Source organism: Cyanistes caeruleus, chromosome Z (assembly GCF_971803275.1).
Source record: "Cyanistes caeruleus chromosome Z, bCyaCae1.hap1.1, whole genome shotgun sequence".
Lineage (NCBI taxonomy): Eukaryota > Metazoa > Chordata > Aves > Passeriformes > Paridae > Cyanistes > Cyanistes caeruleus.
In genome coordinates, this window is record NC_141732.1 from 46420741 (window position 1) to 46635848 (window position 215108).

A 215108-nucleotide genomic window follows, 5' to 3' on the forward strand; every position below is an offset into this window, starting at 1 on the left:
ACAATAATTGGACTTTCACTTATCTCACAAAAAAAAAAAAATCACAAAACCAATACAAACCAAAACTAGTTCTTTTCCAGTGAGATGTAAAAAGAAAAAGAAAATGTTCTCTATCTTATTTAAAATGCTGTGTTGCTGGGCATGACATTCAAGGTTTACTCTGTCCAAGGCACTTCTTTCTCCATTCACACTCATCACACTCCTTAATTACTTCCTGCCATCTAAAGAAAATACCGTATTGCTTTATGTATGTGCACTCTGGAATACTTTCTGATCCTTGTGAATTAAATGTAAATTGGTCTGGTAAAATTCAACAACAGATGATGTGTAGTACAGCTGAAGAGGAACGCACTCTCTGCTTAATATTGTTCCTCCTACCATTTTGTTTTGATTATTTTTTGGTATCTTTCCTTTATCCTGTTTGCCACAAAGAGAAGATTCCTTGACAAACCAGATTCAGTTCTGGTAGTCATAATGGAATTGATCATACTGGCTGCATTAAAGACAAATTGTGACTAAGAACAGCTTCAGAAGGTTCCTGTAATCAGGGGCAGATACAATTAGCCTTTTGGACAGGCATTTCAGAAAACAAAACTGTAACACTCTAGTTGGAATACAATCACTTGAAGGATGTAGTAGGCAAACACGGGCCAAATGTTGCCATTTTAGTATGTCATTTTGCGTTGTTAGTAGAGAGCTGTTTGCTAAGATGTTGCTGAAAATTTGCCTTTCTCCTGCAGTTCTGTATGAGGTGGTTAATGCAATGATCAGGCTGGCACTCAACTGAAGAGATGCATTAATTTGACAATAAATTAAACTGTATTCTTGCAGAGACTATTGCATAAGATTACTTTATATGATGCTAACAACAACAAAAAAGATACTTGCATGCAGTAAATATTTAAGATATTGCACTTTTATACATTTATTATAAAGAGGAATCACTCTCCCTAAAAATAAAATTCCATGTATCTCACGATGAAGTATCTGGAGTCTCTTAACAACTGTCAGTTACTTGTGCACACAGGTGTGATTATTGTATAGTAGAGGCTAATTAATCTGTCACATGCTGCAGAATACTTGGTTTATTTCAAATGCTGATTTTGGAAAGAATGAGTGATGTTTTTATTAGTGTCTTGGTGACTACTTTTCTCAGCATACTTTTAGGAGACCCTCACAGTTACTGATAAGTTACTGATTTATTTTAGCTCAAGAAATCAACTGATTCACTATTCATTATCAAGGTTTTTCTTTGGGTGCTTTAGAACTTCACTGTTTCATCTCACTTTGCTGAAGTTAAGCTACCTGAGTGTAATTGAGAGGCAAAAGGCTAGATATAAACATAGTCAAATTTGATATTTCCCTTGCATACTAATCTTTCAATGTACAAATCAATTACATGAATATAATTTAGCTGATGGAGCTATTGCTCTTGAATTGCAACAGGCTGTGGTGGTACTAAGAAGCAATCAGTTTTCTTTATATACATAATCATATTACTCAGATTCTTTACAAGGTGTCAGAGGTGTTCAAATAATGTTATGACTAATACATGTAAAAACATTTAATTGATTTTCGGTATTATTTAATATGGTCTAGAAATTGTTGGAATCTCTTGTAAGAAATTATAGAAATGGTGCTACAAGTGGAAGATTTCTGTGGTTATGGATTAAATAATTCTCTTTTGATATATATTCCCACTCATATATGCTGATTTTATTTCTGCTAATATGAAACAAAAGCAACTCCACTGTAGATAGAAAAACATAATCTTCAGTTAAAAAAACAGAAGAATAAAACATTATATAGCTAGAAGGTAGATGCGGGGCTTAACCTAGATGATGATGTACAATGTAAATGAGCATAACAAATTTCCTAAGCAGAGAAAAGTTAATGTAAACCAAGAAATCATTTGTGGGTTGCTTAGGTGACTGTTCAGTTCTTTAAAGTTAATAGGAAAAAAAACAAAAACAAACTGGATTTGAGATACTTTATTAGCATCTCCCTGGGAAACTTCCTTAAAAATTCTGCAGTACAAAGCAATGTAGATTAAAAGTTCTTTCTCCCTTACTCTGATGTTCAAGAGTTGAGAAATACACACACCTACAATATATACATTGCAGGACACAAATGGATGCCTCCAAATTGCAGTAGAGGCGAATAGTGTAATGCTTCATGGAAGGCAAACGTTATGTCCCCAGTCATGCATATGAAAATGATTTTGTCAGTTTACCTGCAAAATATGCATAATTTATTTCATTTGTCTTCATAGTAGAAAATACTATGGCTTCAGTATCGTAATACATAGTCTTTTTAATTCTAATTTAAGAGTTGTTAATTAACAACTCTTCAGTTGTTCTAATGGAAATAGGAAGAATGATTGTCTTGCCCTAGGCTACAAAAACAGCTTAACACCTTTCCTGAACTCTCGATCATTTTATGTGCTGATTTGCTGTCTTAGAGAGCCATGAGTATGACCTTTATTTAGCCTTCTGTTGCACAGCAGGGAAAAAGACTGGTTCTAACCACGAGAAACTAATGAAAGGGCAGGCAAGTTTAGCTGCTGCAGATCCATTTTCTGCAATCTATTCATACTGGCTTAGTCTTTTCTTTCAGTAATGCTGTGACCAAAACAGTTTAGAAGGAAAATTGCTTCCCTTGCCTGCCTGGAGGTCTTTTCAGTAAAACTTTGATTCCACTAACATCTATGAAAAAGAAATCTGCTTCTCAAAAAAGGCTTCTTTTACAGCTGATTTTCTGAAATTTCCAAACACTAACTTGGTAGATGAGGGTCTGTAAGTGACAGAGGTTGAAGCATTAAAAGTGTGTATTTTCATCACTTAGGCTGACAAGGTGTTATTTTAAATGCTTATGGGTACGTGGAAATTGCTGTTCAATGCACAGCGATCACCTTGACCTGCTGTGTCACCTGTGAACCCAGGGTCCTAAAGAGTGGAAGTTTCAGCAGAAAGTCATAGTGTCTGATGTTTCTGCGTTCAAAGCAAGAGCAGATATGCTGCTGCTTTAGTACAACAAAATTTCTCTACAACAGATACCTGTTCTTTCTTCTCACTATCATTTTTATATATACATATAAAAAACAACAAAAACAAAACCCCCCACAAGACAAAAACAAACAAACAAAACCAACCCCAACAAACAAAACCTGAAGGAGCTGAGAAGGCTTAGGACAACCTGTACACACATTCCAGACACCAGTTTTCAGCCTGGTTGTTTGAGCCTCCAAGTGCCCAGTAGGTTTCCAAATACGACTGCTGGTTGTTGAAGTTAGTCTGTAGTTAAGTTACATCAAGCCTGTGATGTCTGGTGGGATTCAATCTGTGGTATGAAATATGTATGTACTATTCTGTCTTTCTCAAGAGGCAAGAGAAGAAGTAGGTAATGGTAGATGGCCATTAACCATGTACTGAGACCTGTGGTGAGAACACACAAAACACTGGAATGTGAAGCATCCACAGACCAAAGTTACTGGTGCAGGAGGGGACTTTCTTATTGCAAAAAACTATTATGCTTAGGCCAAAAATACACTGGGAAAACAGCAGTGTGGCATACATCATACCACTTAATAAAAATTCCTTTTAAAATAAAAATGGTAATGTCTGAGGCATTTTGCCAAGCCTTCAAGGCTATTATTAAATAAAACACAAGTTGAGAATGTATATGTGCATATAACTACCTAGCAGTAAATTCAGGAGATGTGACATTTGGAAAATGGCATATATAAATAATTACATAAAAAATTCAACACTAAGCCAATGGCAGGCCACACAATTTTACTTCTTTCGTCAGAGACAGGTACAAACGCTTTCAAGTATATTTTTCTATTTGTACATGCATATTTCTATTGGCATAGCAAGCATATCCAGGCATTTTGTAATGTCTGAGAGTGCCATAGTCTTACAGATAATGCTTAATTATGTAAAGAATTTTCAGAAAGTTATTGTAAAACCATTGTAAATTCATAGTTGTTAATGAAAACTACAAGTTGTATTTTTTTGTTGTTGTTGTTTTGCTTTGGCCTTTCTTTGTGTTAAATTAAACAAGTTTATTTTAAGGGTGTTTTCTACAAGAGCCTGACTTTCTTGAAATTTTACATCAAAGTACAGCTATGGCTTTGCTGCTGGCTGAAGGTGATTAGGTTTCACAGACTGTCATGATAATGAGGAAACAATGAATGCTGTGGTCAAGAGACCAGAAGTACCTTGTGAGAGAGCCAGGCGTCTCTCCTGCCTTTCCTGCCTCTGCCTCCTTGCCCTTTCCCCAGGGGGGGAAGGGAGGCAAGAGAAAGTGTGCCAGAAGCTTCCTGGCCAGGACGAGTGCTGGGCTGAGGAGGAAAGCCGGAGCTGCCCGCGCGGTGCTGCCCGCGGGGAGCGCGGCTGGCCGGGGGCCCGGGCGGGCGGGGGTGTCCGGGTGCGCTGGGCGTGGGAGCCAGGCTGCCGGCCCCCACCGCCCTCCAAGCCCGCCCTGCTCCGCTGCCACTCGCACGGCAGCCCGCCTCTCGCTGCACACCAGCCGCTCGGCCCTCGCACAGCACCACCAGCCCCCCATCTCCATCGGAGCCATGCGGGACCCCCAGGGCCCCTCGCTGACCGCCGCGCTTCCCTGCTGCGGGTCGTGCAGCATCACCAGCAATTCACTCCCAGCCCGTGCTCCCCCGCCCACGCACGCACACACATCCCACATCCCGCTGCCCTGCACAGCGCCTCTGGCGTGCGGTCACCCTCCGTCCGCTGCTGCTGTCTCGAGTGAAACATCCGCCGTGCCCGCCTGGCTGCAGGCACCGCCCTGTGACACAAGGTGATAGCACGGCTTGGCAGAGGTGTTGGAGGTGCTGGGGTCATCCTCTCGTCAGTCCAGCGGTGTCCTTTATTTCTCCAGAAGGCAGCCTGTCCCACTCCTTGCTATAAGCTGCGGTCCTTCAGTCGTGCTTGCTTAGCATGACTGCACAGTAGGCAATGCCAACTACCAATCTATGTTCCTATGTATGCATGCTTGTGTGTGTATCTATGTACGTACCTCTTCAGAAAGTTCATACAATTTAGAATTAGGATCATTTAGACTGGAAAAACCCTTAAGAATACAAAGTCCAGCCGATGAGTTCACCACTAACCCATGTCCCTAGCTATCACTTCTACTCAGCTTTTAAATTTCTCCAGGGATGGTGACTCAGACACTTCATGGGGCAGTCTGTTCCAGTGCTTGACAGCCCTTACAGTGAAGAAGTTTTCCTAATATTCAGTCTTAATCTCCTGTGGCACAACTTGAGATCATTTCCTCTTGTCCTGTTGCTTATTACGTGGGAAAAGAGACTTGACCCCACCTCACTAGCAGCCTTCTGTCAGGCAGTTGCAGAGAGTAAAAAGGTCCCCCCTGAGCCTCCTCTTCTCCAGGCTGAACAATCCCAATACCTGGTATTTATTACTGACGAGAAAGGAGAGTTCCTGGAAGTAATTTATGTACCTCATACTTTGAAAATACCAGTTTGCAATACCTTGGGAAAATTTTAAATGTGGTATGGAATAAAAGCAGAACTCGCGAAGAAGGATCACAACTTTAAAGACATTTGCTAGATTAATAATGAGGATTCAGTAATTAGACAGATACTGCTGTACGTTGATTTTTACTCAGTAGCAAAGGGAAGTGAAAGGCAATACAACACACTGAAAAAAAATCTAGTCATAAATCATCAGAATTCAAGGGTAGGGAGTAAAAAACTGTTAAAGGGAAGTTTTAATAACAAAGGATGAGGTAGCACTGAAAAGACAGATACTTTTAAGTACATTAGAATAATATTAGCAATTTCATAGGTCCTAGTAGGTTTCACCCAAATGGTAAAACTTAAGCATGAAGAAATTAGAAAGCAGGCTTTCCAGATGCCTATGTCTGGTATATATCTAAAGGGAACATAGCAAGGTGCTGTCTAGTGAGTATGATTAAACACTTTCTAATCCATTAGTCACTAGGGATAATGGTGAAAAATATTGAGTGGAAATTAAAACAGACCCAGATAACTAGCAGCCAAAAATTCCAAAAAACTTCTTGTTTCATTTAATGTAAAATTTGAATAAATCGGGAGCTCCAAGAGAAAATACCACAAGAGTGGAACAAAGGTGCTGTTGTGCTACAGTGAGATGTAGTTTAACTAATTAAACACTGCCAACAGTGACCGCAAGTAAACACCCTGAAAAATTTTCAGAAATATTTGCCTGAATGTTACTGACTGCTTTATGACAAACTGAACAACAGAACAAGCTTCCTGTTCCACCTCTGCCATACTTGTGATGTGCTCTCCTGCCTTCTATGTACAGTCAGTGGAGCACAGGGAGTAAAACCAGTCAATCCAAACAGACTTTTGTGGGAGCTAATGCAGTCATTTTTGGTGAAGTTTAGACTACAAGAAAAAAGAAAAAGTGCAAAGCTTCATTGTATTTGCCAAGACTAGAAAAATGTATTATTCCCTAGACAATATTTAATCCAGTATGTTTCTAAGTCCCTCTGAACTTGCCATTACTTAATGTATTTTTACCAGCATTATGAAATACTTAAACCTCAGAGAAGACTTCTGCTGGGGCATCACTCTAACAGGAGACAGTAGGTTTAAGCTCTCTGCAGATACAGAACCATTATGCAACATTCATCTTAATTAATTAATTAATAATAAATATATGAGAATTCTTTCCTCATACCTCAGGATTGCAAACTTGTAATTAATGTGCAATAAGTTCCTTTATTCCACCACACCGTAAGTCTTTACAAAGCAAAACATTAGTAAATCTTAACATCAGCATGCACATGTGCATTTACTTTGGAATATTTTCCTATGTGGTCAAATCTTAAGGATCTATGAGAGGTCCTGGACTTATCCTCTCACTTACGTGAATGATAATATGAAAAACACTTCCTCATTTGGTCATCCATAATGTCTTTTTGACTTCTCTCAGGAGATGAAGTACACCAGCAGTTTTATTTTGCTCTCATACTATCTTGTTTGTTTGCAGTGTTAGGATAGTGGATAACTGCACATTGCCAGATGAGATTAGCCTACTATGTAATTAAATTAGCAAAATCTGGCCATGAAAAGTCTCAGACATCTGGTAGAAAGAAACCTGGGCTGATGCTGGTTGTTTTCAAAGTATTCCTACTGCAAGAACAAGTTTCACCTTTTGAGAATTAGACTGGTTTGTGATTTTTATACAATTCATTATTCACATTCTGAGTGCTACTTAATTCATATGCTTTAGCCCAGGCATTTCTGTTGAAGCATAAGAGTATTTTAAATAGTGTGCACTTGGAAGGTGGTTGAATCTGGGATATTTTTCACTGCACCAGTATTTGGGGTCATTGAACCTGTCAAACTAGTTTGGGCCAGTAAGAAAGTTTCTCTGACTCTATTCCTTTTAAGGAGTGCAGCTACTGTGAGTTACTGAGCAATGACATGCACAAAGTACACAAAGTGAGAAAGAAAATAAAAAAGGCAGCCGAAGAAAAGCTTCATTGAAGTGTAAAATAGCAAAACAATAGAATAGCAAAACAAACAGAAACTAAACCCACCACCCTAAAGAGAAAGACACACATGGTGTTAGAGCAAAATTAAGTCTATTTTAATCTCCCAATTTTGGAATACGCACAACACTTGAGGTCTGTTTCTGTTTGAATGTCTGTGTCCTACATAACTGCTCCTAAGAAAAGTGGATAGAAAGCACTGCCAAATAAGAATCTGTATCTGTTTTTCACAGGTTAAAATGATCATGCTTGATGAAGCCTCAATAAAAATAAGAGATTTCTCATTTTTCAGTACTTCTTGAGTGAATAACAGTAGGATTTCTTATGGTCTTCTATCATTACTCTTGCTCATAGTAATATACATAGCTAGAAATAGGAAAACTATAGGAAAGTGTGTATGTCATTTAGGAGTAAAAATAAAATATTATTGGTATCAATTTTTCTGCCTTCAAGTCCCCTCTCCATATCAACAGTACCCAGAAAGCTGATGTGAGCCAACAAAAGCCTCAAGCAAACAAATTTTAAAATCAATAAAACTCATTATTTCCCCTTTGAACCAACATTAATACATTTTTGCCCATGTTTTTTCTAAAACATCATCTTCTCCACTCCCATACTCATTACCTTTTTTACTCAACGAACTACTCCATGTAAAGCACATCATAAAATACAAGCCTGTGAAACATATAAACATTCTCTTCTGCTTCCTACCTCTGCTCAAAATTTCACTTCTCCTGGTTGCCACAGAGCATTACTTCATGGTCTTTTTGATTGGTAGCCTCCTGATTTAAAGATTATGTTCACTTCAAGGGATCATAACAACAATGAAAACCTGATCAGCTGAAGAGACCTGTAAATTATTGTGTATGTCTCTGGTCTTGAAGAATTACAATTATCAAGCAAAAGAAGGAGGGAACTACCTGTAGCTTTGTTACAAGATATTCACTGAAAATTACTTGTGACCATCCTCCATAAGGCCAAACATAACTACCAACCAGCTTAAAAAAAGGGGATGATTTACAGCTTTTCCCAACTGCATGCCAAGCACGGCTTTGAGCTGGTTTTCAGCAATATGGGCATGTGAGACAATGTGAGATGTTTGAGTTATAAGGATTTTTATGTCATACCAGATTTTCAAAAATTTCAAACCTACTCCTAGAAAAAACATAATTTTTCCTTTTTAGCTGAGGGCAGAAGTTTCACTCCTGGTAGTACAATAAAATTTTGTATTGTAATCAGCTCTCAAGAAAAACTGTACTGACACAAATAATTTACATACTTCCTTGTTTTTGGCAGCCTTAACAAGACTGTTGTGAGTTCATACGCCTGGATCTCTGAGAGTGGGCATGACTCATTAAAGGTGGATCAGCTAGAGGAGTTTAAAGGAAATTAACTTGATGCTCATATCTGGTCTAGGCTGACAGGTATTTTGAGTGGCTGTATTTCTCTTCAACTGCACTGTGCTGGTTTTGGAGTTAATTGGCTGGGGTGGAGTTAATTCTCTTCACAATGGCAGGTATAGGGCTGTGTTTTGACTGTGGGCTGAACATAAGAGTTGATAGTACAGAGATGTTTTCGTTACTGCTGAGCAAGGCTTACACACAGCCAAGGCCTTTTCTGCTTTTCATGCTGCCACACTGGGGAGGAGACTGGAAGTGCATGGGAGTGTGGGAGGAGACACATCAGGGACCGGTGTCCCAAAATGACCAAAGGCAAATGACCACATGACATCATACTCAGGGTATAAAGTGGGGGGAAGATGGAGGAAGAGAAGGAGTTTGGAGTGATGGCTTTTGTTTTCCCAAGCCACCATTAAGTGTGATGGAGCTCTGGTCTCCTGGAGATGGCTGAACACCTGCCTGCCCATGGGAAGCAGTGAATTAATTCTTTGTTTTGCTTTGCTTGTGTGCACAGCTTTCACTTTCCCTGTTAAACTGCCTTTATCTCAACCTGTGAATTTTCTAACTTTTACCCTCCCAATTCTCTCCCAGTTCTGCTGGTGGGGGAGTGAGTGAGTGGCTGTGTGGGGCTTGGCTTCTGGCTGGGGTTAAAACATATCATGTATCAAGAGAGATGTAGCAGAATTTTGAATTTATAAACCCCATAAGAGCTCAGCAGAAAATACTGACAGCCTTGTAGTCTGCACAATTCTATTACTCTGCTACAGAATAACCAAACTGTAAATAGTGCAACCTTATTGAAGAAAGTAGTTAGTAAGCTGGAAAGAAAAGATCATTAGCGATTGGAAGAAAGAAGATTATGTTTATCACATAAATGTTTGTTCCATGAATAAACTGCCCAGAGGATTGCCTACATTATACTCATTTGTTCTTAGATGAAGAAATACATGAACCAGAATGTGATATGTTGGGAAATACTGCCTAAAAGTGTTTAAAAAGTGTGTGGATATGACATCTGGGGATCTGTTCCCAGTGGTGAGCCTGGAAGTGCTGTGTTAAATGGCTGAATGAGGTTCCGCTAGCAGTCTTTTCCACCAGTTTCCATTATAGTTCTACAATTCTTTGGAAGTTCTTCAGCATGTTAAAAGGTGCTATGAATAAAGCTCATAAAGATAAGACATATACAGAAAAAATAAATTTAGACCTTGATTTCTTTCCTTGGAGAGCCAACCCTAATGTGGGTACAGAGATATGATGTAAATTTTCGAAGTCGTTAGCACAGTGGGAATTGTACTGCTGTGTAATCTTTCTGTTGTTCCAACAAAACACCCAGTTCTGACACTTACCTCAAACTGTGTGTTTGGGTCATCAAATGCTATTAAACAAGGCAAATATTTACTTGCAGTAGCAACATGTTCAGTAACATCATTCAGAGAATAGCCACATTTGTATGAAACTCCATGATCAGAAAACTCAGAGATCCTGGCTCCTTTAAAACCTGACATATCCTTATGTCAGGAAAGTGTTCTAAAAAGTTACTATGAATAGAAACTACAAAAATCTTTCACTTTTAAATTCTGCCTTCAGCTCTGATGCCCATAGGTCAAGACCTAGCATCAGGAAGGATGTACCTAACAAAATAACCAACCAAAAAGTTGTTCAAACAAATTTGTCAGGAAGACTGAACAAAACTGTTGATCAACTAAGTTTAAACAGGCCTCTCTCAATGTTGGATTACAAAACTTTTTTAAGGCAAAACTGATCTGAAAAAAAAGAAAACCACAAATACTGATCCACTTCCAATGTCATATATCTGTTTTGCAATTGCTTTTGCCTGTTCACCATGCAGAAATCTGTCTGACTGCTTTAACCATCTACACTGATGTGTACATGATTGTGCCATGAATATTTATAAGAAATAAGAATTGTCTGTTAAAACATTTCACTGTAGAAGTTTTTAATCTGTTCTGCTGATGCCTTGAAATATCGTGAAGTAACTTACTCCAACTAGCTTTTCTTCAGTACAATGTTCTACCTTTACACAATTTAAATATTGTAGTGTTTACTGTTTTCTGTTTCTCTCCTGTTTTCATTTAGGATATCACATGCTGTACAGTGTTGCTCTGCTTTAACTGAAAACACTGCAGATGGTTTTCTATATTCATTTACTGTTTTTACCAGGAAAACAGGTGAGCATGAGAACAGATCAGTTTGTTTTGAAAAACATAGGGCTAACAAAAACAAAGTGGCTAAGCTAAAACAGTTATAGATAGATAGATAGATAGATAGATAGATAGATAGATAGATAGATAGATAGATAGATATCCTGTTTGTAATTTTTCTTACTGAAATAACTGTAAAGCACACTCTCTCCAGTTACATGCAGCAGTGTATGCTGTGCACAATTGGACAAATTGTTTTGTTTACCAGGGTGGCTTTTTGAACACAAACCAGAATATACAAATAATACTTGCAGTTTCAGGCCAAGCTTAGTTTTGTAGCTTTTTGAATGAGAAATAACAGAATCTTAGTGTGATTTTAGTAAAATACATAGGAAAGTAAACGGAAAGACAGAATCTAGTAGGCAAATCATAAGGAGCTGCTTCATCTAGAAACCGCATTTCTTCATAAGAGATGAGATAAAAATTTTAACTGGGGCTAGTGTCCTTAGGCAACGGCTACCTTCCTGTGTACAGCTTGGTTAACATCGCTGAGTCATGGGTGGGGTTAGCCCCAGGATGAGCAGTCTGGAGAGCCTTGGCTTTGGAGTCTGTACTTCTCCAACCCTTGAGTTATTTAAATGAAAATATTTTTCACAGTGTGTTGGTTCTGGCTGGGCTGGAGTAAATTCTCCCACAGCAGCCCTCACAGTGCTTTGTATTTGTGTCTGGAAAGGTGTTGGTAACGCAGCAGTGTTTTGGCTATTGCTGAGCAACACTGGCACAGAATCTGCCACGTCTCTCAACATTTTGCCCCATCAGCAGGCTGGGGATGGGCAAGGTCCTGGGAGGGGACACAACTGGGCCAAGTTGACCAAAGGAAGCTCCATACCATGTGATGTCACTCAGATAGAAAACTAAGAGAAGGAGGAGGAAGTGGGACACTTTTTATTTACAGTGGTTGCCCTCTGGAGAAACCTCTATATGTGCTGTAGTCCTGCTTCCCAGGAGGTGGCGAGGCATCACTCACTGATGGAAAGCAGGGAAATTATTTCTTCTCCCTTTGCTTGTAATCACAGAAAATTTCACTTTTCTTTTAGCAAACTGCTTTATCTTGACCTACAATTCTTTTTCCATCTGATTTTCCCTCCCCTGCCCAGCTGAGAAGGGGAAGTGACAGGTCAGCTTGGTAAGCACCTGGTGCTCAGACAAGGTCATCTCACCAGACATAACTATTGGAGGAAAGATTCTGGCTAGCTTAAGACTTAGATTTGATGGAAAAATTAGGGTGACATCCTACTAACGGTGATGTAAAATGAGAATTGGTTTGCTTTGAGAGTGAACCTCTCCATTACAATGTTTGACACCATTTTAATATTTTTAATTTTAATTTAATTTTAATATAATATAAAATCCTACAACTTTAAAGGGCCAGACTAAGCCTGACTACTCTCTGGGTTCATCCACTGGTTCTTCTTGCATTCTATTCAGCTTCTCCTTCTTTAAAAAGTTTTGTTTGTTGAAGAGCAAACACATCAGAGAAAGTCTTAAACAGAGCAAGAATACTAGTATTTACTATTAATATTCATTAGTATTTAGAAAGCTGAGAGGCTGCTGATTCAGGGAGAACAAGAAGAAAGGAGGATGAGGTCAATCTTAATAATTGGCAGTTAAGATTAATATATGGGGGCTAGGGGGGTTTTACATTTGTTTTCTGAGTAGCCCCATTTTCTTTTTCTTTTGCAATCCATAATCTTACTGGGAGGCTCCAAACAGTTTACCTGCTATATTTTCTGATATAAAGTCTGTATTTTAGCCTTTTTTGAGCAGAACTAAATAATACTGGTAGTAAAAAAAAAAAAAAAAATCTTTGGAGAATAATATAAGATCTGTGTTCTGCAGTCCAAGAGTCTACATGAAATTTGGATGGCACGCAGAACTGGAGGCATAGTGGCCATGCTTTGATCCCACTCAGTGTCTTAGGAGACTGCTCTCATGTAGTCACCACTCTTTCTCTAGGTAAGATCCTGCCTGGCTCATCTCCCAGGCTGTGCAGGACTGGTGGTGTTTGGGTTCCTCTCTTGTACTCTTTTGACCTGAATAAACTTTTCAAGCTCAGTAATATTTTGGCTCAAGAGAAGTTTTATATGAGATGTCTCTGCCTCTGAGGACAGGGTTTCAGTCAACTTCCAGATTCTCACTGCTGCACTGCTGTGTTGTTTTGGACAGTGTTTTTATCCACCCAGCCATAAAATAACAATCATCAAGGTAAGAAGGAACCTTGGAGATTGCATCAGCTATGCCCTTGCTCTAAGAAGGGTCATCTGGAGCAGCCTACTCAGGACTGAGTCCAGTTGTGTTTTGAGCATCCTTCAAAGATAAACATAACCTCTCTGGGCAGAATGGTTGTATATTAAGTCACCTTTAGATTAAATAAAAAGGTTTTTTTCCTTACATTTAATCTTTTATATTCCAGTCTATGTCCATTGCTTCCTGTCCTTTCATTTGTCAACACTAGAGCAGTTTAACCCTGTCTTCTTTGCACTCACTATCAGATATTTATGCACACTGATATTATTTTATTCCTTTGTAAGCAAAAGTAAACAAAACTATGGGAATGGTAAATTATCTTCCTTGTGTTCAGCAGCACAAAATGCTAATATAAGATGCAACTAAAGAAGGATAGTCTCAGCAAATATTTTTTAAAAACATTTTGCAATTTCTGTATTTGAGCAGTGTTTATCAGTGGTTCATACAGACTGGAAGACTACTTGTGGTTCAGAGGTAAATCATGATAAATGCATGGCAGATTTTGGTTTTGTTTTAAAGTAAATCCAGTAATGATTTCATGAAGCTGAGAGAACTTGGGGTGCTAAATTGTTCAGGTCCTCCATAAGCAGATAGGCTTCAGCCTCCATGAGAGAAACTTTAAAAGAAGAAGAAAAAAAAAAATGTCCTGGAAAATTTCCATTTTAATTGAGTGCTTGCTCTATTAAAGTTTCTTTGTCTGTAATATGACACATGAAAATTTTTTTGTAGTTTAGAGCAAGTGTTGATAGATTAGCGTTTAGACTAGTTCTTAAAATGATCTTTTGATAGAGCTCTGTGGTGGTTTCACACTGATTTACATTTGGGAAAGGAATAAGAAACCACCCAAGGAAGTAATTTCTTTAAGAGAAGCTGCTGGGAGCTCCTTCTGGGCTTAGAGAAGGCCAATAGCTGGCCACTTCTGAGAACTGACAACATTTTGCACCATTTAGAAATTAGATCCGCCTCTGTGAGATCCACATTTTAAAAACACCAAGCCCAGGAATCTCTTTTCTCTTTGTTTCCAGCCTCAGAAGGTATCAGAGCTGTGGTGAGGCCGCCCCGCTCCCCCGCAGCCTGTGCGGCCTGGAGGAGGCCGGGCCGGGCCCCAGCGGCTCCCGGGCAGGGGATGGAGGCTGTGGGGTCCCGGCCCCAGGCCACAGCTGCTGACATCTTACCAACACTGAACACCCCCCTGGCCTGCACCGAGCCTCCAGGCTGAGCCCCAGCTCCCAGCAGCTGCCGGGTGGAGGGAGGCACCCAGTGCGGCCTGAAATCCAGCACCGGGACTGCCATGGCCACTGGGCCAGATTTAACCCCTTAACTACACAAATGAGACCTGCAGACCTCTATCCTCTCTCCAGGAGAGAAAAGGACAGAGTGATGGCATGTAGAAAGACAACATGAAAATACTAAGGTCAGTAGAGTCAAGCCTCAGATGGAAGGAGAATGAGGAGATGCCAAATGAGGCTGAAAATTCTTTTGGCAGGGCCATGGAGATGGACAATGATACACTGAAATATCTCCATTAATTCATGAGAAAGTGTGGGAGGATGAAGTATTCAAACTAGATGTTTGGAGCAGAGGCATCCATTAATGAAGCCAAGCAGATGCTGGAGTAACTGTGATCCCATGAGAAGCTTGAAAAGAAAGAGAGAAGTATGAGAGTGAGGAAGACTCTTTGCCCCCAGGGAGAGAAGAAGAAATCCTCTTTTCCCAGAGATAATCACAGAGACAGATGAAGAGAACCTTTGCCTTTGAACAAATCATCCTTAAAATAATATCCCTTGAGTTCATGGCCCATGAACAAACCTCTAGGAGGGCTGTGAAAATGGGAGGGATTTCACAATTGCAGAACTTTTTGCCTGGGCAGTTGCTATTTGTAGAAATGAAAAGCCATGAGAAAACTATTTCTTGTGGAGAAGTCTCCATGGCATGGCAAGAGAAAACTCCTCTCCCTACAAGAACAGATGAAAGACTATGGTATAGTTGGTACTGCTTTAACATCCCAGGTTTTGTCTCTATGTGGTCAGTTGGGAAAGGAAAAAGTTGGGCAGAGGGAAGAAAGGTGTTCTGGAAGTTTTATTCTGATACTTCTTATTCTTGTAGTCCTGTTAGTAGTTTCTTTATACTTTTTAAGTTTTAAGCCTGTTTTGCTCTTCTCCTAATCCATATCTCACAGCAAGAAATGAGTAAGTGTACTGGTGATTTTAGCCAGTGCTAAAACCCACCACATTTTTTGGTGCATTGGCCAAGAAACTCAAATTGGTGAACCTAAACCACTACAAGCTCAAAGTGTGTCAATACTGAGTGCTGCTGATCTGCATTTTTTTTTTCATTGCATTGACAGTAACTAAGGCTTTTGTCTTTGTCCCATCACAGGGACATTTGTATCACAGGGCTTGTCCAGATAATCTATAACTTCTCTTAGGATTGTGCCAAATCCACATGCAAAAGGCTGATGCTTGGACTCTGTGGCTGGTTTCTCATATCACAGAAATAGGTGGTATTTCCCTGGTGATGTGTATAAATCAAGAGGTAAAATCCCTTAAGGAATTACTTCTTATAGTCAGAGCTGGTCTTCAATCTAAGAAAGAAGATGCCTTTTGTGCAAGTAGTTATTACTTTACCTACATAGTGAGGATGGCTTTTGATTTCAAATTTGGTTTCCAGATTCTTTCCTGTCTTCATTGCTGATTTAATTAATGCAGAGAATGTGAGCAGTGAAAAATGCATGAGTGTCTTCATGACAATCCATCTTAAGTTTGGAAAGCTCTGCTCCTCCTGGGAAGATATGACATAGAGGAGCTATTTTGACAAATCCAAAGCTACTTATGGATACAAAGTGTTTAGTCTCTTCCTATTTAAAAGTTTCTTTCAAATTCTAGCTAGATTTTCTGGGGCGGAGAGGTGGGGTCTTGGATTTTTTTTGGTGGTGCTGGTGGTTCTGGGGGGTCTTTGGGTTGTTTTGTTTGTTTGGTTGGTTTTTGTTTGTTTTTTATTTTTACTTTTAAGTAACTCTTTTTTACACTTAGTTTTCATCAAAAATTGATGACATTTAATAGCAATTGTGAAATAGAATCATGAAACAACAGAATATTCTGAGGTGGAAAGGAGCCATCAGAATAATTGTGTCCAGCCTCTGGCCTTGTGCAAGACAACCCCAAGAGTCACACCATGTGCTTGAGAGTGCTGTCCAAATGTTTCTTGAACTCTGTCAGGCTGGTGCTGTGACCAGTCCCTGGAGAGTCTGTTCCAGTGCCCACCTACCCTCTGGGGGAAGAATCTTTTCCTAATTCCAACCTAAACCTCCTCTGACACAGCTTCAGGCCATTCTCTTGTGTCCCATCACTGATCATAAGAGTAGAGTAGAAGAATAAAATAGTAAAAGACTAAAAGAGCAAAGAGGAAGCTGCAGACTGTAATGAGGTCTGTCCTCAGTCTTCTCCAGGCAGAAGAGACCAAGTGACCTCAGCTGCTCCTCATACAGCTTCCCCTTAAGGCCGTTCACCATCTTCATTGGTCTCCTTTAGATGGTAACAGTTTAATATATTTCTTGTATTGTGGCACCCAAACCAGCCCGCAGCACTGGAGGTGAGGCTGCCCCAGCTCAGAGCAGAGCAGGACAATCCCCTCCCTTGCCCCACTGGTGATGCTGGGCCTGATGCCCCCCAGGACAGGGTTGTCCCTCCTGGCTGCCAGGGCACTGCTGACTTGTGTTCAACTTGTCATGGACCAGGACCCCAGGTCCTTTTCTATGCAGTTTAACTCTAGCCAGCCATTCCCCAATCTGTCCCCACTGCTGCAACTCCAATCTTGCTTTTATGAGAAGCAATTAATAGCTTCTCTAGCTATATGAAGAACAAATTTCTCTTTTTCTGTTGTATTAAACAATTACTGATGTGATCTTGCCAAAATAAATAAAAACAAGGTATAAATTTTAAATTTTAATCCTGAAGGATAATTTTGAAATAAGCAATATGGTCACAAAGTGGAGGAGCATTGCTGTGCTATAGCATGCAGGTTGCTCTGATCTACCTGCTCTCTGCATGCCTATTCCAGTCTTCCTGTATAACACTTTCAATTATATATTATGGCTGCTCTATCATCATCTACCATTTCACTAAGTTATCCATTAATGCGGCATTTAGATCCTCTAATTCCTATAGAAGTTTTATTTTTTTAAAGAATGTGAGGAATATTTAAAAATGTACTGATCAGTGTTGATGACCTCATTAGGTTGTTACTGGTTTGATTGGTCTTTTCACCTTTTTGACAATTTTTTTGCATTGTATAGGAAATTTTTCTGTATTGCAACTGCCAGCTTTAGAGGATGACTGGTTTAAGGGTTTTTGTTTAGTTTAGTTTTCTGTCACTAAATCAAGTTGTAGTCCACTTAGAAAGGAGTGAGAAAGTTTTTCCACTTCTGTTCTGGATCTCAAGAAAAACTGTTTTGTTACTGCTGAAGATGAATAGATCACGCAGACACAGGTCGAGGTGTGGGGAAAGAAAGAGCAGAGTTTATTTTCCCTCCCAGGATTTATAGGCTTCTTACCACAGCCAGGGATTGGATGGTCAGGATAACACTTTCTCACTGCACTGGCCATGAGAGATGCCCATCACGAGACGTGTATCAGAAAGAATGTACACATATCTATGTCTACAGTTACTCTCCTGGGAAAGTACTTAGAAAACTATGTTAGCAAGCTCAGAAGCTGAGTTTTCAGGGTGACACTGTTTCTACACCCCCACCATATTTTCTGCCTGTCACAAAAGTGGTGAGACTTGGTGGGTTTTGCTGGGTAGTCTTCTTCTCTCCACTTTCTTGTTTGGTCTCAAAAGCTGGGTTATGGTGTGGACTAGTGGACATGACTTGTGTGCCCAGAGCAGTGATCTTAAGCAGCCAGCTTGAGAAGTGTGTGACTTCTGTTCTGTGGGGAAAGTACATTATTTGGGGAATATTCACCATCAGTTAATAATGAGTAACGTAACACTGACTGGTATAAGATCCTTCCACAGAAGCTGACAAGTGATGAACTGGAAAAGCAGCCAGTCAGGTGCCTTGAGAAGACTGGCCAGCTGCAGAGACATTGATCAACAGCACAAAGCATAGTTGGAGGCCAAGTAACTAGGGATGTGTCACAGAGGGCAATACTTGTTTCAGTCCTGTTTAACATTTTCTCTATGCATAGAACCATGGAATGATGGAGCTGAGTGCTGATGACACAAGACTGGGTAGAGTGGCTGACAAACCCAAGGGTTGTGCTGCTATCACAAGACCTCAACAGGCTGACAGAAACCTCATGCAATGAATGCAAACCTCATGAAAAACCAAGAGAAGTGCGAACTCTTGGGGAGGAACAGCCAGTGTACCAGTTACTATGGTATGGTATGGTATGACTTGCTGGAAAACAGCTTTGGAAAGGTCCTGGTGAACAGCAAGTTGAGCCAGCAAGGTGCCATTGAGGCAGCAAAGGCTAGCTGTATTCTGGTGCATTAGGAGGAGTGCAGCCAGTAGGTGGAAGGAAGTGGCCTTCCCCTCTTCCATGCTGGTGTGGCCACTTCTGGAGTTACAGGTCCACAGTGACAGTGAGGATTAATCAGAGAATTGTGAGTGAAGTTGTTCCTGGAAATTTTTTGGTTTTTTTTCTATTTAAAGTCTGTCCAGGTGCTACTATCCTTTTTATAGGACACATACACACACATGCACCCATACACATGTGTGTCTGCATTTTCTGTCTTCAGCCTTTTCTATTTTTAAAGAAAATTATTTTAAAAATACTTCTAGCATTGATATTTTCAACAGTAGCAGACTCTTTGGGGGTGAGGACAGTATCTTTTGCTACTTAAGCATGTGAAAAGTTGTTCCACATCACATACCAGCTGAGCAAAACTTTAGAGGATTTGACCAGAGGCTGTAACCTTTGGTTCCCATGCTGATTTTGCTCCCATGCATTCCTTCAAGATGTTTAGAATTACTTAGAATGATAGAATTAAGACTAACTTGGTCCTGCACTTCTATAGCATGAAAGACTGGAATGGAACTCTAACTCACATAACTCAATTATGAAGTTGTTCCTCACTAAGAAATTATGTATTTAGTATTTTTTTGATTTCTAAGACTTTTACATTTAAAGTCTTATTTGAAGATATATTATCATTTCCACCTTTACACTTAGTATCAAAAATAACATTGAAGTAGCAAGTTGTGTAGGTGTCAAATAAGTCATGCCAGAAGCAGACATTCAGATATATGCATAGCAGTAGTCCATATGGACTTATGAATAATTTCTTTAAAAGTTTTTTTTCTTCTCTACAGTATTTTTGATACTTATTATTAAATATGTTTGGAGCCTATCCCTCTGTTAATTTAACTTTGGAAATGGAAAAACTCCTATTCTGAATCACATTCCCTGTCATCAGCACGGAAAAATTGTCCAGAATGTGCTCTTAACATGTGGGATTTTAGAATGCATGAGAGCTGTTTCCCTGGTAACCAGTGTAGAAGATGGTTCTGAATCCTACAGAATATGAATGGTGTATCTGAAATAGCTACTGGGTTTTAGGGCGGGTGCTTTTTTCAGTTTTTGTTCCCCACTTCATGTCCCTGGTCAAATTTGTTTCTTTAAACATCCATAGAAAGATAACTTATTTGTTGTTAGTTAGTAAAAAGTGACAGATAACACTTCAAAACATTGCCTGGCACAGATATCAGGAATGCTTATTGGTAAATGAACAAGAGAAGTGAAAACACATTTTATTTTTGGATTACATCCCTACTGGAAAACAATGATTTCTTATGAGTAGTAGAGATTAAATCTGCTTTGGCTTTTCCCCAGCTCTTGTCACTGCCTTGTAGTAGTGGAAATGGTCACAGACTTATTTTTGTGGAACTGTGTGCACTACATTGTACAGCTAATTCAAACATTTATTATAGTATGTCCATGAAAATGGTTAACAGAGTGGGCATGTTAATCCTCCAAAAGTGCTGCATTACTGTAAAGATTTTCCTTCCTGACAACCCTTAAAAATTTCCTTTCTGCTGCTTCAGGTCTCCTCTTTGAAGTAAACATTATGAAAATTTTTCTGCCTCTTGAAATTAAAACCCTATGGCTTTGTTATAAATTTACATATTTTCAGTAATTCAGGTTTATTTATTTGAAAGCCATTTTTGTTATATCCACACTAGGTCCATTTAGTTCTGCATATCAGACTGGAATTCCTACAGTTATGGAAAGCTGTTCCCTTCTTTCAGTGGAACAAGCCTAACAGCTGCAGTACAAACTATTGCAGATCCTGCATTATGGTGGTTTCAGTTTTCATGCAATAGTGAATATCCTGATTTAATCACTAAATGTTGCTGTCTTTATTCTCCTAAATATTTCTGCCCCTTTTTTCTGTAGAGAGTCAGAAATGTGGCCTGTCAGAGGTTTAAGAGCAGAGGCTTGAGGGTACTGAGTTTTGCAGAGCTGGTAGGTCACCTAAAGCTCTAAACATGATCCTCTTCAGGACTCTTTCCCAGTGACCATGCCTAACTGGAAAACAGGTTATACTTACCTATGTGGCAGGCAGTACTTGGAAGCAGAAGAAAAAAAATATGAGTGCTTGAAGTGACTGGAGGAGGATAATTGTATGACATTCACTGTAGTATTTGTGTGTGTCACCTTTTGTCTCTGACCTGGTCGGTAGAATAAATATGCCCCATTGTGGCAGTAATGATTCAACAGATAATTTCCTGAAATTAAATCCACTAAATGTATTCTGAGGAAATGCTTATCAGAAATGTCGCTGAGGAGTAAAGTACAATTTGCTTACTTTTTGGGGTGTATGTTTTGAAATTTTTTAAGCACAAATGTGCTTAAAAACTTGTGAGTAATAACAGAATCCAAAGAACTTGCTGGTATATAGCCATGTTTCAAAGACTCCTGTTCTCCAATGCTGCTAGAATGGACAGCTTTAAGATGTGATTATATATTTCTAGGTATAAAATGCATCTGTTCTATTATCTATACTTTCTGTGCTAGCAAGATTTTATTACCATTTTAGCATTTTTGTTATTCGCAACTATACTTTGTTTTCTAAAGATGCACCAGCTGAGGTCTTAAAAGGTATGTTCCAATTTGTGTATCTACTTATTTTCCAGCTATTTTAATTAGAAAGATACTCAGTCCAAGTCTGACTGCATATGCTGTTCCATCCTGAATTTCAATTATCTTTAGTTTAATAGCTCGGAAGTATGCATGTTGGGAATACTCCATATTCAAGCTCTTTTGAAAGCCCAGCCTCTTCTTAAGCTGGTTTATAATGATGCTCTGTCAAGATGTGCTTTAAGAGCCTTGTTTCATTATAGATAATGAGCCCTGAAGAGTTTATGGGAATGGAGTAACAAACCCTTTGTATTGTGGGATTTGCGCAGAGACCCAGTATTCAGGGTTAATGTCAGGAGGCACAGAAATGCGCATAAGGAGTTGCTGTAAGGAAAAATACAAGAGGAAGACTGTGTACTCTACTTAAAGTCAGGTGGGGAGCACAAAACTTGTAGATCATCTTGTATTCAGGGTTATGAAAGGCCATGGGGTAAAGCAGGATGGCTCTGTTTTTTACCTATGTATTTCATACCATTTTGTGAACCACTTCAACAGCCCATTTTCCTTTGCTGTAAGTTGATAAACTTGGATATTAATAAAATATTAAAACTTGGATATTAATAAAATATTAAGCTAACAATTCCTTAAAAATTAGTTTGGTTGCAGGCAATGAAGAACTGTATGAATGAAAGGAACAGAAGTCACATTATCAGCAAGTGGCTTAAAGGCTGGTGTCATCAGCAGAATTTTGGGTTCTTTGATCGTGGAGCGACTTTCACGGCACCTCGCCTGCTGGAACTGGATGGACTACGTCTCTCTGTTAAGGGCAGAAGGATTCCAGCTCATGAACTGTAAGACCTCATTGAGAAGGCTTTAAACTAGGTTTGAGGGGGAAAGGGATGCAGCTGGGCTCTCGAGAAACAAGCCCAAGGGTGGTAAGCCTGAGTTAGGAGTGAAATCAGTAGCCCAGCTGAGGTGCATGTGTACCAATGCACCAGCATGCGTAGCAAACAAGAGCTGGAGGCCATGGTGCAACAGCAAAGCTGTTGATGTAGTCACCATCACACAAAAGTGCTGGGATGACTCAAATAGCTGGAGTGCTGCCCTGGGTGGCTACAAGCTATTCAGCAGAGACAGGAAAGGAAAAAGAGGTGGAAGGGTGGCCATGTATATTAGGGAGGGTTTTGATGCCATGGAAATTGAAACAAATGACAATGAAGTTGAGTGCTTATGGGTAAGAATCAGGGGGGAAGACCAACAACACCCTGGTGGGAGTCTGTTATCATCTACCCAACCAAGAAGAAGAGGTGGACAACTTATTCTACAAGCAGCTGGAGGATGTTTCAAGATCACCAGCCCTTGTTCTTATAGGTGACTTTAACCTACCAGACATCTGCTGGGAAGTCAACATAGCAGAGAAGGGGCAGTCTAGGAGATTCTTAGAGTGTGTGGAGGAACAGCTTCTTGACACAGCTGGTGAGAGGGAGGGGACTACACTAGACCATATGTTGCAAACAGAGAAGAACTAGTGGGAGATGTCGTGGCTGGAGGCTGTCTGGGGCATAGTGATGATGAAATTATAGAGTTTTCAATATTTTGCAAGACAAGGAGGGGCAGCAATAAAACTTACACTCTGGACTTCTAGAGGGCAGATTCTGGCCTGTTCCAAAGACTTATTTGGAGAGTTCCTTGGGAAGTAGCGCTTGAGAACAAAGGCGTGCAGGAAGGATGAGCATGCTTCAAAACAGAGATCTTGAAGGTACGGGAACAGACTGTCCCAGTGTGCTGAAAGATGAGCCAATGAGGCAAATGACCAGCCTAAATGGGCAAGGAGCTTTTGAAGGAACTAAGAAAAAAAGTGGTTTTGCATTTGGAAGGAGGGTCAGATATCTCAGGAAATGTTTGAGGGGGTTGCTAGGTCATGTAGAAAAAAATTAAGAGTCAGAAGCCCAGTTAGAACTCCAACTGGCAACCTCTGAGAAGGAAAAAAAAAAATTTTATAAATACATTAATGGCAAAAGGAAGGGTAAGGACAACCTCCATTCTCTATTGGATGCAGGAGGGAATTTAGTACCTAAAGATGAGGAAAAGACAGAGGTACCAAACACTTTCTTTGCCTCAGTTTTCAGCAGAAAGACAGGTTGTCCTCAGGATAACTGTCCTCCTGGGTTGGTAGATGGTGTCAGGGAGCAGAATGGTCCTTGATATCCAGGAGGAGGAAGTCAGAGGACTGCTGAGCCGCTTGGATGTTTATAAATCTATGGGCTCAGATGGGGTCCACCCCAGGGTGATGAGAGGGCTGGCAGGTGAGCTGGAAAAGCCATTCTCCATCATTTACCAGAGTCCTGGCTCACTGGGGAGGTTCCAGATGACTGGAAGCTGGCCAATGTGACACCCATTCACAGAAAGGGTGGGAAGGAGGATCCTGGTAATTATAGGCCAGTTAGCCTGACCTCAGTACCTGGTAAGGTGATGGAGCAGTTTATGTTGAGTGTCATCATGCAGCACTTACAGGATGGCCAGGATATCAGACCCTGCCAGCATGGATTTAGGAGGGGTAGACTGTGCTTGACCAACCTGGTCTCCTTTTATGACCAGGTGACCCACCTGGTGGATGCCAGAAGGGCTGTGGATGTTGTCTGTTTGGACTTCAGGAGGACCTTTGACAGCGTGTCCCACAGCACACTCCTGGAAAAGCTGGCTGCCCATGGCTTGGACAGGAGAACTCTTTGCTAGATTAAGAACTGGCCAGATGGCTGGGCCCAGAGAGTGGTGATGAACAGTGCTGCACCCAGCTGGTGGTCAGTCACCAGTGGTGTCCCTCAGGGGTCTGTGCTGGGGCCAGTTCTGTTCAATCATTGTTCTTCATTGATGATCTGGATGAGGTGATGAGTCCACCATTAGTAAATTTGCAGATGACTTCAAGCTGGGAGCATGTGTCGATCTGTTGGACAGTAGAAGGACTCTGCAAAGGGACCCAGACAGATGGGCAGAGTACAGTAAGATGAAGTCCAAGTGCTGAGTCCTGCACTTTGGCTACAATAACCCCCTGAAGTGCTCTAAACTGGGGAGGGTGCAGCTGGACAGTGCCCAGGCAGAAAGGGACCTGGGGGTACTGGTGGCAGCAGACTGAACTTGAGCCAGCAGTGTGCCCTGGTGGCCAAGAAGGCCAGCAGCATCCTGAACTGGGTCAGGAATATTGTGGCCAGCAGGAGCAGGGAGGTCATTCTTCCCTTGTTCTTGGTACTGGTGAGGCCACACCTGGAGTGCTGTGTCCAGTTCTGGCCCCTCAGTTTGGGAAGGACATTGAGACACTTGAGCACATCCAGAGGAGGCAACGAGGCTGGTGAGGGGCTGGGAACACAAACCCTGTGAGGAATGGCTGATGGAGCTGGGGTTGTTTAGCCTGGAGAAAAAGAGGCTCAGAGGTGACCTTATCCCTCTCTACAACTCCCTGAAAGGTGGCTGTAGTCAGGTGGGGTCGGTCTCTTTCTCCAAGCAGCAACTGACAGAACAAGAGGACACAGTCTCAAGCTGAGCTGAGGGCAATATAGGCTGGATATTAAGAAAAAATTTTTCATTGAAATAAAGTACTGGAATGGTCAGCCTGGGGGGATGTTGAAACCACCATCCCTGGATGTGTTTAAAAAAAGACTGGATGTGGCAGACAGTGCCATGGATTAGTTGATGAGGGTCTGTTAGGTCATAGGTTGGACTAGATGATCTTAAATTTCTTTTCAAACCTAGTTCATTCTGTGATTCTGTGAATTCTAGATTTATAGATGATGATTTCTTCAAACTTGGCTCCACCTGCCTTTGGTGTTTGTGTGGCTTGGGAAAAAATATTTTCCTTTAAAAACTGAAATTGGGAGGAATGGGGGTGTGTTTTTTTCACAGCATTGTTACATAATTCTAACAGTCACATAATGTTTTTACTTTAATTTGAGCCAGAGGGCACTGCTGTAATGAGACAGGGCTGTTTATTTTCAGTTTTATAAAATTTAGGCCAGAAATTAAACATACATTAAGCAGTGTTCCTCTGAAATATAAGGGTTCCATTAGCAGTGAAGAATGTTAGTAGTGGGATTTTTTTAAATGGGTTTTTAAAACTGAATTGTATTTGCATTGTACTTTTGTTGACTTCTGAAAGCTGACATGTCAGGACTGCCTTCCTGAGGGTCATGATACACAACATAACATTAGCACTTTGCTAAAACAAATTCTTCCCAAACTTTGGCATGTGTTCCATCATATTTCTATCATCTTTCATATGTCTTTCAAGTAAACCAATACAACACCAAAATTAAAGAAATAAAAGAGATATGTTGAAAGAACAGCTATATTGTCTCTTTTACATACAAAAATAGGAAATATTTCATATTCCTTGTTTAAAAAACTTCTTCAGTCTTTTTCTGGTGGTGACATTACCTGGAGAGCAGAGTTGTGCCAGCTTTTTAATTGCTTACAGTGCAGGTAAGACAGTGATGCAAATTCATAAAATCTAAGTTTTGTCAGCACCCTCAGATTTGACATTTTGGTACTTCAAGTGTATCTCAGAGATATACAGATAAACAGAACTGATAAAACTTCAATATGAGCCTAAGGGATGATCAAGTTTTCCACCTAAGAACTGAAATGAGCTGACTAGAACTCATCTGTAGAGAAAAATACAGCAGAAGGTAAATACATGTTGTCCTTTGTTGACTTTCTTGTGTACACCACACTTCTCTGTCATTTCCTCTTCTGTCATGGTTTCAGACCAGGCAGCAACCAAGCCTCACCCAGCTGCTCCTTCACTCCCCTGCAGCAGGATGAGGAAGAAAACCAGAAGGGTAACAGCTGGAAAACTCATGAGTTGAGATAAAGCTAATTTAATAAGTAAAGCAAAAACTGTGCACACAAGCAAACAAAACAAGAAATTAATTTACCACTTCTCATGGATGGGCAGGTGTTCAGACCTGCCCAGGAATGCAGGGCACAATCAAGCATAACAGTGATTTGGAAAGGCAAGTATTGTCACTTCTACTTCCCCTATCTCTAGAGGCTGACCAGGATGCTGGGCTATCTCTTTTGTTGGTTGGGGTAACCCGTTCTGGCTGTGTCTCCTCCCAAATCCTTGTGCATTCCCAGCCTTCTTGCTGGTGGGGTGGAGCGAGGAGCAGAAAAGGCCTTGCCTTGAGTAAGTCCAGCTCAGCTATAACTAGCTGAACACCCTTGAGTTATCAATACCGTTCGCAGCAAAAATCCAAACCTCAGACCCACAGTAGCTACTGTGAAGAAAATTAACTCCTTCCCTGCCAAAATCAGCACATCTTCTTAATAGGAAGAGAAGAAAAAAGTGTGAAAAATTTCATGGGTCAAGATAAAGACACTTATGCATTACCATTTTGGCCAAAAAGGCTTTGGAAAATTAATTGCCATTCAAGGGGACACTCTGTGGGAAGCATCAAAACAGAAAAAATCTGTAGAATCTATGGATTTTTTAACAGAAGCACTACATGAACAAAATACAGTTGATAGCTTATTTTTTTTTAATTAAAAAAATATGATTGCATATGACTGATATGAATACAAAATATAATTATTAGACTTCTCATTATTTAAATTGATTTCTGTTCTTTTTTCTCATTAGGATTATAGAGAAGAAGGATAAAAAACTGGGAAATTAAAATTATTTAATTTTTGTCACAGAAGAACATATGGTGTCAACAAAAATGAATTTTGGATGTCAGAGACTGGAGGAACTAGGGTTATTCTTACACACATAAGAAAATATTTTGAGGACTAATAAGTCATTTGTGAAACATCTTTGGGTCCTCAAGAAGGCAAGAGTTAAAGAAGCAGCAATATGATTGAGAATACACTTCATCTTAATTCAGATGTGTATATTTGGATGAAAACAAATGAGAATTTATTTGAGGGAGTCTATTTTGCACTCATTTTTACTGAATTTCATGCTTGGGTTTGTGGTTTTTTTGTCTTCCCATTAAGAAAAAATATGAAGACTTAATAAACAGCAAAGCTTTTCTTATTCCGAGCACTGAGAACTGAGTTGGATACATTCCCATAAGACACTATTCTGCCAAAATTGTGCTCTTGATGATAGTTGTGCTGACAGTGTCTTCACATTCTAAAGATTATAAAGTTATTTTACGCTAGGAGAGAAGCAGAATTTAGTGTTGTGGTTCTTTGTCAGAGGTAAGGAAGCAGTAAGTGACAAGAAGAGTTTGGCAAGGCCAGCTTTAGTGGCATATAGAAAGCAAAATCACTTTCGCTTACTCAGAGAAACCCCTGAGAGACAACATGAAAATAACCAGGCATCACTCCAGCCACTTTGCAGAAGACTACTGCATTTTGATCTTTCATTAGGTAGTGAATATAATGCAAAGTACTGTAAGTCTTGTAATTGTCATTCATTAATGGACCTTAGGCCTGTAATGAAAAGTAGCTGTCAACAGAAATGAAAAAAGCAGTTGTCATTCTGCTGTAATAATGCACTGCAAAGCGTCCAGTGTCAATGATGAAATCACCATGCATGACGGTCCCCCACTTCACACTGTGCCTGCCTTTTCCATGGCATGACTTGTTTTCTTGGAAATATTTGTTTCCCTATGGTGTTTTTATCAGTTATGCTTTTTTATTTTTCTGGTATTCAGGTTTGTGCTTTGACCTGGTCAGAGCCCGTGAATTCTCTGGCTGCTGAATATCTGTCTTTAGTGCTATTGTAGCAGAGAACAAATTGTTCTATGCTGAGTGTCTCTTCTTTGTGAGTGTGATGTGTTTGAAAATCTATAGCTCCTGTACGGGTAGAATGTCAAAAGGGCTTGTTAACCTTCAGAAATAAAAGCAATTTATACAAGGTATTGAAAGAGTTTTCTTATTGCTGTTTTCAGCTGTAGTTATTTACTTTCCTCAATGGATTGTGAAATGAGAGGGTAAGAGTGTTTTGTTCTGTGTTGGTCTGATATTTCTCAGATGAAGTAGTTATGCACTATGGTAATGCTTGACCTTTGACTAAGAAAGCAATTTTTATCTGATTTCACATTGTGTGTTCTTTGGGATATTCTGGGTAAACCTCAAATTAAAATTGGAAGGTATCATAGCATATTTTGGGAACATTTTAGGCAAAAATCCTATGGATATTCAGAAATCTTACATTTCATAAATAATATAAGGCATCATTATAGTACCCTCTAAACTCTACAGTTCTGGAAGGGACTGTTTGGTTGGGGGTTTTTTGTCCTTATATTTTTTGTGTTTGATTGTTTGTTTTCTTGTTATAACCACTCTGTAAAATTTTCTTCTAGAAGTGAACTCCAAGTATCATGGAGTGGGAATTGGTAAGCTGAGTGCTGACTGAACAGCCAGTTACAGTACAACAGAATACTACAGAATATTTTAGATTCTGAGGATGGCACTTTTGTGCAAGAGCTTGTATTAACTACTTTTACAAACACTTCTTGTGATAATACAGACTTCTAAGCTGAAAATTAATGGCAACCTGGCTCTTGGCTTCTTTGAGGAACAGTGCATGAGTAACTGTGGCTACTAATATAAGGAAATGGAAGATGAACTCTACAAGTGTGGTACAGAGAAATGAAAAATCATTTGATAGCATTTGATAGCAAGTCATTGATAAGTGAAGTAGTGGAAGCCCTTTTTCACTTACTGGAGTTTTTTAATTGACCTTAAGTCAAATCATAGGAAATTAAATTTCATAATAAAATACATACATTTTGTTATATCTTGCATTTCAACCCAAGACACATGAGTAGACAAAAAATCAGTTGATGATGGAGGAAGGGAAAATGTACCATTCCACTTGTATACATCAGTCTTAAAAGGATAATTTTACCAGCCAGTCACATCTTGCTGAATTATGTTAGTTTTTGCTGTTGCTACTCATATAAAGGAGAAAAAAAGCCCGTAACTGGAGATGCAACAGAGATTTTAGAATACTAGTTCCACAAAACTTTTCCCTCATCTTCCAAACTAAAAAACACCCTATATTGCAGGAAAATCACTCTTTTCCTTCTCCACTTTAGGTGACATTAGAAATTTTTATTTACTTACACTGAAGAAAACAAAACTAAAATTCAGAATTTGTACATCTAGACAGTTAGAAAGACCTTTTTATATAACTGTTTGGGATGGGGATCATAGAAAAGGAGTTCAGTTCTGTTGTTGTAGGTTGATTTGATTTTATAAATGCCCAGCTGAGATGATAGGGTATATGTCTGCAATCAACAAAACTTTTTAGCAACAATTGTTTGAACAATTGTTTTTTCCCTAGGGAGAAAAACAGAATACTGTGAAAAATACATTTCAGATTCAATGTGTCTCCAAAATAAATTGCATCTCCAAAACATTTCTTACTTTCAGTAAATGGTAATCTACTGTCCTTTAGTCTTGCAAAGTTGCCTCAGAATGAGTGCGTTGGCAGAACTAATTTTTTTTAAGAAAGTACTATAATGCCAAATTAATTTTATGGGATAGGTAAATAGTTTATGTCAGAAAAGGGGAATGCAAAAAGACAGGTATAGCACTATCAAATTTGGGAAGTACACAGGGAACCCAGATAGTGTGGACAAATGGAAAACATAACAAAGATGCATTTGCGGATTTCCTTGCATGTATGTATCTAAAGTTTTGGGAAATTATGCAACACAGTTATTTCTTCTCTTCAGTATTTTAATCTTAGCAGAGAAACATCTTCTTATAGCAGATGCTTTATTTTATAAGTAATAGTAATAATTTTATTTTATGTTTTTTAAAACATTTTTACTTGCAATTAAATTTAGCAAAAAGACATGATACATTTTAAACTGATTTTCATTGGGTTGGCATTAATTCAGGTGATAAAGGGATGGAATTTATGGACAGTCTAGATGTATTTTAGAAGTTTGTTTTATAGAGACTCTAATTCAGAGCATTCCAAAATAGATTATATCCTGCTTCATAATAAGCATGTTCAGTTATGAGCCAATGCACAAAATCTGGGTCGAGGTACTCCTAAACCAAGGTTTCAATTTTCCAAGGAAATGAGACTTACATGAACAGATCAATTGTATCTGTCTTTAGACTTTTTCTGTGATTTCAGCTGAATTCCACAAAGAGGTTGAAGGTAAAAACCTGAAATTTTTCAGAGAATTTAACTCTCCTAGATGGTTATAAATAAAGGAGAAAACTTCTCCAAATAACCCAACTGCAATAAAAGCGAAGAGTTGGCAGAAGAGAGGCTCTTTTCAAAGCACCAGAAGAAGGAACTGTGTTTATTCAGTCACAAAATGAGCATGTAGCACCAAATTCTTAGAGTCTTGGGCATACAACATCAGATGTTCTGCTTCCTTCCAGGAAGGACATAGTTTTTCTTGTTCTTGTTTTATAACCTATCATTTTGAGAGAGAACACTGACTTCCTTCTGGAGCAAAGTGATTCAGTATGCACTTTGGGGGCTTAAATTTGTGTTCTGCTTTACATGACCAAATATAAAAAGCACCACAGCTGGGTTAACTGGTCTCTACATGGAAGTCAGGAAGGAAGTTTTCCACTTCTTAAATGGCAACCTTTCCTGCCACACACAAGTGATACGCACGTGCTCAGCTGGGATATGTTTGTTAGTATTAGAATATGTGGCACTCTTTGAGGGTGTGTTGAGAGTCTCTTTTTGCTAATTTTACATTGCTTTTGTTTTGGGTTTTCTACTGTCCTATTCATCAGAATGCCTTATTGTATTTAAAAATTACCATACTCTTACTGACACTTCCATTATGACATAATGACATTTCCAGTAAAGCCACTGCTTCAAATGGTGAAGTTTTCTTCTGGCATGTCATAGTAAAACTGTGAGCTTATAACAAACAATGCTAGTTACTAATTATTATTAAGAGACTTGTAGGAGTCTGTACAGGTTTGTAAATACAAGGATAATTTCCTTTTACAGACTTTTAAAGACGTCAAGTTTCTCTACAACGCCCTTTTGCAATAGAATGCAATAGAAGACTGAGTACTGGGATTATTTCTTCTTAATTCTGCCAATGCTAGAGAGGTTGTTTGCATCATTGTTTGCATTACTCCACTGAATTTAAATAAATCTGACTGTCTGGGCTCAGAGTTGCTTTTTATTTGTAAATTCAGAATAGTGGGCTGGTGGCAGTCCGCCTTCCTGAATAGTTTCTAGACAGACCCAGATGCAAAAGTAATATTAACATGCTTTGTCTTGTTTTCTTTGCGTGTAAGTTCCAGCTATCCACTTCCTTGTTTTCTAGTGGAATTGCTGAATTAATTTGTTCTTCAAAACAAGTGACTGTTATTTAGAAATCTGCAGGTATTTCTTTACCTTATAAAATTTCAGAGATACCAAAAATGTAACAGAGTTTTACACCTAACTTATAAATTCATTCCAAGTTTTGTGTCATCTGCATGTTATTTTGTTCTAGGGGTAGGGCTGTTTTGCTTTGTTTTCTGGGGTTTTTTAGTTCTTTTGGGCTTTCTACTGTTCATTCAATAAAATTTTATGTTACATACATTTTTACTTTGCTTTGGGTCTTTTACATTATTGTTTAGCTTACTAGAAAGAGAGCTAACCTTTTGAGTTATTTCAATTAATTATAACTGACTTTTGGATGCTTCTGGGAAAAAAGAACATAAAAAACTGTAACTGGATCAATATCCCAAGCAGAAAAGCAGAAAGGAGGAAAAAGTAGGTCTTAAAAAGTGTATACTTTTATGGTTTCTAGGAGAAAAGTAAAAGATGGGAGAAAGACTGTGTATTTTATATATATAATATGTTTTGGATTTTAAAGGAAGTTTGGTCTGAACTGGCTTACTTGAGTCTATAAACTGAGTTGCATTTGTGGTTGTGATTAATGATTTATGATTAATTTCCTAAAATTAATAAATTAATGATAATGTGATTTGTGATTTGTGATTAATTTCTTACATTTCCTTATCTCTGAGTTAGGTTCATAATTCTTTTTTTAAAAGAAGTATATTTTCTCTTAAAATACTAAGAAGGGCACCCATACTTTAGACTGGGCTGTTTCTAAGAAAAGTAAATACTGGTGAATACTGAAACAATGGTGAAAAATTGTTGCTTTTTGGGGGTGGTTTGTTTTTTTGGGGTTTTTTTGGTCAATATGTCCTATCTATTCAAAAAGACAAACATTTCAGCAGCTACCAAAATCAGCTCTGAGGTAGTCCTCAGAGCTGATACTTCGTTAGACTTTTTCCAGAAAATGTTGTATCTGTATCTCCTGGATATAGATATATATTTTTTCTCTTTATATGACCTTTAATCTAAAATGTTCTGACTCTACAGTTGCTATTTCTATGTAGCATTTAACAAAACACACAAGGTTACACAAGCACACAGCACATGGTTAAGAAGGCTTGGGTTTAGTGTATTAAGAATGGTTGGGAGGAAACCCTTCAGCCAGCAGTGGAATTATTGCAAATTGTTCTCCTCTTACTTTGCAATGTTATAAATATTAGTGGCATAAATAGTACATATAGATAAGATGCCATCTGATAATGAAAAGGAAGGACAATAGTGATGGAAAAATTAATGATGCAGAACTTGCAAGTGAAGATTCCAGACTTAGTGCTGTACTTGGAAGTGAAGGATTGCATAAAAGGGTTTATACTAGGAGGATATGTGCAAGTGGTGAATATTTTCTGGCTTTTTAGAACAGAATTCCATGTACTGCAGACCAAAAATCCTTTCTCTTCCCCATGCTCCTTCCTTTGTAGTAAGTGAATAATTGCGTTGCGTTTGTGGCTGCAAAAGCATTATTTATTGACAAAAGGAAGCTTGAAAAACAAGTCTCCTAAGGGTGCAGAATATGGAACAGAGTCCAGTTATTCTCTCTGTTGTGGCTTGAGGACATTTTAAGTGTCAGAATTTTTCTGTAGAGACTAGAATAAAGTCAGAGTACAGAGACAGCTGTGGCTGAATACATTTTTTTACCCAATTTCTCTATCAGAGCTTGAGACTTCTTCATCAGAATCTGGATGGAAGAATATACCCCTGGCTCTGCTGCCTGAGTTCAATCTGGGAAGTTCACATCTATGGTCATCATAACAAAATCAACCAAAATATATCTCTCAGAGACCTTGGTCAGCAGAATAAGGAAAAAAAATCTCAATCAGAAGGCAAGAAAAAAAAAAAAAATTGATTCATCAAAGGCTCTAAGAAAATAAAGTTAAAAACAACACAAAAGTCTGTGTTTTTAGATTTAGCATGAGGAGCCAGAGGTTGAATTAGTCCTGAGAAGAAGATACTTGAAAATGTGTGTCACAGCTGGAGAGTTTTGATATCTGCACACAATTGGCTGTATGAAACACATGCTGTCTGCATGAAAGCCACGTGACTGCTATTGCTGACAACTTTTTCCAGTTCATTAAGTTTTCTTGTACAGTCATGCTTGCATACTTTGGTTTTAAGATAGAAATGAGTGAATGCATACAGTTGAAAAATTTTTATTCTTAGAAGACAAACATACTATTTTATAGACATTTTGTATAATATGTGAATAACTCCTTGCAATAGAAGATCTGAGGATTTTATTTTAATGGAAAGTTTAATGGGCATTTCTCTAAAGGAAAATTGGCAAATTTCTATGTTGCTGCAATTAAATCCCTTAGTGAACAAGAAACAAAGGAATTAATTGCATATGAAAAAACCAATTAGTAGCAACTCAGCCAAAGTCATTTAAATCAGCATCTGCTGTCATGTTAAAAATGAAAAGGCCACTTCAGAAAGAGAACCAGCTGGAAAACTCCTCTAGGCCTGCTCTTTCCTTAGTGCTAGAGCCTGTGACACATTATGGATTTATGATCTGCCAACAAAATTATTATTTGAAGTGAATTTTCCACAATGAAGAAGTGCTTTTAATGTTATTTCCTATCAAACACCACAGTTACATTTTTACACTCTTGTTTTTCACCCCTGTTTGTGTGTTGAAACATGATGCATACTGTTCTTTTCACGGATTTGATTTAGATATTCTTGCAATATATGAAGTGACTCTAAAGACCATTAGATTGATGCTGGTCAGCAAATCTGAGCATCTTTCTTGGAACGATGCAGAGCATTTTTCAGGGCAGAAAGTGCAGCTGTCATACCAGATTTGGCTTTGAATTTTTTGGGGGCTTTTCGTTTTGTTTGTGGGTTGTCTGGGGTTTACGGGTTTTTGTTTTGGTTTCATTTTTTTGCAAGCCGTTTCTACATCTTGTTTGACTGGGAGATTAATTCAGAGGCATGGAGACATGCCTGCTTGCTGCCTGGAGGCTACACTGCAGACACAGCAAGGAAGTCCCTCTACTCCAGCAGTGATCATGGTGTTATCTATTTGCAAGGGCTGGTCTACTCTGAGTAGGTGTTGTGCTCAGTAGCTGTCAGTTGGAGCCCACAAAGGCCCTGTTTACTTGTGACAAACATGGATTTCAATGGCTTTGACCTTTACAGCAGTATTTATCTAGTCATCTATATATCAGCAAGAATAGAGTAAATTAAGGAAAGATGGAAATTTGGTGTGCAAACCTTATTCACTGTGCTTCATCAAATTTTGATAGTAGCACTCACTGGTAAATACTCTTCACTTTGAGGAGAATGTGTGGTAGACCTGTGGGGAAGAAGCCTGCAGAGCTCAGAGCAGCAGCAGGAAAAAGAAGCTTCAACAAAACTTTTGTGTCCTTTAAACCAAAGAGCTTTCTTTCTGTCTCTCGATTCTTAACACCTTTACTGATCATTTGCACTGGTATAGAATAGTCTATCTGGATAAAAGATACAGTGGAGAAATCCTGAACTGATTTTTCAGATTCTTGCTGTACAGTGAAAAATTGTATTTCTTAGAAGAAAAAAGAAACAGGATGTCATATACACATATTGACTCACTAAATCAGTGTAACATTAAATAGTATATCTCGTGTTTTTCAAGTATTTATATAATGCTACTTAAAAACTGCGGGCAAAAGTGGACTAATTTGCCCCTAGGCTAGAGTGTACAACAAATTTCATTGAAGCAACAGAATAAATGAAAGAAAGGCAATTCACATCAAAGAGGAAAAAGATCACATCATAAAGCCATAGAATCACATAATAGCTTGGGTTAGAAGCTGCCTTACAGTTTAGCATTTGGTTCCAACCCCTTGTCATGGAGTAGCCTCCCTGCCACCCACTGTAGCAGATTTTCCAGGACTCCATCCAATCTGGCCTTAAATGAGGATGTGAAAAGCTGCAATAACATGAGCTTTCATGAACCAGCTTCAGATCAGATTTTGTCTTGTGATATATTACTTTGAACAGGTTCAGTAAAACAAAGTCCTATACTAGAAATTTGGAAGAAAATTCATTCTTAGTGGGAATTAAGATAGTTTGGTGGGTTTCTGACCTCAACCATTCTGTGATTCTGTGACCTCTGCAAGGATGGTGATAGACAGTCCACGGAGAGGACACAGTCCTTGGGGCAGTGTGTGAAGATGTAGTCTGGGAGGTAGATAGTGGGAGGAGATCTATAGCTTTAGTGAGTTTTTGAGCAGATATCTAAGCAGACATCTTAGAAGTCTTTCTGGTATTTGGAGGGCTGACCTTCTCCATAGCTGTGAGCCACAAGATCATGGGTCCTGTGTTAATTAAGAGCACAGCAAAGCTAGGAATATCTAGCATTGAGTTTATTAGTCTGAAAGAGACTTGACAAGAGATTTACCAAAACAGTAGGCTTTTCCCTTGCTTTCTTGTGTTTCATTTCCTTCTACTTAAAGGGACAATTTTTCTCTAATGAGCAGAAGCAAGGTAATTCAGGGCTACAGATGCTGTGGTATTACAAAAAAAGTTGTGAAAGTTAATAGCCTCTTTCTGCTTTACCAGTAGAAATAGAAAACATTATTAGTAGAAAGACTAGAGTGACAAGATTCTATATTTTCTCCCCCCTCTCCCAATTCACAGTAGAAGAACTAAGAGATTTTTCAAGGATAACCCCTTGGACCAGGGCATGTTACAGCATTCTTGTGCAAAGCACCCCATTTGGGACAAGGGATCAGAAAGCAGTTGGGCAGCTAAAATGTAAAGCCATAGGAAGCTCAGATAGAACAGGGACAAATAGTGAGCTAGAAAGTGGAGTAGGAACTCTAAAAATAAGTAAAACTTAGTATTGTATGGGTTAGTATTTTATTCCTAGTTACCCTCTGTTAAATTTGTATTTGTTTCCTTTTCCTTTTCACAGGATCTCGAAATATTATGGGTTGGAAAAGCCTCACCAGGATCATTGAGTCCAATTCTTCAGTGAATGGCCTGTACAGGCATCGAACCAGCAATACTGGTGTTGTTACCACCATGCCTTGATGCCGGATATATGCTCTTAATATCCCTGTTCAGCTGGCTTCTGCTCGATGTTCCTGTTAGCAACAAATCAAATTAAATAAATGGAACATAACACACATTACTCTGAATTCCAAGAGATAACATTTCTTAGAAGTATCTCAAAAGCTGACAGCTATTCTTTCATTATACCATGTCAATAAGCCCCAAGAGTGCCTGGCATGAAAGTGCATTATAAAATAGCATAATGGACTAGAGAGATGTTGCTGCAAATTTCTTGTCTAATTTCCTGTACAACACAGACCATAGGATTTCCCTTCATTCCAGCTTGTCTGTTTTTGTAAAAGTTATGCTCCAATTAAAAATAAAATGAGAGTCACTATAATAGTAAATTAATTTCAGCTCCTGGTAAAGCATTCCAGTGGGTAGGTTATTCTCATAGGAATGTGTGGGAAGTTTGCCTTGTTCTGTTCCACACCAGGGTTCCAGTTTTGATGCGTGGAAATTGTTATATATTTGCTGGTTATCTTGCAAAGTCATCTGTTACTTTCTGTTCTCCACTTTGTGTGGTTAAGTTACTCATGCTTATTCTCTTTCATCCCTTAAAGGTTTCAGATCTCATGAAGACATACATTAGGCATGGCTTTAGTCCTTTAAACAGGATCAGTTCCAAGTTTTGCCAGATGTGCCTCACCAGGGCTGAGTAGAGGGGCAGGATCACCTCCCCCAGCCTGCTGACAATGCTCTTCCCAATGCATCCCAGGACACCATGGACCTTCTTGGCCACCAGGACACGCTGCTGGCTCATGGACAGGTTGCTGTCACCAGGACCCCCAGGTCCTTCTCCTCAGAGCTGCTTTCCAGCAGATCAGCCCCCAGCCTGTGCTGGTACCTGGGGTTGTTCCTCCCCAAGTGCAGGACCCTGCGTTTGCCTTTGTTGAATTTCAGACAGTTCTTCTCTGCCCATCTCCCCACCCTGCCCAGGCCCTTCTGAAGGGCTGCACGGCCCTGGGGTATCTGCCACTGTTTCCACCTTTCTATCAAACAAAAAGTCTTATCAGAGGAAGGCTGTGTAAGCCCGATTTATTAGAAGGCTGTGGATTTTTCTATTTTACCACTACCACAGCTCTCAGTTGAAAAGTACTGTGATGGTGTCTTCTCATTCTTAAAGTAAAATTTAATTACTGGTAAGTAATAAATGAGCCATGAAACGCAGACATTTGTCCAGCAGAATTCTTTAGAAGATATTTGTAAGACATTTTAATTTTCAACAGGTTTTAATATCTAAAGGTGGTAGAGGCAAAGAGGATAAAAAGAGGGTCTGGACTGTAGATGTCAAATCTTATAGGTGCAGAGTATTCATAGATTGAAAATAAAATTATATACTCTGAAAATATTGATCAACATGGTATTCTGCTATTCAAATATGGTACTGTTCTCATAAATGGAAAAAGCTTTTTGGCTTAAAGTTGCATGTAACTCATTTTGATAGCATATGTAGCAAGTTATTTTAAAAGAAAAAGAGTATTATACAGTACTTTGTTTGTGAATATGGCTTTTTGAGCAACAAATTGCACATAATGACCTATATGACAAGCAATATTTTATTCACATTAATATGCAAAACCAAAGAGTTTACTATGTGAACTCAGGGAGCAGCATAGAAAACATAAAATGTTCAACATAGAAAATATGAAACATTCAGCACAGAAAACATAAAATGTTGTAAAATATATGTTCCTTGTGAAATGTTTCTTAAACATTTTTCTGGAAAGGTTTGTAGCACCCGAACACAGGCCCATTTCTTTCACAGAGCTGAGTCATAACAAAATTAGAACCCAAACCAAGTATTTCCAAGGCCTTTGACAAGGCTGATTTGCATGACAAATAAATATTCATTTATTCTCCATCTCCTGTCCCAGTGTATACAGAGTGTTTGGAATAAATTTCCAACAGGAATACATCAGAACTTCTGAGCTAACATTTTGGGGATTTGATTCTTCCATTTGTTTTTTATCACTTTCAAAGTAACTGTTATCTACAATGTAGAGGCAAATGGGTTTTCTTACGTTCTTTGTTGACATAATTCAGTACTAAACTGGGTAGGCATTTAAGATGCATCTTCAGTCTTGGCATATTGGTCATATCAGGCCAATCCCAAGCACAAACACAAGCTGGAAGGTGAACTAATGGAGACCAATCCTCTCAAGAACTTGGGGGGTGCTAGTGGATGGGAGGCTGGACACGACCCAGCCATGGGCACTCCCAGCCCAGAGAGCCAAACGTGTCCTGGGCTGCATCCAGAGCAGCGTGGGCAGCAGGGCCAGGGAGGGGATTCTGCCCCTCTGCTCTGCTCTGCTGACACCCCACCTGGAACCCTGCATCCAACTCTGGAGTCCCAGCACAGGGAGGACATGGAACTGTTAACCAGAGGGCCAGGAAGATGATTTAAGGGCTGGAGGAGCTCTTCTATGAAGACAGGATGAGATGGTTGCAGTTGTTCAGCCTGGAGAAGAGAAAGCTCAAGGGAGACCTTAGAGCACTACCTATAGAGTCCCTGCAGGAAAACTGGAGAAAGTCTTCTGGCAATGTCACTTAGTGATAGGACAAGGGGGAGCGGCTTCAAACCAGAAATGGGTAGGTTTATATTTTATATTTAGCTTTTAGGAATAAATTCTTTACTGTGAGGGTGGTGAGGCACTGGCACAGGTTGCCTAGGGGAGTTGTGAATGCCCCATTCCAGGCAGTCTTCGAGGCCAGGCTGGATGGGGCTCTGAGCAGCCTGGTGTGGTGGAAGGTGTCCTTGCCCATGACAGGGAAGCTGGAACCACGTCATCTTTAAGGTCCTTTTCAATGCAGGCTATTCCATGGTTCTGTGTTCCTATGGTTCTGTGATTCTATAATTTGCTTAGAGGTTGTCACTACTTAACAAGGCAATGACAGTCTATATAATTTGTTCCCTTCTGTCTTTCAGTAGTTTAAACCAAAAATGCAGAGTGGTCTGCTTCATATTCCGTATTTCAACACATGAGAGACAAGGCTTTTGTGTTTGTGGATTTTAGAAAGCTCAGAGCAATGAAGAGGAAAGAAGGAAATGGCTTTCATGCAAATGTGAAATTAACTTCTTGTGTAAAATTATTTGGGTCTATTCAGTACTTAAATTGATAAATTAGTGAGTTAAAGAGAAGCTGAAAATGCAAAATCTTCAGTGCTTGTGATGTTTTAACAGAAGTCTAGCAAAGGATTCTCCATATCCCTGTTTGAGAATACAGACATATTTTTGAATACAGAAAAATAATAATGACATTCATGTTTTGCATTCATCTTCACTTTCTTTTCTTCTGGGTACTGAGGCAAATAGCATAGCTGGTGCCCTACATAGGTTGAAGGGGAAAGGAGAAATATTTCTTCAAAGACTTGTATGTCTGAAGCCATAGTTACTTGGGCTGTGCTGTGAGGAGTCTGAAGTGTCCTTAGAATGTAGTCTCTCAGGGCAGGGTCATGTTATATTTGGCTGCTCTCACTTGCTGTACAACATGATATACCCTTACAATCCTACATAAGATAATATCCAAGGAATTCACTTAGAAGGGAAATTAGACAGCTGAGTAGCCTGGCACAGTCAGAAAGCATCCACTTCCAAGGACATTGTCCTTAAAACCAGTCCTTGTTCATGGGTGAACATCAAAATCTTGGAGTTTATTTTAGTTTAGGTAGCAATGACAACTAAACTAATTATATCTACAGATACAAATTGGAAATATGGCAAAGCAGATTGTTAGAAATTGTTATATCTGGTACTTTCTGTGCTCAAACCATTTTAGAAATTCAAGTCATTAATTACTTCACAATGATGGAAGATTTATTATTTCAGAAAAGAAATGGGGAAAGTCTGGAAAAACCAGTCTAATATGTAGTACAGTGTAACTGTTAACACTCAAGTGTGAAATGTTAATCTCCTAAACGAAAATATATTTTGAGGAATCATCTAGCACCTATTGAGATTATTTTTGGTTGAGACTTAAATATTCTTGAAGATGTATTTTCACATATTGTTGTACACTGAATTAATGAGAGTATTTAATACCTGGTGTCTGGGCATTCTATTGAATGGAACACAGACACTTGCAATAGAATTTGCTGAGAAGGTTGAGATACTGAATGCCCTTCTTTGCATCTGTCTTCATTGGTCAGCCCACAGCGAAGGGATCACAGTTCCTCCCTGACTGAGGAAAGCAGGGGAAAATTCTGGATGAAGGAAGGTTTTCCCTTGGTGGAAGAGGACTGGGTTATAGACCATTTAGTCAAACTTAACATCCACATTCTCATGGGCCTGATGAGATGCATCTACAGTTGTTGAGGGAATTCGAGGATCATTCTCAAAAGGTCATGTCAGGAGAGGTTGCCTGAGTTTTGGAAGAAAGCAAATGTCGTCACAGTCTTCAAAAAAGCCAAAAAACAGATACCCAGGGACCAGCAGCCTCACCTCAGTCCCTGGAAAAGGGATGGAAAAGCTCATTCTAGCCTGCTTCAAAGGCCATCTTCTCAGCATGTGGACAAGATAAGAAGGTGACAAGGAGTAATCAGCATGGGTTCACTGAAGGGAAATCAAGCTTAACCAACTGATCACCCTTGCTGATGCAGCCAGGCTCCGCTCATCGATGGCAAGCAATAGGACAAGAAGCAACAGCAGAAACTGATGCACAGGAAGTTCTGCCTGAATATGAGGAAGAACTTCTTTACTGTGCAAGTGACCACGTGCTGGAACATATTGCAGGTAATTATACTCATCTCTACTTGATGGAGCTGTGACACATCTTAATGCACACACTCAAAAACAATGTCCATAATCCGAAACCTTCTTTGCAATTAGCTTGTATACTATAAGCACACTAGTAAGACTGCAAGAGAGTGAATTCTTGAGGGGTGGTGTGACCTGTGAAATACTTTTGAAATGTCCATCTCTAGTCTAAAAAGAACACCAAAAACATGGCAGAAAGTGTTAGGTAAATGTTACGTTGTTTTAAAGTACTGGGTGATAATGAAAACACAGCATTTTGTCCTGAAAGGAGTCAGTGGAACTGTATTATATTTGCCTCTTTTTCTTCTCTGGTATGTTGGAAAAACTTAAGGTGGCCAGAAATCTAATTTTCTCCAGATGGTCTTAACATGGAGTCTCCGAGGACATGGTGTATTTCTTGTTATTTTCAATTTTGACATTCATGTGTGTCTTAAAAATGAAACAGTATGTGATTTCATGTCTTGTGGCTGCTGGTGGCAAGTGATACCATGTATTTTCTTTATGCAATTCAGGATTTCTTGTGTCAGAAGTAATGAAGACAGAAGTCAAGATCACCAGGGATGTGAAACTCTGTGTAGAAACCAACTGAGACAATCTCATTCCAGGAAAGAAATTAGTTTTCAGGAAGGGCTTATTTTATTGGCACTCTTTGTCCTTCAGAGGGCAGAGACAAAACTGCTGCTTTGTCTAGAGATGTTTGAGAAGAGATAACCAATAGCTCTTGGTTTTCCATGTACATTATCTATGATACAATCCCAGGAAAGAGAGACATTTATCTTTCATTTACTCCATGTTCCCTGATAAAGTCTAAATAATTTGAATGTTGTCTCCAGCTGCTTGTAATGCAAAACCTCTATACAGTAATTTAAGAAATAGATAGAATGGAGATAGAATGCAGGAAACAGTTCCTAAAATTTTGGTGTAAGTATATGAAGTAGTTTATTTGCTGGTAGAACTACAGAAATAATTGAGAGGAAATTAATCTTGCAGTATCAGTGTTTACTCCTACAGAAATTTGATGTATTAATAGGTGGAATGGTCTGTGGTTTTGACAGAAAAGAGGAAATCTAGTGAACTTGCACCAAACTGTAGAAGTTAGACATCCACATTCTTGTCCTTTTCTAATTTTTCCCTTGTTTTGTGTGTGTGGGTTTGTGTGTATATGGGTGTGCATGTGTGGGTGTGGGTGTGTATGCCTTCAGCTGGTTAGAGAACCTCTTTGTGACTTCAAGTAGCTCTTAATTATATAATAATCACATATTTAAAAGTCTTTTAATGTCACTTTTTTCCTACACCAGCTAGCTTCTACTGTGAAAATTACATCACATGTAAGATGTAAAACAAAATTGCATCACATGTAAGAAATTTTATGCAAGTTCTGTCCAAAAATTTGTTTTTTCTGATTAATAGTTGAATTTGTTGCCTTGACAGAAGATCATTCTTTTTCATCTTAATGTTTGCATTTTGATTTATTTTCCTTTCCTGACTCTGAATTTACTAATTCACTAATTGAATCTCTTCCTTAGCCTATGAAATCTCCAAGTAGTGTGTATCAGCTGGAGTGCCCCTGTTCTATCACCTGAAAACTTTGCTTCACACACAGGGCTGGACATGCAGGCTTTTGGATCTCTGAACCTTGTTACTTTCAAGGAAGGAAATCAAGGCATGGACGAATTTCCTATTCTTAGCCAACTGCATTTTTGTGTTTTGTTTCAGTTTGGTATGAATGTTATCTAATCACAACTTTTTTTTCTCCCTGAATTTGTTTCCTTCCTTTCAGGAATCTGCACATATTGGTACCTTAAGAGACCTATTCATGTTTTTCCTGATTCACTATGAATCTGAAAGAATTCCATTACAATCAGTGGTGGGATACATTACAAAACAACTGAGTCAGAAAACACACTAGTAAATTTCTCCCTGGTTTGAATACATATTTAGAGAATATTGTTACTTGGAAACATGTTTTCCTTTTTTCACAGAATTTTTCTTTAATTTACTATGGCTAATTAAAATAAGGTTTTTCTATTGTTATGTAAGGCTGGAATAAATTTAATAGGTACTAGTCTGGTTTCTTAAGCAAGAAATATCCTGTGATCATACTGCATGACCATCTTTCTTCACTCCCTGTAGGTTTTAAACCCATTGACATGTGTCAGCCAAAGTTACAGAGGAAAGAGTTGTCAAAGGTAATTAAGTTCTGGCAGGTTTTATGATAAAATTATTGCAAGTGTTTGGTGAAGGAAAAGGAAGTGACAAGAAAGTATTGATAAAAGGAGGCATACTTTGTTAGTTTTTGTGTGCCTAGACCTATTCCTGATTTAACCTTTGAAAAAATTATAGACATTAATTCATGTCTTCACTAAACCTGGTTGCTTTTTCTCTTAGTATACTGCAAGAAAACTAGAAGGATTAACTGGATCAAATTCTGTAACTTAAAATTAGTCTATATTCCAGGGTTAGGTAACCAGAATAATTTATTCAGGAAAAGAGAAAATTACTGTTATGGATATATATTCATATGTTTTAAGGGGATGAAAATTCAGTTTCATTCATTTTTTTTTAAGCACTGCTAGAAAACTAAGATAGAAAAATAATCCCTTTAATTTTTCATGTCAGTTGACTTAACAATGGTATGTTACCGCATTGCTTACTATATATGGTTATTTCTATGCTGTTATTTTTCGCTAGGTTTTGAAACAGCATGGATTGAAATCTGTGTTACTGCTGAAATTTGCTAGGGCCAGTCTACCTAGAACAAAAGTAGGAATAAGGAATATCAGAATGTGTTCACTTTTTAATGTCTTTCTTCTGATTTTCTGGAAGCCATCCTTAAACAGCAAATGGTAAGGGAATATAAGATAAAGTTATCTCTCTAGAAAGCTTTAATACAAACAGGATATAGACGTATGAAATTGATTCTTTTTATCATTGTGATCATAAGTGATCAAATTCAATTATAGATTTTGGCATCACAGACACATATATTCCTGAATTGAACCTTCTCAAATAGTTGACATCTTGGCATATCGCTGCTTAAAATTGCTGGAATGGGCTCATTTGGAATCAGACAACAGATTACCAGGGAATGTCACAGAGGTTTGTGAGGGTAAAGACTATGGAGCAAACTCCTCAAATATTTATGCACAATATGAATAGATAATATTAAAGTGAAATGGCATGTGTAGTACACTTTGACCTTCCAATAAAACATACACTTTTTCTCTCCTTGTGACAGCTGCATTATCTTGATAAGAAATGTGACATTACTGGACAAATCTATCAGATTTTGCATCTGGGATGGGCCACCCCAGATGTATGGACAGACTGCGAAATGAGATGCTGGGAAGCAGTGTCAGGGAAAACAGGACCTGGGGATCCTGTTTAACAGAAAGCTGAACATGAGCCAGCAGTGCCCTGGCAGCCAGGAGGGACAACCCTGTCCTGGGGGGCATCAGACACAGCATCACCAGTGGGGCAAGGGAGGGGATTGTCCTGCTCTGCTCTGAGCTGGGGCAGCCTCAGCTCCAGTGAGCTGATTTGGGTTTGGGTGTAACAGTATGAGAAAAACACAAAACTATTAGTGTCCAAAGGAAGGCAATGAGGATGGTGAAGGGCCTTGAGGGGAAGTTGTATAAGGAGCAGCTGAGGTCACTCAGTGTGTTCAGCTGGAGGAGACTGAGGACAGACCTCATTACAATCTACAACTTCCTCGTGAGGGGAAGAGGAGGGGCAGGCACTGATCTGTGCTCTGTGGTGACCAGTGGATGGCCTGAAATTGTGATAGAGGAGGTTTAGGCTGGCTATTAGGAATTCTCCAAGAGAGTGGTTGAGCACTGGAATGGGTCCCCAGGGAAATGGTCACAGCACCAGCCTGACAGAGTTCAAGTAGTGTTTGGACAATGTTGTCAGGCTCTTGGGGTAACTTCAGGCTGTCCTTCACAAGACCAGGAGCTGGACTTCAATGATCCTTGTGGGTCCCTTCTGACTCTGTGATTCTATCTTTTGTCAGTTTCTCTGGCAATCTTCTAAATTCCTTACTTCTGAACAGATCTCTATTAAAGAAGGAATAATTTTATTTTTCAAAAAAATATGAGTTATTTAGCAGTGTTGAAATAGAATTTACTGATGTGTAGTCAGAGTTACACTTGATATCTCCACATTTCCACTATTGCAAAAACACAGTGGCAGCAGAGTAAAAACTAACCTAATTCAAGCAGAATGTCCTGTAAGAATGCCAGTGTTTGGCATTGGTGAATGATAGGAAACATCCTTTTTGTGCTCTTTCAGCACTATTGCATGTAGTGCTGACTAGACCAGTGTAGTGGGCTGACCTTGGCTGGACACCAGGTGACCACCAAGCCTCTCTACCATTTCACAGCTGAACAAGGGAGGGAAAATCAGATGGAAAACAACTCATAATTTGAGATAAGGAAGCTTATGAAAGAAAAAGCAAAATTTGTATGCACATAAGCAAAGCGGAAAAAAAATCATTTTCCATTTGCCATCAGGAAGAGATGTTCAGTGTTCAGCCGCTTCCCAGGATGCAGGGCTCCAGCATGAGTAGAGGTTACTCCAGAAGGTAAGTATTGTAAATAACAAATGCCCCCCTTCCTCCTCCTTCCCTTAGTTTTATATCTGAGTGACATCCCATGGTATGGAGCTCCCTTTGGTCAGTTTGGGTCAGCTGGCCTAGTTGTGCCCCCTCCCCTGCCTACTGATGGGGCAAAATGGTGAGAGACGTGGCTGATGCTGTGCTGCCTTTTTACACTCTCCATTAAAGCAGCTGTAAAGAGTAATAAGGTCTCTCCTGAGCCACTCCAGGCTAAACAACCCCAGCTCCTCCATCCATTCCTCACAGGACTTGTTTGTCAGACTCTTCCCCAGCTCTGTTGCTGTTCTCTACACTCTGTATCCCTCAATGTCTGTCCTGTAATGAGGGGCTCAGAACTGGACACAGGATTTGAGGTGTGGCTTTGCCAGTGCCAAGTACAGGGGGACAACCCCTGCCCTGGCCCTGCTGGCCACACCATTGCTAGTACAGGCCAGGATGCCATTGGCCTTCTTGGCCACCTGGGCACACACTGACTCATATTTGGCTACTGTCAATCAGCATGCCCAGGTCCTTATCCTCTGGACAGCTTTCCAGCCACTGTGCCTCCAGCCTTCAGCACTGCTTGGGGTTCTATTTAATATTTAGTTTCCTAGGAAATAGGATAGAGGTGCAAACTATCAAACCAAATACAATTTGTTTCCAAGCACAGAGATTCAAACCCTCCAAAAGTGAAACTTTACTAAAATAATAGCATTACATGTAACAGCTGGAGATAAAATTTATCCATATATCTTCAAAAAATTACTTTTCACTTGCAGTGTTATTTGTTGCCTGACAAAGATTTGTTTTACTGTGAGTTCTATTTAATATTATATTCATTCACCTGGCATTTATGCCTCTTTCTTGTCACCTTCACAAAACAGGGGAAAGATGTTTTCACCCAGTGTTATTACTGATTGAAGTGAAAAAGAAATACTCAAGACCCCTCCTGATTATTTTTTTCTTTTTTATTTCACTTTTTGATGAAAACAGATTAACAACTGGACCTTGCAGTGGTGGCTCTTATTCATCCTCCATTGCCCTTTCATTGCAGAATTAAATTTGATTCCCATTGGAGAGTGATGTAACATGTTTTAAAGATTTTTAGTATTCAATTGATGTTAGATAGCAGTTTTGAGTTTATTTGCCAAATGATTTTGCCACTGTTTTTATTTTACATAATCAGTTTTCTTTCCAGGATTATAGATTTTGGGGGTTTTGGTTTGTTGTTTGTTTTTACATTATTTTTAATGGGACATGTATATTCTCCTACTTCTGTATATTCAAAACTATTTACTCTTGTTTTGTCATATGTATTCTTTTCTCTACCTGCACCATGTCGTGGAAAACATGGTGGTCTACAAAAAAACCAAAATTCAGTCTGAAGTAAGGCAACTTTAGCATGGACATTTTGAATACAAAAATTTTATAGATTATTAAATGTAACTCTTCCTGTTCCTGCTTATACCGTGTTTACAGAGAACATGTTATGTTATATGTATTTCAATTAAGAGAGAAGCCTGGAATTAATCTGTGGCTTGTATTTCATTAACAAAAATTTCTGCCACCAAATGATGTTAACATGTGCTTGTGCTGTTTCGTATTTTCCTTCTTTGTTCTTTGGTTTGCTCTCTAATGATTATAGATTTGCTTTGAGCCCTTTCTGTTCTTTTTGTAGAGCAGCTACTGCTCCTTTGTTTACAATGTTGCATATTTCCATCACGTCTCTTGAGCTAACTTCTTAGTGGTGAGACTTCTATAAAATTCCAATCTTGATGTAAATTTTCAAGATATTTTAACTCCTTTCATGATTCACAGTTGGAAATGCCAAAATATATTTGTTGAAATGTAAATTTATGTTATTACTAAGTGTTGACAAGAGTTAATAACCCTTTTCTAGACTTCCTAGTTTTGAGCTTCTACAGCAAAATAGCAAAAATCCTGCAAGCCTTGTGGGATGTTTTATCTCATTCAGTTATCCTTTAGATTATTTGACAAGAGGGGGAAAAAATGGACATTTAAGCATTTTATTAGACTAGCTTAAAGAGCTACAGCTACAGTAATAGCTAGAGCTATAGATTCAAAGTCCACCTACTGGCAATAATCCTCAGAAAACCTTCAATCAGAGAGATACAACAATGTAAAAAAAGAAAGTAGTGGTTAGCAGAACTGATTCTTGTATACTGGAGGAGCTGTGAATTCAGCTTGGGCATTTACTTAATTTTCCAATAGTTTAGAGGTTTTCAGTTCAGTTGCAATTATTTGTCTTGACCATGAACGCAATACAGAAAATATATAACTTAGCTGTAGCTTACATCAAAGCCAAAGTCAGTAGTCAGGCTGAAACAGCTGTCATTGCACTGGTCTTACTACAATGAATGTTTCCTGTTGTAAATTGTCACACACACCCACAAACACAAGCAGAAAAACAAAACACTGTGGCACCTGCCTCTTGGTTAAAATGCTGATATTCCCCAGAAAAAAAAACTACAGGACTCTCCTGCTGCCCAGTTTGAGGGACTTTCTGCTGCTTCTAAGGACATTTTTGAGTGTGTTTGACATTAATCCCCTCTTCCATCAGATCCTGGCTGCTTTATTGTAAACTGTCTCCTAGTGTTAATCATACTCATTTATCCTGAGGTCTGCATTTTAAGGAACGTGAACATTCCTGTATCTTGCTTTCATACCATATTATCCACTATAATCCACACCAGAAGCATTTTATTAACATGCCTGTTTACAGAGAACGAGGAAGATATACCCACAGGTTTATACTATAATGACTTGGTGCTTTAAGTATTTTTTCACTTCATTGCAGGACTTTTCTTTGAATTACACCATGAGACTAGCTGTCTGCGTCAAACTCCTTTTGTTATAATCTGTCAAACTGATTATTAATCCTGATGTTACGTTGCACTTGGCAACATAAGGTGACTGAGGTTTGCAGATGTAGATGCTTGTGAAATAATTCTTTTCACAAGACCCTGATTAGAAAGCTGGCTTTGCAGCTACAGTTACATGAATCCCCCTTAGATGTGCAAAGTTTTAGCATGGAATGAAGCCAGAGTCAACCCCAGTCAAAATGCTGTGGTGTGCCTTTTCATGACACTGCCCTTTAGTTTCTCTACAAAAAGCTGTCTGTTCTGTGTCTTCAGTAAATTGAAGGAACAGTAATTGATAATCAAAATTATTCTGTGCATCTTTCCCCTGGTAAGATTGAAAATATGGAGAAAGTGTGTTGTCAGGAAACAGGGCTTCTAACCTTTCTAATCAGAGCTGACACAAGAGATGTTTTTGTTATTCCTGAGCAGGTTTTACACAGAGCCAGGGCCTTTTCTGCTTTCCACAGTGCCACACTGGCGAGGCAGCTGGGAGACTGAGAGGAGACACAGCCAGGACAGGTGACCAAAGGGGTGCTCCAAACTATATGGTATCATGCTCAGTACATAAATTTGGGGGGAAAAGGAGGAAGGGGCAGTTGTTTGGAGTGATGGCACTTATCTTCCCACATCACTGTAACATGGGACCCTGCTCTCCTTGGGATGGCTGAATCCCTGTCTGCCCACGGGAAGTAGAGAATTAATTCCTTGTTTTGCTTTGTTTGTGTGCATGGCTTTTGCTTTTCCTATTAATCTGCCTTTATCTCAACCTGTAAGTTTTCTACCATTTACCTTTCCAATTCTCTGCCCAATCCTGCTGGTGGTGGAGTGAGTGAGTGGCTGTGTGGTACACACCTCTTTGTAAGTTAGATATTTCTCACCATTTTGTTCACACAATCACAGCCAGGCCTTTGGGACCCTCATCTAGGAGGTAAGTTGTTGGCAGGGGGGATGAACTGAGCAGGAGTCTCAAGGCAGAAAAATAAGTTGGTCAGTACAGCCCTGCCCCAGCTCTGCAGGACACTCTCTTCTAATCCCAGCTGTCCTATAACAACAGTCAGAAGGCTTGAGAGATGACATGGTTGTGCCTGGTCCTCCACAGACCCAGAAGTTCACTGCTCCAGATCCAAACCAGATCTGTATGCAGCACTCCCATTTGCATCCTCAATAAGAGGTAGGGAAGAAAGCTTATTTCATTTTTACATCAGATCTAACTAACAAGTTTTGATGCTATCTATCAGTGAACTGGGAAAAGTGTAGGGCAGCCGAATTTACGGTAGCTGATTTATATTCCACCCACAAAATAATTTATTATAATATTAACGAATTTTAGAACAATTCTTTTGCTGACCACTAAAGGTATTAGCAAACATTAATATATACCAGTTCAACAGTTACAGAAGACAATGCTTCCAATCATAGAATGGTTTGGTTTGGAAAAGACCTTTAAGGATCCTCTAGTCCAACGTCATACTATGGGGGCACTGTCCACTAGACCAAGTTACTGAGCCTCATCCAGCATGACCTCCAACACCTCCAGCAACAGGGCATCCACAGATTCTCCAGATAACCTACTCCAGTGTCTCACCACACTCAACATAAAACATTACTCCCTTATGTCCAGACTACATCTACTCACTTTCAGTGTAAAACCTTTGCCCCTTGTCCTTCCTCTACTGACCCCAGTAAAAAGTCTGTTTCTGTTTGCTGGACTTACTCCAGCAGTTCTTTCTTGTGTTATGGATTCCAGAGCTGTATGGAGTATATGCGGGTGGGATCCCAAGAGATCTCTCTCAGCTTGTGGGCCACACTGGTCAGTTTCAAGTAGTTGGCTTTCTGGGCTGCGAGCACAGGTTTCTGGCTCATATTTAGCTTGTCATCCACTAGTATCCCCAGTAGCCTTCTCCTTAGGGCTGCTCTCACTGTCTTTTTTGTCCCCCTGTCTATAGTGATGTTGGGAATTGCCCCAACTCAGGTGCAGGACCTCGTACTTGGCATTGTTGAAATGCAAGAGGTTCAAACATTCAACAGCAGTCATTTCTTAAATGCATTCAAGGATTGAAATCGCGTGATTTCTCCTAGGTTCCTTTGTGATTCCTAGTCTTGTTGATGGGAAGACTACAATAAGAAAGGGGGAAAGGTGCTGCATTGTGTGCCAATAGCAATCTTTTCTTACAGTACTGTAATAATTTAATTGATTCAATGATGAAACAAGTAGTAGTGAATAAAGTGGCATTGCTGAAAGGACAAGCTGAGGCTATTGAGGAATTCTGGGAAGATTCAGGAAGTCACTCTAGGATGGGGGAAATGGCTTTAAACTGAAAGAAAATAGGTTTAGACTAGCTATAAGGAAGAAATCACTGAGTAGTTTGTGCAATTCCTATCCCTGAGTCTTCAAGGTCAGGCTGGAGGATAGCTGAACAATCTGGTCTAGTGGATGGTGTTCATGCCCATGGCAGGAGTGTTGAAACTAACACATCTTTAAAATCCCAAACATTCTTTATGATTCTATGAATTCAAGAATACTACAACAGACAGAGGGAATAGCATCTCTTAGACTCCTCTAAGCAGTAATTACCATGCCTAATTACAGAAACAAGTAAGACTTAGAGAAGTTAATCATAGAATTGCTTCATTTTGAAAAAACCCTTATGATCATCACAGCCACCACTAAATCATGTCTCAAGGTGCCTCTTCTGCACGGCATTCAAACACCTGCAGGGATGGTGGCTCAACCACTTCTCTGGGCACCTTGTGTTCTGAAAACTCTTTCAGTTAAGAATTTTTTCCTTATATCCAATGTTAATCTCCCCTGGTGTAAATTAAGGCAATTTTGTCTCATCCTGTCACCTGCTACTTGGAAGAAGAGGCTGAGCCCCACCTCATTACAGCCTCCATTCAAAGGGATGTAGAGTGCAATAAGGAAGATGTTCCCTGAGCCTCCTTTCCTCCAGGCTAGGTGGCCCCAGCTTCCTCAGCTGCTCCTCACAGGATTTGTGCTCCAGACCCTTTACCTGCTCTGTTCCCCTTCTCTGGACACACTCAGTGTCTTTCCTGTAGTGAGTGAGGGGCCCAAAACCGAACATAGGGTTCAAGGTGTGGCCTCCACAGTGCCAAGTACATCTGGCACTGTCACCCACACTATTTCTGATAGGCCTTGTCCACCTGGGCACATGCTGGCTCAAAAAGAAGAGATAGTTTTTCTCTGATTTTATCAATTATACCTGTCTCTATGCAGCAAACTCTTAGCTGGACAGATGAAACTAATTTTAGGCTTTCTAAACATACTGGAAACATCATTCCTTCTAGTTCTGAGGTCAACAGAGCTTGTACATAATTGAATTTCCCTTGGGGGAAATCATGAAAAACAGCTGTACAAAATATATCGACAATAAGCAGGCAGGTCAGACAGTTTAGTTACATGTAATGTATTGCATATCAATAAGAATGGAGTTAAGTTTCTCCCCCAGTTTTCAAATAATGTAATTGGTGGGAGGCGGGGCAAGGGGGCTGTGGAAGCTTTATTCTGATAACAGAAAAATTACATTTTTATTTCTGCCAAGGCTGAGAAGTAATAGGGTTAAATTTCAGCAAGGAATATTTATATGATGCATTTATGGTAAAATTTAACTCAGAACAGTTACATAGGCAATCTGCTCCTCTGTGTCAAGCAGTATCATTCTTGTCATATGTTTGTCTGCATTTTCCTTAAATAATCCTACATTGAAGAAGAAAGGTGTCATTTAGCAGTCTACTGTAGCCTCATTTTCTAAGAAATCAGTCATAATCAGTAATTAGTTTTATTTTGAATTTTATTAAATTTTCATGTTACTGCTACTTACAGGTGAAATCTCAACAATAGTTTGCTACATTATTGAAGAGGAAGAATTTCTTAAGAGAAAACTTTTCTGAGCACATGGTTACAATTTAAGTAATTTTTATTCTGAAGCCCAAATACGAGCGATGCCGGGGCAGCAAGGGAAGAATACATTGAAGTCCTCGCTTTTGCATAAAAGGAAAAGAGAGAGAGGAATTGGTGCTTTAAAAAAGGAAGTTTTGTGCTTTAACTGTGGTGTAGGATTTGGAATACTCCTTCTATCTTTTGTGCTAATCCTCCTAGGACTTCCACCCTTGTTAGGGTTTTGGATGATCTAACGTTGACGTCTAGTGGCTGGAAGGTAGATTGCAGAGAGGAATATTGCCCTGCTCACACACACACACACACTTCATCGAGGCACAGGAATGTCATCCTAGAATTTAAACCCAGCCATTAAAACCGTAAGCCTTGTGAAACTAAGGAGAGTAACGTTAAAAACTGCACAGTCAGAGGAGAAACTAAATGCCTCATGTTTTATATTAAAAATATTTAAGTCTGAAGCATCTTCATTGCAGCATTTCTCTTTACTGTGCGATATAAACAGCACAGATGAAGAGTCTGGGAATAGAGTACTGTTAGTAAAAATTATAACTAGATTGATATTTATATTTGTCTTCTTGATCTTAATCCCTATGTATGTTTTGGGGTAATAGCAAAGATTATTGAAAAAAAAATTTAAAGGGTTTTATTGTTTTATGTCAGCAACAACTGAAGGCCATACACAACTGAATTTCTACTTAGCTGCTTCTGTGGGAACACTTTAGTGATTGCTGGTTACTGCTTTGTGTTTGAGTGTGTGTGATTCATTTATGATAATGCCTTCATCTAGTTTCTGTTGGGTGTACTACCTTTGCAGTTATTTCACTGACCTCGGTCATATTGTTATGTCCTCATTTGTGCCAACTTGTCAAGATACTCTTGGAGTACTAGTGCGAACTACAGGAATTATTTGGTGTCCTTTTCATTTAGAAAATATTCTATTTAGGTAAGATGACCTGCCAAATGATTCAGGATACAATTGTGAAAGTAATTGCTGCAGCTTTCCTTCTGTGGTCCTTTAAGCTTTCACATTCAATGAGTGTTGGATATACGTGTTTCCATTACTTTTACTCTCCAAAGTTAGCCACAGTAACCTGAACGGTGCTTCAAAACATTGCTTTGGAAGATTTACATTACATGAAAAAAGCTTTCCAATTCAAGCAGCCCAATTACTGTGCATGCTGAACTACTATTTACTTAAGTTTTGGATGGGGGAAAGGTGTCGTGCCTAGGCAAGGTATTTGTAGCAACCCAGGTGCTCCTATTGGAATGTAGTTTAATTCCATCCAGAGACAACAGCTTCTGTCTCCTGACTGTAGCTGTTTGGAAGAGAGGGCCCTCATAGATATGCTAAAGCCCTGAAATGCGTTTACAACTTCCAGTCAGATAAAGTTATGGAAAGGTTGAGACACCGAGAGAAGGAGGAGGGGGAACAATAAAAAAGCAAAGGGTCACAACAGTAGATGCTTCTATTCTTCCTGCCATATAATAGAAATAATTAAAAGAAAAATTATGTTTAGTGGACTTGAGAGAAAAAGTCAGTTATAAAGGCAGCCTGAATAACTTTCCTTAACAAATGTTACTGAAGCTTTACGTCACCAAAATGATTAGGTATCCTATTACACAATACAGGATTATATTGTGCAAGACATGTACCAAGCTTCATCCTACACCAGGGGAGCTTCAGGAATAGGCTGCCCAGGGATGTGGTGGGTGAAGTCACCATCCCTGGAGGCATTCCAAGAAACAGTTGTTTTCTTGTTCCAAGAAAATGGCTGTTACATGCTCTAGTTGACAAGGTGATGATCAATCAAAGGTTGGATTTGATCATCTTGGAGGTCTTTTTAACTTAAATGATTCTATGATTCTATGCTGAATACTACTATCAGAAATTAAAAATGTTACATTAATTTATTTGCTACAGAGAAAACACATGTTCCCTTCTTGGCCAAAGAGAATCTTATTTACTCTTTTTTAATTTATTTTGTGTGTGTTAAAAACTTAATTTCTCTCATGGTCATTGACAAACTACAACAATGTAGCAAACTATTAATATACGCTGGATAATTTCAGTAGACTTTTGGAAAAAAATGATTTTGACCTTTAAGGTTTACCTTTGGAGAAAGCATTTCACACATTTTAGAAATCAGTGTTACAAATAGCTTTTGTTCCACTAACATATGAATGAAAAAAAAACCCTAACAGGGACATATGTCCTTATGGTAATTAGATATTTAAACACAAAATTAGCCTATTTTGATACTGTCTACATTTTTCTTCCTCAGCCCATAGCTTTTAACTGTTCAAAACCACAAATTGTGTTTTGGACTATGATTTAAACAAGAAGTCAAAGCTGTCAGAGACTTAATTTTGGAGCTGTATCTGGAACAGAATCCAAATAAGAACACAACTTTCCCACTTGTGCCTCAGACAGAAAATACTCGATTTGTCTTTGCTGTTACCAAGGCCATTAAACCTGAGGGAGTTTGTCCTATTTTACAGAAAAACATGGTTGCAGCTACAAAGTGTGGATTGCTCATAACACAGCCTGTGTTGATTTAAAAAAAAAAATGCATCTTAAAATTCCAATATATGGAAATGGAAGGGGGATTTATATTTACTGAAGAAATAGGGATTAAAAGAATTTTAAAGAATTCATTTTAAAGCTTACTTTTTAAATTGTACATTTAAAGTATTGTGCTCATATTTCCCATCTCATTTCTGCCTATGAGTTATTTTTTGACAGTTTTAAGAATCAGGTGTATTTAGAAGAATATACATTGCTGTCCAGTTGGTATTTCCTTAAGATTTTTTTTATTTAGCATTTACAAACATAGCTTATAAAATCTGGAACAGTATTGCCTTAAAAATATCAAGTTAGGTTTTTTTTAGGGTGCTAGACATTTTTATATTCTTGTTCTGAGCAATGTAGTTGAAATACTAGGGTAAGCCCACTACACTTTATAGAAGCAGCTCTCTGTAGTCTCGTCAGACCGAATTCCTTGGATAGGAATTAGATAGTTCTAATAGTAATTACAAAATATTAATTATTGCTGGCTCTTGCTTATCACTATCTTTTTGTTCAAATGCTTTACAATAACACTGTTCTCAAAGAGCAAGGCACAGTGCTCCCAGCATTCACTGCCATGGGAGTGAAAGATTATCCACAGGTACCTGTGATTAGGCCATAAATTCCTCCAAGTCCCTAGCATAACTTGCTTTTCACACTTTCCATTTCCCCTGCCATTAAGCTTCATGGATAGTTTTCCACAGCTTAGAGAGCAGAGTTCTTTAGATTTCCAGACATTCTCCTACCCCTACATTTTCTGCCCAACTACAAACTCCTCCACTAAAGATGGCAACACCACCAACAGCACAGCACCAATGGCACTGGGTCAACAATCCTCAGACAAAACAATGAAGACATGAGGGCAATTTTGAAAGCTGTTCTTACCAGGCAAAACTCATAGAGGTTACTGGCACTTGATCAGCTTACCAGCAACACCAGCAACACTGGCGAGTACAGCATGGTAGTAGAGCAGCCTCATAATAGTGGTAATTAACCTCAAAAGATGTGCTGATTTTCTCCTATACTTAAATACATGAAAATGCCATTTTTCTAAGGGAAAATAACATAGCAATAGTTTTTACTATCAGCATAAAATAGCAATTTCTGTGCAGCAGGGGAAAAAAATTAAGTTGCACTAACTTTTCAGTTTGAGTATTGCTTTTGTGTATGCCACCAGGTGATAGATCTTACAGCTCAGTCCTGGGAAAAACACACCTTGACCTTTCCCTGCTCATAAAAGATGTTTGCACTTCCACATATTAAACAATACATATCCTTTTTGCCAGCAGTACAGGAAAAAGTAGTGTTTCCAGAAGAAAACAGTCTGTAACATTTGACTCATCTCCTTTTTCTTTAGTGTTGGAAAAGCAGGAGAAGCCCCTTCTTAACAACATTTTTATGTTTTTAAGGAAGTGAAGGACACTGACATATAACACTGCATCCATACTAGTGAATGGCAGTTTTCTATGCTAAGGGAACAGTGAAGAACACCCTGGGATGAGCTACAGGACACTGAGCCACTTGCTAAATGAGAGCCTGCCAAGGTGGGGGCGTGGCAGAGAGCACAGAATACAACAGCCCATCTGTGTGACTATCCATGTTCTCAACATGTCATCTGAACCCTCCTTTAGAAGAACTGATGTCACGCTAAGTCCTCCAACCTATTGTCCCAAATTGTTGCTCAGAGAATAATTCAAAAGCATTTTTTGTTGCAAGATCCGAAGATAATGGAGTCTTACTTTAAGAATTTCAGTCACATGAAAAGATGCAAACAAAATGCTTTTCTAGGGCAGCAGATTTATTAGAAGAAAGCATCTGAAATGCTCAAAAGCCTGGACTGCTTGATCCAGTTTTGAGCCTCCTTGAACTTCCAGAAAAATATGATTAAATTCTTAGAGGTTTCTTCTGAGAGTCAGAGCTATTTATGTGAGTAGGACACTTGCACCATGAATGTGGGAACCTGGCTCTGCTTGAGTTTTGCAGATGGTAAGACTGTTACCATCGCAGGACCCATCAGCACAAGATTGCTTCATTGTCACACTTTGTAGACAACAATTAAAAACATACACGAAGGCGCTTACCAAGACAAACCTCTGCACATAGTTCTCAATCAGCTTGTTGCAACAAGGAGTGAACATGCACAAAGACAAAAGAACACTTGGAGACATTGAGCTAAAGGAGAATTACATTTTTACCCCTTTTTGCCTATTAGTGTCCTACCTCATTATGCCTGTTCTGGCATAGTGGAAGCCTTTGATGTACCACGACAAGTTAAAATAAAAAAAATTACGTAAGACATTGTTTTACTTCTTGTTGGAGCAGACTTAAAACAAATTCACTCTTCCCTTGAGGTATTACAAGACTATTTAGAATTCTTGTTCCAGATTTGCCATGAAGACAATCAAATCCAAATTATAAAATCCTGTGGGTGTGGTCAGTTAACTTTAGATTGTTGCAGTCACAAAAGCAAAAATTGTGACCAAGATCATAGTTGCACAGATTAGTTAAACCTCTGTCTCCCAGATGATGCATAGATGTACTTGCATATACTAGGCAGAAAATTTCCAAGTCCAAGTCCCAAGAATAGTTTTGTAAAATGCTAAAGATAAGAAATAGCTAACGGCATACATACAGAATCTATACAATGAGAAAAAAATTCAAAAGAAGGTTCCATCTTCTTGGGTCATTCTAAGCCCAAGTACAGGCTCAGTAGAGAATGCATTGAGAGCACCCCTGAATAGGACTTGGAATGTGAATGAGAAGCTGGAGATGACCCAGCCAAATGCATCCTAGGCTGCATCCCAAGCAGTGCAGCTAGCAGGGGAGGAGGGGACTCTGCCCCTCTATTCTGGCTTCATGGGACTGTACCTGGAGTGCTGCACCAGCTCTGTGGCTCTCAATAGAAGACATGGACCTGTTGCAGATGGTCCAGAGGAAGGCTAGAAAGATGGTCTGAGGGCTGGAGTAGCTCTTTTATGAAGACCTAAGTCTGATCGAGAGGGAAGGAGAGGGCAGGGCAGGGCAGGGCAGGGCAGGGCAGGGCAGGGCAGGGCAGGGCAGGGCAGGGCAGGGCAGGGATGACATAGCAGCCTTGTGTACCTACAGGGGACTACAAGAAAGCTGGGGTGGAACTTTTGACAATACAGGACAGGAAGGGAACAGCTTCAGACTGAGTAGGTTTAAATTAAGGTGTCAGGAAGGAGTTCTTTCCTGTGAGGATGGTGAACCACTGCAATCAGATTGCCCTGGTAAATTGTCCATGCCTCAGCCATGAACTGTTCAAGGCCAGGTTAGATGGGCCACTGAGCAACCTGGTCTAGTGGAAAGTGTCCCTGCTCACAGCAGGGGAATTGGAACTGGGTCATCTATAAGGTCCCTTTCAACCCAAACCATTCTATGATTCTATCATCTGGCAACATCATTATGTCTTTTTCAATACAGCTACAGAAGAAAAAAAAAAAAAGCCAAAAAAACCTCCGCACCCCCAAAAAAGCAATTTTAAAAGGAACTTACATGTGTTAATCCAGTTACTAAAAACTTGTCTTAGAACAGTAAACCAAATGTTAAGTTCTAAAATCTGTAATTCTGTTTTCCTGAGATGGCTACAACGGAAGTTTGACCATGTGTACTCAGAGACAGGATTTGACTTTATCTATGAAATTCTGAGTAATGGTATTATTTGTTAATTAAAGCAGTACATAAAGAAAGTAATAATCACATTTCAGTCAAATAAAATTCAGTTTATCTTTATTCAAGATTAAGAAGGGTGGGGTAAGTTGGGGTGGAAACCAATAGAGCCATGCCATGAAAGCCATGCAGCTGAACGAAAAGGAAGTGCAACAATCAGACTTACAAATGTTTCAGCAATTTCTTAGAGGTAATTGTAACCCTTATCAAACTGAGAACACACATGACATTTCTCAAATGTATTAATTTTACATAACAGTCATATTGAAGAGGAGTGGTTCTTTCTTTACTGAAAGTGGCATTTCAGTAAAGGCCAAGATACACTTTTAAACACCACAGTGGGCAGAACTAAATGCCTACATTTTAATTTTTATCGACATCCCCTTTTCTAGTTGCATATACCCTTTCAATAAAAGCTAACGTACCTATTCAGCCTTCTTGTTGAAAAAAATATGCATATTGCAATAAGAAATGAGGCACAGCAGAGAAGACATCTCATACAACCGGCAGTAATCCAGAAAATTTCATGATGGCACAAGTCTCTAAATACATTACTTTTCACCCTGGGGTGATATATAGTTAAAGAAGACAACTGGTGTTTGTCAAGAAATGACAAAATTCTTTCATGACAGTATGGAAAAGCTTTATAAAAAAAACCAACTAATTCAAAAGACACAAATTATGGACTAGAAAAGGGATCTATTGAAAATCATATTTTCATTACAAGTGGAAATCAAGGGACGTAGAAAAGAAGTCCCACATTGACTTCTGGACATTTCAGACTCTGTCTTAAGGCTTTTAGATAGAAAATCAAAATAATTTTATAGTCTGTAAGAAAAATGCCAGTCTGGGGGAATTTATATCTTTTCCAAAACATGAACTGCTTAACCACAAATATGCACATTTAAAGTAAATTTTTCCACATTAGGAGTTAAATTGCTTAAATACTACCAAAGAGCCAGCTAAGATTTGAGAATTCGAGTTTGTTGGCAAAATAAATGTAAGAAATAACTAAAATAGAGGCTCTGTGGAGAGAAAATATTTAGAATCTGGTAAATGGAAAAGCTACACACAAATGGGAATGTACAAGAACAAACAAGATGTATTGTAAGTGAAATTTGCAGTAAGTGCTGGGGATGCAGAGGAGACCACCTACTTATCAATAACATTATAAGGCTTTTAAATGAACTATCATGCCCAAGACAGAAATGACAGATGAAAAACAAATAGATAAAGAATGGTACACCTAAAACCACAACTTATCTAAGGCAAAGTATGGAAGTTTGGCATGATATAACCTGAGTTAATACTCTTGGTATGTACTTGGTGTACAAAATGATTGGAGTAACACCATCATTGTAATAGTCTTTAATCCCCTTATAATATTTTTATTCCATTTGCAATTTATGGGGAAAATTGCAAGATTACCGGTATTTAGTAATCTGCTAAATGGTTAAACACCAATGGCAAGACTTACAGTAAATTAAATATCTGCAGCTATAGGTTACACGCTAGTTGTTTAAGATTTACAATAACGGAACAGTCTGGATACTTCAAGCATCACCAGCAAAGTCAGAATTCTATCCTGTAGCTATAAATATTCCAAACTATTTTTTGGAAATAATATTTTGGCAGGAGGTGCTTTCTATATGTACAAGATACTTTGAAGACTTTGATATGGGAATTTATAGAAATCTTCATGTAACACTATTGTTTCATGTACTTTTTGTATCAACTGCAGTAAATGGCCATTCAACAATACTATGACTACTACATCTAAGAAATAAACAGAATTGCAGACATTCAAGCTAATAAAATACTGCTGTCTGGATATGAAACGAAGTTTCATTGGGTAAGAAAAGTTAATAAAAGCAACTGTGACATATAATATTTATTATTTAATATAAATTTGACTTCACTAGTCACTTGCTTAGCACACAATATTGTGTAATTCAAGGCATTTATATTTGGTATGCAACAGTGCACTTATAACCCCATAAACTCCTTCTTGAGTTGCAAGACTGTTTCTAACTTCTATTTAAAATAATAGGCTTTTATTCATGTGTTTAGTGCAGAGTTAATTGTCCCCAATACGCATTTTTGTAAACTGTTAAATTTTCTGCAATAATTGACAGAGGTGCTGCAATATTTCCTTGAGTAGGTTGTAAAAAAGTTCACACTAAAAGCAATAGTGTACTGTTAATGTGACCTGGTCCATTCATTTACAAAAAGCCCTAGTATAGTCAACTAAGCAGCCCCTCGTGACCTAAATTCAAATTCTCTAATCAGTAGCCTCCTTCTTATATTCTGAGTTACATCACTAGTGATTAAGTTAACATTTCCTTTGACAAAGAAATTTGTATTTCAACACAGCCTCAAGTCATATTAAAACCAAAACATGAAGTACTGATTTTCACAATTAAATCAAAATTGCAAGGTTTGCTCCAAATAGTATCATAAGAATTATTCCAGAGTTCAATTTCAGTATCAAAGGTTAAGACAAACTCACTTTATACTGCTTATATAAAAAATGAAACCTGAAATACTTACATTAAAAAATCAAGCAAACCAAGACAAAACTTGGCAGACAATTTTTATCATTACGTATTTTTTTAAGTTAACATCATCTGTTTTTCTGATATAGACTGCTGTGACCATAATAAATAATTGGATAAATCTTCCCTCCCTCCTGTTTTTGCTTTTGTTGATGATATTCAAACAGTTCTGCTTGTGAAAGAAGAATTAAAAGGAAGCTGTTCAGTGTTCTTCATATCTTGGTGCTTCTCCATTCATTACAATTTTGGCTGATTCTCTCGTACTTCTTCTAGTTTAGAAAGGATCCACTGTGTGAAGAAAAAAGTGAAAATAAAAAGCTTTCTGTGGTACAAAACAGACAAAGCAGCTGAAAACTAGAATGGTTTTTGTCACTGCCTTTACTACCTGCTCTCTTCCTAACTGAGTTTTAAGACAGTGTTAAAAATTATTTTGTGAGTATAAACCCCTGGCTTTCTAACAAAAGTGGAGCCATTTAAGCACCAGTATTTGACATTTGATACCATGTCTAATTAAACTTGTTTCCCGCTCTGTACTTCAAGGAATAAGATTTGAAAAAAAAAAGAAGATAACATTTAATCCCCATCCTGGCTCTGCTTTCATCTACAACTCTAGACAAATCAGAGACAACAACAGAGAAGCAAGGATCACAACAGAAGTCAGAAGACAGTAACAGCAGCAGTGTGATAGGTTATTTAGAAAAAAAGCGTTATTTAACTATATCTTGTTTCTTTTAAGGAATTTCATATTGGACTGTTTACATTACATAAAGGGGAAATTAGTTTCCCAAGAGTATTAAAGAAAAAAAAAGGAGGGCTGGGGGAAAGTGCAATGAGATGGAAATCTAGACTAGGTCATGAAGTTATATCAAGGGTCTGCCATAAAAGATATGCACACTGCTTTGAAGAAAGATGAGTGGATTGTTATAAATCAGAATGCGTTACTGTATCAGGTTCTATCCCCTCATATAGAACATTTGTGTTGGCTTTGTGAGGTTCCTGTGCTCCTCTAGGAAAATACACACCCCAGTATTTTTGTGGAAGATGTACTCAAATTTTTCACCTTTCTTTTCCTTACTTAAAACTTGTGGCATATGTAACATGATGTACTAATTTCACTTTTGGAATTGTTCCTGATTTAGCTGGGGTATAGATGGGATTCCTTTCCCCGAGAGACTAATGGATCTCAGCAGTGCCCACCCTTGCTCCACCACAGTCAAAATGAAAAAAAATAAAAGCTCAGTACCTTCAAAGATTACAGGCAAGTCAAATTTAGCATAGGACTCTTATCTTTCAGAGGTAAGAGTTAACTGCTATCACTTACATGTAGCTAGAAACTAGTCTCACAAAGACAAATGCAACCTAAACTGGTAAGAAGATGCAGAAGCAACTTAAACTAATGAGAGAATGCAACTTTTGCAAGCTGTCTGAAACCACGACCCCAGGGAACTACACCCCACTAAAATATATACAAGACTCATTCATTTTCTGTGAAAATTACCAGCTATACTAGTTAAAAACAAGGACAAACTTTGACCTTATAGTTCTGGTAGCAGATCTGAACTGTTCCTACCATCTGTTACAGTCAAAACTAGTGATGTCAAAACGAAGATGTTACAGAGAAAATGTATAAAAAAATAGCAGCAATATCATTTATCAATTAAACTACTGGAATTTTTATTAAGGATAGTCTTCATTCTTCAAAAAAACCTGTATTTTGAAGAGCAGAGCAGTAACATCCCACCCCTGCCCACCACCTGGAACAAGAAGTAGTGTGCAAATACTTTTGTTCTATTAAAATGTGCTATTTTAATTCACATTCTAGATTGTTTAGTTTTGGTTAGTATTCCTGTTTAATCAATCTTTTGTCAGACTACTGTAATTCAAAAGATTTATGTGGAGAAAAGTCTGATGTTGGAATTGAGTTTTTTAGAATTCAATACTGAGTAAATTATTGCTTCTTTCATGTGTGTAACAGATATATGGAAATACTGAATTTTAAATGTACGTAGTTTCAGGTTAAGATTATTTCTGTTAAAATTGTGACTTTTTAATTCAAATTTTCCACTATAATTTTAATTGTATTTTGACTTTACCTTAGCATCCTCTGGACTTCTAAAATTTATAATTTTTCCAAATTCTTTGGCATGGAAGACAGATTTAACTCGTTCCTAAAAAAAAAAAAAAACAAAACCAAAACAGTAACTCAAAATTGAACTTAGTTACTTCAGGCTTTAAGACTACGATGCTATTTACTATCAAGGCAGCTATAATGGTTCAAACAGCCACGTGTACCAAGAACAGTCATCTGAGTATGTTTGCATCACATGCACATACCCTGAGAGAGACCATTTTCTGCAGGAAAGCACAGTAGAGTGAACACTCCAGCAGTAACAGACTCCCCTTTTTACCATGGAGTCCCTGGATAAGGGTCTATAAATGTGTGTAGAATGGAAGGCAGATAATGGACATGTGGTAACAAAATCCATTACTCCCCAAGGTTTTAATTTGCAATTCTCCTTCAAGTCATTACTTGAGTGGACATTCCACCAATACTGACTTGCAAGTAGTGGACTACTTCCAGGTAGTGAAAACAGCAACTTAGGCTTCAGAAAGAAAAATGTAAGGAGTTATTTGCAAAATATAGTTTCCAACCATAGTTTTCAATAAAGAGCATACTGCAGACATGTAAATGGATTCTGAAATGACTGCTGTGTAGAGGTAAAGATGGATATGTTATTCAGCATTGTCTGAAATGGCAGAAACGCTAAGAATTATTTCATCCTGTAAAAGTTCACTTGCTGTCAGAAATCCAGTTTGGAGGATTCCAAACCAATATGGCTCTGCCTTTCATGCTCTCTGCAATAGAAACAAATAATCTGAGTGAAAAACTGAATGATGTTGTGCACCATCAAGACCGTCCTGACAACCAATATGTGTAATTACACACATGAAGCTTACTAAAAACAGAAACAACACACTGGCAGACAAATTTACTGAATCAAAGTTCAATAAAGTACAGCTAATATACCAGTAAGAATTAATTTTCTAATTCAAAAAACTGGTCTGTAAATAGTCATTGGTGGTCATCTTTCTCCTTATGTCCTCTGCCAGCTTACCAGGGTTTTTAAGGCATTTTAAGGATTTTTTTAAGGAAAAATTGCAACTAAGAGCAAAATTCTTCAATTTGTATTGAGAGGGGAAAAATATATGTCATTACAGTTATTTTTAAAGACAATAAAACCTTATTATGTGCCCCAGAGAGCATAATAAAAATATTCTGCAATCTTCTGATCCTCTTATCATATTGGCATCTTCCAGACTATGAACAAACACTGAACTGGTGCATACAAACAAAAAATTCCTACAGTGCAAGGAATAATCTCATCTGCAAAGACTAAGTCTCCATGCTGCTTGTAACTAGTCCGAGACTAGTTATTTGAGTTCACTCATGCCAAGCTTCAACTCCTTTCTCTGAGTGTATCTCAAATACAAAGGAGATCAAGAATTCAGAGAAGAGTGAGCAGAAATTCAAAGTTCAATTTCATAAACAGTAACACAAAAACAGTAACAACAATACACAGTAAAAGCAATGTACCTTGGCTTCTATGCGCAATCTTCGACCATCGATGATGAATGGTTCTTTGGTGAACTCATCGTAAGTGTACTGCCATTCACATGTCAGCTGTCCAAATGCCCCTTTTGTCACAAATAACACACCGCTAGGCACCAGAAAATAAAAGTAGTTTTAAAAATTAATGTAAAAATACTTAAAGGTTACCATGTTACCCTTGCTCTAGTGAATTAATTTGCCATTGCAAAATAGGTTTAATCTTATGATCTGTAATTATACAGCACACTTTCCAAAAGAGTGAAATTTGAAACTCCCCCTAACATGTAAAATACTGTGTTTCATAGCACTACTTCAAGCTGTATTTGAGATCCTACTCCACAGCTAGACATCGACTGTTTTTGTATTATCCCTTCTTTCATACACCATCTCAAGTGAATCCCACAGTTCAGGTGATTTTAGTCTAACCCAGCTTGTAACAAATCCTTCTCAGCTAAAGAAATCTTAAAATCAATATTTTTTTCCCTTCTAAAATAGGAGAGAAATAATACTGAACACTATCCTGCTGAAAATGACACTGTTGAAGATAATTATCAGCATATTAGGACACCTACCCCATTATTTTGTCTACATATATGATGACACTGCAGGTACTGATCAGCAATCATCACGGCATGCACATTTTAACAACTGTTCTAAGTACATATTATTTGGAGTTGAAACTATTTACCTTTTTGTTACCATTAACAGATCTGTACTGTTGACCATAGCATGTGCAATATATCTGAGTTTTGCAAATCTTCCATTTTCAATTTTCTAAAAGAGATAAAATTTTTATAGCTTTGAATATGCTAGTAATGTACTAATTTTGTCTTTAAAAAGTACTTTTGCTCCAAAAATACAAATTGTAACAAAGCACAAAGCACATACTCTTAAAGAAAAGGCTACTTTTCATAAAGTCAGAATATAACTAACATCTGTAATATGTAATATTTCTAACTACTTGGTTGCTGTTAATACACCTATGTAAATAAAACTCAATCCTAACCAAAACTGACAAGGAACAATATAATTTTTTAAAAAAATTCAGGACTCAGTTTTCTACATATTTTTGGTACACACTGAACTTCTGCCAACACATTTCTGAGACAACAAACAAAATAAAGATTCCTTTCCTACTTTATCTCATTACCTCCAAAATACTGACTGATTAACTCTGAGAATAAATTTATACCTAACTGTATATAAGAACCCTTATGTCAACAGTGGGACTTAAGATAATGCACTTGAGTAATATTTTGGATTCCTGTATGTTATTTTGTTTCCCCATGAACTTAACCATTTCCTACAATTAATGTGTAGCAGAATACTTTTAATGTGCAATATATTCTAAATATTGATGACAGCAGATTAGTAACTTTTTGAAAACAGAAGCCCTGTACCTCTCACCTGGCAACCATTGGATTTCTAATTTTCTGAGCAGTGAGTGATTAAATTAGTGGTCAAATTAATATTGCTGCATCTTGGTTGGGAATAGTATCACAACTGCTTGTATGCTTCCCAGCTGCTACAACTTGGAAGCAATACCAGATTAGAACAAACTAGTATGATTCAATAAAGTTTTAACTACAAACATATAGCTTCAGATATGTATGCCAGAAGTTTAAAAATATCTAGATCCGTTCTTAAAGCAGTTAAGAAAGCAAAGCCAATCAATGTGTGTTCCCCAATGCAGTAAAATTATGAAGACGTTTTATTATTGCAAAAAACTTCAAATTTGACTGCATGGATAATTCCACTTGCCCAAAGAGATGTTTTAAAAATTATATTTTCCCCAAAGATACTGATTCTTTTGTGACTAAAATGCATGAATATTTGAGTAGGTTACCCTAAAGTGAGCTTTCCAAAAAGCTCTTAGAAAGTTCAAATTATTTCTCTTTCTCCAACTCTGTTAGGCTACAAACCACAGCTATCAGTTATGTGCCTACTTAAGTCACTGCTTGCATTCATTTCTGCAAGAGCTAGTGTCAGGAGCAGGAAGAATTCAGCAAGAAGAACGATATAAGAAATGAGGAACTAAGGCATGGATTTTTTTATTTTTTTTTTTTAATTCTGGAAGCTTCTTATTCAAGCTCTATTGAGGTGTTGCTCTGCCTCTGAAATGTGTCTCTCCCTGCCTCTTGTATTAGAAGCTTGGACCTAAATAAATAAATAACTTTAAAAACCTCTCTAAAAGGTAGCTCCTACACCATTGCAGTACATAACACGCTGAATGGTTAGAAGACAGAGGAGGCTGTATGGACAGAATACGAACAGCATGGATAGGATACCTGATCTACACGTCAAGCTACTGGTCTAGGTCTGTGCTATGACGGACTTTCATTAGTGGCCTGGAAAGAAAGACAGGGAAATGGAAGAGAAGGCTGACAGGAAATTAAAGAAAAAACGTGTTGGAAAGAGCAAGGATGGTTCAGAATAGGTACAAAATACACTTAACTGCAAGACACTGCGACAATGACACAAATTTCTCTTACTGACCAAACATAAATATCACACAGAATGACCAGTATCTCTGTTCTATTCACAGTAAGAATAGGGTAAAAGCATTTAGCAATTTAGCCTTATTAGGACAGAGAGGATTTTCTAGTGAAAGAAATTACTTTCTTTCAGTTTTCTTCACATAGCACTGAAGTAAGGCTCTCAATCTAAATATTAATACCCCACAGGTGGGATTTAGGAAAGGGGTGTGACCTCTTTCTGTCTTCTCATTAGCTTGCTAGCTAATTTTCAACAAGTCTTGTCTCCTTGCTGTAACTTACTCAGCTTGCAGATAACAAATTCGGAATTGTGAAAATTATTATGGAGATACAGGACTTAACTACTGCACAAGTGACAACCTTAAACAAAAGCTATTTAAACACATACCAAATTCCACAGAGTGTTTCATTCCACCAAGATTCCCAAACACACGATTTGTGGAGCACAAAAACATTGTTGGCATGTGGAAAACACCGAGATAACTAATTCTCATTGTTAGCTGTGAGTCAGAAGTCATAAACTCAAGTTATCTGTGTTTTGTAGACAACAGGAGTTAATTGGGAAATAAAATACACAGAAATACTGCACAAGCTATTTACGAAGGGAACACATGCCAATGCTAAGCAGTAACTACTTTTAAATTTTCTGCCTTTGGATTTTTCTACATTTTATTTACAATCTTGATCACTTTTAGTGATCAAGATCAATTACTTATTTTCATTATGAAATACATCATAGAGCTGACAATTCTTATAACAAGCTGACTACTATACTCTGCTACTGAAGTGCCTTATAGAACTCAAATGCAAAATTATATATAATTGATCACTCAAAACAGATGCATAAATAGTTCTTAGAACTTTTATGATACGTAGCTATTGTTTAGAGAAACACAGCAACTTGGACCACTGTTTGGTGATGCAAAACTATGAAAGTTAACATTGATCAATCATTCTTTGTTCAATGTTAGTTTCAACATTGTAAAAAAAACACATAAAAAATTTTAAAAACAAATCTGCATTTCAAATTAAAATAATTTTAATAACCTGATTAAGTACATGCAAATCTATTTTAAAAAGACACTCCAGAAGCTGTAAAGCAGGAAATAACACAAGAGATACCCTCCTTTGCAAATTCTTACCTGTAGTACAATTACTTAGATGTCACTGCAATAACCTAGCAGTAAATATGATCAGTTTTGCATGTATATGCAAACACGCTCAATGTCTTAAAGGTGGCATCTCTGCACTTGGGGAGATTCCTAACCACACCATACCCTCTTAATGTAATGAGAAGCAAGCAGAGAGGCCTATGACAAAGTTAGAAATTATACAGATCAAAATTAAATACTGGAGGCAAAAATTAAAATATGATTCTTCTAGATTCTTAGAACTAGGTAAAAGTTCTAAAAAATACTAGTAGTATGTGTGATACTTAAGTCAGAATGTTTGATATCCTTCTTGAACTCATCTCAGATGAAACAGTATGTAAAAAAATACTGAAAAGGCTGTTACTACTTAAAAAGTGGTTATAAATCTGCTGGTCTCTCTTGATGTTCAAATTACCTTTTATCTGGAATAAAATACTACCAGTGTATTTCCCCATGAACCATTTACTGTACAAATGTGTGAATTCTGAAGGTAATCCACTGTTGTTGCTAGAAATTCCAATCCTGAATGCATTTTTCAGCTCAAATTACATGGTTAATTTTTCAAAAGCTGCAGAATTGCTAATTTCAGCAGGCTAACCTGTACGATTACCTATTCAGTCTTCCCCACAGAAATATTACATAGTTCTAAGCAGTTCCCAGCTGACTTGTCAGATGTAGCTTGAATGAGTGTGAAAAAGGGGGAGAAAGTGTTAAAGAAAAAATAGCATGTAAAACATTCATTTTTGCCATGCAAAATTCTCTCATCATTTATGAATAATAACTACTGATAATATTTTATTACCTACTTCCTGATTTCAGTTATCCCAATGTTCAATGCCATTATACAAAACCTAAAGCAATGTGCAATGTCCATGATGTTTTAGAGTCTGTATTCAAGACTCCATTTAGCCATGCTGCACAGTAACTCTGATATCAACATGGTTTTATTAAAATCAGTGGGAATTTGTGGTCATGATTAACCTTTCAATCTAAGGCCACAGTATGCAAGACAATAAAAATTAGGACATCAGCTTTCAGAATGCGAAACTCCTACTCTACAACAGAAAAACAGATTGCTTCTGCTGACTGGCAGAATTATTTTAATAAATTTTTGATCTGAATACACAGGAGAATTTGTTTCAGCAGCTGAAATGAAGAAACCATACTGACCTACACTTTCATTATGACAACCACATCTAGACGTTCTGTTTCCTGCCAACACAACCAAAATACTTGATTCATACCATTTGAAGCATTAGTACAGCATCAGCAGGGAAATTAAAGAATATTGTCCTTAAGCTTCAGTCACAGTCAAGTTAAAACAAAACTGAGTAATGCAAGCTTCCATGTTCCTCTGGAACAACTGGTGTTAGCTAGTTTCAGACAGCTTCCTAGAAACATCTTCTATTTGGGTTTGGGCAACCGCTATGTAATAGTGCCCAAATGTTACATATTTCAGTGGTAAGGCTCCTGCTTCTTCCTTTAACCTACACAGATAAGGTTTCCCAAAGCACAACAGATCATGACATCTGTGACTAAGTAAAGGGGCCAGAAAACTAGATGGCATGCATGAGTACCTGGTAAGTGTCTGGACAATGTCAAATAAAAATGATTTTGAACTTCACAAAGAATATAATTTTATGAAGTGAAACCTATCCTGAAGTTTTAGGGTACTTCAGGATATGGATGTTTATGTTTTAATTTGAATCCAAGCTCAAGAACAGTGAGGGAAAGACAGAAAGAATTAGCATGACATACTTTTCTGACTCCTCGGATGTTCTTCCTGGCAGACCAGAGTGTGAATACTAAGGAACAAGGGCCTGCTAGAATCACTTCAATATCCTACCTGATATGAAGCTCATAACCAAAAAGAATCACTAAACCAAAAGCTGAACACCTCCAATACAACAGGATATGGTACTGAAGCACAGCTTTGAAGGACTGTCTTCTCTGAAGCAAAATAATTATGCAGCAACCTTTAACAACACAGTATAAGTGTCCTCACAAACAGATTATAAAAGCAAATTAAAAATAATAATAATAAAAAAATTGCGTATGTTTTGAGGTTAGGCAGATAGACACAGCAAACCACTGACTGCACAGCACAACTGGTAATGACTTGGCTTCAAAAGCACAAAACCAGCCTCTCAGCTTCATTCCCTGACAAGGCCAAGATCTCACATGTCTCTTGCTTCTGGAAATGACTAATAACAATTTATGTATAAACAGTCTTTTAAATGATCTCTGAAACTGTCTAGTATCCCCTGGCACTGACCTATGTCTACAGAGCATCTTGAGAAAACCAGACCACCAGAGAAGCCTGAACAAAACAGATGTACTGGATAACATCAAAGGTAAAGAGCACAGGCAGTTATTCACCTCTGCAAGGAGGAAGTTGTACAAGTCATTAGGAAGAGTAAAACTGAACTCTTGGGAAAAGCTGCATTGTCAATTTTTCAAAAATTTTAGCAAAAGATTTAGCATATCTGAGATATAAGGAGGGTACTTAGATCTCAAATTTTCAGGGAGAGTACTGGACTCCAAATTCAATTCAGCATTTAAAAAGGGATGGGATGGGGGGATTATGAAGAGTGAAGTTAAACTGTTAAAATATTTAAAATTGAAGAAAAAAAAAAATTGAAAATATGGTCTCTTTTTTTTGCTGTTACTTTAAATCCCTAAAGAAAATAATCTCTAAATGTTTTGGAGTTTTTGTTTTGGTTTGGGTTTTTTTTTCCCATCCTGAAAGAACATCAGTTTCTGCTATTAGTTTTCACAGCTTTTTGTCCCATGACCTAAAGAAAAATTAAGTACTAATATCCCAAATAGTGAAATTTTTTGTTATCCCATATCCCCAGGTCCAATTTATTCCTTTTTCCAGATATATTCAGAGAAGCCTTGACTCAAGAGAGAAACAAGTAAAATACTTGTACAAAACTACTATCTTTTCCATTAACACAAAAACTCCAAAAATAGAAAAACATAATTATATGCCACCAAAGAGACAAAATATTCTACAGCATAAAATCATATCTGCCAGCTCCAGCTAGCAAAATTTGTTAGTTTTGTTAGGCTTTTTTTTTTTTCTTAGTTTGCATTCTATAACTTTTTAATCTAGCAAGTAAAGAATGAATTCTTTCACAAATTACACTGTGGTGTAACTTGAATTAGTAATATCTGACCCAGTAATATTATCATTCATGCTTAATTTCACCTCCATGTTCTGCATAAATTTGTAGGATTTCAAGTAAAAAAAAAAAATTAAAAACCAGGTCAATTTTTTATAAAGATTGAGGAAGAATTAGAATCTTCTACGGACGAACTGTTTTTCTCATAAAGTTCCCATAAAAATGCATTTTTTCTAGAAAAGACTAGAAAAAGAAAAACTATTTTATAGGATAAAAAAAGAAATTGCAATAAAAAAGCACAAAGGAAAAAGATAATGTTAAGTAACATTATTCTGAATTTTCAAAACCCAGTGAAGTTAACTAAATGTCACAGTCACCTTTCCATTATATGTAACGATTTCTCCAACTTTTTGGTATCATGTGTCTTTTTCCAAAACTGAAGAGCAAGATGATTTCCTACGCTCTTCAAAGAAATATGAGAGATCAATTTGTACCTGAAACATTCAACGTTCCCCCAGTGTTTCAGGCAGTAACACACTGCAATACAGCCTTTCATCTGATTCTGAAAGGCATCTCTTTGAGGTGACACCATTACAAAACTAATAGCAACACATGACCTGTAGCAATCAAAAGCATCAGCAATTTCAGCTACAACCATCTCCCAAATTTTGTTTGTCCCCCTTTGTCTCCATGACACTAAAGACAAAGCCCAAGAGATCACCCTATGCAGCAGTTTTTGAATGCACAGGGCCAGAGTAAGCAGCCTTGACAATTTTAATGGTTTTTCCCCCAGAATTTTGACAAATGGAATCCAACAGACAATGAAAGACGTAATATTACTTCATTAAACATGCTAACATTTCAGAAGTTCTTATTGTTTTAGAGCAATGCTGACTGTTCAAATGGTGGCAGAAGAATTAATTCTCATTATAATACTTACTGGTAACAAATTATCTATTACAAGAAAAACTTTGAAGTGCAACACAAAAATCTGAATTTAGTAACAAACCACAAAAAAAGAACGATAAAATTTTGCAAGCATTTCAGTGAATATGGAATGAATATTTCTTTTAAGAAACCAGTAACTTGTAAAGGTATTTGGTAGAATTTATAGCATCAAATTGTAGTTGATCAGTGTTGACACTTTCCCCTCACCCCCCACATCTAGGTAAATAAGAAACTAAATACGTCTGCATATTACATATGTTTTATTACACAGTGGCTTGAATAACTACTAGTATTTTTTTACATCTGCCTGTGGTTTTTACACGGAGGTTAGTTCTGGGGCGGATTTTTTACTTTTTTTGTTGCTATGAAAGTAAAAATGTTGACTTACAGAATTAATAATTTATAGTCAAAATAAAAAACAAAATAAACTCTCATTTCACATGCTTAAGGATACCAAAAGATACACAAATGAGTATTAAAAAAATCATGGTAAAGCAAGTGATAAATGAAAAATTAAAGGTTTATGATAACAATTCTTGAAAAACATATGTATTTTACCTATTCAATACCTTTATAAGCCATTTAGTGTTCTTACACTATCTAGTTTCAGGAAACATGAGAAACAATGTTGGAACAGAACAGATGAATCCATTTTAGATATACTTTAGACATGTTTATTGTAAAGAAGAAAAGCAGACAAAATACTTTTGAAATAGTAATTGAAAAAACAGTCAAACAGCATTTTAACACCAATAAGGACTGTACAAATCAATAAAGTTTTACTCAGCACATTAAAAGCAATAGTAAATTACCCTGTTAAACACTTATATAAATGCAAAAAACATTAAACACAGCTAATAAAAATACATCTGGAAATAAACTCTAAGTCATGGTATTACTTATTTCTTCATATTCAATACTACTTTACCTAATGTCTGGTTTTATCTGTAAGACTATATTTATTATATTATTTGCTTGTTTGCCTAGCACTCATCATCATACAGTTTATTATCCCCACTTTTTTTTTTCACAGTTTAAAAAGTAAGAATTTAGTATCACAAAACCCCGTTTTCTCAGCAGGAATTATAGCAGCAACATTTAAAACTTAAAGGTCAAAAGAATGTGACAAAGGCCATGTATATCTGTTACAGTCCACATTATCCTAACTGTCATCATCATCACTACTACTGTGAGCCACAGTCCACTCTTTGTAGGCCTGCCTTTTCTGAAAGCATGGTAAGGGAAAAAGAAAGCAGAAGCATTAGTTTAAAAGTACTAGTTTGCCTGGCAAGTTTGTTAATTAATATAAAATCACAGAAAACAAAGAAATTCTGAAGTGACATCCTAAGTTTAGGGCACAGTATGAGCATACAAAATAACCTATATCTTATTTCCTTTGATCATCATATAAAATCTCTAAATCGTCAAAAGAAGTTTTATTCCAACCTAATCCTGTAATCTGTTGAAAAGCTACAATACAGCGACCACAATGGGACAGACACCTCATCTGTATGCAAAGAAGGATTGCAAAAGGGGAAAGGAATCTTTTTATCCATAAGAAAATATTATTCTATTCAAACTCTTTCAATAGTGGACATGCAATACACTGAGTCTCATGCAAAAACAAATTAACAGCCCTAGAACCACAAACATTAAGAACCAAAACCAGTAGTATATTTAACTGTTAAATTAAGACACCAAGTATCCTAAAGCAGAATTTAATGCCTGAGGGAGAAAAAATATGCAAATCTCTGTTTTCTGATTTGACTGTCTACTCTGTTTGGAGCTTTGAAAGTATTTCTTCAGGAGTATTATGCTTTAGAATCATTAATAGCAAAAACTAATATGAAGCTAACAATTCTTCAGTTTTAGCTACTTTAAAATGGTGGCTCCCATCACAAAACATCAAAGGCATTACACAAGGCCACACCTTAGTGGTTCTTAAGTTGGATAGTGGAAGGTACTGTACTCAGCCATACAATACAGAAAAATTAGAATAACATGTTACATGGCAGATTTTTGTAAAGGTTCCTCAGAAAAAAACCACAAAATACAAAAATGTACAAATTTAAGAAGCAAAAGCAATGTAAAGTCAGCTCATTAGAGCTGACTTTTCGCTGGCATTTGTTTTAGTAATACACTTAAAAACAGACACGGGGATGTTTAAAATTTATTTTCTTAACAAAAAGAGGATAAAGATTAGCAATAAATTTATGCTGTCCGTCAGTAGTAGCTTCTAACTACCAGAGAGTAGAGGGTAGTTAAGACAATAACGCTTTATAACTCCAGTTATAAACTGGAGAGCCAGGTTAAAGCCATCTCATTACAAGAAAGGCACAGGTACACTGTTTATTATCAAAGCATTTTCACAGTCTGCTGAACTACATCACCAGTGAATGAAACAATGAATATAGCTAAGGGGCCCCCAACAGATCAATCCTGTTCTACCAGAAAATGAATGACAAATGAATGAAATGCAGGAGAAACAGAAACAAGAATGGAACTCAACATGGAACAAACAGCTGTGGCAATAATCAAAATGAGTCATAAAATGCTCTCCCCAAAGGCAACTTTATTCTTATCTACTTCTCCAGAAAGGTTATTCTAGTATGACATTTTCATGGCACACTGTGAAACCTCCCATGTGTATTTTTCAAATTCTGTTCAAATTTATGCAAACACTAATTACTACTTTATTTGTTATGGTTGAACATTTCTAGAAAGAAATTTTATTTCTAACAAAAGGAAAAAAACCCAGAAACTCAGAAAGCTGTGTGCGTCACAACTGAAATTATTTCCTTTCTGAGGGGAATTTTTTGAGTCAAATTTGTTTAAATGGCAGATGAATCATTAAAAAGTAAGTGCTGCTCAGCATATACTTCCTGCAAACACTATTCCACTTCAGAACTGCTTATGCTCTTTCAATGGCTTCAGTATGACATAAATACAACTATTTCTATCTGTTTTATGCTGTTTTACATAAAATTGAGACTTAAAAGTCACTGTTTAAGCTATGTATTATAAAATTACTGAAAAAACTGTGTATTTATCAACACTTTTCACAAAAAAAACATTTAAAGGCAGAAAACTTTTCATTTGCACCTATAAACCTTTCTCTTTTTTCAGAATTCTCTGTGCATAAACTTTTATAGATATACTGATTTGCTTTATGTTGTCTTCCTCAAAGTTGTATCACAGCAGCCAAATCCCCAATGTGGTTACATGCCTAAGAAACTGAGTGACACGGTAAGAAGTGAATGGGAATTTAAGAAGTGGGAAATTCTAAAGTATTTATTTCTATGTAAGATGAGTTTAAATGTATGTCTAAAATTTATCTTTCATTTTCTTCACCTGTAACATTTGACTTCCAGTTCCATCTCTTAACCTGTAAGGTCTAATAACTCCATCTTCACCAAAGAAGCGAGGTGGGCGCAGGCTTATCACATCTTCTGATGAATCTGCAACCCTGACAAAGCAGAAAATTTAAGATACATGTCAAGATCTCTACTCAACTATACTATTTAGCTAAGGAACTAAATTATTTTGTATATAAATTAAATTGAAGTACTCGTGCAAAAACTATCATTGTCTATATATGCACTTTTGCATAGTAACAGACATTACATCAGAAATCTATTTCCGAGAATCACTATTATCAAATTAGATGGCACAGAGCAGCACATGCCTGCTAATGCTTAATTAGTGTCTAACTGCTGCACTTCAGTACTTCAAAAGTAAAGACAACTGTTGCCATATAGAAACTTCACTCTGATATTTTTCTTGCATTTCTCTGCTAAAGAACTTTAACAGGAAAACAAGAGACGGGCATTCTTATGGTAACAGAAGTGATCCAAATCACTAAGAACAGGGCCATTGAACAATTGTATCTAAAGTCACTAAGCACGTCTTCAAAACACTGTCTCCTCCTCCACTGCCTATAACAGTGTGAGATTATCTTCAACAACTGTTGGGGAAGATGAAACAGGGAAACCTTACGAATATGATTGTTTGGCAAAAGATTATGAAAACATGAAACCTAGGATTGAAATAGATTTGAAAACTAGCTTTGAGCTATAGGGTACTGAGTACTAGTTACTATATAACCAAAGAACAATAGCCTAGCCAGCTGAAGGATAGGCCCTGTTGATTAAACAATATCCTTCTGCTGATAGTGAATCCAAAAGTCAAGCAGCAAGAGAAGAATTTCAAGAGTAGCTTTTAGAGTTTAAAATGTAACACTGCATGGTAATGTAATATTTCTTATAGGCTATATGTAAATTCTATAGAATGTGTGTCATATACTGGTTGGTCACTAAGAATTAGAATATTCACCACAGAAAAAGATATAATGTATTAACAATAACTTCATTCTCTTACTTACTTCTCTTAACTTCGTCTGCACTCTCTCAACTTCTGCTCCTCTCAATTCCCTTCTACTCTCTTCTCTCAACCTCTTATTCCCTCCTCTTACCTCTTCCTACTCTCTTACTTGCTTGTCTCTTACTCTCTTAACTCCTCCGCTCTGCTCTTACCCGCTCCTCTCAACCTCTTAACTTGCTCTCTTCCCCTCTCTTAACTTCCTCTCTTACTCCCCGCTCTTACCTATCTCTCTACCCCTTTAATTACCTTCTTCCCTCATGCTCCTCGACTCATCTCTCCACTCTCTCTCCCCCTCTCTGAGCATGCTTACACTACGGTTGGAAGTGTAAATGGATCTCTTCCACCCTCTACCTAAATAATAAACTGCTTATCCCTGAACAGCCTGACCCTGGAGAAGTCTCTCACCGTGAGCATGTTTTTTACACCAATAAACAATGAATTTATTAAAGTGACACTAACATAGTATTTAAACGCACTCTTAACATAGAGACTGGCATAATCTAGTGGTCTTGGAACTCATCTCATAAAGTAGTAGTAATATATAAAGTAACTTCCATCACATCTGAGAAGTTCTTTTTTCCCTGCTTATTTGGGGTAAAAGTTAAAAATCATCCGCTGAAGAAATTCTGATTGCTGAGATATTTAAACTAGTTTTTTCAGTAATGCCAGAAATATCTAAGATTTGTGTCTGTGTTTTTAAAATTATATCAAGTGTGTATTTTTTTAAAGAGCCACCTATTTGTTATGTAAATAACACAGAAGTGATACAAAGACACAAGGTACTACTAGTATTGTCGCTTTCATGCCATATGATACTCTGTACATTTATTTTACTTACTTTTTAATACCCTGAAATGTGCTGCTTGCCATATCTATGATTCCACCAGTGGGCCTAGCTACTGCTCCCACTAAGCCTTTTCCAACACCTTTGAAAAAACCAGCTGCTCCTTCTTCCTGAGCTCCTAAAAGCATTAAAAGCAGTAAATCATTATACACCACAGTGTTTTTCTTAAAATATTAATAAATTTTATAACCATTTAATTACAAATTTTATTTGATATACAACTACGTAGTCTCCACACAAAGTTCATGTAGACAACATTTAAACTGTAAGTCAGTAGGAATATAAAATCTTGACAAAGAGTTTTATAACTCTGATAGAAAACATGTCATCAAATATCAAAAATTTACCATCATGCGAACACTTAATGAATCAAGTTAATGCACCAAACTTACCTCTTATTGGTTTTGTAACTATTCCTGTTATGCCACTTACAAAACCCTACCAAGATAAACAAAACAGACATTACAAACATGCTTCCATGTAGTATTTTTCATTTTTAACATTTTTCTTCCTACTTCATTGGTGAATAGCCTCAAAGAACATGTGTTGGAAGTATTCTAGAATTCACTATAAGCTAAGAGAATCAGAGGCACTTGCTTCACAATTTCTATCTTCTTTTCTATCCTCCTGCATTTTTCTGTAAAACTATCACTCAATTGTAGCTCTATACCTGCAAAAAACCAAAATTAAAATTAAGAAACAAAAAACTAACTAAAAAAATTGAAAACCAACAACCTTCTGGTGAGCACAGCAAGCGCCTGGTACTCTTGCCTGCATAAAATTAATTAATTTTTTGTTTTCCTCCTTACAGAAACTAGTCCTTTTCCACCACGAGTGATACCCTCTCTCAGACCAGTGGGTTGTTTATTCATGGCTTCTCTCCTTTTTTGCTGGTAATCCTCATCCATAGTTATTGCAGCGACTCCTTTTGCCATAGCACCTGTGATTCTTGAGGCAGCTCCCGCTAATCCACCTATAGGAATACAAACCAAATTAAAATTCCAATGCAATTTACAAATACTTACCTCTATTGTTAGGAAAACTACCATCACAGTGCTGAAACTTACCAACAGCTCCCCCTACCAGTGCTTTAAGTCCTAGGGCCATGCCTTCTATAAATTCCTCAGGACCCTGGATGGCTCCCTATGAGAAAAAAATATTACATTCATGATGACCTTTGAATATATGCATTATGTATTTTTTAGTCTTCCATTTTTATTGGGATTTATATGTAACAAAGAGGAAAACAGGTTGACATTGAGTGATAAAGTGTGAAAGCACCCGCAAAAGCTCCTGTGACAGGAAGATAGACAATTTTAGAATGCTAATTAATTCCCTGAAGTCTGCTTATTTTAAGAAGTAGAGAAAGATTTATTTTAAGGTATGAACTGTAACGGCCTTTTGGAAGTTAAGTTGAATAGACTTCTCTGTCCTTTTTAATGTCACTTGTGTTTTCCAGGCATTTCACTTGAAATTTTCAATTCTAAATCTAAATTTAAAACCAAAAAAGGTGTCAATGTAGATTTCCAATACAGTGCATATCTATCTACTCTTAAAAGGGCAGAAGAGAATTTTACCTGGTATGGTTCATAGAAGAAAGCTTCTACTCCTTCAGACAAGCCTCTTATGAATCCAAATGGATTACCCAACACATCAAGGCCAAGAATAAGAATATACATCTGTTTAATAGCCTAAAATGAAAATAGTTATTAGTGAAAATATTTCCTACATTACACTTAAAGGCAAACAGTGTAGGATCTTAGATTAAAACAGGGAAAAAAACTTGAGTTCAATATAAAAACCCCAAAATTGTGCAGAAAAGTAAAAACAGTTGTACTAAAAAGATGAGAAAATCAGTGAGTAAACCATTTTATGTCAGGCAAGAAACAACAGTAATTAAAACCATTTCAGTAGTCCCTTATTATTCATGATGGATGGATAGAAGAGGACTAATTATCTTATGCAGAAGTATTTTTGTTGGATTCTCTTCACTGGATGACAGGACTTTCAACAATACACAAAAGCCAAGAAAGAACTATTATGACTCATATAGTATTAATGTCCAAGAAAATGCATTAGTATTTTAATGCCAATCATGTTCTATCAGAGCTCCATCATGTTTGCTTCCCCTATCTATTCCAGCAAGCTGTTTTGTTATCATGCCATTTGGCAAGGCAATAAAATTCTTTCAATGAGTAATTGGTTTGTATGAATTTATTTAACCTTTGTACATTGATTCAAGAATGAAAGTAATTTTATTAGCTTAATAGAATCGAAGTGCACAGTAGCACTTTCAAAATAGGAATTTATTGGGATATTGATATTTTCTTATTCTCACCTGTTTTGAATAATGCCTTACAACTGCTGACTGGAGCTGCTGTGTAGTACAGAAGTGATACCTGAGCTCAAAGAATGCCAACCTAAAAAAAAGATAAGAGAGAAGAAGTAAATCCTTACTATGCAGAATGAAGTAAAGCCTAACAGATGTAATAATGATATAAACTTTGAGAGTGCTTTTTACATTCATATTTTTAACCTACTTAAAGACAATATCTTGTACATCTGTAAGGGTGGCCCCTATACTCTTCAGCAGGAGATTCAAGGACTGAAATGGTATCAATTCATTCTTTCTCTCTTCTTTGTTACTATCTTCTCCACCCGTACTGAGTGAAAAGCTCAAGTGTAACTGAGGGATAAAAATGAGATTGGGAAATAACATGGTTAGTTGTTAGATACATGGTATTTCTATCTTTATAATTTTTTCGATGATTTAAAAATTGAGTTAAGACATTTTCAGTCTGACTGAAACCAGTCTGACTTTGTAACAGAATATACAAATACACAATGTAGGCCAAAAAAAAGCCCACTGACATTTAAAGCCAAAGTGAAGAATCTGAACTACCCTTAAGAAAACAAGAACTTGAAACTGCTTACTTATGTTTTCATAAAAGGTTTCTGGATTCTTTTAGCTATAATTTAGATTATTAACTCATTTTTATAACATTTAGTTTCTCTAATTTATACCCAAAATCAAAGCAGACAGAAATGACAACAAAGTACATTGTCCAAGCAAGAATGTAACAAAAGCTTGATAACAAATAATTACTAATACCAGTTTTGCAGGTGCCAAATACACACATAAATCCTACCTGTACACCTACCTGAAATAACCAAGGCATTTGTTTCAAAGAAATCAGAACAGAACAACATTGAGGAAAATTGCTCAAATGGCTTTCATAGCACAAAACAGTACAAATCTATCCAGCAGTTTTCAGATTAAAGGAAGTTATGCCTATTTCTGATTCTCTGAAGACAGTATCACACGACATTCATTATGCTATAGAAGAGCGTAACTACACGACATTTCAGTGATACACAGCTCACCTTGCAGAATCATTATCATTCAACACATAATGATTAAAGACAACTAATCTTTCACTAAAACCTCAAGCCCATTTATTCCCTCCTATTTCCTCCCCGCAATTTTCCTTGTCAAATATAATTTCTAACATCTCACAAGATACTGCCAAAAGGTGAAACTCAAATCATTCTTTGATCTACTTCCCATGGATAGATGAGAGACTCTCTTAAGAACTGTTACAGAGACCTTGAATTCCTATTACAGTTGTAATAATGTCAGCTACACACTAATCTCCTACCCTGGTTACGTATGGTTTTTTTAGAAATTATGTCATTCTCCAATCCATAATACACTGTGTGCACATAAACCAGAGCATTTTGCAAGGAACTCTTAAATAATAAAATGAAAAAAAAAAAAAAATTAGTCATAAGGAAAGCCATAGGAATGCAATAGTAAGTTAGTGGTAACAATGGAAATACTTTCTTGGCACCTTTTTTTTCAATCAGCTGTTTCAATCTTTATTTCCAGAGCCTACTATCCCGCACTCCAAAAATTTTCAGAGAGCAAACTCAGTCTGTAATCTGAAAAAGGAATACCTTAATTGGAGAGATATGAAAGTATTCATACAAGCTGATTTGTGATGTATCCATTGATGACACACTCATTAGTTCTTCTTGAAGAGATTCAACATCCTTTTTGAAAAGTTGTAGCTGTAAATGTATTTGAAAAAGATATCACTTCAAAATTTAGAGTACTTAAAACTACTAGTCATTTTTCACTGATACAATAAACTAATTATAATAAATAATTATAATACAAATTTCACTGATACAATAAATAATTATCTCCTCCTATGTTCAAACTCCTCTCATTGTCCCTATACCGTAAGGTTTAAAGACTTCTTTGCATAGCATACAAGAAGAGCATAAAGGAAGGAGTCACTGTTTCAGCCAACAGTAATTAAAAACCTCATAGCTTCATATTATTCCCAGATACACAGAAATTAATCATTGATGTGGACCTAGAAAATAATTTTTAATTTTTTTTCAAATACAAGTTGAATAGTTCAAAATTTAGAATCTTCTTACAACTACAAACTTACAACATCTTCAAACAACTAAAGGTTTCTACCTCTTGGTCACTTGGCACATCAGTCTGGGTAAAGAATTCACCAATTGCATACAGGAAGCCAAGATCTAATCTGAGATCCATCTCTTGAATCAGAACCTTAAAATACCTACACATGAAACAAAAAGTAATTATTAAGGTGTTCTACAAAAATGTTTAACAGTTAAAGCTTAGTATAGAGTATTTAGACCACTTACACAACTTCAGGTACTGGTTTTGGTGGGGTTTTTTTGCTGTGGGTTTTTGTTTTGGGGTTTTGGGTGGTTGTTTTGTGTGTGTGTTTGTATTTTGTTGTTGGTTTTCTTCTTTCATTTTTTTTGTGGTTTTTTTTTGAGGGATTCATCACTGCTGATGAAAAGAAGGCTTCCCACTTAAGATAAACACATTTCCAAGTAATCAGAAGAATTTTAAATACATAGCAGCATTTAACACTGTATATAACAACAGTATATACATTTTTTCTAAATAAAGATGACTAAAAATATGAATTAAAAAGACATCTAAAAATCCTTGCTTTACTCTTCAATTATGTGGATAATAAAGGACACAGCTTTCATCTCTGTTAAAATGCTCTGAGTTTCCAAGACTGAGTTTGTGTTAATATTACCTTTCATTATGTTTGTCTCTATAATAATATTAATTTTAAAGCTTGATTAAATATATCCAATAGTAACTGAGATGGAACATGTCAAAATACTTACTTAATATGAGATATCTGTGAGTGTCCAGCAGTTCTCATGACAATACTGACATCAGTAAATGGTTTTGGTGCTATGAAGTTGTCAAATAGAAAGAGATCAGCACAGATTGTTACATGATATATGTAAGACTTTGTAAGTTTTTTTATGAAAATGTCATATACATTCAGGGTTTTCTTAATCCTGCACAACAGGATTACATAATGGATATGACTGGCGAACAGCTAAGACAGGGAAAAGAGCAGGAACAGAAAGTAATAGGAAGACATGGATGAAATGGAACATCAAAATGATATTTAATTGGAAATGTGCCATTTTCATTTAAAAGCAAATTAATATTGATATAATATTAGATTTATATCATTTACTTAATCATGGAATTAAATTTTCCAGTGGCTGATACAAAACTGTAAATTAAACAAAAAAGAATTCTGCAGATTCATGCACTGTAGCTTAAAATCAGTCATATTTAGAATGAACACATGACATCCTACTAGCTTCTGAATAAAATTGCAAACAGTATTCTTTGTCTCAACATGAATTCTTTTGATATTACTTAGATTTTCCAAGTGACTTTCGCACGAAAAAATTAATAAAAGACTCCAGTTCATCACACAGTATAATGATATTGAGCTCTATGCTCCAAGCAATGGAGAAAGCATACATAAACCATACAAAATATAATTTACCATCTGGAGAGCTTATAAATGGTGCCTCATTTAACAACTTTTAGCTTAGGCACATTTCTTTTCTTACTAGTTAAGATTACTTCAGACAGGTTACTAGGTCATTAATTCCATGACACTGGAGCAGTAGGAAAATAGTGGGAGACTAAGGATGGCAAGTAAGTCCCCTCACTGCCCCAAAACTCCAAATGCAAGTAGCACAGAAAAAGTGCAACAGATTCACTACCATCAAAATTAACAAGACTCATCTTATGAACAGCCAAGTCTTCTCATATATTAGCCAGCATTAAATTTTAGTGGTGGCCTGAACTGAAAACCTCCTTTTAAGCTTATATAAGTTTGATGTTATATGTTGCCAAAATCAACTTAGTAATGTGCCAAAAAGATGCTCTTAAAAGGTATGATAATGACAAATAAAAGATGTTTTCCTCTTTTCTATAAACTGTTAAATGTTGAAATGGTTTTCTGTGTATCTTCTTTGTACAGGTACCTATATGGTACTTCTACCATTATTATGTGTACTATCTGTAGTCAGAAAAGTCATGCAGACTTCACCTGATGAAAGTGATGGTTAACTTCGGTACAAGCAAGTTATCTTACTGTTTTAAAAGGAAGGATTATGTTAAACTAGAACAAACCTGAATCCAAGGTGATGGACTTTGGAGGTTTAATAGGGTAGAACACAAAGGGAAATATGGCTCCAGGAATCTGGTTTTGTATCTAGTAGGGGTAAGGACAGGACAAGGTGCAGCACATTAGCTTTTCAATAGTGAAATATTTTAAAATCAGGACAAAGTCCGATATGATCATTACCTGTGGCCTTCCACCAATACAAAAGCAGAAAAAAGCCACTACTGTATTTAAAATGTATTGATTTTCAAAATCTAATAATCCAATTCTAATAATTTAGAAATGTTTCTTCAAATTGGTACTAATAAATGGTCCACAAAACTTTTGCAAAGGATTTGTTTTGAAAATCTTGAGCATAGCAAAACAAGAAATTTAACCTCTCTTTTTGCTTGATAAACAGAAATGCTCCAAGAAAAAGCAAGTAAGATGAATGCCAAGTATTTCTTTCAGAACAGTCATAGTTGTCTTCCTTTTTTTCCAAGAAGTACTTAAGTAGTATTTTCAAAGACTGAGAAGCACTGATGTAAAAGCCAATGATTACAATTGAGAACATGAGAAATCCAATTCCAATTCTAGAAATGAACCCAAGTTTCCATAAATGTTCTTTCTGAATAAATAACAACTACTTTTCGATATGACTCACCTGTATCCTGTAAATTTGAATTCTGAAAGACTTCTGATGTGCAGAGGAACTGTACTCCACTTTCAAAGCTGGCAGATAATTTCTTCTGATAGGAATCTCATTTGGCTGTTGAATCTTCATGTTCACTCCATTAGGAGTTAAACATACCTATTATTAAAGAAAATTTGGTATGTTGAGTTCTATGTCAAGTATGTTCTAAAATACTGCTTTATATAATATACTTTAAAATTTACAATATTCACAAATATTGTAAACCTCAGCAGTAAAAGTTCTGCAGCTTTTACGTTAGATGCCATAATTTTCCTTTATTTAAAGCAAACAAATTTTGCCCATAAATTTCAATAGAAATGAAACTACAAAATAGTGCTTTATTTGGGGGTTACTGTCATTTAATACATAGCTATCTAGAGGAAAAGCTGCACAGTGTAATGGACTACGACTGAAATAAAAATTTGATCATTTAGCTATCCAATGTTTATTTACCTACAGCACATTTCTAAGGAGTGTCTAGAATTTATCCATTAACAAGGACCGAGCATTTGGAGCATAATGTGCCTCTACATTCCATCTGCAATTTCTTTTTCAGTTTTACGGGACTGAATGACAGCTAAATCATTCCACAATAAGCCGTTTTAAAAATATTGGATTTCAGGCTAAAACAAACAAACCAACCCCAAACTGCTAACACATTTACTGATACAATATATGAACCAAATGCAAAGCTTCCTTACTGGAGTTTAACACATATTTAGCACTACCACCTACAAAAATGTTACACCTCCAGGCACTAACAAAAAGTCTGTACCAAGATATCAAAAGTTTATGGATTTTTTCCTGCATTTTTTTTAATACAGAGGTAAAGAAATGTTTTCAAATGGAGTAGGTAAATCAATAATCTCAAATTTCACCGTAAGTTTTATCAAAGACAGCAAAATTGATATATTATCTCTTTCTTGTGCATACACATAAGCAATAGAATTAGAGAGCTATCAGTATTACCAAAACATTAGATTCCAACTCAATGATCTTATTTTCTGAAGGACTTAGCTCATTGTAATCTCTGAATTCTTGTTCTAATTTTTCAATTTGCTTAACACTCATTGGTCTCCATCTTGACTTCTTCTTGGGTTTTGTCTCCCACACCACATCAGAACTTTGAAAGCAAAACAAAGAACCAAAAGAGAAGGATTAGCTTTTTGAAAACAAGTTTTCAAAACCACACCTACTTTAGTGTGACTTTTAACAGGTTGTAACTAGGGAATGAGAAACCACAACATCAAGCACTACTGTAGCAAATAAGCCACCCGAATCATGCACTGCCCTCTTGCCACTAAGCAGAAGCCAGTCTCTCCAATATGATGGGGAAAAAAAAAATTAACAAGCCTGTGTATAAATCCCCACTTTGATGAAAATGGTTATGTAGCGATACTCAAGGAAGCTCAATTTCAACAGTACTGCCATCCATTGTTCTACAATCTCAATGATGTTTTCTGCTTATAGTCTTGCATTTATTTTGGCATTTTAAATTTACTAGAAATTAAAATGTTCAAGTCAAGACAAAATGCCTCCTGCATTTATTTTTGCATCTTATTTTTGACAGCTTATTTATTTAGTCTTTCCATCTAAACCCAGTAAGTGTTGATTTTCTTTTACATGCTTCCTCTACTGATTTCATGGTGAGAATTTTAGGTTTGTTTCTGTTTGGTTTTTTTGAAATGTATCCTTTCTTCTGTCCCTCAGTTTTATTAATGCAAATAATTCATCAACCTTAAAGGGCATTTGACTTTTTCCCACTGCTTCTGTGAGAAACTCTGTGTCTGATTTCACCTTATAGTCAAACATAAAGCACAAAATAGGGCACAAACCAACACCATCAGGCAGGCAGAAGGTACTTGTTTCCATAAATTATAGCCCATAAATTATGTATATAAACTTACATGTATATAAACTTTTATAAAAAGCATATAAAAAGCATATAAAAAGCATATAAACTATTGCCTACAAATATGTAGCTTTCCAGACACAACCACCTAACCTCTTTTAGCTATATCTGTGTCTGTGTTGAGACATATTAATGGTAGGAAAAAAAAGGTTAGCTGAAGCTCAAAACAATAAAAAAACAACTACAAAAATGATTACTATCTTGATTGCTGAGAGTTTCCCCCTTTTTTTTTTTCTTTCCACTTTTTCTGGTTTTGTTTTTGGGTTGTGGGGTTTTTTGCTGCTCCTAAAAAAAAGAAGCCAATTTCATCAGTATGGCCATCCATTTTCAAGAAGTTTAACACCTCAACAGGGCTTGACAAGAAAACAAAACTTACTATAAGCACTTCTAGACTAATGACTATGGATGACTGCTTTCAAAGAAAAACCAATTCAGTGAAATCTCAATACTACTGTGAATCTTGGCAATTACCTGCCACATTTAATGGAGTGTTTCCATTGTCTAAATACCAGAGCACAGTTTCTCAGGTGAGGGCAAGGACTGGAATTTTCTTAGTAAATGATGGATGTGATTAAGTGAAGCCTATGTGTATGAAAAGTTCACACTTGTTTGTTTTTTAGTAGAGTGCAAAGGACTAATCAAGATAAAAACAATTCTCACTCTGTCAACCTCATAAATGTGAATAAAAACAAGTGTGTGGATTATGGCAATTATATTCAAGAGTCCCTTGATGATTGCAAAGAGCTCCTGTCCAAATATATGATGGCACACATTTCTGAAGTATTACACAATTTCTTTTCTACTTCCCTTTGAAATGTTATAGTAGGACATCCAAGCAGTAAGGCCCTGGATCACCATAATTAATCAACCAAAATTAATCAACCAAAATAAAGGGACCTACAAGCTTTTGCATCAAAATTTCCAATGCAGAATTCAGCTGTTTCTGTAGTGAAGACAACAAAACCCACTGCCACAAACTATTTACAGACTGTACTTCTTAAAAAACTCTATTATCACTTCTCAAACTACATGGACAGGAAGTATTTTCTGTTCAAGGAAGTCTGCCACACAGAATTACAAATATATGTTCCAAAATCACATGCATCTAAACACAGTTAGCATATGCATTACAAAACACAGTGAAAACATATCTCTTGACAGCCAGAAAATATAGTGACTGGGTTTGATATTATTAACCCAGACCTCTTTTTGCTCTTTCAGCACAAGCCAAAATGAAATTCACGGAGTGAAAGTACCTGAAGCTAAACATTTTAGATTGTTCCACACAAAGTAAGTTACCTTGTAATTCCAATGTAGGACACCTCCTGTTTTGTGTAATTATTAACCAATGAAATTCCAACATCTTGCAAAGACAGAACAATTTCTTGTTCTGCTAGTTCTGCTTTTACGCTTTCATATGTCAATTTAAATACATTCTCGTCTTCAGTGATGAGGACAATACGCTGCAAACCTTCATAAAACGACATTAAATAGACCGCTTTTCTAGAATCCACACTGAGTATTTCCATCTTGTCCTATAAACAAGACAGGAAAAGTTTTTACAACTCTATTAATCATTCTATTTCACAAAAAAATGCTGGAGTCTTAGCGACACAGCAATGGAAGACATATTTTAAGGTACAGGGGAAAAAAGTAATGACAAAGCCTTCTGACAGCCTCTCACCACACACACAGACACTATTCAGCTGAAGACTGCTTACTGGCACAAGCTCTGGCAAACAAAGCATTGTTACCATTCTGTGACTGGAACTCATATATGAGACTGCTGATCATACTCATTAAATACAAAATTTAATGCATACACTGATGAATGGAATATAAATATAAAAGTAGACTTCATTAAAATGAGGTGTTGATAAAAAAACATACCTCTTTTGGGGAAATTTCCTCAGTTCTATTTCCACATCGCCATTTCAATTTCCTAGATCCTGTTGGGTCTGCCCAAGTATACAACACTGCCTTATTTGGCTGAAGGCAGTCTTCCAATTCACTGAGGGAGCTAGAACAAAGTAATTTCAAATTTAAAAATATCAGTGAATATTTTGTGTTGGTGACCTTTGCATTCTAGCATTTCAACAAGAACACTGATTATATTTTCAAGTAATGAAAATAGAACAAAAACCAACATTATGCATGAAAAAACATGCACAAAAACATTCTCAGAACATTCTCAGTAATAAGAATGAAGATTTAAAATACATACTTTTATATGCATTTTATATAAATACATACTTAAATACAAAAAAGTGTACTTTAAAATAGGCATATATATGAAGTATATACACTAGTACTTATTTTCTTTACCCCCTTGTGATGAACATTTTCAGACAAATGTGTTTTAAATACCATTCCCCCTCACACACAGTTAAAAACTTGCAGAATTGTCTTCAACAGCTCTCTGAAAGGAGGCTACCCCAGGAGAGGAAGTGCACAGATGCTGATCTCTGCTTGCTGGGATCCAGTGATTTGAACCATTCCCTTGCATCCACGCTGTGCCAGGGGAGGTTCAGACTGGACACTAGGAAGACTTCATTTCAAAACACTGGAATAGGCTTTCTTGAGAGACAGGAGATGCCCCTGCCCTTGACTTGGACAATACTCTTAATAACATGCTTAAACTTTTGATAAGACCTGGTGGTCAGGCAGTTGGATTAAATGATCGGCCCTTCCTCTCAAAATACTGTACTCTGTTCTAATTAAATTAGCACGATGAATGCCCACAATTCATCTGAAAAGATAAAAGTTACTAATCTTCACAGAGAAAAAACAAATCAAACAATCATTCTTCAAGCAAATAGGAAGCAAACAGGATTTGACTAGCAACTCTTACACCCTCCAAGTAAAAATCTTTACACTACATTGCTCTGACTGACTGAAGGGAAAAAAGAGTAGAAAAAAGTAGAATGCTGCAGGTATACACTTCTCAGCATTGCACAGTATCTGCATACAATGGCAAAGTATTACAAAGTGATTACAGGTAGAGAACAGAGTAACTGTGTGCAAGTGCAGAAGTAAATATTCACTCTGTGCAGAAAACTAATATTTGTTAAAATTATCTTAGTTTCATCCTAGCTTGACAAAATTTACATAACTACCTCTCACCCCCTCACATCTCACATAACTTTAATCCATGATTTCATCTATAGCTCCTTCCTTAATTATTCTGCACAGTCAGCACTGCACAATTTGAGAAAACTACATCCACTGCCCCTCATCAGGAATGTAGATGTCACAAGGCCACAAAATTCATATAAAAAGACACCACAAAACAGCTCATTTGTAGAACTACCTAGCACTATATAACATTGCTAACAACTCATTGTCTTCAATTTACCAAGCAAGAGATTTTTGGGTGCTCTGACAAAATTTGAGAGCCATTTCTTTAAAGCAGGCTTCTTTAGAGAATGCATGCTTACAGTATACAAACTACAAAATTACAGTTCACATGTCTTCATGCCAACATCCAAACTAAACCTCTTCATACATACCTTTGTCCGTACTCAATAATTTCCTCTTTGGTATGATTAATCAACAGAAATGGAGCTGCACCATCATGGTAATTAGAAAAGGTAATCACCGTAGAATGTTCAGTCAGATTAACATCCACTGCAATTCCTCCAAGCTATCAGTTGTAAAAATTATAAAGTAAGTAACAGCAGAATGAATTTTCAGCAAAGCAAATATAATTTAAATATTTTGAAAGCTTTTCCTCTCATCATAAGACGAAACTATCATGTAATAAAAATAGCTGTTTTTCTATATCTTCAAAATATTTCCTTGATCTAAATACTAGATAGCAGGTATTACACTTGGTAATTAAAACTTTTCACAGCAGGAGTTCCATGCTGTGAAAAGTCAGACTGGTAGCAGAATAACCTTCCTTATTACAAGCATACACATTCATGCCCTCAAGAACATTATAGCTCAAAAACCATTCACCTACTTAAAAACTACTGCTAGATGAGACTATCTGCAACATAAATGCAAGTAAATTTAGTGCAAAGTTACTTTTCAGAGCAACTCAGTGGTAGTTTAAAATTAATATTAGTACTTCTCACAAAGAATACTTGCAAAACAAGCTGTATTTTAGCTCCTGTAGAACCGCTCCCCAGAGGAGTGCTTAAAACAGAATACCTACTTACATCTGTTTATACACACACGAAAAAGAGAGTATGAGAATGTATTTGTATAAACAATCTTTTCCTCTGCTAGGGTTTTGCAATACTTGATTTCATGGGAAAACAAAGTTTTGAGAATAAAAATAAAAAAAGTGATTTATGCTGTTTTACCTAACATCTAAATATGGAAGGCAATTTGTTACCTTATTGTCCAAATGCAGTAAAAGACAGCTTTCTTGCTGATCAAAATTTATCTTCTTTGGAGGGAGATCAGAATTTTCAACTCTAACAAGCAGTTTGTTGGCATCATTTTCAGGCCAAAAGGGAATACACTAGAAAAGAAAAATAGAAATTTCAGAGTAATAATACAAATGAGGTGTTAAATGACATTCACATAGTCCAAAACTCATCTACTAAATTCCATCCAAAATTTTATCAATTAGCATCAGAAACCCTATTAAAAAAACCTGTAAGTTATTACTTACCTGAATATAATAAACTGGAAGGAAGTCAAGAAATAATTCAGACTACAGTGAAGAAAGTGAGGAGTTAAGAAGCTAAAGTGGAAAAAGTAAGACTTCATATTCACAATAAAAAGTACATTTAAAATGAATGAAGTACCTAAATCCAGAGTATAAAATAGCTATAACATAGAAAATTCCAATCTTGGTAAAATAAAAAAGATGAAACTGTTCTTCCATTAGTTGACTTTTTCCAAAGAAGTATAATTTCAAATCAATCTTACAGTGACAAGGAATGACAAAACATAATATTAGCATAAACACCACACCAGAGTAATTTGAGTACACAAGACATCTTGCAGTCCTTTTAAAAGTGTTTCACATATATTTAGAAGTACCTATACCCACATATGTACATGGCTATAAAAAACACAACATGAAAACATCAGGCAGCTTAATCAGAGAGCACATTCTGCTACTCACATTCACAACTGAAATCATAACCATTATGGATTTTAAAATCTCAAAGACAATCTCTCTTCAAGAGTTTACTTGCTAAATGGAGACAACCAGGAGACAGAGAAGACAGAAGTTTTAATTGTAACTAATGAAAAGTCTCTTACTAATTGAGTCCTGTCACAAGAACGAGCTATGACTAACAGTAACTCTCAGCTATGAACAGCCAGTCTTTTTAGACACACCATCTTTCCTGTATTTCAAACTGTTGACATGCAGCATCCAAAATTTTAGAACCATTTTTCTCTCTCTCTAACATAGTTTAAGAAATGAGATATCCATATTTAATTGCATCTGGATTCTGGAATCAATTCTTCAGTGGTGAAAGACTGGTTCACTAACTTACCATGCCACTAAGTTCCCTTTCCCATTGTTTCTCACACCACAGGAAGCAGGAAGACAAAGGAAAAAAATATAGTTAAACTGTAAGATTGAAGGTGTTATTTACATCAACATGTATCCCACAGACAAAGGAAATTTAAATTGTGTTGTAAACCATAATAAAACACAGCATGTAATTCTCAATGTGGAGTTAATTGAGCCCAGAGGAAATTAAAGGAGAATCAGTCAATAGTAAATGGAAGTTTAAAACCCAAACCAAATAAGTAAACAGGATTGGCTAAACAAGACATTACAGAATCAACTATGGAGAATTTTAAATTTTTTGCAGTAGACTTTAGCCACAGATTGTGTCACATAATGATGTTGTTTTCAAGCCTTTTACCACACATTTGGTTAAGTGCTTCACTGGATGTTACATTTATACAATTTTGCTTCCACAGTGGGATCTTCAATTTATATTTAGCAGCAGTCTTATGAGCAGCCATCAGCAATGTCTTCTTTCTCTAAGGATATCTGTTGATCAACAGCCTTGCACTACACATAATTAAAAGGATGTCCTTAGCAAGCCACTGCACACTAATCACTGTCCATCAAATTCTGTTGTAATTTTGGAAGATCAATGGATTTTTCTAGAAATAGTGATGCATATTTCTGATGTATTTACTACTTTCTGGAGAGGGATGATGTCTCAGAGAAGATTAGTTTACACAAGAATTGCTTTTTTTTCCTGAAAAGACAAGTTATTTGTCACTAAGAAAGAAGAGTCAATTTAAAAAATAAACTCAGCAGGAAAGTCTCTGACTTACTTAAAATGACAAAAAATAGAATATTGGAAGAAAGAAGCAAGCCAAAATATTCATTAACATTTCAGCAAGCTACTTCATTTTTTGAAAATCAACCTAATGTAAGAGTTATGTGAGAAATACTCAAAAAAAAAATCACAATCATTAGTTAAAAAAAAAATCTAGACTAGAAGAATAGCCGAACTCCCCATCCCAGCAGCAGGATCAGATGGAAACTTGCTCCTGGAAATTGCTCTGGATTAAGAACAGAGATAGACCAGTAGAGGCTTGACACTACCTACAGTTAGAAGAGATGAAAAGCACATTGGATAAGGCAACTGAACCACAAAAGAACAACCCTGGTAGACCAAGTTGTCACAACATGGATTTTTAGAGACTGCCTGTCAAAGGGGAAAATATTGACACAATGTGAAAGCAGGCTTTAGAAGGGGATTCAGATTCTTCTGATGATTCAGATTCTTCTGCTCTATTTGGTAAATTGTGATATCTAGCCTTTTAAAAGTTTTTAGGAGTGATCCTAAGATCCACAAGTCTTCCATGGATACTTTATTACCAAAAGAAGACTAAGATTAATCAATACAATTATGAAACATCTAAGAAACATTGACATTTGTGGGACAAACTAGAAAATCCTGTAGGCACACAAATAAAACAGCCAACATGGGAAACCTAGAGATGATATATACAGAATATACTTTAACTTTCAAAATTATTACCTCTGAGTAGTTTTTGCAGAAATTGCAGAACTTTCTGTAAATATTTTGGCTTATTCTAATAGCAAAGATATATCAAATATAAGCCGCAAAACAAGAAATATTACCATCTGATCACATTTCCTAAGAGCAAGAAATTAGATATGAAATTGTCCATATCACTACACATACACTATTATAGTGATATAGTAATTTCAGACCTTTATCAATAAACTCGATGAGAAATGCAAAAATCTCAAGAACTATGTAAGGCCAAGCAAAAGTTTGGTTCAGAGGAACAAAAGAATATTAGCAAACAGAACAAACATGCAAGGTTATGTCACTGTCTTAAGTCCAGTGTTGAGTAAAAGCAAAGAAACTTTTTTTGAAAATTATAAAAAAATGGGAAGCTGAACTAACTGAACATCTAAAGATCTAAACATCTTTATGCATCCTTAACAAAAATCACAATGGAACAAAATACCAATTTCAGTAATTGAAATAATGCTATTTAAATGGCACATCTTTAATGACTGTATCATTAAAGATAATATACTCAACTAAGGAGCGTGTACTGAAGGTAACAAAAAAGTAATAGAAAGATCTGATTAGGAATCTCATTGAATATATTATTTGAACTTTTACAATTTGGTTTGCAAACATTTTTAGTAATCAATTGGAATATTTACGATGCTGATACTGAGGTGGAGTGTGTCCAAAGAAAGGCAATGGACCTGCTTAAGGGTCTGGAGCACAAGTCCTAGGAGTAGAGTAGAGGCTGCGGGAGCTTGGACTGTTTTGTCTGGAGAAAAGGAGGCTCAGAGGTCACCTTACCACTCTCTACTACTTGCCTGAAAGGAGGATGTAGCAAAGTGGGGGGTGGTCTCCAAGCATCAGGACCAAAGGAAGCAGCCTCAGATTGCACCAGAGGACATTTAAAGTGGCTGAGGAAAAATTTCTTCACCAAAGGGAAGTCTGTCATTAGAACAGACTGCCCAGGGAAGTGGTGGAATCACCATTACTGGAACTGTTCAAAAGATCTGTGGATGTGGCATTTGGGGATCTCTTTTTGTGGTGACTTATTTAAGTAGAGCCAGATTTGTGGTTGGACTTGATACATTATCTTAGAAATCTTTTCCAAGCCTAACAGTCCTGCACTTTTAGGATTCTACAGGAAATTAACTGGGCCTTCAACCACACTATTTGTTAGGCTAAACTCTGTTTTGGATAATGCTCTTGTCAAGGGGTAAGGGGAAGGATTTCACTCTTCCCAGAAGGCACTACAGATCACTTCCAGCTTTAAGAAACCTCCAACACTACCCCAAACAAGTGCTGCTTTTCCTACATGTTCTGCAGGAAGGCATGATGGCCCCAAGACTCAACACACATACAAGACATAATTGTGTGGTACTGCAGTGCAAACAGACAAGGTGCATACCCAGTCTGCAACAGTCTCTGCAGCATAGACAAAAGCCCTAAACCCATTTACACACCACGCGGCCTGAGGGATCCCTTTCTAGGAAGTATGCATTGAGCACTTAGAAGTAGAAGTGAAACTAGATCCAGAAGAACCACTTGGATCTCTCTGAACTGATCCACACTAGGGAATTTCTTCACATACCACAGTGGCTTCATGCATAGCAGGTCAGCCAAAATATTCTACCACATACCACTGCTAAAATGAGCAGAAGCTCCTATGCCACTGCAGAGAGATAATACAACAATAATATAATATAGTAGAGGTCTTTTTCTCATACTATTTATGACACAAGGTGATAGAATAAAAAATTCCAAGTACAATGTAAGTCATCTTAACAGTATGTCCGAATGCAATACTGAGAAATGGCAAAGGACACAGATCATTGGTTGAAAAAGCATGGTGTAGTCAGGCATTGTCACAGAATACCGGATATGGTTCATGTTTTCCATTAGTGAGTGTTCAAACCAGTTTTTTTCCCTTAAGAGGCACAACTTGGAAGAGGTTCCATTATAAGTTTACCTGTTGCAAAACAATGGGAATCCACTTTTCCTTGCCTTCTTCAGCTACCTCCAAAGTGTATTTGCTTCTATTTGAAATCATAAAAAATGGAGTGAAGGTTACAATTCTAGTAATATTGAAACTGCTATTGTGTATGGTGACACCAACCTGTGAACAGAAAGAGATTATTTTAAGTACACTTTTTTAACCCCATTTATATCTCCTGAAAATAATGAATCTGAAAGATAAATTTAACTCACTTGATATTCCTTTTTATGACTCTTGCATTTTACAGAACCATGACTTCCAACAGTGTCCAGAGAAAACTGATCAGACAGTTCACTGTCAGTTACCCTAAGCTGCACCTGTGAAGAAGTCCCCTGAATTAATTTTCTATTTACAATTCACTGAAAACATTTAAAGTTATAGATATATAAAGTAACATATACATATACATAAACATATAACATATACATAAACATAAATGTAAATACTGGTGTTTCTGTTAAAAAGTCAAGACATAACAACTGCCAGTATCATCTCACAAATATATTTTCTACCATGTTTAGTTATAAACCATGTGGAATAAGCATTTTAAGTATAAGATATTCCAAAGGAAGCAATCACATAAAGATTGTTTAAAAAATATTGTAATTAAAATTTCAATTAAATCAATGCATTCTTGTAATCTCTCTCATATACATCCATCAGTATCATTCAGTATTAAAAAAAATCAGGAAATCCATATGGTGAACCTTAGCCATAACCTAGAATCCTTAGCATTCTATTAACCCAGAATCAATCTATCAACCACCATTTCAAGTACTAGTTTTTCAAGTAGCATTCATTGCTCAAATGCCACAGCTTTACATATTCTACACAATTTCTATGTCTTATTTGGAATAAGAACCTTTATTAATGCAGTTAAAAAGTAAAAGGATTTTTTTTATTTAGAAAACACTTCTCAGTGAACTTCTTTCAAGCGAGGATATCTTCCTTAACAACACCTCTGGTAATGTAAATTTCCTATCTCAAGCATATTTGACAACACGCTTATTTAGAACACTGTTTTTAGACAGAGATATTAGTTTCATGCCCTTTACAGAGCATAGAATTTAAATACAGTAAATACATTTTAAAATATAAAAATGCTTTCATACAACAACATGAGGGAGTACAGAGATGTCAGGTTTGCAAAATACAATACCTTGTTATTTTGACGGAAGTTTTTAGGCTGGAAAGAAAAAAGGAGGGGTTTTTTGTAATCTGGAGGATGCTTGCGGTGAATACCATCCGCTTTGTACTGTAACATTCGACCAGTTTTATTCACCATCCAGTAAGGACTGTGAATTGCTATTATCATCTGCCCAGTTGTGTAGGTCACATGAACAGCAATATCCAGTTCAGTCTTATCCAGCTCTGTGACACAGTGAAATGTGGTGAAGCTGATATCAGGGACATTGCTTTTTATCTGGTACTCGGTTCTCCAGTTTTGATCAAGATAGTTAAGCAACTGCAAATCTAGTTTTGTTTGGTCCAAGACTGCATTATGAATCTGGGCTGAACATCCTTCTTGTAGAGTGTCATATTTGTTCCCATTTCCCTTAGAAAGACAAGCAGATACCAAACAGGATACATTTACATGGTCACACACAAAATTCATATCAACTTTTATTTTTTAGCTAGCTTTAAAAATTAAGATGCAAGCTATTTAGGCATAATTTTGAAATACCTTTTGTACTATTTAACTATGTTACTTTCATAAATGTCTACCTTAAAACGACAATTTGCAAAGAGAACCTAAGTGCATGGTCATCAATATTCAACATCAAAAAGCCCATCTATCACCAAGTTCAAACACACAAATATTCTTAAATGACAAATTTCCTCAACACAGCATTTTCTTCATTAAATTTAAACTTGTAAAAGTTTATACAGAGCTTATTACTTCCAAACATTTGGTACAAGCTACAGCCCCAGTAATTGTTTCTTTGTGATGAAGTTTTACTATTTAGATTCTATTATTTGAGTTCAAATACTAATATTAAGACCATCTGAAAAAAATCTGTCTCCCAACTGTATTTCTATTATCCTAAGCAACATCAATAAGGAGTGGGATACAATTATACCAGAGCCATGGAATGAAACATACAGTGCTGAGGAATCAATGTCTACACTGCATGTTATAGATCTTTTACGCAAGACTGTCTCTCATCTGACACTGGAAAGAATACCTATTAACAGTCAAAGTGCACCTAATTGTTTAATTTCATCAGGAAGGAATCTGAAGTCTGGCAATAGACTGAAATTCAAGCCAAAACCTGGAAAAAAGGCAGGTCTGTGAGAACTTGTTCAAAGCATGTTAAAAGCTACTGCTGAAAGTCAGTGACTGTACATAAAATGCTAACAATAGGGTCATCCACTTGAGGCAGTCTTCGCAGAAAATGCTGCACTATTTAATAAGGCTCAAGTTGCTCTTGAACAACTGAGTGACCCTCACAGGACCCACCTTGTACAGTGTTAAGCTTCACTTCGCATATATATCTAAAGTATGGCTTCATTAACAGCACATCTCACATTCTATGATAATATTTCAATTCTGGAAATACAGACTTTGACTATTTAAGACTCGCCCTGATCTGTGAACTTGCTTCACAAATACTCCACCAGAACCCCTTCACTCCAGTCTCATTTCAACTAGCTTTCACAATGTAAGTGGGAAACATCACTAGAATTCAAGCATTATGTAATTACCTCCACGGAATAAGTTATTTGGTAAGGAAGAAGATTGCGGAGAAGAACAGAAGGCCATAAATGAACAACATATGGAAAATCCCATTCATCTTCTGCACTTAATGAAGTTGTCAATGAATCTTTTACAGGAACAATATTGATGATAAGTGAGTGGTTAGTTGACCTCACAGACTGGCATTTCCTTTGTAATAAACCATCAACATTTTTCATAATTTCATCAAATGTAATTCCTTCACACATATCATACTCTCCACCCACTCCGTTTTCACTGGCTAGTGGTTGCAAACTCAGTACGGATCTGTAAATGAAAACATTTTTAGACACTTAACATTTGACTGAATGCTGCAATTATAAAAAAGTACTGTGCAACAGGGACATTTTAATATTTGTATTTATGAAGATTTCTAGCAGTAGTTCACTGCCTGCCTTTATCTTGATTAAAAGAGGAATCAAATTATGGACTGGATCCCAAAATTTCATACTCTTGTAACAGTTGGGGTTTTTTGTTCCATACCTCCACATGCTTCCCTTACAAAGAAAGGGTAATTGGAGATTCTTAGGAAGAAACTACCAAATTTCCTTACATGTGCTACTCTGCTCCTGTTCTAAGCTAAAGGTCTGGATCAACAACTTACTCCTAAAACATGCAGAAAGTGCCCCTCTTTTCAGTCACATAAATCATCAAGTTAGTTCATGGATTATTTAAACACATGGCTTTTATAAGGCAATGGCTTGAATTTAATACACTTGCTTCTGAATGAAGATTTTTTTTAAACACATTTCCTGACTGTGTAGTGGAACTCATCTACACAATTGGAACATCACTAAATCTTATACAGGTGGTTAGAAGTAACAATGAATTAATGAATCTACAGTAAAACATAAGTAATGAAGAAGATGCAAAGTTTTCGCTGTAAAAAATGAGATGAGTGTTTGGGAGAAAACAGAAGAAGGAAGTCTCTGCAACCATAAAAAAATCGATCAAAGCAAACCTACCTACCTAAAACTTGGTGACAGTTCAGCTAAAATGTACATTCAAACTCATTGCAGTTTTGTTATTAGCTTGAATGTGATAATAGCATAGCTATGCTATATGCCAACTTTTTCTAAGGTTGATGAATCTTTTTTTACATCTTTGAAAGAGTTTAAGTGTATAGCTTTTAATCTGTTACTTCACAATCAAAAAATCAAAAGAAGGCTTTTCAGGGAAAAAAAAAATGCTGCACTAATTCACCAAACACCACCCACTAAGAAGTGTATCACGTAAATTACAAGTTCCAGAAGTACCTGAGCTCAGATTTTTAAAGTAGCTTAGATAATTTAACTTGTTCATAAAAATGGATTTCAAAATACTTCAAATTCAACAATGAAATAGTACTCTGTTTAACACAGACTACATGCCCTGAGAAGATCCTACCCAACAAACACAGCACAGTATTATTTAAGTATTAAGTAGCAAAGGTAAACAATTTTTTTGCATAATTGTATGGATACAATAATTAAAAATGTATAAATGTATTCGACTATAGAAGAAAAATATAATAAAGTACCTGTAAGAGGAAAAGGGTATGTTGAATTCATTTGCTGGTGAAGCAGTCCCTAAACATCTTCCTTCCTCAAAAACATTTAATGGGATTGAAAAGTGATTCCTTATCTACGTAAAATAAAAATGCAACAACACATATTAGGAAAAACTGTAAAGACAAAGTATTTTCAGCTTAATAAAGCAAGAATGAGAAGTCTTGTTTTTCATCTTGCCCATATACTATTCAGTATTTCAGAAGAACTGTCTCTAAAAGAGCAAATATTTTTAAATTATCTGGTTGTGCAGTTTAATGCTATATTTTGTTTATTAAATGCTTTTTAAGGAGAAACACAAGATTTTGAAAAACCAAAGACAAGCAAATCTCAACTATATGGTGACATTCCAAACATTGGTCTCCTAAAAATATAATAAATACAAGGTTCAAAAATCCATAGTGAAAGTATAGAGGAAGTCAGAAGTTTAAGGTTAAGTCATAAATGTCCATCCTGGGGCACATAGTTTTCTTGCAAACATTCTTTTTTATTTATTATGTGGTTAATTGAATGGCATTAATTAGCTCTTAGGAAAAAAATGCAGAAAATAATCCAACAGTAAATTTTCTTATTAATCAAATCATAAAGCACTTTGAGCAAAAAAAAACTAACTGAAATGTAACATGAACACTACCTCTGTAAGAGATAGAGATATAGTGAACTGTAATATCTGATTCCTCACTGTAGTTATAAACCATACAATATCTATCAAAAATACTATTCAAACAAAAGACATATACACTTGAAGGTCTCACTTTTCAAATGACACCGTACTGAATTTGAAAATAACATATCAATGGTACAGGATGAATAAAATTAAATAACCTGACTGAAGGATAACTTGTGGAACCAAGGTAAGATTAAAAGAAATTTGATGACTACATACTAAGCAAATCGTTCAAGACCAAAATTAGAGGCAGTATTAGTTAACATTACTAATGAATGATCCTGATCCAAAATCTGATTGATGTCCACCTGCATCCAACCCATCTGTCACTTTGAAAATGCTTTTTATTCTTGAAAAATTAAACACAAAGCAAAGTTATATGGACCATTCAGGTAACTTTTTAAAATCTGTTTTTTCATGTTTATTTAAAGATGACAGGATTATTTTCAGTCATTAAAAAATTAAATGTATGGGTATATAATGACCTGAACAGGGGAACGTATAGTTATCATCTTGCTTCCTTCAACCGTGTCAATTTGACTGACAATTGACCTCTCAACGCCTGATTCCTCGTGTCTCACTTTGTAAGTACATCGACCCACTTTAGTCAATGGAATCTTCTCCACAGCAGAATGATTATGAGGACCTAGAATGTGCAAGATGAGACATGAAACACTCAAAAGGAGCACAAAGAAAGAGTTGAAAGACAAAAATGTGCATTCAGTAGAATTTTCCGTGTCATTCAATCTAATAATAAAAAAACTGCCCACTGGATGAAAAAGTACAAGCAGCACTCTTTATATTCTGCTCTTACAGTGTTACTAAGGAAACAGCAAAGATTCTTTTCTTGCCACAAGGAAAAGAGTAAATTTGTCCATCACTCAAATATTTAAGCGGGTTTTGCTACTGCAAATAGAATTAGTGCCTCACAGGAAAAGCTTACAGGACATAAAGGCTTATTAACAGAGTACAGATCTTATATTGTAAAAGCAACTCAATTAATATATCATATGGTCAAGTTTGAAAAACTGCCAATTGCTACAATAAATCAATTCAAACTGTAAACATACACCACTAAAAATAGTTAAATGTTAATTTTGGCTTTAACTATGGTTTGTTTAAAATTATTTAAAACCATCTTTTCTTAAAAACATTTCTCTCAAGAATAAATTCTGTAAACACACATATATACAGTACTCAATTCTAAAACAAATTATTTTGAGCAGCTGAGTTCTGTAATAACATATAAATGCAAACAAATATCTGACTACAATAAAGATTATTACATAAATAGTTTATTGCAGTAGAAAACCTATACTGCAAAAATTAAGAAGTATGAAATATATCATTTTCAGCTGTAAAGGCTAAAGCAGGATTCCAAATACTGCCATGCATCTAGAATTCAAAGAGACATTCCTTTCATGTTACGTTGTCCTCCAAAATTAATTGACTTGTACAAGACACTGTATTAAGCATGATAAATATTTACAAAAACAGAAGATACATGAACTTTGGAACTTACAGATCTGAATGTAAAATCTCTTGCTACACAGGGTTGTCATTGCTGTGAACTGGTCACTCTCATTTCTAGTTCTGACAAATTCCATATTTAAACTCTCTTTGTCTTCTAAATGAAATATTTTTGCTCCAAATTCAACATTAAGGACACTAAAGGAATCACTAGGCGAGACTGTGATAGGAACTCCTAAAGAATTTATTACTACAAATGGTGCTCGGTCTTTTTTGAAGATGTCTGAAGTTTGACTAGCTGCTTCAGCAAATGCCTAGAAAGCAAAGAAGCAATAAAAAACATAAACATACTGGTAAGACTTCACCAAGATGATCTCTGCAAGTATTCATCAGGCAATTCTTACACTGCATAGTTAAGGAATCTTTCTTACCGTGCCCAAGTTACTCAACATTTGCAGTCCTAGCTTGGACAGTGTAATGTTCAGCTGGTCTTTTGAGGAAACATTTATTACTGTTTTATATTCTGGAACTTTGTAGTTCTCTTCTTCTTCATCATCTGATTCAAACAGTGCTTTTTTAGCCTTCTTCATCTGAAAGGAGATGTTTAAAGAGTTCTTATCTGACCACTCTTTCTGTAGAAGAAAGCTTCACCTTAAGACTCACTATTGTCTCCTTTTCCTATTTCTATGTCCTGACAGAGTTTTCTTTTTTGTCGTTTTTGTTTAAGTTTTTATTCTCAAATAAAAATGAAAGAGGGAGAGAATAAGACAAGAGACTAATTATATATTCAGGAAGTCAATGAAATTCCAGTAACAGTAGCTGAATTTATGATTTTATTCAAAAGTAAAGAAAATATATACTAACATATTCAATAAATATTGTGTGAAAACATTCATCTTAACCTCTTGAGTTAAATGTAAATTAACTCAAGTTAATGTGTAAAATGTTACACATAATTGACTTCCTAGTGTTAAAACAGTCGCCAAATTTAGTCGTTGTGTGTTTCCAAATCAAATATCTATTTTTTTTTCATTTGGCTGAAAGAAAAAAATAAAAAAAAACCCCTGATGGAATATATTCTGTAGCCTTCAAAACTTTTGGAAATGATGTATTTCTAAATTTTTTATTTCATATCGAGATGAGAAGACATGAGGTTTGACTCACTATCTTCTACCTCTCTTTGTTATTATGTCTTGTACCTTTCTGGAAAATTGTTGGGGGTATTTTAAATTTGCAGTTTCTTAACTTCAGTAACTTAGTCTTTATCCTTCTGAGGCTATTATTGCCGAAAGTTTCTGATGGCAGTCCTAGGAAAAGGGTGGGTCTTCAATTCTGAGCAACTTCTCAGGCTAAAAATACTTGAACAGTTTCGAAAAAAAGTCAGGTAACAATGAAATGAAACAGTTAAGACAGAAAGAAGACAAACAAAAGGTACCTCCCATCCTTTGATAACATCTTACCTAGTTTGAGAACAGAACCTAGTCTATTTCCATGAAAGATGAAAATGAAGTGCTAAGAGCACTACTCCCACAATACTCTTCGGGCTACTCAACAGCTATCAGTTTTTCCAACACAATTCTGCAACACATACTACTGTGGAACCAGTGCAGTGGCTTGTCTTTCCAAAGTCACTGAACACATCACCAGCATATGGCCTAATAGGACAAGCTGATATAAAGCTGTTTTGATAACCCTGTGCAACTAGAATAAAAATTTGCCACCTGAAAAACAGTATTTAAGAGATCTGTGAGTCTAGATCTTTCCTTGTAGAACAACTGGTTTCATTTACTATTTTGGAAAAAAACTCTCAGTAACCAACAAGAAAGAACAAAATCGTTAGATCAGTCTCAGAAATTAAAGGTGAAGAGCATTTGTTTTTTTCTAAGGTATTGTAATGTGATATTTGATTTCAGCTTTGGAAACCATACCTTGATTTCAAGAGTCCATGGCTTGAATAAGTCAGTCTTCTCAACTTCTAGAGGTTCAAGCAAAGGCTCCCACACACCAAACATCTCATTAAAATAATGTACCTATCAAAATCCAGGAATCAGTTAGGAATTTAGAAAAACTTAAATAACAAATTCTGATTTACAAGTATATTAATTATTTTGGTAATCTAAAAGATTCATAATCAGATTGCACTTTCAGCTACTACCATAAGATTAAACAAATGCATTAGAGAAAAAAATGAAGCAATCTCTACTGCAAAGTCCCAGTTCCAAGAAAATGGTAAAAATTGTGCCACTAAAATATGATTTTGGCTTAAATGGTAGGTGCACTGTAATTCACAAGATCTATAAATAAGGAAGAATCTAACTATAACAATCACTGACTTTTGTCATTAATTTCCAAATGTGAATCAGTTTGGATGTTTTATGAACAAAATTTGTACCACACTGTATTCTTTAGAAACAACACATATTCTACTGTAATATTAACTGAAGATTATTAGATATTTTAGCCAATTGCCATTCCAACACTTAACACTAATGCAACAGGTCTTTAGGAGTCAAAGAGTGCAAATTTGAGGCTGCATAACACCAATTACTGTGCCATTAATTAACATTACATCTGATGCATCAGATTTTCATTTTAATTTAGCTATCTTAACCCATCATTCCCATCATGTTCCCACAACACATATCTGTAGTTTAGTCATCAAATATATGGGTTTTCTTTTATTGTCTAAATAACATGTATGTAAAATTTAGACAATAAGGCTTAGCATCCTAGGGAAACAACTGTTCCTTTTTGTAAGATTCCTCACCTCTAGCTCAAGACGAGAATGCAGGTTGATTAGAGTACTCCAGTTCTTGACTTCTCCAGTAAATGAGGACTTGGCTAAAAGCATTGGCACTGTTCTGTGCCCAACCCCAGCTTCAAGTGTTAGAAAAACAGATTCTATATTAATTTTCAATGACTCTCCTGTGGGAACCAGTTCTGTGTTTGGATTTTTATCTTCATTTTCATTAGTCTCTTCTAGAAACCACATTTTCAGGTTTTTTATATCTTTCTTATTCCACAAATCAGGCGGAATTTGACTAATCTCTTCTTTTGTTGCTTCTGTAGTTTGATAAAGAGCTGATGTAATAGTAATTACTGTGTTTATGATGATTGGTGAAACCTACAGAAAAGAAATTGGAATAACTGCAAATGAGATTCTAGCACAGAAACAGCTAGTTTCAGACACAAAAGTATAACAAGTATGTTACAAAAAGAAAACACTTCCATTTTCTACAGGACTCTCATTCAAATATACTTCCCCTTCCAAAAGCAATAGTTCAGTCTTTTCAGATTTGCCACCCCTGCCTTATTTCCTGTCATGGGGTAGCTTTACCTTTAAGACAGCTTAGAAAGAGGGGAAGTTGAAGCTGCTGGTGGCTGATGGGAGTTTTTCCTTCTGACCAATTATCGGTCATTTCCAAGAATTGACAGCAGATCTGACCATTAAAAAGTGAATTCAACTTGTAAACACCCCCTTAAGAAGTACAGACAGAATTCTCTTGCCCTCTTTGGTTTCCGGCTTCTGACAAGGTAGCAGGCTCTGTCTCGGCCTCCTTCCCCCCCCTCTCCAGGCCGACAAGGCCGCGGGGTGGAGGGGGGGGAGGGGGAAGAGAAGCAGCGCTGGTCAGCTGAGCTTGGTTTTCAGTTTTTGCTGCTAGACTGAAACTTAACACCATGAACTCTTGCAGTTTTCCAAAAGCTTTTAATTCTTTTACTACCTGGATAAACATACAGATTACTCCTTTTCTCAGAAAGACAGAGAGAGAGACAATCAACATAGAGAAGACATCATAGAACCAAAAACAGTGAAGAAAAGAGTTAAGTTTGAATAAGAAAGAGAGAATGAGGAGATGCTTTACAGCTGAAATATCTTTCTGTTAAAGCTATGGAGATGGACAATAATAGTATAAAAAGACTCCTTTAATTCATGATGAGTGTTGGGAGGAACAAAGTATTCAAAGTGTAAGTTTTGAGCAAAAGAGAGAGAGTACTTGTGATACTGTGAGTTGCTGGAGTTGAGTAGAGTGAAGATTTTGAAGCTTTGGGGGGCAAAGAGAAAACTGTTTTCCAAGAAAGCTCACAGAGACAGATGAAGAAGACTTCTGCCTTTGAATGACTTATCCTTAAAAATAAAATCCCTAAGCTCAGTGACCCATACACACCTCGGAGAGATGTGAGATGGGAGGAGAAGATCTAATGACAGATTTCCGGGCAGCTGGCATTAGAAAAATAGAAAACTATGACAAAAAATAGTTTTCTCATGAGAAACTCCGTAAGTTAACAGAAAGAGACTTCTGTTTCTCTACAAAGACTGATGAAAAGACTGTAACAAGAATTGAGACTGTTCTTAACCACCAAAGTTCTAAAGTTATTTGTCTCTATGTTGTCATGTGTACAGAGAAATAGTTAAGATGTGGAAGATAAGGGGGTTTTCTGAAAGTTTATTCTGGTGTTCTTATTCTTGTAGTTTGTTAATAAACTGTCTTTATTCCTTTTAAGTTTTGGGCCTGTTTTGCTCTTGTTCTAATCCATATCTCACAGCAAGAAAATAAGTAATTTTTTTAGTTACTGGTTTAAAACCACGACATTTCCTGATGAAAGCTTTCTAAACTACATCGTTCAATGATTTATCCTAGCATTTCAAGATGTATCTCTGCATACCAGCCATTTTATAAAACACAGATTTCAAAACTGTAGCAGAGTGGCGCAGTTGTTAACTTTCAATCTTTTTGACATGCTCAACAGGTAGATGTTCTTCTAATGAAGAACAGGAACAATTCCCCACTTCAGTCATTCCTGAAGCAACTTCATAGCCTGCTGAGTGATAATACAATACTGTCCTGGGGTGACTTTATGACGTTTGTATCCCAAACTGTGTGTTCTGTTTATGCTGGATGTTAAGTTCTGTACCTTTAAAACAGGTTCTAAGAGGGAAGGAGGGAAAGAAGAAGCTGCAGTTTGCTTTCAGAAACTGCACTCACTCCCCTGCATCTCTTTCCAGACTGAGTTGTCAGCAGCATGGACAGGAAGAGAGCTCTCCTTTGCTTTTTAGTTAGTTTTTAGCTAGCTGAGGCAGAGAAGCTCCCTGGACTGTGGGGGTTTTTTTTATTTTTTTTCTTGGATCTGTTCAAACCTGCTCTGGACCAAAACCCCAGACAAACACTGGGAGCTCACACCTGTGGCCCACTGGGGCCTGGGCCTCAGCACTTTCCAGCATCAGAGGGACTGATACAAGACTGAGCGAGCCAAGCTACACCCCACAACAAGGACTTTCTGAATTTGCCATCTCTTCAAACAGCGAGAGGTTTTAATGTTTAATATTTTTAATTTTTTTTTTATGCTTCTAGATACTTTGCTTGTTAATTAAACAGGCTTTCCCACTTATTCTCCAAGGAAATCTTTTCCTGAACCAGCTGGAAGAGGGGCTGCTTGAATTTGCTTTCTGGAGGGACACAATTCAGAGGTTTCTTCCCAAATTTGCCCAAAATCAAGACAAACACAAGTTTACTTACTTCTATTGTTAGAGATTTAATGGTTAGATCAGCTGTCTGTGGATTAGTTCCTGACTGTTTCATTTCAAAGAAGAAGTCACAAGGCTGCAATACCTGTACAACAAACACGTCACATAGAGAAAATAGTATAATTAAAAACTTATTTTGAAATCATAGACATAAAAAGTACTGAAAAAAAACTTACTTCATTCTTCAAAACTGAAAGATAATTGAATTGAAAAATATTTCATTATTCAAAATTAAGAGAAATCTGAACACTAATGACAAGTTCAAATAAAAAACAAATATCTAGAAGCACCACCTCAGCCATTCTCAATCACTAAAGACTGAGAAGTCATCCACAGTAAAAAGCATTACACTTCAGTAACTCCATTCTTATGGTAAAGTCTGCAGATGCCTTCAATGCACTGCACCACCATGCCTCTGCCTGTTGAGAAGAACCAGTTCTTCAGTTGCCAAGACAGCAATGACACAGTTATAGTTTTCCTGAGTAACAACGTAACTGAATATGTCTGAATCACAACCACTCAGTTCCAGCTTTGTTTTGCAATCAGTACCTGAACGTTTTCACTCGCCAAAGTTTACCAAATCAGAGGTATGCTATAAACAAAACTGGTGCTGTGTTATTAATAGAGCACTCAGATGAAATTACTACTGACACTGTACAGACAGGAGAATTTGCTCTCTGATCCCCATCTGAGATGATTAATCTTTCAAAAACTGTAATTGCAAACCATACTGACTCTGCCATCTTTTCTGACATCTCTGTCCATGTCTGAATTAGATGCTGGAGGCACAGATATACCTTGAATTAGTTTGACCACACTTTCCCCAAATGAGTTTGATCTAACAGAAGTTTTGTCCATAATAATGTTTTTTATTCTGTTGCTCAAATTATCTTTTTTTCTTACTTTGTATTGCATTCAGGAATGAAAAATAAGAGATTCCTCTTTAGACCTTCTCTTTATATGAGAAACACAAAAAACCCCTCATCATTCATGCTATTTTAAATCTAGAGGTTAGTTTCCCTACTTGGCATCTGGACATGACACTTGGGCATATGGTTAAGGGGTGACTGTGGTAGTAATGGGTTAATGGGAAGGATGAAAATTTAATAGAAAAGTTTCACAGATATGAATGCTTAGCAACTTCGTTTTGATATAAAAAAGATGTTTTTATGGCCAGTTATTGCTGAAACAGCTGAGAGAACAAAGGTTTAGTTGAGTTGGAAGGTTTAGAACAAAGGTTTAGTCAGTTAGAAGGAGGTTGTATGGCTCAAGTCCAACAGGTTAAGTGGTCTTCAAACAAAGCATGCTTTCTACCAAGTAACAAAGCATAGGCAGCCAGAAAGAGGTTTATTACCAAAGCAAGAAGGATTTTCCACTGCAAAACAAAAAAATTACTAACTCGAATGACTGGTTAGTCACTAACATAATATGATAATTTTAGCAGTTTTGATAGGTTATATATAAATGTAAAGGTATTGTGTATGATGCTGATTGGTTGTTATGTATTAAGATGCTCAGTAAAGAAAAATATGCAATGCATTGTAACCGGAACTAAAGGGGCTTCAGGACACACGGCTTGCCTATAGCTAGCAGCTGTAGGCTGACCCACAACCCCCACTGCTGTAATCTAGTCTATGGAATAAATAGCTTTCTAAAGAAGAGTTGTCTGAAGTCCCCATCTCTCTGTTGGCTCCTACACTGGGTTGACAGTTGGACTGAGTGATCTTAGAGGTCTCTCAGTTTTGATGGTTTTGTCATCAAAAGGCTGAATTCATCCAACCCTGTTGGGTTTGAAGCAAGATAAGCACCCTGACCCACTCCAGCACGGGCGGCTATCCCAACCGCGCAGACCATCTCCCACTGCATCAATGTGATGGATGGCGAAAATGGCAACTTATTAAAGGGAAACTTGACATTTTATAGCCTGAGTTCACTGTGTTACTCCCATCTGCATACGTCACACCTAAGTGCTATTGGCTAATTGCAAGGGAACTTACTATCTTAGCAGAGAGGGGGTCTGCTAATTTTCCGTTACATCCCGAGTTCTTCCGCAGCACCAGGCCCTAACTACAACACAACCCAATTACTTTCTGTCTTAGCTTACAATGTAAGATGTACCCAAAAGTATATATTCTATTACCATCTTCATAAACTGTTAAAACCAAGTGGGGTAGTGCTCTTTATCTCTCCATGATTTACCTGTGATAATCCACGAGATAACTTCTGCTAATGGGCAGAAAAGCCTCACTGCATGACTCAAAAATTACATCATCCCATTGTGAGATGCTCTGCCCAGAGGGGGGAACCAAGCATTCCTACCTGGATATGATCTGAGAACATCACAGGCAGCCTTATCCACCAAATTCCCAGGGGACAAGAGCTCCACATCTACCTCTGGACCTTCAGAGGAAGATCAAAGCCTTATACAGAATCACTGCTTCAACAGAACCACATCTACCACTTCAACAGCAGCCACCATTTAATTGGACTGCTACCAACGTCCTGACCAGCAAGGTGTCAGGTTGTAGTCTGACTCTGTCAGTGTTTCTGTACTATTGCATTTATTTTAATTTTCCTATTAAATTGTATTTCTGACTTTGCATCTCTCACTGGCTTGCTTTCAAACTATTACCCTTTCCCAGACTAAATTTAGATTGTTTACAGAAAACCTGGGTTCAGAGGTTTGCTTACACATATGTTTCAAAAGGAGCAGTTATGTTCCTACAGGTAATTTTTTTTATTTTTGACTCTCCTCAAGAACTTTCTTCATCTTTCAAGGAAGGTACTGTTTTAAGCACTTAAACTACTGTCCCCTGAAGTTTTTTCCTCCATCTATAGCACAAGCATCCTGCCAGATTCAGGTCTTTTTCCCTGTTTCTACAGTATGAGATAAGGGATTCCATCAGAAGATATTCCTGTAAGAGGAAAAATTTGTGTGTGAAGCCTGCCAATAGCTTTCTACAAAGAAAGTAATGTTTTATGCCACACTTGCCAGCTACAAAAATAAAAGTCAAACAACTTTGCACGGTATTGTGGCCATCAATGCTAGTTCATTGCTTTCTAAATGACTAGACTTAACATTTTAGTGCAATTAAAGACTGTGTAAACACAAGAAGTAAACTGAGGAGCTATGATTCTACTTGAAACTGAGATGAAAGGGAAGCCCCAGTCCTTTCTGCTTATAGTTTTGGTCTTTCCTCTGTCACTCCATAAGTAAACAGGCATTAACAGAGAGCTGAAAAGATCTGCTCTTCAAAATTCATGTCTGGTCTGAGGACATGGGTAGACTGATAGCACTCCAAATTTATTATACTGCTTTTGACGTAGCATACACTTACGAAACTCTATTTATTTGGCTTGCATGGGATATGAAAGATAATTAACCTTTTACTCCTTTGGGCTCTGCACTGTAGCTTGTCATACAAAGCAAACCCCAATGCCACAGGTCAAGATGCTGCTTTAGGCATATTAGACAAAAGAGAATAAAATCAAAAAAATGTTAGCTACAAAATTTTACTCATACTGTAAATGTATACTACTATACTGTATTATACATTTTAATGATGAACATTTGAGATATTACTTGTATTTTAGTAGTATAGGTTAAACAGCACCTTTTAAATATACACTGAATGGCTGCAAACTCACCGTAGTAATGTTCCCTTTCCTTTCTTCTGGAAGAAATGGGCATGCTTTCATCTGTATCTCTCTAACAGCAGCTGTCATGCTGTACCTTTCAGGGCTACTTTTAATGAAGACCTCACACTGTGTTGTAACCACCAGTGCAGGAGCGTCACTTCTTGTTAAATCAGCCACAAACACAATCTCTGGATTTTTAACAACAATGTTCACTTCCATCGTAGATACCGGCTGCACAGATGCTTCAGAAATATAAATTGCATTAGTTTAATTGTTCAAAGATTCAATTTCTATTATTTTCTTGCTGTGATTTAATTATTAATATAATTTATTATTATAATTAATGATATTATTTACAAAAATTAATTCATTCTTGTAACTTACAGGGAGGACTTGCCTATTCAGGGGTAAGGTCTATCACAACTAGTGTTAGCAAATCTGTCAATCCCTGCAACTGACATTTCTAGGCTCTTCATTGAAGGCACAAAACCATTTAATATCTAATTACTCTTGTGTACAACAAAAAACTCCACAAAGCTTCTCAGTCAAAATAAAAAGGGTAACAGTATCCCCACTATTACTAACTGTGACATTAACAAATATATAAGCTTCACTCCATACCTACATGGGCCAGCTCTGATAAGAGTCTTACGAAAATGCCAGGCACATTACTCCACGTTACTCTGGAGTAGCAAACCCTCATTTTTCCACAGGACAATCATGCAGCATTAACACTTGAAATAAAAATACACTTTCATATAAGACTTCCTTATCTGTTCAGACTTTGATCACCAGCAAATAATCACAGTAGGTCTGGCTGAAAGGGACACCACCATGATATTCAGGGCACAGGAAAACAACACCAAAAATACAGGGACTTGCTTTGGCATACCTGATGAGAACTACTTGAGTCATGGAAGCATAAAAATAGTATTTCCTGCTCTGATGCTCTAATGGACCAATTTTTTATGTCAAGTGCTCAATCTAAAAGTCTGTTTTCTGATATAGGAAGTAATGCACATCAGTGGACAAATGAAATTACATTTCTAGGCAACAATATTAGGCAGGCCTATTCCATGAGCAAGCACAATATAATATGCTTCATTATTATTCCTATTTTATTTTAAACATACATTTTTAGCTATCTTCTTTCTCTAGTGAAACAAGACTTCATTTGGAAACGAAGACTAAAGGTTATGAATCTATTTCCATGATGCAAAGAAAGCAACATCAGTGGTTACAAGCTGTTCTATACATATCAACACAGGAAATAGCATAAAAAGAGTATTGTATTTTTTACACAGTATTACATAGCATTAAATATTAATAATAACTAAATACATATGTATTATTTACATAGTATTAAAATTAAGCTGATATTCAAATACATATTTTAAACTATCTCCAATGTATACTGGTATATACCTTGGTCCTTTGATGGTAATGACTGCTTGAGATTTCTCTGTGCAGCAGCACTTTCTGCATTAGCCTTTAGGAATATATCTGCTACAGTAAGTAGAAACTCCATGCTTGCACAAAGGTATATCTCTTGAACAATAACATCAAGAACAGTGCCATCTCTCCCCTGTTTGTAGTTTACATCCACCATAACTTTTTTTTCAAATCCATGTTTCATTTCCACCATTCTGAAAAACAATTAAGGCGGCATTTAATGAAACAATAAGAAGCCAGCCACAAATACTGAAGAACATTCAAGATTCTCATTCTGAGAATGATGCAATACATTAACAAGATCAAATTTAAAAAGCAATAAAAATAATTTTAGGGCATGACCAATAAAAACATTAGCATGAATTTTATATAACTTTAAAACTAACTGGAATCCCATACACTGGTAACAAAAGGTGTTAATAATTTTAACAAGTCAAACAATCATATTTACTTGCTCACATATCTAAAGTACTACATTTTACTGAAGTTTGTTACTACTCATGAAACATCATCTCAGTCTCACTTAGCATCTCATTAAAGTGGGAAGTGAAATTGTTTTCTATGCACATTTATTAAATTTATATTTAAAGTTCAGTTTATTTCATTTTTTGTATCTAGCACTGGTCTCTCAAAGATATGTGGAACAAAAGGCACATGAAACACATAAATCCACAGTAACAGGTACTTTAAGAACCCCTACACTAAAACAATTGCGGTTTTAACAGAATATTAATTAAACTAAAACATTATGAACTCTTTTTCTAACTCTAATAAATTATGTAAAATTACAGACCTTGGTGTAGCCTTCTGGATTGACTGTCTTTTATCATCTAATGTACAGTTTGCCAGTTTGACTGACGCATTCATTGAACCATCTGATAACATTTTCAGAGCAGCTGACATGAGAACTAATTTAAATTCTGCAAGCTTCAAAAGGTCATCTCTCTGATCCAAACTGTTAACCTGTTTAAATGAAACATTTGTAGATTTCATTACAGGTAACAAAAATAATATATAGTTGTGATACACAGTTTTATTCTAACTGATGATATTTTCAATAATAATAATAAATTAAATAAACCCACTACTAATTCAATAGACAACCACAATTAACAACATACAAGGGAGAACTTTCAAAGAGTGAAGTTTTGCCCTTCTACCATCTTTCTAAAGCAAGCTTACATAAATGAGAGACCTAAGTTTATAATAAATTACAAAATTTAGTCAGAAATCTTGTGACAAGTTTTGTAAGTTTAAACCAAGGTGAACATAAATGCATTCCTACTGACAAATTTAAGACTCTTTCTCCATCATTTTGTGTGTGTCCATGTACCCATCTCTACGTGTAACTAATGGATATCTTTCATTCTTCTGCAAATTTTTCTTCCCAAACTATATTTTAAATTAATGTAAATTTTCATCAATTTTTACTCAGATGACAGAAGACGCCACATATTATGTACTAGCACTGGCTATTCTACTTCCTTAGTATCTACCAAGCGACTTAACTAAAATAGCTGTTCTCTCATTTCCATTACACTTGTTATTATTGCTAGAAAACACTTTCTCTGTCATAAATTAAGCTATTCTTGTTCAGAATTTCCAGGACTCTAGGCAAAAAGCTGCTAATTACTCTTTGTAACCAAACTTATACTCACCTGTTTTGAATTTGGACTATACAACACTAAAGTAAGAGAGTCAAATCTGAAGTCCAGTTTTAGTGTTGTTTTGATTTTCATAGGTGAATGCAATTCCACCACAGCTGATGTCACAACAGTTACACCTTTCAGGAATCAGAAAAATGGTTAGTATTAAGAAAATTACGTGACTGCAAATAAGGAAAAAAACAAAACTAAACACCCTCGCTTATGACCATAAAGACAGCAACTTCCCTTTTTCTCCATATGTAAATTCATCCACACATAGCATGTGTTTATCATGTCTTATATAACAACTTTTGGCAAAATCACACAATGTTTGAGAATATAAAACACTCCCCCTTACATATTCTACATGAGATTTTTACTGTCTTTAAAACACAAATGTACAATTTCCCCCTAATACTGGATGGTGTGTGAAAGTCTTACAAAGAACACAAATTTACTTTCATCCTCATTTGTTCATCTAGCACATTGTTGCTGGTTTTCATATTTAATAAAAGAATTCCACAAAAGATGGTTTCCTTAACTTTATTTGCTTTCCTTTTCAGTGTGTGCTGAACAGTTGATAGGCAGTGACATGTACTGAATAGGAACAACTTTCAGGGGTGTCATCATTACAACAAACAGAACTAAATTAGAACAGCAACGAAACCACCATATACAGGAAAGAGAGTAAAATGGCAGCCTTTCAAAGTTGAGATGGTCACAAATGCAGCTGACAAGACTTTTAAGTGCTAACTTGCATTATGGCCGGGAAAAGAAGACCCTTACATTTCATGTCTTGCTGCAAAACTCACTACAGTGGCTCAGCTGCTCCTATTCATTAGTGCTGTTAGCTATAGCTCAAACCACAATGTCAAGGTAATAGGCCAACTGGCACTCAACCGACCTCATCAGCCAAGGAGGCACTTAGTGACAGCAGCAACAACAGGAGCCACAGTGCCTGCAGTTACAGGGCAAAAGAGCCTGGTAGGGGGTTCCCAGAGTCAGGGAAACCCAAGAGATGGGAGAGACGTGACAGGGTCCAGGAGCTATCCCAGGTGCAGCCTACATGGTGAGGGCCTTGCCAGAGCAACCAAAGGAGATTTAAAGGACTCTAACAAGCATGAGCAGCTTGGAGCACAGTGAAAAGGTGAGTAAGGTAAACAGGACATGGCACATCAGAAGGATGTGGTACAGCACTTGCTGCAGAAATTCACATGAGCAGGGCATGTATGAGGGCAGAGTGACCCTCTCAGCTCATTAGGAGAGCTCACCAGGTGGTTTTCATTTACCCCATGAGAACAGATCCAACAGTGATCTCCATAAAGCCAAAAGCCATTGCTAGTAGGAGCACAGCAACCCAGACCAAGCTTCCTCAGAAGCATGCACCTGCTCAGGTCTGCAGCTGCAGGGAGTGCTGGAGCTTGGCATTAGCCCCAGAGGGCAGAAGTACACTATACTACACGTGTGTGCAGTGGGACCAGGTGGATGACCTGCTGAGCCTGGTGGCTGAGTTTAGAGAGGGAGTAGAGAGGCTGAAGAGTATCAGGGTCTGACAGAGAAATAGACTGGTGAAAATTCCTGAGAGAAATGTAGGAGGTAGAAGCTCAGCACAAGCTGAGGAACTCCAACACTCTTGTCATCAGACAGAAGGAGGGGAACTAGAAGACAAGGGGAAAATTTCAAACAGGTCCCAGCTGGGGGCAACAGGAGAATCACCTCCCTTGCTTTCACAGGTAACCTCAGGAAATAGGTATGAGGCTCTAGAACCCAAGGGTGAAACAAATGATAGTGAAGAACAAATTATAATGAAGATGAAGGTCTACCTGGGAGTGTTACCCAGCACAAGTCAATAAACCAAATGCATCACAATTTCAGGCAAAAGAGAAAGAAGAGTAGTTGTTGCAACTCTCTTCTGAGAGGAACTGAGGAACTGCCCTACATGCCAGCTGGACCCATCCCACAGGGAAGTCTGCTGCCTTCCTGGGGCTCAAGTAATAGGCACTACTAGGAGACAGGATCTGGAACACAAGTTCTGTTCTCTTCTGTCCTGTCAAGAAAATCATGCAGATGAACCCCTTGGTAACACAGTTCTGTGTTACCATCAGAATTTTGGTTTTGTTCATCATGGGTCAGTTAATAGAACACTGGCATTAAACAGGATCCTCTTGTCTCAAAGGGGAAAAAGGATTTTAGCTCAGGAGTTAGCAGGGCTAACTCCAGGGCTAACTTGAGAGAGTTTTAAACTAGATTTGAAGAGGAAAAAGAATATGGCCAGGCTTGATAGAGGTGAGGTGTGGGAAGGGCAGAACTATAGTGATCACCCAAGCAGGTAAAAAATGGGCTTAAGAGGGAATACACTCAGTGAGTACAAGCATCTGAAGATGTAACCACATGACAGACTAGGGGGCATCCTTTTGCACAATCAAATACTTCTATAACGTGCCTGTACACCAATGCATCCAGTATGGAAACAAGCAGGAGAGATGAGAAACGTGTGTGCAGTCAAAGGACTTTGACTTAATTGCAATCACAGAGAACTTTAGCCACTTCAGGGAATTTTCTTGAAAGAATCCACAGAAATAGGCTCTGCAGGGAAGAGAAATTGACATTCAAGGATCACTTCCTCCAGGCTCAAGAACTGGCATCCCAGTGCAGGCCAGTGAGCAAGAAATCAAGCAAAGGGGTAAGAGACCTCCATGGTAAGATAAGCCCATGAATAAAGGGCTTCTGATACTACACACACATAAGCAGGAAATACATAGGAGATGTAAGTGGGGTGAAGGTACTTGGAAGGCATATAGACAGGTTGTCAGGGTAAGCTGAGACAATGAAGCCCAAGGCCCATCAGGAATTAGATCTGGCCAAGGATGTCAAGGACAACAAGAATGGTTTCTCCAATAAGAAAAGTAAAAGTAAGGATAACATGGGACATTGCTAAATGCGGGAGGGACACTGGTAACAGAGGAAGCAGAGGAATTACTGAATGTCTTCTTTCCATCAGTCTTCACTAACAAGACCAGCCCTCAGGAATCACTGACCCAGGAGGCCAGAGTAAAGGAACATTGGAAGAAAGCCTTTTAAGGGAGGATTGGGTTAGAGAACACCTGTGCAATCTTGACATCCACAAGACCATGGACCCTGATAGGATATATTTATGGATGTTGAGAGAGCTGACTTGCACACAATCATCTTTGAAAGGCTGTGGTGGTTAGGAGTGATGCCTGAGGACTGAAAGGAACCAAATGTCGTCCCAGTCTTCAAACAGGGCAATGAAGAATGACCCAAGGAACTCCCAGCCAGTCAGCCTCACTTCAATCCCAGCAAAGGTGATGGAGCGCCTCATTCTGGAGGCACTTATCCCCATCCCCATGGAAGACAAAAAGGTGGTAAGGAATAGTCAGCATGGATTCACCTAAGTGGAATCATGCTTGACCAACCTGAATGTCTTCTATGAGATGATGGATGGATGGATGAGGTAAGAGCAGTGGTTAATGTCTACCTTGACTCCAACAAGGCTTTCAGTAATGCCTCTCACAACATCCTCACAGGCAAACTCAGCAAGCGTTGCCTGGATCAGTGGACAGTGAGGTGGACAGGGAAGAAAGTTATGGACAGGAAGTTCCAAACAGAACTTCCTTACTGTGCAGATGACCACACACAGGCACAGATTGCCCAGAGAGGTTGTGGAGTTTCCCTCACTGGAGATACTTAAGAACTGCCTGGACACTATCCTATGCCATGTGCTCTGGGATGATCCTATTTAAGAAGGGAGATTGGTCCAGATGACCCACCATGGTCTCTTCCAACCTTACCCATTATGTGATTCTGTGAGATCCTCTAGTGTTTTCCTTGATCCCTTGATCAGTAGCAGGGAAGAACACTGAAATGAACAGGAGAACCCACCTCATGAATGGTGGGTTTCATGAATTTTTTTTTAACCATGAGTTAATTGATGTAATACCAGGACTTCTGGAGACAGATGAGGTTCATCTGTCTCAAAGGGGTAAAGTGATTCTTGTCCATGAGTTGGCAGAGCTGATTAAGAGGCCTTTAAACTAGATTTGAGGGGGGTCGGAATAAGACCAGGCTCACTTAAGATGAGCCTAGAGCCAGAATGCCAGGGTTAGGGGTAAAATCAGTAGCCCAGCTGAAGTGCAACTACACCAATGCACACAATATGGGTAACAAATAGGAGGAGCCAGAGTGCAGCAGGAAAGCAATGACAGAAATGTGGTGGGATGATCAGTGTTGCATTGGATGGCTACAAGCCCTTCAGAAGGGACAGGCAAGGAACCAGAGGTAGTGGGGTTGCTCTGTACACTAGGAAGCGTTTTGACTTTACAAAGCTCCAGGACAGTGACGAGAAGGTTGAGTATCTATGGGTGACAATCAGGGGGAAGGCCAAGAAGGCAGATATCCTGGTGGGAATCTGTTACAGAACACCCATAGAGGATGAGGAAGTGGATGAACTATTCTAAGATAAGCTGACTGATGTTTCATGATTGTCATGAAATCATGTGAAATTTTAACCTGCCAGATGTCTTCTGGAAATTTAACACAGCAAAGAGGAGGCAGGTTAGGAGATTACTGGAGTGTGTGAAGATAACTTCCCAACACAGCTGGGAAGTAAACCTACCAGAGGAGCTACCCTGCTGGATCTGCTGCTTACAAACTGAGAAGGGCTGGGGGAGACGCTGTGTTTGGAGCCATCTTCAGCAGCCATGACACAAGAGTTTTCAATATTCAGGGGTGTCAACAAAATATTGGACTTCAGGAGGGTGGACATTGTCCTGTTCAGAACACTGGTTCAGTCAGTCCCTTGGCAATAAGCCCTTAAAACCAAAAGGGTCTAAGAAGTCTAGATGTACTTTAAGAAGGAAATATTATAGGCACAGGACCAGACTGTCTCTATGTGCTGGCTTGGCTAAATAGGGAGGAACTCAGCAGGGAAGATCAGAGTTCATGATCTTTGGAAGAAGGAGCAGGCAACTGGAAGAAGAGTACAAGGATATTGTTAAGTCACATAGAAAGAAAATTAGTGTGTTGGTTTTGTATTAATTGACTTTTGGTTGAGAGGGAAGGAACTAACCACAGAAGTAGTTTTCTGTGAGGAGCTGCAAAAAGCTTCTTCAGTGCCTGACATCAGTGACTAGCTTTGAAGATTGACACATAGTTAAACACGCTTCTGTGAAAACACATTTTAAGGACGGGCAAGCCCGAGAAAAACTTTTTTTCCGGCCTGGAAACAGGTAACAGGCTGGCCCGGCCTAGTTTCGCGCGGTCGTGCTGGGCCGGGTGCACTCTGCTGCAGGGCCAGGCCCCTTCCCGGGAGCTTGCGGGGCCCCATCCCATCAGGGCCGGGCCCCAGCGGCAGCCAAGCAGGAGGAGGGGAGGCCAGCTGCGCCCTAGCCCGGCTGCTAAGATCCTGGCTGCCCCCCTCCAGTGCGGCTGCTGAAGAATTCCAGCCATAAGATGCCAAGTCATCTTGCTGGAAGGTGCTATCCCAGCGCCGAGGGAAATCATGTGGCTAAGACCAGGGGCGGCTCTGCAGCCCATGCAGCTGGAATTGAACGTAGCAGGGACCAGGCTTGCAGCCAGAACAGCCTTAAGATCCTCGCACAGCCCCCAGCGTGGCCTGAAATACATCACCGCGAATGCTCCGGCTGTCGCCCGGAGGGATCAATCATGACCACCATCCGCAGGCATGAAAGTTGAAAATGCAAATGCAAATCGTCTCTTGAGAAAAAAGGAAGAGGAGAAGAAACATAAAGAAACAACAGGAAGACACCAAAGTCAATAAACAAAGGAGTCAAGTTCCAAATAGGAGAAGAATGAGGACATGCCTTCATCTTAAAATTCTTTTTGTAAGGCCATGTTGATAGATTATGATACACTAGAATATCCGTGTAATTCATGAAAAAAAACATAGGGAGATAGAGTGTTCAAACTATAGACATGAGCAAAGGTATCCATGCTAAAGCAAATCAGATGTTCATGTTGCTATGAACCAAATTAGAAGTTTTAACAGAAATAAAAGTGATAAAGACACTTTGCCCCCAGGGAAGAAGAAGACCTCTGTTCCCAGAGATAAAGATGATTTCAAAAATAAATGAAAAGAACCTTTGCTTTTGTACAGCTCATCCTCAGACGAGTAACCCACTAGCAAAAAATAGAGCCCTCAAAAACAGTTGTAGTGAAAGCTCAAAATCAAGGGGAGGGATTTTAACACTGCAAACAGATTTTCCTTTCCCAGGTGGCTGATTTGCTGTGACACTGAAGCCACGAGAAAACTTTTTCTTGCTATGCTGTGGAGACTTCGCTGTAAGTAAAACTCTTCTCCCTAAGAAAATTGATGAAAAACTATTCTAGAAGTTGTAAACTAACTGGAAGTCCCAAGTTTTGTCCATTTACATTATCAGTAAGAAAAAAAGAGAAGGTTGTGAGTTAAGTGTTCTTAAGGTTTTATTCTGATTCTTATTATTCTTTTAGTTCTGTTGATAAACTTTCAAGTTTTGAGCTTTCTTTACTGACCTCCTAAATCTTATCTCACAGCAAAAAAATGAGTAAATTATTCTAGTAAGTGCATTTAGCCAGCACTAAACCAACTACAATTAGCAAGGTTAAAACTCAGATAGAACTCAACCTGGCCACTCGATCAGCTGTGAAGTAAAATAAAAATGTTTATATAAATACATTAACAACAAAGAGCAGGCAAAGGAATAATCTCCACTCTTTATTGGATGTGGAGGGATACCCTCCCACCGAGGATGAAGAAAAGGCTGAGGTACTTCATGCCTTCTTTACCTCAGTCATTAAGAGTGAAAATGGGCAACTGGCCACCTGAGCCGGTAGACAGGGTCAGAGAGTAGAAGAGAGGTGCTGCAATCCCTGAGGAAGTAATTAGTGACTGCTGTGTCACTTTGATGCTTTTAAGTCTATGGAGCCAGACAGGATTCAACCTAGGATGATGACAGAGAAGGCAGAGGAGCTCACCAAGTCACTCTCCATTATTTATCATCAGTCCTGGTTAACTGTAGAGGTCCCAGATGAGTGGAGGTTGGCCAATGGGATACCCATCTACGAAAGAAAGATCCAGGGAACTACACACCTGTCAGCCTGGCCCCAGTGCTGGGGAAGTTTATGGAGCAGATCATCTTGAGTGTAACCATATGGCACAAACTGGACAACTAAGGGATCGGGTCCAGCCAGAATGGTTTCAGAATGGGTTTAGGAAAGACAGGTCATGCCTAACCAATCTGATCTCCTTTTTTTGACCAGATGACTCATCTTGTGAAAGACAGATTGAAAGGAAGTTGCAGCAAGATGGGGGCGGGTCTCTTTTCACAGACAGCTAGTGAGTGACAGGGTAAGGTGATAAAGTCTCAAGCTGAAACAGGAGGGGAGGTTCAGGCTGGACATCAGGAAGAGTTTCTGCTCAAGAAGGTGGTAGAGTCACCATCCCTGGAAGCATTCAAGAAGACCTGGACATGACACTTAGTGCTATGGTTTAGTTGACATGGTGTTTGGTCAAACATTGCATTTGATGATCTTGGAAGTCTTTTGCAACCTTAATTATTCTGTGATTCTACAGTATTGGTATACACAAATGAATCTGGCATCCATTCGTAAATGCAACTCCAACAGAAGCCATATAGTGACAATAATACCTAAAAATGCCAGATGATGTAATTTTAGAAAACATTACCTGCAGACTGCTGAGAAGTACCATGCGTTTCACTAGAATGACTAGTTGGTGCTTTTGATTCTGGCAAAGCTGTTGATGCACCAGAGCTTTCACCTGCATTTTCATTTAGTGTCCTCAGTATTGTGGTAATATCTTCCTGACTGAGAATTAGCTTTAAAAAACATTGGAATGGAAATCAGAACAACTCTGTTTGCATAACTTCTGTTAACCAAAATCTAAGCTTACAAATAAACAGATAAATCAAATTAATCTCATCTGAGACTCTATTTACGATGCTGAACATTTTTCTCAAATTCACACAACTCCTTACAGTAATTTCTAGAAATCAGAAGTCACACATCATTTTGTTTTCATCACAAACTTTCCCTACCAAGTTACTGTTTAGAAACTGGAATGTCAGAATATGAACACACAGTTTGACCAATCAAAATCTTTATCTGCATTTAGTCACAAGCCACTTTACAGTAACAGTTACTTTACAGTAATACTTAAGAGTTCTATTTCAAAATCTCACAAATTGGTTTTCCTCACACTCTTCACAACCTTTCTATTTTTAATGTTAAATTTAAATTATTTTATGTTTAAATTTTAATCTACATTATTTATTTAATTTTTTTCAAATTTAAATCACCCTAGCATGAATCCCATCTGGCCCCATAGGTCTGTGAATATCTATGTGGCACAGCAGGTCATTAGTAACTATTCAGACTTGTCATAGGTAGAAATTCAGCAGTGCTGTTGAACAAACCAATAAATCCCAACTTTTTCAATCCTTCACTGACAGGTAAAAGGCCAGATAGAATAAGCATTTTTAACGAGCAACAGTAACTCATAGTACAAAGTCTCCTGGAGTATCACAAATTAAATACTGAGCTTAAATTAGAACAAAAATCTATTCATTTCCTTTTACCCTATGAAACAACAAAATCTGTTCTACCTCTGTCTTGAAATCAAACAATACCTTAACTACTAAGCTTGGAATTTTATAGAGAAAAATTAATCTGTTTTCCAAAACTATTTGAACAGTTGCTTTCAGAAACAAGTGCTTACATTCATAGGCTTGAGTCGGCCAGATATTTCAATATCAGGAACTTCATTATACCATGCAGCAGCTAAATTTCGTTCAACAGCTACTTCCAGATTGACTGGCTGCAGCAACTGTACTTCAGTTTGCAAAGAATCTTGCTCATAGTAAGATCTGTGAAGAGAAGCAAAATACTTCGTTTTCACATATTTCACATTCTAAAAAAACCACATTTCTGTATTTTCCTCATCTTTTTAACTAATGCTATAGAAGTGTCTTTATACTATTCCAAATAGCTCTAGTTGAAGCCTTACTCCACCCAAGCTTCCACTCCACTCCACCTTCTCCCTTCCTTTGTAGGGAGAAGGTATTAGGCATGTATCAGAAACACAACACACAAACTCCTGCATGTCAGATCTCTTACCTACTCTCCAGTGGAGAGAAAGAGCAACTGCTTCTTTCTTAAGTATACTTCAACTATGTTTGAAAAGCCCCTTCCATTCCCTCTCCTTCCATGAACCCCCTCCACCAAGGACCATTTTCAAACAGTTCTTTATAGCTATTTAACTCAGTACCTTTGCTGCTATGCCTAGCATGAAAATCACATCAAAACAGTCCAATACAAATGGGTATAGCCTGTCCCAAAGTAATGAATAATGCATAAATCTATAGTACTACACAATTTGCCCAGAACAAACATTTGCTTCTATTTAAAGATGTGCAGATTGCTCTTTTTCCTGAACCATACATTTTCATTGCTTTAAAAAAATGTTAGTTTACTGTTATATTCCAAGATAACAGTCTGTCAATCACCAGCAATTAGCTAATCATTTAATTATTCCTTGAAGCTCACTGAAGAATTCCAAAAGGATTAAATTAATTTTTAAAATATTGACAGTACATTACCTGTATAACTTCAGTTCACTCAATTTCACTGTCATAGAGTCAATAACAGGTGGGAGAGTACACCGTGCTTTTGTTTTAGCAATAAAGAATCGGTTCTTCACTGTGATTAAACCAAGATCAGCCACCAGGACATTTGCAGACATTGCTGACTGTGGAATTATCACAACAGGTGCTTTGATATTGATATCTAGTGCCAAACGGGAACTACGCTCTGCTAACTCTTTTACACCTGTAGCTGCTTTCTCTGCTGTTCGAACAGTTGCTTCAGTAAGAGCTTCCTTGGCAGCTTGAAAGTTATTTATAAAAGCCTAAGAAAGAAATACAGATCTCAGGAATTAATAATTAAAAATTACAGTACTTCAAAAACACTATGAATCATAGTTATTTAAACAGCAAACCATCCTAAAATGTTATTTTTGCTATACATTTTGTCCAAATTATTTGTTAAGATAATCTTCCCTCAACTATAATAAATTACTCATATATATAAATAAATTTCTATACTAAATATTTTGAAAATTAGATGGTAAGAGCAATGACCTTGAAACATGACTTGTAGGAATTCCATTTTATTTAATCATATGAGCAGAAAAAGTTTGATTTACGTAGCAGAATCTATGGAAAGGGCATTAATTTTCATGGTTCCTTACTTATATTTCAGTGTAATGAATAGTTAATGCTATGAATGTTTAACAGCTGTCACAAATCATCTAAGAAAAACATTACTATTAACAATAGTAAACCTTTTTGCTTACTCATTTGCTCCACAGTAACAAACATATGTAGAAGAAAAATAAACAGCCCAACCATCAACCCCAGTAAAGTTTTTACAACAGTATATAAGAGCTCTTACACAAACAGATGCCAGCCCATATGGAACACTCTTATCCTGTTCTTACTCAGACAACTTCACCTGGATGCTAAGAAACAGTATTTGGAAAATTTAACTTACCAAAATAGATGAAACAAACTTGTTGACAAAAACTACTTGAATACACCCAACAGTTAGGTAAATACGATTGTCAACAACATCCATATTTGTATATGCAATGCCATCTGTAGCATTCAGATATGATACCATTCTGAAGTTGAAGACTTCTTTTCCTGTGATGTAAAGAGCCTTAAGAAGAAAAAAAATAGTATCTCTACTGTAAAAACTTACATACTGGAGAAACTTCACTTCAAAACAAAATATACCTCACACCACTAACACATTTTTACTTCAAGTATCTCAATAATATATGAAGAAAAATACTGTATTTTAAAAATCCATTGAAATTGCTGAAAATACTCAGTTGACATCTCAGCTTCAATAATTCTCTTCACTAAAGTCAACACAGTAAGAGGCACAATGAGCAGCTGAATATCACAGTTGCACAAATTAATGTCAGTCTAATAATTATTGGTTGTGGGAGCAAAAGCAATCTGTTATATAGAGAATCCAACTCCCAACAAATACATAAAACATGACTGAAAAAAGTCACAGTAGAGAGTAGAGTCTAAAAAATAAGTTTAATTTAGCATCCATTAAAAAAATACATGCATGTGCTTACCTTTTTATACAATGCTGTCTCATCAGAATCCACAATAATGATGTTCTTCAATTTTGCAGTCACATCAGTTGCTGCTTTCTTCATGATCACTTGGCTATCGAGACCTCAAAAAAAAAAGATATACAAAATCTATACACGAATATGGTTACAAAGTTTTGTGTCTTTGTGATTAAAGGTTTGTTCCTACCTTCAATGTGAATTTCAGCTATTCTATGGCTTTTCTCTCTGATAAAAATACGCAAACACGATAAATCTGCACAGATAATGAGGTCAATAACATCTTCACACTTTGATTTTTTTGATGCTATGGGAAATAAAAAATAACAGATGTTAGCATTCTTCAATGAGGACATGTAATATTTTGGTATCCCTTTGAACTGCACAGCAAGCAAGAGGTTAATGCTCCTCAAGTATAAAGTAATGACTATAAGGCCATCAATGCTTAATTCATACCAGGAAAAAAACTATAAAAACCTGACAACAAGATATGGCTTTTCTTTTTACATTGACTTAGTGCCTCCAATACATAGCAAAGGTATGCCCTGACCTAAATGTCAGAAAACTACATATGGCTAAGGATACAACCGTATAGATATGTATTATTCTAAGCAAAATTTCTATCAAACATCACTGACAGGTTTGCAAAAATAGAAAATACATTTGTTTTATTCCTTACTTAAGTCAAGACAGAGTAATGAAAAGAGGAAAAAATAATTAAGAAACTTACTTAATTTTTTAAGAACATCCTTCTTCTCCTCTGTTTTTTCATGGACTGGTTCTTCCACAACTTTAGTTCCTTGTTTAGGTAGAAGATTATTCAGATAGTTAATAGCATTCAGCAGAGCCTCAGTATGCAAATGAACATCTAGAGAAGAAAAGTTCACCTAAAAGGAAAAATTTTGTTTATCCAGTATTCATCTTCTCCCAAACTCACAAAAATTATATTAAAAAAAAAAGATATCATACCTTTATTTTCTGTAGAATATTCTGACAGGCAGTTTTCAGTTCTGGTCCCTTAATATCAGTCTATTTCACCAAAAGTGCACATAAAACAAACAAATCAGAAGTTTGTAAATTCCATTAAAGAAAACTTATTTTCAAAACCACTACAACTTAAGATGTAAAAGTTATTCTGTTGAAGGAGCAGACAGACTTTGTACATGACACTCAAGATATTAAAAACATCAATAAGTAAGGAAAAAACCTTAAACATCTACTGCATTTTCCTAACCTTTATATACTCCAGGGTGAGAAGATCATCTTCTACATTATCCAATGTAGTAATTATGTAAACTGGCTTGTCATTATCATCTAAAAGAAAAAAGAAAAAAGAATACAGAATTTTTTTTTTTAAATAAAAAAAGATTTAGAACTTTCTTAATCTATAAACTGCCAACGAGGCTCCTAGCTGTCATTACTGTTTCGCAGACGCAAAACAGTTAAACCTCTCTCTACAATCATCAGCACCAGAATATATTTATCAAAGCACTAATAAGAAGATGGGCTCCTGATTTACTTGCCTTCACCCTGAACTTACCTTAGGAAGCAAATTTTCCCCATTTGACAAAAGCCCTACAGTTTTTGAAGACAAATTCACAGTATTATTAGTGAATAATTAATTCCTTGACCAGATTATAAATACTTACCAATATACTCTGGGCACAGAAGACCAACTTCATGAAGGAAGGCATTCCCAGTCATGTCAAATGTTCTTATCTTAATTTCAGTGCCTAAGCCCAAAATATCAAGCTGGAGCACAGGCATCTCAGTATCACCAGTAAGACGGCATAATTTAATTAAGACCTAAAAAAAAAAAAAAAGAACCAAAACACATCCCCAAAACCAGTAAGGGATTATAATAAGTATAAAAACCTTTTCATTTTTATACAGAATATAATATATTTACTTATTTTATTGGTTAATGTCTATTTGTGTATTGATAATTTAACTTTGTACAGCAAATGCATTGGAAAAAATAACAAAAACTTCAAACATGCATGCTTGAAATTTCAAACATGTATGTATTACTAAAGTAACCAAAATAACAGTTACACAAACTAAATTATTTTTTAAAAAAAATCCATACAGCACTCAGCAATGTTCCATACAGTCAAAACTAGATTTTCAGTCAACACAAAGTGTTTACTATTTTCACTGGAATTTCTCTGAATTCTCTTCCTAAGAGTCAAATTCCCAAGCTGAATGTCTTGCAAGAGGATTTACTACATTTTCACAATGCATGACAATACTGTTGTTAAATAAATACATAGGTGAGCTGTTGTATCTGATTTTGACAACCAAACAAATACATGTATTCTCCCTTTCCCTGTAATGCTGTCCACAAATAAGGAAAATCAAAACAAATCCCAATAAGTAATATTAAACTATGAGAAGAGAGGTGATTTCTAATAGATTCCAAATTTATTGTTTTCTTAGAAATTTTAAGTTAGTTGTCATTAGAAAATAATGTAAAACACAGCATTCTTGTTTTAGACTAGTAGTTCTAAATGAGGTCTTGTCATCACACAAACAGTACACTTCAGTTTTATTTGCAGTAAAGGTGTAGTATACAGTATGCTACAAGCTAGCTTTGGAGTGTTGAAGACATTCTGTAAGCCCTACCACAAAACACAATTAGTAAAGTTATCTGAATTTGTATCATTTATTTTTAAAATAAATGTAAAGTAAAATACACTGAGTTGCAGGAATAACATTACCATAGCCATGACGGTCTAATGACAAAGCTAACAATAGTGTTAAGAGGTCACCTCTTTTACTAGAACTGATACAATTAACAAGTGTTCTTGCATTTGGATAAAATACTCTTTTACCCCCCACAAGCATGAAACAGCAAGAACAGCAAGATATTACGGCATTACACATGTGGGTAACAGCATCTAGGAAAAACTAGAATAGAAAAATATGGTGCTTGTAACAACATAAAACATTAATGAAGTTTTCCAATTGACCAAAGCAGTATCTGGAAAAAAGATGCCACAAGCACATATTTAGCTGAAACAAATATGTAATGACATAGGTAAAGAAAATTAAGTGACAAAGTGAGTTGAGAAATCAAGGGGATAACTCAAAGCATTTCAGTGATGACAAGGATACAGAAGCAACACTATGACTTGGAGAAAACTCTGCATAATAGTTTCAGGCAAAAAGGGGGAATGAGTATCTCTGGAGATATAGAGTTGTAAACACAACAAACACTGAAAAAATTACAGTCTTGCTGTGCTTCGGGGAAATTCAAAAAAGTAATTTTACCTCGGCTACTTCAAACTTTAGCTGGAAATCTGTCATATTTTTCAAAGATTCTTGTTTGCGTAGGGTTTTTCGCCTTGTACTGATGGCCTGCTTGAGGGAACCAGATGGGACTTCAAAAAACGGCACATCATCCACAGGACTGCTTAGTGCATCATAAAATTCTTCTTCTGATTCTAAGGATTAATTCACAACTACATTACATATGCAGTTTACACAGTCAATATTTTACAGTATTATGACCTAGAGTTCTTACATCTACATCTATAAAAGCTTAAACATACAAGTATCTAGCTGACAACTAACAAGTGATAAAATCTGTTCCCACAGTCGTCTCAACTCTTGCCTCCACTTTACATCACGCCTACATCTGCCTCCATAATGTCACCATAAACCTCAGATCTCATCAGATAATTCTTTCCTTTAGCATTCTCTTACTTTTGGCTTTGCAAATGACAGCACAAATGACGCTTTGTCTTGCCTTTGGTGTGACCTAACAGCTTAACTCATCTACTGGTCAGACTGCTGTTGACAAGTACAGGAGCCTTGGCCTCTTTATTAGGCACACTATTAGGGATTTCTCCCTGCTGTAGATCTCCCATTTCAGAGAGACTCCTAAGAACTATCAAGCTTTCACTCTGCTTTACATCAGCGCAGAAATATAGCCAAGATAAATAGATTGTACTGTCTTATGAAGGTCTTCTCCTTCACCTAAAAAACCAAAGACACTGAAGTATACGGTAACTGCAGAAGAATAAAATAGCCCTCTTAAAAAACTCAAAGAATTACATGAAGTATTTTGTAACACTTAAAAGCAGCCCTGAGTTCTTGGAGGGTGAAAATCGAGAATTAACATATGTCACTTAAAAGGACTGTATAGCTGTATTTATAGTATAGATTAGAAGTCAGACTTGATTAAAATCTAAATCTAACTATTACTTTCTCAAATTACTTGCTGCTAGCCTGCATTCTCACTTCAGCCCAATTTTTAAGAACTGAAAGATATTTCCACTCTACCTTCAGACTTAAAGGAACTCATATAAAAACCTCATACAAAAAATATGAAGATGCACAAACACATATTTTTACATATATATTACATGCTGAATTTAAAGCTATAAAGTAGACATAATAACTTTGCTGATAATTTTGCTAGTGTTTGCTAACCACACAAACCATTAGTTTGAGAAAGGAGTAGTAGTCTGGTTCTCTGTTTCTCCAGTTGAGTGTTTTGACTGACACTGAAATAACATATTATATATATTATTATTTTTCTAATGTAACTACTAGATAAATGTTAGGATCTAGATAAGCTGTTTTGAACAACAAGGTAGTACTGAACACAAGTGATTCTCCCAAAGCCAATCTTCTGCTTTATCCAGTAGAAGTCAAAATGTTTATGAAAACACAGCAGTTTCTAATGGACATCATTTCACTACCTCATAATTTAAATAAACACACCTAAATAGGAGCGAAATCCTTCACTATAAGAAAATAATTAAAACCGTCATCAGAGGAATAAGCACATGCTAAAGCTAAAAATGTCATACTACTTCAGATGCCCTGAATAGAGATTTGCAGTCACATATGCCCTGACAAAAATAAACCCACCATACCAAACAAAATTTTCCTACTATACCCTCAGGAAGAGAACAACAAAAACAAGCATACAGAATTTTACTGCTATGAAAAAATACTCAAGTAGTTTGTACAGTATCAGTTATAAACTAAACAGAATACAACACTACTTGGCCCTCAAGAACTTGAAATAAAGCCCCATATCCTTGCTTATAACAAGAATAATAAATTTATTCAAAGAACTCAAAAACTTCTTGACTTGACCCGCTTCTTAAGCAAGACTTTAAAATAGATTTTATTACCTGACTCAGCAAATGAATGAAGATCCAAAACAGGACACACGTTTTGAGATAAATGTGGTGCTGAAAGCACAGGGGACAGTACAGCCTGAAACAGGAGATACAATTTTTTTTCTTGTATTTATTGGTCATGCTATTGCATGCATATATGCTTCATCCAAGTTTTACGACTTAGGGAAATTCAGTTTAAGTGCAAATTAATAAAGGTTACCACATTACTAAAATAATAAGCATGGGGAGAAAGGAGACCTAAAATAGGTAGAAGCAGCAGCTACTGCACTTGCATCTAACTAGAGAAAACACACCAGGAAACACACTGAAGAGGTTCAATCATTCAACTTCACAGACCAAAAGATGGTCAGAAATTGTACATTATATGAAAAACCATAAAAGACAAAACCTAGTCCCTCAAAGGGCAGGGAGGACTCAAAGAACTACAACAGAGCAACTTCAGAGAACAATAAACGTGAATGGTTCTTTACAAAAATAACCTAAGTGCTGGGTGGGGAAAAAAATTTAAAAAGAGCTACATAGAACATTAGAGCAGACAAGGCATATTTGTTTTTCATAGAATCATAGAAACATCTAGGTTAGAAAAGACCCTTCAGATCACCAACTCCAACCATAAACCTAGCACTGCCAGAGACATGGTTTAGTGGTGAACTTAAATGCCACATCTGCAAGTCTTAAACAGCTCCAGGGATGGTAACTCATCCACTGGGCAGCCTGCTCCAATATTTGACAATCATTTTGGTGAAAAAAAATTCCTAATATCCCACCTAAGCCTCCTCAGGAGCAATCTGAGGCCATTTACTCCTGGCACTTTTTACTTGGATAAAAGACCAATACCTCAGTCTTTCTTGCAGTGAGCAGCCCAAAACGGAGCACAGGATTCAAGGTGCGGCCCCACCAGTGCCAAGGACAGGGGAACAGTCACTGCCTTGGTCCTACTGGTCACACAATTGCTGATACAGGCCAGGATGCCCTTGGTCTTCTTGACCACCTGGGCACATACTGGCTTATATTCAGCAGCTTGTTACCCAGCACCTCCACGTCCTTATCTGCTGGACAGCTTTCCAGCCACTCTATCCCCAGCCTGTAGCACTGCTTGGCTTGTTGTGACCCAAGTGTGGGATCTGGCACACTGTCTTATTGAATTGCACTGCTTCAGACATTAAGGAAAAAAAACAACTAGTAAAGGTACTGAGAGGAGTCCTCACAGTAGTCTTCATATTTCTTGCAAGAGGAAGCAAAGGGGCAGAGTCTGATCTCTTCTCTCTGCTAATCAGTGACAGGACTCAAGTGAACAGCATGAAGGGTTATGAGGGAGGCTGACACTGGGAAAAGGTCCTTTCCCAAGAAAGTGGTTGAACACTGGAACAGGGTCCCCAGGGAAGTGGTCCCAGCACCAGCCTGAGAGAGTTCAAGAAGTGTTTACCCGATGCTCTCAGGTACATGGTGTGACTCCTACAGATGGAGCAGGGCCAAGAGTTGGACTTCGATGATCCTTGTGGGTCCTTTCCAGGTAAGGATAATCTATGATTCTTCAATTGTGAAATGCAGTTACGCACAACCCAGAGCAGTAACTGAAAATATGTGAAATACCACTAGAGTGCACTCTAGAACAGAAATCCTCCACTCCACATGGTTTCATATATGATAGAATTAAATTCTCTTAATAAAGGTATTCAAATGATTTATTTGTCATCAAGCCTCAGAATGCAATCTCAGCAATCTGAGTTTGTAAAGAATTCTCACCTTCAAGTTCCACATGCACATGTATAGTATATGTGCCCTGCACAGAGCATCAAAGTAAGAGGAACACTGTGCACCTTTCTTCTTGAGTGCCTTTGGCTCTGGACTGCATGGCTGACAACAGTTCTTTCCCTGCACCACCACACTTCCTCCTCTCCCTTGTTACTGCACCTTTCAAAGCTCAGGCTCAGACAATTATTCACAAAATCATGGTATCAAATCTATACATTATGGTAACATGAAGCACTCATCTTGAACATTGTTTCCAGGGCTACATTTTTAATCTCACTCTCAACATTCCCACATCTCTCTTGGTCTACAGCCTAAGTAATCTGACTTTACTGAATATATTCATGTCTGAAAGTAAATATAAATATCTAAAAGTAATAAATAGACTAAGTATTTTAAGAGTCTTGTAACTGTGAAAGTGTCTCATCTGTAACACTTCCCCATTCTACGAAAACAAGGAGAAAAAACTGTGAAATTTGACTTCATAGTACCAAATCATGAAAAATAGCCTTACACACTGAGAAGTCTTCTTGGACTAAAATGCTGAGTGAAAAAATGTAGAAGGATCTGTTCCAAAATGTCTTCTGTTTCACAGCTCAAGAACATTTCCACCACTAACTCAGAATGTAAAGAAGAAAACAGCACTCTGAAAAAGGATTTCACATCCTTTTCAATTCAGAAATGATGTGATGCTAAAAAAGTTCAGAAGAATTACAGCTGTAAGGATGAAAGCATGAGAGTATATCTGCCACCATCAAAGCACAAAATCCACTCAAATTAACTGAATTTAATACCAGCAGTTAAAGTCTGTCAAGTTCTGAAGTAAATGGAAGCTTGAGCAGAGAGGTTTAAGGGTAAATTTTGATATGGATTCACATATAATGCAAATACATTTATACTTGGTCTACAGTCTTTCCTCAGCTCATCCAGCATATATCACAACTAATTTACAGGTAATATCAACTACTTCAAGGTCACCTAAAATACTTCAGAAGTAATAGTTGAATTCTATAATTAAATTCAAGTGTAGTCAGCGTTGTAAATTAGCACAGGACCATCATCTTATACATGCAGATTCTATTTATGTAAAAGTAAAGTCCCAATACCTATGCTCAAAAAAATTAGTCTGCAATTACTTGCACCAAAAACCAGAGACTAAGGCAGCTTTTGGCTAGATATATTATTAATATATGAAGAATGAAAGAAGTCGGAATTAGCTAACGTTTTAATGGCATCACTAACGAGATGGAAAGAACCATGGCAAGAAAAACTGTCTTCATTCTATATATATTTTCAATAGGTATGTATGTCTAATTATTGCATTAACTGCTAGTAAATAATATAACCCACAGAAAATACCAAACTGCAGCAACAGCTTTCCAGAACAGTGCAGAATAATTTGTACAAAGATGGAAAGATAATTATCAAATAATCTAAAAAAACCCGAATACAAAGATGACCACTAGCCCTGTAGAACCAAGTGCTATGAGTTACTAAATAACTGTTCAAAGTATTTACAAGTGGCAGAAAAATGGAGAGCCAAATTTTTTTTTTTGACTTTTAAGATTTCACATATATTCTAATGATAGGAATGTTCTGCATATACATAAAGGCATAGCCAGGTCACACAGACTAGACACATCAAAACTTAGCAACTGTGAGTTAATTTCCTAATTTTGTTAAGAACAGCTCAAAAGGGGAAACACATTTTTCAGGAATAATAGGAAGGGGACAAACTTCTGTTCTGAAGAAGATATAAAACAATGACCCAAATCATTTTCACCAAGGAAAGGCGGTGGTGAAAGAGCAAGAACCACTCTTCAAACTCCTAATCAGTACAAAGAAGAACTTCCACCGCTGAGAAACATTGTGTAATGGACTTGAAATGGGAAAAGCACTGAGGTCAGCTGAAAAAAACCTGCTACTTTTGCTAGGCAGGCATTATTTATAAAACAGATAGTGAGTAGTTTTTGTTTGGCTCTTGAAATTCTCATCTAACATCACATAATACTTGCATTTCAAAAATTACACCATTTTAAAGTTTTCTCAACTACACGAAACAGCTGAACCCAAATTCTGGAGCACTCTGATACATGCATAAATCTGAAGGTATTAAACTAATCCTCAACAAAACTGAGTATGTTTGTTAGTCAAGATTATTATAAACTACAAATTAATTCCCATAGTAGTAAAACTCTGAGGGGTTCTATTTTAAATCCAAACACCGGACAACTATTTCATAATTAGTGGCTAAAGTTCACAATAAATTAACTAAATAGCAAGAATACGTTCTGTATCTTTAGAGAAAGAGCTAACTTTTCCAAGACGCACTGAATCAATGCTTGTTCGTCACTGTCTTGTACACCTTCCAAAACTGGAATGCTAATATCAAGAAGGTGTTTTTCTGATCATTTTTAATGAGATCTCTTTTAAAAACCTTACCTCAGTCATTTTTGGAGGAGAACTGGTAGCAGGAGCACTTTCTGGCTTAGGAATGCTATCAATTAGCTCCAAGATACTTGTCACCTTCTGGTCTGATATTTGGATAGAAAGTAAGGGCAACTGTCCTGACAGTTTGAACCTGTTTTTTAAAGAGACAAAGTCAAAAGTTTCACAGTTGAAACAATCAATCTTAAAATTATTTCAATCAAAGTTCACATTATTTTTCTTCTGAAAAACATGAAAGTTTCCTGGTCAGAAAATTGTTCATCTAACCACTGCATGTATAGTGTATGTATCCGTGTGTGTGTGTCTCTGTGTGTGTGTGTGTGTGTGTGTGTGTGTGTGTGTGTGTGTGTGTATGCGCAACCCTTCTGTTGAATACAGGAAAGTTCCTTGATCAGCAAATACCCACTTAGTAGCATCATTTATATTTCCATATTTCCATTTGCTACAAAGTCTTGTGGATCAGGATTACAAATAGCACTAAAAACCACTTCTGGTTAGGCTACATAAGGCAAATTTTCCTTTCAATCAGAAATTGTTCCCTCTTGTTCATGCATTTAATTTAATTACTTAGAATAAATCACATAACTGAGCTTTTACATGGTCTTTTAGAGAAAAGAAGGTGGAGGGGTTTTTTGCATATTAATATTTAGGGTTCAAACATCAAAAAAAAAGAATACAAAATACTTCCTAGAACTCATGTATAGTTCAGTGGACTATAGTAGTAGTCTAAATATTTAACAAAGGAATAAACATATAGCAATAAGGGGCATAAAATAATAAAATAACCATCTTTTAAAAAGAAAACAGTATAACATATTTTAAGTGTATTTGACTAGGGTTTGGCCAAAATATAAGTAGAATCATGTCAAACACACACTGAGTTTTTAAAGACTTAAAACACAACTTAGTTTCTCATACTAGTAAGTGTAACAGAAGCAGAAAATTTGTTCAAAGAACATATTCTGCTTTTATTACAACTTCTAGTTAGAACAGATAAAGAGGTCTGTTCAACAGCTAACAGGTAGCACCAGATGCTTATTGCATAGTGTATGAGGAAAAAGACAAGCTACTTCCTTCCACTTTTGATGTGCTTAACTCACATCTGAGTCTTCAAAGCAACATAAAACATAAGACTGAAGAAGATGTGAAAACAAAAGGCTCTGAATTTTCAATCCATTTCAGCCAACTTTGATAGTATGAGAGTATCTGAAAAAAGAGCTTCTGACACTTAAAGAAGCACAAAATTGTACATGTTAAACTGTGACAGTAGCTAGTTTTCTTCAGTTTATGAATTTCTTCACATCCTTACATTTACGAGATTAATTCTCAACTACTATTCTTATTCTTAATTCCAGTTCTATCAGAGAGAAATTTAGACCCTTTCCCCACCCTCCTTTTTGGTCTTTTGTTTTTATGGAGAAGGTTAAGGTAGGTGTGTAACTACCCAGGTTTGAAGGACCTGTCTCTCTACTGTGCTCCTCAGTTGTTGAAGAAGCAATAGCAATTAAATATACAATAGCAATTCTCATTTTCATTGCACTTAAACCACTCTACAAAAATTTGTGAAAATTGTTAAAACATTTTTGATGAGTGTACAACAGACAGCCCATACACTTAGAAGGAAGGCACACAGCAGATGTAAAGCAGACAACTGCAAATAATCTGGGCTCTCTGAACTGCTTTTTAAACAAATGCTTCTACGGTTTGGAAAACCTCTGTATGAAGAATCAGTTACACCCCATTTGTAGAGACTGAGGCATGAAGAAGCTAAGTACTTCAACTGATGAGGAAATTTGTGCAGAACTTCGTTCAAGTTCAGACTGGTTGTGAACAGAGAAAAAGAAATGTTAAAAGAATGCCATCCTCAAAGCTGCAAATAAGTATATTCCTTCACCCTGGAATTTTTATTGTGTTTATACTGAATGCTATTATACAGGACGCTCTTAATATTGTTATCTTAATACTTTCTTCATACACCTTCAAAAATCATGACAGACTCTCAGCCACCTTCCTCCAGAAAATGGAGGAACCATACAACAGGATAAAACAAACATTAAAAAAAATATTACACAGGCTACAAAATTACAGGATCGTATTAGTGCTTCCAAATGTGAAGCAACAGTAACTGTAAGGAGCATCCTATTACCAGAAATGAAAGAAATGCAGATATTCATATCCAACCAGCACGTATGAGTAGATGAAAATACAGATGAACAGTGAAAATACTTTGATACAGTAGTCATTAACAAATTTTCCTAAATTAGTATTTTCCTCAAGGCAGCAATATAGAATTGTGCCTTTATAAACAAAGTCAGGACAAAGCCTAGTAAATCCATCAGTGTTTTGAACAATAAAATCGCAAGGAATTCAAATTAGTCCAATGGTCACTGAAAGACATACAATCAAGGAATCAAAAAATAGAGACACCCAATCATCTGCTTTTCAGATGCCTAAATGTATAACAGGGGCCTTCCAAACTAAGAAACTAGTTTCTAAAAATCTACTACATTAAACAACAATTTTGGTACTAGGTTTTGCTGTAAAACCAACATCTTTCCATTCATTTTTCTCAACAGAACTATGCTGTTCTATGCATACAGTTCCAAATATTTATAAAAAAACACTGGAAATACATAATACTGGGTCTACAGTATACTTGCAAAAACTGACATAAAAAGGAATAGATACATGTACACTAAATATACGTTTATATATATATGTAGCTGATGTGAGCATATATCCTATTCAACTGTTCAAATTTACAGTTCAGAGGATTCTTGCTAAAAGACAAAAGCTACAGTTAATCTTTATCATTTGTGCCCAATGTGATACAGAGAAAAATTAGGCAGAGATTTTCCAGAATCAGTTTGGACACATTAACTGCCAAAGCACACCTGGTAGCCAAGACAGTTAGACAAGAAGTAGTACAATACTGTTATAAGTGTACTCATTAAGAGAAGATGCTCCTTAATCCAGGTTACAACTGTGTAATTTTTGAGAGATGTGAATTACAAATCTACATTAAAATTATTTCATTCTGTTATATGACCATAGAAATGAAATCTCACTTTCTAACATAAAAAGATTCCCATTAATTACATTCCCCTTATTTGATCTTCTTCACCAAACAGAGAAAAGCAAGGAGGGAAAACATTAAGATGTCAGTTTTAAGTATCAAAATGCAGAATCTGGCCTCTAAGGTTTCCAGAAGGTGGCAGCACTACACCATGCAATCGTTACTAACAGTTAATTATTTTCTTTTGATTGCTACAATTTCCTTAACTAATAAAATTTTGCTAGAAAACCCTAAGTCAGAACTCAGTGCATTAAGAGCTGTTTCTTGGAGAAGTGATCCATAGCAGGTAAAATAACCAGAGCAATAAGCCAAATGAAAAGAGAGGGAGTTTGACAGCACATTACTTTTCAAAATATTTCTTGGTTTTTATAGAAGTGATTTTAAGTTCAGATTTTTAGCTCCTTGGTATTTGGAATGAGAACTGAAATGTAGCTATTACGAAGACTGAATTAGAAGGGGCAGTAATATCTTTAATATGAATCTCTAAATATGTTAAACATAGTATTATAATATTCTATCACCTTTTCAGTGTCTGAAAACTTATTTTAATTCATTTTCTGTTTTTCTAGAAAAATGTATTTTACTTCCAAGATTTAAATATAGCCAATGCAAAAGCACACAGGCATGACCAGATGCTTATTTTTTCCCTCTTTTTCCCCTCAAAAAAGTAATTTACCATAAAATTTCAAAATTAGGAAAAATATATACCTGGGCATTCTTGCATCTGTAACAACCATAGCCCTGCTAAATTCCAGTTTTACATCCAAAGGCTGCAAGATACACTGAGATGAATTTTTTAGCTTCCGAGCTTCTCGCCAGTTCTCATCTAGAAGAGCAGAGAAAACCTACTTTAAACATTGAAAGAAATTCCTTCTCAGTACACATCACAGAATTCAAGTATCTGATATCAGTATATATTGCTAAAAATTCAGATGCCATATTTTAAAGTTCTATCAACAGATATATTTATACACACAAAATATAAGACTAATTACGAATTTATCCTAGTCTCATCTACCCAGTTACCCCATCCAGGGGTAGACTTCTAAGGACACAGTTCTTAACATGCATGGTACTGGGAGTTTAGGCTCTGGATTCTCCCCTAGAATCACAGGATTAAGAATTAAATGCTTAAGACATCTCTGATTATAACTGACTCTATGTTGCTAGTTCCCAAAATACTAAAGTTTCCTTTGATACCTTATTGAAGTAAATTGACTCCAGTTCTTGAAGTAGTTTGATTCTCATTCTTTCTTTACTCTCAAAAAAATGATCAAACCTACAACTACTTGTGGATTCTGCTTTAAATCTGGAGAAAAGCAAAGGCACTGAAGGAAAATTGCATAAACAAAGTAGATACAGTCTTACCTTTATTATGCAACAAATCAAATGAAATGTCTTTAACAAAAGGAATTTTATTACAAATTTGCTTAGATTGGAATTAAGTCCTAAAGGTTTGTTTTGGAAATTCGTAACATGTTCACAGTACTGAATTAAGAACACTTATGCTTGAAGAAGTACATTCCAAAAGATTCTCCACTGTTTCAGCAAAAAATATGTGGCATAACAACCACCACCTTATATTTAGTCCTATAGAGAAAGATTACTTTCAGGAATACTTGCCATGTTTGCTGTACAGTAACTGCATACTGCTGAGCTGGACATCAAAACTGTCATAAGCTCTTGACATTATATCTTCAATAGAGGTTTGTCCTACTTTGATTTCCGATAAATCAGAACGACTTTTGCTCCTCATCTTAAATCAGGCAAAAAAAAAAAAAAAAAAAAAAGCAGAAATCAATTTCAGAAATATTCAAAGCACTAATTCTACAAATACTTGTTCCTACCACAAATAATTATTCAGTCCTCACTATAGGTCAGAGTCTTAAAACTATCACAGCACAGCAGCTAATATCTAAAATTCCTAGCCTGCACTGCAACAAAAACCAGAGTATTAACAGCATCTCTTCCTCAAAGAAAGAAATAAAAAACTAATTCAAATACACTATGTACTCTGTACAGAGTAATTTTCTTTAATAAGTGGCTTATACTCCAAAGTATAAAGTCACAAACTCTTTGAAACCAGTAGCATAATTATTCAGAATTTTTATATATAAAATATTATTGCATTAAATAACTCAGACACATGAAATTTATTTCTGAACCCTGTTGAATTCAGTTCTGACACAGAGAGGAAAAGATTATTTGGACTGTTCATCATCAATGTCTTTCCTTTAATATCAGTCAATATTCCTTTGATTCAGGTTTGAAACACCCATACATCTCTGGTATTTCACATTTGTATGTGCCCTCTCTGATGTTCATCTCTGATGAAATGTGTCTGTCCTCATCCTTATATGTCTAATAATTTTTGATTCATATTTGATTTTGTCAAACCCAGGTAATATTCAGAAAAACTAAAAGAGGTTTAAAAAATAGCATCCAAGACACAGCATTTATTTTTCAGTACTGCTGGACTCTAAGTCCATTGTAACTTTTATGTAAAAAATAACTTAGAGATGCAAACTCAGAACGACTAAATTAATAACCCTATTTATCTAGTGAGACACAGTTTTAATTTTACATGCCATTTTTCCTCCTGGGGCTTGATCTTTCCCAGTATGCAACTGAGGGAAAAAGACTATTTATTTTGTGTTAAGCATAGTCATCCAACAAATGACCCATCTCTCACTTAAGCATATGTCACTCCAAGTGAATACAGAATTACTAATCATGTCTTGAGAGGCAACTGAAATTTCTCTTACGATATTTCTAATTTCTACTAAATCAGAGGAACCAATCTAGGAGTCACATTCACTACAAAAATTACTCATCCAGTTCAGGAAAAAGATCTCACAGACACACTGAAGTGATTTTGAAATGTATCCTTCTATGCAGTTCTACCAAGAATCCATCTTGTATGGATGGAAATGGAGGTGGGCTATTAGATTTAGGATTAGATCCAGGAGGTTGTCTCATGCACACAAACAGCTACAAAGTGCCAACTCTACAAACTGCCTACAAATAACCAATATTCAGAAGAGCTCGTGAAATTACTTGTCACTGAAATAACTTGGATTTAGAACCAGATCACAATTTTTTGTATCTACAGAGCAGTATTCTTCACTAATTCCACTTTCTGAAGCAATCCAACACATTCTTTTTAAATGTGACCTATTGCATGGATCTACACTTGGACTGGGGCATCCTCTATTACCAAAGCATGATACCACCACAACAGATGCATTTGATCAGAACACTGGTGGGAACATGCTGTCATGCAGGTGCAGGCTGCAGGATGTGCCTGACTCTTATGCCAACATCAGACAGCAGCAGTGGGCACACCTGTGGGAGGTGTGCCCAGGCAGTGAATCCCTCTGCTTAATGATACAGCTCAGGGAGGAAGGGAGCAGGTCAAGCTGATTCACAGCAGTCAGAATGTGAGCCAGTCAGTGCCCAGATGGCCAACAGCAATAGTGTGGCCAGCAGAACAAGGGAAAGGATTGTCTCCTTGTACTTGGCACTGATGAGGTTGCGCCTTGCATACCATACTTTATTTGGGGCTCCTCACAGTAACAAAGACATTGGGGTACTGGAATATGTCCAGAGAAGAGCAACAAAAGTGGGAAAATATCACAAGTCCTGTGAGGAGTAGCCATGAGAACTAGAATTCTTTAGTCTGAAGAAAAGGAGGTAGGGCAGGCCCTTGCCTTAAAACTACCTGAAAGGAGTCAGTAGCTCTTGGGGATAATAGGTGGGAATTTATCTCTTACCCCAAGAAACAAGCAACTGAACATGCAGAAACAGACTCAAGTTGTACCAGGGATAGTTTAGAATGGGTATTAGGAAAAAATTCTTCATTGAAAGCATTACCAAGCACTGGAACAGGCTGCCCAGGGACCTGGTCGAGTCATCATCCCTGGAGGAATTTAGAAGACACGTAGATAAAGCACTTAGGGACATAACTCAGTGGTGGACCTGCCACTACTGGGTTAATGGCTGGACTCAAGAATCCTATATATCTCTTCCAATCAAAGGGATTCAATAGTTCAGTGATCAATACAGGCTGCTGGCAATGGGATTGAGAGCTCCTCTATGGAGTAGGGCCTGGGGGTGCTGGTGGATGAAAAGCTGGATGATACCTGACAACGTGCACTTGCAGCCCAGAAAGCCATACATACCCTGGGCTGCATTCAAAGCAGTGTGGCCATCAGGGTAAGGGAGAGGACTCTGCTCCTCTACTCTGCTCCTCTACTCTGCTCCTCACCTGGAGTGCTGTAACCTGTGGAAGCAGGTCCAGAGAAGGGCCAGAAAAATGATCAGAGGGACAGAATGCACCTCCTCTAAGAAAAAGGCAGAGGGAGTTGGTGTTGTTCAGCCTGAAGAAGAGAAGGCTCTGGAGAGATGTTTCAGCAGCCTTTCAGTATTTAAAGTGAGCCAAAAAGAAAGATGGTAACAGACTTTACCAGGACCTGTTCTGACAAGTCATGAGGTAACACTTTAAAACTAAGAGTAGATATAGATTAGATGCAAGGAATTTTCTTACAATGGCAAGACACTGGCATGAGTTGCCCAGAGAGGGGGTGGATGCCCATGCCTGGGAACATTCAAGGTAAGGATGGACAAGTGGCTGAGGAGCCAGATCTAGTTAAAATGTCTCCGCTCATTACAGGGAGGTTAAACTCAACTTTAAAGGTCTCTTCCAAGCCAAACCATTCCATAATTCTAACTGAAATCACATGCTCAGAGGGTAATTATGTAGAAATTACATAGAGAACTAACTCTCTTTAGAAAGATTTTAAGATTTGAAATTAATTTTTATTAAAAAAAAGACAGCAATCTAAACAGATAATAAGCGTCAGAATCAACCTTACCCAGAGTACAAGTAAAAAAAAGTAAATTGCCTGTACACATGTAAGATCATTTATCCTGAAAAGCACAAGTTCATCAGTGAGTAAGAAGATTACTAATAATATGGAAAAAGTCTCTTTTCTTTTAAAGTCTATTTCTATTTTATAAAGATAAATTATAATTTTACATACTTTATGCAAGGGAAAAGTCAAAAAGATAAATCATTATCTCAAACATTCCTCTAATTTAATCCAAATTATCTTTAAAATTGCCAATATGTTTACTTTACTCATTTTAAAGTAAATTCAGTGACTAAAGGGCAAGTAATAATAATAGGAAAAATAACAATACCATTTAATCATGTAAGAAAGAAGTTCACTATTTTATATTGTAAGGCAATGTAAAAAGTTACTAGGTATTTTCCATGTAACAGTCCAAAGTATCCACAGCAGTTTCATACTAGGGAAGGAGTATTTTCTAGCAATTCTTTTGCTAGAAAAGAATTTGCATTGAACAAATCTATTGAGAAGAATTCAGTAACTTCTGCCTTGACTAGAAAGCACTCTAAAATAAATACCTAATACATAAACTGCAAGAGATACTTTTACTTAATCACTACCATAAAATTCAAATTAAGATACTGAAAATCAGGTAAAAGCTGAATTTTTGGTAAATCAGGTAAAAAGAATTATTTTTTGTAAAATACTGCATTGAGTAAATACATACTTTAAAACTACCAAGATCCAGAAGTAGTAAATTTGATGTATGATCATAGAATCCTTTTTGTGGAATAATAATGTATGAAGCCATGAGGTTTATTTTGAGGTCAAGAACTTTCTGGGTTTCAATAATATACAACAAACCTGAAAAAAGAGTACAATTATTAAATATAAAGAAACAGAAGTAATTAATACAGAACCTATAGGATCTTTAAAAAGCGATAAATATAAAATCAGGTCTAACTTTAAATAAGCACTGTAAGCTAGATAAATAAGGTACACATTCTCTTCATATATTTTCTGAACAATTCATTACAGACACTCCTTAAAGAAGCATAGAGTAGATGAAATCATGATAGCAAACAGTACCAACTGACAAGTATGGACAACAACATGACATATGCAAACTCAAAAAAGTTTCCCACTGGGCAGAGATGAAATGAGAAGAAATGGAATGTGAACTGCTACTTTGAAATTACTGAGTTAACCCACTATATCCCATACATTCAGAAATTTAATTGCTTTAGAATTTTTTATTGGGGGAATACACCACACTGGTGAAACTGCTAGTATTTATTGACACTGAAATACACAAGTTTACACAAACTGCTGACAAACATCTCCATCTTGAGATACCAATGATATGCAAATATAGAATCTTACAAAAACTATGTTTAAAAATCATGCAATTAGTTATGAAAATTAGACAGTTATAAATTTTGAGGTCAAATTCTGGTTTTTTGCTCAGCTGAAGATGAATGAATGGCATTGCTTCAAGTTAGCTCTGGAAACTGCCTTATGATGCAGCCACAACTCATTAAGTATTTCCCATTTACAACAAGCTGATGATCACAGAAGTAGAGATAAGGAATTATGAAGATGACAACATGATAGTCAACACATCCATTGGCAAGAGAATAATTAAAACTGTTACAGTATCAAAGGTTGTCCAGTCACAGAAGAGCTAGGCCAGTCAGTGAAGAACTGGATGGCAACTACATTTCAGCATTTCCAAGACAAAACAACTTATAATAATAAAAAAATATTTCAGTTTGCCCTGCCTAATTGAATTTGAGTAATGTAGAAAGGTCAAGCAAATATTTTCTTGTTTCTTTTATTTGGGAAGAAAACACAGAAGAATACATAAATTGAGCTCTGGTAAACCAAGCTTTTGTAATGTGTTTTAGTGCTGAAAATCGTAACTATTCCAGTGTAGCAGGTTCCTTCAATTTTGCAGTTCACAGTTCCCCTATATTTTCCAGCTACCTTCTATTGCTTCAAAGAAAAGCATTAAGGACTCATTCTTGAGGTCTGAACATATTAATTAGATTTATATGTTCCCATTTTTCTTATTCTACCTCTGAGATTAGCATAGTCCCTGCAACAAAATATTCTGCAGATCTAATCTTTTTTTCCCTGGCAATTCTCTAAGACTCAGACAAGATTTTACAAGCAATGCACCACATATTTTTAGAAATTCCCATCAAATTTTTCATTTGTAATTGGAACAAGGTTTTAAGTTGCTCTGGGCTACTCAGCAGTCTTGTGAGGGTACAAACAGTATTGGATATACCTCTACAGTAATATGCTTAAAATGGAATAAACACAGAGCATGATTTCATATTTCCACAAAAAAATTGATTATTATCAACACCACTATATTTGGTGCTAATGAGCAGAGAACCAAGCATATTCTATCTAAGCAAATTTAAAATTTCATCTGAGAAATGAACAATAACCTGTTGTATCAATATACTCAATATCAATCAAGAAATTTCTGAAAAAAACAGAAAAGCAAGCACATAATTCTGGTTAATCTTAGTCCTTAATTAAATAGCTCATTCAAAGAAGAACAGAAGAACTAATGAATAAAAATACCATTGACACTTGATTTCCCTCCCAATACCAGCCTGATAAAAGCCAGCAATTAAATAAACATTTTTCTTGAGTTTTCTTTAAATCTCTATCACTTGAGTACTGAGATTTTTTTATACTTACAATTTAATTATTAATAGGTTATAAAATTAAAAGAGGTTTTAGAAAACATCAATTGGGGTTTTTTTTCCTTTTAAAAATAATTTATAAAAGAAATATCCCCCCAGCATCCACTCCCATCCACAGAGACAGGACACTATGCTGGACACATCTCTGATTTAAATCTCAGACATCCTTACTGGAACTAATTAATTCCACAGATCTCAGTGTTAGTCTTCACAGTATTCAGCATTTGCATTCATGTCTTAAAATACAAGATCTCTAGAGATAAACAGGATGAAATGAAAACTAGTGAAACGGCTGTAAAACTGAGCAGTTGGAAGGCAGATAAATGTAGTTTATATAACTTGAACTGAGTCAATCCAAATCAATATTCATCAAGGAAGTCAGAAAATTGAAAACACCTATACAAAGGCATGATGTCCTGAAAAACAAGGAATCTGAAAAGGATGTAGAGGTTAACATAGGGGACTAATATCCCAGAATCAGTATTTGAAGAATATTAAATAACTAAGGGATTTTACATATGAGATGAAAAAAATAGATGTATCAAACTCTTTTAACTCTGTATGGAGCAAAAAAACTGAAATATTATCTATAGCTTTGGAGCATATTTTACAAGTAAGCGGAAATTGTTGAAGTTAAAAAAGATACAAACATAAATTATTCAATACCTAGAATAAACACATTGCAATGAGATTGAATAATTCAGCTTATTTTGATGGTGTGTTAGAAAGCTATGACTTGGATGCACACATCTCCATAAGGAAAGATACAGTTTTAACACTCCTACGATCTAAAATTTTTTTGAGTGTGCCATCGGAAGAGCATTGCAGCACTTGCCTGTTGACGTTTTTTCACGGAATTCTTCAAGTTTCATCAGAGTTGCTGATGTCAATTGCTCTAAATGTACATCTTTAGGAGGCCTGAAGAAATCCACTAAGCTATTTACTGTCACCTGTTAAAAAAAAAACCAACCTGGTAAATTTACTATTAAGTGGGATTTTAGATGATTTATAGCTTATTCAAATATTTACTTACTGCATCATACACTATTTCCAGTGGTTGCGATTCTATCCTAATCCTCTGATCTGCTTTCTCATCCAAAGGATTAGTCTCAAACATTATGCTTAAAAGTGAAGTACTCTCATCCGAATAGACAGTTCGAGAAGAGAGGAGACGGGGTGTACACTTTTCTTGAGATACACCTGTAACTTCAAGTGAGTTAATTTTTGTTTCAAACCTGTAAAGAAATGTAAGCAGACTGTTCAGATGCAATATCCATCTGGCTAAGTACAATTAGATGGTAAGGGTATAAAAAATTAGATTGAAAGAAACCAAAACACAAACCAGTAAAATAAATTTCTACCCTACCTTAACTATAAATAGCTTATTCTAAAGACTTAATATAAACATCCATGTGTAAACTGTTTTCCATTTCATTATCTTTTGTGTCTATTAGCTGCCCCTGTCGAAATACAAAAGGGCATCCAAGTTATTTCCTTCATACACTTTTCATGAGGACAGGTGTCAGGGCAGGTAAGAGATACAAATGGGAATTCTTTAGTATGACCTCAGGAATTAGAAGGTATATCTATAGTGGAAAACAGACATACAGCAGAGAGAAAAGGGTTCTAGTGCAGAGAAATGAAAGAAACAAAGACATACATTTTCATTACTCCAAAAGGTACTTTTCACGTCTAGGATTTTTTTTTTTTTTCAATATGCTATCCACCTCTGCAACAGCTCTCAGCTTAAGATTTTTTATCTCACAACACTCTAAGAAAAATATTTCACTGCAAAAAATGTTATTTTTTCCCTTTTTCTTAGTACAATAGCACTGTCAGGGCCATTTAGATGCACAAGAGTGCCAACAGAAAAGGCAGAAGCAAAACTTGAAAAAAATTATGCGTAAAACTAATCAAGATCAATAGTATCTTAATATCATACCTAGATTATACTTGTATGTCTCAAAGTAGAAGGAACAAGGTTTAAAACAGAAGGGTTACGTTCTCCCAGAATTTTTAAGACACTATATTTGAAATCAAATTGAAATATTTCAGTAGATGCTTTTCAACACCTACTATGAGAGCACAAAACAAAGGAAAAATCATCAGTTACATCCTTCTTCCACAAATCTAAAAGTGAACTGGGAATACAAGAACTTTTCAGTCATGTTAAATGCCCACAGACAAGTGGTTGTAAGATCACCTTACTCAGGTTAAGTTTCAAAAGGAAACTTAACAGTCACTTTTCAAAGTAATTTACAAGTTAGTAGCTGGATTGTTTGCACATAACGATGACAAACTTGAAAAAAACAAAGGACTATAACCATATTAGCACAAAGACCTCTGAAGATGCAAAGTATTCTATCATGGAAAGAATATCCATGATTCATCCCTTAGCCACAGAATGGTTCCACTCCAAACTGCACAAGAAATGACACTTAAATACCATAACACAGTCTTAAAATGCCTACTAGTCATCCTCATCATCATTTAATGAAAGGCAAAACCAGTTTGATAGAGAAAGCTCACCTTATTGCTTGTGCACCTGGCCGTTGAGTAAATACTGTACTCAAGTCAGCTAATGCAATTTCTATTAGCGTAGGAGTTTGCTTGTTTTCTCTTATTGATATCGACATGCTTAGTAAGTTCACAGAGAACTTCATGGCTTCATACTAGATATGCCAGAAAGACAACAACACAGGAGTATAAAATACATTAATGAACATCTTGATACAGTTTATGAAGAGATGAAAGCTGCAACTAAGCTTGCTTTCATGTATAGTTTGTACCACAGCTGGTGTAAAAGTCTACGAAGAGGCAAGGCTAAACTAAAGAGTAGAGTATCCTTACAAACATGAGTCTTTGATATCTTTACCATATTTTGTGATAAAGACCCTCTGATGCAGTTCATCATACCATCCTTGGTATCTCACAAAAGGTTGATTTATCATACTATTTCTGAACGATTCAAAATGTTGTTCTTCCCCATTACAATCCTTGAATCATCTCTTTCTTTATATACTCACTTATTCTACCTCATCTACTGTCGCGCATATTTTAGATTCCAGTGCACTTCCTGATACTTCATTAAGAAGTGCATTTTCTTAAAAAACTTTTGAATATTGTAAGATAATATATGAATATACTTCAGTGTTTAAACCACAATACACTACATTTAGGATCTTATTCTTCTTAGAACAAGCACAAATATATTCTTTACTATTTCAGAATTCCAAAAGTAAGCTTTATAATCACTATACTGAAACAGCGTCTAAGGAAGCTGTTACACATAAAACCAGCATGCAGTAACCTCATAAAGCGTATCAGAACAGCAGCATTCAAATACAGAGACAGAGCTTCAAGTAATTTAAAATTGATTTCCTATCACCTTTATAGATTTTTATTAGTAGATAAAGATACCAACTGCGTGTTGTCATACAGCCAGCAATGACTTACTGATTTTGGAAGAGTTGGATCCACAGCTGTTTCACTATATCCAATTGCTGCATAAAGTTTAGCCTTCTCTTCCTGTGTCATCAGTTGTTCAAGACCTGACACATTTCAAGAGGTTAGTTAAATTATGCATATGTATTATACATGCAGAATAGGTATCTGAAAAACGCAAATACTGTTAAACACTTTCCTGTGCTTGCTAACTCCATGATATACAGTAGATACTGTCAAAATTACTGTCCTGAATTACTGGAAGGAAATACCCTGGAGTTTAAAGCCAAGTCTTCCCAATCTAAAGCATGCTTTAAAATGCTCTTAAAATTTTTTCCTTACCTATTCTACTTTCTAGCTTACTAACAACAGAAACAGCCTTTCTGATTTACTTTCTATGTTCCATAATTTTTAGTAGGTGCCTCATAAATCAAACATGATTATACATGGCATGAAATAGACAAATTTTAAAATGTATGCAAGTTAAATTGTTTACATTCCATTAATTTCAGCTGTATTGAACACAGTTCAGAAGGAACAACAGAAGGAGTTGTACAATTGTACAACTTCTGCTACATGCAATTAACAATTACACCAGCAAAAGAAAAGGCTAAAAGAAAATGTAAACACCAATAATTTGATAATGAGTTCCACTGCTAGATACTTAGGACTCTATTAGAGTCCTAGTAACAAAAAGAATACCAGTAAATTATCATACTTGAACCCTTTATTTCTTGGCTCTGTTCATCCTTTTTTTCACCCGACCAGCTCCATATCCAGCTAAACCAGCCACCAGAATTTTCATCATCTTGTTTTACTCCTGGTCTGTAGATTTTCAATCCAGCTTTAGTTGCCTTAAATTTAAAAAACATTCAGGTAAGTAACTTTCTTCACACTTTTCCTTTATTTTCCTAATAAAGAGGAAGTTCTGCCCAAGGCAGCTCCAACAAATCAGAACAGCACTAGACAACCATTAAAAAGGCAAAATATTGTTTTTTCCTTCTAGTCACTTTTTCAAGTACACAGTGTGTTATTGGACCAATTTTATTTAGCATAACAACAACTACCTTTACAAAAGAGCAGAGCATGTAAAAGGTCAATAAACATTTCTTACATAGCAGATTTTCTCTCCAGCTCTCGCCATAAAAAACTCTGAACATTATATTCAACAGCTTTCTAAAGAATAATTTAAAATACATATGTAAGCAATTAAATAGCCATTACAGGTCAAATTTTACATCAGCCCTATATTTTTCACTTCAAGATGGATACCCTAAGAAATTTAAAAGGTATTTACCCTCATAGTACAATATTTACTCTAACTATTCCTATATGTTATATATACAGTTAGAATAGTAAGTAAGCCTTCCTTTTGCCCACATTCATTATTTCCACAAGGGGATGCCCTATCTGATGCCAGTGCAGTGGTCCTCACAAATGCTAGGTACTCACAGAAAGTATAGACTACATCCAAAACTGACCACTAAAATTTCATCATGGGGATGGCAAACAAATATCAAGTGATCCAAGTGACAAATTTGTTCTTAGAACTGTAGTGATCAACACAAACTAACTTTCTTCATGATTAATACAATCCAAAAATATACAAACAGTTGCATATAAGCCCTAAATTTAAAGACACTTCAGTGAAAGTAAGACAGGGATCCCTCCTCAGCATTCAAAACCCAAACATCTCTGCAACACAATTAGGAAAAACAGACAACTATAAATCAGTACTCTGTAGGGACTTGTCACATCTACATACCTACTGGCCAAAGAAAGACAGGACTCACTAAAAAACTGTAAAGGCTTCTGGATTTATACTATTGATTCACCTCAGAGATGATGTAAAATGTCAGCTTAACAACACAAGACTTCAAAAAATTTTAACAAAGAACTCAAAAGTCCTCTTTATAAAGGTTGCCATGTCATCAAGCAGATGTTACAGAGTGAATGACCCAAAGAAAAAGCAGATCAGCCTTAGACAAAAAGAGTTAACTCTGCAAAATTACAGGTATCTGGGGTACTGGGGAGTTGGTGCTGAAGGACAACTGCCAGGGAGAATAAGTGATGTTCAAAGCTATAACTCTTAACATGCCTGAGGCAGAAGCAGGCATCACAGCCCAGGGTAAGAAAGACTGTAGACAGAAGCCACTTCTGCAAAGATGAAGAAAAAAAAAATCTGTGCAGTATGGCAACTACAAAACTTTGCTGAAGAATCCTCTTGTACTTTCCCTGTCCTCCATTTACAATGGTTTAGTAATCAATGCAGTCATAGACAAAGCTTAACCAGCAAGGTCAACTACTTAGACTAAAAGAGAGAACTACCTGAAAGGTGGGTGTAGCCAGGTAGGTCAGCCTCGTCTCTTCAAGTAACAAGCAACTGAACATGCAGAAACAGCCTCAAGTTGTGCCAGGGAAGGTTTATATTGGCTATTAGGAAAAGTTTCTTCACTGAAAGGGTTGCCAAGCAAAGGAACAAGCTGCCCAGGGATGTGGTTGAGTGACCATCCCTGGAGGTATTTAAAAGGCATGTAGATGTGGTGCTCTGGAACACGGTTTACTAGTAGACTTAGCACTTCCCTGTTAATAGTTGAACTTGGTGATCTTCCAGATCTTTTCCAACTTAAATGATTCCATGAGTCTATCCTGTGTTCTTACTTAGGTAAATACTAAAAGTCTGCCCTGGGTTGAAAGGATAACATTTCTCAAGCTGATATAGAAACTTGATGCTTAGCTCACTGAAGCTACTATTTGGTACTTCAAACACTCAAGATAAAGAAGCAGACGTGGTCTGAGGTTTGGAATATAAAGTTCTGGCTAAAAAGTTGCCTGAAAATCAGCACTGTGATCACAAATGTGATTTCTGAGGAGCTTGATATCAAGGTCTATAGAAAAGTAAACCCTTGAAATTCAACTCTTAGGTATGTTTATAAGAAACAGAAAAGCTTTGCAAACAGCAAGATCGTTTGCCTGGCTTTACTCAGCCCACATCTAATGGGTGCTCCTTTAAACACCTGGTAGACTTAAGGCTAACTCTCAGGATACCAAACTAGTAGTAGATTTGTCTCTTCTAGGTCCTTTGAATCTTTTTACAAAGGTATAACTTGATGACAGTAACACAGATGGGTCCTGACAAATAGATAAGAGAGAGAATACAGCTTCATATCACTGTGACCTGATTTTCAATACTTTGAAATATATTCATAATAATCAGCTAGCACATCTTTAAAGATGCACTTCTAACATATTTCAAATGCAAGAGTTACAGTCCAAACAACTGAAAATTCGTTTTCTTGCAACCTGTTTTTAAGTGTTACAGGAAAGTATGTTAAAACTCAGGATCTGAAGGTACTAGGAATGCAATATGACAATGTTTTGTAAGCAGCATGATCTAACTGGGGAAAGGAAGAATAAAACTAGATAGGAAGTATCTATCAGGATTTCCATTAACTTGCAAAAAGTTGGAGGAAAAAGATAAAACCAAGAAGTATACACTACGAGATAAGACTAAGAGAACTAAAGACTTAAGAGAACTAAACCAAAACCAAACCTTCCTCCACCCCTTGAAAAGCACTTCAGTTTGGACAAACTGAAGGGGAACAGCCATGAATGCTGCTTCTTGTTTTGTTACAGTCTGGATAATGGTAACATGCATCCAAATGGAGGCACACATACAGACAAAGAGAAGGGAAAATCACATTTTTAGATTCCTCTTCAGAGTTTTGGGTTAGAAGCACAATATCTGTGATTGGAGCAATTGCATTTATACTATATTTAATATACTTCACATACCAAAAACCCTAAAAAATCAAAATTTTTAAATTGCTTTCAAGCACTGTCATAAGCAGTAACTGATATTTAAAAAGGTTTAATTATTAATTACTGCCTCCTTTCAGATGGCAAACTTCTTATTCTGCTTACTTCTAGGTGCCTTGATTATTAATGGAAAAAGATCACAGATTTCAGAAAAACTGTAAGTATTTCACTTCAGTGTCTTATAAAAATGCTAAGACATTATATGTAAAATTAAGTAGTACATTAACCTAGGAAAAACAAAGCTAACGAATTAAGTGTAACTACTCAAGTCACATTTGCACAAATTTACTTAAATGTATTATGCATTTGCTCTACTCTGAGTCACATTTGCAAATAGAAACACTGCATCTCTTTGCAAAGCCACAACATACTGCAGGTGATCACTCAATGTAAAACACTATCATGAAAAAAAAAAGAATAAACCAACAGTCTAGGCTACTGTGGTACTGTGGGGAGGAGGGAGGGACACCCCTCCCCCCCCCGCCAACCTGACAGCTTTGGGTATAATTGTTTCTAAATTGAGTTTGGCCACATTTTCCACAGTAGATCTTTCCCACCAGAAGTAGAAACTGATTTATCCCAGATAAGTCATTTTGAAGAAAGAGTACATGAAGTTATTTAATTTTTGCTTAATTACAAGCTGAAAAACTAACAAAGACTGTATGATACACAATTCAATCACCATAGCTAAAAGGCTATGTTTCAGTTATTCATAGACTCATTTAAATGATGCAATTTTACCTCAACTTCTGCTTGTTGCCTTGCTAGAGTGATGTTAAAAATATCCAAGGTCTTTTCGAATTCCTAGAAGAGAGATGAGAAATTATTTTAGACAATTTGAAAATTGTTACATTCCATAGCTCAGTTTTACAGGAAACAACAGAAAGCAATTCAATTTTTGCAAACCAAGTTAATTCACTCAATCTGAAAACTTAAAACAAACGTGGAATAGCACATCAGTTTAAGCTGCTATGTCTTGCAGTTTCTAATTTAAAGATTTACCTCACGTGTGAAAGGTAGTGACAAAGTTGCAAGTATTGCCACTGAAAATTTTATTTTAACTTAGAACTGATTTAGGAACATATTACTATTTAAGTCTGAACAAGTATCAAGACGAACAATATTTAAGCCTTCAATAGAAAATTACTAACCTCCAATGATTTTAAGATTTCTTCATTAGGTTTTTTTGACGTTATCTTTGTTTTATACATCTCTTTATAGTTCTTCACTTGCTTCCTATGATGTGAAATATGTTCCCATGACCACATTTGGAGCTTAGGTTGAACATTTACTTCAAGGATGCCATAAATAACGTATTTCCACCTAAAAGCAAATACAAACATATAGCTCAAATTTTTTTGGGGATAGTGAAAAGGTTCCTAAGACTTTGCAGACTGTCACAAAATGGAACTTCAGGCTGCCAAGAGTGAAATCCCCTGACAAATACTGCACTTCTGATCAGCTGAGAGAACTAAGAATTTTACTCCTTTTCCCCACACAAAGTTGACAGACTGCCGGTTCCTAAAACTCAAAGTTAGCTGTGTATGAAAAGTACCCACAGATGTTGTAGAATGTTTAGAATGCATGCATGCTGAGAATAATAAAAATCTATCTGTAAGGAATCTTCTGAAAAGAAACCAAATCCTGGCCATCTGTGTTGCAAATGTTTGCCTATTTTTAGGTAATAGATTTGCTCTTGTAATACTACCTAATATATAACAGGGGGGCCTTCATTTAAACAAATTTATGATATAAAAGTACTATAAGACTTAAGCTCCTGATAATGGTCTTTAAGACCGCAATCACAGGTTTTCAAATATTGTGTCCTCAGCTTTGGTTTGAGGTCCTCATCAACTTCTTACAATACTGGCTTAAGAAAAAATTATAAAAACAAAGATGACTCCCTTTCAGAAGGAGATGAGTTCTAACCTCCCTAAGTAAGAAGCAATTCCTTGATAATTATTTCAGGTTAATAACTAACAAATTATTTTCAAAATCTAAGGTTGCCTACCATGTCTTGGCGTTGTTATGCACTGGAACATCAGGTCTGTACTTCCTATATGGCAGATTTCGAGTCATCATATCAATAGACTCAAGAAGCTCCACAACACTGAAGTACTAGGCAAAAAAATTCAAACTGAGCATTATTATCTTTCTGCAAACAACAGGTATCAAGCTTCTCTTTGAAGCTTACAAAGAAAAATGAGACTAAGTTAATAGATTCTATATGTACAGTATAAAATTTCAGACTGCCTTCCTTATTCTTGCAAACTAACTGTTTTACTACATTACATATAACTTCAGAAAAATAGTCGGTACCTGTGGCTTATTGAATTCAACAGTTATATCCTGTAAGTTTACATCTAAATCTATTTTCGGTGATGAAAAGTCAACATCAGATCGAGGATTCATAAGGAGTTTGGCTTTAGCTGAAATTGGGCGGAATACTAAAAAACACAAGTTGATAAAAAAAGTGCAATTCAATTATTTAAGATTGTAATAAATTGTACACATATTTATCATAAATTATGCCAGATTATTAGCTTTAAAACGCTAGACTTGAAAAACATGTACTGCACCAATACAGCTTAAAATAGAAAACAATCTAGACTCAATCTTCAGTTTCATTCTGGCAACATTTATCCAACAAATTTTTGCAGAACACCATCACAAACTTTCTTGTATGCTGAATTACATACAAATGCTTCAATAAATAGTTTACTTTGTAACAAATGTAATTTTTTTTGGCTATGATACATTTATAGTACAAGACAGTTTCAAATATAGCATTTATTTCACTGTAGGAACTCTTATTCCATAAGATTTTTTTGCTGTTGTTCTTGTTACAAATGCTTTGCTCTTTGATAAATTATACTCACAATGGTTTTAACCATTGTTAAACAATGTTACCAAACATCCCATATTTTTAATTTCAAGCCCAAATAAGCATGGAACAAAATCATGCATTCTACACAAAAGTGAGGCACATCACAAGAAAAAACAATCTGAGTAGATAGAAATATTTTATCTGTTACACAGTTTGGCAATATCTGGCATTTGAAGCCATGGTAATTCAGTATTTTCATCTGCCTCAGCAATTAGTCCAATAGTAAGAATTTTTTTTATTACTTGTGTTCCTGTAAATCTTATTTTTATCAAATACGAATTCCTTCATGTCAGCAAAAATACTGATAAATTACCTACATATCAAATATTCCAGATTCTCTGAAAGGTTCATACAAGTGGAAACATGCATTTTTTTCAAGAAGAAACCGTTAAACTTCCAGCTGTACCTCTATATGGTAGCATTTGAATTAATTTTCTCTCTGTATTTAGCTTCCTAAACTTCATTTTTTATGATTTTTATCTTTTTATGGTTCTTTTATGTAAGTATAATATTTGTATTTACATGAAGTGATAAAATTAGACTTCATGCTTATTACCTTCCTATCAAAGTTTTAATCTAAAGACTTGTCCCAAATGGGACCAAATTTTCATTTGCTGCAGATCACCAGCATAGTCAGCACCTCTGATGGAACTGCTGAATGTAAATAGTGTTAATCTTGAATCCTAAACTTTACATACACCTATTTTAGACTTACTACATAAAGCCTTAAACAACTTAGAACATTTAACATTTGTTTTTTTGCAAATACAAAGCCAGCAACTAAAAAAGATTGGTAAGAAATTAGAAGAAATTACTAGATAGTTCTCTGTCAGTCAACACAGACAGAGACTCCTTTTAGTGAAGGCAGCAGCATAAAACTGACAGTGTCTTTTTTAACCCTGTCCATAGTGAACTGAGGACCTTCCTGCTGGAGAACAAGCCACTTCCAAGGGCATTCAGACTTGTGAACAGTTTCTAAACAATCACACAGATGCACATGATAAACACAAACCAAGTATTTTCCATACAGTGGAAAGCTAACTACCACCATGTTTGAGTAATGCCAATGTGACTTCAACAAGCAATATTCAAAGCAATACAACTTTAGTTAGTCCCACCACAAAAAAACAAACAAAAAAACCCAACAAAAACAAAGTTAGTTTCAAAGTTGTTTGATTAGTGTTTCCACCTCTCATGAAAAGAAGATATTTTGCATAAAGCAGGTGCACTGAAAAACATACTCAAAAATATCTGAATTCACTAAACTTACCCAGTGCGTATGCTATTCTAAACTTTTTAAATACAAGAATTAATCAATGGCTACTAAGAACGATGATCTATGTACAGTATTCCATTAGAACCCATTAGAATGGTACATGACTCACTTTTATCAAGGCTTTTTTAAGGCTACCTATACAATACAGTATTTACTGTCAGAAAGACAGTTACTCTTCCAGGCTTACACTACACTCCTTTTTAAGATTTTTGAGTAACAGCCAAAGTGACAACCTCAGAGATGCACTAAAAATTAGAATTATGAATGCGTATTACAATTAAGTAAGACTTACCAAAATCATAACCATCTGGAATCACGTTGTGGCTGGCAACTCCCTGTTTTAAATTAACCTACACACACAACAGAGATAAAAGAAAGTTGCATTTCTATTTCCAGATAAAGTTTTAAAATTACAAAATGTTAGCATTTTTAAACAATTCTCAGATAATCCCTCTGGCCCAAAGTAAAGTTCAAAATACTCATCTATGTTTTAAACAGAATAGTATGTCTACCTTTAGCTAATAAAAATCACTGAATAGTAGTAAGATGACCATCAGTTGTCTATATTCTGTTACTGGCAGAAGACTGGTTATTTTAACTTTCTCAGATGGGCATTATACATCCATCACATAAAAGCCTTAACATATACTTTTTTTTTTCCTAAAAATGCTTTTAGTTACAAACAATTCCCCTGGGACACTGACATAAAAAGAAGCAGGCCTGAACATGAAGCATGTTCCCTGCTTCCGAGTTTCAGCTAGAAGGCTATATACACTGTGCTTTACTCACCAATGACTCATCACAACCACCGTGGTAGAACATCTCTGATTTCACATTCCAATAAGCAAAAAGGTTATCCAGTCGCACAAGCTGAAAACAAAACATATGTGTTAGCATCTACAAGTTTTAGACTGATAAGTTGGATTTCAAAATGTCTGGATGAATAAAATGAATAAAAATATTCAGAATGCTACTTTTGCTATAGAGACTATACAGTTACATGTTTTCTTGATCTTACTTTCTGTGGAAGAAACTCTAATGTAGCTTATTTTATCAGTAATTCTTTCTTTAGCATACAGTTTATACTGTACCTTGTGGAACAACTTGGCAGTTTCATCATGTAAACATGGATTCCAATTCTTATCTGAGGTCTGAAATGAGAATTAAGAAAAATACTCCAATATCTATAATTCACAACACAATTCACAAGTGTTACAACTGAAACAAACTACAAAAAAAGAAAGTAATGTCATCATAATTAAATGCCACAGAAAATAATGGGATACAATCTTCTGATTTAAGGTGATTGATCCATTACTTTAAGTGAAAACTTGAAAATGCTACTTCCCCCAAAAAATATATATGTATGTACACTGATAGGCTGCACACAAGAACTAAAGATAGCAAAAGATTCTGTTTTCAGTATTGCAAACTGTTTTCCTTTACACCAATAATATTTTTAGGCAGCCTCTTTGGACAGAGATAAACTATGGATTAAATTCTTTCATAATGCTGGAAGCAATTCATCTTAGAAATCTCATCTTTTAAGCCTAAAGAACACCCTTGAATATACTAGAAACAGGCATTAGCAAAACCACCATTTCATTCAAGGAAGTAGCATTTACTTGAGACACATTTTCTTTAAAACTAGCAGTTACACAGCAAAAGCTACTGAATAAGAGCAACTCAGCACAATCAGCATAGTGCTCCTACTACACAGTCTTCCAGAAAAAAAAATTCATACTGTCTGTGCTTACTATCTTTGCACCTTAAAGTGCAGCTTGCAGCTAAAAAATTAGCTTGTTCAAAATAAAGATGTCATCTTTTTTTTTTTTTCCATTTTTCCCTTTCCCACCCCTTCCTGTAATCAGGTAGTAACTTCCTTTCTTGGAGCTCAAGTCAGTTTCAGTAAAATATTCAGAACAAACAGCCTAAATCCAGCCCAGTGTAGTAGCCACAAAGTGCAGCAGGCGAAAGAGTAAGAATTTACTCCTAAAGATCTACTTTAATGGTAGCATTTTATCTTTAATGGCACACCCATCGCAGCACTTACGCTGAATTTGATAAGCCAAGTACTTACCACTGTGCATTGCTGATGACTGTATGTGTACTTTCCATTAGACAGTGTGTTACCAGAAAGCACAACACACAAAAGCACCTATTGGTATATATTAACATGTTTTTCAGACAAAAAGTGAGAAATAAAATTACCTGCAAACTTAAGTTTTGAAGTGAAATCCCAAATGACAAGGGGTTATCATGATTTGTGATCTAACAGAACACAAGAAAAGACAAAAAAAAAATTATTTCATACTCTATCAGCATATATTTGACTAAGAATTTAAGTATCTTTATGCTTTGGTCCAAGCTTTTTGTTTCGTTTTTTTAATAAGACTAAGGTAAGAAATTCCACAACTTTACTAGTATTCTCTCAGCATGGAAAGCAACTAAAAGAAATCAGATAGGTTCCCAATTTCATGTTACAGCGCACAACCCCTTATGTTAAGATATACAAAAGTACTTACATCATCTTCATAGCGAATATGGATGTTGGAAATTTTCAGCTGAAGATTTTTAATGACCTGAGTAACTAGCTTTTCTACAAAAGTGTCTTGTTTCTCTTCTTTCACTTTATCTATGTTAAAGGAAAACAATTTAATATTTTGTTTACATTTCAGTATTTTTCAAAATTAGACAAGCAATAACATAATAAATTTAGCATGGTAACTGTTTTAATTTTCTATTACATTGCACTCCAGTTGTATAAAAACAGGTTTGCTCTGTATAATCTACAGCATTTACATTCTCAAACTAGGCTTTGTAGCTTTACTACCTACTGTGACTCTGCATGAAGCATCTGGTTATTCAAAAGTATGACCAGCACCCACAATACTCAAGGTGGGCAAAACATATTTATTAGAAATAGCAGAAGTTGAATTTAAAGATAAGAATTCGCATGTATCAAAGAACAGATTGAAACTCCTTTAAAAAGTTATATTGGTAAAAATGCTTTGATACTGGAAACAAACTGTTTCTTATGAAAGAGGGAAGAAAATGTCAGGTGACATATGATACAAAATAAATATTTCAAAAGCCCAATTTATATTATATCACATCAATGCTCAAACCTTTTTATTTTCAGAATGCTGGTTCTGCAATACTGAACACAATTATACCTAAAAAACCATAACTAATAGGTTTTTAAGTAACAAGTTAAAAACAAGAGTCTAGAACACTTTGACAAAGTCTGTATCTTTCTGAATAAAAATAAAGAACAAGCATCACTTTCATTAGCTTTTCCCACTCTCACCTTTGTCAGCTATCTTCTGCTTTGCTTCCTCTATTCTCTGCAATTCCCTTTGTCTTGCTTCCAAGAACTGCCTGGCTTCTTTCTCAGCATCATACTTTATGCCTAAATACATAATGTAAAAAAGTATAATACCAAAAAACTTATATACTTTTTTAAAGATACTGTGTCAAAAGCTGTAAATTTTACATTTTTGCAACAGTTACATAACAGCAAAAAAATTAGGTGACGAACTGTAAATTACTGAAAGACTTCCATACCATTACTTAACTGTAATTAAAAGTATCTTCTAGGAATAAAGCTCATGAAAACAGTATCAACCCATTTCAGCTAATTCTGAAATCCCACCAATCTACAGTCACTTCTTCCTGTACAGTAACTTACTGGCGGTAGGCACAATGAGCAAATAAACTCCATCAAGGACTGCCTCAACAGGTTGAGTATAAAGGTTTTGCCATGGTATCTGTAGGTTAAGTTGACCTACAAACACAAAAGAAAAAAGTTGAAGTATACAGTTAAATAGTTGACTGGAAAAGAAATGCAAAGATAATTGATAATAAACACAAAATCTCTTAACAATCATTACTTTGGACAGAAAATACCCTAGAAAATGCCTCAGTTGAGTTGTATTCTCTTGTACAATACACAAGCAACATGAGAAGTTTGGTCTACATTGTTTCTGTATTCCCTTGAATTACATTCCTCCTCTTAACAGCAATGTGTTCTTCCTTGAAAATCGACATCATCACTATCAGAAACAAGCACATGGGCAACTCATGCATCATCGTGAGGTTTTGTGAACACGGGGATCATGAGGTTACAGTGTCTCTCCTTCACCAAGCGCAAATTTTAATAAAATATTAAATCATATAATTTAGAAATATAGAAAATACATTATTCCAGGGTCAATTTAAAGGAAGCATAATGGCCTTAGACCTAGTTTACTTTAAGAAACCACTAACTTTTAGAAGACAATCAACTTGCAACAAGAAAACCTTTTATTTTAGCAAAAGGAAGGAAGGAAGGAGATGAAAAGGCAAGCAAAAGGTAAAAAATCAGTTGTGGAGTCTTGTTAAGACAACGAATGAGATCCAGTCCTGCCCAACTGCTCGTCTTTGCTGTGTTGGGCTACTTTCTCATTAATATTGAGGGGTTTAAACAAGACTCTAGTACACTTTATTGAAAGAAGCTTCTTCAAAAAGTTTTCAGAAGAGACAAACTTCAGAGTATACAAATCAAAATATACAAATCAATGAACATAAGGAAATTATTTGCTTAGGAAGTCTAAAGTCACTTTCAAGGAAAGATAGTATGTTTAGAAATTCCTGCATGTATACAAGATAAAATGCAACTTACTAATATGTCCTGCTTTAACTTTAAATGGCACATCCAAACGACTCTGAAAGAAAAGGGTTTAGAAAATTTAAGCTCAATTCAGCAGCTTGTGAAATGTTCCAGTGCAGGAAAAGATACCATGACAATCTTAAAAAACTTACCCGTCAACCACAGGAAAAAAAATTAGTATAACAGATAAGCAAGCATTTGGTTACCATTTTGACTGTTACACCATTTTAGGCTAAATACATTCCAAAAAAGAAAGTCCTAGCTTCATGAGCTAGGGGGGAAAAAAAAAAAAAAAGGTCTTTCAGTATTGCTTTTTTGCTTTTGACCTAAGCAAATTCTTTTAGCAATTGTTGAGAGTTCTCTTAGAGGAAAAAAAAAAATGCATACACTTTCCCCTTTGAATATAATCTCAAATGAATCAGATAATCTATATAGGTACAGAGTAAACAAATCAGTAAGGTTCTACTTAGAAGAAAATGTATCATTAAATAAGAATCAAAAAATGCACATTAAACCCAAAACAAAGCTCAAGGAATCATGTTTGCAAGTATTATTGTTATTTTCACTAGCTTACCAGTGCATTTTCTTTTATTTCCAGATTCTTCAGTGCTACAGCTCCTAAAAAAACAGAAGCCAACAAGCAAAACTGGAATAAGCAATGTAGTAGTCATACACACTGCAAGTCCCAGAGTCTGAATCAGTGGGTTACAGAAGCCTAGAAGATAAGGGGGCCAATGTAGATGTCTCAAACATCAATGGAGGATGGCAGTGGAATCAACCAAGATTTGCTGGTAAGAACATGCCATGAGAAAGAATGGGACCTGGCAGGAAAAGGTGGCCATACAGACGTAAGCCAGAAGTCTTCCTGGACAAAGGTCTATGCTCTGGCTCCTGAAGTAGAGCATAAGCAATGGAATGAGGTCAAGAAGCAGGCATGGACTGTCAACTAAAGGTCAATCCAGTATGGAGGGACCAAGACCTCCAGAGACCCCCAAAGCCCTCTTACCATTTCGAGAAAGGTCTAGAAGAATGAACTGCAGATGATAACTCATTTGCATAGTAAACAAACAAAGCAGCTCCATGGCATGGAAACGTTAACTGTATAAAGGTACTCACATCAAATCTGGGCACACATGTGCCCCAGGACCCTGGACACTCCATCAGCTGCACTGAGGCTGGAGTCAGGACTACCAATCTTTCTTCCTTTCTTTCTCTGTACCCCACTCTAATCTCTTTGTACCTCTCTCTCTTCTCTTTCACCTATCCCTTATTCAAGATCTACCACCATGTGTTTATACTATAAGGGACTAATTAACACCCATTTCCACACCGTGTGTCTAATTTAATAATAAAACTTTGTAAGTTTTTACAGACACGCTGACTTCTGTTGTTCCTTTTTGACCACAGGCACCTACAAATTTTGGGGGCTCCCTTCCCCTTCACAGTGGGACATCTCGTGGTCCACAACCTATGGATCCCAAAACTTTTACTGTGGAAGAGATCTACAGCCTACACATCAAATATCCATGAAAGATGATTAGGACCATGAAAGATGATTAATCATTCTACAAATACCTGAGATTGTCTCATGGAGCTTGCATGTCCAAGAAAAATAATGTAAAATTACCCAAAGTAAAAATGCTGGAAATCCCTGTCTCAATTTTGTAAGACTCATTTTGAAATCAAAAGTTAGCCTCTTTTTCTTCAACCATCTGTTTTCTGTGCTTGTAGAAATCTAGAGACAGTAAATGTGAGTGGAATTTTAGCCCGCAAAAGGTCTTATTCTTGCCAATTTTATTTATAGGCTTACAAAAATTCAAAAGAAGCATTTCAGTAATCTAATTTTTAAGGAGTGAAATTCGGTATACTGTGAACAAAGAAAATTTGAATTGCAAGATCAGTTCTACAATATACTTCACATCAAGCACTTGCCATAACAAAAGGAATACTGGGACTAGAAAACTCATAACTTAAACATGCACATAGTCCAAAGCAATGCCTTCTGCAAAATCTACAAGAAGAATGAAGCTTCTGTGATGGTTACTTTCAAATTAGTTGTATAGTGTTAACACATGCACATGGAACAGACACTTGATACAGCTGAGCAGGGGCATAAATGAGATTCCAGAAACCAGAAGCAGATTACAGGCCTGGAAAAGAATACAACTTGAGGTTGCAAATGAAGATTTAATTGACCCAAAAATGCTTTTCTTTCAGGATGCATGATAGCAAAATGTATGGGGAAATGGGAGCTCCAACTGCAAGAATATTCTTGCAGTTATATTGTGCTGACAATAACTATTCAAAGTAACACCAATTTTGGGAAATAGGACCCAAATCTCAAAAGTGCACACATTAGAAGAGTTGGCTCAAATTAGTGAACTGATATGGAAGAGCTGATCAGGTAAACCAATCCATCCATCTCACAGCACTCACAAAATACCATGAAGTTTTTAACATTTTAATTTATTCATTGCAACCACTTATAATCACTTTACAGTGATTATAAGTCTATACATCTGACATGTGCTAACATCAGCTTGTCCAGAGAAATACTATATGCAGAAGGATGTTTTTTGACAGCTGATGAGACTGTTGCCAAGCCTTAAAATACACACACGTTGCCAGGAACGACAGAAAAGGGAAAAAAAAGCAAAAAAAGCAAAGAGAGCATTCCCAAAAGTAGTCTGTAACTACTTTAGGAACTAGAACTATATAGTCTTTGTAGGCAATAACAAGGTGATAGTTTTATATAACATTGGTTCAATTCCATTCTAAATTCATTCCCTGATAAAGCTTACTCTGCTGTCACTGTAGGACAGGCAGTGATTCACACAGACATGGCTCCTGTATGACAGGGAAAAAACTGGTTTTATTCTTACAACTTCAGTATTTATAGACTCTCGGCAATGAGCAGTGACTGGATAGTTAGGTTACCACCTTCCCAATCACACTGGTCGTGAGAAACATCCATCTAAAGACGTGTATCAGAAAGGATGTATACATATCTATGTTTACAGTCACTGTCCTGGGAAAGTGCTTAGAAATTATGTAAACAAGATGAAAAAGCTGAGTTTTCAGGGCGACACTCTGCAGAGGCCATTTTAACACTAAAAAAAACCCGTTTGCTTCTTCAAGAAGATATCACTAATTTCAACTGTATTTATGGCAAGTAATTCTAATGTTATCCAGAGCAAAGGTTCAGGTTTGTAACCAAGTTACCAGGCATGACTGCAACTTCTGCAGGTCAGTTGAGCCAGGTTAAAAACATTCACAAGGAAACTGTAAGACTAAGCGACACATGAAGCAGTTTAACTGGGTTGAGTTTCTTCACTTTCACTGATGGCTATGTAAACATTCCCTCTCATTTATCAAGAGTCTGACACATGCCACAGTTCTGCAGAGGCACAGTAACTCAGACTACAATAATTTGGCAGCCTGGATGCTTCCAAAAACAAAGTACTGTAAAATGAGTAACGATTATCTTAAGCATTTACAAACAGTATTTTCTGATGGCAGAACTATTTCTCATTTTACCTGAGCATATCATAATGGCAGACAATAAATACAGAATCAATCGTGCTTCAAACAGAAAGACTTTGAAATTTCTACATTAAATGCTGGGATTTGGAAGTGGGGTACATAATTCTTCACTGTTTTTGCTTATGATTTTACAATTTTAAAAAATCACTTATGATTTTACAATTAAAAAGTTTAATGTTTTAGTTAAGAATCATTAGAAGAAATACACATTAGCATAACTCCAGGCATCTGAATTTCTGTATAAAATTACTGAAACATGTTTACTAAAATATAACAGTTTCCTTACAAAAACCTTGATACAGTCTGATCATAGTAAATGGACCATCAAAGCACTCAAAAGGCTACAAAAGAGGCTCTAGGTTTTGTGTATTGATGTAACCTTTCTTCCCCCTATACTTGACAGAAAGCACATGAGACTGACTAAACATTCCTGCAGTAAACAGAAAACATTTCCAAAGCCACCAGACTTGCAAAGCTTGCAACCAACTCCGATGCTCATGATTTGAAATGCAGTTATTGACAATGGCAGTATTCTCTTTCATTACCAAAATTTGGTCTCTACCACATGTAGCCATTTCCCTTGCAATGAAATGTAGATCTAAGTGCAACTACACTGAATCCTGACCATTCTCTTGGGGATGGGAGGCAAAAAAACCAAAAGCCCCCGCAAACAGAAGCAGGAAAGCCAGAGAACAATCCCTAGTTACAGGGCATAACATAGCTAGTGAATTAGTCTGTGAGTACTGACAGTAGATTTAAATTGCAAAAATAAAAAAATACATCAATATTCAATTGTCAGTTTTGTTGATGGATTTTTGGCAGGGCTGGTGTTCCCCTCCTGGGGGCAACTAGATGTTTTGATGTCAGAAATGAATCCAATGTATGATTAAAAAATACCCAGCTAAGCAGCCTTAGAAACTGTGCGTACAAGTAGTTGGAGTTGTATAAATATCTAGGATTAAACATGCAGGCTACCAGCCAAATCAATAATAAAAGCCAGAGCAGTTATAAATATGTATAGCAAAGTCTAGAATTTTTTTAGGCTACATTATAAAGGAAATTTTTAGATTTACTGAGCTCTGGACAATGTGAATGATTCAACAAAATAAAACAGTCAAAATTCTAGAATTAATTAGTTTATAGCTTTAATTTTAGATACTCAAAATAACTTAATGAATTTCTGTGCATGAACCAACATCTACTATGAATGATTCAGCTTGCAAAAAGAGATCTAGTAAACTATTTCATCAAAAAGGTCTGACTGAAATTTTGTTATGGTTGTAAAAAGAGATGAGGGGGGGAAAGAAAATTAATCTATATAAAAATCCTGCAGGTTTTACCTAATTGATCACTCTCTGCTGTCTTGTAAATAAAGGGGCAGGAGAAGGAAAGCAGATGAGAGTGAGATGAAAGATCAGAAAATGCAAATACCTTAGCTAGTATCTGATCAGCACCCAACACTCCTGTTCAAATATTTTCACAAAATTTCTGCATTTTTCCAACAGCACTGTCTGCTTGTGAACACCTCTGATCATTTAACACAAACAGCTGCCTTTGCTAGTCATTTCCCACTTGTGTTTGTGGTGTTAATTATTTCTGTTTAAGCATACCCTCTAGAGACAAGCTGTAAGCCTTTGAGGATCAGTGTCTGCCAAATACCTCATTTATTGACATTTACTGTAAAATAGATCACAAAAGACAGCAAAAACTACTAGACATTATGGATCCCTCAAGTGAATTCAAATTACTGTTTTGTAAGGGAGGGGAGCAGATAGCACCTGCTATAGACAGTATAAACAAGACCTGTACAGACAAGACAAGGTACACAAAAGTATTTGTCTTTCACAATAATAGTTGTAGCCAAAAAAAAAAATAAAAAAAAAAAGTATTTATGTACTCACAAACATTCCAATTATCTGCCAGTATCGTCTTACTAACAGAGCTGCCCCAAAAAGGGACACCAGCTATTTAAATAATAAGTTGCATTAAGACATGCTTGAGACATTACCTAATAAGTATGCAAGTCAACCTAGAATTAATCTTTTTAAAGGGCAGTACAGAGGGTCTGAGCAAGACACAGAAAAATTATTTAGCATAGTCAAAAGAAAATAATAGCATCATGAACTGTAATAAAACAATTGTTTGGTCTCTCAGCACTGGAAACCTGACTGGCACTTCATTTCTTGTCAGAGACAACTGCATACATCTCACATTTCTGCAAGCATCTTTTCAGGTATTTCAACTTGACCAGTTAACTAGATCAGGTCTAGGGCATTCAAATCTAACTTGTTTATCTAAGCCAAGTATTTGCACACTTGTTAATACACCTCATTGAAACTACCTTTCCTAGTGAACACCAAACAAAAATAGGCTAAAAAAGACACTGTCCTTCCCAGCATTGGCCATTCAATAGCCTTCTCTGATGGCTGCCTAACAGAAGCAGTCTTTTACCTTGCTTCATATTAATGGAGTTCCTTAGGCAAACGATTTTCTCCCATTACACTTTTTTCTGAGCCTTGACTTTTCCAGTATTGGCTTTACATGTTAAAATAACCTTTTTTTTTACCTGCATGGATTGAGCTACCTTCAACTTTCTGCACTGCCTTTTCTATTTCAGATCATTCAGTTCTTGCAACATTCTCAGCCATCAGTGTTTTTAGATTTCACATCTTTTTTCAATATTAATATAGTCTAAATTCGTACCCTTCAATCTGAGGGTTTTTTACAACATCAACAAAAAAAATCAAAGCATTTCTGGAATTATTAATGTGTTCATATATTTTTCTGGAGCAGCTTTACTTTTTTCACACAACTTTACTACACAGATTGAATATGGAATAGCTTTAATACTGCACAATGAATTCTCTCATTTATCAAAACCAAGGTGAATATTAAGCATGCTCATTAAAAAGTCATTAATAAAGCTTTCAATTTACAGAGGCTAAAAAAATATGTAAAATTTATACATATTCAGTCTACAAACAAGTTACCAGCCTTAATTTAGACAGGCTAGCTATAAAATACCACAAGGTCATGATTTGCTCCCTATAGCCTTTTAAAATAAATCACTTGGGTTTTTAATCATTCAGAGGCAAAAAAATACATGCCTTTTAAAACTTAAGACATTACATATATGTAAAGTCTTAACACATTAATACAGACACATATACATATATCATTTGTGCAACGCTCTAGCAAAAAGCAGTGATGATTTATTAAACAGAAAAAAAAAACTTCCCTTTTTTTTTCTTTTAATTTGATGGATTTGAAACAATTTAATTTTACTAGTACAACATTTCTGTAAAATTTAGCAAGTCAGAGAAAGACAAACACTGTAAGAAAACACACAGCTGTAATGGAAATGCTTTCAGAGCATGCAGACCAGCATTAAAAACTATTAAGTCTACACAAAATATGAAGGCAAAAATAGTACTTTTTAAAAAATACATTAGTTGTAGAATTTTAGTAATTATCAAGCTAAAAAAATTATCAATAGACTTTAGAGCAGTCTATTGTGAGTGTATGGATCTGTTAATTAATGATGCACTCCAAATAAAAACAGTATTCTACTGCTGTTATTACTAATACTCACTGCCTTTTATATGGCAGAATGCAATTTCTAGCTCCTTTTAGATATTTGAAATGAAAGAAATATTGCAAATGTACAGACCATTAAACACAATTTAAGTAAAAAAAAAAAGCATCATGTGGTAGACCAGGAAAAAATAAAACTCCACAGGTGATGCCTCACCAATGCTACACAGCAGTTCTGACTCTCTTAGAGCATAGGTAGCTCCATACATCAGTATACACTACAAACAAGTCAACAAGCTATGTAGGCAAAAAATAGTTTTATTCTAGTACATAGGCACTAGAGAAGCAATAAATTGAATTTAAATAAAAATATACTAAAATCTCTAAAATATGAGAGCTTCTTAAAGATGAAATAATAAACAAGAAAACCAAGTTCCACAGACATGAAAAAATATGATAGCTGAATATCAAAACCTCAAAGTAAAATTGAGGTTGTTTTTTCAGTTTTTGTTTTGGTTGGGTTGTTTTGTTTTAGTTTCTTTTTAGTTTTTTTAAACTGAGACAGTGTGCATCTAATCTGTTAACAGTTGTTTCACAGAGGCATAAAGTGCCATGACTAACCAACAGTAACCTAAAGATCTGGAAAAAGAAGCTTTTACCTTTTTTTTAATGTACAAACATTGCCCAAAACATATACAGTGTTCCACATTTTTCATTAAATATTCTGTCTATTTTTGATGAACAGAAAGTAGAAACTATGGTAACTTCAGTACACAAATCAAGCAATCAGTCTGACACAGTTTTGCTGAAAGGTGCAATTAGTCAAACATTTCAAACACAACTCAACTAACCAGTAAGAGATGTGCAATATTAAGCCTTACTGCTATAGGTTAAGGACTAGTACAATATCTTCAGCAGTTACCTGTGCTGTTGCTCTCAGACTCCTTACAGACACTGAACTTTACAAAGATACTATAAATGGCTAGACTATCTGAAGGAAAATTCAGAAATGAATTCTCTGCAGAAATGAAAATAAATAAGGACACGATTTCAGAAGACAAGCATGAAAACAAAAATGTCCATGATGCAAAAAAGCTTCAGGAGAAGCTTACAATATCTGGTTAATGTATATGAATGCCTAGGAATGGAATTGTAGGTAGGCAAATACCTCGAGGATATTTCACACCCACTGTATAAATGCAGCTGTAAAAAACCCTAACCTCTGCGTTTGCTTTTGCTGATGCTGCAGACATCTGGGATGCACATTCGAAACTGAGCCAGCAGTGGTCACTGCACAGGCATCTGTTCATGGCCTGTGTCTGACAGACCTCTGGTGCTGTTTTCTTTTAGGCACCTTACTAAAGGAACCTCAGGAGTGCACATTCAAACAGAACACTTTACTGCCCTCAGAACTGGTATGTTAATTTAATTCTACAGACCACTGCTTACCTCGCCTAGCACAGCTGGGCACCGCCTCTGTAAACACCGAAGGCAGTATCTACTCCTGGTTCTTTAAGGCTAAAAATAACAGCTATTCCAGACCTACAGATGACAGCGCCAAGAACAAACGGGATGTCACTGCCGTTCGCGGAAAGGCCACTTCACCCCCACAAGCACTAAAACCCTGTAGCTAAAATGCCGTCAAAAACCCTTGGCGTCCATGCACGGTTTATTTCCGGGCATGGAAAACGCCCATAAACCAGTCCAGTTTCGCATTCCCAGAGCCAGGTCAGGCTCCCGCCCACTAATTCCCAAACTTTCCGCGAGCACCAGAGAGACCGCGGCCAGCCAAAGTCCGTCCCCAGCTAGGAGACAGCACGGGTGGCTCCGTACAGAAAAACGAAACAGGAGGGCCGTTCATGTGCCTCCAGCACTTCGCCCGGTTTTCCTTGTCCCCGTTCTGCAGCTCCTCCCGCTCCGCCGCCGCCCCCCGCTGCCGCAGCCGGCTGCTCCGCGGACACCGCCTCCCCAGCCCGCCCGCCTGACCGCCCCCGCGGCTATTTTTAAGCGGCCGGGCAGGGGGAGCGGAGGCAGAGTTGTCGGGTGGGCAGATGGCCCGGCCCGGCTCGGCCCGGCAGCGCCCAGGGGACGCCACCCCGGCCTCCTCCCTTGAGCGGGCGGCAGGGCGAGCCCGGCCGGGCAGGAAGGCACGCGGCGGCACGAGGACAGGCAGGCGGCTCCCCCGCGGCGGGCCAGGCCCGTACCTCCCCAGATGCCCAGCTTCAGCTGGGAGCTGTCCAGGTTCACCACGTAGTCGCCAAGGAAACGATTCAGGACGTCCACGACCAGGGACTCAAACACCATCGTGACCCCCGGCCGCCGCCGCCCGGCAGCAGCGCCGCCGCCTTGGCTCCTGCCGGTCCCCGCCCCGCCTCGCGGCTCGAGGGGGCGGCCCAGTGCGGCCCCCGCCCCTCCCGGCTGCGGGCGCGGCGAGAAAGGGGCGCGGCTTGTCCGAGGCTACGGAAGCCTGTAGGGGCTGCGTAGGTCCGCGTGGCTCTGGCCTTTCTTCCCAGGGTTGCTCCGTAGGCGCTCTAGCTGTCTGCTCTTGTAAAGGTACAAGTTATCACAGAGTGGATCAGGTTGGAAGGGAGCACAGGGGGTCATCTGGCCCAACTCCCTGCTTAAGCAGGGTCATCCCAGAGCACATGGCACAGGATTGCGACCAGGTTTTTCTTGAATATCGCCAGTGAGGGAGACTCAATAGCCTCTCTGGGCGATCTTTATCAGTACACAGTAAAGAAGCTATTCCTCATGTTCAGGCGGAGCTTCCTGTTCACATCCGTTTGTGCCCATTGACTCTTGTGCTGTTGCCCAGCACCACCGAGCAGAGCCTGCATCCATCCACTGACACTTTCCCTTCAGATACTCAACAGACATTGATGAGGTCTCTTCTCAGTCAACTGTTCTTGAGGCTGAGCAGGCCCAACTGCCTCAACCTTCCCTCATAAGAGCAGTACTCCAGTCCCTTAATTATCTTTTTGCTCTCCACTGAATGAACCCATCAGTTTGTCCAAAGGATTTAAAAGTGGCATAGCCATGACAGTTTTTGAGTATTTTTCTCCCCCAAGCTAGGCAAATGTAGAAATTCTGGCATCTCTTGAGCTGTTCAAAAATGGCTGAGCTATTACTGGCATAGTGTCTAAAACAAATAGAATTTAATTGATCTCTCCAAAGAGCTTGACTCCTAGTCTGTTTTCTGGCTTGGGTGTCAGCTGAATCACATGGAAATAACTGAGCCATATTTGCCCTGAGTGGCTATGCTGAGGACCCCTGCAGTCACGAGGTTTTTTTAAGGTCTGGCCATTCATAAGGCTCCCTGACAGTCACAGTCCCAACACCAGAGACTTTCACTGCTAGGACTGAAGGCCCTTCGCAGCCAGTGGCTTCAGAGAATCACTGAAGTGAGCTGCTGGACTTCCTAGACACCTCACTTCTGTCAGTGTTGCTTAATCGTTGTATTTAATGTAAAAAATTAAACCATTGCGGGAAAAGGAATGAGAAAACTGCTAGATATTATACACCTTTTCACTCCTTTTTACAGAAATAAAAGAATGCTGCCTACCACTTCTGACCTTTCCTTTCACTATGGGATTTATAAGCCTGCTTACCACAACCTGCCACACCAGCCTTGCATCCATCCAATATGCAGAATAAAATAATTTGTAAAGAAGTATCTTGATATAAAGACATACATTTTTACCATGGATGATATTGTCCTTTATTAACACAAGAAAGGGGAAAGACTGATACTGAAGAATGATAACAAAAAACAAAAAATGCACTGCCTTATTGAGGCTTAGGTTCCTCTGAAGTTACATTGTATTGTTTAGAAAAATTATAGTCTCAGCATTTCCAGTTCTTGGGTTTAGCATCTTTTTCTTTTGAAAAACAGCAGTACAGGAAAAACAAAAACAAAAACAAAACAAAACCACACCACCACAACTACATTAGAAAGAGATTAATTGGACCAATGAAACCAAAATGTGATCAGCAGCTTGTGCATGCCAAATGTAACTGTGCCCATGCACTAATACACATACACGAGAATAACTATGCAGCTGATTTTCTATAAATTTCTTTCACAAAGCCAGACATATTTCTTATAAGCTATCTCTAGAGAAAAGTGTAAACATAAGGCTTTATTTTGTGACTCAGTCACGTATCTTCCTATTTAGTTGTGGGAAAGCTAGATATCAAATCTACTACTGTCCATTTATAATTCCAAAGTTAGGCTTTGGCATTATGTGTCTTCAGGAGTATTTTCAACCACTCAATTTCCCAAAGTAACTTTACTTTGTAAGTCTACAGCTCCTTGGGGTGTGGATAAAATTTCTTTGTCTTGTTCAAATATTCTGGAAAACATATTCTGAAGTCAGGGGAACAGGAATGTCCTAGGTCAAGTACTGTTTCTTTTGATCAAAGTGATACAATTTTTATTTTGTTATTGCAAAGAAAATTTTATGGTATGATGGATTTTTTGAATTCACAAAGTGTGGGTGAATCTTCCACAGCAACCAGCTATTCTAGAAGCTCTCCACCTGAGAAAAACTGCTTACTGCTGATGAACTGCTAGGCCTAGGGCAGGTGACCATGGACAAGCATGTGTTTCTTACTAGTGACTCTTACCAGCTAAGAAATCCATAACATTTTCAGGCCCATCAAGGTATGGGGTTCCATCTTTTTTCCTTTTATTCCTCTTCATGTTCCACAGCTAGCACTAGCAGGAGCAGTGTAATTTCAAGCCCAGGCTGGATCGGTATCTGAGAAGTAAAGAACAGGGTGCACCAAACAGTGGGCCATCTGTGGGGCATCTGTCCAGTCCCATGAACCAAAGTTTCTCCCTGGCATTTCCACAAAATTTTAGAACTAACTCTATATACATGACGCAATCAGAGCCAACATGACAATAAGAGCCACATGGACAGCAGTTTTTTCACTTGAACTCTTGTTCTGTATGTTCTGCAGTCTCCATTGAAATAAATTAGTAATAACTCTGCTTTTCCCACTTTTGTAACCAGAGCTTCTGAAGTGCTTGATGGCACTTCACGCCTGTAACAAAGCTGTGTAAAATGTGGCTGGATGTTAGCAACAAAGTTTCTGGGTTTCCTGCTCATAGAATTTGTGCAAGCTGAGCCTGGAGGCCGCAGACTTCTCTGTGACAATGAGGGATTCCATGTCAACTTTCTGCTACCTTCTGTGTGAAGACTGCTAAGACTTCTATTGAAGTGACTCAGGACCCCACAGATCTGCCAGGACAGCAGGTCATCTGCAGGGTAAGTGTTGTCCTCTTGTCCTGGTTTAGGGCAAATCTGGGAGAAAACCTCCAATGGGCCCCACCCTGGGAAGCACCTCTGCTTCAGGACAATCACAAGCATCCTTCTCAGCCGCATATTAGAGTTCAGGAAAGTAGATTTTCTCATTAAAAAAAAAAAAAAAAGACAACAAAAAACCAAACAACAAAACAGAATCCAGTGTAAAAGATGTTTCTCCTTGGTTTTACTCTCCTCAAAAAACTTTTAATTTCCAGTGTTTAATGAAGTTACTTAACTTTAGGCATACTGCCATGATTCTCTGTATATTCATGTCTATAAATATGAATGTTCTTATTCTTGTTTCTTCCATGTTGCAGATAGTGCTTTCAAAATGCTTTTAATTCAAAGAAGTGTGAAGTGCAGTTACTAGAGCTGGATGAACTGTGAACCTCCTTAGTGTGTCCCTGAAAACCCAAAAGCCTAATCTTGCAGGGCTTTCAAAAATTTTGAACTATTTCTTGGAGAATTTTAGAATGTAACTGCAACAAAACCACATACCACAGGGGTGCCTTGTTTCTAAATCTTTCAGAGTCATCTGGTTTTGAATCTCCTTCAAAATCAGCTGAATTATGGTGGAATGTTTGCTCTACTTACACAAACTTTTTCTCAGTACAAGGTGAAATGTGTAAGTTGTACAGTCCTTCAGTTACACGTGCTGCAATGTAGTTAGTGCTAAAATGTGTGTCAATCTTAGTAAGTCTGTCACACTGAGCATGAACTGCTTAAAGATTTTGAACTCAAAAAAAAAAACCTCTCAATTTTTTACCTACTCATGCTATGCAATAAAAACACGAAGGTCTTCTTATCAATAAAACACTTCAACAAAATTTTAAAGCCAGTCCTTGCAGTTCAAGGAATAAACTAGAGAGTAATTATATTCTTCCTGTCATCATCAAAGGAGTGCATTCAGTGGTTTGGTAAAATAGAAACTTTAGAAGTCCACTAGCCTTTTCATCATTATCTCTGAGAAGACCCTGATCTTCATGCTTTGTTCAGAATTGTAGTCTGACATGGCAGTAGGTAAAACATGTCTCTCTAATAGATTTGGCATACTGGGAGATCTTCTAGTTAATTTAAAATCTCATGAAGTACCATACTTAACATTATGAATACTGTCTTCATATTTCATTTAAATATATAAAATTTACACCAGATATCTGAATTTGAATTTCATTTCACATTTGGTAAATCATTTATAAGCACTAAAAAGCAATATGACTTAGAAAAAAAATCATGATTGGAAATACTTCGTTGGCATGTGCAAAGTAATACACGTGTCTTACCATCTGGAAATAGCATTGCAGAATAAACTTAAAACTGACACTGAGCATATTTTGTTACATGTCCTTGCCTTTTTCTTTACTCATCAAAGTATGTGTGAGGCAACACAAGTCATTACAAGTAAAACCCTGATTTCAATCAAAATAAATTTACTGCCAGAAATTATTATTAATCGAAAAATTTTATCTTGATAAAGGGCATCATCTTCCCTTTGAGCAGATATGAAATAAAGTAGAATACTTGCATTTCTAGTAGGCATAGTTCTGTATTATTTTGAACAGAGGTATTAGGATGAAACCTATCAATTAATCCCAGAAGTTACAATGGAGTCTTCGCTTACTTCTTCTCATTCTTAACTCATATTTATACTATTTCTTTACATTTTGGTGGAGCTTAAGTGAGTATAATCATCCTACTCAGTGAGGGGTGGCTGTACCTTGGCAGCCTCCAAGTATAGTATCTCAGTATAGTACCAGACATAACCTTGGGATGGGGGCATGTGTTAGTCCAAGGAGAGTGATTTCACCACAGTTGCTGATTCAACAGCTGGACGTTTTTCCTTATCTCTCTTTGTTTTCAGCTGCTGTGCACTTTATCAGCTAGGAAGTACCACCAAGTTCCTCCCTCCTCTGCAAGGGTGTCAACGGAGTCTGGCCATGGTGTCCCACTCCACCCTTCCTTTAGTTCCCCTGAGACTGTATTGTGTGTGAAAGGTCAGATATGCTGGCCACATTCTATCTGGGCAGTAGCAACTGTATTTTCCCCTGGGAGTTCCATACCTTTATCTTTCTACCCCATCATCTTCTCACATAAGCATTATTCATGGATTTTGCAGTTTATCCTTCTCAGAGTAGGCATATATCCAGGGTTTACAAGTGATGGAAGGAGAAATGTTTTTCTTTGAGGGAATTATGTAGAATTGTTGTAAGTTAAGAGCCTGCAAAAGAGAAAAAATCTGAATGGAGACTGAAACAATATGAAGAGGTCCTACAGACATATAGTCAGGTTGGGTTTTTTCCCAAAAAAATTAACACACAAAAAAACATGCTGATATATAATTCCAAACTTATGGATTATGGTTTCAGACAGACAAAAACTTTTGACACTTTTTTAATAATAGCAGTATTTTTTCCCATCAAATTGGTTTAAAGGATTTACAGTTTTATACATGTATATATAATGAACAACCAGTAGTCCATCCAAAAAGTTCACAGATAAAGGACCCCTTCTTTGATTTATGCCATTTGAGAGATGCTGTCTCCACCCCTAGTTCTTGCTCCACTACTTTTCTAGGTCTTTGATTACTGAAGCCTATCAAAGCATCTTTTACTCTCCTTAAGTATGCAGTTTCACTGAAGCCTAAGTGTTATCATATACATAAAAAAAATGGAGTTGACAGTGAAAAGGGAATGAGGCTACTCAATTTGAACACACATAGTACAACAGTTGCTTCGCTATTAAAGCACTTGAAATGTTGAGGCCTTTCATCCTTTGAATTGTTAGACTCATGTCACACCTATTCCTAATGTATTTCTCACAGGATTTTGAGAGCTGTTATACTGTTCCAGTATAGATAAAATACGGGGAAAGAGCAACTCTGAAGGGTTCAAATTGAAAAAAAAGGCAGAAAAAAAGGCAAAATTGCTAAAGACAACTTTAGCAATTCACTGTAAAAGTAGCACTTCCCTAGAGACCATCACACATACTCTAAAGTTCCCGAACAGCTAAGTTTTGCAGTAGCATTTGTTTTACTTTCTGGTTTTGGAAGAGCAGCATTAGTGTCATTCCAAGTGATTCTCTTATTAGCAAAGTAAACAAATGTGCTGCCACTTATTCCAGTATAAATGGCATCAGGAACCCAATAGGGCAACTCTGAATACTAAAAATACAAGTAATCTGTATTTGACATAACAGATTTGCACAAGAGAATGCGTAAATAAAATTATTATTTTAAGGATACAAATACTATTGACAGAGCTGCTCAGGGCACACTATCTGATGTTTTGTATGACTCAGACCTCTTTTTTGTTACAAAGAGCAGGTATATGTTATTTCCTTAGTTTCAAGAAATCAATTCACAGAACTTACTGACCATCCTCATCTTTTTATTTTTTCTATTACAACACAGCTTCATGTATTCAACCCCAGTGCACATTCCCACTGTGCTACACAGACAAATACTCACAACATGCTGCATATTCTGCCCAATGTGTGGAACTTTGCTACATATCATACACAATATGTAATTATTTAACATCTTATTTATGTTTTAATTAAACACAAAGCACTAGTCTTCAATGAAGCCTGTACTTCTGTACTGCATTTCCACTTCTGTTGTGCTACTGAACCTCTGTCAGGTGATATCATGGTGCTAATGCGGCTGCACACTGGTAATGCTCAAGGCTGGTAGCAGCCGTAGTTGTCAAACAGTAGTCAGAATGCTAGATTCGATCTGTAAGACTCTTGAGTCTGCTAAATGATGCCTTGATGGGGAAAGTAGGAAGGGAGGTGAGAGAGAATGTGTGTGGTGTCAGATCTGAAGGTCAGTGTGGATGCTAGCTCTGGAGCAGGCAGCAGAGAGCCTGTAGAATTTACAGGCAACATAGCTTTCTCAGCCCAGCCTGAGAAAGTAGCCTGGGAATTCATAAGGAGGATTCAAAACAATCCTCAAAGACAGAAAACATCCTTGCAGGTGTTGTTATCTGTCCTTTGTTTTCTTTGCAGTAGAAAGTCAGGGGGTAGGGTGCCCCACTGACCAATGATGGTGATGTAGTGGTTTGCTAACCAATAAGAGTTTCCTTTCTGTACTTTCCACGTATCAGTCTATAAAGCAAAGCTGAAATAATAAACTATGAGAAATTCTCCTAATCGACTCCCTAGAGAGTCTGTGTCATTCTTCCCAGCCATTCCTAATAGAGCGACCAGTCAGCATATGGTAAAATATTTTTTCACCTGTTTCAGTTGACCAAACATCAAGGTTTAATCCCAGCTGGCAACTAAGCGCCACCCACCTGCTCACTCACTCCCCTGCAGCAGGATGGAGAGAATCGCAAGTGAGAAAACTCATGAGCTGAGGTAAAGACAGTTTAATAAGTAAAGCACAAACCATGCACTCAAGCAAAGCAAAACAAGGAATTAATTCATCACTATCCATGGACAAGGAGGTGTTCAACCACCTCCAGGAAAGCAGGGCTCCATCACACGTAGCAGTGACATCGGAAGACAAGTCCCCACTTCTTCCTTCTTCCCCAGCAGATACCCAAAGGAATATCCCTTTGTTCAGTTTGGTTCAGTTGTCCTGGCTATGTCTTCTCTCAGCTCCTTGAGCATCCCCAGCCCACTCGCTGGTGGGGTGCTGTGAGGAGCAGAAAAGTTCTGTGTAGGCCCTGCTGGCAGTAAATACAACATCCCTGAGTTAGCAACAATGTTTCCAGCACATATCCAAAACTTAACCCTACGCCAGCTACTGTGAAGAAAATTAGCCCTATCTCAGTCAAAACCAGCATGCCAAAACCAGCATATCAAACCAGAAATACAAGTCTTTATCATGAAGTGTGCATTGCTGTGATTGTTTTGCAGAAAAGACAGAGAGAGTGACAAAGCTCAAAAGCTAGTGAGAAGTCCTAACCATAGTGGTCACTCTGGATATTGAAACTGGCATTTGGTTTTTTACTCACATGATAGCAGGAGTCAGAGCGAATGAACGATTTTGCTGGTTATGTGAAGCACATTCGGAGTGGGGGAGAGATCTCTCTCCCTTAAGTGATGGAGGTGGCACCATCTGGTGGCTGTACGCAGATTTCTGTGCTGTTTCCAACACGCATTGGATTGTTGGGCTCAAAGGATTTTGTGATAGTTTACATTCAAAAAATAATTACAGTTAATATTAATAATTTCAAATTATTATATTTTCCTTTTTAAATGAGGTGCACATGGAAAATGTGAATTTTCACAACATGAAAGTAGTTGCGTTTGGACTAAGCCTTGAATAGTTGGGGTGGAATTAGTGTTTGTAAAGCACCCTTGGCAGGACAGCAATCATCTAGCATTGAATGGGTATTATCTATATGGAATTAAATAAAGATTATGTGATTTTCCCATGTTTATTCTTAGGTGCCACATGTAAAAGAGACGATAGAACTTATTGCAAATATATTCTTGCATGTTTATTCTGCATGTTATGCATGTCTACAGGATAATTAAGAGAATGCAGATACTAAAAATAATTTCTAGAAGTCTTAGGGACTAATGTCACATTTGTGTCCCCTTTTGAAAAGTTGTTGATATGTATGGCTCTCTTTGTAGAGTCCCTGGAGATAAGCCCTTGCAAAACACTTCTTCAAAGTTACATCTGAATGTGAACCATGACTGCCCCTACTGAAATGAGGCATCAGCTAGCCATCTCTACTCAGTCCAGAGGGACTAGAGCTATCACTGCTATGCCTTCCTTCCTACTATAACTGCAGTCTTTCAGCAGTGTTATTCACTCTGTTGCTCTAAATGAACATACTTGGACTGCATGGCTCAAATGGCAAACCTGAATCCTGCAGTTCTGTGTGCGAGTGTTTTTATAGCAAATGTGTATGGGCACTTGTACGACAATGGCACTCCAGAGAGACCGCGACATATTAAAGGGCTGTTAAAGTTTGACTTCATAAATCACCAGCCTTATGAAGTTGTCCTGGGATGACTTTATGATACTGGTATCCCCAATCGTCCAGTTTATGTTATATATTGAGTTCTGCACCTTTAAGACTGGCTCTGAGAGCAAGAGAGGGGAAAGAAGAAGCGCGCAGTGTGTTAAGGAAAACATCACTCCCACACACCCCGCTGCTGGACTGTGTTGTCTGCAGCACGGACAGACAGCGGGACAGAGCTTCTCTCTGACTTTTAGTTAGTTTTAGCTAGCTGAGGCAGAGGAGTTCCCTGGACCTTTGTTTGTTTCCAATTTTCTTGGATCTGTGCAAGCCTGCTCTGGACTGAACACCCAGCCAAACCCCGGGAGCTCACGCCTGTGGCCCACCGGGGCCTGGGCCTCGGCACTTTTCCAGCGCTGGAGGGACTGATAAGAACCTGAGTGAGCCGAGCTACACCACATGAAAAAAGACTTTTCTTCCTAGACTTACCATCCCATCGAACAGCAAGAGGTTTTATTATTTAATATTACTCAATTTCTGTTAAATAAACAGCTTTTTCCACTTCTCTCCACAGAATTTTTTTTTCCTTTTCCCGGACCCGTTGGTGGGGAGGGGCATTTCCCTGTGGAGATCCCCATTTGGAGTTTTCCTTCCTGATTTGCCCTAAACTAGGACAGAAGTCAAACAAGGGAAAGGGCTGGATTCCGCACCTGGGATGGTGCAATCTGGGATGTACAGACAGACTGGGAAATGAGACAGCAGCCCTGCAGAAAGGGACCTGGGGATCCTGTTTGACAGAAAGCTGAACATGAGCTAGCAGTGCCCTGGCAGCCAGGAGGGCCAACCCTGTCCTGGGGGGCATCAGACACAGCATCACCATCGGGGCAAGGGAGGGGATTGTCCTGCTCTGCTCTGAGCTGGGGCAGCCTCAGCTCAAGTGCTGGGGGCTGGTTTGGGCACTGCAAACAATATAAGATATTGGAAGTATTAGAGAGCATCCAAAGAAAGCTACAAAGACGGTGAAGGACCTTGAGGTGAAGCCATATGAGGAGTGACTAAAGTCACTTGGTCTGTTCAGCCTAGAGAAGAGGAGACTGAGGACAGACCTCATTATTGTCTGCAACTTCCCCATGAAGGGAAGAGGAAGGGCAGACATTGACCTCTTCTGTCTGTGACTAGCAATAGGACTCAATAAAATAGCATGAAGCTGAAATGGGGAGGTTTAGGTTGGATATTAGGAAAAGGTTCTTCACTAGAGTGTGCTTGAGCACTGAAAGAGGCTCCCCAGGGAAGTGATCACAGCACCAACCCTCCCTTTGTCAAGAAGCATTTGTGCAATGCTCTTGGGCACACAGTACAATTCTTGGGGTGTCCTACATAGGGCCAGGATTTGGACTTGATGATCTTGATGGGTGCCTTCCAACCCAGCATATTTTATGATTCCATGATTCTCTGATTCTGAGTCAGCTGGCTTAGAATCTCTCTTATAAAGTTGTCACCTGTTGCTGCTGGACATGAAATAGGCCACACAAACACAGCTCGAGGTGTGGTGAAAGGAAGAGAGAACTTTATTTCTCCTCTCAGAATTTATAGGTTTCTGACCACAGCCAGGGATTGGATGGTCAGGATAACACCTTCCTAACTGCACTAGCCATGAGAGATGTCTATCAAAGGACCTGTATCAGAAAGAATGTACACATATTTAAGTTTGCAGTTACTGTCCTGGGAAAGTCTTTAGAAAACTATGTCAGCAAGCTCAGAAAACTGAATTTTCAGGGTGATAGTCATCCAGGTTTTTTATTAATCTTCTGGCCCGGATTGTACCATCTGTGTGATGCTCTCAGTTGATTTCTAGCAATTTGAAGTCTGCCACAAGGACAAGGGCAGCTGACTTGGATTGGACTTGGACAGGATGTGTCCTTTAGTTCCTCAAAGAACAATTTGTCAGCATTATTGTCCTGGCTAAGAGGTCTGTAGCAGGCTCCCACAATGACATCTACATTATTTGTTAATCCCTTGATTCTGTGCCATTGTCAACTGTAAACTTCATAGATTCTGTTATTGTCTTTACATGAAATGCCACCTCCCAGCCTCTTCTGTCCTGCCTGTAAGCATCCAATAGGACACTCCTATCCCACCATAAAAGTGATTTATTGAAAGTATTATTTTCAAACTGAACAGGGTAGGTTTGAAATGGTCACCATGCTAAAGAAAATCATATGCTCATAAACTGTGGTACGTTATCATGCATGCATTTTGGATTACCAGACTATTAACTTGGTTGTATGTGCACATTAATTAATCTATTTTCCTAGAAATAAAGGTCCTAGTCTATTTTCAGATCTAGCTTATTTATAATTAGCTGGCAAACCTTTGTGTCATTGTTTTATACTCCCATGTCTTCTGATGTTTTGAACCTCAGAATTTATGGCCTTGTCTCCCATTTCATGCTGCCCTGCTAAATTGTAGTTGATTTGGGCCTTGAAAGCTGCTTTAGAATTTTTCAGATTTCCCCTTCCACTTCTAGTACTGCATTAAGGTTGACCTTAAATGTCCAAAAGCATAGTGTGCTCTGAGTGTCAAAAGGGCTTAAGCCCAAAGCGTGTTTTACTTTGTTTTGGTGTATTTGTTGCTAAATCTACTTTTTATACAAATTTAAGTTACAAATACATGTTACCAATACATGTAATATATTAGAAAGAAATTACAAGGAAATTGTATGTGTATCATAAATGGCATTATATAATAAAGCAGATCTGTCTCTTAAAACTTACCAAATATATTCTTTTTAGCATCTATGCATTAATAATATTTTTCCCTAATTCCTATTTCTTTGTTGTTTTCAAAATTTCATGTACGTGTTTTGTAGAATTGGACCTGTGAGATACGATTTTTATGAAATTGGAAAGTAGATTAGTGACATTTAGTTTTATGTTTGTACCAAAGAAGTATTTGGGTTTGAAGAGAAGTACTTTTTGTGGATTTTTAGGAAACCAGAAGATGGCAGCAAGTGTTGATTAGAATTTTGTGCCACTGAACCTCTTCACACCTTCAGAGCAAATCAATATCCTTTGTAATGCAAGCATTTGCTTTGAATGTGATGTGTAACAGGAAAGACCTAATTTACATTTGTATCAGTACCATTATTCTTGCACAGGGAAGTAAGTGGGCTAATCCATTTCAAACAGATTTATTCATTTGAAAGGACTAATGCTGTGAAGGGTTGTCAGTGTGCATGATCTGTTGAACACATAAATACAAACCCACATGTATAGTGATGTTTTTCTCATACTGCCATTTCTGGAGCTTTTTGCAGCACATGTTTGCAAGATAGATGCTGTTTCTGAATAGGCATGTTAATGGCTGGAAGTATTAATGGTGATTGAAGATAACCTTTTACGTTGATTTCAGGATAGTTGAGAATGAGGGTAGTGCTTCCATGGATCTTGGTGGGAACACTTAAAGCTGAGGTCTAATTCTTCTCAGTGTATCAGCCTATTTTTTTTTTAGCAGGGTAGACAGGGTTGAATCAGCAGGTAGAGGTGCTGGAGGTTTAGTGTTTTCTTTCTGGATTATAAGTACTGTTTATAATGTTAGCTTGTGGAAAGGTAGGTAGAAACACAAACTACACTCTCTATGCAATTTAATTAGAATAGTACACTTGGCCAGAGCAACTCACTGGAATAATTTTAAATCCTTTCTGGAAATTACCTACTGGGACACATGTTAAGGCTAGCTTTGATCAGATAGCTTAACAGATCTTGGTAAAGTTCAGGAGAGAAAAATGGTCCAGATTTGATATAAATTACCATGGATAAGAGATAAGAGAGTATTAGTATTATTTTTCTCTTGGCTCCTTTCTTATTTGTTGAGGGATTTGAATGCCACCCAGCTGGTAGAAAAATAGATTAAAATATAGTGGTTTGAAAAGCGTAAATATTCAAGTGTCTTCAATGACAGTATCACCCATCAAAATTATTGATTAAAAGATTGAAGAAGAATAAGAATTGTTATACCTACCTGGTTATAAAAGATAGGTCATGTTGAAAATTAGGTGTGATTTATTTCCAAAATTAAATTCAGTAGAGGAAGTACCACAACCTTTTTGATTGATCCTTCAAGACCTTCCTGTTTTAGAGAGAAGTTATCAGATTTAGACAGGAAGTAATTCCACATTTTTTTCTGCTAATTAATTAGTTTGATCAATTGAGTCAATTGGTTTGATTCTCTGGTTTACTGTGTGATTGGTGAAACTGCAAGAAACTTCTCTCACTTCCTAATGTAACAATGCTGTAACAATGATTCTAAAATAAACCCATTATCCCAAATAAATATGCAGGTCTAAGATATGTTCTTTCATAACATATATTGTGACCAGCACTGTTCTTGGCAACATGGACAGGGGGATTCAAATGCACCCTCAGCAACTTCTTCAACAACACCAAGCTGTGTGTATGGTTGACTTACTGGAGGGAAGGGATGCCATTCAGACGGACTGTGACAGGCTTCAGAGATGGGCCCATATAAATCTCATGAAGTTCAACAAAGCACAAAGTCTTCCACCTGAGTTGGTGCAATTCCAACCATAAGTACAGTCTGAGTGGGAAACGGATTGAAGACAGCCCTGAGAAGAAAGACTTGTGGGTGTTTGTGGATGAAAAGATCACTGTGTGCCCACAGCCCAGACAGCAAACTGTATCCTGGGCTGCATCAAAGGTAGCGTGTCCAGCAGGATGAGGGAGGGAAGTGTATCCTTCTGCTCTGGTGACACCCCACCTGCATCCAGCTCTGTAATCTCCAACCTGAGAAAGACAAGGATCCGCTGGAAAAAGTCCAGGGAGAGCCATTACATTGATCACAGGGCTGGAACACCTTTCCCATGACCGCAAGCTGAGGGACATGGGGTGGTTCAGTCTGGAGAAGACTCCAGGAAGAGTTTATAGCAGCCTTGCAGTACCTGAAGAGGGCCTGCAAGAAAACAGGGAAGGGATTCTTTACAAGGGTGTGTAATAATAGGATGAGAGGAAATGGGTTTGAGCTGAAGGAGGTTTATGTTAGACATTGGAAGAAATTCTTTACAGTGAGGGTGGTGAGGGACTGGAACAGGTTGTGCAGAAAAGCCGTGAATGCCCAGTCCCCAGCAGAATTTAAGGCCAGACTGGGCTCTGACCACCTTGGTCTGGTGAAAAGGGTCAGTTTCTTTAGAGCATTCTTCTTGCACCTCAGTGAGTTCACAAAATCTATTAATTTACTTGAGATATTTTCTAGTGCTGTTCAATCAACAGGTGGAACAATTGAGAATGGTAATTGAGGTAATTGAGAATGAGTGTCAAGCAGTATCAAGATTCCTAGCTCATAAAGTCGATAACTCTTTGTGCTACATTTGTCTCTTTACAGCTGATATGTATGGTCGCCCTCTTTACAAATCCCTAAAATAAGAACATGTATTACTCAACAAATACTACATCTACACTAGTGTTGTTGTATTTGCTTCTGAGCAACTACAAAGTTGCAGAAATGTAAACAAGTTAGACCTTGATTTTGGAGGCATATTTTTTCTAATGAGAAAAAACCCCTAACCCACATAATGAATTCGTATCAGTGAAACATGAGAACATCTCAGTTGATTTCTTAACTATATGAATGATGAATTCTGATGTCTACTAATGTTTCATTCTTATGTCTCTTCTATTTTTGGTTTACCTTATCGATCATTACCGTTATTACTCTATTCCACAGTCTTTCCTATTCCCATTCAAATTAATTTCTTAGTACACAGTGGAATATAAAGCCTCTGGAGAGTAATTCACTTTTGTAATATCACAATTTTTTTTTTAGATTACTTAATCAGTGGGGTGATAATGACATAAGCAAATGTACCACAGTTTCTGTTGTTCAAAGACATCTACACAGAAAATGGGTTTTACCACCTGAGAATATGATACATTTGAAAATAAATTTTAAAAATGTTTTAAGATGCAGATGTTCCATCAAATGTATGCAGTAACCTTGAAACAAATTTATCATCTCTAGCTTCACTACTGGAAAAGACTATAAAAGATTTTTGTCTTTAGAGAGTGTAAAGAAGTGCCAAAAATCTAGAAGGCCCCTTTGGCCAGTATCAAAACTTTTTTTCTTGATTTTCTTGATTGGTATTTTCTTGATACCAGGTTAATCTCAGTGAAGAGATATATGTTAAGAAACAGTACTGTTATATGTACATTCATATTTTTCGTGCTTTTTTTCTCAGCCTGCCAATTGCAAGAAGAAATCTCAAGTCTGCAGCCCAAACGTATTTTAAAACCTGGTGTCATTTTTTCATCTCTTTAATAACACATATTTTTCATTTTAAATACATTTCAGTTGCCCACATCCCAACAAAACTTTGTTCAAATCATCAGTCATTTACACTTACTGTACAAAAATTCATGTCCTCACTGGTTGCCCAAGATTTTCCTACATTCTCTTTGTATCTTCTTCAAGTATTTTTTTTCATTTATCTTGTTGGAATTCTTTCCTAAATATTCAAGGTTTCAAAAGCATGAGTGAAGTTCTTTTTTGTAGTCTAATAATTTATTTTCAGCTTCAGTATTGGTGTCTCCTGCCAGACAGCTGAGTATTACACCAGTGCACTTAAAAATTGCAGAAACTGGTCTTCAGATAGATGTGAGACCAAGTTAAAAACAATATTATTAATCCTCTTGCTTTCAAAAGCAAAATTGTTTCCACTGTTTTATTTAAATAATCTCCACGCATTTTTAGTGAGCCAACAAATTTGCAAGTTTCACCTATTGATTTTGCAGGAGGATCATGCTTTGGTCAGACTACTGAATGACAGAGAAGTTATGCTGATAGGAGATTCATAATGAAAATGCGTGAGGTCCTGATTATTTGCAAATTCCTTCTTTTCCACATCACTTTTATTTCTCTGACTTGTCAGTGCTGTTATCCCAGCACCACTGGGCATTTGATGGTTGTTTAATTACAAAAAATTGATTGTATGAAATAGTTGGCATTTGCTAGGTCCCTGAGATGCTTCTATTAGATCTTTTGTAATAATGTTTTACCCCCCATTCTGTGTTTACATATATTTTTGGCAGTTCCTGCAATCACTTTGCTCACAAAAGAATTTTGGTTCTTTCTGTATTCAATTATGACCTTTAGTTAATGAACTTGGAGGCAATTGGTGTTGAAATACACTTGCTGGCATGGCCTTTAGCCTGCAGAATATATTCTTCCCCAGCAGTGAAGCCTTAGAAATTAGCATGCAGTGATTAGCATGTAATAAACTTAATATCAATATTTAAGAATATTTATTATCCTTTTAACTTTTCCAAGTTTCAGCTAAAGTATTACTACTAAAGTAATTAGTACTAAATTATTGCTACTTATTAATAGTACTGAATTAATTAATTAATTAGTACTAAAGCATTGCCACTAAAGTATACTACTAAAGTATAAATGTGATAGAGGAAAAAAAGACATAGAGAAAAAAAAAATTATTTTGCACTGGTGTATGGTCTTCCGTGTACCATGCATAGCTATTTGGCTCCTGGAGTTTATATAGCTTATGTGTACCTATCATGTGGTATCACCAAGAGTTGAAGTTTGTTCTGGCAACAGATAGAACTGCCTAACAGTGTGGGAAGACATGATTGTTGTCTGACACAACCCATGCCTGTCTTAAGAACTGTGACAGATAAACATATTAAAAAGAAGCTTGAATTTATTGGTTTTTGGTTTTTTGGGGTCTTTTTGTTTAGCTTTTTTCCCGATGTAACTTTACTGCTAAGTGCATGCAATGTTAAGTATTTGCTTTGGAAGTATTTAAGTATGAGTTTCTTCTGTGTGGATGTCTGCTGTCTCAAATGCAAGAATGTATTTTGTTGCATTTCCAGGAAAAAAACCCAACAAAACCAGATCTCTGAAAATCCTGGAATTTAATGTTGAGAAATGCCTTGCAGTTTAATTTATTTGGAATTCAGATTTTCTTAAATTTGTTTTCCCTAGGACAAAAAAAATAGGCTTTTTTTTCCTAAATTCAAAACATGTACCTGTATCTTCTAGTCTGAATGAAAAGACAAACCCCTATCTTCCTTTTGTGACAAGAGTCATTTAGCAGACATAACCCTTTCACAAATTAATTCTGAAATTGGCAATATGAGCCTACAATTGTCAAGGAGAAATTTTTGGAACTTCATGTTCGAAATGAGAATGAGAAAACAAGCATAAGTTGGATTGAGCACATGCCTATATCGTTCATTCTTGACTGAGGGAGAAAAATGCAATGAAAGGATCATAGGATGAAATAAGAAGAGGAAGAGATTGCTCAGCAATTGCTGTCACAGGCATAACAGACCCAGTTTGGGGAAATCACTTTATTACCAAACACAGCAGAATAGAGTAATAAGGAATAAAACCAAATATATTAAATATATTCCACCAGCCAACCCTTCCTTCTTCACAGGCTCAATTTCATTTCTGATTTGCATTATCCTCAGCCTCCCAGTGGCACAGGGCAACAAGGAATGGGGGTTCTGAACCCTCTGTGCGCTCTCTGCTGCTCTTTCCTTCTCACACTCCTCCCCTGTTCCAGCATGGGGTCCTTCCCATGGCAGTCAGTCCTCCATGAACTACTCCAACATGGGCCCTTTTCCTTCCCGGGGGCTGAAGTTCTTCACAAACTCCTCCAGCATGTGTCCCTTCCATGTGGGGCAGTCCTTCAGGAACACACTGCTGTAGAATGGACCCTCCTGCAGGGACACAAGTCCTGCCAGAAAATCTGCTCCAGTGTGGGCTTCTGTTTCCATGAGGCCACAAGGCCTGCCAGGACCCTGCTCAGGTGCAGGCTTCCCATGGTGTCACAGCCTCCTTTGGATATCCACTTGCTCCATCATGGGGTCCTCCATGAGCCGCAGGTGGGATCTCTGCTCCACCACAGACCTCCACAGGCTGCAGGGGCACAGCTTCCTCACCCTGGTCTTCATCACAAGCTTCAGGGGAATCTCAGCTCCAGCACCTGAAGCATCTCCTTCCCTTCCTTCTCCACTGACTTGGTTGTCTTCAGGGCTGTTTCTCTTACATATTCTCACTCCTCTCTGCTGCCTGTTTTTTGTGTAGTAGATTTTTTTTTCTCTCTTCTTAAACAAGTCATTTCAAAGGCACTAGAACCATCAGTAGTGGGTTCTGCTGTGGTTTGTGGCAGGTCCACCTTGTAGCTGGCATTGGCTCAGTCAGGCATGGAGGAACATTCTAGCACCTTCATGCCTTTAGTCATGAAGTGCTATCAAAACCTTTCCATGAAAACCAAATAAACAGTATTAAAAATATCTTTGTCACCGTTAGATTGAAATATGTCCAAGTCATGTTTTAGGAATATATAATTCTGGGGATTTTAAGCACTGCTTCATGGCAATAAGTTATAAACATACACAAATAAATATTTATATTTCAATATGTTTCATTGATTTTTGAATATAAAATAATCATTTTAGAATTTTAAAATCATAATAATAACATGTATAAAGGATGCAGTACAAGTCTTTTGAATTAACAGCTGTTATTCATATATGAAACTGAATCTAACAATGCTTAAATGGAAACTTTGGAAATTTGCCATGTATATTAGCTAATTCCAAGTTGAACATTAACAGTACCACGTGAATAACACTCAATTACAGCATTAATGGCATTAATTCACTATAGCAATTTGAGCAACTTTCAAATTTGTTTTACAAAGTGAGAGAGTGAGGCAAAACTAAAGAAGACTTCAGCTCTTAAAAGTTGTTTGAAGCCCATTGAGCATGAACCAGACTACTGAATAATGCAGACAAGATAATGAACTGGAGACAAATGAGCCCAAGCCAGCCCCTGCTGAGTGCCAGGAGAATATGTTTATTTGGTAGATTTATTATCTTAACATCTTTTTGCAGTGACCTGCAATTTAGAGAAAAAACAAAATAGTTATAATCTGTTTTTATTGGTAACTGCAAAGACAGTGTTACTTTTTATCTGAGGCAGATTAAGTAAGCTGTCTTTTAAAGATGGTAGAATCAGTTTGCTAGGTTCTGCTTTCAGGTATATGAAAGTAATCAAGAATTTGAATAGGAATCCCAGTCAAATATGTTCTTGGACAAGCAGACTGGTAATTTATCTTCATGGCAACAAACCCACTAATTTTAACTAAGGTTGTGATTTGAGTCAGTCTTCCTTTCACAGAAGAAAAACTTTCTTGATAAACATTGTTGCTGTTATTTGTTTCATGGTCTTCTATTAAAAAGAAGCACAGGAAAGAGTTGCTTAATACAGGACATAAGGATTTTCATATGGAATTATCATGTACCTCTACTCATGACTTCTGTAAAGTATTAATATAAGTGGCTGTATTAAGGTTCATTCATCAGAGTTTGCTGTATAGAAACTTCACTCACTTCACTCTTCAAAAGTACAGTGTAATTAATATTTTATATATTAATATACAGTGTAATAGTATTTTTTTATTCTTTCTTTATCAATTACCACTTCACTGATACATTATTTGGAAAACTAAGTAAAGAATTTTAAACATATAATTGCTTGTATGTATTTATATAGTTATAAAGCATTGAAAAGTAGAAAGGCATTCCAGATTTAAATGTCAATTCCATATATTTTTGTTTTAACTCCATAAACTACTTAATGTCCACTGCTTTATAGTATTTTCCACTCTCAGGCAGCTCCTATGAGTACATCTTCTTCATCTTCGGCTCCCAGAAATCCATCCTTCCCAACAATAGGACTTTTGGCCAAACAAAGAAAATGTTGTTAGACCTTTTACTAATTAATTGTTTGTCAGCAAGAGAGCTGGTCATGAAGGTCTTGAATGGTCCCAGGAGATAAGTTTTCTTCACATTTCACTGTACACTAGAATCATATTTCCATGAGCATATGAGATTAGGCCTAGGATTTTATATTGTCAGAGAAAATATGTTGCACATCTGATTTTTTGAGAACATAATTTAAATTACATAGTTTTGCAATTAAATTCTCAATTCTTCTTCCCTAGGCTTAGACACAGGAACTATAAACAAAAGATATATGCAAGGATTGCAATAACACCATTTTTTTGCTATCATTTTTTTTCTGCTTCTAGAGAAGGAATAAGGAAAAGGTTTTAGTTCATTCTTTGTTTATTCTTCATAGGACCATCACCAGTTTTTATCAATATGACACACATTTCAGTTAATTCATGCTATTCAACAAGTTCATATGAGCCTGTACATACTAAACAATTAATACATTTTAATATCCAAATGAGAAAGTGTTATTTTATCTGACATTTGATGTGTATTCATACATAATCATGCATACAAACATATTAAATCATGAAGAACACTAATGAGTAATCTTCAAGTCCTGGCAACCAGCAGGATTCAATTGGAATATACTGTTTGGCCTACTTGGCCTTATTAAAACTTTCAAAGAAGGGGCAGCATGTCCTTTTTAATCTATTTCTCAATGAATAGTAGTAAATAAATGAACATGAGATTGGTGGGTATGACAAATTAATATGCACACTGACAACTTATAAACACAGCATTGCTTAGGGAATTACTATATGAATAAATAAAAGCAATTACACGTTTTAAATTATTTATTTCACTTTCCAAATAATATACCACCAAAGTGGAAATTGATAAAAAATAGAATACAAATACAATATTATATCACCTTTTTACTGAACTTATTAAATGGAGTGCCTCTTAATGAAGAAATTAATGAATGAAGCAGTTCATTATGGCTAAGCATTCTTTGTTGTTGTTAAGAATTTGCTGGAATAGACCTGTTATAGTCATTTTAATTATGATTAATATCTTATCTTGAATTCCATCTCCATTCAGATCTGAGAAACAAATGCAAACCCTATTTCATGATCAAAGTTCATAAAAAAAGGGTAAGCTGCTGATGACCTTATATTTTATTCATTTTCACATTCATATTTATCAGTTTTTATAAGAACTAATGTCAATCTCTCAATAGTTTTAGAACATACATTTATTCATGGTATGTTATACAATCTCCTGTTCTTCTTAGAAGCAGGATCCTGTGTTCAAGATGAAATGTCTTAACAGCTTTATTACCCTTTTTCAAATGCAGTAACTGCTATTTATTATCAATTTAAATAATTTTCTCTTACTCTCTAAGATTTACACCAAGTAAGGCTTACTAGACTGTCTAATTTAAATTGATTTTATTTAGCCAAAGAACTCATAAACATCAGTGCAAATTGTGATTCAGCTGTAATCAAGGTTTAATCTGTCAGTTTAGTGAGGTTTTTTTATCTGTGTGTGTGTGTCCATGAATTGATGAATGGGTAGTATTTTTTAATTAGTTTGTGTTTCTCAGGGCCTGCCAGTAATAATTGACCCACAATTTACAGTATTTGACCATATATGGAATCAATAAAATCTTATCCACTGATGAATTAATTGTTCAATCTAAAATAGTTCCCATGCTGTCTTTGTCTGTGTAGTACTGGTTGCATTAATATTATCTTTTCATTCTCTAATTTCCTTCAAAAAAGACCTTCAAAAATTCTGCAGTCATACTCTCCATCTGTAATTCCTCTTCCCTTCAAGCCTCCACCTTTCCAGAGAATTATAGGTCTCAAAAGAATGAAATTTCTTTGGCTTTCATTAAACATGAAACTGAAAGTACTGGATGGTTTATGATAACCGAAAGAAAACTTGAGTCTACATGTGAGTCATGGTCTCTAGAGAATGCAGGAAGCAAGACTTTAGAGTCCCATGTTCAGTGCTTCCATTGCTCACACAAAACTTTGTTTTCTCTTGCAGAGTTTCAAAACAAATTGTTTTGCCATTCCAACAAAAATGAACATATGGGATGCTTTGGAAGCAAAAAAATGAAAAATTTTCACCTAGATCTCATATGTATTTATATAAGCAAATAGTAATATGAAGATAAAAATACAGTCTTCTAGAACCTTTATGAGAGCCAGATTTTAACTCTAAGGGCTATTGGGATTTGTAACTTCTTTTATATGTAACTTGTAATAATTCTTAAAATATTATCAAAATTAAGATAGTGAATACTATACATTCTCTTCAACTATAATGTCCTTTTCATGTCAGTATTTGAGAATAGGGACTTGACCTATCCAACTGAAAATTACCTAAATTAACCTATACTGGGAAAATTTTCTTTGTCACAAGTATTTGTGCTATGTTATATTGAATTTGTGGTATTCTATTCAACATCAAAATATTGTGAGTTCAGTTCAACTTGTCTCAACCGTGTTTGGGACCAAAATCCTCTGAAGTCCTTCAAATCATTCTCTACTGTGTGTTTTTTTCCTAAAAGTGAAGAATTTCAATTCTCCTGACCATTTGAAAACCGTCTTGTTCCACTTCAGATCCCTACTATAATTAGGAGCACAGATATCTCATCAATGTATAAATCTGTGTAGTCTGTATGAGTGAAAGACTTGAGAGATGACATTTTAATTATGACTTCCCATAGACATATTGGGGTCATATGTTTTAAAGCATATGATGTACATGAACATTATGTCTTTCAGCAGTCTCCACTACTGACTTCATGAGTCTGCCCTTTTGAAAAGCACCCTCTATCATATTTATGATGTTGTCTTACTTAAAAAGGGTACTAATCTATGTCTGCTGAAGGCTTGATTGTACTCCTGTGACTGTCCCAGAAGTCATGAGAATCAGAATCCCATGGAGACAACATTGGTTTGACCAATGATTTCTGTGTTTTATTGTTGACTTTGAAACTCCTTTACAGGTCTTCCCTAACTCTTGTCATTCTCTCACACTTAATATTTTCAAAGTTTCTTTTCCTGCCTTCCTGCCTTCCTGCCTGCCTTCCTGCCTGCCTTCCTGCCTTTTCTTTCCCTGTGTATGTCCTCCCATTATATCAAATCTCAAACCTTTTTTTGCTTACTCTTTTCCCTGTGGAATTCTCAAACCTTTCTTTGCTTACTCTTTTCTCTTTGGAATTCCCATTTGTTTCCACTCTGTAGATTTGGTTTATGGCAGTTTTTAATCAGTTTTGGTTTAACTTACTTTTACATATATTATTCCTATTCTGATCTCTGTATATAGGTAACCGACACTTCAGATGAAGGCTTTCTCAGGTATCCAGTTGTAATTATTCATCCTATTCACAGAATCATTTTAATGACAAAGCAACTTAACTATCTAATCACATCATCACTGCTCTGCTTTTGTGGAAATATGATGATTATGCTAAGAAGCATTTTCAAAAGATAAACAAACATCATTAGTTCATGCACCTTTATTCTGTTTGTAAGATGTATGATTTCTCCTTTGGAATAAAATACATAAAAAAAAATCTGGCTCTAATGTTGGTTGAACAGTTCAGAAAATATACAGTTCTAAGGATGATTTCAAGTCAGAAAGAAATAATTTCCTGGGGTCAAATTCTCCCCTGACAACATTTACTTCAGCCACTTACAGCTGTGTACGATAAGCATGAGCTGCCATCTAAGTAAAGATCTGTGTTCAGTTTCATTAATGACACTGTGTACCATATTTTGTCCTCAAATAAATAGCATTAAAAAGATAATAATATTGGCATTAAAAGATATTTTAATAGATTAAAAAATCAACATTCTGAAAAGTCTTGATTACCCTTACTAATATAGTACTGACCTAATTGTATAACTGGACAGTATGACAAAGCTAAAGGAGTCTAAAAGGAGGTTCCAGCAGCTACAGCTGCAGAGGTGTATATTGTTGTATTGGCAGAACTGCTGGAAGTGAGAATTTCTCTGTGCTCCACTGATACACTCATACTTGGATGTAGGTGATTTTTCATGTCATAAATAAGTAGCCCGAAGCAAACAAAATATGACTGGATAACTGCAGCCTAACTTTTCAGTCCTCACCCAAATAAGGCTACTGATTTTCTGCTCAATATTTACTGGTGTTATGATTTATCTCTGCATCTCTTTATTTATCTCTGTTTATGCTGAAAGAAAAAGAGCATGGAGCAATGTGTGACAGGGTATAAGTATTTCAGTATTATTTAAATATACATAGGTAGGATTAGCTCCACAGAAAAACGTGTATGCAGGGGTCAGGTGGCAGAATCCAGAGCCCTTGATTTAGCTGTTTGGAATCCCCACAGGAAATACTCATTTTATGATGAGATACATCAAAGTCCTTCAGTAAGATACCTAATATAGCCAGTGTTAACTGAGTAGCACATTCCATTTCTTTACTCTGTGGCTGGAGGTGGTGTGCATCCTGGTTTCCAGCAGATCCATGATACAGCATTCACTCAGGCTGCACAAGACATGGCTTGATTCCTGTTTAAGGCAAGTGAAATGTCTCTTCTTTGTGGAATATGCTACTAATTAGTTGCCCTTGCTACATATAGCCCTAAGATATTGCCTAGGTGACTAAAATTCTGTTGGCTAGGAATTAGGCCAGCCAGATGAAGGAACACAACAAAGTGCTCAGTCCTAATGCTTTCCATCTTCAAGGACGTTGCTCCTTTTTTTTTTTTTTTATGTCCACAGAAACTATATCCCAAAACCTCTTCCCCACTGGACGTAAGATTTCCATAACATAAACTGGGTTATGTTGTTAACAACATCTCCTAGCGGCCAGGGCATGTGACAGAAACAAACAACCTTGTTGACACCAAGAAAAAAGTGACAGTTTCACCCATTAGGAGGGAAAGGAGACAGTAAGTGGAGGCACTAGCAGTTCCCAGCTTTGCTGCTCTACTCAGAGGACAATTCAGCAGACAGGAGGATGTCTGCCATCCACTCCTCCATTCCCTGGACTGCCATCCATGTGGGACAGAGTGCAGACCTTGGACCACTCTGAAGTGGTCCCCAGCCACTAGCAGCACAGGTATTGTAGTGTAACAGAAATTCCGATTCTACTATTTGATCAAAATCTCTCATGAAATCACGTAAATTACAATTAAATACACCATATCTTCATATACTATATCTATAGTGTTTTCTTAACGTGATGTTGGGTTTTCTAATGAACTGGTATAATGCTGACACTAATGTTTTCCTATACCTACTGAGAAGGGAAGTTCTACTCCTTAATTTGAGTGCCTAATCCACTTAAATATTGTCAATGCATAGGCAATTGCGACTGTGCCAGAAACACAGAACATATGAGCAACTCTGCATGTAGAAATGGCAGGTCTATAGTTTTTCACCAAACACACGAGACTGACCCAACTCCTGATGAAGTCAGTGGGACTATGTCAATAAGAGCAACAGCAGAGACATGCCATTTCCTTGCCCAGAGCTTCATTTATTCTGAGTATTGTAAGGAATTTTTGCAACATTCTGTTCCAAAAGTCTTGGAGTCACTGGCATAGATTTGCACAGATGGGACAGTGCTCCAAAATAAATTTTTACATCTAAAACCATAGCAGAAAAAAAAAATCCAGAAAGTGACACAGCATAGAATCTTGGTTGTACTTAGCCATTCCTCTATTTTAGACAGGCATTTGTTTGTTTGTTTGTGGTTTTTTGTTTGTTGTTTGGGTTCTTTTGTTCAGTTGTGGGGTGTGGGGGTTGTTTTTTTAAGGCTTTCCTCATTGTTCAATATTTGTTTTATGATCATCAGAAAGGTAGCTGTGGAAGTCAGTAATATTTCTCATGGAGATGCAGTCAGAATCATAACCCACTAATAAACATAAATTAGAGTATAACCCATGTTAACCTTACACTAGAAAGCAGAAAAGAAAATAAAGAATACGTCTCCTGAAATAAACTTTAATAGCCATTAAAGGCACTGTAAAATGGGAAATAATGTGTAATTGTGTCATGGACAGGAGTCTATAGATAACATTTATTTGTGCTGGTGATATAAAATAGATGTCAAGCACTGGAGAAAAAAAAAAGAGGTATATGAAAAACTAAGATTTTCTGCTTCAAAGTTGTTAACTTCCAGTAAAGAGCTTTAGTCTACATAAAGTTTAAGCAAACAAATAAAGAAGAGTTTTGGAACTGCAGTGGTGAGACGTGGTAGTAGAAGCAGTAGTATAAAAACTACAGTCATTTTAATGGGTACATTTGAACCCTGTTCTCTCAAATGAATGCAGTTATAAATATGATCCATATTAGATTGTGTTTCAAAGATAAATAAGTTTTTGTTTTGTTGTTATAAAGAAGTATGGCAGTTATAAAGAACTTTGGCAGTTCATACTTTCAAAAGGCAAAGAAAAATATTTGGGACTTGTGGGAGATACAGAGGTTTTGAGTTTTGAATGACTTGAATTAGCAATACTTTGCTTTGGACCAAGAGTATTTTGTGAAACAGGCATAAGCCTTAGGTAAGGCAACAGACAATATGTAAATTTTACCCTGTATATTGTATTTTAGTGAAAGTGGAAGAACAAATTGCTCTGGTTTTGATTCATGGCAATGATCACTATGCATAAATATCTCTGAATCAGGAAGGTACATATATTTTACTACTGGTTATCCTGTTTGTCTTCTAGTCAATCCATTTCTTTATTAGTGAATCCACTAAACAAAGACTATTCAACTTTCATCTTGATAAGATGTTTTATCTCATTATTTGTATTTCTGTAGTACAATTCCACTGTCCACATGCATACACACACAGAGTTTTGATCATCTTAGGATATGTATAAAACTTTACAGTTTTGGTGAACTTTGGCACAAAATTCCTACATTACAAAATTCACTAGAAAGTAATATGGGTAATTTCTTTGTGGGTAATTTGGAGCTAGCTGTTTCGTAAAAGACTAAATTATTTGCTTTACAAGGTAAACTGCAGAAATTGTGTCTCAATCCCTCGGGGGTTTCAATTTCTTTTTTAGGTAAAGGAAAGATACTCAATCATAGAGCTATTGCTCCACCAATAATTTGGTGGAATTATCCAACAGAGGTTTCTCCATATAGAATCAATTGCTATTTTTACATCTGTCTCCTTACTGTAGTTTCAAGAGGAGGGTTTTGTAAATGGTGTGTGTATTTACCAGCTTAATTGTCATCAGATACTCTTCATTCTGCAAAGCATTCTTCCGTACCACATTCTCAGGATTTGTTATTTGAACTCAAGACAATTGTTCTGGATTGAAGGCAAATACAAAATATCATTTTCATGTTTGCTTTTTGTATCATGCAGCTTACCTGATTAGCTGCTGTTAAAACAAATGATTACAAATACTCATCCTTCAAGGCAAGTGAAAAGAGTAGCCTGTAACTTCAGTAGTGCCAGTGGGAATACATTTGACCTCTTGTCTCCAATCCTGACAAGGTTTAACCATATCCCACAACGAGAGAATTCCAATTATTTGTTCAGAAGAGCCATTCATAATTGCCTGGTGTAAGCCTGCCTTTAGGATGCAAAGCAGAAAACAATGAAAATGCTACTCTGGTGAATTAGAACAGCAGCACTTAAATGTATAAATTAAATGGGCCTCTTTTCACAGCTTTCTCTTTCTATTCTGAGAGGCCTCAGCCTGGTGACATCAAAGACAGGATTATGTGAGAAGATAAAAACTTGATCTAATGTCCATGTTTGAAGTCATGAAAGTCCTCTTCTCTTCAAGCCAAAATAACCCTCCTTAAAGCACAATGAGCTCTGGTCCAGGTGCAGGAAGGGGGAAGGTTTCAGCAAGGCACTGAAGATATGTCAGAAAAGCCAGAGGGTTGTACATTAAACCATAATCTTCCTAAATGTGCTGAGGTTGTGTGTAGGCTTTAAAAGCTTTGTTCTGTCAATTAGTTTGTTAAGTCTTCCTTTTAATTGAATAATGCAGTTATGCATGTGGTTGAATTGGCCTTTAATGAGAATTTAACCTGTTTCACCTACTTATGGGGAAATCTACTTCATGGTATATGAGGAATCAAAAAGGGAGTACTAAAACACAAGATCATCTAAGAGTACACTGCAAACACCCATTGTTGGTGTGTCTGCATATAACACTCAATTTCTGATACCACTGATACTCTGCCTATGGATTACAGAAGGATTTAAGGTGTAGGACAAAGTTGTGGCCTTTTGATACTTTAAAACTTGTCCCTCTCTGTGAGGGAGTCTTCTTACATTCAAATATTCTCTCATGTGGTGAAATAATCTTCTCTGTAGTCTCTAAAAGTTGAGATCAATGGAAAATTTAACCTCATAAAAATGTACGTTTTCAGTGCTTCATAAAGAAGACTTTTGTCTTAATGTGAGCATCTCCAAAACATGTCATTAAAAGTTCTTGCTCTTATAGAAATGAAGAAACTATTGTGGTCTTGGACAGTCTCAGCAGGTCAAAGCAAATGTAGCTGTCCAGGTTAAAATGCAAGCTGATTGCTGTAAAATTCAGTGGACATCAGTACTAATGAAAATGTCTGCTTTTCATACAATTTATGATCTTGCCAGCTGGTCATCTCTTTACCCTGCATTTTCAGCTTTTTACACATATTCACTAACAGAAGAAGTACATAGCAGATTTTCAGTTAATTACTATGGACAACCAGATGCAAGAAACCACATGAAAAATAAGTAATATTTTAATAATATGCCTGATATTCGCCGCAGCCTCAATTCCAGTATCAGACAATTCACAATGGCTTTGTCATATTCAATTCTGCTGCACTATTGGGGGAAGATTTCTCACTGGTTTATAGGCCATAACTTTAAAATAATGTATCTATTATATTACTACGTTTTATTTCCCTTATGTATATGTTTCCAGACTATGTTATTATAGAAGTATTGGAACAAATATATTTCACTTAATTTGAATTGTGATGTAAAACAGAATTCTCTTTTTCAAAAATCTGATCTTTTACTGGCTTTATATATATAATCTATGTAGCTACATATTTTGATGGCTATAATGTAGTTTAATTTCTATCTTTTATATCTGTATGCAGGCAAATGCAATTTCTACTGCCAATTCCCCAGCTCCCTGTCTGCCTTATTTTTTACTTTGTGAGGTTATTTCCCCTTTCTCCTACTGAGTTTAAGTCACTAAATTCATCCTGCTCTTTTCATTTGTAGAAGTTTTAAGACTGGATATTCCTGTTGAATGGGAAGCTTTATTACTGCACAACTCACATAAAGGTGATGAGTAGCAACTTCATTGAATTAGTCCCTGATAGACATAGAATGACGTAGATACAGATAAAAACTAATTCTATAGACAGGCAGCATCTTAATTATATTTCACCAACATACAGAAACCTTTAGGATGTGTTTCCAATGGTCATACTGCTATGACATAACACTCCTATCAAGTCAGTCTTACAGGTGAATATTTTCTTCCGGTCTGGCTTTCAAGCAGCACAGTGGTGCTAAAGTCATTGGATAAGTACAAAGAAAGGTTTCTATTACTTGATGATGGTGGGAAGGCCCCTCATAGAATATTTTCAAGATGTTAGAATGGGAGTAGGTTTAATCCTACAAGAGGCCCTTGAGGCTTCTTTTCCATTTGCAGCTCTGGGTGGTCCAGCTGAATCCTTTCAGATCATTAGGGTTCCCCTAAGCATTTTGATTACAAAGCAATTAATGGAAATTCTTTGAATAAGGGCCTGATAGAATATTTAACAAGCTCTTAGCATCCTTTACTTTTTCCATGAAACTTTCATTCTCCCCCCCATTTTTCCTGGTTTTTATATGCTGTATATGGCAGCAAGAAACATTTGGTAAGCAGAAAAAATGAGAATAAATATTTGCATAACCAAGAAGAACTTGGTAGTGTCCATTCTACAGCTGAAAGCAGATGCTTAAATGGGTTAGGTTCAAAGCAACAAAAATCTGACATTTATCCATGTACCCATATCCGGGGCTAGGCACTGCCATCTGCAAGCAGCAGGACTTCAAGGCAGAATGAAGCAGTTCTTCCAAGGAACCAAAGCTCCATAGAACTTGGAAAAGGGGTAATGCTAATTAGAAACTACAGAGCTCAAAGGGATGAGAAGACCTGATTAACTAGCTTAGCTCAGTAAGAAAATGAAAATATTTGTCTCAGATAAGACTCAAAGGAAAGAGGAAATCTGTCTGAATTCAGACTATCTCGGAGGTAGTGCTGGTACCCAAAGTTCATTTGAATGAGAGTGCAAGTGGATTTTATCATTGCTTTCTTTCAAGTAGAACTGGTACCAGCAGCTATAGGAGAGTTTTTTGAGCACAATGATGTATTTCATAAGCCATTTCTGGGAGCTGAATTAGGAGAGAAGTAGCAAAATGAAAGGCTGTTCCCATGGGAGAAGAGGACCTTGCAGATGGGGCTTGAACCAATATTTGTGAGGTTTAGATACAGTCGGTCTCTGCTACCAGCTATCCAAGCAAAGTTAAATTCTCTTTATGTTCTCTGTCTGTAAAATACATTAGTGCCTTTTTGTATTCTACAACTCTATCTAGCAAGAAAAAAAGTCCAACTCAATCTTGACAGAATGACTGTGATGCTCTGAGTGTCTAGTCTGAAAAAAATGTACTTCACTTCTCATCTGACTTGCAAGATGAGACTTCCCAATAAATTAAAATGTTACAGCTTGATATTTAATTTTTGGTTACCCATTCTTTTATTATGGTGGTGCTTTTCACTATGATACTGCAGTGTTTTCATCACTTGACCTGGTGGACTAGAAAAGAGAGTTCCTGTGCACACAACAACAGTATTTAAAAATTCTGGTATCCATAGAGCAGTCTCTGAATGTCTTGGCCGTATTGAGTAAAAGTAATTGAATCCTTTCTTATATCCATCAAAGACATGAATGGAAACTTCATGAATCAATCCTTTCTCTTACTCTTCTGTGTTTATTGGGAGAATTATTACCTGGATGTCAGTGTCCTTATTAAATATTTACTGAGAAATTTAAAAATGAAAGAAACTTGAAAAGTTAAAATGTTTCCATCATTTTGTAATTTTGTAAGTCCTCTTCAATGTACCTTTGTTAATTTTGATGGAGTAAAAGTCATTGAGCACACCTTTCATCATCTGAGAGATCAGAATCTATGTCTGCAGTGCTTGTAAATATTTCTCCACTAATAAGCCAATTCAGGCCCAATTCTGATTCCTTTGACATGTCATCTCTAAATATTATTCCAAAATGGCCCTCCAACATTTTGAGATTGAAGTATTGCATTTCATGAAGAATTGTCAGTCTTTGAACTTTCTATATAAATGTCCAACATTCTTGCCTTAGATTCTCAGTGTAGTTTTTAGAATTTCAAATCTGGTGGTTTTCTTGTGACAGCATTGTTGGGTTAAAAAAAGAAAATAAGGAGAGGAAAATGGGATCCATTTAAAGAAAATTATCATTATGAACTGGAGGCATTTTGGGACATCTCTCCCAAATTTACCCTAAACCAGGACATGGACCTTGTAGCATTTCTGGTAACACTGATAAATAAAAAAACATATAGGTAATTAAGATGTTCTCTCCTATATGACAGCATTGATTTACCTCAGCTTGTGCTGGTACAGCTTTCTTGACTTGAACATTTCCTTCTCAAGTGACGCAAAAGCGCCAGAGATTTTGTTTTTCTTAAATTAATTGTGTAACAGTAAATGGTACTATAATGCTCTGAATTAAAAAGGCACACAACAATCCCAGGGCAGGGATTGTTGACATCAGAATGAAAAAGTTCAGGCTGTTGTTCCAAAGTGGCAATCTCCCCCAGGAGAAGAGAGTGAAACCTCGGTACAGTCTTGCAGCTACTGTCTTTGCAAAAATGTTAAAGAAAGATACGCCCTTAATAGTCAGTAGTGACAAATACCTTTCTGCCTTCTCCTGCCATGAATTCCAAAAAATGTCCACTCATCACTTTTGGGAGGTCCAGAAAACTGCTGGGACACTCAAGATACCTCTCTGATAGCAATGAATCACTTCCACTAGTGTGGTCCCCCTCTTTTTCACTGCTGTCAAAGCAGGGAGATGATTTTAATTTTCAGCAAATGAAAGGAATATGGCTGAATTTAACAGTTTTCTGATTCCTGCCTGGGAGAAATGTATGTTTGTGATGCTTCTCAGGCACATTAGGAAAACTGAATCTATTGACAGCAGACTTAACTCTCATATAAAAAAAAATTTCTCACTGAAAACATTGTTGATCTTCAGTAACTGAAAAAATGGAATAAAATCATATCATATCACAAGAAACAGGGAATTTCATATTCCAGGACAAGTTAGGAGAAATTCACTGTCAAACTCAGAGAACACAGGTCCTGGGCTTACAATAAGAAATTAAGAAAACTCAGAGTAGTAAATAAATAGAGCAGTAAATTTAAAAAGTACTGTGCAATTAAGGAAGAAATGGAGGGGATAACAAGAGCACTATATGTATGCTAAAGGTATTATGAAGCCATGAGAGCTTCTAATTTTTTTTTGACCTTCATTCATATTCCTGCATATTCAATGAGTTTTCTGCTTTTTTTGTTAGTAAAGGGAATTTTTGAGTTGCTTCTGTCTAGCAAGTCTCCTCAGCTACCTTTGTTACAAGATCTAAAATGTATAAATTTTTGTTACCAGTGTATAGTCAGCCTTTGTGCAAGGTTCTAGCTCCCCTCAACATACACTGATGATTTTCCAGGCGCCATCATACCAAACTCTTCACTGAAGCTCTGTTCAATATTCAGATTGTTGCACTACCTGTATTTTCACTAAAAATTGGTTACCAGAGAAACACATGAAGTTGTTTCAAAGTAGTTTGCATTTGATGCCTGCAGGTTTTATTAACCCCATTTTATGCTTATATTGTTACTCTTTCCTTTAGAATTCCTCAGTCTAATACACTGATGTTTGTCCATATATTTTCTCTTAATTTGTCTGGAGATTTGCAGATGAATCATGCTGGTGATACAGAGACACCTTTACAAAGCAGCAAATCTATTGAGACATAAAATCTACAGCAACATGACTTTGACCCCAGATTGAAGCCCATGTTTTCAAAATGTTTGTTTGTTTTCAACAAAATTGAAAGTTGGTAAATATATCAGGGCATTTCCCATTTTTAAGAAAGCTTATAAACAGCTATAATGTAAAGATACCAGAGACTTAGTTAGGTTCTCAATTCACTTGTTATTTGTTTTACTGATATAATTGGTGTAACTTAACATTGGATATATATCATATTTATCCTTTTATGTTTTTTTCTTTATCTCTGTCACAAATACTTGAGGAAGCAATAAGTGGATTCTCTTTCTAGGTCTTATGCCAACAGTCCCATTCAACTTTAAAAATTGTGTACAGTAATAATCAGCTAGCAATGTAGCACATTACATTGCATTTTTTTCTATGTGTACGAGGAAAGCTTTTCATAATCAGTCACTAATAATCAGTTAAAAAAGATATAAGCACCTAACAGTTTCAACCATATATTTTATTAAGCATATGAAGTATCACAATAATTTGCATGTTTACTATTCTGTTATGGTACAAATTCATACTAGCCACAGTCAAAAAACCACATAGGGATTAAAAGCATCCTAATTTCAAGACTTAGGAGAGAATTAATCCAAATCACACGTACCACATAAAGCAACTGGTTCATAAAACACAAATGACTACTACAATTACACCAAAAAGTTTCTCTTACATTTTTTCAGCAAATTATCATTTTCCAATAGCAGTTCTATGGTGCAAGCAATAGATGAAAATACATTTTCCTTCTTTCTCTGTGGACATTTATCCATAATTGATAATTGATTGAACTTCAAATTATTTAGATCAACCTCAAAGGAAGACCTGACCCATGCTGGGAGTTTGTTGTATAGTACACAGAATTAAAAGTCTATTTTTTGGTAAATTGAAGACTGATAATAAAAAGTAACATCCCTTACTCATGGAAGACCTCTTTGCCTAATAATTTATTCACTGGTGTTCCACCAAAAACCTCCATTTTGAGGGGCATGATTAGTTGATAAGGAATATCAAGTTGTTTTTACTTGCCAAATGACTGCTTTATGATGACACTGGCTTAAAAATTTGAGGCATCACTGGTCATCCTTGTGTCATTAATATATATTGTTCAATAATTATTTCAATAAGCAATACATAATAAAAGCAGTCGATGCAGTGTGAACTTACAACTTTCTCCCAGGATTTTTTTGCCTTAAAAACAGAGTTTTGTATCTTGTCAGAAACTACTACCTCTTCCAGTGTAGATTAAGCCTCCATGTGAAGTCTAGAGAAATATGACAAGTTACTGTGGTATATTCTGGATGTCAAGTGCAATAAAACATATCTTTTAATACTCTGTGAAACTCAACACTAGACATGTTTTTTCTATTGTCAGAATTTGTTTATTTCCTCCTTCAAAAAGCTGCTTCTTTTCACTGGTCCTGTAACTAAAAAGGAGATAGAGACAAAAGTAATACACTGGCACTTCTGCCAGTGCCTACAACACTATGGATGTTTGGCATAGACTCACCACTGTTACAGTACCAGGGTTCAGATGTCTGAGTTGCTCCCCCATCTTAGAGAGCATTTAAATCTGTGCCTATATGCAGCCTACTATATCAATTATCCTAGCATAATATAAAAAAGGCTCAGTCTATCATGCAGAAACTCTTTAATTGATTCAATTGCTTTCACTAGAAAATAAGCAAATTATTCCAATGAATGCAGCACTATTCTTGAAATGAGAAATTTGTACATTCCTGAACCATTTAAAATATTTTTCATATAGAACACATGGGATTAGCCTTTGGAGTTTGAATTCTTTGCAAATGCATCTCTGCATATGTGCAGTCTGCCTTCATACATTTTACACTGAAATAGCATTCAAGAACTTCTTTCATTAGAGACCCTTAGCTACAAATAGAGGTCACAAATCCTGATCCCCTCTCTGATGAAGAACAATTATCATAAGTGACCCCAGATGTTCCTCTATCCCAGTGTCCTGTCTCCAACAGTAAACAAATAATGGATGCTCTAGAAAGAGTAGGACTGGAAAAATATATCACAGTATTTTCTGAAATATATTATTAGCATAGCAAAACTGAGCAAAAGATAGTGAGTTTTTCTGGCCAATTTTCAGTGATCTTATATGAATTTTCCATGTGTTTTTAAAATGCATGTAAAATTTTAACACCCTGAACACCCTGCAACAATTAGTTCAGTAGTGTGCTGTTTGAAGCATCCCAGCTTTTGGTTACTTTGAACCCTTCTGAAGATTCACAGTTCTGGTATTAGGAGAAAGAATGAACAAGTGCACCTCAGCCTCCCTCTCCAGGTAACTCAGAATTTTGTAAATTTGTGTCATATACCTCTGTATATCCTTGCTTTCCATGCTGAAAAGTCTTAGACTATTTGATTGCTATATGTACAGAAGATGTACCTTTGATCATCACCTCTGATTGTCTCTGTATCCTGACAGTTTTTATGTACCTGAGGTATATTTCAGGTGTGAGGAACTCACAGGTCTCCCTGGTGTATTCCAGTTTCCTTTAGACTTAAAGAGGGACATGGTATTTTCTGCTGTGTTCTCTATTCTTTTGCCAATATTTTTCTGTTTTCACAGCTAATAACTAATAAAACAACATTTTCTTAGTGCTATGTACCATAACTTTTACATAAGTAAAAATCCGGACTTTATGACTGTTCATTATGTATATAAAATCAGAATTATTTTCCCCACACATAGCAGTTTGCATATGTCAGTAATGGATTTCACTTTCCACTTTATTATCCAGTAACCCAGTGTGGATGTCTTTCAGCAATTCTCAATTTCTTGGCCATTCTTTTTTGTTAGTCTAAACGACTTAATATTAGCAAACATTTGTCACTTTCCTGACTGTAACTCACCTTTTGCATACCACAATTATGAATTCCTGGGATACCCAACACCTGTCCCTTTGGCACTCTGATTTGAAAATCTGCCATTTATTCCTATCCCAACTGCCATCTTTCCAACCATAGTTTGTTTTTTCCTATGGCACTTGGACTCTGCCTTTGCAGAGACACACCCAGGCCCTGTGTCTCATCTGACACTTCATGTGCCTTGTATTTGTTGCTGTATAACATAACTTTCTTCATGTGCCATTTTGCAGCTGACTTTTTTTTGATACACAGAAGTGAATCTGAATACTTTTAAGTTTAAGTGATCTTGAATTTATTTCCTACCAGGGTTCTGAGAAGACTGTTTTATTAGCTTTTTTTCTCAGGCTGCGCCAGTGATCACATTGTAGGAGCGAAGAGGCAGGATCACTGATTCTTTAAACAAACAAGTTACATACTTATATATGTCCAGAATAAAGAGGCCCATAGGCTATAATTTGTTGTCTTTATCATTAGATGTCTAAAACCAAAGCTGGTTTGTCTAACTAAAGGTGGTTAATCTTAATGTGGTTAGCCATATATTCAGCAAAACTCAGAAGCTGAGGTGAAATTTTACTTTCAAAACCAGAACTATTACATATTTCCACCACCTACAGGGAAAGCTCTATTTTAAAACAGACTTTAAGGATGATTATTTAAAATAAAGTCTTACAATTAAGAGTAAAAACTGTTATCACAAGCAGCAGCAGCAAAATTGCAAGCAGATTTTCTGTATCAATTTTTGTCCAGAGAGACTCCAGAACTGGATCAATGGAGTCCAGAATTTCAGTTACAACTCTGGTTGTCATAGTGTAGTAGGTATGACTGAGATCAGAACATATCCACAGAAAAAGTGCTATCATGTTTAGACCATAAGCCACATTAATTCTGGGATTCTTACTGCATTTGCTTTTCTTTCTTGATTTGTGTGCCCTATGGATGGACATGAAATACACAAAGCAATGTCTTGGATGGGAATAGTTTCCCATGGCTAGAAACAGCAATCACTACATTAGCTAGCCACAATAAACCAGAAACACACTGAGATGAAGTGAATGCCTTTTCTTAGGCCTCCATTCTTCTAGTAATAAATATTACTTCTCTACCTTTGGCAGTCTGACAATATGAATATTGAGCTTGCTTGTCTTCCTTGCATCTGCTTCTTCTGCTTACAAACACTCTACCTGCACCCACTCTGTAAAGACTCAGCTGCCTTTTCTGTGCAGAGCACAAGTGCCCTTTAATCTGAGGACAAGCTGTTGCTGCATGAGGTGTACTGGTATAGCAGACAGACAAAATCTAGTAGTTGGCACAAGGCTGCTTCCTTATTTTATTTGTCAAATGAAAAATCTTACCCTTCACCAGTTTACACCTGCTTTTCAGCTTGGAAGAAAGGATACTATTTAATTTCTCTACATTTTGTATTATCATCTGGTTTTAAGCAGCATTGGAATTGAGTTTAAGTATTGGGATTATTGGTTGTTGGTGCAAATTTGTGTAACTCTGCAAAGGCTATGTTTAGAGATGAAGTACTTAAGAATAAGGAAAAATAGGTGTATAACTAAGTTGGAAAATATTACTTGAATAGTTATTTTTCCCTCCTCCTCTGATAACCTGAAATTAGCAGGTTCTAACCCCCTAAAATTTTCACTCTACAAGCTACAGAAAATATCACCATCTTTTGTTCATACAAAGTGTAGGCCACCGCACTGGGAGTCACGCTAAGCCGCCTGGGCGAGAGACCCATGGCATAAACTCCCCTCTCCCCAAAGCCCCTGTGGTGGGGAAAACCTGCAGTATGCAGCGCCCGTGTGTGCAGATTGCTGGGCACCCCGCAATTCGCTGGGTACCCCACAAATCCCCGTGTACCCCGCCGTCCCGGCGTGTCCCTCCGGTAAATGGGCGAGGGCCCGGCCCTCAGGCCCGTCTCGCCTCCTATCACAGAGTTCCTCCTGTCGCGATAGCCCCGCTCCGAGCGCCCTGCCTCTGTTACCGTCACCTGCTCCAGCTGCCCGGGTGCGAAAGGCGGCCGGAGCCTCCTGCTTACACCTCGCCGCGGCACCCGGATAGGCCTCCTCACACCAAATAAAAGTCTTCCCGCTATGAAATCTAGAAGGTCATTCAAAATCTTAAAACTGACCAGAATCGTTTGAATAATTCCCAGGAGGGTTAGCTCTTCTCCTGTTCCCAATTCTCCATCCCGCTAACCCCTTTGTCTGATGTAAGGGGAAAACTCGTAAGGTTCCTTAAGATGTGCTTTGGAGTCCTGCACCGCAGTTACATCAAGATCAGTGGAATATATTTAAATACATATAAAACTAATGTACAACTAGTGCTATTCATTATTTATTTGGCAGACTGCTTTTTTTATAAGCAACTTGGTTTTAGAAATGGGAATATCGAATTGAGTCTCTGCCTAAAATGAAAAACAGCAGACTAAAGAAAACGTGAAGCACTTTTTCTTTTTTCTTTGTGTTTTTTGTTTATTTGTTTGGTTTTTAATAATTTCTTTTGGCTCAGTTTATCTGAGCAATACTTTAGAGGCAATTCCCCTTCCAGACCAGTTCACAAACCGTGATACCGATACGTGTCTCATTAGCATAACTAATGATGCCTCATTAGTAGTAATTTTTAGGCGCTCGGAATTCTATAATTTTTGAAATTAAAGTGCAAACACACCTAGAACAGAGGGAACAGATGGAAATTCAACAGTTCTAGGGGTATTTCAAATGGTCGAACAGACCCCGCGGGTGTGTTTAGGGACAATTTTGGACAGACAACGCTCGAGGCCAGAAGGGTTTGCTTTTCCTAGCAAATTTCTCTGGCACCAAGAAGGGTCAGCCTGTCACAGGATACCCTTTCCCAGGGGCAGGGACTGAGACCTGGAGTCTCGGGCCACTGCTGGTGCGCCGGCACGAGAGAATGAAACCAAGGAACCAGGTGCGATCCAGCTCACGTTGAAACTGGAAAAACTACACCTGCCTTCAGTGGGATCGGGTTCCGAGCCGGCGCCCTCTTCTCACACCCGAACGCAGGTTCTTTGCCCGTGAGCTGCGGGCAGGGACCGCAGTGCCCCCATAGCAGTCAATTTACTTGTAAGATATTTCTTTCCCTTTCTTCCCCTTGGCTTGCAGCCGAGAAAACTTTTGGATACTTTTGTCAGATTGGGGGGAGGGAGCGAAAACTTACGCTATAAGCACACGTTTCTTAACCAACGTGAAAGGCGAGTACTTTAAATAGCAGCACCAGCAGAAGCACATGGATGGATTTGCTTTAATGAGCATTGGTGTACAGCAGGGCAGACGGTACGGCAGCAATCACTCACAAATCAGCCGGGATTCATCAGCCCAGCACCTCGCTCGCTGACTTCTGATTTCTGACTTCTGATCCCTCAGCACAGACTTATCGTCTATCGGAAGGTTGTTTTCAGTAAAGTGCTTTTCCCGAATAACTTCTAAACTATTTTCCTGTCGTCTTCCCCCACTTTCCCTCACCTCTTTCACTCCTCGCCCTCCCCCCTTCCCCCGCAGGTTTTTGTGTTCACATTCACGTGGAAGAAACGCCAAGCAACACGTACAAAATAGTGGTGTCTGTGAGCGGTGAAAGGTGATGTGAAAAGCACAATCTACGAATCGCCGGGCTGTTTTTATTTTAATGAGAAATTAGGGAATTCGGACACTCACACACAGTTTGAGAGGCCAGGTGACGCTTCAGTCCCTTCTAAGGTATAATAGGATGGATTATAAAAGTCTGAAGGGGAAGCCCAAGTGATCGTTAGTCAACGGAACCCTTCGCCGTCAGTGCCGTTATCACTTAAATTCCCATTACTTAATCGAAATATTTAACGATTACTCTTTAAGCAACAAGTATTACACGTCGCGGGGCCCCGGAGCTGGCCAGGGCCTAAGGTAACCACTTAGCCCACCTCTTCCGTGGCAAGATCTACAGGACGGTGGAGCAGAGGTTTCCTGTCTCTCGTGGAAGAGGGAGAAGCAGACCTCAGCAAGGGTTTTATCCTTCTGCTCTCCCTATTCGCCGGCCGACTGCAGCAATTCTCCTCTCGAAGCTCGGGTTCCGTGGGGCCTCCGGGGTGACTGCCCCGGGGTAGGGGCTCGGCGGTGAGCCCAGGCTGCATGGTCGCCCCGTGCCTCAGGCTGGCGGGGAGAACTTCGCCCCCGGCCCTTTCCTCCGAGCCAGCCCCTTCGGCCCCGGCTGTGATTTTTCACATCGCCTCTCCACCACTAATGACATTTAACGACGATAAAAGGTCTTACCTGCGACCTGGCTCTCAAATAATCTGATAGTACAAGATATAAACACAGACACCAGCAGAGGTATAGTCATGAGATCGATCGGGTTTCCGCACGCATGCCCTGGATCCCCCCGTCCTCTCCCCCGGGAGCCTGGGGGCTTCTCTCCCCCCGAGCCCCTGCTCTTTAGGAGTGCACCAGGACTGAGTGGAGGGAGCTCTTGCCCTCGGGGTTGCTGCTCACGGTCTGTTCCAGCAGTGATGCAGCAGCCGGGGAAGCGGAGGGACAGATCTGCGAGGCGGCGACCGTCAGAGCCGGGATGGCCGAGGCAGCGGGCAACGCCGGCGCCGGCTTGATGGGCACCGGGACGGCTGGCATGGTCTGTGCCGGCGGATGGCAGAGCGCCTTCACGGGCATGCCGAAGGGCCCGTAGTCGGGGGACACGGGTACACCGGTCACGGAGTCCATCACCCCCACGTGCGGCCACACGGAGCTCACCACGCTGCTGAGCTGGCTGGGCACCGGGTAGCCCAGGTGGTGCATGACCGAGGCCAGCGGCAGCCCGCCGGCCTGCAGCACACCCTTGTAATCTCTGCCGATGATGTTTTCGATGGCGAAGGGGTGCTTGAAGCCCGAGGGCTGGCTGCTCCCGTAGGGCGAGAACTGCGGCAGCCTTCCCACCGCGGCGGCGGCCGCGGCCGCAGCCACAGCCGCGTCGGAGCCCCCCAGCCCCGGCACCTTGCCCGGGGGAGGCGGCGGGTGCGGGTGCGGATGGAAGTAGTGCACCATGTGAGGGGTGGGCGCCGGGGGCTTGCCGGGACCGCCGCCGCCCGCCCCGCCGCCGCCGCCGCCGCCGGGCAGGTGATGCTCGGGGCGCAGCACCTTGAAGCGCTTGCGGCGGCGGAGGAAGCTGCCGTTCTCAAACATGTCCCCGCAGTCGGGGTGCAACGCCCAGAAGCTGCCTTTGCCCGGCTGGTCGGGTCGACGAGGGATCTTGATGAAACAGTCATTGAAGGAGAGGTTGTGGCGGAGGGAGTTCTGCCAACGCTGGGTGTGCTCCCGGTAGTAAGGGAACCGCTCCATAATAAACTTGTAGATGTCGCTCAGGGGCAGCATCTTCTCGGCCGAGTGCTGGATGGCCATGGCCGTCAGGGAGATATAAGAGTAGGGCGGCTTCTGGTCGCTGTACGAACTCTTCCCCGGCCTGGGCATTGCCGCCCCGCCACGGCGCTCCCGGGGCCGCACGATCCCGCCGCTCCGGACTAGACACCCCTCAATGCCGCGCACGGCGGGCTTGGGATCCGGGGACTTCACTGCCCTGCCCCGCCGCCGCCTCTACATCCTGGGCTCCACCTGCCCGGGCCACACGCGACAGCGACCGCCGGGCGGCCAGCCAGGGAGCTCCGAGCTCGGCTTCCTCCAGCAGCCTCTCCCCGCGGGACGCGCTTGCCTCAACGCCCCTCAGCTTGCGGGAGGGACAGCTGCCGCCCAGGCCGCGGGGGCTCGGGGGCTACGTGCCAGAGGGAGATCCCGGCCCCCGCTGGAGTCCCACTTCTCTTCTGGAGGCCGCCGAGTCTCCCGGGCTTCCCCCCTGTCGCCTAGAGCGCTCGGTTGGAGTTGATGCTCCTCAGGCACCAAGGGCTCGGGAGCATGAAATTACCCCTGACGTCTGCAGAGATAGGAAAGAAGGAAATAAAAATATCCCTCTCACCGCTCAGTCTGGTGTCCCCTTAGAAGTTTGCGGCAGCAGCGAGCGCCGGGAGTCGGCGGGGAGAGGAGGCGAGCGGGGAGGCGGCCGCCGTGGCTGCTGGCAGGGCTTGTGCGCTCCGGCGCAGTTTTGTAATGGTGCCCGAGTGGCGAGACCCCCGCAGTTCCTGCTCTCTTGCTATCACATGACAGCCGCTTGGAGACTTGGCGGCTCATGGAAAAGGAGCGAGAAGCGGCTCCCGACTCCCCTCTCACATCTCATCAGGGTGAGGTGGAGCCAGGGGGCTGAGGAAACTCCGTATGAGACCAAAATGTGCTTTCCATAGGGCAGGGAACAGCGGCCCGAGTAGGAAAGCTTCCTCCTCCCACCTCCCACTCCAGCTTCCCTCCACCCCTTTCATAGCCCCTCTATCCATCCTCCTCCTTCTTGACCTCTCGCTCCTGCACAGCCCAGCTTACAGCAGTAGGTGTGAAGGCCCTCCGAGGGGACCTCACCACAGGGAGAGATGTAAAGCGGGAAGAGGTCTTTTCTCGTCCCCGTGGCAGGCCGAATGCCCTCGAGCTAGCCCCGCGAGGCAGCAAGCGGGAAGTACAGGCCCTTTGAAATAATTTTTTATCATTCCTGTCATTATGTTTAAGACGCTATGCAAAGACTAGTGCAAAAACGAGAGAGGCAAAAAAATCCTACGCTCTCCTCTCCAAATCGTTACTGTCAATTCTTGCTACTCGCCACGATGTGGCTCATAGAAAACACGTAAAGAACCAGCCAGTCTGGTAAAGAACTGTACATCGTCTGTACGCTTAGAGACGGGCTACTTAGCGCCAGTGTTGGTTTAGACCGGCTCATTAGTAGGAATCAATGAACGGTGCAGCAATTCATATCTATCCCCAAAACGTACTGCGCTGTGGCGAGTAGGCTGTGGATTCGAGCGAGAAAAAGGGAAGATTGCTTGCTTAGCTGCAGCTAGAGTTGGAAGAAACACTTCTCAACAACAGTACTTATCAGAGAATAATTAGTGAGATGCTGTAAGAGGTGTCAGTGTTAAAATTATTAATCCGACTTTTATTGCCTAAATGAACAAATAGATTGAAAGAACCTTATTTTATATAAAACTATATATGGAAGACCTTTTTTGAGCCCATCCTTCGAGGCTGTTGCGCTGGGTCACACCCAGGTGGGTGTGTACCTCGCGGGGACGGCTGCTGGAGGAGCACTGGGGCAGAACCCGGCTGGCCATGCCCCCGCGTCCCACTTCTGCCGTCGGGGGAGTTTGGTTTGAACATCAAACTTGTTTGTCTCCGAGTCAGGCGTTGCAGGTAGAAGTGGTGGAGGAATGGGTGGGGGAAGAAAAAAAAGCTTTTAAATGTGTGTTTATAATCTCTGCCAGGGCGGGAAGGAAAAGACTAATTTTAAACCCACTCTCAAGCAATGTGCATTTAACAGTTTTTGTACTTGATCAAGGTCAGTCTAATGAAAAGCATAATCAAAGGTAAAGAAGTAAGTAGCCACAATTCTGTCAAGCCAAGCTTCCCCAGAAGGCGCGTGATTTTTAAAAAAGTTTCAGATATTGTCTCAAGTCGCTCACTTTTCGCTGAGAAACTATGAGGCACGGTGGCAACAGCATTAACATCGTGCCTCTTGGGAAGCGAATTCCCGTACTGCCCGCAT

The 215108-nt window shown here is 37.3% G+C and overlaps 2 protein-coding genes across 8 annotated transcripts; both read right to left on the reverse strand.

Annotated features, from left to right (window-relative positions):
- Nucleotides 1–59285: 59285 nt before the first annotated feature.
- On the reverse strand, nt 59286–171844 carry VPS13A (vacuolar protein sorting 13 homolog A). 5 transcript variants are annotated; one of them, XM_086869257.1, is made up of 73 exons: nt 171654–171844; nt 162947–162990; nt 162385–162427; nt 161413–161508; nt 161032–161133; nt 160247–160356; nt 159933–159992; nt 158813–158872; nt 158511–158591; nt 158014–158071; nt 155878–156005; nt 155570–155676; nt 154710–154881; nt 154300–154362; nt 150458–150593; nt 149752–149846; nt 148825–148967; nt 147329–147530; nt 147131–147245; nt 144300–144436; nt 140346–140478; nt 139431–139548; nt 135641–135779; nt 131438–131522; nt 129561–129733; nt 127937–128093; nt 127522–127601; nt 127257–127316; nt 127018–127174; nt 126478–126594; nt 126291–126394; nt 125690–125857; nt 124738–125045; nt 123858–124005; nt 122808–122958; nt 115115–115239; nt 114250–114419; nt 113430–113650; nt 112014–112246; nt 108358–108450; nt 105609–105965; nt 104770–104871; nt 103273–103431; nt 102894–103155; nt 101857–102017; nt 100677–100780; nt 99127–99424; nt 97580–97975; nt 96633–96737; nt 96394–96540; nt 92904–92942; nt 91784–91912; nt 90951–91084; nt 89332–89461; nt 88741–88976; nt 86499–86652; nt 85500–85646; nt 84865–84946; nt 83544–83613; nt 82846–82951; nt 82311–82424; nt 80894–81039; nt 80692–80773; nt 79931–80044; nt 79421–79496; nt 79163–79326; nt 78746–78791; nt 78348–78471; nt 76481–76595; nt 66096–66181; nt 65393–65516; nt 63891–63965; nt 59286–62085 (listed from the first exon to the last, which is right to left on the reverse strand). In XM_086869257.1, the coding sequence occupies exons 1-73, from the start codon at nt 171751–171753 to the stop codon at nt 62035–62037; spliced, it is 9627 nt and encodes a 3208-aa protein (XP_086725383.1). In that variant the 5' UTR covers nt 171754–171844; the 3' UTR covers nt 59286–62034. The 5 variants fall into 5 exon arrangements, 4 of the variants coding, with proteins under 4 accessions (XP_086725383.1, XP_086725381.1, XP_086725384.1 ...); XR_015281028.1 differs by lacking the exon at nt 92904–92942 and having other exon boundaries at nt 78746–79023; nt 171654–171843; XM_086869255.1 differs by lacking the exon at nt 92904–92942 and having other exon boundaries at nt 171654–171843.
- Nucleotides 171845–211918: 40074 nt separating this feature from the next.
- FOXB2 (forkhead box B2) lies at nt 211919–212944 on the reverse strand. 3 transcript variants are annotated; one of them, XM_086868284.1, is made up of 2 exons: nt 212598–212944; nt 211919–212495 (listed from the first exon to the last, which is right to left on the reverse strand). In XM_086868284.1, the coding sequence occupies exons 1-2, from the start codon at nt 212942–212944 to the stop codon at nt 211919–211921; spliced, it is 924 nt and encodes a 307-aa protein (XP_086724410.1). The 3 variants fall into 3 exon arrangements, with proteins under 3 accessions (XP_086724410.1, XP_086724409.1, XP_086724408.1); XM_086868283.1 differs by having other exon boundaries at nt 211919–212484; nt 212587–212944; XM_086868282.1 differs by having other exon boundaries at nt 211919–212944.
- Between the last annotated feature and the right edge of the window lie 2164 nt (nt 212945–215108).

Bases quoted from the DNA above. Each gene is read 5' to 3' on its own strand.
- VPS13A (XM_086869257.1), bottom strand. From the start codon at position 171,753: ATGGTGTTTGAGTCCCTGGTCGTGGACGTCCTGAATCGTTTCCTTGGC. The intron at 160,357-161,031 runs GTGAGAGTGGGA...CCTTTAACATAG, and splicing joins GCAGAAGATAGCTGACAAAG to ATAAAGTGAAAGAAGAGAAA. The intron at 82,952-83,543 runs GTAAGTATTTTG...TTTCATGTGTAG, and splicing joins TCACAGATATCTCATATTAA to GTATTTTAAGGTTCTGATTC.
- FOXB2 (XM_086868282.1), bottom strand. From the start codon at position 212,944: ATGCCCAGGCCGGGGAAGAGTTCGTACAGCGACCAGAAGCCGCCCTAC.